Below are 288,358 nucleotides of genomic sequence, written 5' to 3' on the forward strand. Positions count from 1 at the left end.
AATCAAAAGGCAAGAAAAGCCATCATGAAGAGTTTAAGTATTCACCTCATAAACAGAAAAAATAGCTAGAAAACAAAATGATGGTTACTTTGCAACATATTGATGAACACAGCTCCAAAATATGCCAGTAAGGTCACAGGAAACTAGCAAGGAGTCCACAATAAGAAGAAAAAAGCATCCAATCAAGAATAAAGGCTCCGTAATATTTGCAGACTGAGAACTGAGGTAAAAAGGAACATTGTGTGGTGCGAAGAGCTTCACGGCAGAAAAAGGCAAAATAGCGGCCGCCAAAATGCAGGCCGAATCGTGCCTCAAAAAAGTGCTAAAAATGATGAAAACAGCTTGAAAAGCTGTTCAGGAGCTCACTGCATTATGGGGGAATAAAGTCCAGCACCTGTGATGTCCGCAATAATGAGGCTCCTCCCGAACGGAATATTTTTTAGGATCGGTGTAGCAGAGCTCTCCCGCTATGCCGCCATCTTGTTTGGCGCGTTGGCCACGCCCCCAGAAAAACAAACTTTAAAGACATTTTTATTGCTCATTCACCTTCTGAGCTGCAGCATGGCTCTTTTGGGGGTGCTGCAGCAACCATGCAGCCTTACTTCTAGCGCCTACGGCCCAAAAGAAACTTTATTAGGAAAGCAAGATTAAAAATAGTTTACTAATAAAATGAAAGTGAAATCTAAGAGCAATGGGAAGTGGTTTATTGAGAGATATTGAAGGGGGGAATATATGATATTGATGGTGCAACAAATCTTAGTTGTGATAGCAAGGAAGTTGCAGCTGGGGAGTACATGAAGGATTGCTAAGTCATAGAGAATTACAAGCTAATATACAAATACAGTTGGTGAAGAAGTGTAATGAGTAGCTACTGGCAATATTTTCTGAAGATAATGGTGATAAAGGATGGCAAGTGGGGAGTGGTTGTATTGCAGAATATCAATAACAAAAATATCATCTGACATGAATATTATCAGAATATAGGTTTCAAAAATATTTTCCCTATTTTTAATTCTGATGTGTTGATGGTTTTGTAAAGAATATTTAGGATAGAATACTTTTGTCATACATTATTTGGGCCATGATATTCTCTTACCACTCCAGGAAAGTAGCTGGGTCTGGACTGGATCGTAGGTGCAACAGGACCATAAAGTCATCACTTTGACTTAACACTCATAACGAGGGCAATTGAAGGGAGTTAACAATCAACATGGAACACAAAGAAGTCACAGGTGTTACACTGTTCCTGATTTGGTAACTTGTTAAAGATCCACTGGTGGAAACCCGTGTACCCCGCCTGGTCCAAATTTGTGCTGATTTGTTAGGAAGGGAGAGGGCCCCAAATTAACTCTCAAACCTGTCCACTGATGCTACTGGTGACTGGTGGTGCTGGACTAACATTAGAGCTGGAGAAGGGGTTGTGTGGTGGAGCTGCTTACCTACACCACCAGTTGCCTCAATGGTGTATGCTATCTTGTGGAAGGTCAACATCAACTATAATTTCAATAGATATCTATTATTACTTGATAGACCAAATGCTGGGTCCTGGGGGCTTTCAGATGTGTGGGGTTGCATAATGTTCTGCGTTCGCACAGTGAGGGTGAGTAAAAGTGATAGTATGTTACAGCTCCAGTATGTGTGTGTCTTCTCATTCAAATTAGTGCACATATTCTACTCAGGATGGGTGTTTCAAACGATTGTAGCGTAAACATGTTGGGCTTCATAAATTATTTTAGTTGATCCAATTTATTTCATTTCAGAATAACCTCAGCTACCACTCTAATCCCATTAGGTTCTCTGCTGGATCTTGTTCTGTGCTGAAAGCGACCAGAATAATTAGGGGATGAAATAAGATAATTGATAGCAAAAAGTCAAAATAAGTTCCCAAGTAATTTCTACCACTTAATTAGTTGATCATAGATCAGCTTAATTTAGCCCCAGCAAATAATAAAGCAGAATCAACGGAGTATTTTATCTCAATTTGTTGTTTTATCTAATTTCAAATGATTAGTATACAATATAGGAAGAATTTGAACAGATTTAATAAGCATTTAACAAGCTGTGAAAACCAATTTTAAAGGAGCCATCTTCCTCAGCCAAGGGAGATTTTGTCCTAAGAAAGTAAATATTAAAGGAAAATCAATTGTCTCTCAATACAAACCCTATCATTGAAAGTTCAGTACATTTCTGAATGACCTCTTCCAGTTCTTGGACAGGATTATCTGTCCCTTTCCGTACTGCAGCATCAATGCCACCGCAGTTTCTCAGAAACCTTCTAGCCAGAAAGATTCCACTAGCAAGTATACCAGACCGGAAGCAAACACAGTATTTTGTCACAGTTCACATTGAATCTGGAAGTTCAAATCGTTAGTCTCTGTACTGCAAGATGGGCAGAGGGAAGATGGACAAGATAGGAGCCGCTCCTGTTCAGAGTTTAGTCAATTATACTCCACCGATTTCTGGTTTACCCCCCTTCACATCACCAAATTTGTCAGCCCACGGTGTCCTACTGTTCAATTTCAATAGGATGAGACCATTGTACTTTAGTCATATGTTTGGTTGCTTCATTTAGGAAATAGGCGAGTTCATGTTCTCATCCTTTGTCAGTCCTCTCCCAAGCAGGTGCTCCAAGAAGTAACAATTTTGTTGCAAGTCTAGTCAAGTAAGCTACAAATGTGAAAAGAGTCATTGAGTGTGAGCGCACAAGTAGAAACTTTACGAAAGGTTCCCATAGGCTTCAGACTATTCAGTTCATAAGTTGATACTAGGAACAAAAAGCAAGTTTTGAGGCCTACATGAAACACAGCTTGTGCACAATGAATGTGTGCTAAAATATGAATCTTACATTATTCAAAAAGTGTATTAGTTCTTCAATTAGACAGATTAATGATTTGTAATTATGCCATGCAGGTATAAGGTACCCCTAAAAAAAGATTTTTACACTTCATTATTATTTCGCTTATAATTTGCAAGTCTCTTTGCACGTTATAGGTTAATACATCATTCAGGATTTTAATGCACATTTAAAATAGACCTTTACATAGCACAAATGATAATATCTCTTGTACAGCTCCTATTTATTTTATCAATGTCAGTGCTCATGTTACATATTCTTATGGTATTAACAGTTTTTCTAACACATAAACAGTTTTATTCTTATATAGAAATGTCTATGTTATTGTTTATTTACTATATTCATCTATGCATGAAGAAAACATATTAATATATTTTTTAAACTCTACAGTAGCTTATTGGCGGTTAAGTGTCATCACAAAACTACGTCTAACATTGTGCATGCTTTTACGATGCAGTATCTAAATCAGGTTTCATTGTGTGTTTTCTTTATACTTGATAACCTATCACACATTTGTCATTATCGTAAAATAATGTCAGAAATCATTTTACAGGGTGAAATTGTAGAGATAGATGAAAGATAATGTCTATTCTCTATCAACACCATGATTTAGAGAAATGTTTATTCAAGGCAGTCAACTATAGGATGATGTCATCTGCCAAATTTGTGTGGAGACTTCTCTACTTCTCATTGCTGGAGTTTACAGCGAGAAACAGTTAAATATCTAAATGTATGCCTTCAGAGCTCTGCAATGTCATCAGCTAAAATGATTGGTGCCTATCATGTTGAATCACTTTTTAGCACAAACAATCTTTTGTGTAATCACATGCTGTAAATTGAATAAATAAACACACGTATCAGCATGTCGCTGCAAACATGGCAATAGGCAGCATTTTTAAAGGTACAACTGTAGGGGCATGTTTGCATCAATGTCAATTTGCCTGACTGGAGTGTTTGCTTTCATGGACGGTGTGATCATACAGAGGAGGCAGCATTTGCCTGACTGAATCTTTAATTTGTGATGTTAATGTAGTAGGCTCATTTTTGGATGTTAACTTGGAGTGATCTGACTACTAACTTACCATTAGGCTGAATCATTCCTCTTAAATCTACTTTTCTGTTTCATGGTCCCTTTTTGATTTAATAATTATGCATCACATTCGTATCTGTCAGATAGCATGTCCTGAATCTTCCAATGTCCAGCCCTCTCTTAGCCTGCTGGTCCCGATTGTGAGTTAGAACCCATGGATTCTTGAAATAAATTCACACCAAGTATGCCATTTCTACGCATGCAGAAATTTAAAGGGCCATTAGGACTTTAGCGGGTTACCTGTTCATCTGCTGGTGCAGCAAAGGTTCTCAGCCATGTCTGCCTGGGCAGAAGATGTCCACACCATGATAGCTTTGGCAAATGTCCTTCTGCCAACCTAAAGGAATACTTTAGCCAAAAATGTAATTCCAGATCAAGTGAGATGTCATTGTGACCCGCTTGACTTTTTTTTGTTCTGCAGAAACAAACCTCAAAAAAGAGCATTTGTTTCTGCAGAAAAAAATCAAATGCTTTGATGTGCAGGACGTTTACTCCATGTGCGTTGGGCTGTAGATAATTTCTTCCTGCCTGGGATTGCCATGTCTCACATAATGTTCACTGTCAGGGAAAATGAATGCCATAGTGCCCACCCTAAAAGGTCAAAGACTTTTGACATTTGCAGACAGATGACCTGGTGGATGATGAGCAGCCTGTCAAAGGTTTCTGATGATGGAGCAGGCTGTAGTTCAGCCATAACAAACCTGGCAGATCTCCCTTACTAAAATAGGTAACTGAACTGATTTACAGGTGGTCTCCTACTTTGCCAGACTTAAATGAGACTCTTAGCCTGCAGATGACTTTCATACACAATAAGTGTTGCAAAATGGGTTCCACCCATTTAATACATGCAGATTTTTTGTTTTTTGGATCACCCGCAGCAATCACACAGTAAATGGGATGTGCGTATTTACTGCCAGTGTCCACCTTTTAAGATAAGGCTGCAGCAACATAGCTAGACTAAGGAACACTTGGCTGGTTACATGTGATCACTTGCACACGTGTGTGAATGCATATGCGGGCTGCGCCAGTGAGACTTCGGTCGTACACAACCCATTAACTGTGCACAGACAGCCTGCAGGGGAGACTCTGCAAAGTTAGGTGTTGACATGGTCTAGGCCGTCTAATATTAGTGAACACTCATAGGTAAAGTCAGTGTGATTTACTGTTTTGTATGTTGTGACACTTCTTATGGGTCATAAATAATTGTGTCATATTTCTCGGGCTCAGCTCAGGATCAAAGCCCAGGCTTGTAGTCAACTTGATGGGCCAAGGTAATTACATTCTCCAATGAAGCAGGAACAAAGGCCTCCCCATCTAGAAGGAATAATAAACAGTGTTTCCCTCAGCTCCTGAACAGGAAGGGTTTGGGTTGAAAATCTGTATCTGTTCATTACCTGTCACACTCTACCAGGACAGGAGATAGCCCAGGCCCATTGAACAAAGGAGGAAGCTCAGACAATCGAAGCCAACACAGGAGGGGGCTCCTCTTTGAAGTTTTGGTGGGAAAGGCCCTGGCAGTGATGTCAGCGAGAGGTGGAGCTGAGAGCCCAGGAGCAGATATGGCCATTGACTCCTTGATTACGCCATCTTGAACTGCCCCAGCATGCTGTGCAGGAGGCTTGGGACAGGGATGGAGAATAGGCATGGGTGAAATTGTAATTGTGCCAGAGTACTCAGAGGCATTTTGAGCAATTATGCATTACTCTAGTGATGCAAAATGACTGAAATTATGTAATCATGCCAGCTTGAGTGATTAAAAGTGATTTGGGGGGGGCGTGGCCAAGCACAGACCGAAGATGGCCGTGCTGTGAGAGAGCTCCGCCGTCCGTCCCGGCCCGCATCTATCCTGAGCAAAGATCCGATATCTCCCTCGGCAGAATTTGAAACCGAAACACGAGCGGAGACCATCCCGCTGGTTCCGGTGTTTCGAGCAAGCCCAGCAGCCACGTAGCCGCTCCTGTAAGCTTTGGCCTACGACGGGGCCTGGAGCCGGGAAAAGTGCTCTGACCGGTCCTCAGCTACCCGACGACGGCACCGCGGGAGCTGCGCATCTACATGCTGACTGCTGGCCGCCTGGGCGGTAAAGAATCGAGTGCACGGCGGTGAGGGCAGCGGCAATCAAGGAGCCGCAGGATTTCACTGAGGAGACGGTGAGGCAAGCATATCGGGCGAGATAGTGCGTGCCAGCCGGCAGAAAATGGCGGCGGCGCGTCCAAAACTTTGATTGTCTCAGACTACCTCCACAGCTGCAGGGCACCCTGTTGACCCCCAGAAGAGCTGTTACCCGGTGTGTGGCCCGGTGTTCAGGCCCCTAACAGCTGTAACCCTGGTGAGACATTCCTGGCAGGTTTCCCCCTCTACATCGGCGGTGCAGTGCCTCAGTGCACCGCCGTGATTTAATCCACTGGCACAGGAGCGTGGGGATCTGGACAATACGGGCCCAGCCTAGGTGCCATTGAACTGCTGGACGGCCTCCACTTACCCAGCCCCGGCCTGCGCGATCCTGTGCTGATAGTGCGGGGAGTGACGATAGTGAGGGACGGCCCGATATAGCCCGGAGCACCCAGTCTCTCCAAACCATTAGGGGCTGCAGAACGGCCGACGCCGGCCGCATCGCTTTGAAGCTCGTTCCTTTCGGGTGGAAGACAGTAAGGGGTGTAGAACTTACATTGTGCCCTCTCCATCCTGAAAGTACTTAACGGACGACTGAGCCCGCCTCTCTCCTGCCCTGGCCAAAGATACTACCTCAGCCTGGTGTTGAGACCCAGACAGGGCTGCGTGGCCCCTACAGCAGGCGTTGGCAGGGGACAGTCACCTGAGGCACCTAGGAGGGCCTGTAGGGCCGTGGGCAGTGATAAAGACCGAACCCTGTTGAGACGCGCTCGAGAAGTGCCGGTGGTGCCAGGGTTGCGCCCGGACTACACGTGGGCGACCGGAGCAGGCGCGGCCCCCTGCGGGCGCCTCAGCGCAAAGGAGGGCGAAGGGACGTTTGGCCCCAGAGGTACTGGCGGCACCATGCGACCTAAAGGGGGCGCCGCGACCCAGTCCAACAAGCTGGATAGCTATACGGTAGCTGGACCGGCGGCGCAGCCTAGAGGGACGGCGAAGGAGGCAGCGGGCCAGGCGGAACCCTCCCTGACGTCCATAATGGCCGCAATTCAAACCCTGGGCACCAACCTGGAGACGAAAATGGATAAGATCACGATAGAGGTGAACCTGCTCCGGGCCGACTTGGGGACCACCACGGACCGCTCTAAAACCAATGCAGCTGACATCGCAGCCCTGCAGGAATCCGAGAAGCGCCTCGCAGGGAGGGTCAACGAACTCGTGCACCAGCACAGGCTGATGGCCCTACGGCTCGACGACCAGGAAGGCAGGGCCCGGAGAAGCAACATTTGCGTGGTAGGTGTGGCGGAAGGACTTGAGGGGGACTGTATGGAGCTCTTTATTGAGGATCTGATCCTCCACCACCTTAAACCCAAGAGACTATCTAAGCTCTTCACTGTCGAGCGGGCGCGCAGGGCCCCGATCCCGAAACCTAAACCGGGGGCCCTCCCGCGAACAATCATTGCTAAAATCTTGAACTACCGAGACCGCGATGCAATTCTCCAGGCTGCTAGACAACATGGTGATTTACAGTACGAGGGAGCCACGGTTCGCTTCTTCCCGGACTTTACGCTCCAGGTTCAGCAGGAGAGGCGCTCCTTTCAGGGGGTGAAGGCGGCACTACGAGACCGCGGGATTCGGTACATGATGTTCTTTCCCGCCAAATTGAAGATCAAAGCTGGCGGCAAATACCTTTTCTGCACTTCGCCGGCGGCGGTGCAGGAATGGCTAGACTCGGATGGACCTTTGGGGGCCCCCCGGCGAGACGGTGCACAATGGCGAGGCGCAGGGCACTCCTCCCCGGGGTCAGCAACGGGGCGAGTGGACGGAGGAGAGCAGAGCCAGCGGTCTTGGCGGTCAAGATCGAATAGTCCTCACTGGGACACACCTAGAGACGACACAGCGAGATGAGCCCACGAACGCTCGACTGAGAAGCCGTCGGACAGTAAAGTATTAAAGTTGTTGTTTGTAAGACTGGCTTGCTCCACGAGGTGCTGCGACTGCATGCCCGCGGTTGCTGAGCCGGGCTCACTATGTAGCAGATGTACTTAGGGCATGGGGGCTGAGTGAATTGGGCACCACGGGCGGGCGGCCAGGAGGGGGTCGGCCCACGAACTTCCCACGTAGTCTTCCTCGGTGGGCTCTCACCGGGGTAGGGTTGGGCGACAGGCGCTCTGCTAATTGGGGCAGTGGGTAGTTTGGAGCCCACGGAGCAGGGGGCAGGGAGGGGGGGGGGTTTGTTTTTGCAAGGGGGGGTAGGGATGTTGAGGGCAGTTGTTGGGGGGGAGGGTATGGGATGTCAGGTCCCGGACCGCGGGTGTTGAGTGCGCCTGTGGGGTGGGGATCAGGGAGGGGCGGGGAGTTGGGGTTCAGTTATGGTCACACGAACTATGTTGTCACTCAGTCAGCCGGAATACTGGGGTGGTGGGACGAAGCACCCTGCGGAGCAAGGGCTATGGATAGCCGATGGGAGAAGAGCCTAAAAGTCCTCAGCTGGAATGTTAACGGGTTAGGAGACGGGCTTAAGCGTACTGTAGTCCTACAATTTCTCAAGCGGCACCAACCGGACGTCGTGCTACTGCAAGAAACTCATTTGATGGGTAATGTCTGCCAGGCCCTCAATAGATATGGCTACACGTTGGCAGCGCACTCCGGCTTTACCTCTGGTTCAAGGGGAGTGGTGATTCTCCTGCGTCGCTCACTGCCCTTCCATATAGACCATGTCAAAACTGACCCGCAGGGCCGCTTCACGGCGGTTTCTGGACGGTGGGAGGGCCGCACACTTAACCTACTCTCTATATACATCCCGCCTGGCCTCCAGGCCCGGGCCTTCGCGGATCTGGGCGCGTTGATCCTTTCCCTTCCCGGAGGTCAGTTGATGCTGGGGGGGGACTTTAATGCCGTGGTGTCAGGAACCCGAGATAGGCAGCCCCCCTGCGACCTCCCGCGGGGGCAGGGGTGGTTGGCGGAATTTCTTGAGAACTTCGGACTTACTGACGTCTGGCGCCTGCTCCACCCTGCGGACACCCAATTTACCTTCTTCTCGGGGTCGCATCACTCATTCTCCCGATTAGACTATATCCTTACCCTTCTGCACCACGATATGACAGTCCGGGAGGCAGAGCTTCTGCCTAGAGGTATTTCCGACCACTCACCGGTCCGTACACACATCGTATTTGGTAACCACCGGGAGGGATGCATAGTACCCGTAAACGCTTGGCACTTAAAACATGAGGACACCAGGAAACATGTGTCCGACTCCATCTCACAGTACTTCGAAGAGAATGTGGGCTCGGTAGACTCCCCTGTCACCTTATGGGAGGCATTTAAACCCGTGATTAGAGGGGAGGCGCTCTCGGTCATATCGGCCAGACGACGGGAGCGGCGCCTGCAGGTTACTACGATCGAGGCGGAATTGGAGGTTCTGGAGGGGGAGGCGACGGAGGATGGGGACAGGAAAGTTAGGCACAAACTGCAGTTGAAGGCGGCGGAATATAGGGCGCTGGTTACCCAAGAGGCCCAGACCGTGGCTCAGCACAAGCTAGGCAGGATATATGACCAGGGCGATAAAGCCGGGAAATTGATAGCCTGGCTGGAGAAAAAACAACAGGCCAGTAAGGTGGTGCCTGAAATACGCACCGAGTCCGGGATTGTAGTGACAGAACCCCGAGGAATAGTGGAACAGTTTGCGAGACACTTCCAGCAGGTCTATAGGAGTGAGTCGGACCGGCCGAAGGAGGACTCCAGGGTCCTCTTAACTGACATTCGCTTGCCCTCCCTCTCGGAAGAAGATTGGGAGGCTATGGATAGCCCGATCACTGAGGCCGAACTGCAGCGTGCAATAGGGGAACTTCGCCCTGGTAAGGCTCTCGGACCCAATGGCCTCCCGATAGAGCTCTACAAACTCCGGCCTGACGTCACTAGTAAATACTTGAAACGCATGTTCGAACATAGCAAGGAGATGGGGGTGCTGCCCCGTGATCAGCGCATCGCGACTATAGTGGCAATCCCGAAAGAGGGGAAACCCAGAGACTCCTGTGCATCATACAGGCCAATTTCGCTCCTCAATGCGGAGCCCAAAATACTGGCAAAGACACTGGCCAACAGGCTCAAGGCGGTGCTTCCTTCGTTGGTCCATCCGGACCAATCAGGTTTCATGCCCCACCGTAACACGGCCCTCAACATTAGACGGCTACACGGCATTCTGGGGCAGCGCCACAGACTGCAGGAAGACGCAGTGGTGGTCTCCCTAGACGCCACTATGGCCTTCGACACCTTGGCCATACATGTTTGCAGTCTTGCGCAAACTAGGATTTGGACCTCAATTCATAGCTTGGGTGCGTTTATTATACACCGAACCCCTCGCACAGGTACTGGTTAACAACAAGCTGTCCGAGGTGTTCACGCTTGCAAGAGGGACTAGGCAGGGCTGCCCCCTCTCTCCCCTTCTCTTCGCCCTCTCCCTAGAGCCGCTCGCGGCCTGGATAAGGCAGGACGTCGACCTAAAAGGTATAGCATGGACGGAAGGTTGGGAGGATAGAATATCCCTCTACGCCGACGGCATTCTCCTTTACCTTTGCAGGCCACGCAGGTCACTCATTGTGGCACTCGACATATTTGCCAGTTTCGGACGTAATTCTGGCTTCCGGATCAATTGGGCCAAATCACATCTTTACGTCTTGCGGGGTGACCCCCCGAGGCTACCGGACACGTGCCCGATCAAGGTGGCGGAGGACGGGTTCCGATACTTGGGAATACTCATCACCACTGACAAGACCCGGTTATACGAGCACAACCTCAAGCCACCGTTGGTTCGGCTACAGAGGGAGGCCAAGGCCTGGCAGCGCCTGCCACTGTCTTTGTTGGGCTGGGCAGCCTTATTCAAGATGCTGGGGTTGCCACGGTTCCTCTATGCGCTACAAAACTATCCCGACTTAGTCCCCAACGCCTACTTTGTGGCGATAGAGGCTGCGCTGCGCGACCTCCTCTGGGCCGGGTCGCCCCGAATCTCATTGACTAAACTCACATTGGGGTGGTATGACGGCGGTATAGCCCTCCCTGACATTCGTAAATACTACTGGGCGGCCCATCTCACAGCGATCAATCACGGGACATATGGCGACGGGAACGACCCAGCCTACGGTATGGATAGATGGCTGCTTCCCGGAGGGAACTATGAGAGAGCACTCTACTCTAAACGAGGTACACATAATCTCACTGGCCCTACACTTCACTCGGTACAGATCTGGCACATTGCTCAGAGGAAGCTCGGATGGGCGGGAGTCCTGACACTAGCCACGCCACTCTGGGCATCTGAAAAACTGGGCAATCTGGGACGCACCAAGGGCTTCCGGAACTGGGATTTGATCGGCATCTCCCAAATCAGAGACATCTGGGGCCCCACGGGGATCCGCACGTTTGCCCAACTGCAAGACACATATGAGCTGGCACACACTGAATACTTTAGATACCTACAGGTGCGACAATCCCTACAGGCCCATATTCCATCGGAAACCAAACCACCGCAAACCTCCCCGCTTGAAGATAGGTTACTGGATGGGCATCTCCCAGAACACTCTATATCCCTAACGTACAAAAAACTAATTAACAACCCCCCCGATCTGCTTCTGCCCCTTAGAGAAAAGTGGGTCGCTGATGGGCTGGAGATAGACGACGAGGAATGGCTCCACGCTTTAGCTTCCCCCAGGGAGGTCGCGATATCAGCCCGACTGCGACTGATCCAACTCAAGCTCCTACATAGAATTTATATCTCCTGCACTAGGCTACACACAATGGGTAGGGCGGACACAGTACTCTGTAGAAGGGGATGTGGGGGTACGGGTACCTTCTTCCACGTGTTGTGGGACTGCCCTAAGATTCAACGGTATTGGAGAAGGGTGGTACAGTGTATGGAGGAGGTATGGGAGGTGGAAATTCGCCCGAAGGCCAAGAGGTGTCTCCTTAACATATGGGAGCCAACGGACCTGCCACCGAAGGGGAGGCTCTGGGTGACGCTCGGTCAAATGGTGGCAAAAAGGAACATCGCCAGACTCTGGGGAAGCTCTATTCCACCAAAACTGTCGGACTGGCACGGCGACATGGACTGGTGTATGCTGCGAGAAAAGACTGTATATATGGCAAGAGGGTGCCCCCGGAAGTGGGTGGAAGTGTGGTCCAAATGGAATGACTTCAGGGGGGCATTTGTGAGCCGCCTGCCGTCGAGCAGGACGGCGCAGGGGCTGTATAGGACTCCCAACGCTCCTGTTGCTCCTGGGGCCAGAGAGTGGGTGCCGTGGTCGCCCACCGGTACGGAGGTATTTATTGGGGTGTTGGGGGGGGGGTAGTTGATCGTTAGGCGCCCTGGCGCCATGGTGGTATTCTCCCTTTGTTTTATGGCTGTAACACAGGGAAAAATGAGCCCTGCCGTATCCTCCTCTAACTAGTGAGACGCTTGCACCTTCTACCGCCGCCGTACTCCCGGGTTGACGGCACTGGGCTGTGTTAGATACGACAAAGTGCATGTGTACGAACTGCGCGGCCAGCCCGAGGGGTTGTAGGCTAAAGCTGTGTATTGTGAAACATAACAATAAAGGACTTTAAAAAAAAAAAAAAAAAAAGTGATTTGGGGAAAAACGTCTACTGCAGAAGCACAGGAACAATGACTCAAGAGTGAATGAGCAGCTTCTGTCTACTGCTGTTCGTCATCTGTAGCATTTTGTGCAGTTTGGATTTGAGGGTGCATTTTGCTCAAGAAAATAGCATTAAATGCTGGATTATGCTTCTCGTATAATTATGCATAATTACAAGCAATTGTGCTGTAAATATGAGTAATTAGGATGGAGAGAATTACACTAGTTACACCCATCCCTAGTGGAGAGATGATGTAGGACTCTAGGATTTCCAGCGGTGCCTGGCTTTTCAAATGTTTCACCCCCTCTAAAACCCTTGCACAGGGGGAGAGAAAGGGCTTTTTTTCTGCTGTTGTGCTTTTGCGCTTTTGCTGCTGAAACCTGGGACTGGGACAGCCATGAAAAACTGTAAAGAGAAGCCTCCTGATGCCCAAAAGGACTATGAACTCTGCCCAAGGTCACCCTAGGGCCAGTGGGCCTCTCCTGGGGCCAGTAAGGCTGGACCCCTTACAACCCTTGAGGATCAGTTGGGAAAAGATCAGAACTTCCTCACTTAGAAACAAAGATCTGGAGGAGAGCTGGTGCAGAGAGCCAGTGGAACCAGATCCATGTGAAGTACATTGCCTTGGAGGTGAGGAGGTTTGTTAAAGCTGCTCCTTGAGGCTAGAGCTCACCACCAGGAGTAAAATGAGCACAAGATTTCCTGAGTCAACCTTTCATGCCTTTTTGAGAAATTAAGTGTGTGGAGTACTGCCATCCCATCCTTCAATTACCTCTGGAGTAGGCCAGAGCCTGGGGGCAAGGGGTGGCACAAGGATTATTTATAATTTTTTACCCAGGGATGGTAAAATGCGCCCCCCTCCCTAGGCTCATTCCTGCCCCTGTTTGCCATCTTTTTGGGTGGCGATGAAAAATGAAGAGGGAGTGCCATCACCCGCCCAACTAGGTGGACTTATCCCCCTTCCTCATGCCAATATGTGGGAGTGTGGCAGCCACCACAGAGAAGAGACACCCTATGTGGGCAGGGGAGAACAGCTTCTGGCTCCCGTGGGAGCAAGAATGCAGTGGCTGGGTGGGGTGCTGGCAGTCGCAGCTGGAGGTGGGCTCCCTAAGTTGCCCCCACGTCTTGTCATGGGGGGTGGCCAGGAGGGACTGGGCACCCATAACAAAATGGAATAGCATAGGCTTGAGTGCACCAAACAAAAAAAAAACAAAGGGAAAAGCTATGCGGTCAGAAAGAGGTGCCCTTTTGGGGTTATTTTTATAGTTGTTATTTTAAAAAGCACACAGACACATGCTAGGTTTAATCTTAAAATGATTTACTAATATCTTAATGTTGTCAATGATAAGTCATCAAGGTTGACATGTTTTATTAACAATAGTTATTGCATTTATGCATGGTTATTTTGATCATTGAACCTACGCACAAAATGATGATTTTTTTGCTCTTGTAATATGGTGAACGCTTGACAAAGCCAATAGGCCTGTTTTACCTAAAGTGATACCCTCCTACATTGTGATGTGTTGTCTGGCATAAGTGGGGAGCACTGTGATTTTGGTGGCATGACCCTTTAGTGGGTCAAATGTGATTTCATAATATCAACTAAGGTATTTTCAGTCTGATATATTTATTTGTAAATGAATCTGTAGTATTTAGTAACATGTGCATAATAAATGTACTTTCCCTATTTCTAAAGGAAAAAGTACTGTATGGACAGTCATTTAGTGAGCGTTATTACAGTGCTTCAGCGAATGGTGATTACTAGCCCACACTACCTCCCCTGAGTATGTCTTGGACTGCTCTGCTTAGCTATCCTGAGTGAGTCAAGTGCTACAAATGGGCGCCTGCCTCCCCATAGGGGGAAATTGTGGACCTTTCACCTGCACAGGCCTCACACTCTGCACAACTAATAACCTAATTTCCCCCATGAGTAAGTACTCTTTAAAAATATTCACATAAAATATCTACAAGAAACTTCACAGATGAAAAATCACATTTCTACTGTGTTGTTTTTAATCTCACCAGAGTTTATGTCCTGACCTGAGCATCTGTTTGTTTTCAACCACGGTGAGCCAGATCAGCTCAATTGTTTTGTCTTTTATAGTCTCATCATGTAGATTACTTGTAATTTTTTCTCATACGTTCAGCATTAGACACTTTTATCGTGCAATAGCTTTGTTTCTTAGTGACTGACATATTTATGACCCAGATGTGGTTTGTCTGATTGTTAAAGATTACAACTTAGTAAATTCTAATATTTCTGGAATTAATTAGTCTCAGTAGAGAACTTTTGGTCCTTCATGGTTTTAAAAGCACTGTTTATTTAAAAGTGCCTCTATTTCATTTCTGAAGGGAGCTTTGTATTCCCACCACCAGCAAACCTAAAGCAAGAGCTAGAGTTCGAATACTTTGTGCATTCTTGACATTCAAAGAATATCTTTTTCAGCAAGAACTTCTGATATGTTCTTGTTGTAATCCATTAATTTTAGACTTGGTATTCTTGGTGTAGTTTCTCCTGACTTTTTGGCTCTACCTCCTATATTTTTGATGCTGTGCTGGATTTTGTTTTGGCTGACTTAAATGCTTTGGCCACTTTGCCACTGCTTCAGTGTCAAAGTGCAAGTGCTCCCTGTGTAAATTGTGACCATGATTGGTTATCCATGATTGGCATGTTTGATTTACTGAGATGCCCCTTGTAAAGTATACTGAGACTGCCAAGGGCTTATAAACCATATGCTACTAGTGAACCTGCAGCACTGATTGTTCCACCCCAACAAGTAGTCCTCCAAATGTAACTCAGACCTGCTACTGCAGCGTCTGCATGCACAGTTTTCCACTGCCATGTCGACATGGCAAGTGCACCAAGTGGCCAGGCCGTAACCTTCCCTTTTCTTACATGTAAAATACCCCTCAGGTAGCCCCTATTTTCCACCATGGGGAGGGTGAGGTATAGGTAAAAGGAATGACATGTACTGGCTTGTTTTAGATGTTCTGATAGGGAAATACTGCCAATTTTGTTTTTCATGATTTAAAGGCTATCTGTCCCATAGGCTAACATGGGAGTTACTTTGTAACATCGTATAAGTATAACTTTCCATTGGGACAAGATCGAGAAATGGAGTTTAGGCTCTATGAGCTCAGAATTTAATAACACATCTTTTTAGGGAGATGGTTTCTAAATTGTGTGTTTGAAAATGCCACTTTTAGAAAGTAGGAATTTTCTTATTTAATCATTCTGTGTGCCTCTGCTGGTTTCTGTATTGTTTATCAGGTTTTGGAGTAACAGGGGCTGTGAATGTGCATTCACTGTAGACATCCACCAGGGGCCTTTCCTGGGTGACTCAGAGCTGAGCTGAATAGACCTTGGCTGCATATACAGTGGTGGGTGGGGTTTCACTTACAACTGAATAGGCAGTGTGTCCTCTTCACAATGCTGTCTTGATGTCCTGTTGTGAAGCTGCCCTAGAGAGGGCAGAACTGGGTTGTACTGGGCTCAAATTCCCTTGCCATAAAGAGAACAAAGACAAAATGGGGTATAAGTATTGCACTTTGAACCACAGAGAATTAGATCACTTCTGGACTCAATAGGAATTGTTACTAAGGAGAAGAGCTGGAAAGCTGTGAGGAGGAGTACCGCCCCTTTGCTGTGTGCTTTGCTGGATTGGCCTGCAGTTGCTGCTTCTGCCAAGGAAGAGAGCAAAGACTGGAACTTTGCTGAGAGCCTGCTTGAAAAGGAATCTCCAAGGGCTTATGTGCTGGCCTGCTGCTCTTAGGGACACAAGGACTTCACCACCAGCTCCCCGGAACTCCACTGCTGGGTGTTTTGACCTGCCAGGATGTGCCTATTCCAGTTTTGGGGGTTCTGGAGGTTGTTCATGCTGTTGGGACCTGGAAGAAACTTAAGGAAAGCAAGAAAACCAACTTTGACTCCATCAGCAATGCCGCCAGTGATGCCGGTACCTGCACCGAGGCCAGGGGCACCTTTCATGAAGTGCACACTGCATTGCCCTGCCTACACCACAGCTTTGACGCCTGTAGTTAGTGGCCTTCTTGACCCCAGTGCTTGCACCGATGCCGTCACCCCCAGCTCGTGTGTCCCGTTATCACGTAGCCGATAACCAACGAGGGTGACTGTTGTCTCACTGCCAATGCTGCTGTATTTCCCTGTCCTTGACTCAACATGTTGCCTCCTTGCGGACACAACACCTTGCCTCCCTCGTGGCAACCAGGGAACTGGCCTTGACCTCCGCACCAAAGCCTCACCTCCACAATGCCATGCATCGTCCATAGACTTCGTTTTCCAAGGTACTGTTGTTTGTCGGTCCTTGTGACTGTGTGCCCAATGCCACGCACCTCGCAGTCGGAGCTATTTGCTTCTACAAACATTATTTCTGCAAGTAACTGTTTTTAAGTGCTCTTTTGATACATGTATGTTGAATTTTTGTCATTTTGGTCTTGTTTGGCTTAGAGAAAGATACTTTATTTTTCTAAAAAGGTGTGGTGTTCATTTGTGTTTTTTTTCACTGTGTTACTGTGTGTCTTGAGTACAAATACTTTACACATTGTCTTTGGGATAAGCCTGTCTGCTTGTGCCAAGCTACCAAGTGAGCAGTGGTTATCTAAAGTGTGTATCCCCATACCCTGACCACCTGGCTAGAAGCAAGGGTCCCCACTTGGACAAAGATACTTCCCTCTGCCAATTAGAGACCCCCATTTCTAACAATCAATGTTTAGTTTATATATATATATATATAGATATATATACACACACACGCGCACACACACACACGCACGTGCACGCATGCACACACACGTATAGTATGTAACCTATGATGGTTCTTTCTCTATTGTTTCCCTCACGTTTCCCTTGACTTTGTGAATACAAATGTTCTTTTGTCAGTTGGTATTTTAAAGTCAAGACAAGTCCTCTACTTTCCAACGTAAAAAGCAGATATTGTCATTTAAATCTGGTAAAGTAACAGGAATATATATTAAGAGGTTAGATCACTGCCTGGATTTTGTATCACAGATATAGCTATTCTGTCAAATAAACTGGGTCAGACATGGTTTTTATTCCACTGGGCATATCCCCAGGGGGCTAGAGACCTTGGAGGCTGGCTTTGAAAGCTCAGGGCCGCTCCTGGTGCCTCTTTCCCCAGCTCACTGAGAATAATTAGAGCAGGCATGGGCAGTTTCAGCCTGGGACAAAAAATAGACCCATGCACCAAAGTATAAGTGGCCCCCATTAGTGAACCAGATAGCTGAAAAAGTGGCTCATGTTTGCTAACCAAGCGAGTTTTGAACTTCTAAAGACCCGCTGCATGTGTATTTTGCACTGAATGCATGTGTGGTTGCTGCATGAAATGTTTGTTGTAATAGCAGGGAAATTAATTGTAAAAACCGGCCAACATGGCCATAAAACAGGCCCACACCCTGATCTGCCAGACAAGCCCACTGGGCATTTGCGGCTCGCAATTCTCGAAATGTAGGGGGGCAGAGGGGTTGCGTGGAGGTTATCGCACGGGGTTACCGTGAGGGGGGTAAAATCTAAATATGACTTACCCGACCGGTCCCGCGCCTCCTCTGCTCCTGGGCCGGGTCCGCATTTTCCTGCTCCTGAACAGGAACAGCCATGCTCCCTCCCCTCCTGTAAGCCAATGACAACGCTGCAATGGCAGCGCTGTGATTGGTGGGGAGTCCCAGACAGCGCCCAGTAGGGAGGCCATTATCTCTTTGTAGGCTGCACGTAACCTACATAGAGAAAATGTAGAGTGTGCATGACTGCTTTGGTCTGCCCCAGAGCCAACCAAACAGTCAGGGTACTAAGAGTGGTGCAAGCCACTCCTCCCTGACCCAGACCAACCAGTCATATCTTCCCGCCGCCCCCAATCAGGCATACCCCTGCCTTCTGCTTTTTCGCAGCGCGAGAAGCAGAAAATAAAATGGTATTTAAACTGGACATGGTATGGCTGTAAACCATTCAGTGGCTCCTGATGCTTCTGGGGTCATATAATGGACTCATTAAAAATTCATTTGACTAAGCTCAGATCACGAAGTAGTAAACGTGGTAGCTGGCAACGTGACATGCTCAACTTTGTGAAAATGCAATGGTTTGTTTGCACAGGATCGTCACATTTTTGGTTGCGCAGCTTACAGTGAAGAAGGTTTTTCTATTTTGTACTCAAACTGCAAACTATGTTATACAACCCAGTTTAATACATATAATAAAGTAATATCTGTGTACTCCCCTGTTCATTTTTATAATTACAAATAAGTTCTACCATCAGAACTCTCTTGCACTAAGTGAGGTCACTGTAGTGCCAACGCACCAAAATGCAGGCTTCATAAGAGAAAGTGAATGCCTGTGCCTGCACTAGACTGAAAAATGTGCGAACATTTGTGACAAGAATTTTCAATTCTATTAAGTACATCGGAGGTGAGGATTATGCTTCTCATTTTCTTTGCTTTATTACAGCAGCCAATAAAAAACGATCTTTTTTATTCAACATATTAAAGTAAATCACAAATCCCATGAGCACCTTGTACTCCATAACCATAGAGACTGTGCCCATATAATGTCCAACTGAGGCACACACGTCCTCTTTCTTTGCGAAACTGCAACAGGTAAGTCCAACATTGTCAACTTAGCACTTTCTTGCACGCAGACTGTGATGAAAAACTTTAGAAGAACCAAAGATCCCGAAGACCAACAGGGAAACTTGGGATGCGACGGACCAGCTTCTGCTTGATAACCCTGGTGAGGAAACACCACCTTCGTAAAAGAAGATCACTGTCCGCGGTAGTCTGAAGCCAACATGAGCGAGCCTCACTTGCCATTCGAATCTGAAACAAAAATGAAGAAAGCCTGTAATAATGGTCATCCCCGAACTATGTGCCAACAGCAAATCATGCAATGGGGGAGGGGAATAACCCACATGAATGTCATTAGAGCATAATACATACAGTAAGCGTACTTTCACATTTTATGAATCACATAGGTAAAACCATAACTGCCGGGTGGGATAATCCTCGCCTCCGTTGCCCTAAATAGAATTGAAAATTCTTGTCACGAATGTTCGCAAATTTTTAGTTCTATGTCAGGACTGGAGTCTCCGATTATGCTTGTTTAAATCTGAGCCACCACCACTGATGCAACATCCACAATCGGTTTGTAATAGAAAAGATTTAAATGTAGATTCCGTTGACCAGTCGGCCATATTCATGATGTCAGAGAGGCTAACTCCCAATGAAAAGGATTTAGAGGCCATTGAGCCTCGAACAGAATGGGCACCAAATTTAGATATATCAATACCTGCTTCATTCATGAGCCAACGTACCCATCTTGCTAAGGTAGCTGGAGTCACTGGCCTGAAAGGCTTTTGCAATGCAATAAACAGTTGACCTTGCATATCAGAACGAAATTCAGAGGTACTTACCTCGTACGCTTTTAGGCATTGCACCACACATAACTTGGGATTTTCTGGAAACATTGGGTAAGACACTGAGGTAGAATTACATTTGGTGCGTCTAGAAATATTAAAAGTGACCCCCTCCGGGGAGAATCGATGACCAGCCAGGTCTAAAGCTCTGATGTCGGAAACTCTTTTGCAAGAGACTAGACATAAAAGCATAGCCAAGTTGGCTGAAAGCTGCTTACTTGATAGATACTTGTTCGCCGGTCACGCTTCTAAGAACAGGAGAACTACTGACACGTCCCACAGGAATGAATATTTTGGACATGGTGGTTTGACCATCCTAATACCTCTAAGTAATTTACAAACCAAGGGATACTCCCCCACAGGTTTGCCCTCAAACTGAGTATGCCCTGCCAAAATCGCTGACCAAAAGTTATTGACGGTCCTATACGCAGAGCCAGAGGAAGCCAAAGAGGCTAGGAAATTCATGACCATGGAGACATCGGCTGTAGTGGGATCGATGTCCCGTCGAACACACCAGCTACACCACTTGTTCCATGCTGATGAATACCGCTTGCGGGTATTAGCTGACCATGCTTGCTTGATGAATTCAGAAGTGTCTGCGTCAAGGCCAGGGACGCGCCATCTGTCCCAGAAACTTGCCACGCCACTAGTGGCAGTTGACCCGCGTCTATTAGAGGATGAGGGATCTTGTGAGGATCCAGCAACAGATTCCATCTCTGAGGGAGGAGGACAGGTACAGCACAAGACATTCCCAACACCATCGGGAACCATGCTTGTGCTCTCCACAAAGGTGTTACTAACACCAGTTCTGCCCGTTGTCGCCTGGCTTGGGCCAGGACAACGGGCAGGAAGGCATAACAAAGGACTTGGGGCCACTCCGGGAGTTGTTTGTTCAGACGTGACGCAAATAGGTCCAACTGACAAGGACCCCATAAGAGGTTCAGCATCCGGAAAACTCCATGGTGTAACCGCCAGTCTCTGTAATCCCGTAGGTAACGGGAGTGCCAATCGGCCACTTTGTTCTTGCGCCTGAGAGATATTCCGCCACCACCGACAGTCTGTGTTGCAGACAGTAATGCCAAAAATCCTTGGCAATTTCCGCCAGTATACGAGACCTCGTACCTCCCACCTTGTTCACGTATTGAACCGCCAATACCTTGTCCATCCGCAACAGGATGTAACAGTCCGTCTTCTGTGGGGAAAGATTGCGGATGGCGAACGAACCTGCCAGCAACTCCAGCCAATTGATATGGAGAGAGAGCTCCTCCGGAGACCAGCGGCCCCCTGTCGAGATTGGACCGCAGCGGGCACCCCAGCGGCTGGCGTCCGATTCGATCACCACCTCGGGTTTCGAGCCGAAGATGGCTCCCCCATTCCACGACTCCATGTGATCTAACCACCATAACATCTCCCACCTCGCGTCCTCTGAAAGAGGAATCTGTTCGGCATAACCGAGGCCTTTGCGGAGATGCTGGATCTTCAAGCGTTGGAGTGCGCGGTAGTGAAGGGGGCCTGGGAAGATTGAAACTATATCAGAAGTTGACCTCTGGGAAGAATATAAACACTACCTCAACTTACATTCATCCTATACACGCCACTCACTCTAGGGCCACTTTCAAAAACCACTCACCAGTGGTTATGCATTGGCACAAGGACTCAAAGTAGATGGGTTTCTGACTCCAATTTATTACAATAGAATTTATTATACAATGCATTTCTTCAAAACACAATAAAAAGATCTTTTTGATTAAAAAAAGATCACAATAAAAACATTTGTATTACAAACAAGAATTTAAAAACCATATATCATGAACCTGCCACAGTCTATGTACGAAAGTTTCTGTATAGAATATCAATAGACAATAATATCTGTCATTGACTGCCACAATCAAGACCAAAAGTTAGACCACCTTGGTTATGTATTGATATAAATAATCAATGTCTACTAGGGGTGGGCGGAATTTGCAAAATTCACTTTCGCAAATTATCGCGAAAATTTAAAAAATCTCCGCAAACACGCGGAAATATTGCGAAGATGCGGAAGTTTTTTTCCCGCCCGTTTGCGGCATTTTCTGCGTGGTCGTGGCTCGCCAACTTACCCATGCGGTTGCTCGCGAGCACGGCCATCTTGTTTTCACTTTTCTCACGGTGCATGATCGCGAGAAGAAAGACGTGATCGCGCGACGAATGACGTTACTGCAGGCGCGAACTGTCAAGAGACAGCGCAAATGGCTACCAACAATCCAACATCTCGTGGAGAACGCGACCGGATTGGGAAAACTTGACGGCGAACGCGGGGATTCAGGTAAGGCGATCGTGTGCACGTGAGAATGTATTATTTTACAACGCGAGCAAGCAAAAAATTTCCGGTAAAATGCGGATTGCGGAAATTTTGACATTTTCACGCTCTCCGCGGAACACGAAAATGTCAAATTATCGCAATTTCCGCGAGCGGAACGGAACTTTAGCCCAGGCCTAATGTCTACCATCATTACATATACAAACAAATTTGTGGCTATTTTGAGAGCGTCGACGCGTTTCGAAGGACTAATCAAATCATGCCTTCTTTTTCAAGACCATAATATTTTCTACTCCCGTTCTTTAAAATTTAGGGCAAGAAGACTTCCCTTCGATTATTATGGTGTCTTCAATTCTATGGGTCCCGATCATTACAATTTATATCTCTTTAATAATTATAATGTGGAGCACCAACACCTGTTATTTGGCGGCCACCTCGCTTTTTAATTAAAAGGATCCAAGGCTTCACTTCCACTCTTATTGATGAGGATAAAGTTCCTACGCTTCTTTAGGTAAATTTCTTATCTTTTAACCTGTGCGTTTTTTAAAAAAGATCTGATGTCTTTGTCTCCTCTACGTTTAGCGGAGCCTCACTGCTGTATTTTCCCGCTTCAATTTCTCATGCGCAGTATCCTGGTTCTATTTATTTAGTAAAAGATCCAAAAGCCGTCGGCGTCTGTGTGCGTCCGTCCCGGTATCGTCCATTCATCAAAAAAGGAAGATTACCTTGATCAAAGAGGCCAGTATCCCCACTACTCGGGCAATGGACCTCAAGGACACAATCTGCCTGCTCACAATCAATTTCAATTGTCTCTTGATTGCTCTGATCTTGTATGAGGGCAGGAGAAGCTGGCAGCTGCTCGAATCCACTTGAAACCCCAGAAACTCTATGGATTGCGCAGGGGTCAGGACTGATTTCTGGGAATTCACCACGAATCCCAGGCTCTGAAGAAGATGAATGGACCATTCCAGATGAGTAATCGCCAGCTGAGGGGACTGCGCCGTGAGAATGATGTTGTCTAGATAGACGATCAGTCGCACCCCTCGCACGAGCATGGATTCTACTACTGGACGAAGGAGTTTCGTGAAACACCAAGGTGCTGACGAACGTCTGAAGGAAAGGACCGTATATTCGTAATAAACGTCTTGCCAGAGAAACTGAAGGAAACGCCGATGCGGGGCCTAAATGGCAACGGCTAAGTACGCGTCTTCCAGATCCAACCGGACCATCCAATCCTCTTCTTGTAGAAGACCGCGTAGCAGATGGACGCCTTCCATTTTAAAATGGCGATAGACGATCCACCCATTGAACTCCTTGAGATTCAGGACCAACCTGGACCCGCCCCCTTCTTCTCGTCCAGGAATACATTGCTGAGGAAACCCTGAGGATGACGTTGAGTGACCGCAATCGCCCCTTTCATCAGGAGGGAATTTATCTCCTCTGAGATAAAGGTCTGATCTAGTTGGGAAACAATTAGGGGGAGGGGCGGAGAGTTTGGGACGGTGTCTCGTACATCTCCAGCTTGTACCCTTGCACCGTCTCCAAGATCCACGGCATTGTAGTAGAAATAAACAAACACGTCCCCCCAAGACCACCTCGGAATAAGAGTTTATTCTCACCTGTAGATACGGTGTCTTGGTGACCTCCGTGGTTGCCACCGAACCGTCTTCGAGAAGGGTAGAAGTTTGGATTGCCTCCAGAGTTGTCCTGGTAATTGCCTCTGTGATGCTGCTGGCCATGTGGGGCACTTTGGTTGTTTCCTCGGCCGAACGACCGCCCTCGACTTCGTTTGAAGGTGTGGCGAAGAGATTCTTGAGCCTTGTCCAGGCCACTAAAAGTGGCCACGAATTTGGTCAACTCTTTTAGGAAGCGTTGGCCGAAGAGGAGACCTTGGGCCACAGGACCTGCCTCAGATGAGGATAGCTCAGCCAATTTAGGGTCCAGCTTGAGGAGTATAGACCTCCTCCTCTCGCTGGACATGGCACAATTGGCGTTGCCTAACAGGCACACCCCTCTTTGCGCCCATCCAATGAGGGTGTCCGGATTTACCGGTGTTCCAGATTCCTTAGCCTGGAATCCCATTTCCAGGATTTTTGTAAGGGGGCCCGAAAGATCCTGCAGTTTATCCTGGCATGACCGCCAGGTGCGGTCTATGCCTTTTTTGGGATCCTTGGCGTACTTTTTTAAATAAGTGAGCATTGTCGGATCCACCTCCGGTGTTTCTGCGACCCGAGCCACCAGGTCAGGTCTGGGACATTCCGACCGCAGCCGTGCTCTGACGTCCCTATCAAAAGGTTGGCGGAGGTGGGACTGAACGTAGTCTGCCACTTCTTGTGGCAGGAGCCGCGCCGTAGAATTGGGGTGGACAATGTCCGTTGGTTCAAAGGTTAACACTTTGAGTTGCGGAGGCTCGGTATGATGTTCCTTCCTTAACTTTTTCGCTGGCTTAGGACTCACTTCCTCACCCGAGTCCGTATCGATGTTGGGGGAGGGTGATGTATCTCCCAGATCACCGTGGGTAGACTCTGTCGGATCTGCTCTCTCGACATACGCATGGTCATTGGCCAAGGCTTTAGAGAGTCACGCAAAATCCTCAGCATGGAGGTTGGTAGCCTGGGTGTCTTTAGCCTTTTTACTCCCGGTCGCAGCCGGGATCCATCCCTGCTGAATGGCATATTTATTCAGGTGGTGCTTAAGGGGAGCAATAGCCCGCACCAGGGCAGAGTTCACAGAATGCTGCACACCAGCATCTAGGGCCTCCAGGAGGTCCTGCTCCAGGGAGCCTGACGCCTCTTCATAGTAGTAATCATCCTCATCACAGTAATCTGCCATAGTAGGGCGTACGATACCAAAATATATTAATGTGTTAGCAGAGGAGCAAGGGGGGAGAGGCACAACCCCAGGCAAGCCGGTTATACACCCAAACAAAGTTCAGGAGTGGAGGGAGGGCCTGCCTACACCAAATACCTCTCTAGGCAGAGCCTATGCAGAGTTATACAGCCTGCAGCACAGTTAAGCTTTGGGCGTCAGCGGGGCATAAGATACACGGGCTTTGTTTGTGTAAATAATTCAAGTTTCCCGCTCTGATCAGCCTCGTAGCGGTCGCGGTGAAACTGATCAAAGGAAATGGCTGCCGCACATGCGCGGTATCGCCGCCCGGTAAAACAGAAAGAGGACCTTGGGCGGTCCTGACGCGCGGTCCTATAGCCCCCAGAACTCCCGCTCCACTGATAAATGGCCTTGGGCGACTCGCTCCCTGCCGGGGAGCAGACGCGCTCCTTGTCTGTCCCGCACACCGAAGGCGAGATAAGGGGAAGAAGCGGGCGAGCGGGCTCGGCGCTGCGAGTACCCCCGATGCAGGTATGCGTCAGGAGCGAGCCCGCCAGAGCGCAAGCACGCGTTAGCGACTACCAAAATAACAGCGATGCCACGCTACCAGAAAAACCATCAGAAAGATGATACACATAATCAAAAATGCACAAACATACAGTGCAGTGCCCCCAACCCATACACCACTCATGCTAGAAAAGTAGTAAGGGAGATACACTTAACTGGCTGCGGAGCAGCAAAGAAAGAGGACGTGTGTGGCTCGGTTGGACATTATATGGGCTCAGACTCCATGGTTACGGAGTACAAGGTGCTCATGAGATTTGTGGTTTACTATATGTTGAATAAAAAAGATCGTTTTTTATTGGCTGCTGTAATAAAGCAAAGAAAATGAATGTTGACCATAGGACAAAAGAGGGCTCCCCTTCCTGTCCCCAGACTATTAAAACCCCCGGCAGTCCGGAGTCTCACGCACCCCCTGGGTGACACGCTTCTGGGGACTTCCCGCAACGCCCTCTTCCGGGTTGCTTGACCCGGAAGAGCCCCTGACCTGGCTCCTGCCCTAATGCCACTAAAGGCACCACGCCCCCTAGGTGGGGTGGTGCCCGTCATAAGAGAAAGTGAAGGTCTGCGCCTGGACTACACTTACCACCAGTTCCTCTGCATTATTTACATTGATTAAAAAATAATGTTGACGATACCAATACTTTAAGCTTTTGGATACTCTCACCGAGCACCTGTGTACACTGACAGTGACCATTGCTATGCAGCACAAAGTCAGGCTACTCACCCGTGGCACGTTCTCAGCGTCTCTTCGGACCCTTTGAGGCCTTTCCAGAGCCTGCAGTCCATCTATTCATTAGAGGACCACTGCCTGTTGATGCTTGCACCATTTACAAACTTTCTTCAATTACCTCACTGCTGAGGCTACTAATACTTGGACTCTTGGGGCCCACTCCCTTGCTGGATCATTATGGTCATAGACAGCACTTATGCACTTGTTGACCCAGTGCTTTGTGCTATGCATTTGTTTCTTTCTATTCAACTTGCAGAACCTCTGGACCCCAAAATCCCCCACAGTTGGCCTGAGTCAAAACTTGATTGACTACAATCCCACGAGAACCAGGGATTGTATCTGATATATTTACTTATTCGATGTTGTATGTCATCATTTGTGATGACCTGCTCCTGCCTATCCCATTGGTCACTAGGTTTTAGTCATACTCTTGCTGATGAACGTATAATATGTTAGTTGTTAAACACCTTTCCTTTGGTCACCAAGCAGTTTCAGCACATTTACACATTAAATTATCAAATACATGAAGATGTAGCTAATAAATAACATTTTCTATGTCTAGCTTGTTGCTTGTTTATACTGTGTATGTGATAATTTAGACACACTATGAACCTTGATTGATTTGCACTGGCAGAACTAATACAAGCAATTAATGGCAAACAGAGCATATCTTCTGGATTATTCAGTGATGGGTTGAATGTCACTGCTCCTCGGAGTGTTGAAATAGAGTGGTTTCTATAATCAGACTGTGGCTTAAGTTTAAAATGATAACACGGCAGTGAACAATATAAATGACAAGGAGGTGGGTATGGGATGGTACTCAAACACCTAACTATGTCTCTCTTCGGGTCAAGTCAGCTTCTTCTCATTTCAATCTGTACCACTCTAGGAGAGACTACTAAATGATGCGTGGCAAATATATTTCTGCCTAAGGATTATTAAGTGATGATGGCAAATCTGAGCGTACTCTGATGTTTACAATGTGATGGCTGTAAACTGTCGGTGCACATACAGCATCATTAAGTGATGGATGACATGTCTAAGCAGTCACTGAAAGATGAATTGGAGCACACATCTGGGCCAGAGCCGATATCAACCATGAGCCTGGTAATGGAATCCTGATGTTGTCCACATGTACTGGAAACTCACTTCTAAATTCAAAGACAATTTGGAACTGTAAATGTCTATTACCCCCCCCTTTGAGAAGTAGCAAAAAAAGAGAGCAATGTAAATACTTTCAGAAACTGTTTTTATAGTAAAACTTGGGAACAATAGTACTGAGGGAGTAAGGTGTTGTTTGAGAACTTGGAGGGTCTTAGTTTAATAAATAGTCAAGTAACAGAGAGACCAGATAGGACTACCTAAAGTAGTTAAAAACGTGCCTGCATAAAATATACTTGGGAACAATAGCATTGAGCAAGCAGATAGCTGTCAATTATGTATGGCACTTTTGTTAATAAAGGGAATATAATAAGCTGTTAGCTGTGAATAGCAGTTTTTATCTACACGCTATATATTTATCATAGAGTTTTAGTTTTAAACACACACATTAAACAAATGTCTATACTTAGATAGTCCAGTGGTTTTTGTTAACATTTTGGGGCAGATTTACAATGAAAGTGCCGCATGGAGCAACTTTCGAAGCACAGGAATGCAAAATATTTACAACAATATGTTGCCTCTCTGTGCTTCCCCCTGTGGTGGCGCAAAAACTGCTGCCATGCGGCGGCACAGCAACCCATGCACCATGGTGCAAGATGCCTGCATTGTGGACAGATTGTTTATGTGCAGGAACGCTTCCCTTCCGACACATAAACAATCAGAAATGGCGGTTTGCAACTTCTATATGTGCTGCTTTAGCACACATAACACTTGCAAAACGTCATTGTTTTACTGATTGTTTATGTGCAGGAAGGGACACCTTCCTGTACTTAATCAAACACCAGAGGTGATTTCCTCTTTCTATGTTTGCTGCAGAATGCAGCATGCATAGAAAGAGGAAAAAATTAGGAGAAATTAACACATTTCTCCTCGTTGAGCCTCCCTATGCCTCCCCTGGGGAGGCTTGTCAATCAGACTCAATTACAGATTTACGATTTCTTGTAAATCTGTAAATGTGTCTGGTTCCATGGGTGTTGATTGGGAACTCCCACAGCAACACCCATGGAATGCCACTTTCACGCAAAGTGCTGCGTGCAAAGGGGCCATATTTACAACAACACGAAAAGTCATGCAGGGTGTCTTTTCCTGTCCTTGTAAATATGGGGCACTAAAACACACCTCCAGTGAGTCACAAAAAGTGACGCACCGGTGGCGGAAGGGGCTTGTAAATCTGCCCCTTCATGTATACTTTACTCAAAAAAAGTTGTGCAGCATTTTACGTGAACAATAATTGTGTGCTACATCGTAGAAGTCTGACTAAATGGCGAAAGCAGACAGCATTGTCTGTCTGCAAGTGGAAAATCCGAAGAGGAGCAGTGTTGAAGTCTGTTTTTGACTACGTGCCGTGACCACAGTGCACCTGTAGTGGTGGGAGAGGATGGGAGGGCGAAGCGGGGTTGGTTTGTTCATTATCATATATCTTAACGTCAATAAAGTTGATACAGCTTACTTCTTGGTGGGTCCTCTACTTACGGGATTAAGATTGTGCCTTTGTACATCAGCATTCATGACACCCTTTATGAAATGTTTGCCGACCTTTCTTTTCTGTCATAGTCAAGACCTGTTAGAAGTTTGAGGTGGCACAACGATGGCTTATCTTTCTGCCCTTAAGGCGTTCTCTGGATAGCTAAGTGTTATATGTAGCTCATAAGCTTGTATCTTCCCACATTAATAGGCGCTACATTCACTAGAATACAAATATAATTTTTTTCTAATCTTTGAAAGATTAAAGACAGTGGGGCAGATTTATAAGCCCCTTGCGACACTTTTGCGTCACTTTTTCCATGTTAAAAGTGACGCAAAAGTGGCGCAAGGGCCTTGTAAATCTGCCCCAGAGTTGACTTTCTGCAATTCCATCTGGTGACCTGTAAGTACAAGCAAAAATCAGAAATGAGTTTTTAAATCACTGGGACATCTAAACATCACCATGTTCAGTATATGTTAATATTGTGCTTATCATTCAAGAATGTAAAATAAATGTTAAAAAGGGGCAAACACTTTTCTTTAGTGCAACACAAATAATTATAATTAATAAAGGGATGTAGTGCCGGCTTTTTTGTGCATTGACTTAAAAAAAATGCCATCTGGCTTCCCCTTTTTTGGCAGCCACATGCGGGAGACATAGCTTACTTGGTAACAAGTTGTAGGAGTGGTAAATAAAAGGGGACAGAGGTCATTATCAGCTGAAGAAAATGGCACACGCTCCTGGCAGGGATGAGCAAGGGGAAGAACGAACCTCTGTGTGAGCTACAGTGGGTCACAAAGGCAGTTGAAGCCAACTGGGCAGTGGGAAATCCGGGGATAGTAGAGGCCATATTGTTCGGTTGGGAGAAGCCGGTGTTACCAGGACCAACACACAAGTGTGGGGCGAGTTAGCTTCATTGTCTGAGGAAGACTTTGAGATGCAGGGGCCTCCTGTAGGACTTAGCGCATCGTATTGTGATATCAGAGGGAGGCTCATAGTATCAACACCATGACAGTTCAAAGTGCACAGAAGTGCAAGAAATACTTCTATTCAGCATAAGAAGAAGCCTGCAGGGTACAAATACTTGGAGACAGCGCTTTATATGGGCTGGTACTTTGGAGTAAGGTGTACCAGCACTTTTTGATTTTCTCTCCTTGAATACTAGGGGGCAGATTTATAATAACTTGCGCATCCCTGCATATCAGCAGGGATGCGCCAGTTATTTTGCGCCCCAGCTCCGCCATCATGAATGCGCCGCATTTATAATGCGGCGCACCATGGGGCAAAAACGGCACAGATGCGTCACGCATCTGTGCCGTAAAAGTGGCGCATTGCTGGAGTTGCGTCGCAAGCGCGACGCAGCTCCAGCAAGGCTCTGGGGGGCCCTATCTGCACAATGCTGCGTCAATCCTTACGCCTGCTTCAAGCAGGCGCAGGGTTTTGACGCAGCATGGGCTCAAAAGTGACTGAGTGAAATCTTGTAGATTTCACTCAGCCACTTTTAGGAGGCGTTCCTGCGCCGGAACGCCCCCACCTGCCCTGGAACGCCTACATGTGGCGCAGGGCTTTACAACGTGACGCATCTCCCAGATGCGTCACGTTGTAAATACCCCGCACCATGGCGCAGGATTTGCGCCGCTGCTGCGTCACAAAAGTGACGCAACGGCGGCGCAAAAGTGGCGCAAGTGCAACATAAATCTGCCCCTTGATCTTTTCCTTAGACAAGGAGAGCACCGGTACTCATAGGGGCCTGGCTTTGGTGCAAGTGGTGCTGCACTCATCAGCTGTACCTGGCAGCATCTTCAGCATGTTAGTAGAGAGAATTAAGGAGGGGTTTATGTTGGATTAGCGAAGGGTTTAGGGAGGCACACCCACACAAGAGTATGCGTTTTGCTAACTTAAACTGCACTTCTAAAGATACTGCAGCCAATGGGGACCCAAAACGGAAATAAATGTAATCCATTTATGAAATGTGTAATTGCATTAGTTACATCACTAGTGAAGTCCTGAGTATCGCATTTGGTGTGCGTGTCATGGCTTGCATGACTATTGTTGTCACAACCTCGGAGTTTTATCATGTGGAGGTCTAGACTAACCCTTCTTTCTCCAGTTTAGGAGTCCACTTACTCCTCTGGTAAAATGCCAAAGGTGGCAATCAGGAACAATGTTTAGGGAAAAGGGAGAGAGACATGCTGCCGCAGATTGCTTGTCGGAAAATTCGGACTGGATTACACACAGCACAGGGCATCTGATCACAAGCAAGCCAAGGGCTGACTGAGTCTGCGTCAATAGGTGGGAGGACACACATCAGTGAAGGGGGAAGAAAGGAGCCTGCTTATTACAGCCTTTTCGTCACTTCCTTGTCATGCCTGTAAAATTCTTCAAGGTGTTCTGAAAATACTAACATTTTGTTGAAATAGATGATGATGTATTTATCTAGTAGGTCAAAGAAAATATCATTTACAAAGTGCTCAATGACTATAGGGCATTACAGATTCTGAATGGCATAAAATACATATCAAATGACCATATCCAAGGTTGCAACCTGTTTTCCATTCATCACCCTGCACAATCTGTGCAATATTACAGATCTCTGTCAAATCTGGCTTGGTCAAGATTTAAGTTGATTTTGTCTGGTATAATAATATAGAAATTAATGCCAGTGGAATTCCATTCCTGGTTGTTATGGTGCAGAGTTCTATTTAATCAATGCAGGTTCTAAATACTCCTGGTTTTTAAATGAAAACAATAGGGGCTCCTGCAGGAGAGGTAGAATGACATTAGAAGCCCTTCTGTAGATTCTCTTTAAAATATTTCAGGAGTTCCACATCCTCTTGCCCACTTAGCGGATGGATTCTCCATGATGGATATTTTCTCCTGGAACTAAATTAAGTGGACAATTGCAGGGATGATTGTGAGGCAACTGATCTGATCCTGGCTAAATACATCTTGGAATTTGTTAGAGGACTCTGGCAACTTTGTAAGTTCCTTTTCCTTATGAATGGAACAGGACATTTTAAGAAGAGTTCCATTCAGTCTCTCCCTAGTAAAACAGTTCTATTTGCACCACTGAGTAAAGTATGTAATTGTCTGTTTATCGCAGTCTATGAAAGGATTATGTTTTCTAAGCCGTGGAGTACCCAAGATAATGGCAAAAGTAAGGTCCTCAATAAGGTTCAATAAGATCAATAGGATTTGAATGAACAGTTTCAAAATGTTGATTGTTCAGAGAGATTACTTGATAATGGAGTTTAACAACATACTATGCCTAAGAGCTGAGGATTTCCATCAGTTCTCACAATATCTTCGGGAGTCTTCATTGATTGTTTTGGAAGATTTTTCTGTTATTGCAACATTAGATCCCAAAAACATCCAGAAGCAACACAATCAAAGGGAACCAGAAATGTTAAGGACCCTTGGTGCTAAGCGACTGAACTGGTCAAATGTGGGGGCAAACTTAGGTTGAAAAAGAGACTCAACTGAAGTTTGCCATCTACAGTGGAGTCCTGGAGTTTGCCAGTAAACTGAGTCACAAATCCTCCTTTATTTGTCAAATCTTTTCTTCTGACTGAGAGTTCCATGCAGAGCTCCTCACTGTGTTAGTTCATCAGATGAACTTCCTTCTTCTTAGGATTCTTGGTTTGGATGAGAACCACAGTCTTCTGCAGAACCCATCTCCATTTCGGTCATCACTGGTTTTGCTGTGCCTCTATCTGTAAGGTTAGATCGATTAGAGAAGTGGACATTGTGCATCTAATACCCACTAAAGAAATCACTTTTGTGAGGCCTGGCAGTCTGTTATGACCTCATAGCTTTTACAAGTGGAGGTCAAAGCCAGATCCTTCCTTCTCCCCCTTAGGAATTCTACTCCTCTAATAAAAGGACAATGCAGTTATAAATACCACCTGCGCTTAGACAAGAAGGGGGTTAGAAGAGAGGAGAGGAGACATGCTCCGGCAGATTAGTTTTCTGAAAGTCTAAACTGGATTTCACCCAGCAAGGGGCCTCTGATCATAAACAATGGGGTAACTAAGTCTCCACTTATAGGCGAGAGGACCACGTCAGTGAAGTGACCAATGCAAGAGGGGGAAGATCAAATATACACAGACGATGTGGATATGAACTTTCTCATTGCAAGCAGTAGAATGGCTGTACGTAGTCCCCAGGCGTAACATGAGTCCAGCTCAGGAATTGAACATAGATGGAACACCACTGCAGCACCGGAAGGAAGGAGCCTTGTTGAGGGAAGCTAACTGGCATACAATGGGTAAATGCAGATAAAATAGAAAACACAAATCAAGAACCCAAAGAGATAGTCGGAGAGGGAAAAGTTTATGGAGGGTATAAGCCAGGTGCAAACTATAGCGACTATCAAGAGAGTGACATTAAATGATGTTGTCAGATAGCTTGCCCTTGCACATGCATGTTCTTAAATATTCTATCTGCCACTAACAAAATGGAAGTCTATCCATGGGAAATGTCTCTGCTGTCGCTGGGGCTGCATGACTGACACAAAGAATTGTACATCTGTGCTGTGATTCCTTATTGTTAATTGTCTCGTTTGTCATCGTCTCAGCCACACTACCCACTCCTTAGTGTATACTGCGGCTATTGCATTTTGTTTTGGCAGCCATCTTATATCTGCTTCATCCGCTTTGCACTTAAAACTGTCTACATTGCAAAGTGAAAACTGAGAAAAGATGTCTGTCTGACCTAGTTGTTACCAATGATTGACTCGATTTCTGAAGACAGAGTTCAGTTTATCTGACATACTTTGCTTTATTTGTGTCAATATATATTTTACGAAAGGGCCTGTGTAAGACATTAATTCATGTTTTTCAATTTGTCATGGCCAGTGAAAGGGCCAGTATAAGTATTATTCTCAATTCTGCCCTGTGACACATTCTTAAACTTTTAAAGTGTTTACCTGTAGCAGCTGCCATAACTGGCCATCGTAGGATACTAGAAAATTCTCATCACGCCTGTCATTGAACAATTCACTGCTTTGCTGGTTTCATTTCGAAGAAAAATATTCAGATATTTTCATTCGCCTTGCATCTTCTAGTTCACTCCTTCCTAAGATCAGGAAAATATTTAGGCTACAAAATAGCTTTTCTCTGTAGTCTATAATTACTTTTGAATGCATATTTGTTAGGGACCTCCCTGTCCATTTTCACATGCCTGATTATATGATACTATCTAGATCCCTGTCTTTAGAAGCAACACTGTTATGCACGGCTATACATTCCTATAGTTTCTGTTTGGAGATCAAACTAGTCTCTGTTCTCCTTGTTATATTTTTATAACACGGAGCACATAATAAATGTATTACCAGGATATCCTGCCGACAGTGCCAATCTAACACTGGGACACTAATATCTTGACCATTTCTCCACCTGGAAGTTTCAAAAGTCTGCAAAACTTAGGTCCAGACTCTAGCAAAATTATGCTATAGGTGAATTTCTCAAAAAATTGTATTAAATATTTCAAACAAAGGTTTATTAAGAGAGCACCCGAAAACACTTATAATGTACCAATATCATATTATCAAAAATAAGAGTTTAACATTGGTCCTTATGTTCTACTCTTACTACAGCCATAAAAACTCTCAAAATAGTTGTAAAGGTACACCAGCTCAGACCTCGATGAAGTAAAGCACCACATGGCCAACCACAAGCATTAGAATAGATGAAGGGGCAAAAAACCTGGCTCTTCAACTGAAACTTGTAGCTAGCACCTGGATACCCTCTTGGTTTACAAGTAGCGATCTACAAATACAACTTGATTGATTGATTGAGAAATAATTAAAAACAAGAGAAGTACCACCAGCGAACCACTTACAATCACAAATGTGAGACTGACATAGTTTTGTTTGGTAGCACACACCAACATGGTGCTTGCACAGATAGAACGGATGACCAAAATAGAACATATCCATGAATTTGTAGGAAAAACAAAAGTCCCAGTTCATAAATGTAAACTTAGGCCAAAAGTCTAAGTTTGGGACTTTCAGTATTCACAAAGGTAAACTTAGACTAAAAGTCTAAGTTTAGAAGTTTTGGTATTCACAAAGGTAAGTTACAAGTAGTATCTTTACGTCTGCAGTCAGGGGAGAATCTCCGCCCAAGTGCGGAGATTCCACTCCGCACCCAGAGTGTACTCTCCATTTTGATATTCTAAGAGGTAATTTAAGGCTAGTATCATTATGTCCACAGTCAGGGTGGAATCTCCGCCCAACCTCTGCACCTGGAGAGTACGTTCTGCACTCAGATAGTAAACTTCGAGTGCAGAGCGGAATCACCAACTGTGCATATAAAGATATTACTCGTAACTTCCCTTTGTGACTACCAAATGTCTTAAATTTAGAATTTTGATCTAAGTTTACCTTTATGAAGCCCAAAGTGTTTTTTATGGGCTGATTTAGAATGTTTTGCCCTTACTTCACAAGAAACATACATATATGAAATATACAAACACATAAGGGTCGATTCCGATCTCACTTGGAAGGGCTCCGAGCGCGATCCGGCGGGAAAAAGGTACGAGTCGGACTCGTGTTTCACGACCGACTCGTACACCTGTACGAGTGAGCAAGTACGATGCAAGTGTACGCGTGTGTTCCGACCGGACCGTTTCCGGATCAGAGCCGCTCCAACTGACTTGTACAGACACAATTTTCACCGCGCAATGGAGATGTTTCACAACCAAGCGAGTATGATGTACGCGTCGGACAGCCGAATCGAGCCAAAGTTTCCGGCTCGCAAAACGTCAGGGAAGCCGCCTTTGGTGGTCCGCATCGGACCCCCATCACACGCAGCCTTATGACTCAGACACAGGGGGAGACCCAAGGGTCTCCCCAACACAGGCATGTACGGTGCGGATGGCACCGATGCGTACCCACTGTAGGGGGGGCCCTTGTGCGAGACGTACCCATTCAGTCAATGGGAGCCCATGTACACATCGTACGACCGGCTCTCATTGACTTCTATGGGAGCCAGACCGAACCGAGTCTGGCAGCATGCGGCCGCATCGTACTCGCTCGGTCGGACTGCAGGGGTCCGGCTCGGCCAGAAAACACTCCGCATCCGGCTCGTTTGGAGAGCTTTCCGACCCAGATCGGAATCAACCCCATAGTTGTTAGAGGGGGTTAAAATACAGTATCATTCATGAATAAGGTGGGGTAGCCAAACATGTTTTGCTTTACGTCTGAACAGAGCCTTTGCAGCTTACAATCTATTAGACATAAAGCATCATGGTTTCAATAACAGATTAGTAAGTGTATATGACCAAAATATAGGCGTGAGCATCTAAATATATCAGGGAAGTAGGAAAATTATTAATATCGTTTAAAATAAGTGTACGCAGATACTAGTGAGAGTGCGCTCCTATGACTCCAATAACTTGCATGCACTAGAATAGGATGGTAACAGGACAGGTAAAATAACGCGGCAGAAAAGGAATTAAAATGTACTTGCTCAGAGGACAGTTGTGGTGTTGTAGGAGTATGTTTAAGGATTCACTAGCATTTTTTAAGCTGAAAGATTCAAGTAGTTATCCAGTAGGTGAAGGGGGAGTTACACTGCTGGAGAAAGTGACAGTGCGACTCTGGTGAGTTAACACACAAAATACATACAGAGAACACTCTACAAAGCTGTACTGTAACTCTTACCTTGTTCAGGTGTGATTTTCCCGAAGAAAGGTCAGTGCTTAATTTGAGCCAGGGGTTTCCATTGCTCAGCACCGGCACTTAATTGTCAACACTGGGGCTTGCAACAGTCTGCTACGTGGTGGTGCTGTCTGTCTAATTTAGAGATGAGCACAACATCAATTGTTTATTAATTCAATATACATTAAAAATGACTATTCCCAAGCCATTCTTATAGTTAAGGGGCCTGGACTAGGCAAAATTGTCTCATCTGTAGGGGTGTGATGATTAGTAATTGTGCTGGTACTGCAACTGACAATGATGGCAGGGGTAATGTGTGGTGCAAGCTGTAGTGGCTGCCTGATAAGGGCCCTGGTGTTGTAAGGTTCAACAGGGCATGTTTAAACTTGACTTATTTTTCAAAACGGTAACTTTTACATGCCTTGCACTAACACAATAACAGACTTAGAAATCATTCTGCTCTCATTTTTTTTAGCATGTAATTTATACACTCTGTCCAAGGCTAAGGTACACTGACAGTGATGCTCCTGTATTTGGTTCTCCAGTTGGAGACAACTCTGTGTTGCCTGACAAACATTCGCATCAGCGCTGCACCTCTGACACTGTGTGATTGGAACAGTGCTTATATTACGTAATATACTTCTGAGCCAAATTTGGGGGAGGGGCACTTCAGCAGATTATCCTGGAACTCTGAGCCTGTGACTGAGATGCAGCCCTTCTGACTCTAATCTCCATCCTGCAAAGGATGTATACACAGGAATGGGTGGTTTGCTGTCCCAGGAGATCTGGCAAAGGGTACTTCCACTAAGGTCTCAATAGTATTAGGTAGGAGTAGAACTATACATATAATCATAATCACACTGAAATGCTATAATGGTTTAGCTGTTTTTCTTTTACACCATTCTTGTACTGCTTTTTACAATGCTTAGTTTCATCCTACTAATAATTGCAGCTCACACTTTTTACACAAGAATACAATTGTTCAATAAATGTTTGAGAATCCAATTTGTATCATTCTTGTGTCTCCATTGGGTAGGCCTGAGTAACAACAAAAGGGAGGGTCTTTATTTGCCACCATTTCCTTGGGGAATTAGAGTGGTCATGTTCTGAAGTTGTAGATACCACCCGATACCCTAGAAGGTTAGGGGTTCAGGAGGTGTACTGTAATCTAGCTAGGAATTAGGCCAACATACTCTGATGATATATGTGGACTCAGGCCAATTATTCTGGCAGTTATGTTGTTCGGATACACAGTTCTACTTGGTTTGTAGGAACCGTTTGACACTAGCACTTATTTTTTACAAATTAAGCAATGTATGGGGACTTCGATTATAAGGAATTTAAAATGGCAGGAATAGTGTGTAGTAGAAATAACTAGCTAATATTAAACATCTTTGTGCTTGGGGGTTGTACCGAACATGGTAGATTGATATATGTAAAGGGATATATGGCGTGATAGATGGGACACTATTTATGGCATGGCTATATAAACAGATAATGTTAAGGGTAGATTGATTCAATAAATATTTTGTGTAAAGTCTTAATGATGCATGATGATCCAGGACACAATACAGCAGAATGAGAGATGTATACACAGGTGTCCCTGGTGAGACTAACTAATACATGTACATAAGTGGAGATCATAGTGAAGACAATAAGCTAACTGAATATTTAAGGATATAAAATGTAGAAATGGTGAAATGTAACCAAGTGGGTTTTTAAATTGTTTCACTGAAATTTACCTCTGATGACACACCTGGTGCACAAAATGTATTTGGAATTGAATGATTTAATGTGAATGAAATATTGATACAGTTAATGGACATTCAAAATAATTAAACAAGGAGTCATTTAATAATAATGCATTGTTTTGATATACAGTTGTCGAATGTAATAAATTGGATTAAAGAGATACACAATTGCACAGTATGGCACCAATTCCAAAAAAGTGTTTGAATGAATAATGAAATATACTATATAAGAGAGACGACTATTAAAGAATCCTTACAAAAGATATGAGACATTAGGCATGAGAGTAGATTGGTAATCAGTGTCAAACAATTCACAGACATATTCAGACCACTGGATCAACAACACCCTTCCAAAGAAAATAGTGGAGACAAGGACTTAAAATAAACCCAATAGAAAATAATGTTAAAATAAATAATATATTTTGGCATTTTAGAAATATACATGCACTTTAATTAATGTAATCATATTTTACTACACTTTTTAAAATGTAAAAGTAAATGTAAATTGTAATGTTTTGTAAAAACAATAACTTATTCAAAATGAATTCTAAACATAAAGTTTAGTTAGTTTTATTAGTTATTTTTATTACTAAATATTTAAATATATTATTACACATTTATTAAATGTATAAACATTTATTTACTTTTTACTAAACTTTTAAGATATTAGTGCTGTAACATTTTTGATTTGACTTAGGTTTAAAAAATCATTCAATTATTTTACATTATTGTGTAGTGTAAGAAATGTGATTATTGGTTGAGGGCTGGAAGCCCCACTTGGGAAAAAACCACAATCGTTGCCGCAGTGAACCACAAAAAGTCACTAAATTAACTTGAATGTAACCCTCTGCATAAAGCAGTCGGGTTTAACTTAAAGGCAGTGTGTAAAGTATTTATGAAGCATACCAACAGTAAAAAATCCAAACACAATAAAAGGAAAATCCCAAAGCAATCAAGAAAATTAGAGTGAATTTTAATATAAAAAATTATACCAGAATGACAAAAAATCAATCAGTTGAACAGAAGTTAACGAGTTTCAAAGTTTAAAAATTTAGCACAATTCAAACTCCTCATCCACACTTTCAAAGCACTACATACCTCTGGCCCAGCATACCTCAACAATTGCATCTACTTTCAAAAATCTTCCAGACAGGACTGCTCATCTGGACTCCTATTTTCACACATCACACGGATGTAGAAAACCAGATCTGGTGGTATTTGAGATGGAGAAGGCCATGAGGCACAGGGAGAATGTCATGAATGGCTGTCACTGCAGCTTGAGGACCAGGACAGGTGTCATGGATGGTTGTCAATGTAGCATAAAGATCCAGACAGGCATCAAAGACATTCATTGCTGGTGCTTTGCATTGGTGGTCAATACGATGTTGTAGCTTGAAGTGCAGATCGGGAGTTTCAGTCTTCGCTTGCCGTTGCTGTAGAGGGAAAAGGTGGGTTTGCCAGACCTTCACAGTGGCTGTCATCATGGCTGCATAGTCTCTACGCAAACCGGCCTATTTGCGAAGAACCTAAACCTTCAGGATTTCAACTTTCTTCTTAGGAGGAGCTCAACTGATGCCAGACAAGGGTCTAAGATCAGTAACTCACTCAGGCAGGTCCAGTTGCAGGTCAAGGCAGGTCAGCTGGGCATTGCAGGAAGGCCTCTGGAGTTTGTTGTGTCCCTGTAGCTCTTACAGAAAGTCATCCAACTGAGTTAGCCTGCATTAAAGGAGGCTGGTCCAGTTTTCCTTTTCAGACAACAAAGCAGTCCTCTGGTAGCAGTATGGAAGTCCTCCGGTGGCAGGGCAGTCCTTCTTCTGTAACATCCACTGGTCCAGGTGTACACTGAAGAGTGACTCTGGAGGTTCACAATATATGCCTGTGCTAGTATTTCTGTGTGGGGGATACCCTGTCCTATCACCAGATCTGATTCTGGAATGTTCTTTCCTTACCCTGTCAAGGCTCCAATACGTCTGGGGTGAAAAAAGCTGGTGTCAGGTTCCTTTGTATCTGCTGGAGGCTTGCCAATCGAAGTGCAAGTGGGGTATGGCATTGTTCCACAATCAGCCATTACGGAAGAATGGCCCATCTGGCCCACAACTAGTCCGTTTGCTGTCATTGTCTGAGATGAATACACAAATCCCAATAGCAGAGTAATTCACAGTCCAGCCCTGGCAGAAGGCACAAATGGTTAGGACATGAAAATGGCTACTTTCTCAAAGTGACATTTTTGGAATTGTGACTTAAGCCCCAACTTCACTGTTAAAGAGATTTTAAATTACAATTAATTTGAGTGTAAACAGTATATTTCTATCTGCCCCCAATCCAAAGGTAGCACTCATTATATGTAAGACAGTAACCCACAGTTAGCCAATGGGAGAGATAGGCCTTACAACAGTGAAAACTGGCGTTAGGAGTTTTTCACTGCCAGGACAGGTAAAACTTAAGTACACATGTCCTACTTTTTAAATACAATGCACTTTGCCCTATGAGCTTTTAGGTCCGAACTTAGTGGTGACTTATATGGATTAGAAAGGAAGGTTTAGGACTGGCAAAAGGTTTATTTTGGCAGGTCAAAATGCCAGTTTAAAACTTCACCATAGGCTTCAGTGGCAGGCCTGAGACATGTTTTAAAAGGCTATTGCAGTGTGGCACAATAAGTGCTGCAGACCCACTAGTAGCTTTTAACTTACAGTCCCTGGATACATGTACCATTTACTGGGGATTTACAAGTAAATTAAATATGCCGATTAGGTGTAAACCAATAGGGGAACAACCTTTACAACGCAACTTTTACACCGCACTACCATTACAACGAAACTTTTACAACGCATGCGATGTTACAACGCATGCTTTTACAACGCAAGTCTTTACATCGACTTGCACTAGATGGCGTGCTAACGTCAGAAATAGTGTAGTTTACTATCCAAACACCTTCCCTACTGCAACGTGGACTGGAGTTAGAATAGTAAATTACACATTTCTAATGTCAGCACGCCATCTAGTGTATGTCGATATAAAGACTTGCGTTGTAAAAGCATGCGTTGTAACATCGCATGCGTTGTAAAACTTTCGTTGTAACAGCATGCGTTGTAAAAGCATGCGTTGTAACGTCATACATCCAACCAATATTACCATGTTTGAATGAGAGAGCACTTCATGACAACCTTGAAGTGAATTATGCATTTACTGCTTCAACATTTAACAAAAACAACAAGAATATAAATAGCCTCGGTCCAGGACTTATTGAAGGACTTGAAAATATATATTTTTTAATTGTTTTATAATGCACTAACATAATACCATTATGCCTTTTCACACATTTGTCAATCTTTCTACATGTAAGTTAACATTCAAATCACCAAACCTTGATGTTACAACATTTTATGGAATGCTTTGTAATTGTGGCTTTAAAAAAAGCATAACGTGATGTCTTTATTTAACCCTTATCTTTTTCAATGTAGAATTCATTGGCACACACAATACTAGAGCAAGAGTTAGCTTAATAGAAAGAGGTGTGCTTTTGTTTATCAGTGCTACTATTGCTTGATATTTTGGAAATTAATAGAATTAGGTTTCTTTTTTTAGTAATTATGGTAATTTTCTCTGTGTTCTCAAACATCTTCCTCACCAATTTCACTAAAACATTCTGAAATGCCAACGAAAACATGCACTTCTAACACTAGCACCAGTGTGTCATTTAACTCCCTGGTAATATACTGCACAGACACCACAGGGCTCAAATGAACAACTAGAGTGGCTAGCATTGTTTTTTCAAGACAAAAGCAAGGTACTCTTTAGAGCCATGTTATTGAAATAGGTTAGGTGCTAATGCCTTAATATATGTCATAAAACAACCATTCACTGGAAAATCAACAAGTGGTGTTTTAGTTAAATTTGGAATTAGACATGAGCTACAGTTACAAAACCAAAAACCCACTGAACCATGCCAGTTACAGTTTAGTGAACTAACATTGACTTGCTTGCCAATCATGCACTGCTTATAACCTGGCATATTACATCACTCATGACATGTTAAATGATATCCTAGATGGCATCACTCATGACATCTCAGTCATAACCACTGACCTGAGACTGCATCCATTCCACATCAGGACTTGGACTCCATGCCAAAGCTCTGGCTAGGCACTGTAGCCACCCTCTTCAGCCATACGTAGGACAAGTTTGACACAGGACTTAGCCTTTGGTCAGGGTCTTCGTCCACTGTGATGAAAGTGGTTTATTATATGGCGCGGTTGTGAGGCCTCCATGTATAATAAACTCACAAATCCTTTTTGAATCCAGTAAGGCTTGTTCGTAAAGCCTTAGCTCAACCCTTGGTAGCTATAGCTTGGAATAAGTTCAAAGCATTTAGAAGAGCTAAACAATTGAAAAAGAAAAAAAACATGACACAAATATATCCAACACCAATTTTTAAAAATAGCTCTTATCTTAATACATTTTTAGATACCAAAATGAACAGAATCCACAGGAGGGTTCCAGAAATATAAACAATTAAGAAAATCGAAAATCAACATGGTTAGGAGTTACTTTGAAAGCATTTGAACATTTTTTATTAAGTTTGGGTACTCCGGCCCACTTTGGGCAACCAACTCCAGCAGGGAGTAAGTCAAAGGAGCCAGTGAGGCTTAGCACGACAGTTATATTACAGTCAAAACAGATTCCAGTCTAGTTCCAGGCTCTTTGGGCAAACCGCCACAGACATCAATAGAGCGGTCCTGATGCAAGGGATACAGGATACTGAAGATGCTGAAGGATGCTGATCCGGTGGACAGGGGTCTTCCTGGGACCACCTCTCGGTCCACAAACATTTTGGGGCAACTTTAGACACAGAGGTCAATGTCCCTCGAAGTCCAGGTGAATTCCAACCAAAAGCTACTGGCCACTGGTCTATTGTTCTCTGGTCACAGCGAAACAACATTAACTCTCTTCACTTTTTATTATAGCAGCCATTCTTTTAAACATATTTCTTTAAGTGGAAAAATCACAAACAATTACCAGTACCATGGGTCCCTGGGAGTGGTATAAAACAGCAACCAATCACGTACCAATGATAGTCCATTTTAACATCCAATCAGGCTCTTCCCACATCAGTAATAGTCTTTCCTTCCTATTGAGCCTTCTCTTTAATCACACGAGCCAAGCCTCAGCAACCTCGTCACTGGTCTTGCCTGTTCCCATCTGATCCTATGATCAAAGAAAGGAATCAGTGTAAGAGTTTTTCATTGTTTAAAAAAAACAGTACATAGTCACCTTGAAAGAAACATTGCTACCAGAGTTACTCAATGACCATAATATTATTACAATATACTTGTCTTGGAAAACTGTTTACTTACTCCATAGGGCAGGATCCCTTCCGAGAAACATCTCTCCAGGTGGGATAATCCTTGCCTTTGCGTACTTCATAGAACTGAAACTTTCCTACACTTTAGTTAGGGACAATTTTAATTCTCTCTCAGGACTGTTCAAAGCTTGCTCACCACCCACTGAAGTAAAACATTTTGAACATAGAGTCTGAGGACCAATCTGCTGCGTTCATAATGTCCTCCAATCTCGCTCCCAGTGAAATAGCCTTGGAAGCTGTGGCTCGTCTGGTGGGATGTGCTCCAAAGGTGGACAGGTCGATGCCTGTGTCTTGCATCACCCCCCCCCCCCGTGCAATGGGGGGAGAGCCACTGCCTTATACGGTTTCTGAAGAGCAATAAGGACCTGTCTCTCTCCTGGGGGACTGAATTTTTCAGACATTTCCTCAGGCACTGCACAATGCACAACTTTGGGGAGTCTGGAAAGACTGAGTACAAGATGGCCCTGGTATTTGACTTCATCCGTCTACAAATGGTGAATGATACCCCAAGAGGGAAAATATCCTGTTGGTAATATCAAGAGCTTGAATATCCGAAACTTGCCAACAGGAGATGAGGCATAGTAGCATTGCCAGTTTAGCTCCCTTTAACTGAGGCTAGTGCCCATCTTGGGTGAGCAAAGTGTACTCCACCAACTCTCCTTGGTCTAGGAGACTCAGTGAAACTTTTGAGCATTGAGACTCAGTCTCCAACGCTGTGCTTCAGCGGTGAGGGACAATTCAGAGATTGTGGCTACCAACTTGTCAAGGCAGGCTTCTTCAGCTGTTGTGGGCTTGGAGCAGTTAACTGAGTTCACCTCTTCTGTCTGGTGTTCAGGGGTGACGTTCCTCGAGGAGTGCACCATAGGCACAGTCCTCTCTCTGCCATCCCAAGGATCAGCAAGTGCATTCCAGTCTTTTGTGCAGCCTCTTTTTGTCATGTTCAGGGAACAGCAGGCCACTCCTTTTACAGTGTTCTCTCCAGTGCAGAGGGGATCTGAGGTCTGAGAGACTTTAATGCCCACAACGTGCCCTCAGGATGCAATGACTACTAACCACTAGGCTATCAGGCCCTATCATCCCACCTGATGATGACTTCCTGCCAAGTGTGGCATCTATCTATCCCTGAACTCAATATTCTGTCAACTCCCAAGATGGCAAAACCCTTCTCTCAGTATGTTTAGGATTGGCAGCCTACCCTAGAGGTGTGGCTACATGAAGGGCTACATGCACACAGAAATACAATTTGGCAACTGTCTCTGCCCCTCTATCCTCATGGTTGTGGCAACCATTTGCCCTTCAAGGATGGCCTCCCCTTTAAAGCTCACCTTTTGGGCTCACACACTGTTTGGCTTTCTGCCAGGGAGATTTAACACCTCTTCCAGCGGCAGGCCTCTATTGTATCCTTTCCAGGGAGTTGTTCACAAATCTCCCCAGGAGGATAGAAGACTGTTTCATGGGCAGCTGCTGTAAATGGTCATTAGAAAACTTGGGCAACAGAGTGACAATGTTGTGAAGTTGCCTGTTACCAAAAAGTTACATTAAATTAACTTTTGCATTAAGTCGTTTTTTATGCAATGCTATTTGTTATACTTTGAAGTATCAACTTTAGGAGTACCATTCAGACGTTAGGATAGCTGAGTGGTTAGCCAATAGGGCTACTAGCCTTTCTACAGTAAAAACAACAATTTGGAGATTTTACTTGTAGGACCTATAAAACCACATGTCCCACTTTCTTTGGTATCGCCTGCACAGAACTTGTGTTGTCCTTGCTAAATCTCTTGTGATGAAAAAAAAACTAAAGTCTTAAAAGGTGCTTAGGACCCATCCATTTATCTCTACTTTCCATTGGTTGACTCCCATGTTACTCTTAATTTCTCACTTTCTATTGGTCAGCAGCTCCTGCTGGCCTCCGGCTTCCTCATGGTAATCGAAGTCTTCGTCCATGCATTGGAGCATAGATACTGCTTCCAGTGGCCAGTGCTTGTCCACTGGCCACAGGCATTCTTTTTTCAATTTTGCACATGCGTCTGCAGGTTCTCTCCTTCACTTCCACCCTCCTCCCACTCCCCAGGGTTTCACCCAAATCCCCTCTCCCATTCCACTTGACTAAACGGTATTGAAGTGCTTTACATAAGTACGAGTTACATTTTTTTTAACCAATTTTTATTGCGTCAAGTGTCAATTACACTGTAGCACTCTGTAACCCAGAGGCAAACTGCTACATTTTACAGCACAGATATTACTTTGACATTTAAGATATACATTTAGTTAGAGAAAAAGTGATAAATCACCAACACACCTCCCCCCAAATGCACTGTCTTTGCACCACACAGTATACATCACCTACCATCCCGCCGCATCCATGACAAGTCCTGCTGTACAATTTGACACCTGTACAACAGTCCTACCCAGTTAACCCAGCAGTGCTACATCTCTCGCAGAGACAAGCTCCAGGGGAAGGCCTCTATAATCCACCAATCTCTTCCAGATCTTAGGGTGATTTTGCGGACATCCCCGGGCTTTAAAAATACGAACCTCTAGACACATACTAAAATCAAGACCATTTTTCCATGCGGAAAACGAAGGCGGGCCTCTGCCTTCCATTTTCGTGCAATGTCTCGCTTGGCTAATGTAAATCCCAAAGTCATCAGATGGCGCATATAGATATTACCTCCCACCTCCTCCATTATATGCAGCAACACCAATTTAGGCGAGAAAGAAAGCTCCCACCCCAAAACATCCGCAAGGCTGGGCAGCATCCCCCGCCAGAACTTCGCAATCGCCATACACTGCCAGACCGTGTGAAACAGAGTACCATTCTCCTGACCACATCGCAGGCGGATCAGGGACTCCACCAGGCCTGCCTTCCATAGTCTGACATGAGTATAGTAAACCCTGTGTAGATAGTTGAATTGGATCAATCAGAGGCGCATTGCTATCGCCGCCTCCCAAGGGGAGGCCAGCGCTTCCGTCCAATAATCCCCTCCAAGGGGCTAAGGTTATCCTCCCATGGCGCCCTAAGTTTATCCAGTGTGGTGGGGCCGTTCGTCACCAGAGACTGGCATATCTTGGAAATTTTATGATCTTGTAGATCACCCATAAACAGTTTAGCTTCAATGGGACTAATATCGGGGAGGGCCTCCAAATCTGTAACACTGGGAAGGAGGGCGTGCCTAAACTGAAGGTATTTATAGAATTGGGTTTTTAGCATCTGAAATTCATGCTGGAGATCTTGAAAAGACTTTAGGACCGTACCTCAGATTACGTCTCCCAAGGTAGGGATCCCAATATAGTGCCATTCTCGAAAGCCCGCTAGGCCAGCTAATTGCAGCAATCTTCCATTGAACCAAAGTTTCGTCTCCTTCGTCAACTTGGGAAGAGGTGTGGTGCCAGGGCGACTGACGCTGGAACTCTGGGGCTCACAGTTCAAGCCCTGGCACCGGCGGCAAGTCAACCCAGCACCATTTGACTCTGGGCAATAGCTCGCTTAATCTTCCCGACGGCTCCCAGCGCCGGGATGCCTTCGGGTAGCTGTTTGCACTGAACAAATACAAAAATATACTGGATTTTACACCCCATCTTTCGTAGCGCCTGCCTCCACACCTGAAACATCACCCTAGAAGCGGACATCAGGGCCTTATGGATTGAGGCCGAATATAAAAAATGTGGAGAGTATTGGTTCCCATACACCTCCGCTCCACCACAAATGTGGGGTCAGACCTGTCCCCATATCACCAAGCATTTAATATCAATAGCTGCGAAGCCATATAATAGGAGTGAACATCCGAGGTGGCCAACCCTCCACAGTAGGTTGACTGAAAACATGTCTGCAGCGCCACTCTGGGTGCCCTTCCCACCCATCGAAACTGCCCTAGAGCCGAGTTAACTTGGCGAAACCATGAAGGGGGGACAGGGAAAGGGTAATTCTGTAATTGGCAGATCAGTAGCAGTAGCGAAACCATCTTAAAGATGGCTGATTGACCGGGGAGAGAAAGGGGCATATGAGACCAGGCCCTCAGCTCGTCGCGCACCCGCACCCAAACCGGTAGAATTTTAAGTTCCCAGGACACCCCAGATGAGTCTGATAGAAAAACCCCAAGTACTTTATGCCCACTGTAGTTATCTGTACCACAGATGCCCAAGCACCCAATTCCACCTGTTTTCCAAATATCCACAAAGGGGATTTACACGGATTCATAAACAACCCTGACGATTCCCCAAAGATTTCTATAATACGAAGCAACCTTGGTCCTGTTCTATTAACGTCCGTCAGGATAAACAGGACATCGTCTGCATATAACGCAATACAGTCCGATAATCCCTGGGCCTACTCAAAGCCGGTCACCTGAGCATCAATCCGCACCCATGCCGCCAAAGGCTCCATCGCCAAGACGAAGAGAAAAGGTGACAGTGGGCACCCCTGCCGGGTACCTTGTCCAATAGGGAAGTTGAAAGAGACTGACCCCGCGACACAGATCGACGCTGTAATGTCCGTATGCAATAGCTTTAAGTAAGAGAAGAAACGTGGGCCCATATTCAAGTGATCTAAAAGGGCAAATAAATATCTCCAGCTAAGGGAATCGAATGCCCTGTCCATATCTGCCAACAGGAGTGCAGCTGGCACATCCAGCCCCCGGATAGTATCTATGGCAATATGTGCTCAAGGAATGTTATGCCGCGTTGCCCTCTGGGGCGTGAAGCCAGCCGGGTCCGAGTGGACCAATGAGGCAATATGGGAATGGAGGCGGTTGGCCAAGGCCTTAGCCAAGATCTTGGCCTCTATATTCAGTAGAGATATGGGGCAATAAGATGCATGCTGGTCAGGGGGTCGGCCCGGTTTGTGAAACACAACCAACTCGGCATGCCTCCAGTCCTGCGGGAGGCATCCACGTTCCTGTGCCTCCTCCACCACCTGAAGGAGATTAGGTCCCAATTTCGTAGAGTATCTCTTAAAGAACTCACATGGGTATGCATTCGGGCCCGGGGCTTTCCCAGAATTAAGATCTCCTAGAGCTGAGCCCAGCTCCTCCTCCATAAGAGGAAGATCCAGCTCTGTCCGAGCCACATCAGAAAGTTTTTTGGATGGTAAGTCCCCTATGAAGCGGCAGACCACATCCTCCGATATGAATTCCCTCGGGGCATAAAGTTTTGCATAGTATTGTGCGAAGCGCTGCGCAATAGCAGAGGGATCTCCGAGAGTCCCCCACCAGGCCCTGGAAGCCCAGGAAGGGCCAGGGGGTGCATGACTACCTGGCATAGCCAGTGAAGCAGTTTTCTAGATTTATCCCCTACTGGTAAATCCTACTATGGGCCAGCCATGCTAGACGAGCCTCATCTAGCAACAAGTCAGCATGCATTTGTCTCGCCACAATCAGCTCTCGACGCGGCAGGACTCCCCCCTCCTCCCTAATGGCCCATTCCAGTTCTATAAGGTGGGCCTCAAACTTTAACAGAGACTCCTTCTTGGTCCAATGCGCTGCAGAGCAATATGAGATATCTACGCCTCGTATGGTCGACTTCAATGCCTCCCATAATGGTTCATCTGCCGCAACCGAACTGACATTGAACTCCAAATTTTTATCAATTACCTGACCTATATGGTCCGTATACTGTTCATCCTGCAAATTCCAGGGGGAGAGATACCAATGGAAGGGTGGCTTAATAGGGCCAAGCCGAAACACAGTCACAACCGGGGAGTGATCCAAAAGACCCCTCGGAAGGATTTCTGCCCCACTCACTCTACCAGCCACACCGGGAGGCACAAATAAATAGTCTAATCTTGAGAATGAGTTGTGTACCGTTGAGAGATATGTATAGCCCTGTTCCTCTCCATGCAACCTACGCCAAGAATCCACCCATTCCAGTCCCAACACCAAGGAAGATAACTTAGTGGTTTAGCAGGCGGCAGGCGGTCCCCCCTGTCTCCATCTATCCCTAGCCATGTCCATCACATCATTCCAATCCCCCCTATGATTGCCAAACCATCCGGTATGTCCCTCCACAAAGTCGTAATGCACTCAACCAGTGACCAAGATAATGGGGGGGGCGTAGACACTGCCTAGCACTACCTGTTCCACATAAATAGACCCCTGAATAAAGACATACCTGCCTTGCGTGTCCACCCACGTCTTGGAATGGGTATATGAGACCCTTCGATGAATAAGAATGGCCATCCCCCGGGAGCCCCTCGTGAACCCAGAGTGGAAAACCTGCGAATAGTCATATCTAAGAGAGCAGAGGGCCTTAGTTCCTAACAAATGTGTCTCTTGCAGCATCAGGACATCAACCCGATAGCGTTTGGCCTGCTTAAGGATGGCCCCCCTCTTCACCATGTCCAGCGCCCCCCTGACATTCCAACTCACAATCCTGATAACCCCAACAAGAGGCTGCAAACTAGCCATGGGGCTTGGCATCTACATACCCTGCAGTATCAATGAGCAGGACCTGTGACACCCTGTAGAAAAACAGCGGTACATGATAGTGATGAGGCAGTGTGATTAAGTGATAATAACTTCTCAGAGCGTGGTACATAAAATAAGCATCATCACGAGAGCAGATAATAGCCCTACATAGCAATAATCCAGTGCAAGCAAAAAACATAAACATCCCAACAAACCCACACCCCAATACCTCAAAACTGCTGAAGTATCTGTTGCGGCAAAGGCGGCTCAGGGACCCCAATGGGTGCCCCCTCCCACCTCCACCAATTGATCCCCTGAAACCCACCCATCATCCACAGGCTGTCCCCCAGACCACAAAAGGTCAAACGGGGGTATTAGCCCCTACATTCGCTTCGTCTGTTAGAGCGGATATTTGCAAAAGTTCACCATGCAAGAGAGTGCCTAGGAAATTACGAGGCCGGATTCCCAGGCACCGAGGCAGATCTACTGACATCACTATGAGACTGCGAGCGGTGTCTGGATCTTGATCGTCTGGTCACCTTGAGTTTAGGTCTAGGTGGTTTACGGACAGGTCCACCAGTTGAGGAGTCCGACTCCAGCCTGGACGGCATGTGCGATCACACCCCCACCGTTTCATCTGTCCAGCTGAAGACTTCTTCAGGAGAAACCAAAAGCAATGTTCGGGACTGGTAGACCACTCGCAGTCTCGCAGGATACAGGAGGGCATACTGCAGCTTCAGGTCATGGAGGCAAGCCTTTGCTGCCATGAAGGACTGCCGCTTCTGTTGAACCAAGCGAGTATAGTCCGGAAACACCAGTATACGAGCATTATCAAATTGCAGGGGTTCCTTAAGCCAGGCCTGTTTCAGGATAACGTCCCTACCATGGTAATTGAGAATCTTTGCTTCGATCGGTCTCGGCCTGGCACCCTGGGGCGGCTTCTGCAGGAGAGATCTATGCGCCCGTTCAATGACAAATTATTATTATTATTATTTTATTTTGTAGAGCGCGTAGTCACCCGGAGGTATCCCAGTGCTAAAAGATCCTATCTCCTAAGTTCAGTGGGAAAAGGGAGAGAAAGAGGGAGCGGGAAGAGGAGGGGGAGGGGGGCACAGAGGATCAGGGTTAAGGACAAGCATGATTCACTGAGGGAAGAGGTGAGTTTTGAGCCGTTTCCTGAAGCGGAGATATTGTGTTTCGAGTCGCAGGACGCGGGGGAGTGAATTACAGAGTCGTGCAGTATGGACTGAGAAACGTCTTCCTCCTGACCGGGCTTTCTTGAATCTGGGGGTAGCGATGAAGTTTTCCATGTCCGAGCGGAGGGGTCTTGAGGATTTGTAGGATGTGATGAGTTTCTTAAGAACAGGGGGGCCTTGATTTTGTAGTAGTTTGTGAGCTAGACACAGGGCCTTGAATTTGACCCGCTCTCTTATGGGAAGCCAGTGGAGGAGTTTTAGGGCCGGTTTGGCCGACGCTCTGGCAGGGGTCTTTGTGAGAATCCGGGCCGCGGTGTTCTGAATTCTCTGAAGTTTGTTCAGCGTCGCTTCAGGGGCGCCCAGGTAGATCACATTGCTATAATCAAGCCTCGAGAGTACTAGGCCTTGAATTAGCAACTTTTGGGAGTTGGTGGGCAGGAGGGGCAGGACTTTCCTTAACGATTTCAAGAGCCCGAAACAAGTCCCGGCTACTTTCTTTGCCTGCACGGTAAACGAGAGGTCGGTGTCGAGCCACACACCCAGACTTTTTACTTCTTCTTTGGGTACGGGGGGAGGGCCCAAACAGGCTGGCCAGATGTTCGGGGAGAGTATGGGTCCTACCGGGCCGAGGAGCAGAACCTCCGTTTTCGATCCATTTAATTTTAGGGCTGAGGTGTTCATCCAGCGATGGACCTGCGCAAGGCAGTTAAATAAGTCTGCTGGTTGTTGTCTGGGGTGAGATAGTGAAACAACTAATTGTGTGTCGTCGGCGTAACTGACGACGCTCACTCCGAATGGGATGATGACCTCCTCCAATGTGGACATATAGATATTAAATAATGTGGGGCTCAGGGAGGAGCCCTGAGGCACGCCACATTGGAGGGGAATTTCGGAGGAGCGGGCGTTATTCTCCCAGATCTGATAGGTCCGTTGAGCCAGAAAGGATGAAAGCCAGGCTAGAGCAGAGCCCTCTACACCAGCTCCCTTGAGTCTTTTGATGAGAAGTTGGTGGTTGACGGTATCGAAGGCCGCACTTAGGTCGAGGAGGATCACTGCCACTGATCCTCCTCCGTCCAATAGCGCTCTGGCCTCCTCTACCGCTGCCAGGAGGGCGATGTCCGTGCCCTGCCCTGGACGAAAGCCCGTCTGGGAACTTTTTAGTATGTTATTGACCTCCAGGAACTGGGAGACTTTTTTATTAACCAGTTTTTCAGCAATCTTGCTGATTCCCAGAAGTAGGGAAATGGGCCTATAGTTAGCCAGGTTTTCGGGATCGAGGGAGGGTTTCTTTAACAGAGCTTTTACGACTGCCGCCTTCCAGCTCGGGGGTACAACTCCCTGTAGGAGTGAAGTGTTGATCAGATGGGTCACGGGGGGAATAATCGTGGGGGCTACCTCCTTAAGGATTCGAAGCGGGCCGGAATCCCTGGGAGAGCCGCTTTTTATGGATTTTAACGTGTTTCCCACTTCTTCGGTCGTAACTTGACCCCAAGAGGAGAGACGACTGGGTGTTGGGGGGTGCGGGAGATCGTTTTCCTCGCACGAAATCGCGGGGGGAATTCAATCGAGAATTTTTTGGATTTTGTCATGAAAAAAATCCGCCAATTGTTGGCATTTTATCTGGTCCGCTTTGAGGTCTGTGGAGTGTCTCGGTCCAGGTACTGGGGTTTTCAGAAGATCTTTTAGGATGGCGTAGGATTCCTTGCTGGAGCATACTGCTTTCTCTATTCTTTCCTGGAAGAAAGCGCTTTTAGTTTTTCGGATGGCAGTTTTGTAATTTAAGAGAGGTAGAATAAACATCTTTGTTTATTTCCGATTTGTCTTTCCTCCAGGAGCGTTCCGTTCTCTTGCACTCTTGGCGCAGGGCTTTAAGCTCTGGAGTATACCAAAGGGCCGAGGCTACTCTTTTAGAATGTTTGAAGGAGGAAGTTTTGGGGATGAGTGCATCTAGAGAGGAGGTGATCCATTCATTAAACTGCTTATAGGCTGTGGCAGGATCGGTGGAGAGCTCAGGGGTGGACTCTGCAAGGGCGGCGGCCCATTCCTCAGGTGCGAGTTTGTGCCACCGTCTGTCAGTGACCTGAATTTTAGTGGTTTGGGGGTTGGTGGTAGGTATTACCCAGGAGATAGGGACAAGAGAGAGGTCCGTCCATGGAAGGACCAAGGGTGGCCTGGTGGTGATGGTTGCCACATTAGTGAGGACGGGATCCAGTAGGTGTCCCTTCTCATGGGTGGGCTCATTGTTAACCAGTCGGATATTGAGTGACAATAGGTCTTGAAGGAGGTCGGCGGCTATCCGGTCCGTGGGGTCATTGAAGTGTAAGTTCAGGTCGCCTAGGACGAGGAAGTTGGAGGCGGAAGATGCTAATTGTGAGACTGATTCAGTGACAGCATTAAGGAATTTCCCAGGGGTACCCGGGGGCGGTAGATCAATAGCCCTGACAGGGAGTGAGCTGGGGAGGATTGAATGGAGAATTGGCAGCTTTCGCAGTCCTCGATACGGGCGTTAGAAGTTCTACAAATAAGTTGCTCCTTGAAGATAAAGGCTACCCCCCCTCCCCTCCCTTTGGGTCTGTGTAAAGCTTGACAGAGGTACCCTGGGGGCAGGGCCATGACAATGTCCGAGTCGGCGCTGTCTGATAGCCACGTTTCCGTGAGAAAGAGCAGATCAAAGTCATGATCTTGAATTAACAGATTTGTTTCGAGCGCATGTTTTGGAAGGGAGCGGCAATTAAGAAGTCCAATCTTGAGTCCGGGTTTTGTTGAGCTAATGAGAGTCGGAGTGCAGCGCATACAGTTAGAGAAGGGTTTACCTTCGGTGTGCGTGTGGTAGCAGGCCAAGATTTCCTTCGGTTGGAATGCACGGAGCATGTCTCCGGTATACACCACGCGATCAAAAGGGATATCCGACAGAGTCTCTGGGCCTGGGTCCGTCTGGGCCCGGACGGGCCCGGACGGGCTTGCCTTTGGCGCACCTTCGGCGCGCCCGCTGCGCCCGTCCGCTGCGCGTGGTGCAGATTGGGGTGTATAAATCCTTCCTACCTCCACGGATAGAGTAATTTCAAAGTTACACGCACATACACTCATCATACGCTTGGGCCCATTTCACTAACATACGCTCAAAGACTCTACCATCACCGAACCTGTGGAAAGAAAAAAACTCCTAAACACCCTGCATCTACACTGAGGTCGATAGGACTTAGTTATTGTAACTGTCTTGTATCATGATCTAAACAATCTATACAACAATATTCAAAATAGAGTACTCAATAATTGACAAGAAATAACCACCGACACTGTAATCAAAAATTATGATACTTTATCTAAAATTACTCAAAGTAAAACGAACAGAATAAATCATCATTCTCATAATTACCTATTCTAGCTAAATGTCAGAATGGGTCAGGACAGGTCTCTCAGTAAAGTCTCCCGAATCACCGTCCTCTCAGCATCGATCCTCACCAACGCAGGTTTGGGAAGGAAATGGCAAAGTGGCGAAGTGGCAAAAACCCTCTCTAGGCTAACAATATTTATAGTATTTTAAACAAAAGAAAGCAACAAAAAGTGTTCTTTACGTCCACTGAACCGCTGAGCAGAGCGAGCAGGAAAGGATGTAGCATCGCTACATTTGGAAAATCTCCGCTCAGGAAAATCACAAAAATAAAAAGACAGAACAGGAACCAAAAATAAAAAAGTATCTTTTAGCATCCACATTTCCTCGGCGATGACACAATGAGCTCAGAGTTCTTTCTTTATGGCTCCTTTGTCTTCCAAGGCTGTTCCGATACATCTGGAAACTCGCCCAGAACTGCTGCTGTCCTCACGGAAAGTTTTAACCAGGCAAGGACTGTGGTCAGATGTCTCGCGACCATATTCAACAAGGCCCTCTCATCACAAATCACTCACTCGAGGCCAGGCTGCAAACGGCAGCCATTTTCCATTAGGCCAAAATAGACCATCTTAATTGAAAGAGACAAAAACAACGTTACCACAGCATAGTGATTAAACAGTGTTAAACCCACTAATACCCTTATGTGTATGTAATTATCTAGCCTTTGCAACACAAAAAAGCATTAATTCAAAAGCGTTTTGTGCTTTAAAATAAACAGCACTCAGCAACATTTAAACGTGCACATTATTATTAATAGGCATCACATACGCGTTCCCACGTGTAGTTCTCTCTCGTTAATACGTACATGTTGATAAGTATAAAACACTTACACAAAACAAATAATTAATAATTAATGATTAGTAATTTTAACTATGACAAATAGACAAACCGGAGCTTAAAAACCCAATAGATTTTCAACAGAAAACTCTGCTCCAGCAATCCCCCCTTTGGTGATTTTATCACCAAATAACCCAAAAAACAAAAAATTTTAGCGAAATTTAGTCCCATTTTTAGGAGAAATTGGAAATGTCTTTTTCTCCTTACACAACACTACACACCAGACACTCTTTCATCATCTCTTTTTGTCTCCAAATAAACACTCTCCCTCAATTATTCTAATTCTATTTCTTGTGGTTCTCTTTTCAACCTTTTATTTCCATTATTTCTTTTGGTTAATTTCTTTTTCCCTCCCCTGTTTTTACAACATAAGCACACTAATCTAAGTATCAATAAAGCAACAATTATACAGGTCAAAGGAAACAATATCTTACCTATAATAGTACTACCTATTTTTGCAATAAAACTCTTAACAGCCATCACCTTATTAGCTAATTTAGTCCAAATACTCTCAGCTTCAAGTGGTACTAATTCTTCATGTAAATCAGTAATATTTTTGAAATAGACCTTCAGGTCTTTGCTTTCGTCAGGAATGTAAGTGCAACAATGTTGGACTTTCAGCATTCCACAAACTCCACCCTCCTTGGCTAATAGAATATCAAGGGCAAGTCTATTTTGCATAGACATGGCACGTACGGCAATCAATTCCGTATTCACCAAAAGAAACCCTCCAGCGGTATTTGTCGATAAGCGATCCACCACTGTTGATAGTTTCCGAATTCCATGAGCATTTAAAGAAATTCCCACTGCTGGAATTAAAGCTCCAAAAATGTCACCTACTATTTCAGACCAAGTTTCTCTCTTGAAACGCATTAGTAAATTAATATGTTCTACATCTTCTATTCTATCTATATGAAAGATCTTTGGAAAGACCAGGCCCACATAACACGTGCCATACCAATGGTCAGGCAACTTGTAATAAGCCTTATTCCCACAAACATAATACACTCCTGGAAAAATTGTATCTTCTCCACCTCTGAAACCCCATCCTGTTGCAATGAAGTATGTATCATGACACTCACTAGTCCCAAAAAAATATGTATCATATTGAGATTTCCTTCTTGTAATGCACAGCTTATCCTTTTGTGGTGCATCTAGAGCTAAAGTTGGACTAGCCCCATTTCTCAACTCTTTTCCCATCTCAATGTCCCAAATTGTCTCACTCACTTTATACTCTCCTGCTTTCTCATGCATTCTCAATCTCCTTTCCTCCACCATATTTAGGAAAGCTTTCTCCTCTTCTTTCAGACTGCAAGTTAAATTGTTCTTAAAAATGTAATCTAATGTTAATTCTTCTTTTTCAATAAAAATCTCACCAAAAATATTAGCATCTTTAGCTGGATTCAGCCTTTTGTTCATTGGCAAGTGCCCAAAAATACTATCTTTGTTAGACATCTCATAATCTATTTTCCCTAACAAATAAAAAACACTACTTAATACACTACAAGAAATTCCATACGTAGCTGGTAAATGATGATAAGTAACACCCTCTGAAACGGATGCAGGTAATTGCATACAAACGTAGCAATCCCTAACTTCCATTGTCTTTACATATTCGTATAACAGTTTTGAAAAAACATTACTAGAAAAATCATTAATTGACCTATCTTTATGTACATAAGTATTACTAATTCTAGTTGGAACTACTTTTTGTGAACTTTTCTCTGCAAAAGTCACATTCTCAGTGTGTATTCCTAAAGTGTCTAATGTAACCCTAAAGGTAACTAATAAAGCTAAAACACCCCATAATAGCATTAATAATCCAGTACAGCAGCAGCACATTCTACACCATCTTCTTAAGAAGGCACATCTACTTTGGTTGTTCTCTATGTTAGCCATTTTACTACTTTGACCGTGTCTTTTGACTTAGCCTCTACTACTCCACTACTTGAGTTTCTGGAACTTTAAGTTACTTCCAACAACTAATTTTCAGGTTTTCTTCTCTTCACTTTCTCCAAGTGATTTCTTCTGTTCACTCAGTTTGGATATTCATCATTCTTCACTCCAACTTCTTCGACATCAAATTGTATTAGATCTTCAACAATATCCTCAGTATCCGACTTTTCATCAATGTCAGTCAAGATTACGTTCTTGTTCTTTTAACTCTTTTCTCTTTTCACCTTTTACTGGATTTTGACTCGATACTTCATTCACTTGTTCAGCTTTTGAGGTACTTGCTCTTATCAGTCTATATCTCAGCCTCTTTATTCTGTTGTTAGGCCAAAGATCTCCTCTTACAACCTTTTTCGGTCTTGTTTCTGTATTATTTCTCTCTCCAATCCAAGTTCTCTTTCTCAGAACTCGACCCTCTGATTTCTCATTCTCACTTTCATCCGATTCTGTTTCAAATGCCTCTTGTTCTTCAGCAGCTTTCTTTCGCTCCACAGTCTTTTCCACCACTGTTTGAGACTTCCCTAACTCTTTCCCTCCTCGGGTCTCCGACACGCAATCTTCTTGCTGTCTACTTGTCCCTTTACCTAGCTTATCAGGAATGTTCCCTACACCTCCTCGGGGGTCTTCCGCAATCTGTCCCTCTCTATCTTCTTCTGACCCTGCTTCTTCAGGTGTAATCTCAAGTGGTTCTTCAATCTCCTCCTCTTCCGATTCAGGAGTAGTCTCCGTGGAATCGCTCTTTTCTTTTCTCTTCACTGCTTTTTGGAACTTCAGGCTCTTTTGCAGAATCTGATCTTTTTCCCAAGACTTTCAATGGTTCTCTTGAAGTCTTTTCTGACTCTTTTACTGGTTCTGTTTCTTCATCATCACTGGAATCTGACTCTTCAAAATACTCCTTACCAGTTCCGTCTTTTGGGTTTGGAACTCTCAGAGTATGACTCGCATGCACCCAGTTTCTCACACCAGCACACTTTACTGCAGTTGTCGTAGTCAGAATAACTTGTCTTGGCCTTCCCCACCTTGGAACCAAGCAATTTCTTCTTCTGTGCACTTTAATCCTCACCCAGTCCCCTGGACTCAGATCATGAGCTTGCTTCTTCTCAAGTGTGGTAGCTTCTTCTACAACCTGGTGAAACACAGAATGAACTGCGTCAGCCAGGCCTTTACAGTAATCCAAAATCATGTCATCAGTTATTGTCATCAACTTATTTGCAGGTACATATGCATGTCGCATTGCACGTCCCATTAAGATTTCGTGCGGACTTAAACCAGTAGTTCTATCTGGAGTAGATCTAATAGTCATTAGCACTAGAGGCAAGACATCTGGCCATTTCATACCAGCGCCTAAACACATCTTACCAATCCTGTTCTTGATTGTGCCGTTTATCTGCTCAACAACACCAGAAGCCTCTGGCCTGTATGCACAATGTAGCTTCTGCTGTATGCTTAATGCTTCACAAATCAAACTCATGAGTTCATTATAGAAGTGTCCACCTCTATCAGACTCAATCGTTACTGGAAACCCGTACCTAGGAATCAACTCTCTTAACAGTAACTTTGCCACTGTTATTCCATCATTTCTCCTAGTCGGATAGGCCTCCACCCATCTTGAAAACAAGCAGACCACCACTAGAACATACCTCAGTCTGTTCACTTGGGGCATTTCAATGAAATCAATCTGCATTCTTGTAAAAGGACCACCTTATCTGCCTATTGTTCCTAGACTCACCACTGTCTTTTTCCCAGTGTTAAATTGCTGACAGATCAAACATCTTTGACAGATGCTCTCTGCAATTGTCCTGAACTTTGCATTGTACCAGGTTTGCTTAAAAGACCTGATCATCGCATCCCTTCCCAAATGTCCCTGTCCATGATACATCCTTGCCATTGACGACAGTATGGAGTTCGGCATTACTGGTCTGCCATCTCTATAGACCCAAACGTGGTCTATTTCTCTTGGGGCACAACCTGCCTTAATCCAGTCTTTCTTTTCTTCCTTTCCTGCCTCATCCTGCAACTGTTTCACTTCATCCCACGTCTCTAGGACATTAGTAAACATCACAGAACAAAAAGACATTTCACTTTCTCGTTCTCGATTAATGGACTGATTGTTTTTAGCGCAATATTGAGCAATGTCATTGGCATATCGATTGCCAACTGTCACAAAATCATCTCCTTGTCCATGGGCAGCACACTTCACAACTGCTAACTCTTTAGGCAACTGTATCGCCTCAAGTAATTTTCCAATCACTTCAGCATTCTTTATTGGAGTCCCACTCAACGTCAAGAAACCTCTTTGTAGCCAAAGCTGGCCAAAATCATGCACAACTCCAAATCCATACTGACTATCAGTCATCACAGTCATTCTCAAATCTTTCCCAATTTCACAAGCTTTTGTCAATGCCACTAATTCCGCAACTTGTGCAGATTTCACTCCTTTCAATGGTGATGCTTCCATAACCTCTGAAACCTTGCACACTGCATATGCTGCACATAATACACCCTCATCATTCCTCAGGCATGATCCATCCACAAACAACACATGATCACTCTCATGCAAAGGAAGATCCCTTATGTCTGGTCTCGGTTTTGTACAGTAATCAAGCACATCCAAACAATTGTGATCATCTTCTGTCTTCACACCCACATTTTCAACATCCGGCAACAATGTCGCTGGATTCACATTCACACATCTCTCAAGAGTCACATTTGATGCTCCCAGAATGACTTTCTCATATTTAGTCAGCCGACTATGTGACATGTACTGGGTTCTGCTTCTTGTCAAAAGAATTGCCACATTATGAGGTACGAATACCCCTACAGGATATCCCATTATGATTCCCTCACTCTGTTCCAGGCTTCTGCATGTAGCAGCCACAGATTTCAAACAACCTGGTAAACCTACAGCTACAGGGTCAAGTGTCGATGAGAAGTACGTAATAGGCCTCCTCAGCTGTCCATGCTTCTGAATTAACACTGAAAGTGCACATCCATTCCTCTCACTGCAGTACAATTCAAACTCCTTTTCATAGTCAGGCATACCCAAAGCTGGGGCTTCACACATTCTGCTTTTCAGCTCCTCAAATGCTGCCATTTGTTCCCCATCTAGTTCCAATGGGTCTGTCATCTCACTTTTTGTCAGCTTAATCAATGGCTTTTCTATCAGAGAAAAATTAATTATCCACTGACGACAATAACCCACCATACCCAGGAACATTCTCACTTCTCTCTGGGTCTTTGGGGCCTTCATTCCCCTGATGATTTTGATCCTGTCATCAGTCACCTTTCTCAGACCTTTCTCAATATTGTGTCCAAGATAATGCACCTCTTTCTTACAGAATTGCAATTTGGCTGGGGATACTTTTAACCCTCCATCTGCCAGATGATTCAGTAAAGCTATGGTATCTACTTCACAAGCTTCACGTGTCTTTGATGCCACAAGCAGGTCATCAATATACTGCACTAATACTGAATTTTCAGGCATAATCAAACTCTCCAATGATTTTTTCAATAACTGATTGAATATCGAAGGACTCTCTGTATACCCCTGTGGGATACGACACCATGCTAAAATACGCTGGCCAAATCTGAATGCAAAAATTGGCTGGCTGTCATGATGCAATGGAATTGAAAAGAAAGCATGACACAAATCAATCACTGTGTACCACTCAGCATCATGTGGAATCTGATACAAAATCACTGACGGATTTGGCACAATAGGACAACATGCCACCACAATTTGGTTAACTTTTCTCAAATCCTGTACAATCCTGAACTTCCCATTTGGCTTCTTTAGCCCCATTATCGGTGAATTACACGGGCTACTCAGTAATTCTCTCAGAACTCCCTGCTGAATCATTTTCTCAATTATAGGAGTTATTCCTTCAATTATTTCTGGTGTCATTTTATACTGAGGAATGTTAGGATAAGTAATTCCCTCTTTCACTGAAATTTTCACAGGATCTACATTATTCATTAATCCCACATCCTCTCCAGTAAAATCCCAAACTGCCCTTTTCACACAGCAAATGCACCAACCATTTCACTCTCTCTATTTCCTAGAGTCATTCGGTACAAAACATCCTCATCTGGTGTTTCAAAAGCTATTCCATCCGGTGTACAGAAAATTGTGCAGTTCATCTTACACAATAGATCCCTACCTAACAGGTTCACTGGACTAGTGTCACAGACGATAAATCTGTGCATGTCTGAAAATTTCCCTATTTGTACTCTTACTGGTTCCGTAAGACGGGTCCTGATTTGTGTATTGGCTACACCAACTACTTGGATTGCTTCATCCGAGAGAGGAAGATTTCTAATATCTGTTGACCTGACAGTTGATCTCGTTGCACCTGTGTCTACTAAAAAAGTAACACTTTCTTCATTTATTTTCCCATCTACAAATGGTCCTGCCTGGTCTATTTCTAGAGTTGCACCAAGTATGCACTCTTCCTCCTCTCTTCGGCACCGTCAATAATCACCCTCAGACTCACTCCCTTCATTCTTTAACAAGTACTGTTGTACCTGGTTAGAACGCCTTGGTTTGTTTACCTGCTCATCATTGTAGAATCCTGAATCCTGATTGTACTTTTGTGACCCTCTATTCTGCGGCAAGGGCGGTTTTGGTTCTTGACTCTGCTGTCTCACAACTTTCTGTTGTTGCTGCTGTTGATTATTTCCCTCGTTCTGCACCTGTTGATTTAAGGGTTTTCCTTCATTATTCATTATTCACTAATGGTGGATTGGTACACTCAGATCTCCAATGTCCCAGTTGGCCACAGTTGTGACATGGGAACTTTTTCTTGGCTTCCTCAAGATTCCCCTTTCCTTTCCCCACATACCTAGGTCTATTCCCTGCATTATTTCCTGCACTATTTGCCTGTTCCACCAACTGTGCTTCTTGCCTTTCCGCAACTTTCACTTGTGCCCACATTGCTTTCTCTTTCAGCTTTCTCTGTTTTGCTTCAATTTCATCACTGAAGTATTTTGCATGTCTCAAAATCTCATCTATTTTCTTACTCTGCCAGTCCACTGTGTGTTCACGAATTCTCTCACTAATCTCAGGTCTCAGGCCATATACAAACCTGTATACAAAATGACTCAAATCTTTGTCACCCAGGTGTTCATCTCCACTGAATTGTTTAAAAGCCAGTATCAGCCTCTCGTAAACAGCATGAACTGATTCTTTTGCTTCCTGTTGTGTTCGATCTATTTTAACCCAGTCTGTTTCTTTTGGAGGTACCTTACTCTTCAGGTATACCATCACCTGTTCATACTTTCTCATTACCTCTGGATCTGGTGCTCCTGTTCTCTGATCTCTTGGATATTCCTCAGTAGGCCAACTCACAACTATTTTACACTCAGTCCACAAGTCTGCTGGAACAATTATATCAAACAGACTATTCAGGTCAATCCACAGCACTTTTGACAATTTCACAAACCTGTCTACCTGCCTATACCACTCGACGGGCTTTTCTCTCAGTCGAGGGAAATCATTCGTAAATGATAAAATATCCTATCTGGTCCATGGAACATGTACATATCCTCCTCCAGGTATTTCTCTCATAGGATAAGTATCCACTGATTCTTCTCTTTTCTTGTACCACCTATCCTTCCACTTCTCTACATCACCCCATCTTCGCAATAATGCGACCATTTCTTTAATCTGTCCTGTTCTACCAGCACCATTCAGATTTTCTATGTCTTTGTCCGTGAAATCCATCCTGTAAGACTTCTGCAAAGCTTTCACTTTATCAATGTCAACTCCCTGTTCATTCGCTATCGCTCTTAACCTGTCATGTGTATTTCTTGCTCTCCAGGTAATATTTTTACACATAAACAACAGCTCACCTTCATGATGATTTTTTAGAATTTCTGTAGTAACTGTCCCTGCAACAAGCTCTTCTAATTCTACACGTAACCTAGCCACATCAATAGCTTGTGAATCTTTATCCCTCTTTTGAAGAACTTTCATCCAATCATTCAAATCTTCAGCTGTTATTTCAGTAGTTTTTCTCACTGGAACTACTTTCTTTTGCGGTTCTAAAATCGGCATCCCTGAACAACTAGCTTCACTAGCATCCAGTCTTGAATTTGTCTGTTCATGTCCGGACTGTCTCATACCACTACTTTCTGTCCTTCTTTCTGAATCTCCTGGGGACCAGCAAAACTTGTTATCTTATTCCCAACATATGGAATCACCAAACCATTTTCACCTGTCCTCTGTTTATCAAACACAGGCATAACCGGACCTATAGTTACAGGTACCGTAACAGTTTCCAGATTCTTTGTTAATTCCCTAATCTTCTCAGTCAGCTCTGTTGTAGTTCTGGCTAGTTCTCTTGTATTCTCGTTATCACATCGATTCTCTCTTTCTCTGAAAGGATTACCACTTCTTAACTCAGGTGTCACATTTTCTGTCTCAATGATACGCACTGTATCTCTTATTGGAGAAACAATTGGTGTGCTCTCTTCTGGTTCTGGTCTATATGGAGGTGGTCTCTTATAAATCATGTCATTCAAGACCTCATCCTCATACTCATTAACTCCATATCTTCTCACTTCAGCCTCAGGAACCCTTTCTGCTCCCTCTTCAACTGTTCTCATAGGATATAATCCCTCTGACAAACTAGCATCTCGCCATCTTTTCATTCGATCATGATGAGTTTCACGATCATGTCTCCTTCCAAACATGTGCCTGTAATGTCCTCCAGACCTCTGCTTTTCTCGCTCATGTACTTCCTCTTCCCATTCCACTAAAGCCTCAAACTGTGTCGGCCTTGGTTTTGGGTCAAGACATAACATCTTTTCCCGTAAATTTCTCAACACGGCCAGATTAAATGAACCATGTTCCGGAAATACTAGAACACCATCTTCCTTGGTATACCTAACCCAGTTGTCCAACCATATACAGGTATGATACCCATATCTCGCAGCCATGAAGGATGCAGGTGTTTTCGCTGGAGGTAACAATTCACCCTCTCTTGTTTTAACATCCTTATCCTTGTCAAACCAGCGCTTTATCTTTCCGAACAAAGATTTTTTCTTTTTCTCTTCTTGGTAATACATTTTAACGTTTACCCAAACTTTCTAATCCCTTACAATTGCACAATACGATTTTCAACCAATAACAGCACGACTCCCACTAACGCACCAATCCTGGAGCGTCTACGTCACTAGAATAACTCTTCCAATTCCTTGCGCGGCTCACACCAACGCACCAATCCCAGCACGAACACTATTCTGATCCACTATCCAATCAGAGCGCGGTCTCTATGACGTCAGCAGTCGCTGCAGTCGCCTGTCTCCTGTCTCTTGTCACTCGTCTACCCCTCCTTTACAAAACTCTCAGTAGACTTCGTGTCAAATTTCTACAAAATCTATTAGTTACAACATATAAACATCTCCATTGTCTGCTTCGCTAACCACAGAATAGTAAAGAAAATCTATTTCACAAGAATCCCGTTGACACAGTAGCACATTACTCTGCCCTTCTTTCATGCATTCATTAACTGCTTCCTCTAGGACTTGTCCAAAGAGTTTTACAATCAACTAAATGCTCTTACATTCACGCACATTCATACAAGAAAAATATAGTACATACACACAGAATCCTGCTTCCCGAGAACAGCGAACAATCTGTCCCACTACAGAATTATAACACACTTTAACTAAGCAGCTTACCTCTGCCCAGTCCTTCAAACAAGCTCAGAGAATACCTATTACTTCTCCCGCGATAAGCTTTAACGGTGAACCTTACGGATCCCTGGGACTTAAGACCAGAGTTTCACAGATAATCTTCACTATCATACGCTCTCCTTTTATACCAGAAATATATCTAATAGTAACACACGACGATGTCACTGATTCCGAACCCAGACAATGTGACGCGCAACTTCAATTGTCACACGTTTTCCCTACAATCCCGTCTTTCCCGAGAGCAGCATATACTTCCCTCTGCCCTACTACGGAACTGCTATTAGCTCCCAAGTTCCAGAAGCACTACATATAACTCAACATGACGACTCCAACATATAGTATTAGTACATATTCCAACATCAATCAATAATCAATAATCAATAAGCCAATGTACAAGCAATCTAATCAGATCAAGACAATCATCAATAACCATCAAATTCTGCTACCAGGAAATTGGTGCAGATTGGGGTGTATAAATCCTTCCTACCTCCACGGATAGAGTAATTTCACAGTTACACGCACATACACTCATCATACGCTTGGGCCCATTTCACTAACATACGCTCAAAGACTCTACCATCACCGAACCTGTGGAAAGAAAAAAACTCCTAAACACCCTGCATCTACACTGAGGTCGATAGGACCTAGTTATTGTAACTGTCTTGTATCATGATCTAAACAATCTATACAACAATAATCAAAATAGAGTACTCAATAATTGACAAGAAATAACCACCGACACTGTAATCAAAAATTATGATACTTTATCTAAAATTAGTCAAAGTAAAACGAACAGAATAAATCATCATTCTCATAATTACCTATTCTAGCTAAATGTCAGAATGGGTCAGGACAGGTCTCTCAGTAAAGTCTCCCGAATCACCGTCCTCTCAGCATCGATCCTCACCAACGCAGGTTTGGGAAGGAAATGGCAAAGTGGCGAAGTGGCAAAAACCCTCTCTAGGCTAACAATATTTATAGTATTTTAAACAAAAGAAAGCAACAAAAAGTGTTCTTTACGTCCGCTGAACCGCTGAGCAGAGCGAGCAGGAAAGGATGTAGCATCGCTACATTTGGAAAATCTCCGCTCAGGAAAATCACAAAAATAAAAAGACAGAACAGGAACCAAAAATAAAAAAGTATCTTTTAGCATCCACATTTCCTCGGCGATGACACAATGAGCTCAGAGTTCTTTCTTTATGGCTCCTTTGTCTTCCAAGGCTGTTCCGATACATCTGGAAACTCGCCCAGAACTGCTGCTGTCCTCACGGAAAGTTTTAACCAGGCAAGGACTGTGGTCAGATGTCTCGCGACCATATTCAACAAGGCCCTCTCATCCCAAATCACTCACTCGAGGCCAGGCTGCAAACGGCAGCCATTTTCCATTAGGGCAAAATAGACCATCTTAATTGAAAGAGACAAAAACAACGTTACCACAGCATAGTGATTAAACAGTGTTAACCCCACTAATACCCTTATGTGTATGTAATTATCTAGCCTTTGCAACACAAAAAAGCATTAATTCAAAAGCGTTTTGTGCTTTAAAATAAACAGCACTCAGCAACATTTAAACGTGCACATTATTATTAATAGGCATCACATACGCGTTCCCACGTGTAGTTCTCTCTCGTTAATACGTACATGTTGATAAGTATAAAACACTTACACAAAACAAATAATTAATAATTAATGATTAGTAATTTTAACTATGACAAATAGACAAACCGGAGCTTAAAAACCCAATAGATTTTCAACAGAAAACTCTGCTCCAGCACGCGTACGCGGGACGCACATGTTTATGTCGGTGAAGGGGGCGTAGCCTCGAGCGAGTGGGCGTGGCCAAAGACCGGCTCACAGGCTGCTGGCGCTGATGCCGATGATTAGGGCGTTCCCTCAGCAGCTTAGCTCTGCTGCGTGGGTGAGTGACGAAACGATCGTGGTCTCCCTGAGAACAATCAGGAGAGAGAGTGGGTAGCAGTGCAAATAGTACAAACAAGTTTTTTTAAAAGCAGAGATTCAGAGTGATTAAAAGTAGCGCTCCCGGCTGTGCCTCAGGAGAAGGTTCTAACCAGAGCTCAGACGCCGCTCTGTTTATGTAGGTGAAGGGGGCGTGGCCTCGAGCGAGTGGGCGTGGCCAAAGTCCGGCTCACAGGCTGCTGGCGCTGACGCCGATGATTAGGGCGTTCCCTCAGCAGCTTAGCTCTGCTGCGTGGGTGAGTGACGAAACGATCGTGGTCTCCCTGAGAACAATCAGGAGAGAGAATGGGTAGCCGTGCAAATAGTACAAACAAGTTTTTTTAAAAGCAGAGATTCAGAGTGATTAAAAGTAGTGCTCCCGGCTGTGCCTCAGGAGAAGGTTCTAACCAGAGCTCAGACGCCGCTCTGTTTATGTAGGTGAAGGGGGCGTGGCCTCGAGCGAGTGGGCGTGGCCAAAGACCGGCTCACAGGCTGCTGGCGCTGACGCCGATGATTAGGGCGTTCCCTCAGCAGCTTAGCTCTGCTGCGTGGGTGAGTGACGAAACGATCGTGGTCTCCCTGAGAACAATCAGGAGAGAGAATGGGTAGCAGTGCAAATAGTACAAACAAGTTTTTTTAAAAGCAGAGATTCAGAGTGATTAAAAGTAGCGCTCCCGGCTGTGCCTCAGGAGAAGGTTCTAACCAGAGCTCAGACGCCGCTCTGTTTATGTAGGTGAAGGGGGCGTGGCCTCGAGCGAGTGGGCGTGGCCAAAGACCGGCTCACAGGCTGCTGGCGCTGACGCCGATGATTAGGGCGTTCCCTCAGCAGCTTAGCTCTGCTGCGTGGGTGAGTGACGAAACGATCGTGGTCTCCCTGAGAACAATCAGGAGAGAGAATGGGTAGCAGTGCAAATAGTACAAACAAGTTTTTTTAAAAGCAGAGATTCAGAGTGATTAAAAGTAGCGCTCCCGGCTGTGCCTCAGGAGAAGGTTCTAGAACAGCAAGACATAGATTCTGGGGGGAGCCAACTAATAAGTCACCTGGTAAAGAACTGTTCCATGTCTCCCCACTCACAGTCTTACAGCAAACGTAGATTACTCCTCCGTGCCCTTCCCTCTGCATCTTCGACACGACAAACCAGGCCTCTGGTAATAGTTTCTAGTGTCGCTACCTTCTTTTTCAACATGGTAACACCTCGGAGACCCTGGTCTCAGCCACTGTGAGGCGTTCCATCGCGTTCCGCAGGTCCTGACGGAGGAGCAAGACTTCAGAGCCCACCTCAACAATTTTGGTTTCCAGGGCAGTTCTAGACTGCGTAATTGCTGCCATATGTGGTGCATTGTCTGAGACCCATCCCTGAGCGCCCCCTTGGTCAGCCTCTGAGGCCCCCAGCACTGTGTAGCGGTCTATCGTGCTTTGCTTGGCTGAACCCTCGGACTGCTTCTCCCTCGTAATGTTGGTAATAGGGGTCCAAAACGGTAAGCATTATGGGTAGATCCGGCTCCAGCACGGGTCGCACAGCCCGATGCAGTAACCAAGTCCAAAATTCACAGGACCATCCTGCTGGTATGTGCACTCCATGCAGGCCGGGTCCGAAATGTCGAGTCCTGGGGAGGTGGGACACGGGTGGAGACCAACCACCCACAAGCCGCACCGGGCACTTGCCCGGCTGCTTCGGCAGGCAGTCAATGCTCCCCCCCTGGCGGGTGTCCCCGGTCTCCACAAACCTGGGAAAGCACCCTCCCCGGCCAGGCACAAGGTCCATCCAGTGTCTCCGTATCACGCTTCAGCAGAGCCCCTCCAGTGGCCGCATATACACACAATCAGAGACAGTCAGGGTCACTCAGGCCTACGCAGCCACCGCCACCACTTTCCACAGCATCAGCTCCAGTGGGCCCGTGCAGGTCACCTCCTGGTTCACAGAGCCCAATATGTGGGGTACAAGGACCAGGGTCAAACCAAGACCGGACGTAACTTGAAACCCCGAACACTGGCACCACTCGGGTCCAGATACATCTCAGGGGCTAATTCCGGGGTAATACTCCATCCCGGACCCCCCAGATGCTGATACGCGCTCCCCTTGTGGCCCAAACCGACCGCCAAATTTCAATAGGGGGGAATGGGGGGGTCACAAAAGTTAAGGGCAGCAGAAAGAGAGCTCCACCATGCCAAGTACACAGAAACCACTGGGTGTGCCCAAGGCAGAAGGCCGACTCTCTGCGCACAGCCCAATCCAACTGCCGGCACACAACAGGGAGATACAAATGCAGGAGGGAGGGGGCACACGAGATCAACCTCCCGTGTGGCCCTCACACTATTCAGCCCGCCGCCCTCCACCTCCCGGAGTCACCAGCCACCACGAGGTGACGCGATCCAGCAGACACAGGCCTCACCACACTCCGGCAAGGGAGGCTCATGCAACCAGGCGTACCCGTCTACTTCTTCTCAGTTAAGCTGTCCGATCCCAGGCGTGGCCGATCCAACCACCGATCAATGTCAGAGGTGCGGGAAGGATGGGGAGTTCGCAGCCCCCACCCAGGAGAACTAGGGCCAGTGGGGGCAGCCACCTCCCGGCGTCCCCAGGGCTGTGACCTTCAGACCCCGCATGGCTCGATATAGCCGTCGGTACGGGGGTGGAGGGGCCCAGCACACTCACCGGACCACCGTCTCCCCAATGTATAGACAGCACAAGTTCAGCGCCTCCGGGCGTGAGGCTGGCCTTGGGGGCCGTCCTCAGCTCCTCAGGCTCTCCTGGTATGAAGCAGGGCCATGCCTCAATTCCGGCCACACTCAAGGCCGGGTGCCGCCCAAGCTGCTCTGCCTCTGCCTCGGCAGCCGGGCCCCAGGTTGCACACCTCAGGGAAGAAAACAGGCTCCAATATTTATGAGACCGGCCGTTGTTGTCACCACCGTGGTCTCTACTTGCTCCAAGCCCCCTCAGATGGTTTTCTTGCAGTGGATAACAGACGAGGCAGGATAATTGAAGGATTATTAGGATGGGCTCAGCGGAGCTCGTATAAGTCGCGACCGCCATGTTGGCTTGCTAGGCCATGCCCTGTACCAGTTACATTTGATGAGTTTTTTTTCCATTTGTTTTTCGGCACAGAGATTAAGTGATTTTCCCAGAATCACAGGACATTGAGCCAAAGCTGAGACTCGAAGCTGGTTACCCAGCTCCAAAGTCAGAAGCTCTGTCTGTAGCTAATGCCACATCCTCTCCCCTTTCATTTAAGGGGGCTTTGGATCACATTAAATGGGAAGTTTAAAACAATAAAACAGCAATATGTCTTGTTGTAGCTCTCTTTCCTTTTAAACAGTGCTGGTTCTCCTCCACTTTTGGGAGGAGGTGGTATTTACGTACTCCCCTTTGAGGGATGTTATGGTATTCTCTCATCCCCTTTTCCTCTGGTTGCAGTTTGCTTTGCCTGCGTCTCACTTGCTGTGATTCAACTCCCCTTTAAGAGATGCTTGTGTGATGTCACTGGTTGTATGTATTTGGACAGATCAAGATGAAAACCCAGTAGAGGTGCCAAATTGGTGCAGCTGGCCGGGCCGGAAGAGGGAGGTGGGGAGGGTTCGGGGACAGTACCTTCTGGGTACAGGGTCCCAGAATGCACTGCGGCCAATCCTGAAGCTGCATGAAAGCTGCATCTGGACTGGCCTGAGCGCCAGCACCTTGCGCTCTCAGGCAGACTCGAAGCCTGTGCCTGCTCTCAAAGGCTCCAGCAACACAGCTGGGGGTGGAGAGAGCTTCACTGCGCAGGAGGGTGGGGCCCACCTTAGCCGGCCAGCCAAACCCTGAAGCACAGTGAAGAGAGTGGCCACCACTCCCCCACCAGCAGTGTCATCCCTGGACCCGCCACTAAGAATCGTCAGAGTCCTGGCGGCAGGTCCAGGGGATTGAAATAAAATGATAATAAAACAGGTTTAAAACTTGTTCTATTTGCTGGTGGTGGCCGGTGGGTGGTGCTCCTAAGCTCTAATGGAGCGGTCGCCACTGATCAAGGGCTGCCGTGAACTATTAAACTTAAATCATCATTACGGGGCTGTTGTGTCACCATTAACAAAAAATACAGTAAAAGTGCCAAGATGAAAAATCCAGGCTAAAAACAGTCATATAGTGAAGATTTCTCACAGTTGAAAACTAAGTAGTGTAGAGAGGGCAGGGATGTGAAAAGTCAATTTATAGTTTCACTCATGGTTTTCGCTTAGTTTGGAAATAAAGACAATTCATTCATATGTCGAACGAGGCTGACTAGAAGTATTGTATCGTATTTTTATAAAGCAACATTAATAGATTGTGCAGAACCTTGCTGAGCAAGGTACACCCACATGTCGGTTTCGACAAGTGACTTTCATCTTAAGGAAACTACACTTTACATAAATATGTTTTTATTTTTTCCCCTGAATCACTGTGAGCTGCTTGTGTAGGGTAGCAGTCATTTTTAAAGGTAATCTTCACCTTTAGGGAGCTGACAAAAAGGCTTATCGAGTTAAACGATCACTGCTGTTATCTGTTCAACTCCTAACATCAACTCAACATCCTGTGATTTGGGACAAAGCACATATTTTCCCCGTGCTTAAGAAAAAAAATCTGACCTTGTGTAAAGTAATTTGCTGCTCATGTAAAGCGTTCTAATGCCTTTGAACCAAGTCCCTGCTATATAAAACTACAAAAGAAAATCAATATAATTATTGTTCAGGTAGCCATTCACACAATCCAGATACCTACATAGGACTGCTTGCTGAAAAAATATGTGTCTACGATAGGGCCTTTTCTCAATTGGGCCTGACTCAATGACTTTCATAGCCCTAGTAGCTGCAATGAAATATTGTTGGTCTCAGGCCACAATTGTTTCATGTTCGGCAAGCTCACTTCAACTCAAGTTCTTTGCATCCTATGTGACTTACTTTAGATCAGTGGTCCCCAAACCTTTTAGAACCATGAAAGCATTGAGCCTAGCCTCAGAGCCCAGAAGTGGAGCCATGCCTTTCGATTGGCCCTTTAAACAGGGGCACACCTTTGGTAAGAGACCCTGGTCTTCCACACTATGTGAGCAGCCAACAGCCGTCCTACCCCCATAGGCATACTGTCTGCATAACCACCTATGTTTACTCCACAGTGTGGCACCCTATTTTCATCTTTGCAAGTTATTTGTGACTATTCTGCTCTGTCACACCTCATCCATAAAACATCTGTTTCACCTTAACTTCCTCTGTGCCTGCTGGACCTTTTCACACCTTATTTAATACCCACCTTATTTGCTTAGCACAGCAACTCCCCTTCCTGAATCTGTAACCTTGCTGTCTCTTCCCTATAACTGCCCACCTCCATGAAACTCTGAGTTCACTATGTTAGATCACCACAGAAAATCACCACAACCTTCTGTATCAGGCACCTTCACTAAGTTCACTGTATCTGTAATTTGTCTTTCTACCCAACCTCTATGTAGATGCCATCCTCGCATATACCTCTCCCATCGTATCTGCCACTCCTACATTCTTTTGCTCCACTTTATCTGCCGCCAAATGCCAGTTTTTCATACCTTACCACTATTCCTGGCACCTATTTTATATTTCACTTGCTTTTGATCTGTCACTGCAATTGTACTGGTCAGCACCTCCATTGCATATTTCATCCACCATAGTTTTCGCATTAATGTTAATGTCTTCCACATTATAGCATCAGTATTCACGGTCTGTTATACCACTTTATTTTACCCACTGTGGATTTCAACACCACTGTATCTGCCACACTCTCACTGCATCTGTCACCCCTTTATTTGTTACCCTGATACACTTTATTTGTCACCCCCACTGTATCTGCCACTGCCACTCTGTTGGTTATTTACCATGTCTATCAGGCCGAGCAGCATCTATCTGTCATTTACTCCACAGTCACTTCGACATTACATGCCCAACACTGGATATCACATAGCCACAGTCCTTCACCCACACTTTCTCTTCCTTCCACTGTATCTGTAACCAGCCTGCGTCTTCCACATCCTTGTGGTCTTTCATCTCATATCTCATATCTCATATTCCAAACCCCACCTCATTCCTACCCAATTTGTCCATTTCCCTGTTTAGGTTTCGCTGCTATGCAACATGTCTAAAAAGCATTACCAAAGTCAAGTGATCTTGCATAGGTAAAATCTATTGGCTGTGCCTATGCTTGTTATTATACAGCACCCTGCTTTACGGTTGTACACGACTACCCTAGAGGTGACTTGCAATTAAAAAGGAAGGTCTGAAGTTCATCATCAGTTTAAATGGCAAGGTCTAGTTAGCAGCCAAAAAACCCTCTACCAGTCTTCAGTGGCAGGCTAGGAGACATGATTTTACTAAGTCACACTTGAAGTAGCATAGTAAGTCTTTCAGTCCATGAGGGATCATTTCATTTACAGGCCCTGGGCACCCCAGTACAATATATCATGTACTGATAGGTAAGTTAACTCATGCCAATTGGGTACAAGCCAATTAAACAAACTCTTTTGAGAATCAGAGCACTGGCACTGAGGATTAGTAACAGGCCACAGTACATTCTCAGTCATTATACCAGTACTTAATAATCAAAAAAATGGGTCCTGGAGAGGGGCTGAACCTGCAAAAAGCCATTTCCTCACACATTTTCCCTCCACAAGCAGCCACTCTCACCATGGACAGACTTTTGCCATACTCAGTAGAGATTGTTTGCATGGTCTGGTATCCAACCAAACCCTACATACATCATATAATAGGAGCTGGGCAGTGTGCTTGCCTATTGGAATGACACTGCACCCAAACCTCTCTATGTGGCCAACCCTGCTAAGCATGGCCTTTGGCTTTAGGGCCTCATCTATGGACAGATTATGCATCCATCCCTTCATGACTGCCTAAGACCCTACTTGCTCATCCTTTAGCACTTCACACTAATGGTTGCCCAAAGGGTCTATTGTTAAATGATGTTCAGTGGCTAGCTCTCAGCAAATGACCTCCCCGACTGCACCCATCCTTTGGGAGAATATAGGCAAAAAGGCAATAACATCCATGCAAAGTGCTTTCCTTATGAACTATCCAATTTCCAATCTAACCATTGATTTAGATTGTTGTATTATTCCTCGTTCAGAAAGCCTATAGCACCCTATCAGAATCATTGGTTTGTGTCATAAGAAAATTAACAAGGTTGAATCATTCATTGATATCATTGGAAAATCTAACAATGCTGTTCTTTAAATATAATCAGTGATATCATAAATTATGTCATTTAACATATTATGAGTGGGATAATATGTGAGGTTGTAAGAGTGCATTATGAGGGCCAAGTCAAAGCTCACTAAATGATAACTAGTGTATGTCAGTGGTTTGGGGATTTTTCATGTTAGTTTGTGTCACATTCCAACATCTAACTATAATGTCACTTGAACTGTTGTTTTTTTGAGTGAATATATATAGTTAGGATGAAGTTCCCATAGGAAGAAAATGTTTTCATTTGACAATACCTTTGCCGACATTTGATGAAACTTCGTGAAATTTTCAAAACTGAGTCACATGAAAAAGAATTCAAAAAAAGAAAAGGGGGCAAGGTAGAAACACCCTGACCCCCTGGGCCTCATAGAGGTGTCCCACGGGGACCCCCCAAAGCCAAAAAAAACATTTTTTATGAAAACAATTCAGCAAGAGTCACGCTGGATCCACAACACCCACCCAAATAATTTTTAAAATTGAAGCTTGGGCTACCACACTTCATTTAATATAGGTCCACGGGTGGGCTAGGTCATGGGGGCATTGTGCAAATATAGGAGGGTAGGCGCATGCCCCCCCACCCCCGGGCTTACTAGTGCCCCAGGGACCACCACCTCCCTGGGGCTTTGTTATAAAAGAAATGCAGGGGAGGCCCAAATGCCCTCTCCCTCTACCCCAGGGACCACCACCTCCCCAGAGCTTATGATTTTCTAATTGGGGGGCTTGGATCCCCCCCAACCCTGGGGAATGCCATCTCCCTGGGGTTTAATTTGAAAATGATGCTGGGGGCTGCGCAGGCCACCGTAGCCCCAGGGACCACCACCTCACTGGGGCTATAATCACAAATAGTGCTCCCCCTGCAGCTCCAGTGACTATCACCTCCCCGGGGCACATATAAAGAAAGGAGGGGGCTGTGAGGTCCCCCTCCTGGAGCCCTAGAGGGCCCTAGCTACTCCCACTCTCCCTGGCCAACTCCTACCATGTACAGGGGTGCCCACCCCCGGGACAATGCTGTTTGCTATGGCCAAGCTGTTGCAAACACTGCTCCGGTTTCTGAAAGCAAGAGCATTAAGAATGCTCACGCTTGCTGAAAGTGGAGCAGAATTGCTTTTGGATATAGGGATCTACATGTTAGCAGCTACCTTTGGCCAAAAGCAATGTCGGCTCCCCTAGGACCGAGGAGCCAGCAAGGACCACGGGGCCTTGAGGCCCTCCCTGCAACCCCTAACAGATAAGAGTGGATGCCCTGGGTGCGACCAGGGCAACCAGAGTAGAGGCCTGACCCCGGGGTATGGGGTCCCTGGGGCAGGAATCAGCCAGGGAGAGGGGGCAGGCATTCACCCACACACTTTTTTTTATAAACGTGTTTTTTTTATAAAGGGGCAGGCCCTGGGGATGGAATCCCCAGGGCCGAATTCGGCCTGAGTGGGGGACTGGCTGTCCCCACTCCCTGTTTTAAAATATACATATATTTTATTAAAGGAGATAGGTCCCGAGGGATGGGGCCCTTTGTCTGCGGAGGGGCCTTAGGGGCCAACAAGACCTCCTGTTACCTCCAGTAAGCCCCACACTACGGGATTGATGGGAGGTGGTAAGAAGCCATGCCCCCTTTCTCTACCACTCTGAAAACGTACCTCTCGGGGCACTGCTGGTGGAGGGATGACGTCCCCTTGCCTCCTGAGTGCCTCAGGACTAAAGTGGACTTCTTCCCCCAAGCAGCAGGGCATCAGGAGGTGCATTTGCATAGTTGTGGAGAAAGAGGGTGTGGCCTTTGACAACCTCTTAGCAATCCAGCTGTGATGGACTTACTGGAGGTAACATGAGGGGTAGTTGGCCCCCAAGGACCCTAGATAGGCAAGGGGACTTTATCCCCCAGATAGTAGTGTGCCAGGGGGCAGGTTTGTAGAGTTTTAGAGAAAGAAAGCGTGGCCACTTAAAAAACCTCTCAGCAATCCCACTGTGTGGGACTTACTGGAGGTAACAGGAGGTGTGGATGACCCCCAGGGGCCCTAAAGAGCCAAAGGGACTACATCCCCCAACTAGAACTGTGTCAGAAGGCATATTTGTAGAGTGGTGGAGAAATGGCACATAGCCTCTGACAATCTCTCAGTAAACCTGCTGTATGGGACTAACTGGAGGTAACAGGAGGGGTAGTTGGGCTCTAAGGATGTCCTTGGGGCCAGCTACCCCTCCTGTTGCCTCCAGTAAGTCCCATACAGCGGTATTGCTAAGAGGTCTTCTACACACACACACATCCACTCACTCATCCATCCAGCCCCTCATATACCCACTCAGTCACTAATACAGCCACTGACATATCACTCATACACCCACACAGCCACTCACACACTAAATCAACCATAGAGCTATTCAAACAACTAGTCACTCACCCATACAGTAAATCACACAGCCACTTACTCACCCATACACACTGACGTACTCATTCTGGGCCCGATTCACAAAAGTAATCTGAGACAAAATCCTAATGTTACGACTTTCTGTATTCACAAAAGGCATTTAGTAGCAGTAAAGGTACTTTACTGCTACTAAATGCCTTTTGTGAATTCCGAAAGTCGTAAAGTTAGGATTTTGTCACAGTTTAGTAGTAGTAAAGTTAGGAATCCTAACTTTACTACTACTAAATGTCTTTTGTGAATACCGAAAGACTTAACGTTAGGATTTTGTCTCAGTTTAGTAGTAGTAAAGTTAGGAATCCTAACTTTACTACAACTAAATGCCTTTTTTGAATACCGAAAGTCTTAATGTTAGGATTTTGTATCAGATTACTTTTGTGAATCGGGCCCACAGATATTACCACGTACTCACTAATCTATACAGCCACTGACACAAGCACAAACTCACCCACACAGGCACTCACATTCACTCACTCACCCATACAGTCACTCATATACCCCATCACTCTCCTGTACTGCCTTTTACATACCCAGTTACTCACCCATATACCACTGACACATGCACTTACTTACCCACACAGCCATATACACACTCACCCATACAGCCCCTCACACATACACTCACTAACCCATAAAGGAACTGACTCACCCACTCACTCATCCATACAGGCAGTCACACATCCTCTCTACCACCCACACAGACACTCATACAACCATACAGGCACTCAGACAATCAATCATTCACCAATACAGCTACTCATGTACCCAGTCACACACCCATACAACCAATTAGAAACCAACTGAGAGACTGATACAGACATTCACACAGCTAGTCACTACCTATACATTCACTGTGACACCTAATCACTCAGTTATACAGTCAGTCACACACACACTGAATCATCCAAACAGGCCCTCATACACCCACGCAATCAGCAATACACCTTGGTATATATATTTAACACTCACAGTCATAGGATGATGTCATCAGTGATGCCATTTCAGATGTCATCAGTGATGTTACTGAACAGGTCATGAGTGATGTAATATGTGAGGTAATAAGCAGTTCATCGCAGAGGCGTGAGTTATAGTTATCTCAGCTAACTATAACTGCTGAATTTTACTGGTTTTGTATGAGTGAAATCTAACCATAACGCCTCTTTGCTTTTTTATGTTAATGTATATATATATATAATTTATATATCCTGCCGAAAAAAATAAAAATAAATGAAGCGCTGTCTCCGGCGAGTCGTTTTCTCGAAGCCTCCGGGTGGGCCAGTTCCTGGGGGCAATACTTAATCATGATGCAGGAGCCTGCTGGACCCCTGCAGCCCTGGGGATTTCCACCTCCCCGGAGCTATGTTAATGATATGCATGAGACCATGCAGGCCCCCTGCAGCCCACCACCTCAAGCGGGCTTTTAAAAAAAAATACCAAGGGGGATCCTGCCCTCCTCCACGCTACCCCGGGGGCTTTAATGATTTATGGACAGAGGGCCTTGCAGGCCCCCCCCAAGGCCCGGGGACCACCACCTCTCCAGGGCTTTGATTTATATCACTTGCCTCTTCCTGTGCTTCTCTTGCTTCTTTCTGCACTTCCCTTGCTTCTTTCTGCACATCTCTTGCTTCTTTCTGCACCCCTTCTGCCTCTTACTGCACCCCTCTTCCTTCTTTCTACACCTCTCTTGCCTCTTTCTGCACATCTGTTCCTTCTTTCTGTACTTCTCTTGCTTCTTTCTGCACCATTCTTGCTTCTTTCAGCACCCCCTTGCCTCTTTCTGCAGCCCTATTTCCTCTTTATGCACCACTCTCGCTTTTTTCTGCACCTCTTTTGCCTCTTTCTGCACTCCTCTTTCCTCTTTTTCCACCTCTATTGCCTCTTTCTGCACATATGTTGCTACCTTCTGTACTTCTATTGCTTCTTTCTGCACCCCTCTTGCCTCTTTCTGTACCCCTTCCCTCTTTCTACACCTATTTTGCTTCTTTCTGCCCCTCTCTTGCCTCTTTCTGCACTTCTCTTGCCTCTTTCTAAACTTCTGTTGCTTCTTTCTGCACTTCTCTTTCTTTTTTCTGCACCTCTCTTGCTTCCTTCTGCACCCCTCTGACCTCCTTCTGCACCTGTCTTCCCTCTTTCTGTACCTCTCTTGTGTCTTTGTGAACCTCTCTTGCCTCTTTCTGCACTTCTGTTGTCTCTTTCTGCACCTCTTGCTTCTTTCTGCACTTTTCTTGCTTGTTTCTGCACCTCTCCTTTTTTCGGCACCCATCTTGCCTCTTTCTGCACCTCTCTTGCCTCTTTCTGCAGTTCTCTTGCCTCTTTATGTACCTCTGTTGCTTCTTTCTGCACTTCTCTTTCTTCTTTTGACATCTCCCTTACTTCTTTCTGCAACCCACTTGCTTCTTTCAGTACATATCTTGCTTCTTTCTGCGCCCCTCTTGCCTCTTTCCACATCCCTTCCCACTTTCTGCACCTCTCTTGCCTCTTTCTGCATATCTGTTGCTTCTTCTGGCACTTCTATTGATTCTTTCTGCACTTCTCTTGCATCTTTCTGCACCTCGCTTGCCTCTTAATGCACTTCTCTTGCCTGTTCCTGCACCTTTCGTGCATCTTTCTGCACCTCTCTTGCCTCTTTCTGCACCTCACTCGCCTCTTTTAGCACCTCCCTAGCTGCGTTCTGCACCTATCTTGTTTTTCTCTGCATTTCTCTTGTTTGTTTCTGCAACGTTCTTGTCTCTTTCATCACTTTTACTGCTTCATTTTGCACCTCTCTTGCTTCTTTCTGTACTTCTGTAACCTTTGTTTTTTTCTATGGATTTTATATATATACCTATATATCTACAAAGTCAGATTTTAACATTTCAAGCAAACAACACTACTCTGCAATTAAAGATGGTTAGACAAATTAATGTGTGACATGGTGCAATGAAGTTTTTTATCTGTGTCTCCTCTTTATACATGCAGCAGCTGTGATGGTGGGGTTCAGGGCTTGGGGGAGAAGTACAGTTAGAGCTGGGGCACCATCTAACCCTCCTCTAGCGAGGCCACTGAAGTCACACTCCCATGGTTGGAAATTATAGTAGCTTTGGTCAAGCTATAAACTTTTCAACTGGAACAGCTGTACCTGTCCATAAAGACAAGCAATAGTTTTAGAATATTCATAAATGAAAATACTTACTCCTGTTTCCTTAATGCAAATATGTGCCTAGTCTGTGGTTTGCATAACATACACGTTTATTGTTAGGAAATTTTAGAAATGTGATTTATACTTTTTTTTTTTTTAATTATTTTTATGTAAAATGTTTCCATATTGTGTCTCTTCCTAATTTAGCACAGTTAGGATTACTTGGTGCACTTTCTTTCAGTTTGAGCTATTTTTATTTGGGCGTCTTCCAAGGGTAATTTTGAAAAATGTTTGAAATTAATTGTACTTGTTTGTATATACCTACTAAGTTACACGTGTAATATGTGCATGATTTCATTGAGTCCTGGACACACCACTAGGAAGGACGACTTGTGTAAAGTTGGTTAAAATGTTTGTGCGTGTAAGATATGAAAACCTACACAAATTATGGACACATACTTCAGACACTTGTGCTCGTAAGGACACCTTTGTAAATCAGACATACCCTTTGCAAGTTTACTTTTTTCCGAGTTTAAGTCACACTGATGTGGAAATTACCTCTGTAAACCTGCTCTCTGTGTGGCATTGTAAGGCAGAAATGTAAAAGGTAATTAATATTTTGCGGTTTTCTCAGAAAAGTTTCCACTTGCATGTTTTAATAAGCCTTGTATTTATTCACAACCATTTTTTAATATATTTTGATTGCTTTTTCAGACAGAACAGCTTATTACCTTATGGATTCTCTTCATTTTTACAATTGGTGGCAATTCCACGGTGCTCTTTCTAACATGGAATGAGAGAAAAAGGAAGTCCCGCATGACATTCTTTGTTACCCAGTTGGCAATCACAGGTAGGTGCAAATATTACCTCATTTGATTTGAGATGGACTGGTGGTATCTTGACTACAAAGAAAAGGGCTTTGTATCTACTGAACTGCAAAAGAAAAATAAGTGAAATGATGCAATTAAGAAGACAGTTTATAGTTACATTAATAAAATACTGTGTGCATAAAAGTGTGTAGTGTCACATTTGAGGGGCTTACACGGGCTAAAAACATTTGGAATTGATGATTATTTGGTGCGGTAAAAAGTTGCAGCCGATAAAATCTGACAATATGGGTTGGGGGGTACTTACCGGGTGCAGATATATCACATCATTTGGAGTTCTGCGTGTTAGAATGAATCAAAATATGTGATGTCGGAATTTTCACACCTGATTACCGCATGTTTTGCATCTTCCAAGCCTTTTTTCCACAGACACGTGCTTCCTGCCAAAATGTGTGTGGAAAAAATTGTGAATGAATCAGAATCACCTGCATGAGGTCCACTATATTGATACATTTGATTTTACACTGTGAAGCATGTGGCCATCATTTTGGCCTTTGGCACTCCACAAAATGATGCATTTTATGGTTGACAACCGTGCTTGTGTGCTTCCTCCCTGTGGGGTACTTTATGGACTCTCGAGAATTGTGAGTGCTTCAAAGGCTTTGCACTTTCTTTGTTAAAGTGGATTGTTTTGTGTTTAGTGCTTTTGTTCATAGATGGCCATTTCCGGAAAGAATCTATCTCAATCTTTGGGGATTGCCATCTTCTGGTCACTTGTCTCTGCTCAAATATGGGTGATGATGAGTCTTTGAGCCTATAGTTTGAATTTCTGACCTTGTTCGTGTGTGCTTTATCGCCTACCACTTACACTTCTATTGTTTGGAGTCTTGCTATGAAAGATATGCACAGGTATCATCATTGTTGGCTTATAAGCATCTTCTCTGACATATCAACACATATTTTTTTATGGGGGAAATGAAAAGGACCACAAGTCACTCTTTAGATGGTACCTGGTGTCTGGGGTGTTTCTTATCTTTAGCCACACAGTTTGCTTGACTTGGAAATGTAGACAGACAGACAGACAGACAGACACCTGGCTGTGTGACCTACAGTTACTAACATGTCACTATTTATCGAATTCATGCTCAGGCCCCCAAAATGTGATCGCCATCCCTGTCCGTTCAAATGGCATCCCTGCCACTGACAGTGGGTGGTAAACTGAATCTGGAGAGGCTTCGTGATTCCTCCAGACATCCTACCTAACTGGCAAATGGGCTAGGAATGACAGCATTTGTGTATCTTAAAAGCCACCGGGGTGAGTAAAAATGCCTGACCGGCCTGTCATAGGTCCTACTGCCACCAAGATGTCTGGCTGAAAAAATCTTTAGTGCCAATTCCAACAAGAACGCAAGATACATTTGAATAGCCAAAGTGTCTCTTGAAGGCTGACCTTCTTAGAATGATGCCATCTTCAGATACATAGGAGGAGTTATCGTTTGGTTTCTGTGACTTTTAGCCAGCTCCTCTGTCAACAGGCACATCTCAGTAGGGCTCCACTGTCTCCCACCAAGCAGGTGGCTGCTTACAAAGTAAAGGTCTGTGACATGAAAGCGCTCTGGGCTGGGAATGTTTCTTGAACAGGCGGATGACATTTTGCCTCATCTTCTGACTGATACAGACACTCACTTTCATCTTCTCACTGGAGCCAGAATTGTCATTATTTTCCGCTGGCAGGTAGTTTTTTGCCATGTCATATTGGAGAGCACCAAAATAAATTGCTTTTTTAATTTTATGCGAAACGGCTGAAATTTCCTCTTGAAAATGCGCGATGCAGTGCAGTAAAGACTTGAAGTCGTCTTTATATTTGATGTGATGAAACGTTTCAAGAACGTTCCAATGTTTTCTGCTGTGCACTTCTTGGTTAAACGCTGCCGAACGTAAATTATGTATTTGATAACGCTCTTCTAAAGTGTACACACCATCACCCATTATTGTTTGGATGATCCGTTGACGATGTAGTTACTAGAGCTTAATGATCAGACGTTTTCATCTCATGCACAAATGTATTGGAATAACGTCCCTGTTTTGTACACAAAAGGGCCACATTGTGTCTTGCGTTTGCTCAGCACGGATCACAGTTTTACTGATAATGCATTAGTATTGAAAATGATGAGGGAAAAGGCACATAGCTACTGTCGTATTATCGTACATGTCATGATATGTTACAATACACAATTTTTTACTTTAATGCAGACACATTTATGAAGATGTTCCAACCTATGCATAATGTAATGTTTGACTGTGATGAGACGTTTGGCTTGGTAAACAATGTTTACCCCGAAACATTTTCCCCGCTTGGAATCACAACGCGGTCGTTACAACGGCTGCGTTGTGATTCCGCATACCGTTACTTCGCAAGTCGGAAGAACGACTTGCGGAGGGGTGGGGAGGTGTTGGATTTAAAATCCAACACCTTCCCTAGTGTCCGCACAGACTGGAGTTGGAATAGTAAATTATACTATTTCAACATCCAGCGACCCCCCCCCCTCTGCAAGTCGTTGTTCCGACTTGCGGAGTAATGGTATGCGGAATTACAACGCGGTCGTTGTAACGACCACGTTGTGTTTCCAAGCGGGGAAAAAGGCGGCGGAATAACGTCGTAGATTCGTTTGGCTTGAATAATATTGTTTTTTGCTGATTTCCTGCTGGAGCATTAGCTTTGCATTTGTATTTGGTATCTACAATGTTGTAGGTTTCATGAAAATCCATGAAACAGATACACAGCAGTTTAAAAAGAAGAAAAATATTTTGATTGGTTTATTCTGCTTGACAACTATGCTCCCAAAAGGAGACAGACACACCATGGTTTTCCTACACACTAGTGATGTTTTTTTGGTTTTAGCCACTGTACAGAAACAAAGACATTCTGGGACTTATTAAACAAACAAATGCAGGCATTCCCACTGAGCGGTGGAAACTTTCAGCATTGTTTTTTCAAAGAAAATGAAAAGAAATCTTCTTCTTTTCAGAACAAAACTATTTTTTGCAAAACACAAATATATCAATGTTGTGCCTGGAAAAAGTAATTCGCCATTTCTTTGGGGCCTTTCAGAGTGTGATTCGGAAAACTATGATATTCCCGCATCTTGGAATTACTGATATCATTTGAAACATTAATTTTGGGTGCATTCGTATTCCCAAGGCATGTCCTACTTCAGGAGAAATTTCAAATATGGAACGTTAAGCACCAACCACACTAGAAGGTAATCTTGTGTATTGGGTTTCTGGCTTGTGGCATTTGAAATGTGAAATATGTCTCCAGAATGCATATAGGATAATCCAACTGATTGGAACATCTAAATAAAATAATTTAAGATCTTTTGATAAAAGAGAAAGATGGAACAAATACCACTGCTTAACACCAGTACTAGTAGATCTTATTCGACTCAACATGAGAAAATTAGGGGGGATATTCTCAAGAACGTGTCATACTGTGAATGTGTGCAATAGCTGTGGCCTCATTGCTCTGAAACAACAATCGCACAATTTCACAACTTTGCCCCATGCAATGTTAGAAATAGGGCTGTGTGTGAAATGTCAAAGTTGTTGGCAGGCCTAAAGTAGTGTCCCCCATCACATTTGACAAGAACATCTCTTCGCATACCTTCTCACACTAAACTGGGTGGACACAGTCTGTAGTGATGCATCACATTGATCCTGATGGCAAGGAGTTGGACACCATAATCACATTGCTGAAGACAAGAGAGAGCACAGGTCCATCAGCAACTATCCCAACCACAATGTCTGGCTTACAGAGGTGGGGCTACAATAGGAACTCACCCCTAAGTGACATGCGTCAGTCAGTCCCTAACTGTGTACGGACTATGCTGATTGAGGCACAGATTTGTCATTCTAATCAACACTCATCACTGTTGAACACCAGTGAAGTTGCGTAGACTTAATCAGCCTGTGCGTGTCAGTACGGGCAAGACAAAGGCCACAATATGCAGTCCAATGCATCAGACACTAACTGGCAGCATTCGGACACGGTACAGTTCCATCTGACAGGCGTTGTGCATGTGCCGGGGATGTTCTGCCCTTGCGTTGGTGGCTCATGTAGAACCGGCACTCTTCTGACCTGCGTAGTTATGTGATGATATTCCACAGCTCGGACCAATGAGTTGTATGTGTGTGCAAAGTCTGTATGTATGGGTTGTTGTGTACGTAAGTGTCAAGGGCATTCCATGCAAGAGTACCTCGAGCAAGGACTTCTGTGTGTGGGGTGTGGATACATTGGTCTTTCATTAGTGCTGTGCGTAGTGTGGGAGTCGTCATCATATGCCATGGTATCTCTCTCAGGGGGTGCCTGCCGCATTCAAGACCAAGGTCTGAGGTGCAGATATCCTTCCGCCTTGTGTATTGAGACAAAGGTGCTTTCATCCCTAATGTTAGTCTGACTACTGCTTGCATTCTGGATATGTGATGTGGCTTTCGCACTGCAATTGAGGCTTGGCCTTAGGCTTATGGTACACCAATAGTGATACACAAACAACAGTTGGCATGTATGAGCCAAGAGCCTGAGCGGTCTTGCGCTCCTTGTGCAGTCCCTTCATGCGCAGCCACCCTCCGGGTGCATGCGACTCTGCAACATTGTTGTCGATTGCGGGCCGTGTGGCACCGACAGTGCACCAAGGACACACGCATCAGTTGGTTTCCTGTCCAGCCCAGAAAAGAACCACGCCCAGAGCCTAGGGATAATTATTCACACCCCTACGCTGGCCTGGCGTACACCGACCCAGCCCACTCGGCTTACATATAAAGGGGGGACGAAGACGCTACGTATCCCAGTTCTTCCCCACTGACGGAGGTGACATGGCTGCGTCCACCTGGCATTTCACGAGACTCAATCACAGAGGGTCCATGACTTGCGTTGCACAAACTTTATTTGCACCAGATACACTGTTGCCGGCACAGGCCTACTGCCATGGGACGGTGACTTTCGGTGCACTGAGGTAGGGGCACCTTAAGTGCTGAGCAGGTGTCTAGCCTGGGATGATGCGCCGTCCTGGCGGGCCGGACTGGTAAGTATCTGTGTGAGACCTGCTGGACCGCAGTGTAGGCTTGAGCCAGCGGGCAGCGAGGGCCTACGCTCGCGGTTCACAGAGTTAGTGGCATCTTAAGAGCTGGGCGGGTGTGCAGCCTGCGATGATACCGTGTGCACTGATATGATCTTTGCCATTGCGAAATCAAGACCCAGAATCACGTTTGTGACTTTGTGGCCCGCGGTGCAGGGCTGCATGATGTGGAGGCTGCCAAGATCGCAGGTCCCGGTCTTGGAGCTTGCACCGGTATGTGGTAGGCCCTCTTGGAGACACGCCGGTGGTGGAAGGTGAGCAGTGAGGCCTGGGTACGCAGGGGCGCGCAATCACCGCTGGGCTGGGTTCGGTCGACGCGTTTCAGAACGCTATATGTCTTTCGGCGTTCTCCTCAAAGCTAACTGTAACCACCATCAATTCACTGAGTAATAGAGTGTACAAACAGGGCCATTAGCCTGCTGTTATTGTAGTGCTGTCTAGCTTGGTATGGCAGGTGGCAGTTTTTGTAAACAATAAACAGTCTGTACCGCCATTGTTTCTTTTACAAATCAAGGACTCGTCAATTGTGTTTTGTCATGTTTTGTCACCTTATTGGTTTTGTATCCGTCAAATGTCAAATGTATTGTTTTTATTAATGGTTTTTTTAAACCGTTATATTCACTGATCTTCTCCATGACATTATTTCAATGTTGACCGCGCATGTTCTAAAATTAAATGAACAAAGAAAAGGTGTAAGAAGAACACCAAAACTACTTTAGCTATCAAAGTGGTTTTATTGAATGCATTAACTTAAAACGCATGTCCAAACAATCTCCTCTTCATACTATTAGAAAATGAGCATTTCTCTGTGCTTGTAACTCTATGTGCTTTGCAGCCTCACTCAAATCCACATCTGGGCCTGTTTAACAGCTACACTCTGCATTATTTCCTGACAGCCACAACACAGGAAGGGCTGGGTGTGACTTGAAAGGCATCTGCATCCATCTGCATGGGCTGGGAATGAGGGAATCAGGGCGCACTGACATTTGTATAGGCTGTGTCCTGCTGTCACACAAAGGGAGGATTTACCCCCTACTGTCTGTCTGGAGCCAGGGCTGAGTTGAGCGTGGGTGTTGTGCATTACTAACGTTTTTTTTAAGTCACCTCTACATCAAAGACATTTTGAGTATAAGTACAAATGTTTTGACCCCATGTTTTAGAGCACTTTTGGAAACTGGAACTGACCCATTATCAGAGGGATTGCTTCACGGCACAATGTGCTCATGTGGACTGCTGTTGCCCTGCTGCCTGCTACTTATGGGTGGCATAAAGGACTCACTGTATTGCTTTTCTGCCTGACTTTGGACAATCTAGGTACTGTGGTGGTGTGAGGAGAAACTGCTATCCCTGTCCTTCTACTTGCCTGGATTGTGCCCCTATTATTCACCTGAGACTGGGCTGCCCCAGAATTGGCCATGGGACACTAGATCTGGTCCATGCAGTCCCCCACAATTGGCGCATGATGAGCACTTTAAAACTGTTGCCTTATCTATGTCATGAGCAAGTGGGGAGCACCAATTTGGGCTCCTTGCCTCTGTCAACCAAGCAAGTGGTGAACATTCTGGCCAGGAAGAATCAGGCAGGTCGAACATTTCTATCCCTGTGCCCTCTTAAGCTGTGGGACCGGGTGGTTGGTTCATGTTTTGCACTGCAGTCGAGAGAAGCTGGGCACTGCTGGGTACCCTGACCCTGTGGCTATCGAGGCGAAGTGCTATTTCTGTAAACAGAATGCCAGTGTGGAAGACTGCTGTATCACTAAGTGCATGCAAAACTGGATCACTTCTCTAAAACCCAGTGTGAATGCTGGGCTTCAGCAAACACTGCACCGAAGGGAAACCACTCAGAGAGGTTGCCAGAAGGCGCAGCCCAAGCAGTGTCAATTTGGGGAACTCTCTTTTGGACCTGAGCAATCCCCACCACAGTAAGCAGCAGCCTCAACAAGGGGAGGCATGATTGGTCAAGTATTTATCGGCCTGGGGCCGCAGCAGTGTGTGGTTCTGGACTGAACCAAAGCTGTCCCCGTGACCTCCTCCTCAATTGTACCCAGTCTGCCGTCTTCACTCTCACTGGCGGGAGCATATCCCGGCTTCTGAAGGAGTCAGATCAGCAGCCCCTGCATTTTCACTGTTTCTCTCGCCTTATCAGAAGGGACCTGATTGTTGCAACGTACCTTGGGAGTATTTATTCATCTTTGCCATACGGGGCGGGACCTCCACGAAGGCCCCAGCTTGTTCATTGAGGAATACTGCTTTAACTACCATAGTCACTGTAAGAGACAAGCAGGAGCTGCTGTGCCCTCTGTTTAAAGCCTGATTAGCACATAACGCTTAATAGTAGTGCAGACATGCTGCACTCTGTGTATACAGTGAGATTTGGTGATCAATGACGTGATGGTGATACTGGATGATTTATGTGTTCCCCTAATTTTCATACGCTGCACAGAATTTATGATTCATGTGTTTCCTTTCATAGCCTGCTACAGTTCATGCCCTGATCTTGCTTTTTCAATTTATATTTTATTGAGATCCAGAAAATTGTGATAAAATCCTTCAATTCATAATATTTATACACAGTAAGTACACATGTGAAATAGATTTCATCACAACATTCACCCAGTAGCAAGAAAACTACACTAAAAAAACTCCACATGAGATAAATACAAAGAACGAGTCTGGACAGCTTTCTTTCTAGTTTAAGTCTCCAAAAGTGCATAAAGAACTTAATATGCAAAGAAGCGTTAAGGTGCTAGCCATGCTTTTTGACCTATCCCATGGCTTCATCCATAAAGCGCCCCCAGAGTTTATTGAATTAATCCCCCATAACACATTGTGTACAGCCGTTCCTTATTTCTAACATGCTTAATATTTTTCAACCATTCCCCCATTGTGGGAATCAGCTGTGTCTGCCACTTTTGTAGGAATCTGGCCACTGCAATTGCTACATATAATAATTTTAAAAATATAATGGTTAGACAAGAAGCGGGATTATACCCCAAAACCTTTCACCAGGTACTAGGAACTAGTTTAACCTGCCAATTGTTCTCTAAATACTCAAATATTTCATTCCAAAATTCCTAAATAGGATGATACAGGCCAATGGAATGCGACCAATTTGCAGCAGCCCCGAGGCGCATTGACCCGACCAGCTAGGGTTGACTTGTGCAAGAAATTGCACGGTTCTATATAACAACCATTTACTAAAAAATAACATTCAGTGCTAATTGGCTCCTCTCAAGACTTTAAAATGTTGTATATTAACTTCATCCCACATACTTTTTGTTAGTTCAAACTTTTTATATTTTCCTATTTTTTGATTGCTTTGTGACTAAGGTTAGGATTTCAAGATGTATTTATTTAATTTGATTTAGTGCTCTACTGAGGTCAACAAATTATATAAAATACACTTCGTTAAAAACAATGATACTATATCTACTTCAAAACGGTTTTTGAAAACTCTTTAAAAATGTATACGAATTATGACAGACAAATTCATCAGGCGGTGTCTTAAAAAGCATTATGAGACCTTGTAGCATGATTATATTGTATCTGATACTAACAGGGTTTAAATACCTACGTCAGGCCTTGACCAGTGTCGAATTTGGACATTCAAGCAGTAAATGTAGTAAGTCTTGTACTCCTCCGACAAATCACAAGTATCAGTTGTATTTTCACAAGTATTCCATTTAGATGTAAGAACTCTTAACAATAAAATCTCTAACTGCAGTAAAACAATGCAGCGCCGGTCCCTGTGAACTAAAGTGAAACAAATATATCATTGTTGAGATGTGTATACTACTGTTTCTGCATATTGTTCATAATGTTTTAGTTGAGAGCAGTGTTTAACGTCAAGGTCGAAGATTACTCTGGGGTCAAAAGTTTTAAGAATAGCCTCATGTGTGTGGATGTCCAAGATTTTAACATTGGTATTATGCAGTGGGAAAGGTTAAGTTCTATATTAAGATTCTTATAAAAAGAATATTGCAATGACTCGTTCATAAAGGTCACCATTTTCAATATACTCCGTAAAGATCTTGGTTCGGCATGTAGGAGATGATATGCCCATTTTATAATGTTAGAGATAGATCTAGCATGTGAGCTAATTAAGGATAGCTCGAGACGTAACACTTTGAATGGGACTGCTTGGTAAACTTTTATCAATTTATGAAGTGAGTTCCCTTCTCTTATTTTTACTGGTTGCCAATCTTTTTGACTAAGATCAGGGCCCTTTAAGCGAGCAATCTTTTCCATTCCCAGGACGCTTAGGATCGGAAGCTTCAAGTAATGCGGTTACCACTTTTTGACCACTGCTAATCTGGCTACAATCTAAATTACTAAATACTTTATTGAAAATTCTGAAAGGGCTGAGAAGCAGAAAGTCATTTTACACTCATTTGCGGACTTTAGACATGTATAGCCATCTCTCACAAGATAAAAAATCCGCCAGCTTTTTGAACCCTACCTTTGCCCACTTTTGCACTATATCAGGTGTCAAATTAGTGCCAGAATCTGTAAGTAGTTCAGACAAAGGTGTAACTGCATTAATATGGGAATGACATATCTCCTAAAGAGATCCATGCGCTTCCGGAAAAACCACTTCAGACGTTTGTAGCAAACTTTTTTTGGTTGCCTTTGATGGTTTTAATACATCACGTATATCACATCATGTAGATCGTATTCTTTACAGATCAGCTGCATTAAATAATTCCTAAAAATACCATTGCAGAGTTTCACATTAAACCTGGACATATTCTGTACAAAATAGGCGAAATAGTAATCCTTAAGATTGGGAAGCGCTAGTTCTGGGCTGGCTGTTGTTTCTTGCCAGATAAATGATGTAAACATAGACTCCACCTTTTTAAAAATTATGTTGGTAAAACACACTAGATGACCAAAAAGAGGAAACTAAACAATGGGAGAATCGACATTTCAATCAAGGGGACCCTCCCTAGGATGGTTAAAGGAAGAGAGTTCCATCATGCAAATAAACCTTGTATTTTTAAAAGCATAGGGGGGAAATTAAGATTGCATAAATCCTCAATCCGGAAATAGTATCTAATGCCCAAATACCTTTTTGGCTGCGCATTGACACAGGAGACTATGCCCGGATGTAGTATGTCTGAATCACACTGCATCATGTTATTTTAGTTTTCTTCCTGATGATTTTATAGCCTCCCAATTTCTCATACTGTGCAAAAATCTCAAAATCTTTCTTCTGTAAGCCTTTGCTAATATTGAGAATTAACTTAATATCATCTGCATATCGTTATTTCTTCCCCATCTGTGCCAGAGGAGGACAGATGTTGCCGTTCTCCCTAATCGATATTGTCAATATTTCAATAAAGAAAGAAAATATAATAGTACATCCCTGCCGGGCCCGATAGAATTGTAATTCCCAACCTCTGTGGCATATACGATGATATTAGCTTCAGCATTGCGATACATCCTATGTATCAACCTAGTGATCTGGGAAGGGACCCCAAATCCAGATGTTTCCCAGATCAAAATGTCAAATGTTTTTTCCGCATCGAACAAGAACACCGTAGCAGATAGCCCAATGCCAGAATAATAGTCCACTGCTTCTGCTAAATAATGTGTATTTGTGGCTTGTTGCTGTCTGACAATAAAAGCGTTCTGATCGGAGTGGATCACCATTGATGTGACTAGGTTGAACCTTGAACCTGTTGGCCAATCATTTTGTGATTATTTTATAATCTACATTTAATAAAGTAATTTGGCAATATGAGTTCGGATCTTCGCCATCTTTTCACTTTTCCATTTTTTTTAACACACTCCACAGATGGACTGAAACCAGTATAGGGTCCCTCTCTAGCATTGTGTTGGCAACCAATAAGAAATAGTCGACTAAAACATCTAATAAAGATTTGAAAAATTCAGCTGAAAAAAAAACATTGTGCTCTCAGGCCTTACAAGCTGGGAGATTTTTAACCACATCCTCTATTTCTTATTTGGAGAAAGGTTGGATAACATTTTCCATCTATTCCTCAGATAGCATGGGAATATTGCAGTCTGCAAGAAACGTTCCCAGGAGTTATTTATCTACCAACTGATTTTGGGTATAAATCTGCTTATAATGATCAAGCATAATTTTCCTCACTTCTCCGTTTCTTTGCACCTAATCCAGGAGACCAGACATTTCAGTTTGTCTATCCTATTATTGTTCACATGCCTGCCAAGCTAAAACCTCCCCATACTCTTCTCAATAACCATTTACGTGTAAGCTTAATTTGAAACCTCGCACCATGTATAATAAGCCTCACTTAGGGCCTGTTTAGCCCAATCCAGATCTCTTTTATTAGGTTTTGATGAGTTACTTAGACATTTTTCATAACTGTGCTGGACATTCCTTTCTAGAATTTATTTTGCAGTCAAACCCTTTTACTATTCTCATCATCCTTCCCTATCACCAACCCTCTAATCTATGCTTTTAAAGCATTCCACACTACATTTGGGGGAGCGGACCCATGATTCATCACCAAGAATTTCTTAATCTCCTCTTTGTAAATCCGAACCTAGTCTTCCTCTTGTAAATACTGTTTATTGAAAATACAAGGTCTAGGATGCTCAATAGCTTTCCCCACCAATATCACAAGGACATTTGTTGCATAATCTGAAAAACCATTAGGTAATATCCTTCCAGAAAGACAGGTGCATTCCATTTTTTTAGGGAAAACAGCCCTCCATGGATCAAACATTCCCAGTATTTTTTGATAGTTTTGAAAGGCCTTCACAGCTTTGGGCTTTAATTGGCTCTTTAAGTTTACTGAGGATTCTAATCTTTAATTCTAGAGGAAGTTAAAGTCACCTTCAATAATGACTTCACCAGCGATTTGCAAAAATGATTAAAATAGGTCCTCGTAAGGTGCAGCATTATCTTCCACTAGAGCATACAAACTCATGAACATGAGATGCCTAGACAGCACCAGTCAAGCTCACTGAGCACCAAGGTCCACATTTGTCACCAGCAAAATCACCCATTTCGGCACCTAGCCTGAAGTGGCACTTCCACAATAGGTACATGCACGCCGCACACATCATCGCGCAGCATTCAATCACACGAGTCCTCGGGCCTGCACACCCCACATATCAGGAACTACTAGGGACACATACATTCCCCATGCATTCCTATGGGAGGGCAGGCCTATCTCACCACATGCACTCAGAGTGCGCACGCACTTTACCCTGGGACACAGGGAAAGTGCGCAGAAACCAAAAATCACCACACCAAGTCACCAGTAAAAAGCAAAAAAGTTCAGGGGTGAACCTGCCAGAAGGGCCAAGTCCAACACCCGGTGTGCTGCCTGTTCAGTGGAGAAGCACCTGTAGCCCCCCAGGTTTTAAATATTGAAAATTCAGACAATCTCCCTACCGAAATATGCGTTTCTTGCACTAAGATCACAGACAGGTTCTCAGCTGTAATCCAGGCATCTATTGCATGTAGTTTTTTGGGTTACTAAGACTATAAGCATTTGAAGAGGCAACCTTCCGAATATTATTCATCATCATCTCAACTTCCTTTTCCCGGTAAATCCATTAGGTAGAGAGAACGAGCGAAAGAGAGTGCGTAAAGTGTTTATGTACAAAAAGACAATAAGATGTAAACCATGTCAATTAGCACTATTCTGTCCAATGGCATAGCCCAAATAAAGAGCATGTATAACAATCCTACCCAGCTATTGCCTACAAATATACATTAAGGGCCTTGTTACGATGTTGGTTGGAGTTGCCTCTGACTGACACCGTCTCAGACTCGGACCGACTGACTTGAGGCTGGCGGTTCCGACTGCCTGATTGCGATGCGACTAACATTGTTTGGTAGCATACTCACTTTTCTCTATGGACGCTTGTATCACGGCCGCAAACCAGCCTTATTACAGGATCCTATAGGGGAATAGGGGGGTATAAAACCCTTCATCCTGTGGCAGGCCCGCCTTGGTGCCTGCCACAGAGTGCAGGGTTTTAAAGGGGAATACACTAGGTACCTCCTCGACTGCCAACTATAGGCCGTGGAGGCAAGGGGCCCCTCCTAGGATAGTCTAAAGCCGCTTTCCGACATCCTTTCCGTGTCAGAAAGGCCAGCATGGAAAGACTGTGGGAAACCGACATCATAATCCCGACAGTTATGATGTGCTTCTGACCGGCTGGAAAAGCTAGTTCGAACTAAGTACGAATGACCGGCCACTTTGCGTTCTGACTGCCGACATCGCATTTGAGTGGTCGGACCACAAAAGGGCCGTGTTGGTCTGATTCCTCAGACTGCGGTCGGATAACTTCCCCTTAGTGAGACACCGCACCATTTTTGCTTACTGTGTAATGTACTGGGCCTATATGTCTGATCTTTACCTATAGCAGAAACTCTCCATCAAGCATTAAACTGCTGTAAAATGATGACAGATTCAACTCAACATTGCTGCCCTCCTTGTAAATTTAACATTCTAAACTTCTAAAACTTGTGCATGTTACTACGAATCGCCAGCTTGGAACTCTTTTAACAAGTCTTTTACACCCTCTTTCTCATCTGACGACTACCACGCCCTCCTAAGCCCCCTTTTCAATCACGTGCCACCCAGCTGCCCCGACCCAAAGCAGCGGTGAGTGGACCGCCTTTCCACTCACACCTCACATGCTTTCCCACCCCTGAAAAAACTGCCACTGTGCCAAGGTCCATCGGCCCGTCTCCTCTGGACCCCCGCCCAGAAAACAAAGAAGAAGAGGGAGAGAGAAAGAGATGGAAATAAATAAAAGAAGATGAATACCCCCCAGACAACAATGTTAGGCACATCCGTTCGATGAAAAAAGACAAACAGTGCAGCAGCAAAATCTAAATATCTACACACTAAAAATAGCTGCTATATGTTAGACCTCGCAACAGGTGCAGAGGAGACACCCAATCCGCTCTGACTGAATAAGGAAAAGACTATTTGCTACTTGGTACACCACAAAGGGGTAAGAACTGAGAAACCTTGTACTGAGTGTGTATTTGTCTTGTGGGCAATGTTCCCTCTAATTTTTTTCCTCTGTGTGCGGCAGTGGAGGGTCTCTGTGTGCTGCAACCTTGGCTATGTGTGCCAGGAACCAAACCGCGTGCGTGTGCAGCGCCAAATGTCACTCCAAACGTTTACTTTAAAAAGTGAATAGATGGTGCATTTTTACACATACAGCGCCACGTTAAGGTTCTTAAGGTCGGTTTGCAAATTGAATAAACACTCCATGACATGAATTGGTTACACAGGCAAGTACACTTCAGGTTTAGAAAAGCACAAGCCTCCAAGGGGCATATTATCAAGAACGGTGTTAAAATTATCGCCGCTTTAGCGGCAGGAAACTGCCGCTGAAGCGGCGATAATGGGCTTGATAATATGCCCTTGAGAATTCCAATAGAAGCCAATGTTCTGGTGTGAACCTGGGCTTCTATTGGAATGCTCAAAGGCATAATATCAAGCCCATTATCGCCGCTTTAGCGGCAGTTTCCTGCTGCTAAAGCGGCGATAATTTTAACTCCATTTTTGATAATATGCCCCCAACGGTGGTACCATCATAAGATTTTACTAAAGATTCTTAAATGGAGCACTGTTCAATGGGTGGGGAAACGTTGCCCCTTTTATTACTTGCAGTTTATAAGTTTAAATCCTAATATAGAACAGTAAGCTATTAACTATCAAAGAGCTGCATTTCCATTCATTGCAAGGGTGGAAAACCTGCGATAGACCACCCGAGCGGAAGAGTAATATAGCTTTTGATTGTAAGAATGTACGGGTGTTTTTGAACAGTAAATAGAAAAATTCGCATTGAAATTTAAAAATCGGCATCAAGAGGAACAACTTTCAATCATGTTTTACTTGCAGATAAGTTTAAACAAAACAGAGAACAAGGCACAGTAGGGCAACTGATTCAATCGAGTTCCTCAAACACTAAAATAGATGCCTAAATAACAGCCAACCTCTATACGTTTCAAACCACAAAGTGACTAGCTAGAATCCCATGACCTCTTCCTCAGATTCCCTCACTGCCACTCTCCAACAGTGCCCCTCACCTTTACGTAGCCCCTCTCTCATATGCATTTCATTTGTTATATAGCGCTACTCATATCAGTGTAGTGTCAGTACTTTACACCACGCACACATTATACAGAGACAATGAATCATACAAGTATGTAAATCAGTCTACAGGGAATGTCACATAAGCCAATGAGGATTACAAGGTGTAGGAATCACATGTCATCCATACTGGTGGGCAGTATATTTTAAGAGGGTTTGGTCTGGGGAAACACAACCTTAGGATTTAAAGAGTATTCCATGGGGGTCAGCTTTACTGATAAAAATGTATATCTGCCCAAACATACTCATTTTAGCAACATTAGAATAATGAAAGACTGGGGAAGTTCTAGCTATATCACAAAACAAAAAAAGCCAAGTTCTAAGTATACCATTCATGTTTGTCTGCAGCTCTTTGATGACAGTTCATTGGTCACTGTCCTATGTTAGGATTGTAACTTCTGAACTGCAAGTAACACAAGGATCTCTGTGACAAAGGCAGTAACCCACTGAGCTTTCCACATAAAATACATTTCATCAGACAGAGAAAAGCAGGATCACCAGTGTTATCTTGGCATTTTGTACTGTCTTACTGTTGTCCTGCATCGGCCATGATAATGATAAAAACTGTTTAAATGAAGCACACACTGTGCAGATTTTAAAAAGAAACAAAATGTAGTAACACATTCTCGTACCTACTCCATTAGTCAACCTTTGTGTCACAGCCTGATGTGATAAGCTGCTTCAGGGGTCAGGAAAGGTAAATAGGAATAAATAAACTTCTTCTCTCATGCGCTGCATAGAAAAAGAAAGATCCACGCAGCAGAACAGTAGGCAAAGATTACCAGTGCCAAAGAAAGGATTTGTCGCCTTTCACCATGTGGAGTTGAAGGGGTGAAAAAATAAACAAAGCCTTGTTACCATGTAAATGGTCTTTTAAAGACCTGTGAAGTACTCGGGTGCGGCTACGATAATCTCTAAAAATGTCTGTGTGTGGCCGGGAAGCTGTCTCGTCCCGGGCTGACACACACAAGGGGGTTTGCAGCACTTTGAGCCCCATGGCGTTGCACGCATGCCTTCAAGCCCTCACTACGAGGGCCAAGGCTCTTGTTTGGCTGGAACCGGGCCTGGTGGGTAGGAGTGTGGGATTTTGTTTAAGTATTTATGTTAATCACAGCTCGTGAAGGGGCTGTGATTAACATGAATACTTAAAAGCCCACAATGTGCCCCGCAGGTGCCGACAGCCGCAAGTCCCCAAGCCCCAAAGCCACCTTCACTCCCGAATCGCGCCGCTGCTTTAAAAAAGCGAGCGGTGCGATTTACTCCCGGGATGTCATGGGTGTGTGCGCGCTGCACATCGGGCAGTGTGTGCTCACGTTAATAGAGGTGCGCGCGCGCACGCGCGCACCTTAACGGGAACAGTATTTGTGGGGAAACGTAAAACTGCACCTAAGCCTGATTCATGCTTTTATCTGACTAGTAAAATAGAGGATCAGCCTAAGAGAGGTCACTTGAGTGGGAGTAGCAAATTATCTCTGTGGATGTAGCATTACAAGGAAGGTCTGTATTCAGGGTCACTACCTGGTATTCTAAGTTGGCTTGTATTTTCTGTATTACTGTTGTGTGATTAAAATGCTGTTTTCTTAAAAGGCAAACATACATTTTTGTATTGTATCTTTTTTTTGATTATGTAGTATTGAACTCTAGAACACCCACATTATCTCTCTGAGAAGCCAATGAATGCTCACTCTCGCTACCATTAGAGTCAAGGTTTAGAGGAGGTTCATGTATGGGGACCGTAGAAGGATGAACCTCCAGACACCAGGGGCAAATAGCCCTAACCCCCATGGTTGCTGCACTATGGCCCCCAGAACAGTGTTTGACATGCTTTTAATGTTGATGGAAAGCTAATGTCTGGTCCAGTGAGCTCCTTGTGGTATTGTTTGCCCGTTTTGGCCTATTTACTCAAGGCCTCTTTAGGACAAAGCAAGGGTATGTACGTTCCATTCCTTCTCGCATAGCCAGCCCTGTGGATATCATTTCTGCTGCAACTAAAGTAGGTTCTAGTTTCATGTGGCGCTGTTCAGACTAACTTGCCTGCACAGCCCCGAACAATAACACATCAACGTAGGAGATGCAATCATTGTCTGGACCCACTTTAGTTGCAGTAGCTGGAGCTTAAATAGAAATTGCTTACATAGGTCACCATGGCGAAATATAGACAAGATTTTGCCTGGTACAGAAGCTGCTTGGCGGTCATCTATCTATCTATCTATCTATCTATCTATCTATCTATCTATCTATCTATCTATCTATCTATCTATCTATCTATCTATCTATCTATCTATCTATCTATCTATCTATCTATCTATCTATCTATCTATCTATCTATCTATCTATCTATCTATCTATTGTTTTGTCAGGCATTGCAAGGCACGTTATGGTTTCTTGAGTGCACTGACTGAAGGAAGAATTTGAGATTAAGTTACCATGTTCAGAATCCCTAATCGTGACACCTGTTCTGTGCTGATTTCAGTTAAGGTAAGCCTAAATAATCTACTTTTAAAAAGTTTACTGAACTGCTAGTTGGTGATTACGGAGCTCACGTTTGCATTAAGGGTGATCCAGAGTCTAGGCCTATGTACACCCAGTGACGTTCTTCTGTGTTATATTCTCTTGAATGATAGTGCATTGGTCAGTTGGGTGGAAATTGAAAGGAGGTCTCAAGCTGGAAAGTGGTGAGAAGTTCTGCCCCAGAATGTTTTATGGACATTGCACAAGGGTAATCCGGGACATCTACTAGGACCCAGTGGGGTGTTTTAATGGCAGGTCTGATGTGGTTCCACTTGAAGAGTTTAGGGAACAAGTGGCTTCCTGGTTCAGCAGTTATTGCAGCCTGGCTAGTGAGTTGAGTATGGGTGTCAGGATGCAGAGACATGCTAGTATAAGGACTCACATCAACTTGCCTCTGTGGTCAGTGTGGAGGAGTGGTAGGACATTTTTTGAACAAGTGAGAGCTGCATATCCGCACCCTTTTCCCTGCATCGATGTGGGAATTGAAAGTAATCCCTTACTTTTGACGTGTTAGAATGTAGAGCTCCAATACCTAAAGGCCAGTCAAAGGGTTAGGAATTCAATTAAGTGTTGCTGATTCCTCAACTCTTGGGGGCATATTAATTAAGCTTTCATTCAGCACAGAATAGTAAGCAACTTTCCTGTGCTGCATGAAAGGGAGAGGGCAGGAATATTTAACATAGTAGGACGCATTCCTGTCCTTTCACTTCCACTGGCGCCATTTTGGCTGCCTAGCGTTAATGCATCCACCCTTTCACCATGGTGCCTACATTGCAGACAGGATTGTGTTTGTTTAGAAAGGGCGACATTCCTGCACAAGAACAATTCTCTGAGGCTTTTTCCTCTCTCTATTTGTGCTGCAGAACGCAGCACACATAGAAAGAGGTAAAGCAAGGAAAAATAAAGATAGTTCTCCTCGTTGTGCTTTCCCTGAGAAGGCGGAGCATTTTGACACATTCCCAGGTTTACCAGTGTTGCTAAATCTCGGCATGCGCAAAAATCCCTGGGTGGATGCATGAGAAAACTCACACTCCACACATAGAAATGCATCCATAGGGCACAGTAACAAACGTATTGATTTGCTCTGCAATGCATTACTTTGGATTTATCAATCCAAGCAGAGACACTCAAGGTGAACTTGCATGGCTTGAAAAATCAGACGCAGATTTTGCATCACCCTGGCACCCCCTTGAGTGGCACAAGCGTGGCACAAATCCTTCATAAATATGCCCCTTGATTTGGGCACAATTCATTGACATGTAGCTCTCCTTCGTCCACTGGAACCCATGGTCCAAACAAAAAATATTCTTAGCTGTATTATCCGGCAAATTTTTCAATTGGAAACTAACTTGTGTGTTGAAAGCTTATATTTGCAGGTTCACCTGGTGCTGCTTAAGAAGTTGTGCAGTGGGAATATCTAGATACTGAAAAAAGACACAGAAGGGGGAAAATCCTTGAGGAAAAATAGATCACTATCGAATGGTGGACAAAACTACTAAATCAATTATCACATTTTGGCTGCATATGGGGAGACATATTGGAGCCTTTGCAGCACAAGTTAAGTGGTATGATATAATATGTTATAATTACTTATTGAATACTCGCACACTGACGTTTCCTGGCACTAAAATACCTATAATTTGATCACATTAAACCATTGAATTACATTAGGAACAAAAATTATTTTGGTTGCTGTCTGGAATGCAACACAGATTATTCTATTGGGGTGGATAAGGGTACTAAATATTTGCAGCAGCAACCATAAACAAATGGTTGCTGAAAGTAGCTGTACCTGTTCATGAAATATTTAAAAACAATACATTGTTATATTTCAGCATTCAAATTTGGTGGTTGTTAAATCAGGGTACTGTTGGTTAACTGCCTGATGGACAATAGTCATGCTTTTGAAAGTTCATGATACAATGTTCATGTCATTGTATCATTTTACATACTTGCCAATTCCACCAGGGTAGGTGAAATAATTAAAGATCTCCTTCAAAGAAGGATGGAGTTCAGTGATTGCCTGGGACACCAGGACTGCATTTGTGCTTTTATTCATCACAGCAACTGGAAAGGAGTATTTATGCACCCTCAAATAAAAGGAAAGCTTACTTTGAAGAGTAACAAGAACTAAGAAAACTTGTACACGTAGTTCAAGCAAGTGCTGAGGAAGTAATTTACTGCTAAAAATAATTAAATGTAATTATAATTGCATTTGTATAGCGCTTACTACCCCTGACGAGCAATTGAAGTGCTTTATAAGGGGCAGCACACTGCTCCAGAACCCAAGTTTAGTGCTTAGTCCAGAGTTATTGATTACTGTTCTCAAGCAAAGTGTGAGACAAGGTTGATTACGATATAGTTGGTCCAACTGATAAATGTTGTCTGATTTAGAAAAATCTGCTGCTTTTTCCAATAGTGAAATGTTGGAAGACACATCAGATTTTGAAACAATGTATTGCTATCAACATTATGGTCATCAGTTTCTGCATAAATCTGCTAATCCCAGAAATGTTTTAACATACAACTAATGGAAACATTGCCCAACTCCGCCGAAAAGCAGTTCAAAGACATTTGCACAGAACTTTCTATATTTTTCAGGGTTTAACACATCAGACCCATCCTCATATTATTATATGGTTGCACCAACACCAGCACAGAAAAATATGTTGACAAACACCAAACAGATTTATTCTGCCTCCTTTGTTGCCCAGTTGTCTGACCAAGGTTTCGACTTATGGAAAGACACTATAGACTTAAAATCTGTCTGGGGTACAAGAGACTGGCAGGTCCAGGGCATGCCTCATTCCTCAGCAAATCATGTTTTTGAATGAAACTGTGCAACAAACTACATGTCTTGGAATAGCCAAGAACAAAGACTTGAATACACCTTGGATGCCCACACCATCACACACCGAGGGTAACATAACATCACAAGAAGGGGATTGCATTAGATGAGATAATGTGATACAATAGATCATAACCTGATTGGAAGGGATGGTTGATTTGGTCCACAGACACCAATAGATGCCAGGTAAGAGTCATGGGTAAAACCAAAGGGTTTAATGTCCACAGGCCAGATCCACGCTATGTACAGAGAGAACATCCAGGGGTAGTAACATCATACACTGTTGGTAAATTATGCCTCGATTGTCTAAGAACATCATCACTGTCAGAGGAGAAACAACACTTATACTTACTTACAAAGGATGTGGATCTACAGGATTTTTTATTGGGTCCTAGAAAGCCACACCAGAAACGTTTCTATTATGCTGTCTTTAATGAAATCTGGGAAATATCCCAACAAGAGGCCGCTGGGAGATTACGTGAAATAGATGGTATAAACCTAGAGAAAGCTCTATCTGTGGTTGACAATGGTTTAACTACACTAACCTCCAGTATATATTCACTGGGCAACATTTTATCTTCTCCAATAGATATGTTAGAACAAGATTTGTCCATATTACAACACGGGCAATCACAATTGCATTCTATTATATTATTAAGCTGGACGCTGCAATCTACAATGCTGTGTATTAAAAAACTGGATAGATTAGCCTTTACAGTGGCAGAATCACCATCCACAGAATGGTTAATCCATGGCCACATAACTCTACCGGTCACTACTTTTCAATTTCAATGTTACCTTGAACAAAAGCAGGCAGGCAGATATGAAGAAATAGGTAGGGAATTCATCGAGGAATCGAAGGAATTACCGTACAGATTTCGATGCTGGAGTAGGGATAGAGAAGTGTTTTTGAGCGGTACAAACTGTGAAGACACTTTAAGTGGATCACTCATATGTCAGGATATAATGCTGCATGGGGCGTGTTATGGTTCAGTAGCAAACTTATCCTGTCACTTGTGGGGAGCCCCAGATGCCGTGATCACTCCAGTGTTCAGGATACTTTCGAATGGGAGTTACTTGATGCTGAATGGTCAAGGTTGCTGTGGGATACTTCCGGGCATCGTATATCTGGCAACCATGAGCTCCAGGGTTACCTGTATGCAAGTATTGTTTCCACCAACACATACAGTCCGGGAGGCGCCGTTTTGGCATTCGCTAAATGAGAGCCATGCTTTTACAGAAGTCTGTGCCCTTAACCTCCGCTCGAGAGACTTTTGATCTCCAGATCGCAAGGTCTCCAGCATAGATACAGGTGCTCATATGTACTAATTGCCCCTTCCATATCGCAGAAATGGTAAATCGTATCTTCAACATGTCTGATACGACAGGCATTGTCCACCTATTTAAGACCATAGGTTCTGGACTATTATGCACCTTTCAGACGGTCCTCGGAGTTATACCAAACTTTATACACTCTGTATTTGGAAACATTTTTGAAGGACCGCCGCTGATCCTGTTTTCAATAGCAGGTATACTGATTGTAATTTTTCTGCTATGCAATGGATGTCCCAGTCACCAAGGAGATGGAAAAGGCACTTCAGAAGCGTAAATACCGTGATCGCATGGTACAACATCTAGGCATACCTCGCCTGATAGAACTAGATGCGTCTTGGTTCCTGTAATTTAAACCAGTCTGGATGGACTGCATCTTATCTGTTCTCCGATGCCTGTTTTCCAGAGAAGAATGCGTGTTGGATCTCTGTCTGACTCTCCCACCATGCGGGCAACTGGACATTGATGTTTTACTGGACCCGATAACAGCTCATGTTCTGCCGTGTCCCCAGCGTATTCCAATGTTGATGGCGGCATTCCTAGAGCCACCACAGGTAGTATCGGCTCCTGCTGGTATGGACATCGGCTCCTCCTCTGACACCCAGGCCTTGGATGGCGCGCAGGCTGCCCCAGCATCGGCTGTAGACAGTATGGAAGATCATCTGTGCTCAATTGACACAATCTGCGAGGTCTTACAGGGACCGTCGTCTGGAAGGCAGGCAACGATAATGTTGCGTCTACCACCCAGGACACATAAATATTTTGCTCATTTGAACTCCATAACAAAATTGAAATTCTTTTTGGGCATGCATGGCTTTCAAATGCTTGTAGTAGTCGAACTATACCTACGGACACATTAGAGCTATGGCTTGAGTGACAATTTCCTTTTTAAACTTTTTAAAGATTTTGAGAACTTTGAATTATTTATAAGCGAAAACTGATGTTTTTGTAGCTATTAGCGTACCAGTATCTAGTCAACCTAGTAGTAAGATGAGAATTTAACTATGTCTTCCATTCGGAAGAGGAGTGGGTATTATATTTCATATCGGTACACTGATATAGGCCCAGGTAACTTCATAACTTACACTTATAACGGTTTACATGGACTGACTTTTCTCCTAGATATGACACTACATTCAGAACTCAGGTTTTCCCTAGTTCAAAATCACATACATTATGCATGAGTGTTCTTGGAAGCACACCAGGACTACCACCTTCTGTATAATATCTGTCTATACAGTTTATGCCTGATGTCATCCTTAGGACGACATAGTAATACAGTGAGGTAGGACCCCTGGGGAGACCTATGGGTATATATACATCACATCTTGCTAAGATAGACAGAGGAGACCAGGACTTCCTGGCCGACACACTGTTGCAAGACGCTGAGTTTCCTGCATGCAGACACTCCAGCTCGTTGTGGTCTACCATCCCTCGCGGGGTGTCTAACTCGAGACCAAGATGGGGTCCCACATTCTCTCACTTCAGGTAATGGGGTTGACTTTATCCTAGAGAGATTTTTGGCATAACATCTACACACATGCTAGGTACACTTAGGTACATCTAGTTAGGGAAGCATTATAGCAGTATGCATCCTTTTATTATCATGTATTTTATATACTGGCATGTATTTGTGATTACTGCAAGATGGTAGAGCTTTACCATCCGTTTACTTTCATGACGCTTCTGATTCTATATATCTGCTACTGTCTAACGGTTGCCGCAGCTCATCTATTTCACAGCAGAATAACAACTGTTCAATGAATACTTATTGAAAACGTCCAGACTGTTAATTCTGTGTATCTCTCTAAGACAGACAAAATAAGCACGAGTGACTGAGCGAAAAGTGGTATATTGGTTCCACGGTCCTGAAGGATCAGGGTTGTCATGTTTGATGGCTGCCAAAACCTATTCTCTCCTTGGTAAGAGGAGATTTTAGTGGCACTGTGAGCCAGCTGATACAAAAGGCCAACATACCCTGTGGGGGTGTTCAGAATCAGTCTGACACCAATCCTTCAGTGTATGTTGTCCGAACGCGTAGATCCTGTAGAGGTTTATAGGAACTACATGACATCAGAGGGACTATCTTACCACCATTGAAGGTGTGTAATTGGTAGTGTATCAGTGCAGCCACTTATGGTGCAGGAGTCTGGGGTTCTAACAAATGTTGCTCCTTATAAGCTGATGAAAATCATTTTCTTCGGTAGTTGCTGAGTTTACCACAGTCCACCGCTAGTCTCATTACTCACTTTGAGTTAAACCAGGGTTTTATAGTCGACAAGGTGGATCTGGCACCACTTGTACTATGGGTGAGCGTCTGGACGAACCCAGTAGCAAAGCTATGCAGGGATATTATACTTGATTGTCTAACATGAAATACATCCTTCTCTATTCCGAGGTTAAGTTATATACGGGACCCTCTAGGAACCCTAGGTTTATTCTCTTGGTTCATTGAACCAAGCAGCATTTCCAAAACTTTTAACCAGGAGGTGAAAGCATCATTCATGGAGCGCTGCGCAGACATGAGAATGAAAAACGAGTTAGCAAAACCCAAAGTTTCGAAATACTGTAGATTTTAATTCACAGGTGAACCCCCTATGTATTTATCTTTGACCTGACAAGATAGGAGCGATCAACCCTTTTCTGCTTTAGGGCAGGGTCAACCCCCATTTTTTAAAAACTCTTTAGACCTAGAGGGAAACATAGTACCTACTTGCCCCTCTGACAGTCAATCTGCACAATCACTGTTGCACTTTATGTTTTTTTTGCAAATTGAACAGTTTAGCATGAAAGCAATTTCTGACACCTTTGTTATACAAGTTAGGATTCTGATGGTGTAGAGTAGCTTTGCTCCACTTACAATTTTTAAGTTCGCCTGAAAATGTTTTACTGTGTCTGCTCCTTATTAGAAGCAGCCCTTAGGGCTAAAAAAAACTATGACAGTTCAATTTTGTGAATTATATGCATGTCGTGGGTCAGTAGCTAGACGCATATATTCCTTTCCCTTTGGGTGGCGAGTGATTTTTCGTGTTAGCGCTTTTCTCTCTTTGCCTAGTCGCTCACGTTTATATAGTCATGACTCGTATGGAGCCCGCCTTTGATAGGTGGAATTAGGCTGAGGTGTCTCTGTTGAATTCCTGGGTTAGGAGGAGCACATAATGGACCCTATTTGAGGTTTTTGCCCTCCTCCTTTTTCCCTTACTTTCTTTTAACCTCAGCCAATTGTGATATGAGTGTCAGTCAGTCAGTCAAAATTCCTTTATTCGATAAATTAATATCATAAAAGACACATACAATCCTAACAAACACAATTAAAAAACGTTGAATAAAACACACAATTCATGCCATGAATACCGATCATAATATGACCTATTTCATATTCAAATATAAATAATGTAAAAACTACAGATATAAAAATTGTACGTAAAATGTTAAAAATGATCTAATTTAAAACCTGCAATGGGAAAACAAGTTTTTTCCTAATACGCATAGCAGCGACCAAGAAGCTTGCGACGTGAAACATAATTCGTGGGGTACTTAATTGCTGTAAATATACAAGTGCTGGCCTAACCTGTCTAAAACCCAGCTCCCTCAATATCGGCAGCAAAAACTTCCTCCTGCAATCCTTGTAAAAACTACAGAACATTAAAAAATGTAGAGTATCCTGTCTCGAACAATTATCACATTTGCAGGGTTCTGCACGATCCACAGTGCACCAGGTTTTAAAAAAGCCCAGAGAAAAGTGCACCAAGTTAAACCTAAATCTGATTAGGAGGAACCGATGGTATGAGGCATTCACAACAATCAGATATGGTTCAGGACCAGGGGAACTGATCAGGGCATAATTAGCTCTGACTGTTGGCTTTGTCATTTCTAGCTCCTCATGTTCTAAGGAAAATAAGGTCTCAAGGGCAGTTTTGGTCATTGCAAGATCCTTCTTCGTGGTAGTTTCTGGCGATCGGAAGAGGGCCTTGCGACCTATCTTTCGGAACCCAGATTTTATGTATGCCAACCATGATATTTTATTTACATTGTCCAGTTTTAAGCAATTATTTAATATTACATGGTTTAAAGTAATTTCTTTGTTCAGCCAAATCTTGAGCCAATAAAGGAGAGGAGCGATTCTAATCAGGTCTGTCACAAAACCAATCCCCACTTCCGTGTGTATAGAGAAGGTCGGAGTGGACTGTGGAACAGAAAGGGTGTCTCGAAGGAACTTATTTTCAATAAGCTGTATTTTATTATGGTTGGTGTAGCCCCATATCTGACAACCATACGTTGCGACAGCTAAACATTTTGCCTCGTAAACTTTTAGTAGGGCTACAACTGGTCTAGCCCCTAATCTTTTAACAAAGCCTCTAACTCCCGAAACTGTCCTAGCAAATGCCACACTCCGGCTATTGATTTGTGGATTCCAAGTGCCCTTTTCATCAAAAACAACCCCTAAATAGGGGAATGTTGAGACCCTGTTTACCACATCCCCACAACAAAAGAAAGTTTTAACCCTGGATTTCTGCCTTCCCTTCCCCGCAATCAGGACCTGAGATTTTTTCGCATTTATTTTAAGATCCAGTTTTTGCATAAAATCTCCGAAGGCATCCAGCAACTTTTGCAACCCTACTCCAGTGCGAGCCAGAAGCACTGCGTCATCCGCATGTAGGAGAACCGGGACAACCTGGTCTCCTATACGCGGAATGTCTAAAGATACCTCTCCCAATTGGGAATCGAGAGCGTTTATATAAAGGGTGAACAGCAAGGGGGCCAAGATACATCCCTGTCTGACACCCCTGTCTGACCTAAAGTGCCTCGTGCATCGCCCATTTGAGTTAACTCTAATTTTGGCTGATAAATCCGAGTGAAGATCGGCCAAGAAATATACAAGGGAAGGTTGGAGGCCCATGATCAATAGGATATTCCAAAGTTTAGATCTATTAACAAGATCGAACGCAGAGGAAAGATCCATAAAACCCATGTACAGAAACCCCTCCTTGGCCACTGTATATTTATTTATTAAAAGGTGCAAGTTTAAGCACTGGTCAATGGTGCTCCGTTTAGGTCTAAAACCATATTGTGCATCCGACAGGATCCCACTCCCCTTCAGCCATTCACTTAATCTGTTCAAGACCACTCTACCTAGTATTTTGACAGATGAATCTATCAAGGAGATTGGTCTGTAACAGGAGGGGTCCTGTCGGTCTCCTTTTTTAAAAATTGGAATAATGATTGAGGTTGCCCAAGTAGCAGGAAAACTATTATTATTTAGCCCAGTCCTGTTAAATACATTAGTTAAAATGTTTGCCCAAATATGTGGATCAGCTCTAAACAGATCCGCAGGGACCCCATCAGGTCCCGGGGCCTTGTTTTGCGACATTTCTTCTATGGCCCTTTCTACTTCAGGAACCTGAAAATCCAGGGAAAAAGAATTGCTTTGTGGCAATCTTGATGAAGCATGATTACCATCTACAGGCAGGCTGTATATTTTTTCGAAATGGGTTAGCCATGCCTCGTCAGGAATATTACAATCAAATTCGTGATTTTTATCATCATTAGAGAACACGGGCTGATTTATAGTTGCCCAAAATTTCCCACTATCTTTCAGGGTATCAGTAGACAGAAGATTTGTCCAAGCTTCCTCCCTTAGTTCCTGTTTTCTTTGGGCTAAGGCCTGTTTATATACTAGCCTTTTAGAAACTACGAGATCCCTATCTCTAGGGATTTTTTTCAAGGCTTTAAGAAGGCCAGCGTGGGATTGGGAACATTTTTTGTTAAACCATCTTTTTTCCAACTGAGGTTTTTGCTTACCTTTAAACAATAGATTCTGATTTATTTGTTTACAAATAATGTTAAAGGCATTTATAACCTCTGGGCCTTGAGACTGAGGATCTAGGCAAATATTAAACTCCGTTTCGGTTTGAGACCGAACTTCGGACAAAAAAGTAGTTGGGACCACTTTAGTCCACCGGAGTTTCCTACCCTGATCAGTTAGGGCAACTTCTTTCGCCAAGTTTTGAGACGGATGCCTAAACGCTAATGTTCGGCCACCCGGGATTATCTCCAGAATCACCGGGTTGTGATCACTAAAAATAGAAACCTCTGTAAAATAACGTACAACTTGGACTAACATTAAAGAACTCAAAAAAATATAATCGATGATTGTACCTTTGTCTTTCCCTTTAAAGGTTGGGATCCTATTTTCTCCCTCCCCACAAGCTGATTCATAAAGGTTCCATTCTGCGAGGAGATATTCTAATTTTGAGTGAATTGATGCCTTAAAAATTTGATTGCGATTAGCACTTCTTGCTCTTTCATAAGATTGGCTATTTGATGAAATGTGGAGTCTTGAAGCTCATTAATGCATATACATTTTTAACTGTTCTTAAGTTAATGTAAAATTGTTTTTTAACCTTTTGAGAGACTTTGTATATGTATAATATTTTATGTACTTGTATGGTCTATTCTTAATCAGACCAAATAAAGATATCAAATTGAATTGAATCACTAAAACCTATACATATACATACATGTGCAGAGACTACGCAGTGAGGGCTGAGAAATCCACAGACTACAAACATACTACAGACTCCAGTTTGTGAATGAGGCCCATGCTCAACCCCTTGTAGTGCAACACTGGTCCATGAAAATAAAGGAGTTAGAAACTTAAAATATAACTCTTTAGGAAATAAGTTCAAATGAAATTAAATTAAACTAGGTAAAAAGATAAATAAATATAAAGTAATGGTAAAACTAATTTATATAAAAATATTACGTATTTTTGATTTAATTATAAAATATTTGAATAACCTTATTTTACGTTCACAATAAAGCATACATTTTAAGAAAATATAATTAAATTAATTTTATTAATTTCTATTATCACTTTTAATAATCGTTAATGCTATTTTTTTAACTTTAGGTGGGATTTATTTTTAATTTAATGTAATTAATATTTTAATTATTTAATTCAAAATTAAGTAACTATTACTGTAACATTTTGTATTTAGTCATATTTAAAATAAATATACAAGATAATTTCCAGTAATGTTTAACAGAAAGATTTTTTTTCATAATTTCTGGTATAATAACACTTTGAATTTTCCCAATATTTTATCATGTGACGATCTCTCTCCCGACTGAGAAGTCACCCTAACATAAATTATAAGATATATTAAAAAAAATATTAAACTCGAAAGATATATTAAAATATTTTTGGATAAACATAAAAAAGACAGTTTATAGGCACTACAAAAAGTATTACAAAAGCAGTTTCTGAATAGTCCCCAATGTTTCAGACATACTAAAATTCCGATGGAGGGGAAGTTTGCACTTTTGTGCACTCAAAGAGGGATTGCCGAGAAAAGCGAGAGTCTTTAATTGTGAAAACAAACTTCTGGAATGCTCGTTTGTGTTCTGAGAACACTCTATATGACATGAGATCTGTATGGGCCATAATTTAGGCCGAAGCAGAATCCAGCATTTAAATATCTCCGTAAAACAGCGATGGTTTTCTGTTTCTTCTTCCATAAATGCCCATCCGCTGTTTAAAGATAGAATTCTCATCATTCTTTAGGCATGTTATGAAAGTTTTGGAAGCTCAAAGCTACATATTGAAGATAACATGACCCTAAAAACCCAAGGATCAGCAGAAATGACAATGCTTGCATTCCGGTATGTTAATGTCCCGAATGTTCTTGAAAAAAAGAAGGAGCGCTAGGTAAGAACACCATAATATTTTCTTTTGCAAGAAACACACTTGCTTCAAAAAGACCTGCCCAAGGGCATTTCATTTGTGGCCGCTTGAGTTTACGCGTGAATGAAGACGCCATCTCTGTGCTAAATGCCACCTTACTCAAATGGAAAATAGAGCAAATGAGCGATTTGAAAGGGAGATTTGTAATACGGAAGTGACAAATGTACGAGTCAAAGTAATTGCTTGGGAATGTGCATGCAGAAAAGCAAGATTAAAGTTGTAAAAAAAATATGCTCGCCATGGTAGAAATCTGACGCAGTAGGTTTTTTTTCAGAAGAATATTTTAAATTGACGGTGCAGGCAGAGCCAGAGAAGTCAGGGGGTTATTTCTTTAAAATAGACTTTTAATAAGCTACTTAGAGATGCTTTAAAAGCGACTAGATCTAAAACGTCTTCTGTGGAAACTGTTTCTAGATAAAAGTATCTGCATCTTCGTCTCCCTGGCACATGCCACACACACGCTATGATTGACATTTTCATATCAAAGGCTATAGTTCAATTGGTGAGAGGTTTAGCAGTAAGTCAAATTATAGTTTCCTACTCGGGATCCTTACTTCTTGATATTTCACTTCAAAAACGATTTGAGATGAATCAAATCGCAGAGTAGGAATTTGTCAAGGCCATAAAAAATTTAATTTTTTTCCAAAACTAATTCTATGGAAACAAACCCAAATTTTGCTTGCTGGTATGAAACTTTGAGGGGCCCAAGTAGTGGATAATTTCATGTGCTATAAAGAAAAAAAGATTTCTCGTATGTTTAATTTTTCTAAGATTAAAGTAGTTCACCGAAAACAATATATGTACTCAATTTGTTACATTTAATGATGGTAGATTTCAGTGAGTAGGATGCAATGACAATGACAAAAATATGGAGAAATGCAAGTAAAATAAAAGATTAGACGGTATAATAAACTGAGGAGTCAAACTTTTAAGACAGGCACTATAACAAAGAGCCTGGAAATTCAAAAGAGACTGATACACAAACAATTTCAATGAAAGATTAAAAGAATGTTATTTCGAGGGAGTTGATTGTGACCCGATGTAATTATTGAGTGATTGGATGTTATTGTCCTTCAATCCTTTAACTATACGAACTATACAGCTTTGCCCTCCTTATTATCAGCATATGCTTTGTTAAAGCTTCTCAGCACTTCGCACCTTAATATGTAAGAGAGACTAGGTAATACTACACGGAAGTTATAAATATAAATACATTTTAAAATTTTAATGATGAAATATATCTATTTTTTACATTGTTAATGAAATTCTGTGATTATATGAATTTTTCAATGTTTGCTGTTAAAAAGGTTTTTAAAAAAAGATTAAAACAATCGGGTAACGTATAATGGCAGTACTTGTATAGTGCAAATATATAGAAGAAAAAGGACTTTACCTACCAAATATCTAGATTCATATTCAATAAAATAAAGTACTGCGGTCACTGAACGATAATTGAAACATATGATTAAAATGACTACTTGGGGCCAGTACAGAGAATCGATTGCCTGCCATGACACTTTTGTTATCAATTTATAGATACTCATGCGTCAGAATTTCACATGGCATGCAAAGATATGCTAATTAAAGATGTGTGAGTAGCATCTATAAAGGGGTCAATCACAACATTTAGTCTTAAGTGCAACAAAGGAAATTAAGAGGGATATGTACAAAGAAGTAGCGGAGTGAGGCATTAGCAGTCATGGATTAACGCCTCACTCCACCACTTCTGAAACGCAAGGCTGCATAATATTTACAACTATATGGTGCAGCCTTGCATTTCCCCTTGTAAAGGCGCTACACATAGCAGTGTTGCGCCAATGCAGGCGTCCTTGCACCATAGTGCAAGGGTGTCTACGTGCAGGGGAGGATTGTTTATGTGTAGGAAGGTGTCCCTTCCAGCACATAAACAGTCCTGAAATGCCATTGTGTCACTTTCATGTGTGCTGCTTAATGCATAAAAGTCACACATTTACATTTTATTTTTAAAGATTGTTTATGTACAGGAAGGGGAACCTTCCTGTACATAAACAATCCATTGCATTTTGCTTTTTCCATGTGTGTTGCACAAGGCAGCACACATGGAAAAAGCAAAAACAAGGAGAAATAATGCATTTATTCTTGTTTTGCCAACTTAAGACAAGGTTTTACTTGGTCTTAATTTTGGCGCTGCCTTCTATGTACGCTGCTGTTGTACATAGGGGGCAGTGTTAAAATCAAATGGTGTTGCGGTGGAACGCCCACTGCGACACCTACTGCCCACCCCTTTCACGCTAACCATAGTGTGAAAGGGGGCCTTATTTACAAGGCAGCGTTAATCCACGTTAAGTAACTTAACGCTGCCTTGTAAATAAGACTAAGCCCCTATCGCCATCACAACGTCGATAAAAGTGACGTTCTGGTGGCGATAGGGGCTTGTACATATACCCCTGAATGCTTTAACAGTAGGTTTATATATTAGTTAAATGTTGATGATAAGATTTTGACAAATGTTTCACTTTTTGTTTAGACTATATGTCTGATCATTTAAAAATGTTTGTATTTTGAGCGATTGACCCAAGTTTGAATTATAGAAAATAAGCTTATTAGACAGGGATTTGATAGAATCATGTCAAGATAGCTAGACACCAATGTTAATCTTAGTCATGATACCAAGAAGGCTTTGGCTAGATTGATTTGTTACATTGTAGCCTGCCCTTGTTGCATTTTTTTTCACTAGGGTTTTCAATAGCCTAGTGAGGAAGGTGCATCTGCATTGACAGAATGGAGAAGATATTTATTTAAACCTGGAAGTGTGACAGAGGAGATATATGAGTTGTCGCCCAAAGCTTTCACTTGCCACTGTGATAAGAGTGCTTCAGAAAGCATAGAGAATGTTATAATGTATTGTGTTAGATGGTCAAATCTGAATTTCTTCATGTGTGAAAAAGTAAACCTCGTGAGGATAAACAATTAATTATTTTTTAGTTTTTGGCGCGGGGTATTACCTTAACACTTAAAAAAGAGTGTTGATTACTCTAATAAGTTCTTTCAAGTATTTTTGTGTTAAGTGAAACAGAAGCTCCGGTGTTCCAGCCAAATGATCTCCAATGTCCCTGATCTTCTTTTATGTGCTAATACATACTTAAGGGATAAATTAAAGTTTGGAAAATAAGGGACATTCACCAAAAAGAGGTAAATGGTATATCTGCCAAACTCACAGTTCACCCAACAATTTAGAGTTCAATTAAACACCAGGGGGCAAAATGCAAGAATGCACCGTATTTGCTACAATACGTCGCACCCCTGTGATTTTCCTAGCACTGGCACTAAAATTAGCTGCATGGCGCCAGTGCAGGTACCTTTGCACTAGAGTGCAGGTGTGCCTGCATTGCAGGAAATGGTTGTTTATGTGCAGGAATGTGTCCCTTCCTGCACATAAACAATCCGTAATGGCTATTTATTGGTTCTATGTGTGCTGCAGCACACGTAGAAATAGCAAATCATCATTATTAATTGATTGTTTTTGTGCAGGAAGGGGCCGTCTTGCACATAAACAGTCATTAATGGCTTTTGCTCTTTTTTTGGGTGCTGCAGAATCTACATAGAAAAAGCAAAACTGAGGAGAAATAAAAGAATGTCTCAGTGTGCACCATTCCAATGCCTGCTCTTCCATGGCGTTAGTTTTTGGTGCTGCTGTAGAATTATACCTCCCTGTAAATCTGGGCCAGAGTTAAAAAGCAATGAGTGTTGTAGTGAAATACTCACAGCAACACTCATTGCATGATCCTTTGCCGCAGAGGACTGCGGCATAAAGGGGCATATTTATATGCTAGGTGGCTTAGCACCACCATGAAAATATTTAAAATGGTGCTATGGTGGCGATAGGTGCTTGTGAATAGGCCTCCACGTTTCTCCTGGGAAAATCTCCACTGGCTCTGCCAGTAGAAACCTTTGACTTAAGGTCTATCTGCCACTGGGCCATTGCGCAAGGTAGGAATAGATGTGGATACTACATAAGGCAGGTTTTTGGATGTGCATTTTTCTTTATCAGAACTTCCAGGGAAAGTATGGTGGTCCTAAACAGGAAAACTAAGAAATTATTTTCATACGCTGGTTGAAAATGCTCAGCCTTTTGGGGACATTGTTGTTTTTGGTTATCAGTAGCAAGCTCCCACTTGCAGAGTTTATTTTTGAAAAACAAAAATCATTGCTGAGTGGAAGTATTAAACATGACATCTGATCAGCCAGGCTTAAGTGCCTTCAATGACACCACCAGAGTGATAGCTCAGCTGAAGGCACAGAGAAACCCCCTGACTCCTGGGGATCCCTCAAATACACCAAGCGGCCCTGGGACATGGAGCTGAGGCCATCTATTCTACTGGCTTCTGGGATGCCCACCTTACACTAAATCGTTCCTAAATACTAGAAAAGAATATTGAATGGACATATACGTGGACTGTTCAATACAAGTCAGTAAGTTACTTCTATACTGTACTTTATGCGATGAATACTCATAGGAAGGCTTATCAGACAAATACACATTGGATTTACATACACATCCTGAAAAACTCAGCAGCAAGTTTTATGTGCAGAATCTGAACGACAGCACAATCTTCTAGTTTAACTTAATAGGGACATTTTTTTGTAATATTTGGACTGAAGCAGGAATTTTAAAATTAAAATGTGTTTAGAAAAAAGAAGGAAAACTCAGGTTTGGCAGTACCTTGATTGATAGGTATATTCTTTGGTTTTGGTTTAGGGAAAAGAAACACTAGTGAAAACTAACATGTGTCTATTGGTTTTGTCAAAGTACTGGCCTACTAGATATATAAAAGTATCAATACATCACATAGGAGTCAGACTGCCATAACTTCACAAGCTAAGGGCAAATTAAATTCAGAATGCAATATTAGCGAAATAAACAGTATTAAGTCTACAGATCACAGACTGCTCTTTGTTCTGCTGATTGAATATTTACATGTATTCTTTTGAAACTCTTCACAGTACTTCTTGTGAAAGGGCTACTGAATCAATACATATAAATCAACACTGGTACATATATGATCTTTAAACAAGCAATGGCAATGCCAATTGGTCTGACTTTCATTTTGCAACTGTACAGTATTATACGACAAATGGTGGTTTGGCAAGTTTGTCGAGGTTGCCCTACCTCATTTTGATTCATAAGAGTTGTTTGTGCTGCAATATAAAGTACAATAAAAAGACAACTTTTTGTAATAGAGCTTGCTACTGCTAACGTTTTGTTACAAAGTGCTGTATCGGGACTTATTGTAGTCTAATTTGATCTTAGCAGAAATATCTAAATCTGAAGAAAGGATGACTGTGTTGACCACAATAGGATTTTACATGTTCACTTGTAGATTCCAAACATAAATCTGCAACTATATTTGTAATGTCAGATTTCTTCCTTTTGAATGCTTCAGAGTTCACAGTGTACAATCACTTCCACGAGCAGAGTCGTGGGCGGAGAACAATGGCAATGCTTTCCTGAAGCTCTGCGGGGGTTCACCCAAAAGTGGCAGTTTTGAGGGCCTCTACCGGTCAGATCTCATTCAATTAATAATTTCAATGCAAAGTGAATAATGAGATCTGAATGCTGCATTTAATAAGTACAGAAAAAACACACAGACATCTGGCATCCGGTCAGGCCACATCCCACTTGCCAGGCACCAACAAGCATAACTGTGTCCAGAGGCACCGACTGTAATGGATGTTGCTGCCGCCGAGGGGGTGAAAGTGACGGGGTGAACATAGATGAGGAGAAACATTCCATTGGAATGAGGACTAGTTTTAATTGTATAACGGTCGACATCTTGGAATGGGCACACATCGATCAGGTGAGGCTTTCCTACATTACAGACACCAACAGTAGTCTTTTTATGACGGTGTTCTGGAAAGGAGACAAATAGCCTGACAGGACTGGGAGTTTCGAATTTTTTCTTGGATGTTACAACTTAGGCATTTCACCCAATGGCTCTACCCAGGCTGCTATTTCGTCCTAATAGAGACAGTGTAATATTTGCAAGCAGACAGAGACTTTGTAAAAGAGGACGACCTTTTGATTTAGCATTTGCTATAATCTAACAAACACAGATATGCTCTGCAAGAACAGAAGATTTATTAGCCCCTCTTAAAATCTCTAAGGTTATGTGGGCATCCTACTTCTAGATTTACACAGATAGTAATGTAGGCCTGGGCATTAAATTGTGCTCAGCTCGCACGCGGAGTTTGCAGAGTGTGAAGAGTTTTTACCACTCCACACTCCGTGTACCGTGCGGAGTTCCGCAAAATCCGCCCAGGCCTATGCAACACTTAGCTGTAGCCCACCAGCCTGTGAATCGCAACCCAGCCAAATTGTCAAGTCTGTACCTGAGGAAGTTATCTTAGAAGCTAGTAGCTTGAGCGGGTGTAGCTACACCGTATTAGTATTGAATAAACATCAATTTTGTGCTTTTTGTGCACATGTCAGATCAGGGCAGACAGATTTTGTTTTCAGAAGTAGTGAAGGGGAAACCTCAATGGCCTTTAAAAGAAGTAGAAATAATGGTGCAAGACTTAGTCCTTTAGATGATCTTGAAAGAACTGATGATTTCGAGGATTTCGATTGAAAAGAACACTTGGAAGATGTCCTCAGAAATCCTCTTCATAAGGACTGGTTTCACCAAGATCAACTTGAGGTGACTAGTGACTAATGACAGCCTCACAGCTGTGTGGCAGAAATTAGTGACTGCAACATATTAAGAGCAAGTTCACTGGTTCATGCAGCTAAAACTTGTAATTGAATGACAGGAACAGAAGAGATAATCTAAGAATCTTTGGTATTCCGGAAACAATGAATGAGAATTACTTGATGGCCTTGGACTTGAAAATTGGTTGAATACTGCAAACAAATGATTTTATGTTTTCTACATCACCAACAAGCATGAGATACACTTCTGGCTGCTAAACAATAAGCCCCAATAATGTATGGAGTACACAAAATACGTGACTCAAGACTTTTTCACACGGAAACATGTTAATGAAAAGCTTTCTAGTTTTATGACCTGACTGAAGAAGTTGGATATTCAATATGACTTACCTGATCCTGTGGTCATGTCGATCACCAAGGATGGCCGCAGTAGGGAATTCAGTTACCTGAGCCAATTGGAAGGATTCTTGGCCAACTGCGACAAAACAGATATGGACATGTCCCAAAAATAAATCCACGGAGATATCCAAAAGAATGTGGGCACAAACAAGTTGGTCGTAGTTTGACTAGTAGTGATAAATCAAGATAATCTCAAAAGGCCAGGGATAGCTGTGATCTGTCACCAACAAATTAGACTGGTTTTCTTTTTGTTGAGGTTTTAAAACGAGGCTGAAGTCAGCCCCTGGTTCTCCCCGGATGAACTGCTTTTCCTTGTTCGTCTGAGCCAGGGAGATTGAGGAGCTGAGGCTACATTGATACTGTGAGCTACGGTAAGCGGGGAAGGTTCTGTGTGACCTGGTCCACTTCGAGAACCGGAACACAAGCAACCTAGGACTCGTTTTACCTTTGTTAGAGCTCTTTAGACAGGTATAGCTTGGTTGCAGTGGCACAGTGAGCCTGGGACCTACATCTGGACACACCCGGCGCACTTAGGGCAGCAAATGCAAAACAACAAGTTGATGGACGGACTGCTTGAATTAATCACCGTTGCTTATTTTATAGTTTAGGTAGGACCTGGCCTGGCAGTTTGGGCTGGCCTGTTCCATTTGGAGCAGGGTCAAGGCTGATTTGCATATGCTGGGTCCAAATTGAGTTGGCATAGTGGGTGAAAAATGGTGGATTAGGATGTGGCCCCTAGCGATTACCAGTGGATGGGATTATTTCAAGCATTCCATCCATCACTTTGTTGTTGATGCAGTTGCTGCCCTTAGTGTGACGCGTATGCCCAGACACGGTTCCTGTGCTCACTGTGCCACTGGAATCAAGCTATACCTGACTGATTATCTGGGTTGCTTGTTTTCCAGTTCAGGGTGGACCTGACCTGGCAGTTTGGGCTGAACTGTTCAGATTGAAACAGGGTCATGGCTAATTTGCATATGGCTGTGTCTGAACTGAGGTAGCATGGTGATTGAATAATTATGGAATGAGGCCAGAGCGATTGCTCGGCTTAGTGACTGCGATTAATTCAAGGATTTCATCCATCACCTTGTTGTAGCAGTTGCTGCTCTGATAGATATAATGCCACAAACTATTACCTTTCCAATGAATAGACCTATACCATAAAAATATTACCAACACACCATGTCTACAGATTCTTGGGCTACCTCAGAAACTTTTCTCATAATGTATAATTTATACATTATAGATGGGTAACAGTTAATTACAGGTATTTTTTCACAGAGGAGATGAATGACATCAAATAAACACCAAGCGTCAAGTTTGAGTTGTCTATGATGTCACTCAGAGACCCGAGGTGAAAAACACCCTCCTAGTTCACTTTTTGCCCACCTGTAATTTTATGTTATTTATGGTCCCCAAAATCATCTGCCCCTGCTGTCACCAGCTACACAGTGACAGAGGAGTAATGGAGGAGCCATACATAACATGGCCTCTGTTATGCATCCCGGTCCCAATGGCTTAAAAATAAATCTTACATTCCATCCTTGACCAATCCCTACCACCTCCCCTGCCTTCCTTCCCCTTTCTACAGCTGTTGTTTCTGCTTTCAGTCAAAGCAGACATGTAGCACTGTACTGACAGACTAAAAGGCAGCCCTGTCAGCCTGACCTGCAGGCCTTTATGACACCAAAACAGTGGGTAACCAGTTTTGTTCTGAACAGTTGTCATGTCATAGCAGTGGGTTATGATATTCAGAAACTGAAATAAAAGAAGGAGGCTTCCTATAAGAACTGTATATTACATAATAATAAAGCACACATCTGAGCTATCTGTGAATATAGAGCACTTGCAGCATAAACCTCCACCAAAAGTGGTCCTTGCTATCAAAAATATATTTCTAGAAATACAAAGGCAAGAATAGTTCAGGAGTATTGTTTGTTTTATCGTTGTCAAAATACTCTACATGAGGTATGATGAATGAGTTCACATTGATTTGTGTAATTTTGTGGTAATTACTCTTGAAACTGTACTATTACTCACTTATTAATATTACAACTGCGAAACAATTAGCCATTGTGTGAACAAGTTTCTTGTTAAATAGTATTACTTGAAAACATTTGTCTCCTATTTGTCTTGCCATTTATTAATTAAGTCACTAATTGTTGCTATTATTGTAGCTCATAAAGGTGTGCTGGGATTTATACGCACTATCTTACATCCCTCTTATATAAACCCAAACATCCAAATAATGTATGAGACCTCTTTTTCTTTTACCATCTTGTATTATAAACACAAATATTGACTCAGTTAGGCAAGATGGCAGGACCAGTATCAGATGCCTAGGTAGAAGTTAAAGGGAACAACACAGAGAAAAGCCTTCTACAACAGCACAGAAAAATACAACATAAATCTAGAAAAGAGATTTGCTTTACTTAAGTAATTGCCAGAAAATCATGTGATCCTGGGCAAGTAACCTCACCTACATGTGTCTTGTATAGCAAATATATGGTGTAAAAAGAAGAGGGATATCTTGTACTTTCCTGTTTGCATGTGTCCAGATTTCCATAACCCAGTATCAATGTTCCTAAGTACAGCACGTAATTATCAAGAAACTCTTGCTGCAGTAAAAATGTTCTTAGTGAAGTACTTTGCTTCCCCTTGGAATTAAGTTTGTGCATCATCAAATAATAAAAATCAAAAAATAAAAGCCAAATTATATTATTCCCAAAAGAACGTGGTCAGTTCAGAATGAAAAATCTAATCTAATAATATTTATGTATGAAGGTAATGGACAGCGTCGGGCAGTACTGCATTGGACTTCTCCTCCTCATACATACATTGTTTTGTATTTTATCACCTGTGTCGAGTCATCAAATATAGGATACACTTACAAAAGAGGAATAATAAACAAAACAATCCTTCGCCTTTTTAAAGTGTCTTTGCTTAATTTTTGGCATTGCTTATGGGTTTCAATTGTACTCCAGGATACAATGGCACTGTTTAATTTGTGCATTGTATGAAATTACCAGATTTTTGCCCTATTTATTTTGCATGATGTAGAACTTTGTTCTCTTAACCCCAGCTAACCTGTGGTAAAGTGCCTGTGCTCATCCTTTCAACCTAATGAAATTTGCATACCCCTAACTGACATATTTAACTTACCTATAAATTCCTAGTATACGGTACAAAGGTGTACCCAGGGCCTGTCAATTAAGTGTCACTAGTAGACTTTAGCCCCCATTGTGCCATCCACTACAGTGACTGTGCAACCCTGACTGCAGACCTGCCATTTGTAGCCTGGCTGTTTAAGTTTTCAACTGCTACTCCAACCTTTAAAATAACCCCTTTTCCCAGGCCTAAACCTTCCTTTCAAGTAGTATTAAGGCCCCCTTGTTAGGCCTTACTGCCTACAAGGCTGGGTGCATGGTATTTACAAATAGGAAATGTAAAAGTTATTGTTGAACATGTCCTCACAGTGAAAATTCCTCAAAATGATTTTCTTTGTGGCAAGGCTGGCTGTTCCATAAGAAAGAATTGGGATGCAATATTAAATGTAATAATGCTATCTCCTTTGAGGAAATATGCAGAAAATTTATTTTTGGGTTCTTTAACATAGTTATTAAAAGCCGGATTCACTTGTGAAGTTGGATTATTAATAATTATTTTGGAAACGTTTTTATTTTGAAAGTTACCTTTTCTGTGCCTGAAGCCTTTGGAGGCCCATGTACCTGTGCTTCAACTGTAATTTGGCAGCTGAATAGCCACTTTGATGAGGGATTAAAAACTGCTCTTAGTGTCATGTGGACATATTAGTCCAGAGTAGGTAAACCACCATGTTTCCACTATTGCTGCTGCTGCTATCCCCATCTGCTGCTGCTGGTACTACTGACCTGGCAGGCAGGAGTGCGAGGCCCTCCTCAACCCGCAGGCTCCTGCCTGTGCCTCATCCCTGGTGGTCAAGTGGTTGAGCATCACTGCTCTGCAGCTTGACTGCCATCCTGTCCCTCTTTCTGCTGTTTCTGTCTCTCTTTTTGCTCTTCTCTTTTGCTTTTCCGCCTCTGCCTTTGGTTTGTTTTTTATTCTTTGCTTTTATTCTTTTTAGTTTCTTTTTTCCTGTCCTCTCCCTCATTACTGCTGTGATCTCACATGGCTCGCCCCCTCCAGTGTCCATTCCCATGTTACCTTCCTCCCAGCTGTCCAGCCCCCCTGCAGCACTATTTAATGGTGGCCGCTGCATGGTGAAAGTGCAGTCCACTATCCCTTAGTGGACTTGCTCCTTCCACAGCACTGCTCATCTGGTAGATGCTGCTGCTGCTGTCCCCATCTGCTGCTGCTGGTGCTACTGACCCGGAGGTCAAGAGTTCGAGGCCCTCCTCCAACCGTAGGCTCCTGCCTGTACCTCATCCCTGGTGGTCCAGTGGTAGAGCATCACTGCTCTGCTGCTTGACTACCCTCCTATCCCTCTTTCTGCTGTTTCTGTCCCTCTTTCTGCTCTTCTTGTTTACTTTTGTGCCACTGCCTTTGCCACTGTTTTTTATTCTTTGCTAATATTCTTTTAGTTCCTTTTTTCCTGTCCTCTCCCTCATTGCTGCTGTGTTCCCCCACTGCCCCACCCCCTTCCAGTGTCCATTCACGTTCCCACATTCCCCACCTCCCAGCTGTCCAGACCCCCCTGCAGCACTCCTTAATGGCGGCCGCTGCATGGTGAAAGTGCAGTCCACTATCCCTAAGTGCTCCTTCCACAGTGCTTCCCAGTCTGGTAGCTACTGGTACTGTCCCCATCTGCTGCTGCTGGTGCTACTAACCCGGAGGTCAGGAGCACGAGGCCCTCCTCCATCCGCAGGCTCCTGCCCATGCCTCATCCCTGGTGGTCCAGTGGTAGAGCGTCACTGCTCTGCTGCTTGACTGCCCTACTGTTTTACTTTCTGCTGTTTCTGTCCCTCTTTTTGCTCTTCTCTTTTGCTTTTCTGCCTCTGGCTTTTTTTTTGATACTTTGCTTATATTCATTTTAGTTCCTTGTTTACTGCCTTCTCCCTCATTACTGCTGAGATCCCCATCGGCACCGCCCCCTCCAGAGTCCATTCCCGTGTTTCCCACCTCTCAGCTGTCCAGCCCCTCGCAGCATTACTTAATCGTGGCTGCACTGCTGGCGCACCAAAGGCAAGCCAGTCTGAGCCCGTCTGCGTCTGGACTGCACGCATCTCCAGGAACCCTGCTTCTTGGACACTTTACCACTACAACACCAGCACCCTCCTCGCCCTTAACCCTGGGCATCACATTGCCTGCCATCTAGTATCACCAAAGAATACCGTTGGACCATTTGCCTGCCAAAACTGCCACGCGAACACACCAGCTCATCCCGCTTCCTTGCTGACCTACAGCGCGCCCGTCAGGCTCAACTGCATCCTCCTCAATGTGCATTCCATCCACAAACACATCACAGAAATCTGGGACCTCCTCGATACCAACTCTCCTGACATTGCCTTCTTTACAGAAACCTGGACCAACCCCAGCTCCAGACCAGACATCACCATCGCCATCACCGACAGCTAAAAATTCTCCTACAAGGACCACCCTGACCGCCCAGGAGGAGGCATCACCATTGTCTACAAAAGCACACTCTAAGTGATCACACACTTTAATGACCCAACGGCGACCATGGAACACCTCCACTTCCAGATCCGACCAACCTCAACACCACACTCCACAGCACCCTGGTCTACAGGACCCCCAAGCCCCCTTCCCCGATGCCATCGTAGGCCTCATCACACCCCAGACTCTTGCCTCCACTGACTACATATTACTCGGACACCTCATCTTCCACTTGGACAACCCCAGTGACCAGAACACCACCTCCCTCCTGGAGAACCTCGCCAACATTGGACTCAAGCAGCTAGTCACCGCACCGACCCATACAGCGACACACACACTCGACCTCGTCTTCTCCGCCAGTGGGAAGATCAACTACAGCCACACCACTTAACTCTCCTGGACAGACCATCATTGAGTACATATCGCCTTCACCATGCCCACCATACATCACCATCAACATCGCCCCCCGTTGCAGCTGAATCAAGGACTCCGAAGAACTCCTCGTCAACTCCCTCAGCACAACCACTCTGCCAATACCTACGGATACCAACACCGCAGCACGCAACCTTCACCGATGGATCTCCAACTGTGCTGACACCCTGGCACCCCTCAAAACAAGACAAGGCAGACAATACTCCAAGAAGGCAAACTGGTTCACTCTTGCCCTTCATGAGTCCAGACACACCAGCAGACGTCTCGAGAAGGGATGGAGGCACAACAAACCCCGGAAACTCACGCAGCCTTCAAATCCGCCACAAAGACAGAATCAATGCCAGTGCACACAACAGCGCAGAACTCTTCACCATCATCAAGGAGGCGCCAGGCCCAACAGCAAGACCACAGACGTGCTCCCCTACCAAGACCTTTGCAACAAACTCAGCAAATTCTTCCACCACAAGATGAGGAAGATTTACGACAGCTTTGACACCCTAGACCCGGCCACCAAGCCTGCCACCATTGCATACAAACATGTTGTACCCCGACAGACTGTGCTCTGCTGGACCCAGCTCACAAAAGAGGACACTCTCAAAACCATGAAGAGCATCCCCTCAGGTGCCCTGACAAATCCCTGCCCATACCACATCTTCCACAGAGCAGCCGCCGCAATCGCCCCCCAACTTCGCCACACCATCAACTGCTCCATTGAAACCACCACTTTCTCTGATGACTGGAAACATGCCAATATCAACCCCCTGCTGAAGAGGCCATCCTCAGACCCGACAGAGCTCATAAACTTTAGACCAACCGCACTCCTTACCTTCCCTGCCAAGGTCATAGAGAATGCCATCAATGCCCAACCATCCGAGTTCTTGAAGTGAACTACATCCTGGACACCTCCCAATCTGGTTTTTGAAGCAACTACAGCACAGAGACCGCACTCCTCACCGCCACAGGTGACATCTGCTCCCTCCTCGACCGAGGTGAGACCACTGCCCTCACCCTACTAGTCCTCTCAGCTGTCTTAAACATCATCTCCTGCCAAGTCCTAATCACAAGACTCCATGATGCTAGCATCTGTGATAAGGCTTTGGACTGGATCCACTCCTTCCTCACTGGCCGGACCAAGCAAGTCAGATTACCACAGTTCCTCTCAGAACCCACGGAGATCAGCTGTGGAGTATCCTAGGGGTCCTCTCTGAGCAACACCCTCTTCGACTTCTACATGGTCCCCCTCGCAGCCATTGTCAGAAGCCACAGACTCAACATTGTCTCCTATGCCAAAGACACCCAGTTGATCCTCTGCCTCACTAATGAACCCACAACCACCAGAAGCAACTTCCACAGTGGAATGTAGGCCATTGCTACCTGGATGAAGGACAGCTGCCTCAAGATCAACTCAGAAAAGACCAAAGTACAGATTCTGGGACCAACCCCTTTAACCTGGGACGACTCCTGGTGGCCAGCCGATCTGGGATCTCCCCCTTCCTTGACAGACAATGAACACAATCTTGGCATCATACTGGACTCATCACTCACTATGAACCACCAAATCAACACAGTTTCCTCAGCCTGCTTCCACAAGCTACTCCTGCTTAAAAAAGACATTCAAATGGATCCCCACAGAGTCCAGAAAGACGGTCACCCATGCATTCATCTCCAGCAGACTGGACTATGACAATGCACTCTACGCCTCCGCAAGATCCCTGTCCTCCGAAAATATTGCATATGGTCCCTGAAGTGTTCGTTGAGCATCTATGGGTCCTGTTTAAAGGGATCATTGGCTCAGCTATTTTTCCTGCTGCATGGAAAAATGCATCAATCTTGCTGCTTCTGAAGAAATCTGAGCTGGACCCAGCTGAGCCGAGCAGCTATAGACCCATCTCAAGACTACTCTTCCCCGCAAAAGTATTTGGAGAAAATATCGACTATGCAACTCTCAACCTTTACCTCCTCTGTGGACCTTTTGGATCCATCGCAATATGGGTTCCAGGAGGGGCATAGTACAGAAACTGCCTTGATTATGGCCACTGAGGAATTGTGATCTATTTTGGATGCGTGGGGGAGGCCTGCACTGATATGATTAGATCTCTTGGCGGCCTTCGATACGGCGAACCACGTTATTTTAATCAATAGATTCTCAGAATTAGGCATTAGAGGATTGGCCCTTAAATTGTTGCCCTCCTTCCTCTCTGATAGAGTCCAATCAGTTGAAGCGGGGGCCTTTGCCTCAAAACAGTTCTCGCTCCCATGTGGGGTGCCACAGGGCTCAGCCCTTAGCCCTACGTTGTTCAATCTGTATGTCTCCCCCCTGGCCAAAATCATCAGGCAATGTGGGTTCTCAGTGGGCTTGTACGCTGACGACACCCAATTGGTGCTGTCAGTTTCCAGCAACATTGAAGAGACAGCAGATCGTTTCAATCTCTGTATGTCTCAGGTACATCAATGGATGAGTCTGAACTGCCTGGAACTGAATGGTGGAAAGTCTGAGGTCCTCTTGTTGGGCTCTGATACCTCTTTCTTGACACCCAGATGGTGGCCAACTTGCCTGGGAGACACCCCAACGCCTGTAAATAAGGCTAAAAATGTAGGCGTTATCTTTGATGACAAATTGACCTTCAAATATCAGATTAGTTCCCTCTTTTACTCTAGCTTTTTCATCCTGAAAATAATTAGAAAAATCCGCCCCTTCATTTCAACGGAGTCAGTAAAAATTCTGGTGACAGCACTGGTATTGTCCAAATTGGACTACGGAAACGCACTGTATGTAGGTATCCAAAAGCAACATCTTCAAAAGCTACAACGGCTTCAAAATGCAGCTGCCAGATTACTGCTGGATATCTCTAAATTCCAGCCGGTCTGCAATAATTTGAAGATGCTGCATTGGCTCCCTGTGGACAAGAGAATTATATTCAAAGCCCAATGTCTAGCTTTCAAGGCACTCCAATTTCTCATAGTCTATGTGCATTGTTCGGTCTAGTCACACAAGCCATTGTTCAATAAAAAAAATGTCATCCAATTAAAAAATGTTAGTCTGCTGGGAAGATGGGTACTTCAATGAAACAGTTGTGTTGTGCCTGAAGTTCTGTGGTGCACTTAGGAAACATGAATGATTTTTTGTTTTTAACTCTTAGTGAGTCCCTGTGTTGTGCCCTCTGCAGACGATATCCATGGTCCCTGTAGTTTAGCATGTAGCTAACAGAAAGTGAGGTTCTGCTCACACTAACGCAATTAGCAATCTGCATTGACTAGTAGCTATGGCCACCAACATTTAGCGATGCTGTAAATATTTAAACAATGGCTGTTGAAGTGTTGACATTACAGGCAGCCATTTTTGAAAGTTTCTGCAGTTTTAGGGAATAACTGGTGACATTTGCAAAACTCTGCAGCATAAAAGTCTCAAGGACACAATTCCAGAAATAAGTATGGACACTACAATTTTGGTCAACAGGTGTTAAACGCAGGGATATTTAGATCAGCAAACAGCTGCCCAAGCAAACCAATAAGCTAACCGTGCACACATGCTCTCACTGTACCATACTACAGATATTGCAGAGTTATGTGTTGCACTTAAACTAACAGAACCCATGTCCTTAAAGTTGTAAGCAGGCAGGGGATTAGACAGGCACAAATGCCTTGATATTTGGGAATTGGGATGGGCAGACCAAGGCATGGGATTACAGAACAGCATATTGCTGGATACAGGTGAGCTGGCATACAGTGAACAGTATGTTGTTTAAGGGTCTTTAATGATTACACTTACAGCTTTAAATAGTTTAAAATGGAACTGTACTGGGCAGCAGTCACATTTAGATTTTAGAATCACTTCAGCTAGAGATGAATATAGCATGCTACTACGCATGCTATTATGTCGCGTTCCATTACAACGCGGTCATTAGAACGACCGCGTGGTTAGAACGTGATACGTTTACATCGCAAGTCATTAGATCGACTTGCTGTAGGGGGCGCGCTGGACTTAGGAATAGTATAATTTACTATTCCATCTCCAGTGTGTGCAACAGTAGGGAAAGTCAATCTAATGATTTGCAATTCAAAGGTATCGCGTACTAGTAATGCGGTCGTTGTAATGACCGCGTTGTAAAAGCACCGCGATGTAATGGCAGCGTTGTAAACGCTGTTTCCCATACAGGACGTGTGCTTAAGAACAGCACTGGACAGCAGCTGATCAACAGTGCCTACCCGATACATTAAATAGAAAATGGGTGTGGAGAAGGTACAGAATGTACTTACTTTGTCTCTGTCCCAGACTTTGGCTGTTTTTCCTCAGCTAAGTTTAAAGCCACCTCCTTTGAAGCGCATATTCCCAGTGAAACCTCTCATTCTCTGGAACTTGCTGATCTCAGGGTATGCTTTCTGGGAGAAGAGGTGTGGGGTTGGGTGGAACCAGAGATGCAAGAACCCCACCCATCCATTGGCTGTGGCTCATTCCATTGTTTGCTCATGCGACTGGGAAATGCCTGCACGGGACTGGTTTTTTCGCTTGTCTCTGCCCCAGCTCTGACCCCAAAGTTGCTGCTTGCTGTGGGCTGGAACTGGTCTCTGCATTTCCCGTAGGAGCTGTCATAGCGAGCGACCTTCATAGGCACTGTTTGCTTCATGTTGCGCCTTACTGTAATCGTAGCCAGATCTGTAAATGCAGCCTATATATAGCTTCTTTCCCTCGAACACATACTGCCACTCCAACCTGCTGCAGTAAGGTCATACAATCAAATCAAATAAACACGCGAATCAAGACATCATTAATTCATATACTGATTCCATGTTAGTGTGCAAAATACAGTTTATCCTTTGATAAAATCAGATCGATTCAAAATATGAAAAGGTAATAATAAATACAGTCAAATTCAAGACATTTGTACTTGCCCACCCTCTTTCTTGCTTTTGCCCACCATAAAAAAGACTTGATCAGTTAGAAACGGAGTTCTCTCATCACAATCAATCAATCTATGAGGGTTTGTAAAGCGCAACTACTCACCCGTGAGGGTCTCAAGGCGCTGTGGGGGGTGCAGTGGATCAGACTAAGTGCTGGGTTCATCCCAAGAGCCAGCTCTTGAGGTTCTTCATGAATTGCATTAGGGAGGGTGATTTTCTGAGGTGGATGGGAGGGTCATCATGGTATAAACCATAGAAAAACGACATGTGAAGTTGCCATTGAGAGGTAATATAATCACAAGGGCAAGGCACCAGGTTTTTCCTGTTAACTCGTTTGAGGGATAGGTCACCAAAAAATGAGCTAAGTCATGCCTAACCCTTATCAGAAGGTACCTGTGTTGTCTAGGCATCCTTCGCAAGTACGGCTCGATATTAGAGGTGGTACATATAGGGAGAAAAGATGCCACTAATCCTATTTGTACTTCAACCTCCATCTATTTGCTTCATAATGATTTTTAAAAGTTCCTGTTTGATAGTTATTTTGTCATGTGGCATAATAATCTCAGGGTTAGTAAAAAAATCAACTCAATTAATTTCCAATAAAATGTTTTTAACATACATAAGCCATTTACATTTATACATCCCTCTAGCTCCAAACAGTCAGACAACAGTGACTTCTTCAATGCAGCTTCTGGTCTGGCCCAAACTGAGAGCCAGAGCACTATTGGTGAACTACCTACTATGTCCACCAGATACTGGAGGCCCACCTCTTCAGGAGCTATGAACGACGGGACGCTGCCGGGCAATGACAGCAATTTCTCACTGATCTGCAAATGCAGGCAGCCAGTGTGTGCCCACAAAACAGCACCATAAGATACGATGGAAACTGGTCTGGCTTTATAAACCGTATTAGCAGCATTAAGGCACATAGAGCCTCGTTCGGATGCAAATCTAAAAAGCGATGCCCTCTGATATACTTTAAATGGCGCCAGGTTAAATTGCTGCTAAAGGACAGCACCAGGTAGGTGAAGGTGGGAACACATTTAAGTGGAGTATCGCCTATGCGAAAATGAGCTATTCTGCTTCTTGGGTGACCATGTACCATGGCATAGGACTTCAAGTTCTTTACAATGAGACCTAAATCATTCATAAAATGTACAAAATAATTTAGGAGTTTTCTCAGGCCTCTCTCTGATTGTGCCATGAGCATGCAGTTGTCAACATACATTAAAATAGGAAGAAGTTCTAGTCCCAACATTTGATGGGGGAGGGGCTGCTGCCACTTGGATATGAAACTCCTCAGAGCCATTAATATAAAAACTGAATAGGAAGGATGCCAAGACACACCCTTGTCTGACAACCTTCCTAATCTTAATGAAAGAGGTACATTCCCCATTTAGCTCATACCTAACCCTACCTTCAATGTCTGAGCGCAAATGCGATAAAATTATAAACAAGATTGGTGTAATCTCCCCTTTTAGTAACAATTACCACAATTTACTCCTAACATCATTATCTAATGCTGCACTTAGGTCCATCAATGCCAGAAAGAGACCCCCATAACATTCACATACGTATCAATGAACAGATGGAAATTGAAATATTGGGCAGTCGTGCCAAGGACCTGTCTAAATCCGGACTAGACCTATGGTAAAATGGAAATATCGGTAGCCCAGTGTTCCAGGTGGTCTAAAAGGACATGACCCAAAATCTTCGCAGTAGCATCAATCAGGGATATAGGGTGATAGCAGTAAGGATTACTTCTCTCGCCCTTTTTAAAGAATGGAACAATAGTGGCCCTTGACCTTGACAAAGGTGGTGAAGCACTGATTGTACTACTTTAAATTCCCTTTAGGACTGGGTACCAGAGAAGAGGATTATGCCTAAAAAAGTCATCTGGGACCCCATTACACGGTGGAACACTCTTTAAAAGAATCAGGGACAAAGGGGGAAGTCTAATGAACTCAAGGCTCATTATTTACATAGGGATGTATATGTTTTATTTGCACCTAATATTTTAAGACTCTAATTTATGTTTTATTTTGATTGTAGCTTGATTGCTCTTTTATTAGTGCAATTGGTTTCATAAGACTCCAAAGAACAGCACTTTAATCATTGAAAAGCATAACAGAATATGTACGATCTGATACCCTCTTTCATAATTTGATAAATATGATAAGTGGAGGAAGCAGGCATGGACGAAAAAGTTGAACTGCCTGCTCTACCAATTGCAGCATCAAATGAAATAATCTGCAAGTAGACCACACTGAATATTTACACATGGTAACGGACAATGGCATGTCCTGTAAACATAACAATATCATTTCTGAATGTCACAGAGAAGGAACACTGTGCTGATCTTGCTTCAGTGATTGACACATAGACTAATTTTGGGGATCTCAGTAATACCATGTTTTATGAAACTGATACTTTCTGATACTATCTAATCTATTTTTCTGTACATCCAACCAACATTGGTTTGTGTACCTATCCGGAATTCCACCTGTTCTTTTTTCTGTCTCACTGAGAAGAGCATTGCAAGAATGTGTTTGAGTTGGTTTCTCAGTGGCGTTCACTTTTTGTTGAACATTTGGGGATACAACGTGCTGGAAGTTGGAACAATTTAAATCAATGGCTGCGATGGGTCCTCCAATCCTTCGTGGTTTGATCAGGATGTGGCCACAAATGAAGCTTGGTTTGCACTACAGTCTCTTCAAGGTTGTCATATATGCACAATGGTCCTGTCAGTTCTCAAATGTGCATTTTTGTCTCTTCTCTCCTGGATAGGTCAGAAGGGGGTGTTGAAGGGATTAAAGCCTCACAAGTAAGTCTGCATCATGGTGTGTGCAAATGATTTCCTAAGCTAGTGGTTATTGTTGTGCTAACCTTTGATTGATGCTTTTGGATATTTGCAATGGAGAAGCACTGTAAGAAAAGAAAGTATGTACACTCTACTGCATCTTTAGATTTGTCTTCTTTCCACCTCCTAAGAAGAAGATTTCGAGGCAGGGGAAGGACAAGAGACTGCAGTGTTTGATTAAAGAGACTTTGCTTGGAATGAAGTTAGGCAGGAGCTCAATACCTGATAAACCAGGGAATTTGTTGTCAGACGTGTCCTCTGGTTCAGATGATAAGGGGCATGTTGCAGAGGAGCAAGCATGCAAATACATTTCCAACCACTTGTGGCCTGAGATATTCTCCCACATTAAGGCTAACATGGGGTTTCAAGGAGAGAAGGTTCATGAGATCTCTTCTTCTCACTTGTTGGAACAATTTCAGACTTCCTTTCAGATGAATATCCGGTTTGCCCTGGTATTATGGAGGTATTGAGGGGGAAGTGAAAGGATCCTAACAAAATCATTCTGCCTCATGTCATTCCTAAACTTTATCCTCTCTCTGATATGCAAAAAGAAATTCTGAATATTATTCTCATTGATTCTTTGGTGGCTGGTCTTGTAGGCAGAAATTCACTAACTGAGGAGTCTGATGAAAAACATGAATCTGCTCTTAAAAAAGGGTTGTTCTGGTGTTCATCTGGCATGTAAAGCTATCATTTTTGGAATTTGTGCATCCCAATTTCTGATTTCAGACTTTACAAAGTTATTCAAGTTGATGGAGGATTCTTCTGAATATTCTTCTCCATTGGAGAGCACTGAAAGGCAAATGAGTAGATGTCAAACATATCTTATGATGTTGCGGGCCACTGCTTTGTCAAGAGGCGCTTCGATTGATGCGAGACGCAATTTGGTTCTTAAAGATTTTTGCACTATTTCGGCACATAAGGCTTCCATATTGAGAATGCCCTTTTTAAAGAATCTCATCATTTTGATGCTGATTTGGAAGAAAAGCTTCATAAGTTATTCAAAGAGAAGAAGCATTCCTCGTCTTCTAAGCAGGGTTCCTTGGCTTCTACCTCTTAAAAGAAGCCTCCCTTTAATCAGCCCTCCCCCAGACAACAACAGCAGGGCAATTCTAAGCCAAAGAGTAGAAGTGATAAGAAAACCAAGTCCCCAAATAAACATAGGTCCAGACAATATGGCAGATGGCCAAGAGTGTGTGGTTGGAGGCAGGATTTGTCTTTTTCTACCATCTCTGGAGGTATCCATCTCAGATGAATGGGTTCTCCAAATTGTCAAGGAGGGATAAAGAATAGAGTTCTCAATCCTCCCTTTCGAATCAGGGATAAGGCCTCCTCAATCGCAATTCAACAAGGAGAAGAGAAGCAATTTCAGTAGTACCCCAAGGAGCGAGAGGCAGGAGGTTCTATTTGATAATTTTCCTGGAGAAGAAAATAACAGGGAGTTTCTGGTTGGTATTGGACTTGAAGTGCCTTCACAACTATGTCAAAACTCTCTTATTTAAGATATAGACATTTTATAAAGTAATTACACTGGTGACCATTTATCACTTCATGAGCACTGCAGGCTTGCAGGATGTGTAGTACCTTGTGTCAAAATTCCTCCATCATCAGCAATATCCACGCTTCTGTGCAGGGGAATCACTTTCGATTTATGGTACTGACATTTGTCCTCAAGACACTTCTCGTATATTTACAAAAGTTGTAACGCATTTGGTTGCCTCACTTCATCTCCATGAAACAAGACTGTATCCTTGTTTAGACAATTGGCTCCTGCTTGCTCCATCAAGAGATCAACTGCTTCAGGAGGTGACAGTAGTTTGCAACCTCATTTGAGCACACAGTTCTGTTGAATATTGCAAAGTGCAAACTGATTTCTTCTATAAATATTACATTTATAGGAGTGAGATTTTACACAGCTCTAAACAAGGACTTGCTTCCAGAGCCATGAACAGTGGCACTGAGGAAGCTGGCCCTAAACATCATGCAGAGCTGATTACTTTCAGTGAGACAATAGCTGGAGCTTCAGGGCCACAAGGCAGCAGCTATGTTTAGGGTATTTTCAGCAAGATTACATATGCCCTCCCCGTGGGCTCATCCTCACTCCTTTTAGGATCCCAAGTTGAAAGATTTCACGCTCCTAGTGCCTGTGACTCAGGAGATCAGGAAGAAGCTGGAATGGTGGCTTCTCCTAGGGTTTCTGCCCAAGTGGTGTTATCTTCAAAAAGGCCCTCCTAAGGTCCTGATGACAGATGCGATTGTGTTTGATAGTGGAAGGATGCTGTAGTTGAAGACTTTTCGAGCAGGATTTTCATTACTAGAAGGATGAGAACTATCATGTATTTCCAAAAATGGCTTGAGGGCTTCAACCTGCTGGTCCGGTCAGACAGTATGGTGATGGTTACTTAATTGACCAACCTAGTCCCTGTCTCTACAGTTGTTACAATGGACAGAGGTTCGCCTGTTATGCCTGGTGTTGCTTCACATCAAAGGGATAGCCAATGTTTCTGCAGACTCTCTCAGTTTAACCTTTCCCTCCTCTCAGGAGATATTTTTGTCCAAGCCAATCTTCCAGATCATTTGCAGGAAATTTGGCAGATCCTTCCTGGATCTTTTTGATTCAGAGCGCAATGTGCACCTTCCGGGGTTTTGTACCTGGAATATCCAGGAGGTAGCATGTGGCGTGAATGTCTTAATGTCTCCATGGACAAATTGCCTCTTTTATGTATTCCCTCCCATACCCTTCATTCCCATACTTCTGTCCAGACTCCTGTCACAGAGAAGGTAAATTGTAATGGTGGTTCCATTCTGGACAAGGAGATATTGGTTTTCGTTACTGAAGTCTCTAGCAGTCCAGGATCATTGGCTGATTCTGCTCAATCCCTTCCTGCCAATATTCCCCAACATCTCTCCTTCCCAGGGGCTATCGCTCTCAGTGTGGAGGTTGAAATGATGGGGTTGCAGAGTAAAGAGCTGTCCAGTCATTTAGCATAAGCTATCCAACAGTCTTGCAAGTTTTCCACTCTAAAGTTGTATGGGAAGTCTTAGGGTAGTTTTCAGAGATTGTGCACTATTCATTGTCTCTCTCCAATAGAATGTAATGTTAATGAGGTTTTACAATTTCTATGGGAGGAATATGAAAAACATCTCTCTGTACAATTTGTCCTGTCAGTGGACAATGATACGAATGTTTAGGACCCCTTGTGGAAATGTAATAAATACTGATTTTTGTTGGAGAGTTTTTCCTTTTAAAGACCAGTGGTTAAACCTTTATCAAATTTGCCATTGGATCTAAATGCCTTAATGCCTTCCCATCCCTTTGAGTTTTTGGATTCAGTGCATATGAAGTTTTTAACTTTGAAAGTTGTTTTCTTAATGGCGATAACCTCTGCCAGGAGAATCAGTGAGCTAGGAGCTCTTATGACAAGAGAACCTTTTCTTTTTTTTTTTTAGCACAGAGTAGTTCTGAAACTAGATACATTTTTTGGCAGAAAGATCTTGGTATAGGTACATGCCTCCTCTCAGCTTGGGGGGTGGCAACTAGGGAGGGTCCAGGAACTTCATTCACTTGAAAGGGACCAGGATGAGTCTTGTTTGTTAGTAGTTAAGTGCACTGGAAACCCTGGGAAAAAGAAGCCTTTCTTCCCTGAGTCATATGTAGTCAGTTTGGCACCAACTCAGTGGGAGTAAGAGCTGGTCCCAGAACTAGTTTGTTATGGTTGAAGATTAAGGGACTGCTCAATGCTTAAAAACACACCCCTAGCTAGCACGCACACAGTCCTCATGATCAGAAGGGTGCTGTCACATTAGACTTGGCTTACAATAGTGCACTGGGGGACAGTTTGAAGTAAGACAAACAGGATGTGCAGCAAAAGTGGGAAGAATTTCCCATGGAGACTTTTTGCTCCTTGGTTAGGGAGTGCCCAAGAAACACACACACACGCTGAAGAATTCATCAGAACACATCTGGCCCTGCAGAATTACAGAAAAGGACTGGACCCACTGTCTGTGACCTGTGTGAAGACCTGAGGGGCTGGACCTTCTCCCACTTGTACCCAGGACTAAGAAGTAGACTAGAAGAGTCAGCTGGCTGACCTCCTATGTGGCTGCAGGAACACAGCAAGCTGCAAGAATTCATTTTCCTGGAGAGCTCAGCTGACCATTAACAATTGGACCTGGACTGGACACTGTTTGTAGCCTCCGCTGGAGTGAGTTCTGGGCCCTAATTCATGTCACTGAGGTTTTTGGAGCCTTAGATGTAACCGAGTGGAACTGCTCCAGAACGTCGGAAAAGTTTGGACTCAGAAATATTTTGGACTTCCAAGACCTCCGGTGCTTCTGTGGGACCTCTTGGCAAAAGAGTCCTGTTTAAAGGGGACTTTGCAGGAAACAGCTCCAGCTTGCCCATTGGCAGGCTCTGAGTTCCAAACAAGAGACTAAGGGCCTGATTTAGAGTTTGGCAGATGATTTACTGAGTCACAGACATGATGGATATCCTGTTCGCCGCATTCCAAGTGCCATTGGACATATGGTACTTATAATACTGCAGACAGGATATCCATCATGTTTATGACGGCATAACGAATCTGTCAAGCTCTAAATCAAGCCATAAGTCCAAAGTTTCAAATGATGACTGGGCAAAGGCACAAAAAGTATCCGTCCAATGAGAGGACTTCACCAGTTGCAACATTTTAATTTGTATGCTCTCAGGTTTTCCCACCAAAACCAACGACTTCAGCAGAACCTCATCCAAAGGTTATATGACTATGAGAGGACTTTACTGGATAGATCTTACAACCTGGCCCCAATAGAGGAATTCAACTTTTGTTTCGAGGGCAGAAGGTAAAATCTTTGACTAGGGCAACCAGCCTGGGGTATTTGACCTCTGCTTCATCGTGGTTGACAGGAAATTGTGACTAGGTCGAGGTCAGCCATGAACAATGACTTCTCTTTGGTGCTTTACTTTTATTTGGTTCTTTTTGCACTAAAAGTTTTAAAATCATTTCTGCAGTTACCCTTGTTCGAATTTAGAGATTGTGGTCATTTTTTAGGTCTCGCCTGAGACAGCGTTTTAGCGCTGCTCTCACGAGAGCTTTTGTAAATGGGGGATCTGGAAGTGCAAACGAGTGCTTTCAGGCCTCCAAATACCGTGCATGTGCGCCGGGCGCGCGCACCATTTGGCAGCCTGCACACCATTTGCTTTCACTGTCGCTTTGATGTTTGATCGCGATCACTTTCACTTTCGCGGCCGCACGGCCGCTTGTTTGTTATGTGAGTCTTGTTTGCTCCTTGTGTCCAGTACTCACTGCCTCTGATCGTCCCTTCCCCTCTTTGTCAGCCTTTGCCTTTGTCAGCAGGGTTCCGTCTGTCCCTGTTTTCTAGTCTCCTTGTGTCCTTCCAGCCCATCTCACCCGGTCAGTTGCTGCCTCCACTGCTTCCTTGGCCGGTTGATCTTTTTCTCCTCTCCCCTGTGTGATCTTCAGACTGGATGTCTCTTTCGTGTCTGCCTCTGCCCGCCACCTTTCTGTCCCTTTGCCCTTCACTGTCAGTCGTTGACTGTATCTCAGCTGCATTGCTTGGTTTGCTTCACCCTTACTTGCCTCTTTGTTTTCTGCCTGTTATGATTCAGTGGCATGTGTGTTTTTGTGATGAGCTGTCTCACTCAGAGCTTATGGTTGTCAGTGCAGTGAGTACAGGCAAAGACCAAGGCACATGACAGCCGAGCTTCCCTTCACGCTGCATCACTGAGTCTCTGATACACATCTATTCACCAAAATGCCAGGGTTAGATGAAGTGGCGTCACGCACCCTTTTACCTCAGTGACTGACATCATATTGTTGTTCTCTTAGCCCCTCGGCTGTCTCTTCATTGCATCTGAGGGTCAATTGGAAGCACGAGCACTTTTAAAGCAAACACAAATAAAACAAGCATTTGCAATGCAATAGGTCCCGCATTTACGCGAGTTTCAGCTATTGGCATTGTAAATAACAATGCCTTTTATTTATGTTTTAAAAACAGAAACAAAAATAAAAGGCATTGTCATTTACAATGTCAATAGCTCAAACTCACGTAAATGCGAGACCTATTGCATTGCAAATGCTTGTGTTCAGATGTTTTCTCTTAGATTAGAAACTGGTTTGTGATTTTTATTGTGTTGTTTTGACTTTTTATTGTTTTTGTACTGCTAAATACATTACACAATTTTCCTTACGTTAAGCATGTCTGCCATGTGCCATAGCTACCAGAGGAGAAGCACAGGTTTATTTATTGAACTGGTTTGTTGGATCTAACAAACGTTTGACCTTATTAATTCAGAAGGACTCACATCCTTCCCAAATAATATATATTTTCTATGAATACTGCAAGGAGAAATCATATGAAGCCTGCCTTTTAAAGAATACACTGGCTGTCCAGGAAAATCAGATCAAATGCAATGTCCCCGTACTAAATATTAAAATGGATATGATCAGGAACCACATTCTTAAAAAAAACTGAATATAAAATTATATGCGGCGATGATGGTGAGAGTGGAAAGGGTTTGGGCAGGTGTGAGGTACTTTTTTTTTATTTACACAAACATGTTCTTTGTAGAACTTCCCTACACTGGTAATGCGGAAAATAAGATCTGTGCTTCTTTCTAGGACATTGGTCAGTACATAACTGAATAAATAGCCATTATCTGATATCACTTACTAAAGCATACGGATGCCTTTTATTGGGTTTGTTGATGTTTTATAAGCCGTATTACTTATGACGATTCTCGCAAGCTGAAACTGATGCACTCAACGTTTCTTAACAAATGAATTTATTTATACACTATGCACTGACATATTTAAAGATATGCGTTGCATAGAACCTGTTTTACAAAAGGCATTGCGTGTCTGTCCGTGCTAGTGTATGTGTGTTATGCAAACTACACCGCATATACATGCAGATTTCGCATGGACAGAATGTGTAGCATGCACAGGTAGGACCAGAAGGTGGTCTTTGCAAATTGAATTTCCACCTTTTGTTGTGTACCCATCCTGCCCTGGCCTTGCCCTGTGTCTGGTTAGAAAGAAAGCGCAGAGAAATCTCCAGCAACAAGCAGGCCCTCTTGTGACTATAGTCCCTGGCTTGTGCATCGGTTTGTACAATCTTAACATAACATAACAGGTGTATTTGTAAAGCGCACGATTTCCCGTAGGTGTCCTGGCGCTAAATAACAGATGTTTATTGTTACCCAACTCAATTGTACTCATTTTATCGACCTCAGATGGATGAAAGGCTGAGTGGACCCGCCGGGATTTGAACCTGTGACCATGAGGTCGAACACAGGCCCCTGCAGTGGCTACTTTAGTTCTCTGGGCCACCAAATAACGCCTCTTAATATTTACCAATGTACCAGCTGCTGAAAATATCTTTCCAGAACATCCATTAACAGAGAAATAGTGGCTCTAAGGCACTTGCCTTTAAGTTGTTTGTTCTAATGACATAGAACACTACCCTCGAGGTCCCTTGGAAATGAATGGGTATATAGAATTTGATGCCCTTAAATGCTCGAGCCACATCTTTCTTGTTGTTTTGAAGACACCTATTTTTAAAACAGATGAACAAAATGTTATTGCTTTTTTCAAGATCATTTGAAGCTAAGCATGCCACAGGTGAAGGTCTGTAGTTTAGAATTCAACAAAATATACGTTGTTTCTTAGAGCCAGATTTAGATCTCGGCGAACAAGTGACTGCGTCACAACAGTGACGGATATCCCGTCCGCCGAAATATTAATCCCATAAGAGCCATAGCATATGGAGAGATGAGAGTCATTGTCGGAGGGTGATAATGAGGGAATCACTGAAGAACCCCAATAAAGATTGCCATATCCTGGTGCACTGTAAGGTCATAATTTACTATGCTTTAAAAATTAATACAATTAAATATATAACGAAAAGTGTGTTGTAGAAGGCCCCATGTTTGCCATTTTTTCTCAAACCTCCTTGTAGTGGCCAGGATCGCTTGCTGCGTTCCCTCGCTTTGGGACTGGTCTCACAAAATTAGCCAGGGCTGCTTTCACTTTGCAGATCGGCCCTGAGTTCCCTGCTTGCTGCATAGGAACTTTAGTCTGCAGGCTGTTGAGGGGTGGGGTGTTGGGGGGGGGGGCTTTGGGAATCCATTAATCCTATCTCAGACAAAAACTGAATCTGTTATCCCAGATTCCTGGGACACCATTGGCTATCTTGATTGGGGCCTTCAAAAATGCACTAAAAATAGGGGCATTCTTATGAATCTCTCCCAGGTATCCCTCACATGCATCATACATGCAAGGTATTCCTTGGCATTTCGGTTTTGCCAAGGATACTTGCAGCGGCTGCACCTCCATTAGGCCCCTTTGAGGAAATTGTGGGGCTTGCCTTGGAGCTTGTACTCTCCTCTCCATGCGTATACCATCACATCTATTATTGGGCTAGAAGTTCCCTTCCAATATCTTATTATCTGTGTACAGAAAGATCTTGAATGCTGCCAGAGTGCTCTCTCCAGGGATACCCAGAATGGGGAATCGTGTATCATAAACAGTATTTTCGCTAGTTGGGATGCTAACCAATAACAGTGTACATGGGTTAAGCGGAGTTTCCACTTTCCATGGCTGCATATAGTTTGTGTGCATTAGTCGGGGTTTACGTCCTTCTCAGATGTGTGTTTTGAGCAAGTGTTTGAGATTATGCAGCCTGGGTTCCTGCATACGGAGGGGGATCACAGAGAAGATGTAGTTCAATCAGTGTATAATGTTCATTATGAGTGTCTGCACCACAAAGAGAAGTTAAGTGCCATTCACCTGGCGAGGTCTGATTTTATTGCAGCTATCAAGTGGTTCAAGTTGGCTCCCATCATATCGACAAGCCCTGTACTGATATAAATCCCCAGATTTTTACTGTTGGATGTCTGCCATTTGAAGGGATGTTAGAGGTCCCTGCCATAGTGGTATAATGTGTGAGCTGGAGGGTTTCACATTTGTTCCAATTCATTCTATAACCTGAAAATTAGGTAAAGTGAGTTATTGTCAGTATCAAGAGAGGAATAGACTGCTGTGGGTTAGAAAGTGTTAGAAGAAGAAGTCCTCATAGAGGAAACGTTTTGGGTCCCACAAATACATCTGTATCTCTGTAATGTCCGTGTGGTTCTGAATGGATAGAACTAGGGGCTCCAGGGCTAGAACAAACAGCAGTGGGGAGAAGGAGCTTCTTTACCGTGTTCCCTGCTAGATGTCAAAGCCAGGTAATATGTGTCCATTATACCTGACGACTGCAATAGTGTTAGGATAGCGCCATTTAACCAAGGTGTTGAACTTGTTTCCTAGGCCAGGTAGAGTGAGTAGGCTAAAGAGATATGGCCAGTCTACCTTATCAAACGTTTTCTCTGCGTCCTAAAAAAGAGAGCGCCACTTTTTTGTCCCCTTCATTCTTTACCTGCCACAGTATATGCAGCAGTGCCCATAAATGGGATGCAGAAGAGCTGTGTGGCATTAACTCTATCAGGTTTTGATGAATCAGGAGTGGGATGACTACTTTTAGATGGGTGGATAAAATCTTAGCCAATATTTTACTATCAGCATTAAGTAGCAAAATCGGATGGTAACATGCGCAATCCAACAGTTCCTTGTCTGGCTTCAGAAGCAAGGTGCGTTTCACTCTGTTCATTTCTGGTGGAGACAGAGTGCCCTCAAAGATACCATTAAAAACTCTGCACAGATTAACTTCTCCCCTACTGGTAGGTTCCCCCTGACTCTTGCTTTGGCCGCTGCCCATACCATTTGTGTGGTGGAGACGGAATGCTCCTTCTCATCTCTGAAAGTAGCTAGCATCAAGACTATTTTATGTTTGTCCATTTGCACTCGATAGTGAGTGGATTGAATTTTCACTGTCCCCCTTGTAGCCTCAACAATGGATCAGAATTGTGGCATAATCTGACATTCCATTGGGCCAAATGGCCATATCTACGATCTTGTTCAAGAGGTGGATGGACGTTAGAAAGTAATCGATGCATCAACACCTGCTGTGCACACAAGAGGTGAATGTGTAGTCCGACTCATCCGAATGGAAGAGATGCCAAGATCGTGTAGCGTAAAGCCAGACCAGAGATCGGCAAGCAGTACTCTTTCAGCGTGGTTGCCCATCTGGGGATGCTGTGATTAGTCCATGAATGAGTCAGGGACTGTGTTACAGTCATCACAAAAGCAGGATTTTAGTCTGCGTCTATTGGAACAAAATCCTGGGAGTACAGAGCCATAGATAGAGCCTACAAGTAGGGTTTGCTCCTGTATGATTATTCTGCTTATTATAAAGTGTACCAAAGGGTCTTACCAGACATTGTTCATTTTTAATAGCAGTCCCCATCTCACCAATAGGGCCACTCCTCCCTTATGCTCTGTCTTGGTGTGCTGTAGTATCTGATTGAGAGCACAACTTTCATGTGCATGGTATTCCCTCCTGACACAATTGCAGCACAGTTTTGAACTTTCTATGTAGTATAAATGCTTTTCCTGTATAAGTGCAATGTCCGGGTTCAGTATGTTTAGGTAGGACGGTACCTTTTTCTTTTTATAAAATGAGAAAGGCCATTAACATTAAGTGATACAACTCTAAGTGTAGACCCTTGCATTCAGTGAAGAGGAAAGAAAGACTTTTTTTTTTTATAACTCTTTATTTAAAATTTTGCATCGAAGAACAACAATACAACACACTTGTCCATACATGGAGTCAGTTGAAGAATAGCATAATACATGGGGTCATATACACCAGCCATACGCATGTTTCTATACAGCTCTGCCCCCCCAAGGCCCCTCCTGATCCCCGAACATTCCAGCATAAGTCCCCCCCACCCCCCCGGCAGGCCCACCCCATGTTTGCATTCAGCATACAGCGTGCCCCCAGAAACGCCCATTTGCCCTGCCCCATAGAGGCTAGGAGTGTTCCCACATGGCTTTCTATGACATGGCAGTGGTATGTTATGCGGGGGTAGCACCTCTGGCAGCCATCATTTACGCCCCTGTGCAGGCAGTATCCCTCCCGCGTCCCCGCAGGCAGGACGACAGCGTATGATTCAATCCCCGAGAGGCCTGTACTATGCGCCTCCCCCCCGACCAGGGCTGGCAGCAAGTGACTCATCCCTCAAACAGAAGCGGAAGACGATCACTGGTCACCATGTGCTGCGAGGTACCGCGTCAGGGGCCCCCAGATGTCGGAGGGCCGGGACGCGGACGGAAGCAACTCTGAATACAACAGGACATTTTCCTGGCAGGTAATCAAATCCCGCAGCCATTCCTTAAACTTGGGGCGTCTTCCACGCCCCCATCGACACGCTATATGGCGCTTGGCGAGCAGCAGCGCACTAGTAACGAAACGGCGGTCAGACTTAGGTATGTCTCGGGTATACCCCAATAGGGCCTGTAAAGGAGAGGGTGGTAACGGGGACCCTAGCATTTCCCCCAGGGCCTCGCATACCTGGGTCCAGTATTCGTCTATGCTTGGGCAGGTCCAGGCCAGGTGCAGGAAGTCCACTCCAGGAGAACGACATCTGTCACATCTATCATTATCACGAAGATGAAACCTATGCATCTGGGCTGGAGTGCAGTAGAGGCGATGTAGGAATTTGTAATGAATAACACGGAACCGACTACTAGAGGAGATCATTTCTGTCTGCAAGCAGCAGAACCCCCACTGGTCGTCCGTAAACCCAATGCCAATCTCGGCCTCCCAGCCCGCAAGGGACCTCAACACCCCCCCATCACAATTATATATCCGTCGAAAAAGCGAGGAGACCATATGCGAAGGTGAAGAGGAGTCAAGCAGATAATGAAACGGTTCCAGAACAGTGGGCTCGCCCGGATATGCCGGCAACAGTTTCTGCAGCCCGCTGCGGAGCCGAATGAAGGCAAACACCTCCAGGGGGGTGGGGACAACCTCCCCATAGAGGAGCGGGAGATCACGAAATCTGCCTTCATGAAATAGATCACCCCAGCTCGCAATCCCCATCCTCAATTTTATTCTCTGGAACATCCCCTCTCCTAAAAGTGGGAGAGCCGGGTGATACACCAGTGGCATCAACGGAGAATAGAGGAATGACGAGCCCAAACGATCAGCAATAACTCTCCAAGCATGTGCCGTAGCATGTACAGGGTTACGGTCCGCGCGAGACGAAGGCACCTCGGCGAGGGCCACCCCCTCCAGCGGAACCGGATCTGCCAACCAGTGCTCCACCGCAGTCTGTGGCATGTAGGGGGAGGGCCGATACCAATAGTACACATAGTGCGCCTGGGCACTGTTATAATAGAGTTCGAAGTCTGGTATATCGAATCCACCCTGCCCATATGGACGCACGAGCACAGACCACTTAAGCCGCGGTCTCCTCCCCCCCACACCAAGCGAATAAGCTCTGATCTCAACTCCCTAAAGAAGTAACCCCCCGGATGAAACGGGATATTGAGGAAGAGGTAAAGCAGCTTAGGGAGTATAACCATCTTTATAAGGGAAATTCCACCGGCCATCGACAGTGGAATAGTAAACCACCGGACCACATGCGAACGTATGGACTCGATACCCTACCATAATTCATGCGCATCACCTCCTGTCGGTCCCTGGAGACCCATACTCCCAAGTACTTCACGCCCCCGTCGCACCACTCCAGAGGAAAGTCAAGCGGGACTTTATCAATACCGTTCGTAAGAGGGAAAACAGCAGATTTACCCCAATTGATGTGGATCCCCGAGTACAGCGCGAATCGAACAAATTCTCTAAGTATAGGGTTTAGGTTATCCCGAGGATTCTTGATATAGAGTGTGAGATCATCCGCATAGAGTGACAATAAGATTTGCCACCGTTGGCATCTCAGGGACGCCGCGAGATAGTTCTGCCGCAGGCAAGACGCCAGGGGCTCTATCGCCAATGCAAAAAGAAGTGGCGACAGTGGGCACCCCTGTCGAGTACCCCTGGTTACTAGGAAGGGAGCAGAGACACGACCGTTAATAAGGATTCGTGCCTTGGGGCATCAGTACAGGATCTGAATCCATCTGGAGAATGCCACTGGCATGCCCATATTTTTGAGGATCAGGTGAAGATAGTCCCACTCGACCGAGTCGAACGCCCTGGTGGCATCCAAGAATACCGCCACCAGGGTGAGGGAAGGATCCGCGTTATTCAAAATCGAGAAGAGCGTCCGCAAGTTGTGGGAGGTAGATCGGCCCGGAATAAACCCCGCTTGATCGGGCAGTATCAACCCTCCAATCAGTAGGTTAACACGATTCACTAGCACCTTAGCCAGGATCTTCACGTCGCTATTGATGAGGGAAAGAGGCCTGTAAGAATCGCAACTGTCCGGGGGCTTTCCCGGCTTAAGAAGAGAGACAATAAGAGTCTCCGACATGCTGGGCGGCAGGAAGCCGGTCTCATTAGCCTCCTCGAACACCTCTCGCAGAACCACCGCTAGTGGGTCTATGAACGTTTTTTAATACTCAATAGGAAAGCCGTCCAGGCCCGGCGACTTACCCGAAGCCGTCTGCATTATTGCTTCCATAATTTCGGCTAACCCTATAGGAGCCGCCAAGAGTTCCCGCTGAGCATCAGAGAGCCATCCAAGGGTAAGCTCTGATAGGTACTCAGACATCTCCAAGGGCGATTCTCGCTGGGATGTATACAGGGCGGAATAATGGGACACAAAGGTGGACAGTATAGAAGGCGTGTCACGCTGCATTGTACCATCTGGGGCCCGGACCTCTAGTATGTGGTTAGCACCATGCTGAGGACGAACAGCTCCCGCCAAAAACCTGCCAGGTCGTTCCCCCTCACCATACGCTCGTGCAGTGAAATATTTACAGCGGAAACGTACTTCTCTCTCAGCCGCGATCTTAAACTCGGTGAGTTTGGTACGGTAGTCCAGCTGTGCCACAGAGTCATTCAAAAAGTTAGGGCCAGTTTCTAGGGCCTGCAAGGCTCGCTCCAAAGTGGTCAGCATAGTGCGGAGTGAGCGCAGGACTCCCGAGCCCTTAGAAATACACACACCCCGCATGGTGACCTTAAAGGCCTCCTACACCGTTGCCACGCAGGCAACCAACCCCCGAATCCGATCTATGAACTCCGTGATTTCCTGGGCCATTTCAAACTTAAACAATTCGTCCAGGAGAATGTTAGGCTGCATGCGCCACGGAAGCGGGTCGCCAACCAGTCAACCAACCTGGCCAGAGTGATCAGCACAGGCGCATGATCAGAATAGGTACGAGGCAAGTGTCGTGCTCCCAACAGGGAGGATCCCAGAGTCCTTGACAGGAGCAGGTAATCTAACCGAGCCCAGGTGGAGTGCAGTGTCGACCAGTGCGTGCCCTCCCGCGTATCCGGGTGAACATGTCGCCACGCGTCAAGCAGCGAGTGATGTGCTACAAGGTCAAGAACATAAGCCTGTGAGCGGGGGTGATACGCAGTGTCTGCATTAGAGCGATCCAGGGCAGGGTCTAAGGTAACATTGAAATCCCCTCCCCAGATCAGGTGTGTAGACCCTATATCCAATATGACTGCCTACAGTGAGATGAAATGTATGGGTCCATCCATGTTGGGCCCATAGGAGGATGCAATAGTAACGGTAGCATTACCCATCCGGCCCCACACAACACAGAATCGTCCCTCTGTATCATTTTTTTCCCCCAGAGGCACAAACGGGGTGTGTATTTTGACTAGAATGGTCGTTCCCCTAGAGTATGTGAAATATGAAGAGAAAAGGCTATATGCCGCCCACCTAGATGCGAATGTAGGCGCCCGGCGTGGGTCTGTATGGGTTTCCTGCAGTAGTGCTATGTGTATTTGGTGGCGGTCCAAATAACCCAAGACCTGACGACGCTTGCGCGGGACTCCCAGCCCCCGTATGTTCCACGTCAGTACAGTGATCCTACTGTGCGGGTCATGTTGTATACTTCGCTCCCCCATTGCCATCACTCATGGGGGCACCAATGGATGAAGCCAAGTAGGCCCTGCAGCCGAGCCTCCACGCCCCGCTGTCCCTCCCACCTCTCGCTAGGAAGAAGCCATACCCCCACCCCTAGGCCCCAATGCGGAGATTGCCAGAGTTCAAGCCCAAGTATAGAATGGTATGTGCTCCAGCGGTCAAGCGAGTTGTCATAAGTACAAATCCCCCCCTTCCCTGCCCAGCCGACTTCCCCAACTCGTCGGAGGGAGCCCTCCCCAAACACCTTTCCCCTGCAAACCCCTCCATCCCCATCCCACCCCCTCCCACCGCAGCAGCCCAATCCTGCCGGGATCCAGACCCCCTCCCACCCCTTGCAGTGAACATAACTGTTGAAGTGGGGTATACCCTCTACGGGAGACACCAGTGTGCCGGACCTACCCTCCCCAACCCCATCATTGCACCCACCGCACCTACAGTCTACGTGGGATAGGGGGGGAGTGCCAAGGCGAATCAGAGCGTCAATGTCCAGACCAGTACATCGTAAACATTGGGCGACAGCATGGTTGAGTCCCCTGATGGCAATGTCTGCTCATTCCCTACATCTGAAGGAGGGGTCTAAAGACTAAGGCAGCCCCCACCACAGCAAGAGCGATCACCCCCATAAGTGCAACCGGTCCATAGCCGCAGCCAAAGGGCAGTCCAATCAAAGGGGAGGGACAGGAGCAAGAAAAAATAGGCAATGTGAAACAAGAAGGAAAAGCAAACACAGGGGAAGAAAAATAGAAGAGAAACCATGACAGCAGTACTCATCAGTCCGGAGCAGGCGTCGGAGAGCGGGATCCCGATCGTGTCCCAGGACTGCGCCGCTGAGCGGCAGCAGAAGGCTGTTCTTTTAGGAAGTCCTCCACCTGCTGCGGGCTGCCGAAGAAGAGGGCCTTGCCATGATGGGTGATGTTGAGCTTGGCGGGATACTGCATGGAATATGGAATGTCTCTTTGTTGCAGCTTCTTCTTCACTCCTGCGAACTTGCGGCGGGCTTCTTGCACCGGGCTTCTTGCACCATCTGGGTAACGTCCGGATAGAAAGAGAGAGTGGTGTTTTCGTGCAGAATCGGCTGTTTCTCTCTAGCCACGCGCAGTAAAGTGTCACGATCCCTGCAATTGAGGAATCTGATGATGACAGGGCGCGGCGGAGCCCCAGGAACCGGCCGAGGCCCCAAGGAGCGGTGAGCTCGCTCCCAACTACCAACTACGGTGAAAAAGAGTCCCGACCAAACTTATCAACCAGCAGCCGCTCTATGAACTCCTCCATGCGGCCCCCACCACTGGACTCCGCAAGGCCAATCAGGCGGACGTTGTTCCATCGGGAACGCGCCTCCAAATCTTCATTTTTCTCTGCAATGACTCTGAGCAACCGGTCCATCTGCGACACCTTAGCTGCACCAGTCGCTGCACCGTCCTCCAGCTCCGATATTTGCCCCTCCGCCTCCTTCAGTCGCTCCCCGTGCTGGTCCAGCCGATGCACCACCGTCTCCAGGCGCGTATTCATGGTATCAATTTTGGCGTTGATGGATGTTAGGCTCTTCTGCACGCCTACTAGGATAGTCTTCCAGTCCACCTCCTCCCCCTCACCAGGGCCCGTCTATCCACCCTCCACAGGTGGCATGCGCATTTTCTTTTTAGGGGGATTGAAGTGTAGCGTCGACTGTTTAGCATCCGATTTGCCCATGGTAGCCGCAGGCAAGAGCACCGGTCACTTATAGCCAGTCCGCATGGCGATCTCTATGTCCGGACGTCTTAGTAAGCGCCGACTCAAGGGGCCAGCCGCAGTCCACACCAACACCACCAGACCTCGGCAGAGCACACCAGATGACCAGCTCCCTCAAGCCACCAGGATTAATCTGCCCGAGGAGGCGTCCAGGCGCTCAGCCCAGCCCCCAGCAGGAGCCACAGCACCCCCTCGTCCTCTGCGGGGACAGGGCCGCAAACTGACCGCGCCGCAGGCACCAGGTCTCAATCCAGGCGATGAGTCAAACGGGGAGCCAAGAAGATCGCCCACAGCGCAGGCACAGAGGACAGACCTCACCACCAGCCCTCGCCCCAATGGAGCTCAGGGTGTTTTTGTCCACTGCTTACTAGCGGCGATCAGACCCAGGAGAGCGCACTTCCGTCCCAGGGCGCATGGGCCATGCAGATAGAGCAACTCCGTCACAGCGAGGTCCCGAGCCTGGGTCCCCAGCACGATCGTCGCACCAGGCAATCACCAGTAAGGTCCTCCGGGGGGGGGAGGCACAGGCCCTCCATCAGCGCCCAGCGAAGTGAAGGCAGCGCCGACCACAGCCAACACCACCTCCGCAGCCCCACGGCCCAACGAATCCCCAGGCTCAATTTGTCGAGAGCCGCCGCTCGGCGGGTCCGCGCTACTCGGTGCACTGCGCCCAGTGCCAGCAACAGTTGATATCTTTGCCGCCGGGTCACCGACGGTCTACAAACTCGCACCGAGTGTTCTCACAAGGATGTTCTACACCTCGGCAGCGCTGGATTGTTAGGAACTGGCCTGTAGGATGGTGCTGCAATGTTTAATTTCGCCCGGCCGGCGGGAGCCTCACTAAAGTGCGGCCATGACGGTCCAGCGCCACCTAGCGCCCCCCAAGAGGAAAGAAAGACTTGGTGAGAAAGTCTGTAAGCCATGGATGAAATAAAGTGGGTGCTATGTGTGGCCAATGTGTTTTAAGATAATTGACTCAGCTCCTTTGTGGCATCTGTGTTCTTTCTGAACTGTAATCAGGTGAAGAATAGACCCTGTAGGAAGCAACCGTCTTCCTTCGGCCAGCGGAGGGTCATGAACCGGATATAAAATGGAATTATGTGAGTTGGCATTAGGGGTGGGCGGAATTTGCGTAATTGCATTACGCAAATCTCCGCGAAACGGCAAAAAATCTCCGCGAACACGCAGAAATTCCGCGAACACGCGGAATTGCTTGTTCGCGATGCTTTTTTCCTGTTCGCAATTGCTGTTTGCGTGCTCGAGGAGAAATATCTCGCGAACATGCATTTTGAGAACGCGAACAAGCAAAAATTTCGCGAAATCGCGGAAAGCAGACTTTTGAGCAATTTCGCGTTCTCCGCGGAACGCGAAATTACGCAAATTACGCAAATTACGTGAGCGGAACGGAATTTGCCACCCAGGCCTAGTTGGCATCAGGTTCCCTAGGGTCCATTGGTGCTGTGTTATTGTGGTGTCAGTTAACTGTACAGCTATGTGTGATCCTGTGGGTCCGCTAGATCTGGCCGGGGGTACAGAACCAATGTTATCAATAGTGAATAGCATTACACATGGGAAGTGGAATATTACCCAATTGCTCCCCATGTTAACAATGCACCAGTGTTGTGTGCTATTTTTATTATGCATTCTATGTTCCGTGTGTTGTATTCTTTAAATGTACGCAGGTGGAGCGAGGCATGGAATCTCCTTCAGGTCTTCACAGATTCCAATCCAGGTCGTCGGTTTCTACTGGTGTCCTGGATGGGAAGCTGTGTTGCCTGGCGCTCACCTGTTCCTTGGATTTATACAATAAATCTTCAATCTATGACTGCCTCCGTGCATCATTACAATTGGCGACGATTACGGACGAACTCACGAGGATTTTCGACATTCAACATATATATTTTTTTCTCTCATAAGAAAGGAATCTCATTGGCTAATGGAAATATTCACCATTGAGACATTTCATTGATTTGAGCTACACCACCTTTGAAATGATTTCCACACTGCCGAGGTAACCTTGGAAAGGTCAGTAGGTAGGAATAATTAACTTACTAGGGTGTTGTGGATCATTGTGGAACTGCTATCGGCCGCATTTTTTGAGCGGCAGCAACTTTCTTTGATTGTACGCGAACCCTGCACACTCCAATCTGGAACATTACGGTGTGCCGGGGCATGCGCAATTCGCCCACTACATCATCACGCAAGGTCACGCAGCGCGACCTTGCGTAGTGGCCATATTGGATTTTGACCAGGAGTGCTGGAAGCTTTCTGCATGTGTTGGAGCTTCACAGCATTACTCCTGCAATGAATGGACAGTTTGAGGAGTGTTATAAGTTCGAGTTGGAGGCGGTATTAAAGGAACAGGTGAGAGAGTCGGGAAAAAGACTAAATTTGTTTTAACACATTTATTTCATTGTATATTTGGCACATCATTCCTCTGGTTGGTCAGGACTGTAGCATTTTTGCTTATAAGTATTACCAACCAGCAGTAGGTATTTTGGATTGCTGTGTTCAACTGTATATGGAACAAGGGGACCAAGTACCCCAAACAGAGGAGCAAGCCATGGCACAAGAGAATTTCACAATAAGTCCCCCACATGCATTTTGGGTGACGGGATCACAGCCCACCATAAAATGGGTAGAATGGAAAGAATACTTTGTGAATTACATCAAAGCTATTGATGAGGAGGGTAAGATGAAACTTGTCCAGAAAAAGAGATTGCTACTTCACTCCTTGGGTCATGTAGGTTTGAAAACGTATTCACGGATGCCCAAAATCACTGGTGGTGAGGTGAATGTGTTTGAGGCTGCATTAAAAGACCTTGACAAATATTTTGCTCTGAAAGTATGTATTGGGGTAGTACGACATACATTTTTCCAGAGGAAACAAAACAAGGAAGAACCTGTGGATGAATGGTTAGATGATCTCAAGAGACTGGCAATAGATTGCAAGTTTGGAAGTCTTCATGATGATCTAATTCGGGATCAATTGGTCATGCACAATAACAATTCTTCTATACAAGATCGATTATGGGTCAATGGGGATGCACCCTTAGAAGATGTTTTGGCTATAATGAGGAAATCTGAAATATCAGGGAGATGTGCCACAGTGGTGAAGGAGTCTGAAAAAAATTCAAGTGGTGTTTTCAAACTACAGAACTCAAATAGAAATCACGGTCAACACACCACGGGATGTTGGTTGAATCAACCTCAAAAGAATATGCAGAAGGAATGGAAACCAGATGAGAGAAGATGCTATTGTTGTGATAGCAAGGAACATTTGGCGTTTAGTAAATATTGCCCAGCCTTAAAGAAGAAATGTGGTATTTGTGGGTTAATGGGCCATTTTAGCAAAATGTGCCGTAAAAGAAGCAATGTAAAGTATGTAGGGGATGGTGAAGAGGACACCGATGTTGGAGATGACAATGAAGACAGTTGTGTTAAGAGTTTACAAGGGAACTATGTTATAAAGGTCTCAGATGAATATGTTAAAGGGAAACCTATATGTGAATTATCTTTGGGTGGTGTCAAAATTAATGTGTACGCAGATTCTGGATCATCGTAGACTATTGTAAATTAGGCTGTTTGGAAAGATAAATTTGTGGGAAAAATTGGACAACAATTATATCCTACTGATGTGAGCCCGGTAAGTTTCACTGGGGAAAAGATTAATATGCTAGGATTCAGATGGCTTACATTTCTGTTCAAGGGGAGGTCAGCGAGAGGTAAATTGTATGTAGCAAAACATGGACCATCTGTACTTGGTTGGTTTGATCAAAAGAATCTACACATCATCCTGGATCCCAATAGTGAGGAAAAAGTACTCACAATGGACGAAACAAGTAAAGTGGGGGATTCTTTGGTTAAAAAATTTCCAGGAGTTTTTGGGAAGAGTTTAGGGGCACTCAAAGGATTTGAACACAGAATAGTACTTAAGGAACTGGAGAACCTAAAGTTCATAAGGTAAGGCCAATCCCTATACTTAATAGGGACGAAGTCAATAAGGAATTACAAGACCTGTTAGCTAAGGGTGTGATTGAGGAAGTGGAGAGCTCTGAATGGATTTCTCCGGTTGTCGTCGCACGAGAAAGCAATGGAAACATTTGTTTGTGCACTGATTTACGCCATTTAAATAATAACATCGTTATAGAAAATGTTTCCCTACCTAAGATTAATGAAATGGTTTCTTCACTCAGAGGGGCTAGCTGGTTTTCAACCATAGACCTATCAGCAGCTTATCACCAGATCATTTTGTCACCTGAATCAAGAAAGCTCACTGCATTCATTACGCCTTTTGTGTGTTATCAGTTCAGGCGTATGCCATTTGGCCTTGCCTCAGCCACTGCTGTTTTTCAGTGGCTGATGCACAAGCTTTTTGGTGGAGAAAAAGCCGTGAGTTTTTTCAGGATGATATCCTTATTGCTGCTACAAGTAAGGAAGAACACGATGATTTCCTTAATATGGTGTTGGAAATATTACAAAATGCTGGGTTAAGTGTGGAACTTAGCAAATGTAAATTTGCAGAGAGATAGGTATCATATTTAGGACACACTATTAGTGGAGATGGTGTGAGACCCAAACCTTCACTTATAAATGCTATTATGGGATCGCCAGCTCCGAGTACTAAAGATGAAGTTAGATCCTTTTTGGGAATGACAGAATATTGCGCAAAGTACATACCTAACTTTGCCAGCAAAGTATACAACGTACGCTCACTTTTAAAAATAAAGTTAAAATTTGAATGGACAGTTGAGTGTGAAAAAGAGTTTTCAATGATCAAAGCAGATTTGGATAATGTGAATGCCCTAAGTTGTTTTGACCCAAACTTAGAATGTTTTTTGACCACTGATGCGAGCGATAAAGGACTGGGTGCAGTTCTTTCGCAGAAAATGTGTAATGGCTTCGAGAAGATTATTCTGTTTGCCTCAAGAGCTTTATCCCCTGCAGAGACCAGATACCCCATTATTGAAATGGAGGCACTGTCCTGGGCATTAGAACATTTTAGAGCTTTTGTTTGGGGTAAGCCTGTTACCATCCGCACTGATCATCGACCATTGGTAAGAATTTTGACTAGTGAGGGTAGTGTTGGAACTTCGGCAAGGTTGGCAAGAATATCCATGAGAATTAAGGAATACATCTTCAAAATTATGTATGTACCGGGCAAAGACAATGTAGTAGCGGATTTTTTGTCCAGACTACCTGCACCTCTTGAGAAATGTGAGGATGATCCTTGGGGTAATTTCAGTATTGCCTTGATTCAAGATTCTGGCACACTAGTCATTACTAAAACTGAATGGGTGGAAGAACAATCAAAGGATGAAGTTTTACAAGCAGTTTCCAACCATATTTGTAAAGGGTGGCCAAGGAAACACAATATTAATGAGGAACAGAAAGCTTTTTGGGATGTAAGAATGGAGTTGTCCTTCGATAAAGATTTGTTACTTAGAGGTGATAGAATAATTGCACCGAAAACTTTATGCAGGAAAGTGTTACAGTTGTGCTACGAAGGACATTTTGGAATAGTTAGAACAAAGTTGGTGGTTAAAGGTATTTTTTGGTGGCCAGGAGTTGACAAGGAGGTAGAGAAGTTTGCTAGAGAATGCCTAATTTGTTCTTCTGCAGATATATCTTTAAAGACCTTGAGGCCTCCGATGAGTGAAGGGTTGATACCTAGTCTTCCTTGGGAAGTAATAGCGATAGACATTTTTGGACCAGTTGGTGAGGCCAAAGAATATGGCATTGTTGTAATTGACTTATTCACCAAATGTCCTATGGTTAGGATAGTAGAAAAAGTGGACGCACACAGTGTTTTAAAGTTTTTAGATAAGCTTTTTGTTTTAGAGGGTTTGCCTGTGTGTATATTAAGCGATAATGGGGTACAATTTACCTCCAAAATTGCAAAAGAATATTTTCAGAAATGTGGCATCCAGCATAAGACAACCTCACTGTATAATCCCAGTGGCAATGGCACTGTAGAACGCTTTAACCGTGTGTTAAAAGGTGTAATCCAAGCTGCAATGAGCAAACATTTAGATTGGAAATTAGTGATACAAAAAGCTGTTTGGGCTTACAGGGTTACAAGGCATGCTGCCACGTGTCTATCCCCTTTTATCATGATGAGAGGTAGGAAGCCTAGGTGTAAGTTTAGCCCCAATTGGTTTATGGAAGGCAGAATTGAACAATGGTCACCAGAAGATGTAAGGAAAAATTTAGAAATGGTACACAGGAAAAGTAAAGAACATTATGATGTGTATCATTGCACTAAAATGCTATTGTAAGAGTTGGTGACTGGGTTCGCATTAAAAGACCCATTAATGTTCCTAAATGTGAAAGCATGTTTGAAGCACCACAACAAGTGGCAGAAGTTATTTGTAATGCTATTAGGCTTAAGGATGGAAGGGTTTGGAACCTAAACAATGTTGCTTTGGATTTGGATCAGCAGCATATTGAGGGAACGTCTACTTTTGAACTTCCATCAAATTTTGGGAGGATGGAGGGTTATTTTGATTGCAGTAAAATACAAGCTGATTTGGGTCATGAGGATAGTGTACCAACGGAAAGTGTTAAGGACAGTGAATCAGGTAAGGATGTCCAAGTCACCACGGAAATTAGAGAAGAAGATGTCATTCCTCCAGATATCACTCCTATTGTGAGGAGGGAGGAGGTGGTTCCGAGTAATTATAACTCTAACACTGAATGTGTCAAGGAGGGTGTTGACAGGAATATGGACATTGGTGACATTGGTAAGAGGAAGAGAATTCTACCAGCATGGCTGAAGGAATATGTTAGGTAGGTCCTTACATTGCATGTTTCCTTTTCTTTACCGGTATTGTTTTTTTTCTATCTCTCCCTTCTGTTCCTCCATCCTGCGGTACTGCCGTCCGTTGTTTAAGAAGGGCCTGGGTCTCTGCATGCCTCCAGCACCCATGGAATGTGGCTAACTCAAAGGAGACATTCATGAAGCGCTGGACGTGGGCTTCAAGGATGGGGAATGATGTGGTTGAGATGTTGTGTGGGAAGGGGCCTGATGGAGAGCCAGAGTGGATGGTGCACATGAGCCAGGTGGTGTACTTGCTGCTGACGGGAGTCCAGAACCTGAGGGGGGTTTGTCCTGCGGATAATAGTGCTGTCTGCCTCTGTGTGCCAAGGCTGTTGTGTATGGCCATGAGCTAGCAGTGGTACAAAGTTGCAAGGGATGTGATCTGCCTTGCCAGGGTGGGGTGTCTTGGATGGAGATCTGCTGTCAGTTCACTCACAATGCTGATGAGCTCCTTGATGTCGTGTGTTTTGGTGTCTCGGCACTATCTGAAGGATCTCCACTTGTCCTTGCTGATGATATGGTGATGTCTGTGTGTGGTCTTTTCCAGGCCTGTAAGGTAAATGATGGCTCTTTGTGTTGCAAGGTTTGCACAAGAGTCCGGCTAAGTCTGTAGGAGTCCACTAGGTCTGCCTTGTCCCAGGTGCCTTAACTGTTGTTGTGCTTCACAGGAAAGTCCGTCAATGTGGCAAGATTGTTGGATCAGTTGCTGATCCAGTGTGTGAGGTTTCAGGGTGTTGCAGTGCTGTTGTTTTGAGTGTCCCACACAGCTTGTCTGTGGTGACTTACATCAAGCATCTTTGGGGGATCGTTAGCGGGGTGTGGGGCAGTGTGTTGCTTGTCGGAGACGTCGATTAAAATGTTGATGGACCAATGATGGATGGTGGTGTGGTTCTCCTCCAGCCAGAAGTTACTGGCCCCCAGCCACATGTAGCCTGTAGAGGTGAGGGCGTGCGTGCAGATGTACATGTTGATGGCTTAGCGCAATTGTGGATGTAGGCCTGGAGATCTGTAGATGAGTGTTACTCTGAGGGTTGCCATGGAGTTGCTGCAAACCCGGATTTGTGACTCTGAGGGTGTACTTGTGAGGAAATTGCAATTCATCCTCCGGGAATGTTGGTGCCGTCCCTGCGGGTGATCTTGTATCCGTCTGAGATGGCAATGAAGAAGTTGTGTGCTGAGGATGCTTATGTCCAGGTTACTGTCATGAAGGTGATGTGTGGGGCTGTTGTGTTGAGGAGGTAACAGAGTCCAATGGTATGCTGGTGGACAGAGCGGGTGTGGAGTAGGAGGCACATGATCTGGTTGTTCTGACAGGGTCTGGTAGACTGGGCAGCGCTGTGTAGGCAGTTGGAGTTGCACACTCAGCATGCAAAGGTGTCGTGTGCTCTTAGGGGTTGCCTGATAGCAGGCGGATGATTGTCTGGAGGACATTGCTTGGAGGTTGGCTGCAGCATGAGCCTGTTGTGTGACGTGGGTCATGCTAAGACCAGAGGCTCGTGCACTGTGCACGTTGCAGGCGCAGGCGGTCCTGCCTTTGGCACGGCGTTGGCGCAACAGTAGCACAGACAAGCTGCTGGCTGCATTAAGAATGGGTGGAGGGGGAAGGGAGGAGCATTTAGGAGGCGTGTGGGTTGCAGAATCAGGGCACTCTGCGGGGCGGTGCCGCAGGTGAGGCAGCAGCAGGCGGAAGGGGTGAGAAACTAGGCAAAAAGTAGCACACAAAGACAATGAGGTCAGAAAGGCACAGTGCAACAGGTGTATGTAAAGGAAGGAGTGTCAGGTTACTCATGGGTCACTACGAGAAAATGTATGACCAATCACCAAAAATGACGGCCACTGGGTCAGGCAACAAAATGCGGAGCTGCGCACAGGAGACACACCATCAGCATGTGTTCACGTCCCGTTGTGGGGAGCAAGTTGCACAAATACATACACAACCAGGGACTTCATGCACAATAGACATTATTAGCCATGAAGAACTGCATGCATGTTGCCGAAGTACATATACACACATGCTCAATATTTGACAAGTATGCCATAGATGACGCATGCAAACTGGCAAGAGAGCTGCAGTGACAGAGATGAGGCACTTTGGATTGTGCTGAACACCTTTATTCCACATACACACACAAACGGAAATGCATCCTTGTGAACAGACTCACAGGTCATTTGACAGAACATGTGGGACATACGTTGGACCTCCGCTTCACGACACGTATGATGTCAATCCCAAAGAACTGGCACACAAGTTAAGGGGATGAGCCAAACACATCCTGCTGCACACGGAGAGGCTGCAATTCCCCATAGAGCCTGTTGTTGTGATGTCCCACACTATGTCCACCCATAGCATACGCAATGTTTCAGAGGCAAGGTTTACACACATTGATGCCTTCATCAGACGCCACACTCCACTACAGATGACTGTCAAGAAGGGTGACTATCATGTCATGGGAGTGATGCTACATGTTATATGCTCCATGGTGGGAAGACATGTATGCATGGTACCACAACATGCACAGAAGCAGGTCCACACATTCCCAACCCGTACCACCACCAAAGACCTTTGCTGCAATCCTTACCCAAACTGACATTTCCACATGTCCGTGCATGTAACGCTGATTCAGCACACGTTGCAATCCTCATGAGGAATGGCAGGAGGACAACGATGACACGAGCAGACAACATGCGCAAAAACCTGGGAATGACAGACACACAAGAAGTCACCTAAAACAAATCTCGGCGCACACATGGACATTTACAAAGCATGAACAATGTTGGACACATGTAAATTTCAAAGAAAGTCTCTCCGCAAAACTGTGCGGCATGACATCATCACTAGAGTGACACATCAGAACACACAGCAAAGTCACTTTGCATTCAGTCAGCTGGACACACACATTGCAACACATGCCACTCAATGCTACAAGCTTGCACACTCATACCCAGTGACTCACCATTATGAGAAGAAGTTGCATAAGAGCTGACTCCGGCTATCCTCCTCCTCGTCCTCATCACTAGCCTCGTGAGCAAGCCCTTGATCTTCCACGGGTGGATGTTCCTGCTCATCCGGATCCAGGATGAGTGGCACTGCCTTCTCAACTGCCTTGTTGTGCAGCATGCAGCACACGAGGAAGATTCGGCAGACCTTCTCCGGGGCATAAGGGAGGGACCCGCCTGTCTTGTTCAGGCACCGGAATCGGCTCTTCAGGGGTCCAAACGTCCTCTCAATCACTCGCCTGGTCTGCCCGTGTGCATTGTTGTACCGGTGATCTGCAGCTGTTCTTGGGTTGCGGAGAGGTGTCAGCAGCCATGGCATGTATGGATAGCCAGAGTCCTCTACATGTGAACATCATGTAAAAAAGGGTGTCAGGAGATGCTGTAAGAGCCAAAGATACTGCAACACACAGGAAAAACAGAGCATACCCACCAACAAGACATGCTTGTTCGTTGTGCAACCGCAGCATCATTTGTGGCACCCTGCTATGCCTCATGATGTAGGCATTGTGTGCTGATCCTGGAAAACGTGCACAGACATGGCAAATCAGCATGTTAGCAAGACACACCACAAGGGCATTTATCGAGTGATAATGTTTTCTATTGCGATAGGCTTGTTCCTGTGCCTGTGGTGGTACCAAAGCCACATGTGTCCCATCAATGGACCCAATGACATGTGGCATCCCTCCCAGGGCATAGAAATCACCTTTGACATCTGTCAACTCCTCAGGAGTCGGAAATTCATCAAGGTGCTCCAACATGGCTGCTAACACATCACGCAGGACACGGCTGAACATTGTCTGTGACATGCCACCAACATCAGCTATGGTGAATTGAAATGTACCTGTGGCAAAAAAATGTAGGGCTGCCATCACTGTCATCTTGGGGGTCAGTGCAGTAGGATACCTGTGTCGCGGTTGCAGGTGTGGTGCCAGCTTGTCTGTCAAGTCCTCAATCAACTTGCGAGTGAATCTGTAACGGCGGATGCAGGCACGTTCCCTCATGGCACCCAAGTCTGGCATTGTTCTTGGGACAGGCTGTGCCCTGCAAGACATTGTTTGTAAGAATGAAGATTGAGAGTCTGCCAATATCAATGTCAATGAACATAGCACATGCTACACTGCTAATACACATCAGGTAACTATGGAGTTGGTGTGTGCAATACATACAGGACACATATGCCAGCTTGCTGGCATTCCTACAAAAAGCCAGATACACCTGTTGATTGTCAAATCTACATGACATGCCCTGAAATGAGTTGGTGGCCAGTCTGAGTGAAGAGCCACAGATATCACCAGAGTGACACACACCCACATAGCTGCATTGGAAGGATGTCATCTCATCCACACAGATGACTGCAAGGCACACGCACAGGTCACAAGGAATGTCAAATGTACATATCAAACACATTGCGATGAAGGGGTACACGTGACAAGAGAAAGACACAGCCATTGAGACAACGCAGACATGTATGACTGGGAAAATATGATGTCCGATGCACACAGACCCTACAGCGGTGGAATTCCACATGTGGCATGGTGTGCGTAGATGTGTCCCATGCCCATCTCCACACAGACCCATGTTGGATGCAACAACAGCAGATGCAGTTGACGGAACACTGACATCAAGCTCATGGGAACACATGACACACACCTGACATAGTCACAAAGGGCCACGCAGATCGTGACATGTCAGTTGATAGAGTGTCCCTGTCCCTGGCATCAGGAGACAGGTGCGGGTGGTGATGACTGTGCCATCCCACTGCTGCTGTGCATGACACAGTTGGACTACAGACAGACATGTGGCAAGTGTCAAGGTGATGTGTGCCACATAGTGCCCCATCACACATGACATGTCCACAGGTCATTACACATCAATTGTGCAACTAGATGAGATGACCTGTGCAATATCACTGGCTGCCACACCTAGGGCCTGCACATAACAGTATGCAATGACAAGTACTTGATGGACATCCTTGTGCGACTCGTAGCCCTCCATTCCTGGCATGTGTGCACCTGTATTACCATTGTAAGCGTGTGAAATGCGTACCCATATGTGTGAACTAGTGCGTACCCGTAGGTGTCAAACGCACTGTACTACTAGTGCGTAACCGTACGTGTGAACTAGTGCGTATCCGTAGGAGTCAAACACACTGTACTACTAATGCGTACCCGTATGTGTGAACTAGTACGTACCCGTAGGTGTCAAATGCACTGTACTACTAGTGCGTACCTGTACGTGTGAACTAGTGCGTACCCGTATGTGTGAACTAGTGCGTACCCGTAGGTGTCAAACGCACTGTACTACTAGTGCATACCCGTAGGTGTCAAACGCACTGTACTACTAGTGCGTACCCGTACGTGTGAAACGCACCGTACACCCGTTATCATCGCGTGTGTACGCTTCGTTTCACCATTGTACTTGTGCTGTAGGGGTACGTGTGAAACGCACCATACACCCGCTATCACCGCGTGTGTACGCTTCGTTTCACCATTGTACTTGTGCCGTAGGGGTACGTATGAAAAGCACCGTACACCCGCTATCATCACGTGTGTACGCTTAGTTTCACCATTGTACTTGTGCCGTAGGGGTACGTGTGAAACGCACCATACACTCGCTATCATCGCGTGTGTACGCTTTGTTTCACCATTGTTGTTGTGCTGTAGGGGTACGTGTGAAATGCACCGTACCTGTGTGTGGATTTCAAAATTACATAGGGGACACATAAGGGACAAGTGCATGCTGGTTGTCATGGAGACAGAGTTTTCAGTTGAAAAGTGTCGATCATGTGTCCTGGAACAGTCAGTTGGTCACAAAATACAATGTTGCAAAGTGGTTGTTGACTTGACATGATGCTCAAAATTTGAACAATGCCAATGCTGTCATTGGTGTATGTTTAAAGTCATTGGTGTATGTTTAAAGGGATTGGAGTAAACGTAGGATGCGAATGAGTCTGACCAATCACTATGTACTCCTCTAAATGAATGCCCCTCAGCAAAACAGATATAAGGCAGCCAGAACCCATGAGAGGGCACTTGCCTGCACAACTTTCCAGTTGACCACACTGCTGCTGTCTCTGCTTCCTCTGGACCATGTCACGTACTGTGGAGAGGGCCCAGCCATTCACCCAGGAGGAGAATGAGGCCTTGCTGGACGTCCTCCTCCCACAGTACACCAAGCTGTATGGGAGACCAGGGGAGTAGTTGAGTGCTGAGTCCACTACGTTTGCCTATGCACCTGTTGTGTGACTGTCAATATTGTGTCCAGGTGGGACAGACATGCAATGCTGTTTGGAGTGGGTCCCAGGGGGGGACATGCTGATGTCTCTCATGCAGAGCATGATGTAGTTCCTGTGTACACTCCTCACTTGCATTGTGCTTACTGTGACTTTCACTGCATAGTGCATGGCACTTTCAGCCTGGCAAATCCTTGGTGGCTTTTTTTCCTATTGTCCTGAGGTGATTCAGTGGTCCCCCTGGTGTGACAGGTGACTGTACCCACAGATGTGTATGAGTTGAGTGGCCCTGTGGTGAGAGTGTCCAAATGATGTGTACGACCTCATGGACATTGATGTGTGTGAATGTTCCTTGTCATGTGGGTGAGTGTCTATGTGAAGTGTTGCACCACAGCTGCATGGAGGAGGCAACAGATCAACCCATCTGATGTGACAAGTAAGTCGTGCGGACTGTATGACTTGCAGAGCTAGCATGACACCTGTGACACCCAACTGGCAAGTGGCACATGTGCAGAGTGAGGGTTGTATCCGCTGTTGTCAATGACAGGCGAGTGATCTGTGCTTGGGTGTGTCTGTCTAGAATGCTGATGGTGCGTCAGTGGAGTGGGAAATGTGACTGCTTGGCACGTGCTGGCCTTCAGCCTGCTGTTGCATCTGCTGCACAGTGTGTGGCATGATCAGTGAGTGTGTCGCACCCCTCATGCCAACTTGTTGACTTTCAATGCCATGTAGTGCATTGGGGCTTGCACACAGGCCAATTTCTTATTGTGTATGATGTAATTCCTGTCTGCATCCTATGCCCTGTTCAACATTTCAATGATGTTCAAATGTGTGTCTCTGGGATATGGAGCAGGTGTATTGATGTTGTGTCACTTTGTCATCCTGACAGGTAACTGCCTACGACAAGGGGGTGATCTGAAAAAACATCGTCAGGGCCGCGAGATCTGAGGGGGAACGTAGTCGGCAGCTGCCACAGGTCCGCAAGAGTTGGCAGGACATCCGGTGCTGGACCCGGCGGATCGCCCGGGTCCAGCTGGGGCTCGACAGTCCTCGCCCCCACGGCGGCCGCCGATGCCTGACTCCCCACATCAGACGTGTCCTGGCGGTGGTATTCCCTGAGCTCGACAGGCAGTTACAGGAGAGACTGCAGCAAGGAGGGGGTAGGTACATGGCTGTTTGTCGTGTTATGTGTCGACAGCTTTTGGAAGTGCTCTGTAGCCTGGATACACTCCCAGAGTTAATATGTGCAGTGCATTTTTGGTTCCCCAATGTCACCTGGTGCTCTTTTTCATCCCTTCCCCTCCTTGACATGTGTCCCCTGGTCTGTGTGTAATCACATTTGCACATGGTCATCTAGGGTGCCAGTAAATCTAAGTGCACATTGCTTTCTGCATCATGTGGGAGGGTGGTCTGTGACTTGTGTTGGTACCTTGCCTGTGCCATGACCTGTTCACTATGTTGGGGGTCCATATTTGTTGTCACAGATGATGATTCTCAACTGGGGAGTGTGAGCTTTCAACTGAACACCCTTGCAGCATGCATGACCAATGTTGTGGCCTCAGACATGATGTGCATGAGTGGGAGATATGCATATTGCCATGACGGTTGAACATGGTACAGTCAGCTCATTCCAGGACCACGGAGCAGCGTGCCCACTACAGTCCCCTGAGACACCCTGGCCTCCTAATCATGTGTGTCATCCAACACTGTGCACATTCTCTGTGGGTTCAGAATAGGTCTGCCTCTGTGGCATTGTTCCCTGGCCTAGTTAGTATTTTGCAAATGTGTGCTACATGTATCCACTGGACAGGGATACACAATTGTGCTTGTGCATACTCACACTGGGCAGTGCCTTTGTGGCTATTCACAACAATCTGTTGATGGTTGTTTGTCACAAATATGTGTTGCCAGCCCCACGAGGTGATGTTGTGTAAATGAAGCTATTTTTCCAGCACAGTTATTGTAACCCTGAATAAGAGGTGTCACTTCTTGATCTGTATCAATCACATTGACTCAGGCATGGGGTGGGGTGTGCGGGAGAGGCATACATGTGCAACCCTGATTTTTCATTGCCAGGTCTGACTTGTGTGTGAGACTTGGCTGTACAAAGAATCACCGTGCAGTGCCCCTGTGATGCTGGCCAGTGCTTAATGTTCGTGCTTTACAGCCTGTGTCAGTTTTTTAAAAACATGATTCCTGCTCATACATTTTTAACACCTGTGTGTGGTTCAGATGCAACGCTGTTTGGACTTTGTGTGCTGACATCTGTGTGTACATTCTGGCTTGCCATGAAGGTGTCCCCACAGTACAGCTAGGCTTTTATTCAACCCAATTGCAGGCCCCTTAGCTTATGCATTGTCCTGGGTGTGGACATGTGTGCCACTCAAGATGACAGGCAGTAGGTCATATGTGTAGCCAACTGTGTAATCAGGTGACGGATGGCCATGTGACAACTGACATCATTCAAGTTGTTACTCTTAAAAAATTGTACCTTGGCACTCACAGCACTTGTCAACAGTTCTTCATGTTTTAAATGTGGAAATTTGATGATTTGTGTTAAGATCACTAATGTGCCTGCATGAAAAACGTCTCCCAAGGAAGTGCACACCAAACGACATTTCCACTTTCATGGAACACACTGGCACATTTTCTAAGAAGCTACTGTTAGAATTAAATGGTGTTGCGGATTCTCCATATACATTCTCCCGCAGTGCTCTTGATTTTGTGAGACTCCTTTGTTGATGGTGATACAAACTGATGAGTTTCAAGACATCAAGTCCTCCGTGGGCCCATGTATATGTACTTTCTGCAACACCATTAATTTCTTGAGGTGGCTTCTTAGAAAAGGTGCCAGCTTCTTCAATGACAGTGTAAATGTACTTTTGTGTGCACTGCCTTGTGCGACATATTTCATGCAGGCACATGAGTGTTATTTTCACGAAATGGCGAATTGGCACATTCAAAACATGTAGATTGTGTAAAGTATTGTGAGTCCCAAGGTAGCAACATTTTTTTGTTTTGTGTTCCAAAGTACTTACAGGTCTCTGAGTGTGGTGACACCTTGAGTATTGAGGTGTGTAAGTTTACGTTGGGTGCACCACTACTGTTTCTTTCAGGGTAAACAAGAGGTGGCATGACTTCATTGTATTGCTATGCTCACCGGTTCACAGATACTAGCATCTCAGTGTATTTCTCATTCAAGTTGTGGCCTTTTGTGTTCTTTTTTTCCTGGTGTCCAAGTGGCATAGTTGGTCTACCAACTGGGAAGTACAGGGCTTACATATGTGCGGAGTTATCTATCTGATGCATTGCCTGATATGCACTGTGACCAATTGTTCTTGTGCTCATGTGTCAGATGTATACAGGTGACTAATGCATTTCGGTTTCTTCTCCTTGCCCACAGCATCATCATCCGCAACCGAGGGAGACACCTGCATGGACCTGGAGTAGGGACCCAGCGACTGTGCCACCAGTGCTGGAGAGTCAGAAGGAGCCAGTGGCACGGAGGGCGAGGGGAGTCAGTTGGAGGACCTGTCTGGAGGCGAGAGCAGCTATGACGCCGACGGGTCCGAGGCTGACCTCCCTGAGGAGGCGGAGGCTGCAACACCAACTGGCAGCATCCCCACATCTGTCCCTGCCTCCTCCATTACCATCTCCGCCCTCCCAGTTGCTCCCGTCCCTTCTGTCCGTGCAGAGTCCCACCATGTCTCCTTCGGCCCAGGCACCGCACCCCCTGCCCCTGTCACCCCTGCTGCCCTCAGTGAAGAGTCTGTGGACATACTGTGGCAGTTGCAGGTTGGGCAGGCATCGGTGCTGAATGTCCTCCATGGACACACTAAACTGCTCACACAGATGGTGTCGTTCATGGAGGGCATGTCAGCAACGATGTCTGACCAACACAGGTTTCTGCGGTCCATGGACTCTTCCCTGACGGCAGCAGTTTCTCTCCTGCAGTGCTCCGCCCCCCTACCCCGGACCCATCCACACTGCCCTCTCCCATGCCTGCCCAACGCACACCCAGACAGTCACAGGCACGCACCCCACCAGACACATCCAGCACACCCCCAAGTAAGGCACAGCGCACACCTCCTGGCACGCACACTCAGGGGGATGTAGGCACACCCACAGGGTCTGGGGGCCGACGACATACACGCAGCCACAGTCGCAGTCCACAGTCCTCACAACCCTGTTCCTCCAAAACCACTCCCCTTAGCTCCCCTGCCAAACTCTCACCCAAGGAGACCTATATGGTTGAGCTGGGCCTCGCCCCCACTGAGCCACCACCCCACAAGTGGGTGAGGAAGTCCCCGGGCATGGGAGTTGAGTCCCCCACCATGTCCACCCCCTCAACCAAGAGTGCTGCACCCCATCCCTCGCCCACCACACCCTCCGTTGGCCCTGGGGTATCTTCAGGTGCAGGGGTTAGGATGGAGGCCCTAGCAGCAGTGTGCAGCGCCGAGCTCACCTCCATCTTTGGCGCTGCCCCACCCCCTGTGGTGGAGACATCCACCCCTACACCCACCACACCTACCCATCCCCCTCATGTCCCTGCGGTGCCTGGTCCTGCCACAGATGATGCCCCCCCCGGTCGACAAACCTTGAGGTTCCTTTGTGCAGGCAAGGTAGGGGTGGACGCGGTCCCCTACGTCCACCCTTGGACTTGAGAAATGGACTGGCCATTGGCCTTTGTACATAGTCTCTTTTAAATTTATTATTTTTTGGTGCTGAATAAAGCCTTTTCTTTTACTTTCAACACTATTGCATTTCAGGTACTTGATGTTGGTGATGAGGCTCCTGGAGTTGGTGTTCTGGTAATGTGTTAGGGTTCTGAGAAATGTTTTTGTATGATGGTCATGAGGTGGACCATGGTATCTGTGTCTCTGCAAAGAATCATTGATAGTGTGTGTTCATTTAGTTTGGAGACATTGTCCCAAGGAGTGTTCCTTCCTCTGTGGCACCTGACATCTTCCCTGCAAACAGTTGCACAATTGTTGTGCTGACCTGTGTCCACATTTCCTTTGTTGTTGACGGATCCCTTCAACAATGGCCATGCCTGCTCACCGATGTCTCCTGCTGAATTGTCTGTGCCATCCTTGCTAGTCACTTGTGTTTTGGGTATGTAGGAATCCATTCAGGGACAAATTGGCCCTTTTCAGCACTATGCATGTGTGTAATGGTACTTGTTATGCAGGGTATTTGTGCACCTGGCTCACAATTGTGGGCATTGTATCTGGTGGAATTGAACCCTATTCCTTCCATGAGAAACAAAATCTTGGTGGCTGGACCAGCACCTGAACATTCCAATCAGTCTTGGGATGTGTGTGACAGTGTGTGTTCCCTTTGGCTATCTTAGTTTTGTATGCAGTTACATGACTATACAGTCTGTTGACATGAAATCAGGGTGTATATTGTGCTGCATCCGCCATGGGTGGGTATGCATGTGTTATATGTCCTCACACCCACGTGTGGTGTGTCATGCAGTGTATGTAAGACATCCATCCTCCTGGGAGTGGGACACTGCTGTCAGTGATGTGTTGTAATAGCACTAAAATCATAGTCCAAAGTTAGGGATGCGTCCATACTACCATGTAGGTGTGGTCATCTGATGATGATGTATACCCCCCATATCTCTGTCCACTGCTGGGAGTCCTCTGCACCCACCCCTCACATGTCTGGACACTGCTGGGAGTCATATGCACCCACCCCTCATATGTCTGGACACTGCTGGGAGTCATATGCACCCACCCTTCATATGTCTGGACACTGCTGGGAGTCATATGCACCCACCCCTCATATTGCAGGCCACTGCTGGTAGTCATATGCACCCACCCCTCATATGTCTGGACACTGCTTTGAGTCATATGCACCCACCCCTCATATGTCTGGACACTGCTGGGAGTCATATGCACCCACCCCTCATATCTCTGTCCACTGCTGGTAGTCATATGCAGCCACCCCTCATATGTCTGGACACTGCTGGGAGTCATATGCACCCACCCCTCATATGTCTGGACACTGCTGGGAGTCCTCTGCACCCACCCCTCATATCTATTTCCACTGCTGGGAGTCATATGCACCCACCCCTCATATTTCTGTCCACTGCTGGTAGTCATATGCAACCACCCTTCATATGTCTGGACACTGCTGGGAGTCATATGCACCCACCCCTCATATCTCTGTCCACTGCTGGGAGTCATATGCACCCACCCCTAATATGTCTGGACACTGCTATGAGTCATATACACCCACCCCTCAGATTGCAGGCCACTGCTGGTAGTCATATGCACCCACCCCTCATATGTCTGGACAATGCTGGGAGTCATATGCACCCACCCCTCATATTGCAGGCCACTGCTGGTAGTCATATGTACCCACCCCTCATATGTCTGGACACTGCTGGGAGTCATATGCGCCCACCCCTCATATGTCTGGACACTGCTGGGATTCATATGCACCCACCCCTCATATGTCTGTCCACTGCTGGGAGTCCTCCGCACCCACCCCTCATATGTCTGTCCACTGCTGGGAGTCATATGCACCCACCCCTCATATGTCTGGACACTGCTGGGAGTCATATACATCCACCCCTCATATTGCAGGCCACTGCTGGGAGTCATATGCACCCACCCCTCATATCTCTGTCCCCTGCTGGGAGTCATATGTACCCACCCCTCATATGTCTGGACACTGCTGGGAGTCATATGCACCCACCCCTCATATTGCAGGCCACTGCTGGGAGTCATATGCACCCACCCCCATATCTCAGTCCACTGCTGGTAGTCATATGCACCCACCCCTCATATCTCTGTCCACTGCTGGGAGTCATATGCACCCACCCCTCATATCTCTGACCACTGCTGGGAGTCATATGCACCCACACCTCATATGTCTGGACACTGCTGGGAGTCATATGCACCCACCCCTCATATGTCTGGACACTGCTGGGAGTCATATGCACCCACCCACGCACCCCCTTGGAGCAGTACACTGCTGGCCTGGACCTACACACACACCAATATGGAGGTAACATGCTGGGCCAGTCCTCTAAGCCCACATTCCTGGCGTGTGTACGCCTTGTATCCCAAATGTACTGGTGCCGTAACGGGGTACGTGTGACACGCACCGTACCCATGCATTCATTGCATGAGTACGGTCCGTATCACAGTTCTACTGTGCCGTAGGGGTACGTGTCCTACGCACCGTTCCCACGCATTCATTGCGTGTGTGCGGTCCATATCACAGTTCTAATGTGCCGTAGGGGTACATGTGGTACGCACCGTACTCACGCATTCATTGCGTGTATACGGTCTGTATCACAGTTCTACTGTGCCATAGGGGTACGTGTGGTACGCACCGTACCCACGCATTCATTGCATGTGTATGGTCCATATCACAGTTCTACTGTGCCGTAGGGGTATGTGTGGTACGCACCGTACCCACGCATTCATTGCATGTGTACCGTCCGTATCACTGTTCTAATGGTGCCGTAGGGGTACCTGTGCCACGCACCGTACCCACGCATTCATTGCATGTGTACGGTCCGTATCACAGTTCTACTGTGCCGTAGGGGTACGTGTGGTACGCACCGTACCCACGCATTCATTGCGTGTGTACGGTCCGTATCACTGTTCTAATGGTGCCGAAGGGGTACGTGTGCCAGGCACTGTACCCATGCATTCATTGCCTGTGTACGGTCCATATCACAGTTCTACTGTGCCGTAGGGGTACGTGTGGTACGCACCGTACCCACGCATTCATTGCATGTGTACGGTCCGTATCACTGTTCTATTGGTGCCGTAGGGGTACGTATGCAACTCACCGTACATGTCCACTTCCATTTTTGCGGTACGCAGGGGTTGCTGGCGATACCCCCCCAAGTGACCAGACCCTGGTGGTAAGGTATGGCCTCCATATTATAGGTTTGGCTTTGAGTATGGGGTTTGTTTCCTGCCCCTCACCCCCACCCTGGCCCCTGGGTGTTGTTCTCACCTTCTGCGGCGTGTGCTTCAGGTGCGGTGCACCAGGTCGTAGGCCAAGAGGACCAGGATGACACGTACAACGGGGTTCATGGCATGTACGTCGCGTATCAGGGCTCCGTTGCATAGCGGTTCGTGTCGGACTCTGCTTTTCCGGCTGTGTTTGACTCCCGTAAAAAAACACCCGTACGGAGTGACGTAGGGACAAATCGTACTTGCTGGGCCGGAAAACGATGCCTGAATACGTCCGGACGTCGTGTACAAGCTGTTCCGGATCAAAATCGTAGGTTTTTTTGACCCGTACGGGCTTTTTTACGAAACGTACGGAAATAGGCTTTCTGTACGAATCGTACTTCCTAGGTTGTACGGAAAGTTTACTGGGTACGAGTCGTATGGGGTAAACGCCCCGTACAACGATTCGTACTGCCTTTTTACAGGATCAAAATCGACCCCAAAATGGTATAAGTACTAAAATTTTGACACATATAATAAGATTACTAGCAATTCTTGTTCAAAAAATACATGCATCACACACATATAAAATACATACTAAAATAAATAACATTAATTAAAAATCGATATCTATATATTTGTAAACGATATTAAACACTTCGATATTTTTTACATCGATATTACTTACCCAAAATCGATATTCTTGACCATTTTTCTGTCGATATTCTTTACCCATGATATTTTGCCACAATATTTGAGCAGTCCGATATTTTTACATCGATATTTTGTCTCTGCACCATAGAGTAGGTTAGATAGGGCCTGGTTGAGTTACCTCAGGGTGAGACTGTGTTTGTGTTCATTAACTTTAGATCGCCTCTCATAGTCTTCTGTTTGGCTCTCTGAGTGGGAAAGGGGTGAGGGACCCCTCAAACAGTAATGTGTGTGGCTCCTTTACCACTTTTAGCTGGAATGTTGCCAGATTAAAATACAAGGTTATTAATAGTGTTTGGTTGGCGCTAGTTACTAAGGTCCTGATTTAGATCATGGCGGATGGGCTACTCCGTCACAACCGTGCTGAATATCCCATCCGCCAAAATATAAATCCCATTATATCCTATGGTGTTAAATTTTCAGCGGACAGGATATCAGTCACCATTGTGACGGAGTAACCTGTCCGCCAAGATCTTATTGAGGCCCAAAATAAGGTATTGTGGCAGTACAAGAGACATGGGACACCACATGTTTTTTCTGCCCTGATTTTGACTTCTATTCTTGCCTGGCTATTACTTCCTCACATGGTGGGCCGAAGGGGTGACTTTTGGTTTGGATAAACCTGAACCTTAAAGTGGAAGTCACGATTTTGGATACAACACTGTGTATTAAGGACAGCTCTAGTGCTTTTTGTTTTTATCTAGTTCAATCCTATAATAATGATTTTTTATATCCAGTATGCATCCATTTTTAGTGTTTATTTGCCTTCTTTTGCAGATCTGAGGCTCTTTGGACCCAAGAGCATGTCTGAACCCAACTATCTCCTCTATGGGAACTTCAAGGCTAAGTTAGGGGTCAAACTTGTGGCACAGGGCATGGATAATTCGGTACCCTCTTGTATGAAACTAGAAAGCAAGGGGAAGGAGTTAAGTAGTTTCCCTGTTGTGCATGACTTAGTTGATCTTGTTGATTTGTTTAATTTGGATGGGGTAACTTTGGCCTCATACAGAGGGCATGGTAGGGCCTCGATCACTGACTTTATATTTGCAACAAGAAAATTCTCACTATTGTTTTCGTATGGTGCCATACCAGCAACAGAATGGGAAGATCCTAATGCCTTACATGTAGTAGGTCACTTTCCAGTGTTAAAAGCCACCCTTGCCACGCTGTTAAAATGTGCAGGAGGATGAATTGTTAGCCTCCTTTGATTCCCTTAATACAAACATCAGCCAACTATTTTTACAGCACAAGAATCAGCGCTGGTTTGATATCCATTTTTCTGCAGCCAATTGTAACTAAAGGAAGTTCCTTTCCAGTGCCACCAAAGACACTGTTGCAGGATGTGAGACCCGCAAGTTCTATAAAAATGCCTTGAACTCTAGAAAGAGAGCTTTATGAAAGAGGGATTGAGAACTCCTGGAAAGTGCAGTGGTATCCAAGATTAGTACGATCTTTTGGGACACTGTGAATAAGCTCAAGCTAAGGGAATTTCCACCAAATCCCCTTTTGAATTGCATTGTCCCAGGTACAGCTTGGGTTGCACACTTTAGTGAAATTTATCAGTTGGTGGAGGATGGGTGTTTGTGGGATGAGCTTAAAGGAAAATGAGTCTGTTCAACAGCTCTGTGTATCATTTTGTAGGAAGTTGTGTAATCAATTAGGCATAGCCTGAATGGCAAAGCTCCAGGGCCGGATGGAGTCCCCATGAATCTAATTAAGTGCAATATTGATCTTTTGGGGCACTTGATAACAAATGTGCTCATTAATCCCTAAGCAGCATGATCCCTACTTCATGTTCTCTCTTTACAATATTCCCAATCCTCACAAAGGGGATTGTATCTTATCAAGGTGCTATTGCCAGATCTCCCTTATTGATAGCTCGGTTAATGTTATTGGGCAAGTACAATTCAACCGGTTGAAGGATTTGGTTAACCTCAATGAAATTCTGTGCCCCATCCAATTTAGCTTCCGACAAGGTACAGTAGAACAGTGCTTAAACTGAATTTTATTATCAGTTAATATAAAATAGCAAAGAGCAGTCCGCTATGCAAGGCCTTTATGGATCTGTCAACTGCCTTTGACTGTGTTAACAGTGCCAAATTATGGATGTTGCTTCTGAACCTAGGTGTGGAGGTTTCAATAGTTAACTTTTTATACAGAGTTCATGAGAACCTGGAACAAAATGTTTGGTATGGCCAATCTGGAGAACTGTCAGACTTTTTTTTGACCCCGTGAGGTGTGTCAAGGATGTATTTTGGCCCCATTGCACTTTATTATTTATATTAACAATTTATGTCTTGCCTTGGTCAATAGTGATATTCCAAGTATTTGTACCAGCGCTGCTTTATGCAGACAAAGCAGTTATGATGGCATGAACACCAGGGACACTCCAAGGGATTTAGATTTGTGCACAAACTTTGGAAAATCGCACATAATGGCGTGTGGACAGGGAAGGAAAATATGTCTACTTTAAGGGTGAAGGGGCAAATTCTGAGTTTTGTGAATGATTTGAACTATCTGAAATGCAATGAAATGAAATGAAAAGACAATTTATTAAGCGCAATAGGTACCCTAAGGCGTCCTAGCGCTACAGACAACGCGTGCAGGTGAACAGTTAGAGACCATTCAGATTTATTGAAGAACAGAGTTTTTAAAAGCTTATGGAATGGGAGCAAATTGGGCTCTGTCCGAAGATGGAGGGGGAGAGAATACCAGAGTTTGGCCGAGTTATAAGAAAAGGAGCGGCCACCACATCTAGCTCTTTTTATCCTAGGTACTATGGCGAGGAAGGAAGATGCTGATCTAAGCTGTCTATTCGGGTGGTAGGGGGTAATCAATGATTGATTAATGGCAGAACCCATCTTCCAAAAGGCCCTGTGGGCAATGCACAGGGCCTTGAATTCAATTCTTTGCCTAACTGGGAGCCAATGGAGATCTTTAAACCAGGTTTGATTGGAAGTCAACGGGGAATTGGAAGAAGTGTTCGGGCTGCGCAATTTTGGATGACCTGGAGCTTGCGCAAGGTGGACTGAGGGGTCCCTAAATCTGGCGGTTGTCTTTATTCATTCTGGTTCTTGGCAACCACTGGTTAATCACTCACAACTGAAGATTAGCAGGGCAGCATTTGCTTTATTTAACCTCACACAGATAACTGGTAGGGGGACTGTTTCACCCTTTCTGAATATTTATAACTCTAAGGGGCCGATTATGATGTCGCTCGGAAGGCCTCCAGATGGGTTCTGGAACGAGCAAATCTGATTCGGAGCCTATGTTTCCGACCCAATCGGCCCCTGTCGAACGACCAAGTACGATTCAAAGATCTCATCTGTCGATTCATTTCAGAACCCGATCCTGTCAGTCTGACTCGTTCGTAGCCGAATCATGCCGCGCAATGGAGGGCTTCCAAACGAGCGAGTACGATGCACGATTTGGACAGCCATTTCAACTCGGTCTCAGCGAGATGAAACGGCTGTGGGAATGGGGTTTTGGGGGGTTGTAGCAGGCCCCCCTTCACCTGGGGCCCTCCGAATCGGTCCCTTGGAGGTACGCTTTTCCCCACCCACCTCTTTTTGCTGTGGGAGCCTGTGTACACGTTCACTATACAGGCTCCCATAGAGTTCAATGGGAGTCCGAGCGAACCAAGTCCGTCACCAAACGGGTGCATCGGAGTAGGTTGTTCGGACTTGCGGAGCAAAATTTGCTAGGAAAACCCTCCGGATCTTTGTTGTACGGAGGGCTTTCCTAGCAAGATCATAATCAGCCCCTTAGTGTACTGCAGCTGCACTTTATATAGCCGGGATATGGGGGCATCAGGATTTCTCTAGCCTGCAGATAGAAATAAATCCTATTTGCAGCAGCTTTTGCATCTGCTTCCCATGAGCTCACAATCCATAATGCATTCAGAGCTCAATCTCCACTATATCACAAATAAAGCAAAGTTAGCGCTCCTTCTATTATATGTCAGTGTGTGGGCTAACACTGAGGCTAGCTTGAAGAGAGACATCATAGATTGCATCAAAATGGACAAAGGGTTAAGAACCCCCTGGTTGACTTATGTTAAAAATAAGTTTAAAATATTAAACTTACCTGTTTTATCTGATGCACCGCCGCACTGCAAAAAAAGGAAATAAGCTGTTGGCAATGCACCACTTCCTAGAGTACTGTTAGTCCTAGAGGCTACAAATGAAGTCTAGTAAAAGCACCTTTAGGCAGTACCTCACCCTATATATACCTGAGGAGGCACCACATTGTTTTACAAATCCGTTATCTCCGTGGGAGAGATCTTTATTATTTCGTTTTAGGGCTGGCACGGTGGTGCAGCCTCTGAACTTTCCAGGTTCTGGCTGCTCCTTCATTTCACCAGTTCCGGTTTGTCCCTATGATGCATTATCTGACCAGATCATAATACAGTTTAGGTTTTTCTGTCAATTTTATCAAATGTATTTTATCTTATTTATCTATTTTAAAATCACCAAAGATATGTAAGTGCAAGGATGCTGTGTATTTCCTTCAACAGTTAAATGGTCATGAAGTCTGTCCTAGTTCTTGTGCATTTTTTAAAACAGCAGTGAGAAGAAGAAAGTCGATGGAGGGCTAGATGCAATTGGATGGCTATGTTGATTATGGGGGCCTGATGGTTGTCCTTTCATTTTTCTCAGTTATTTTTAAGTTGATTTGATATTTTGTTCTGATATTTGGGATGTTTTGATTTGTGGATTTTTTATGGCCGTCTCTGTTTGATGAATAAAGTAATTTGAATTGAATTGTATTGACTATGATGTAAGGTAGCAGTGGTATTACATTTGTAGTGATTAGACTGGCGGAGTGTAGCATTTAGAAGGACGTGTGCAGTTAGAGGTAATTTTTCTGTTCTACCAAAAGTGTGATATATTTGAAGCAATAAATCTCTTGAAGACTAATGCTCAACATATGTGCATTGATTCAGTGAAAACACAAATGTGCTTTACAGTGCTTTTGGTAGTTTTCTGCGCCTGAAAAAAAGGTAAATGGGTGGTGATAGTGCGTACTTAAATAATGTCAAAAGTTTAGAGACACGTTATTCATTCATTAAGAAGGTGATTATGGTCTGTTTGTTGGAAATCAGGAAAGTCAGGTCATTTTTGGGGGAGAGTCTTTTTATAAAGGTAAATCAGAAACATCTCAAGTCAATTTTCATCACCAGGTGCCTTTTTGCATTTTGCCTCGTAACTGCTGATGGATATCTCTGTTGCAAAAACACTGATATGACTGAGTAAATACAAGGGGTTAGGAAGTTAATTGAACATTGCCTGTCTCTCTTGCCTGTGGTGGAAATTTTGAAGAGGCCATGAAGAAGATGAAAGTTAAAATGTGGATGCAGGTGTCCACGTTGGGAATTTGGTTGTAGAGAAAGACTGTTGGAAGGAGGCTGTGATTTACAATCGGGTAAGTGATTCAATTGTGATGCAAACATGACTGAGGAGACACAAAGTGAATGAAAAAGCCAGGTTTCAAAAGACAGTTTATTTATTTATAAATTTTTATATAGTGCGAACATGACCATCTAGGGTATCAGAGCGGTTTACAGTTTATGCATCAAGAGGGGTACAATCAAACACCACAGAATCAACAAAGAAAATAATTCACAGTCTTCTAATGTCCGACATTCTCGTGAGCGAGGCAGCTGAGCCACAAATCCACATCTATGTCCCAGACTCAGATGGGAAAGCCCGATTGAGGCAGAAATTTCTTCATCAGGAGCCCTTTGACTTCTTTTTTGAAAGGACAGTGGAAGGGTTCACCCTGACTTCGGGTGGAAGGGAATTCCAAATCCTCAGAGCCATACCTGAGAAGGCTCGATTAGAGGTCTTTTTTTCTTGAATTTTTGTGGTTCGAGCAAAAGGGTGTTGGCGCTTCCAGTTCCAGTTTCTGAGCAAGTACAGCGGGGTGTTGAAGTGGATGGCTTTGTGTGCCATGCATGCAATTTTTAACTGTATCCGAGCTTCATTTGAAGCCAATTCAGGGCCAGCAGGTCTGGGGAAATGTGGTTGTATTTTTTAGTGCCAGTAATGAGCCTGGCAGCAGAGTTGAGGGCCAAACTGAGAGGAGTCCTCTTCACTCCGGGCCAGCCGCAAAGCGTTGCGCTACCATAGTCCAGCTTTGAGATCACTAATGCTTGCACTGCAACCTTTAGGCCATAAGCAGGGAGAAAGGGTTTGAGCTTCCTAAGGATGCTGAGTTGGAAGTTCGCTCCTTTGGTGAACAGTCAAATGTTCAAGATGATTGGTGAGTTTGTGTGTCTAGGTTTTAGGGACAGGATGCTTTCATAAGTGTAAGTTACTGTGAGTACATGAAAACCAGAGAGTGGTTCACATTTGAATATAGAGTGTGAGTGACTATTGGTGGCTTGGAAAGAACACATTTTAGTGGCATTTGGAACTGCATCAAATGACCCCACAGTAATAAAATTCCTAACATAGCAACTCCATCATTGGCTATACATTGCTTGTCTTCTGAAAAAGTCAGTTAATTTGTTTGTATTTCTACTCTCTCTGTAGCATATGAGTTATTTTCTTTTTTTGTGTGCCCTGCATTGAACTGTGATCTGTCCTTATTTGTAGCACATCTTCACCTCGCTCATCAGAATCTTCTCTGACAGTGACTTGTTCAAACGCAACTGCAAGAGGCTAGGTGCTTGCTTTTGCTGGAAGTTTTATTTTTCGAATAATTTGGTCCCCAAAAATAAACCAAATTGGACGTTTCCTGTATCTTTAATCTTAGCCCTTGGATGTTGCTATGTCAGATTGATGATTAGGCCTTCAGCGCTGATGTGTCTTTAAATGGTTGTATTGAAAAATGCAAAACGTTTTTTAAAAAGTGGTGGATGGACCTGATCCATCCGAACTGCCAAGCCAGGTTCTCTCTGAACCAGAACATAAACAACCTAAGACTGGTTTCACCCTAATTGAGGCTATTCTGTCAGCTGCAGCTTAGTCCATTGGCACGGTGCGCATGGGACTCACGCCTGGCATATTTGTCGCACTTATGGTTTCATGATTAAAAATACAAAAAAGTAATGTGTGGAATGCTTAAACCAGTCTCAGCCACTGGTAATCCCATGGGGACTCATTCCAGCCCATCCTTTTTTGCCCACTATTTCACCTCAGATAAAACGCAGCCAGGAGTAAATCAACCTTGGTCCTTCTCTATTAGGAGCGGTCCAGCCCAAAACTGCCAAGAGCAGTCCTCTCTGAGCCCGGAACACAAACAACGTAAGAATGGTTTCTCCATTATTTAGTTGTGCAGCACAATACCCTTAGCAAAATTATTGCCTGACTGAAATATCATGCTTTAATTATTTTTATAAATGTCTCCTCTCATTGACTGTAATTTTTATTTTATTTTCGCCAAAGGAGTCAAAGTCGTATAAATGATTTTTAGGACATAATGTTTCTGTCGAACCATGTGATACCTTGCCTCTTTTCACCAATGCTGGAAAACTGTTTACAGTTGCACTTGGTGCCCCTAGCAAGAAATTATTTATGTAGGGTATTCACTTTTAAATTATTTTTTATGTATTCCTTGTCTGCTAGGTACTGATGAACTTATTTTCACAATATTTCTTCTGTGACCTTCTGGGGCCGATTCACAGAACTAATCGGAGATAAAATCCTAAACTTACTACTTTACGACTTTCGGTATTCACAAAAGGCATTTAGTAGTGGTAAAGTTAGGAGTCTTATCTTTACTACTACTAAATGCCTTCTGTGATTACCAAAAGTAGTAAGTTTAGGATTTTATCTCGGATTAGTTCTGTGAATTGGCCCCATTCTCTTTTAATTATCGATTTGTACCTGCTAATTTTCCACTAATTTTGTCTTAAAGGTGCTCTTGAGTTTTGCTTTTTTCCCTGATGATGATCATAGACTTTTTAACCAGTGAAGGTTGAAACGTTCACCTATGAGCAACCCCACGATTAATGTGGGGGATCAATGTTTTGAGCTATCAGGAAGAAATGACAACCTTCATATTTAGAAAATATTGTTCTTTCCAAGTTTTCGCATACATGGATGCAATTGTATTCACTGACCACAGCACAAACACAATCACCTGAGCAGGGAGATGCATTGATTTGTGTAGCAAATTTGACTGTATGGAGATCACGAAGATAGAGTTTCCTCATATGACAATTTCAGAAGATATTGCATTTTTTGATGGTTAATTGAGTTGTAACTATCAATTTGTTGACTCGTGTTAGTGTTTATTGCTTGAGGAATTACTGCTGATGAGGCATTTTTCTTAAGACTGGTTAGCACCAATAGATTGTTGCCAAATTTTGCTTTACTTTATAACTATTACTACACTCCCCCATCCAGATAATGACCTCAGGTCTATAACTACAGGATGGAAACATCACCGGGTATTTGGAGGACGGAATATTATACACATCAATAACAGTATTATTGGACCCATCCTTTATTAGGTCATGAACACCAGCCTTCAATGATTAGCCAGTGAATTTTCGTTCTTCTATGTTGTGGTAGTTTGTAAAATGTTATAATCTAATACGGCGCCAAACACTGTGGGGGTGAGTTAATGTTTGGCAGAGCCTTAACAAATCCATGCTTCACAAATTTCACTTAGAAATTATCGATAGTATTCCCTCACCTGGCCCTTTCATTGAAAAATATGAACCAATTACAAGTCCATACCATGGCCACTGATTAAGTCATCAGATGACCCTCGTTATTTTCAGCCACTGACTGCAATGTGGAGCATGGTGTGCCTGAGTACTAAAAATAAATACTATCTCCAATGCAAATGGAAAAAACTTAATTTTAGCAGAAACAATCCACTGAAGCAAGTTTTTTTCAGCTAAAAAGAAATAATGCCAGGATGCTTGTTTCCGGTCCAGGGAGGACCTGGTTTGGCAGTTCGGTCTGGACTTTTCTCATGAGACCCAGGGTCAAAACTGATTTGCATACGGCTGATCCAAACTGGGGTGGTGTAGTGGGCAAAAGAACAATGGATTTAACACATATCTCTTGATTGGGAGAGAATGTTTGAATCATTCAGCATTCCATGCATCATTTGTTGCAGTTACACTTTTCGCCCTAAGTGGGACGGGTATGCCCAGACATGGGTCCCTTGCTCACTGTGCCACTGGATTCAAGCTAGCCTGGCTGATGAAGGGTGACATACCCCGATACCGGTCCCAGGATGCATGTTTCTGGTCCAGGGAGGACCTGGCTTGGCAGTTCGGTCTGGACTGTTCCCATGAGGCACAGGGTCAAGACTGATTTACATACGGCTGGGTCCAAACTGGGGTGTCGTAGTGGGTAAAAAAACGATGGATTTAACCCAGATCTTTTGACTGGGGGAGAATGTTTGAATCATTCAGAATTCCGTCCATCATTTGTTGCAGTTACACTTTTCACCCTAAGTGGGACAGGTATGCCCAGACGTGGGCCCCTTGCTCACTGTGCCACTGGATTCAAGCAAGCCTGGCTGATGAAGGGTGACATACCCCGAACCCGGTCCCAGGATGCTTGTCTCCAGTCCAGGGAGGACCTGGCTTGGCAGTTCGTTCTGGTCTGTCCCCATGAGGCACAGGGTCAAGACTGATTTGCATACGGCTGGGTCCAAACTGGGGTGGCGTAGTGAGCAAAAGAACTATGGTTTTAACCCAGATCTCTTGACTGGGGGAGACTGTTTGAATCATTCAGCATTCCGTCCATCATTTGTTGCAGTTACACTTTTCGCCCTGAGTGGGACGGGTATGCCCAGAAATGGGTCTTTTCCTCACTGTGCCACTGGATTCAAGCTAGGCTGGCTTTTGTTGCAGTCACACGCATCAGACACAGATGACCACATGCATTACAGCTGGGACAAAAATGCTCCAGCTGTCTTGGGTCCACTCAGCCTTTCATCCTTATGAGGTTAATAAAATTAGTTCCATTGAGTTGGGTAACAATAAATATTTGTTATTCAGTACCAAGATACCCTTGGGTGACTGTGCACTTTACAAATATACGTTATGTTATATCATTAATGGGGAATGGGATACATGGCCCACCACCAGAAGACATTTTTGACCCTGGAGACACCATACCCTGGGGCCCAATCAATATAATAAGGAGAGTGCAGCATGCAGCCTCATACTAAAGCCATTTTCAGCCCCAAAGAACCCCTACCCCAGGACCCAATGTGTTATTTAAGGTGAGGGGGCGCAGAGCCCCCTTCCCAAAGCCTTAAAAAGGCCCTGGGGACTCCATTCCCCAGGGCTGTAACTAAACTTTAAAGTGAAGGGGGCTAACCTGCCCCCTCCCTGAGATTTTAATGGCCCTGGGGGCCACATCCCCCAGGGCCGGCTTATGTACTGTGTCCCGGGGAGCACATCCCTGGAACACAGTCATTTCCTGGCCCACACTGGCACGGGTAGTGAAACTTGTGTTTGCTCCCGTAAGGCCGGAGCATTTCTATGTCTCCCGGCAAATAGGATCAATTAAAAATTATTTTCCCAGTGGGCGGAAGCTTTAAAAATGCTTCTGCCCGCTGAGAGTAGACTTGAGCTCTGCTTCCATGTCTGCACTGATGCAGGCAGGGAAACAGATCAACAGATTGCTCCCGCCAGGAGGAGCAACATAAATAGCTGCTCCCTCTGAGCTGAGATGTCATCATTGACGTCATAAATGATATCATAAAGCATGTCATGAGGGAAGTAATATGTGAGGTCATAAGCAGTGCATGGTGGGGATGTAATTTATAGCAGCCCCGCTAACTATAATTGGGGAATTATTGTGTTTTTATTAGTGCAAAACATTAATGTTGTCACTGACATATTAACGTAACTATATTATTACTTTAAACTTTGTTTTTTTCAGTGAATGTAAATGTGTATGCGTGGGCATGTGTTTTTTGTGTGTGTGAGTGTATGTGTGTGTGTGTTTATATTCAAGATGTGGAATTAAGAATAATAAATCTGTACCTCCCTTTGTGTCCTTACCCTATTGATATTTTTAACCTCGGCATTTTGGCTATGACATCAATTTAGCATGATATTCAATCAATCAATCAATCATGGGCTTTTAAAGTGTACTACTCACCCGTGAGGGTCTCAAAGAGCTGGGGCAGGGGGGGATGTAGCCGAAAAGCCAGTTCTTGAGGCTCCTGATGAAGGTGTACAGGGTAGGGGAGCGTCTGTTCCAGGCCTTGGCTGAGATGAGCTCTGGCTCTGCGGATGCGCAGGGTCTCTGCTAGGACACACTAAATATTCAGTACTATAGTCAACTTAAGAGGCATAATGGTGATAATTCTTGACAAACTATAAGCACTTTTGGCACAATGCTGACCATCCCTGGAATAATTAAGTCACTGGCATAATGTGCAATACTTGCCCTTTTTATAATGGTTTCACTACTTTATCTTTGGCCTCACAGTTAATCTGCCTGAATTCACTTGTACATTTACCCATTTATCAACTCATCCACTCATCCATACATGCACTCCTTCACTTATTAATATCTATGTGTTTGGTCATTTGATCATCTTTCAATAAACTCACTCATCCATTCAACCATTGTTTCTTTTCCTATTCGCACAGTTAGCGATGTACTCAACCCTACAGAAACTCGCCAATCAATAACAAATCACTTACATGTATTGAATATCCATTATTCTTGAATTTTCCCATGCTTTTTATGCTTTTTTGTGCTTTACGACTTAAAAACAATCATTGTCATGCTTCCACAAAGAAGTGATGGGACCCATGCTGCACTAGCATCAGATCCATACGTCTTATGAAATTCCATCCTGACCACCTGAAGTGCTCTGTGACCTCAAGTTATTTTGCAGACATTCCAAATCAGTTGTCTGATGTCCTATTTAGGTCGAGCATCAGCAAGCAGGCGCTGTCTGCAAGACCTGATATCATCAATCATACTGAGTGTAATCCCGGCTGCTGCTTGTCATTTGTTTATTTCTGCGTCGCTCCTATTTCCTGTCTTCTTACTGGTTGGCTCCTCCTAATAGATCACTTCCTTTTTTTGGGCAGGAACAGCGGCCAAATACAGGTTCCTTACACTCTAGGGTGCCGATTCTGATCCTGTAAAATCCGGGTACGAATGGTCGTACGGAGCGTTTTCTCCATACGACTCGTATCCGGGAAATCCACCTTACAAACCAGCAAGTACGAATCGTACAGAAATCCCATTTCCGTACGATTCGTACAAAAGTACGCGCGGCGAAAAAATACCCACAATTCCGATCTGGGACATCGCGTACGTGACGTCCGGACGGAGTCAGGCAGCGTTTTACGGACCAGCAAGTACGATTCGTGTCTACGTCACTCCGCACGGACCGTTTTCTGCCGGAAAATTGAGGATGAAGCGAATAACGAGCACCAGTACGCGACGGACAGCCATGGACCCCATCCTACGTGTCATTCCGGCCCTCCTAGCCTACGACCTGGTGCACAGAAACCCACGCAGACGCCGCAGAAGGTCAGAACAACACCCAGGGGCAAAGGGGGGGGGGGGCAGGGACAGGAAATATAACCCCCACCCAAGTTAAATTGTAAATATGTCCTGTACATACATGACCTCCTGGCTCTGGTCACTTCGAGGGGGGCGTGTCCACCACTCCCTACGTACCGTCACAACGGAAGTGGACGTGGACGCGTACCCGTCTCCACGACAATGGTGGTACGGACCGTACCCACGCTGTGGGGGCGTGGGTACGGCCCGTACCACCATTGGAGTGGTGATGGAGGTGTACGTGCCGTACCCACGCCCTCAGAGTGTGGGTACAGCCCGTACCACCATTGGAGTGGTGATGGAGGGGTACGTGCCGTACCCACGCCCTCAGAGCGTGGGTACGGCCCGTACCACCATTGGAGTGGTGACGGAGGGGTACGCGCTGTACCCACGCACTCAGAGCGTGGGTACGGCCTGTACCACCATTGGAGTGGTGATGGAGGGGTATGCGCCGTACCCACGCCCTCAGAGTGTGGGTACAGCGCGTACACCTCCATCACCACTCCAATGATGGTACGGGCCGTACCCACGCCCCCACAGCGTGGGTACAGCGCGTACACCTCCATCACCACTCCAATGGTGGTACGGGCCGTACCCACGCCCCCCCAGCGTGGGTACGGTGCGTACCACCATTGGAGTGGTGATGGAGGGGTATGCGCCATACCCACGCCCTCAGAGCGTGGGTATGGCCCCTACCACCATTGGAGTGGTGATGGAGGTGTACGCGGCGTCCCCACGCCCTCAGAGCGTGGGTACGGGCCGTACCACCATTGGAGTGGTGATGGAGGGGTACGTGCCGTACCCACGCCCTCAGAGCATGGGTACGGCCCGTACACCCTATGAATGCGGGGTTAGGGTCCGTCCCACCCGTACCCCTATGGCACCAGTACAGAATGAATACAAAGTGTACACACGCCACGAATGTTGGCATAGGGCCTGGTGCAGCATATAAGCAGTATATTGGTGTGTGTGTATGCACAGGACAGCAGTGTACTGCAACAAGGGGGCGGGTGGGATGGTGGGTGGGTGGCTGCAGAGGACTCCCAGCAGTGCCCAGACATATGAGGGGTGGGTGCAGAGGCCTCCCATTAGTGCCCAGACATATGAGGGGTGGGTGCAGAGGACTTCCAGCAGTGGCCAGACATATGAGGGGTGGGTGCCAATCACTCCCAGCAGTGCCCAGACATATGAGGGGTGGGTGCAGAGGACTCCCAGCAGTGGCCAGACATATGAAGGGTGGGTGCATATCACTCCCAGCAGTGCCCAGACATGTGAGGGGTGGCTGCATATCACTCCCAGCAGTGCCCAGACATATGAGGGGTGGGTGCATATCACTCCCAGCAGTGCCCAGACATATGAGGGGTGGGTGCCAATCACTCCCAGCAGTGCCCAGACATATGAGGGGTGGGTGCAGGGGCCTCCCAGCAGTGCCCAGACATATGAGGGGTGGGTGCATATCACTCCCAGCAGTGCCCAGACATATGAGTGGTGGGTGCCAATCACTCCCAGCAGTGCCCAGACATATGAGGGGTTGGTGCATATCACTCCCAGCAGTGCCCAGACATATGATGGGTGGGTGCCAATCACTCCCAGCAGTGCCCAGACATATGAGGGGTGGGTGCAGAGGCCTCCCAGTAGTGCCCAGACACATGAGGGGTGGGTGCAGAGGACTCCCAGCAGTGGCCAGACATATGAGGGGTGGGTGCCAATCACTCCCAGCAGTGCCCAGACATATGAGGAGTGGGTGCAGAGGACTCCCAGCAGTGGCCAGACATATGAAGGGTGGGTGCATATCACTCCCAGCAGTGCCCAGACATATGAGGGGTGGCTGCATATCACTCCCAGCAGTGCCCAGACATATGAGTGGTGGGTGCATATCACTCCCAGCAATGCCCAGATGTGGTACTTTAACATTTGGGACCGCGTAGGAGGCAGGGCCCTACCCCTGTCTCTTCCGGTATTAGCAAACCGCGAATGGCCAATGCGGTATGTACAAGTGCTTTATATAACGTTTCATTGATAAATGCACTATGTATACGATATTCTACATCACTACGTGGGTTCCATCTGAGAGCGGTGGCCATCTTATGGTTGCCCTCACATAGGCTACATATTATGAAGCAAATACGGGCCTTTAGAGCACATGTGCCTTCCTTTGACTTCTCTGTGACCTGGGCAGCTTGGCTCTGCTGCCCCAGGTCAGTCCGGTCTCACGAGCTCCCCGTCCTCTGGCAACTGTGATTAGCATCAGGGTTTGACACACCATAAAGCCTTTTCATCCCACACAAGCCTCCGGCTAATCTCTTTCACACCTGACTGTTCCTGCTTTATGGCCTGTTTTGCAAACAGGAGCTGCCCGTGTTTATTGGGGTCTGCTGATATCTGAGGAGGGATCTGAGCCTCGCTGGGTAAATAATTGGGGGCTGGTTGAACAGGAATGTGGGATTGTCACCATGACTCTGCCTTTTCTTTGAAGCCAAAATATGTGAATGACCACTTGTAAAACAGGGGCGGTGTTGCCCAAAGCGTAATATTCTGTATAAAATAGAAGACTGTTTTTTGTTCTGCAGACTGCCTCATTCAGTTGCTAAGGCTTCTGTGCGACGTAGTCTCACTCATTTGAGTTTAATAAAGATGTCTTTTTCATATTTCAGCTTCTTCTGCCAAGTTCTTTGTTACATTACCATGAGAGCGTCTTTTATAATACTACAGCAACAGGATAACCCGAAGTCATAGGGTGCTATCCCTGGCACCGCTGGGGTCCTAAAATCCCTGGTACTTCAGTTGGCGCCCGACAGCGCGGCATCAATACAAGTGACTATCTGGAGGAGCGATCTTGTCAGAGGACAGAAATCTACTGGGGAGAACAGGACAGAAATCCACTAAGCAGGTATTCTGGGGGATTCTTTGTCTCTGCAGCCCAGTATATCTCTGATCTTTCTGACTTTGACTCTCCAAAAGATGTCACTCCCGATTAGAACCCTTTTTGGCGTGATTATTATAAAAGACGTTTTGTTATGAAGAACTTGACAGTTAGAATTTGGATAACCTTTTGATTAGTAAAAGTAAGAGTTAAGTATAAATGGGTCGCTCCCACTCCTTTGGTTCTTTGGGTCTTTGATTTGGTTATCGCAATTACCAAAGCCGAGGGGTTGGTTTCTTGGTTTTTAATTTGGTCATTGCAATTACCATAGCCAAGGGTCTCGTATATTTGTGAGTGTATTGATAGAGATAACCCCTTGAAGTTTGAAGTTAGATTAGTGAGCTATAAGATGCCTGATCTTAGCAAGTTTGAAATGTAGAAATTTGTGTTGGCCAACTTTTGGTTTGTATAGGTTTGGATATGCGAATTGCAATTTGTGTAGGCAGGTAATGAGGAGATATTTCTCCATTTGGTTTAGTTGAACGGTGCACGTACGAAAAGTACCTTAAGCACCATTTTGATTATAATACTTGCGTTTTCCGCAGTATTTTTGACATGCCTGTTTGTAAGCTCACATGGAAAAATGTGTTGCTTTTTTGGAAGGTACCATAGTTAAAATCGGTTAGATTTGAAAACATATTTCTTCCTTGGTGATTTTGTATCCCCAGGGAATTAAAATATGACATAATACAAAACAAGGATCCTTTGTTCTGCGCAGTTTTATGAATGAAGTTATGCAGAACGATTTTGTTTGGTGTTCTGCTAGCCCAAGCTAGTGAATTGAAGCGCATTCACTACTTCTTGGAGATACATCAGTCTGTTGGGCTGTTTATGCAGCCTTTTGGAACACTATTGAGAAGCGTTTCTTGTAAATATGACTTACAACTAGTATTTGCAAATGGTTTGGTTAAAGTATAGTCTGTGAGCTGTTCTTTCTTTCTGTCATCTGTATTGATTTGTAACTCAACTGTGTGTTTAAATGTCTATGTGGTTTTCTCATTAGTGCAACTTCTGTAAGTAAATTGCGACGGCGCTATTCATGAAAAATGGCTAAAGCGTGCTGTATTGTCTGTTTGACCCCCTTTCCGTTTATGTCTGAAATGAGCTCAATGTGTTTTTGTGGGTCTTCTGATGTTTTCAGTCTGTTAAGTAAATTGCTGGTTAGTTAATATCAAGTAGAAACATAGAAAAGAAATGCAGAAATGAACGATGTGATGTGCTAAAATAGCTATATGTTGCTCTTTAATTTATAGAATGAGCGTTTGATAACATATACAAAACTGCCGTTAAATGCTTAAAGGATAAAATTAGAAACACATTCAGTAGATATATATAAGGCCCCAAAAACGAAATTATCTATTTTTGCAAAAGTAAATAAATTTACAGCATTTTCCTTAGATGCATTGTATTAGATGTTCACAGGCAAATTTTTCAGCTGCAGTATATTTGATAGGAATGTTCATTCAGCCAGCACTTTCCCAGTTAAACACGGGTGGAATTTTGCATAACCGTCCTTTTAAATGAAAGTGGCGCAAAAATGTGACGCGTTTCAAATTGGGCTTATGCGCTTAGGCTTGTGAGTTAAATGTGTCCAAAATGATAGGCAAGGGATGCAGCTTGTTTTTTATACATGGAATTATCACAAAAACGAATAATTGGGATTTTTTTTAAAAGAAAATTATTAATCATGGAAAAATTATTTTAAAAAAATAAGTGCTTTTCAAAATCGTTTTTTGATATTTATAAAGCTTAATACTCATACTATGGCCTCCTTGCATTAAAATTTGATTTGAGTTGTGTTGCATCACTAAAATGGCAAGCATCCGTGTGTACAATTTTCCCTTGGCGCAGGCGCAAACAAGCTCATTTTTATAAAGTATAAGTTATTATTTCCAATGCCTGACTCATGGGTTATGTAATGGACATTCTGGTAATGCATATTATGCAAGAAAATTGTAGGATACTCATTTTTAAATGCCTAAAATATCAAAGTCGAATTTGGGTAAAAGCGCTGTTTTAACTGCATTTTCTTTCATTCAGAGTACTTTTTAAAGTGTCTCAGGCTTCAGTAAATACATACATTTAGGTTTGATATATATTTACAGGTTGTGCCTTCTTATGATTCAATGAGTTAATATGTCAGTACAACGGCTTGTTTTAATATCAGGGTTGAAGGTTCTAACTTCAGCCGGGCCTACTGAGAAGTTCATTAATTTAAAGTTGATGAAATGTGTACCATTGCATAGGATTGCAACACGCATTTATTCTAAAAACTGGTATGTGTGTTATTAAGTTTTGTGAATTATTCACAGTACATGTAGTTTAACAATCTGGGAATAGGGATAATTTTTTTTTAGCGCCTAAAAAGGAGACATTATTTTTCAAAATAGAGTGAATTATTGAAAGTTAGGAGGAATTAGGAAGGCCTTCTGGCTTTGACAAATTCAGAGTGGCAGAAGCTGGGGGCTGGGAGAGCTGCAGAGGCTGGCTCGGTCACGCTGCTGAGATGCTATCTTTCCCGTAAACAATGGAGTTGACAGTTATGACCTTTTAAATTAGGGCCTTGCCTCTGTGGAATGCAGAATGACCTTGTTACACGGGCCTCTAAAGCTGGGGTTTCAGGTTTCTCCATAACAACATCACTAAAACTAAAGAACTTAATTCCAAAGGGAAAATATAGAAAAGGGGTTTTCTTTGAAAGCCCAAACATCATGTTAAATGCTTTGCAGAACTGATACATTTGTGTTATTTAACAGAAAACGAAGTGTTGCATTAAGTCTTAGACAGAAAACAAGATGCAGCCTTTTTCTAAAAATGTTGAAGGCTACATGCCTCAGTTAAAGCGATTTTGCTAATTAAGGATTATTTTTCACAGTGGGAATTGTAGGTGCCAAATTAATATGGAGTGTCAGTGTAACGATTTTTATTTTTAGAAAGGTAAAACTTAAAGTGGCTGGATGTTGCAAGGACTGACAAGAGGGTAACAGTTAAGTAATGGAAATTTATTTTTGTGTATTTGGTCCTATCATGAATTGTTCTTGCTGGTCCTGTATGTTAGAAGAGAGACAGTAAAGTTATATTTGACAGCAGATTTCCATTGCCTGGGGATCTACTGTCAAAAAGGAGGGTAAGGATTTTAAACCTGACAAATTAAACAGGCCCAAATATTGGGTTTTGGGCTGCAGTTTTACAGTGCATAAAGTACATGACATGGTGTCTGTGTGTCACCGCTTACTCACATATGCTATTGAAATTTGCCTATGCTTTTTGTGCTTGATATACATCAAGTATATCTGACGGCTTGACGTTTTGTGCGTTTTTTATTTTTTTTGCATGTTTTCGTTGTTTTTGTTGCTGCTTTTGATACTATTACAAGTTTACCTGTGTTGTGAGGGGATGGTCATGACGATGCCCATCGCTACGCAACAATTGGTTGAACTTGTTCTGGTTACTAAATTCCACAGCTAATGATATTTCATGCTGTGAACATGAGAGACAACACTTTACCAGTGCATGTCTATTTGGCTATAATTGTATTGAAGGGAAATAAAAGAGATATACAGGATCAAAGTGTGTCACCTGTAGTTAGTCACGTTACTGCCCCTTCCCTTAAAGGAACAGGCAGCCTTACATTTATGTATCCTTGATTGGACCTAAGGATGAAATTATAGATCTGTGACTCAATGTGGCCTAATTTCTATATTACATTAGTTTATGATGTTCTGTTTCCTAAGTAGCATATGGCTCTTGTTCCTAAAAAAAAAAAAACAGGTTTTCATTTTTTCCTGAAGAAGGAACTGGAATATTACCTAGGAGTATCGTATATGGTGTAGTCGCCAGCGATAGAGTTAAAATTTGTGTAACTTTGGCCTTTTGTGAATCACCCGCACTCTTGGTGTTGTGTCACATGCCTGACTATCACCCAAGTAAATTCTTGTTCTTGATGCTTCTCCCCTGACCGATGTCGCATCATGCTTAGTTATTGTGGATTTTAGTTGTGTCCTAGTTCCAATTCCCTTTTCCGTATTCCTTTCACCAGTCAGCCCATTTATTATTGTAGGTGTATTGTTCAGGTACACACTTCCAGACTACAGTGATGTACCAGGGACCCCCATATTATGTATAATTCCCTTTTGTATGACCAGACTGGTTTTCAAGAATTTTCCTTAGGCCTGCTTCAATGTTTTCCAGCCTGACTGTCAGAGTAGCGATAGACTGGTTAACTGACTCAATATTATAGTAAGACAAGTTTTCCATCTCAAAAGGAGATATCTTACGTTTTCTTTTTAAACATGACGAATTTTCAATGTCTATTTTTAATGTGGTTTTTACCCTTTTGTTCCTGCTGCTTTAATTTTTGGTGGGATCAGATGTGTTCTAATCATGCAAATATCAGGACCCTCTAGTTCTTGTCTTTTGTTTGCATATTTGACTATTAGCCTGTGTATTGCATATTGCACCTGATGTGAAAGTTTTCTACATGCCCATGATAATCCGTACCATGTGATTTCTCTATTGAGATGTTCTAGATAAGGAATTTAGGAACACCTAGATGTAATCATTGAGAAAAAAAATGTGTTTGCCCCATTACACAATGCCACCAAATGTGAAGACATCCATGTAGACAGAATTCTCGTGTAGTTATCTACCCTTAGATGATGGAGGCTCTCACACGGAAACCCAATTGAAAAGATTAGAGACGCTGTTTTGCCTACTGCCTTTATATTTGTATTGCTTTTTGAGAATGACAGTGTATTCTAGACCAAAATTGTCCCATGGTGTGTGGCCACTCCTTTGAAAGACCGCAGGCCACCTGTTTGCAGTCCCCTTGTTATACAATGAAATGTTTAAAGCATCGCACTTGCTTCATCAGAAGGCGTTCAACATCAGAAAAGAAGGAGGAGCTGGTTTTGCCACAGAACCAGAATTTCAGTGCACATGAGCGCCTGTCATGTGCTGGTAACCTCTGACAGTGTGCAGTCCCTTGAGCCCCTTGGCCTGAGTTTTTGGCCACACCCCCCCCTCTTTTTCCTTTGCTCCAATGGAAGTGCAGTGCACCGGCGGATCCAAGATTGACAAAAGGCACTAATTCTAGGGCCCATGAAAGAACAGCCCGAGCGTCCTCTGACACTGAATGATGAGTGTTGGAGCCTGAGAATGGTCCCGGGTCTGCACGAGATGACCTATGCCCTTGATCAATGGAGAGCACACTACCTGTAGTGCCTGCCGCAAAGGAAAGATACTGGCGCACTGCCTTGAGACATTGAGACTTTCGTGTGAGCTGTGGGTGTTTTCCAGGAGGGCACTCCAACTAAATAGTATTTCTCTCATGAAAGGCTTGAATGAAGAGGCCCATGCGAAAGAAAACAACAAAAGAAGATTTGATGGACAATAGAAGCCTGCCAGAGAGGCTTTTTGAACGGACTCTGGGCATAGGTGGTTTCACAAGAGGTTTCCGTGTGATTGTATAGAGTAGGTGTTAAGGAGACAGATTGTTTTGCTGGCATTGTTTTAAAGTACTATTCTGTTTAGTATAAGCAGAATAAAGTCCATTTTCTGTGGAAAGAGTACCCCCTTTTCACCTTAGAGCATTGATGAGGGTCACCACTGTTTCACCTGAACATACAAGAATTACTGAAATTACTGAGGCCTAAAAATGTTACTAGATAATTTTGGGATTTGCTTTTTGCTTAGGGTTGTGAAAAACTATTATTTCATTTGCAATAGTGGTTACTACTTTCTCCCGTTGTTTATATGTTCTTAATAACGTGTTTTCTAGTGTCTTTTCAAGCATGACATTGTCATTTATGGGTGGGATCGTTTTTCTCTACTCAATTGACTTCTGCACCCGCTTCCCAACCTATGTCTTTTCCTACCACTGCTTCTTTGTACTCTTTTCACCCTATCCTGAACATGGGCAGGTTAAAAGATTAGAATTCGTAAGCAATTCTTTTGTACAGCTTCTGCATCAACATTAGTTAGTAGTGAACATCACTAATTATTGGGTGTGTGATCTTATGCCGCCTACTACAGACAGAGGTATTCCTTATTTTGTCCTGCCATATGTGGCCTTTGTGCTACTACATGTGTAAGGAGACGTGTCCCGTGAGAGTCGCTAAGTAATAGGATGATGCTACAGCAACATCTCCATGACTTCATGTCTGTAGACCTGGACTCGGATTGATATGAGTATGGTTGTTGCCTTTGTAAGGGCAAAAGGAGGGTCTGTGGTACTTTAAAATTTGGGACCGCGTAGGAGGCAGGGCCCTACCCCTGTCTCTTCCGGTATTAGCAAACCGCGAATGGCCAATGCGGTATGTACAAGTGCTTTATATAACGTTTCATTGATAAATGCACTATGTATACGATATTATACATCACTACGTGGGTTCCATCTTAAAGCGGTGGCCATCTTATGGTTGCCCTCACATAGGCTACATATTATGAAGCAAATACGGGCCTTTAGAGCACATGTGCCTTCCTTTGACTTCTCTGTGACCTGGGCAGCTTGGCTCTGCTGCCCCAGGTCAGTCCGGTCTCACGAGCTCCCCGTCCTCTGGCCACCTGTGATTAGCATCAGGGTTTGACACACCATAAAGCCTTTTCATCCCACACAAGCCTCCGGCTAATCTCTTTCACACCTGACTGTTCCTGCTTTATGGCCTGTTTTGCAAACAGGAGCTGCCCGTGTTTATTGGGGTCTGCTGATATCTGATGAGGGATCTGAGCCTCGCTGGGTAAATAATTGTGGGCTGGTTGAACAGGAATGTGGGATTGTCACCATGACTCTGCCTTTTCTTTGAAGCCAAAATATGTGAATGACCACTTGTAAAACAGGGGCGGTGTTGCCCAAAGCGTAATATTCTGTATAAAATAGAAGACTGGTTTTTGTTCTGCAGGCTGCCTCATTCAGTTGCTAAGGCTTCTGTGCGACGTAGTCTCACTCATTTGAGTTTAATAAAGATGTCTTTTTCATATTTCAGCTTCTTCTGCCAAGTTCTTTGTTACATTACCATGAGAGCGTCTTTTATAATACTACAGCAACAGGATAACCCGAAGTCATAGGGTGCTATCCCTGGCACCGCTGGGGTCCTAAAATCCCCGGTACTTCACAGACATATGAGGGGTGGGTGCATATCACTCCCAGCAGTGCCCAGACATATGAGGGGTGGGTGCCAATCACTCCCAGCAGTGCCCAGACATATGACGGGTGGGTGCAGAGGCCTCCCAGCAGTGCCCAGACATATGAGGGGTGGGTGCATATCACTCTCAGCAGTGCCCAGACATATGAGGGGTGGTTGCCAATCACTCCCAGCAGTGCCCAGACATATGAGGGGTGGGTGCAGAGGCCTCCAAGCAGTGCCCAGACATATGAGGGGGGTGGGTGCAGGGTGCAGAGGCCTCCCAGTAGTGCCCAGACATATGAGGGGTGGGTGCAGAGGACTCCCAGCAGTGCCCAGACATATGAGGGGTGGGTGCATATCACTCCCAGCAGTGCCCAGACATATGAGGGGTGGGTGCAGAGGCCTCCCAGCAGTGCCCAGACATATGAGGGGTGGGCGCAGAGGCCTCCCAGTAGTGCCCAGACATATGAGGGGTGGGTGCAGAGGCCTCCCAGCAGTGGCCAGACATATGAGGGGTGGGTGCAGAGGCCTTCCAGTAGTGCCCAGACATATGAGGGGTGGGTGCAGAGGCCTCCCAGCAGTGGCCAGACATATGAGGGGTGGGTGCATATCACTCCCAGCAGTGCCCAGACAAATGAGGGGTGGGTGCAGAGGACTCCCAGCAGTGGCCAGACATATGAGGGGTGGGTGCAGAGGCCTCCCAGTAGTGCCCAGACATATGGGGGGTGGGTGCATATCACTCCCAGCAGTGCCCAGACATATGAGGGGTGGGTGCAGAGGCCTCCCAGTAGTGCCCATACATATGAGGGGTGGGTGCAGAGGCCTCCCAGCAGTGCCCAGACATATGAGGGGTGGGTGCAGAGGCCTCCCAGTAGTGCCCAGACATATGAGGGGTTGGTGCAGAGGCCTCCCAGCAGTGGTCAGACATATGAGGGGTGGGTGCATATCACTCCCAGCAGTGCCCAGACATATGAGGGGTGGGTGCAGAGGACTCCCAGCAGTGCCCAGACATATGAGGGGTGGGTGCATATCACTCCCAGCAGTGGCCAGACATATGAGGGGTGGGTGCATATCACTCCCAGCAGTGCCCAGACATGTGAGGGGTGGTTGCATATCACTCCCAGCAGTGCCCAGACATATGAGGGGTGGGTGCATATCACTCCCAGCAGTGCCCAGACATATGAGGGGTGGGTGCCAATCACTCCCAACAGTGCCCAGACATATGAGGGGTGGGTGCAGAGGCCTCCCAGCAATGCCCAGACATATGAGGGGTGGGTGCAGAGGCCTCCCAGTAGTGCCCAGACATATGAGGGGTGGGTGCAGAGGACTCCCAGCAGTGGCCAGACATATGAGGGGTGGGTGCAGAGGCCTCCCAGCAGTGCCCAGACATATGAGGGGTGGGTGCATCATCCTCAGATGACCACAACTCCATGGGTCCATGAACGCATCCCCAATGTGCGACTATGTTGAGAGTGCCATATCAACACATCACTGACAGCAGTGCCCCACTCCCATGAGGATGGATCTCATTCCCCCACTGCATGACACACCACATGTGGGTGCGATGACAAATGACACATGCATAACCACCCCTGGCGGATGCAGCACAATACACACACTGAGATCATGTCACAAGACTGTATAGTTATGTGAAACCCACTAAACTAAGAGAGCCAAAGGGAACACACACTGTCACGCACATTCCAGGACTGATAGGAATGTACAGGTGCTGGCACAGCCACCAAGTTGTTGTCTCCCATGGAAGGAATAGGGTGGACTTCCCACAGATACAATGCCCACAATTGTCAGTCAGGTGACCAAATACCCTGCAGAACAAGTACCATATGTGTGCTAGGCTGGGAGTACACACATGCATAGTGCGGAAAAGGGACCATTTCCCCATGGAGGCATGGCAACATACTCCATACACAAGTACAGTGACTACCAAGGATGGCACAGACGATGCAGCCGGACACATTGCTGAGCAGGCATGGACATAGTTGAAGGGATCCATCAGCCTCCAAGGGAATGTAGACACAGGTCAGCACAACAATGGTGCAACTCCCTGCAGGGAAGATGTCAGGAGCCACAGAGGAAGGAACACTCCTTGGGACAATGTCTCAAAACACAAAGAGCATACACGACCAAAGAATCATTGCAGAGACCGTGTGATGCCACGCAGATACCAGGGTCCACCCCATCAGCAGCAGACTACTACATTTCCCAGATACCCAACACATGATCACCACCCCAACTCATGGAGCATCAGCACCAACATCAATACCTGAAAAGCAATTGTGTGCAAAGTAAAAACAAAATGCTTTATTCAGCATGAAAACAAAAAGTAGAAAAGGACACAATTACAAAGGCCATAGGCCAGTCCAGACACGAAGTCCTGGGGGGGACACATGGCCACTCGTCTCCCCTAGCTTGCCCGCACATTAGATACCTCTGGTTGATCGACTGGGGTGGGGGCATCATGTGGGGAAGGACCAGGCACCGCAGGGACAGGAGGGGGTAGGGCAGGTGTTGGGGGTGCAGGGACGGACGACTCCACCACATGGGGGTGGGGCAGCGCCAAAGGTGGAGGTCAGTATTGCGCTGCACACGTCCACGAGCTCTTGCACTGTCTCCCCTGCACCCGAAGGAACCACAGGCCCCAAGGAGGGGGGGGGGTCAGAGGGATGGGTTGCAGCGCTACTGGGGGAGGTGGTGGACAGGGGGGGACTCAACTCCCCTACCCGTGGAGTGCCTTGCCCATTTGAGCGCAGGTGAAACAGTGGGGCTGAGGCCCAGGTCAGCCAAGTAGGTCTCCTTCTCAGACTGTGGGGCAGGGGAGCCGAGGGGAGTGACATTGGAGGGACTGGGGAGTGAGGCATGCGGACTCCGACTGTGGCTGCGTGTCTGCCTGTGTGCCCTAGACCCAGTGGGTGTGCCTTCTTCACCCCGAGTGTGCGTGACAGGAGGTGTGCGCTTGCCCTTCCCTGTTGGTGTGCTGCCTTTGTCTGGTGTGGTGCTTGCCTGGGAAGGTGTGTGTGTGCTTGGGACAGGAATGGGAGTGGGAAGTGTGGATGGCGCAGGGGTAGGTGGGGGGACGAAGCGCTGCAGGAGACTCACTGCTGCCGTCAGTGACGAGTCCATGGACCTCAGCAACATCCGTTGGTCAGACATCGCTGATGACATGCCCTCCATGTACGACACCATCTGTGTCAGCAGTCTGGTGTGGCCATAGAGGACAGTCAGGATCGATGTCTGCCCAACCTGCAACTGCCGCTGAATGTCCACAGACTCAGCAGTGAGGGCAGCAGGGGAGACAGGGGCAGGGGGTGCGGTGCCTGGCACGAAGGAGACACGTTGTTGCCCTACACGGACAGAAGGGACCCGAGCAACTGGGAGGACGGTGATGGGAATGGAGTGGGCGGTGACAGTTGTAGTGCTGCTGCCAGCTGTTGCAGCAGCCTCCGCCCCCTCAGGGAGTTCAGCCTCGGACCCGTCTGCGTCGTAGTCGATGGTGGTACTACCCAGGTCCTCCGCCGCACTCCCCTCACCCTCCGTGCCACTTGATGCTGCCGACTCGCCAGGAGTGGTGGCACTGGTGCTGGATCCCTCCTCCACGTCTGTGCAGGTGTCTCCCTCGATGTCCCCCGATGATGCTGTGGGCAAGGTGAAGAGACAGGAAATAATCAGTCACCTGTGTACATCTGACACATGAGTCCAAACTAAATAGGTCACAGTGCATATCATGAAAAGCATCATGATGAACATCTAGAATACCCAGCACATATGTAAGCCCTGCACTCCCCAGTTGGTTCACCCAACATGCCCCCTGAAATAATGAAAATCAGGACACCACAGCAAATAACTGGATATCCAATTATACAGAGAAGCTAGTGTCTGTGAACAGTGGAGCACAGGCAGACCATGACGGCATGCCACCTCCTGGTCACTGTGAACGAAATAGTATTGGTGCTCCCAATTGCAAATAACAGACGCCAATGCTGAAGGGGTCCCCACACTCATAGACCTGTGAGTACTGTAGAAAAGCACAAGTAATACTATCTGATCCATTGGGAAGCACAAAACTTTACACAATTGACATATTTGGAATGTGTGAATGTCCCACCTGTGAAACAGAACACACATGTGCATGAATATCAGAAGTCACACAAGGAGGTGCACACAAAACTACATTTACACAGTCATTGTATGAGCTGGCCGCCTAATGCCAAGAAGCCAATGTTAAGAAGAAATGTGGTAACAGGAAGTACATATACATGGCACCACGGTGGTCGGGATGACTTGACACCGGTAAGTTGGCATCAGCAACAACCAAGGACGAACCCAAATGCTAAAACACTGTGGGAACATGGATATGTATAATTCCGAAATAAATTTTGGACAGAAATGTTCCCATGTTCTAATTGTGCCAGCGTGTTCCACAAAAGTGTAAAAGTGGTACTTGTGCACTCCCTTGGGAGACATCTGTCATGCAGGCACATCATTGTCCTTCACAAAAATCAAAGTGAAGCATATAAACTATTGGGACATGTTGACAAGTGTAGTGAGTGCCAGGGCACATGACTTCTTGAATAACAACTTAAAACATGCCACCTGTCACATGGCCATCCGTACCATGATGACACAGTTGGCAACACATCTGACACACTACCTGTCATGTGGAGTGGCACACATGTCCAGACACAGGACAATGCATTAGCAAATGGCCCTGAAATTGTGTTGGAATAAGGAGCACCTGCACTGAGGAGACACCCTGATGTGAACGAAGAATGTCCACACAGATGTCAGCACACACAGACCAAACCACATAGCATCTGGAGCACACACCCGTGCAAATAATGGATGAGCAGGAAACATGTTTTTTGACTTGTGACACATGCTGAAAAGCACAAACATGACACCCTGCACAACATGCCTGGGTCACTGCACGTTGAGTGCCTGTCCAGACAATCATCACACACTGGTCAGACCTGGCAAGGAGACATAAGGTTTGGACATGTAGGCCTTGCCTGCACAAACCCCCCATACCTGAGACAATGTGATTGAGACAGTTTAAGAAGTGACACCTCTCAATCTGGGTTTAATAAAAAGTGCATCAGGAAATCCTAAATGTACTCCACATCACCTCGTGAGGCGGCCAACACATATTTGTGACAAAAAACCTCAACAGATTGTTGTACATAGACACACAGGCACTGGCCAGTGTGAGGATGCAGAAGCAAAATGGGGTCAGCCTGTACAATGGGCACATGTAGCACACTTTAGATAAATACAAATGAGGCCAGGGAACAATGCCACAGAGGCAAAACTATGCTGAACACATAGAGAATGGGCACAGTGTTTTAATGACACACATGATACCGAGGCAAGGGTGTCTTAGGGTACTGTAGTGGGCACACTGCTCCATGGTCCTGGAATTATCTGACTGTAACTTGAGCTACCGTCCCGGCACTATGCATATCTCCCACTCATGCACATCATGTCTGAGGCCACAACATCGGTCATGCATGCTGCAAGTCTGTTCATTTGAACAATCACACTCCTATGTTGAGACTCAGCATCAGTGCCAACTGATATGGACCCCCAAATGACTGAACAGGACAGGGCACAGGCAAGGTAACAACACATGTCTCCAACCCCACCCCCACATGATGCGGACAGTAATGTGCACTTGGATTAACTGCCAGCCTAGATGACCATGTGCAATAGTGATTACACACAGACCAGGGAACACATGTCAAGGAGGGGAAAGGAGGAAGAACAGCAGCGGATGACTTTGGGGAACAGAAAATGCAATGCACATATTAACCCTGGCAGTGTATCCATGCGACTGAGCACTTCCCAAAGCTGGTGACACACAACAAACACACATGTACCTACCCCCTTGCTGCTGCTGCTTCACCTGTAACCGCCTATCCATGTCAGGGAAGACCACCGCCAGGACACGCTTCATTTGGTGGGTCAGGCGTCGGCACCCGCGGTTCTTGCCTTCTGGTGAGTCCCCCAGCAGGACCCGGGCGATCCTCCTGGTCCAGCACCGGATGTCCTGCCAGCGTTTCCTCACCTGTGCCAGGCGCCGACTGCGACCCTCCACGGAGATCACGGCCCTGACGGCCCGCTTCCATATCTTCCCCTTCTCGTAGGCGGTTACCTGTGAGGATGCCAAAGTGAGAATAGATCACTACACCTGCTCCATGTCACAGAGACACACATTAGAACATCTTTGATTTGTTGAACAGGGCATAGTATGCTGCAAAATAATAGCACATTTGTCATAGGGACAGTGGCCTCTGTGTAAGGCCCAATGCACTACATGGCATTGGAAGTACACAGGTGGTATCAGGGGTGCGACACACTCCCTGATCATGGCACACACTGTACATCACAAGCAACACAAAGCTGATGGCCAGCACCTCCAAGCAGTCACATGCCCCAGGCTACTGACCCAACATCAGCAGACTACACAGACACACACAGGCACAGATCATTCACCTGCCAGTGGCAACAGCCAATACAAACCTCACTCTGCACATGTGCCACTTGCCTGGGGGTGTCACAGGCGTGGTGCTAGCCCAGCAAGTCAGACACACAGCACGGATTACTTCTCACATCAGATGGGTAGAGCTGTTGCCTCCTCCATGCAGCTGTGGTGCAACACTCCACATAGACACTCACCCACATGACAAGGAACATTCACACACATCAATGTCCAGATCATTTGGACACTCTCACCACAGCTCCACTCAACTCACACACATCTGTGGGTACAGTCAACTGTCACACGGGGGGAACACTGAATCACCTCAGGACTATAGAACAAGAGGATTAGCTATGCTGAATGTGCCATGCAGCATGCAGTGAATGTCACAGTAAGCACAATGCAAGTGAGGAGTGCACACATGAACCACATCATGCTCTGCATGACAGACATGAGCCATTCCCCCCCTCCCCCGGGACCCACTCTAAACAACATTTCATGTCTGTCACACCTGGACACAATGCCAGAAGTGCCAGTCACAAAAAGAAGGGGCACAGTCAAAGGTAGCGGAGTCAGCACTCACCTGCACCCCTGGTCTACCATACAGGCTGGGGAACTGTGGGAGGATGACATCCAGCAACGCCTCATTCTCTTCCTGTGTGAATGGCTGGGCCCTCTCCACAGTCCGCGACATGGTGCCAGAGGAATCACAAGCAGCAGCAGTGGTGTCGAATCAAAGGTTGTGCAGGCAAGTGCCCTCTCATGGGTTCCTGCTGACTTATATCTGCCTTGCTGGGCTATTTCAGTAACAGGAGTACAGAGTGATTGGTCAGACTCATTTGCATCCTACGTTTCCTCCAATCCCTTTAAACATACACCAGTGACAGCATTAGCATTTTTTCAAATTTGCAGCATCATGCCAAGTCAACAACCACTTAGCAACAAGGTATAATGTGGCCAACTGCTTTTTCCAGGCCACATGATGGAAAAATGTGATCTTTAAACTGGGTATCCATGACAACCAGCATGCATGTAGGCCCTAATACTTGTCCCTTATGTGTCCCCATTGTAATTTTCAAATTCCCACACAGGTACGGTGCGTTTCACACACGTTTCACACGTACCCCTAGGGCACCACTAATCTAGTGATATGGGCCGTACCCGCGTGTGTACGGCCCGTAGCACTATGGCGTGCGCCTACGCCAACACTACAATAGTGCTACGGGCCGTACCCGCGTGTGTACGGCCCGTAGCACTATGGTAGTGTTGGCGTAGGCGTACGCCATAGTGCTACGGGCCGTACTCGCGTGTGTACGGCCTGTAGCACTATGGTAGTGTTGCCGTAGGCGTACGCCATAGTGCTACGGGCCGTACCCGCGTGAGTACAGCCTGTAGCACTATGGTAGTGTTGGCGTAGGCATACGCCATAGTGCTGCGGGCCGTACCCGCGTGAGTACGGCCCGTAGCACTATGGTAGTGTTGGCGTAGGCGTACGCCATAGTGCTACGGGCCGTACCCGCGTGGGTACGGCCCGTAGCATTATGGTAGTGTTGCCGTAGGCATACACCATAGTGCTACGGGCCGTACCCGCGTGTGTATGGCCCGTAGCACTATGGTAGTGTTGGCGTAGGCGTACGCCATAGTGCTACGGGCCGTACACACGCGGGTACGGCCCGTATCTCTATGGCGTACGCCTACGGCAACACTACCATAGGGATACGACCCCTACATATGCGTGTACGGCCCGTATCTCTATGGCGTACGCCTACGGCAACACTACCATAGGGATATGACCCCTACACACGCGTGTACGGCCTGTATCTCTATGGCGTACGCCTACGGCAACACAACCATAGGGATAGGACCAGTGTGTACACGTACGTGTGTACGGTCCGTACACACACGCGTACTCCTAACCAACCCCTATATAGTGATACGAACGTACACACGCCCTCAGAGCGGGTGTACGGTGCATTTCACAGCTTACACTGGTGATAGGAGGCGCACAGAAAAGGAATGGAGGTGTCAGACTCGCACAGGAATGGACATCAAGTCATTGTCAGTGCAGTCCTTCATGTGTAGGGCCTAGGTGTGTCAGGCAGTGATGTGGCACATGTCTCCTCATGTTTTAACCCAATAGTTGTGTGATGACCTGTGTACACATGTCATGTGTGATGGGGCACTATGTGGCACACTTCCCCTTCACACCTTTAACATGTGTGCATGTAGTACTAACTTGTTAAGCACTGCATCGCTGGCATGGCACAGTCACCAACACCCGCAACTGTCCCCTGATGCCAGGTACACGGATGATGACACCTGACATCTAACTACCAGCGTGCCACGATGTGACTATGTCATGTGTGTGTCATGTGTTCCCATGAGCTTGCTGTTGGTGTTCCGTCAACTGCATCTGCTGTAGCTGCATCCAACATGTGTCTGTGTGTAGATGCCCATGTCACACTATTACGCACACCAGGCCACATGTGGAATCACATGTAACATGTGTCTGTATGCATTGAACAGGGACTTGCGAGCTGAGGACATATCTGCGTAGTCTCAATGTCTGTGTGATCAGTTTTGACATGTACCCCTTCATGGCAAGGTGTGTGGTCTGTCCTTTTTCAATGACATGTGACCTGTGCATCTAGCTTGCCGCCAGCTGTCTGTATGAGATAAGATCCTTCAAATGCACATATGTGGATGTATGTCACTCCTGTAATGTGTCTGGCTATTCACTCACACTGGCCCACAGCTACTTTCATGGCATGTCATGTAGACCTTGACAATCCACGTTTGTAGCTGGCTCTTGGCAGGAGTATCACCTGGCTGGCATACGTGTGCAGGATGTATTGCACAGACCAGACTCTGTATGTAGCATATGTGTATTAGCAGTTGAACATGTGCTCAGTTCATTGACATTGGTGTAGTAATGTACTCAATCTTCGTTATTCCTTCCAAATTTCTGCAGGGCACCGCCTCTCACCCGATCAATGCCAGACTTGGCTGCCATGAGGGATCGTGACTGCATACGCCGCTACAGATTCCCCCAACAGTTAATTGTGGACCTGACAAACAGGCTGGCACCACACCTCCAACCGTGACACAGTTATCCGACTGCGCTGACCCCCAAGATGAAGGTGATGTCAGACCTACATTTCTTTGCCACCAGTACATTTCAATTGACCATAGCTGATGTGGGTGGCATGTCCCAGACCATGTTCAGCCGTGTCCTGCATGATGTTTTAGAAGCCATGTTAGAGCACCTGGATGAATTCATCCATTTTTCAACTCGTGAGCAGTTGACAGGTATCAAGGGTGAGTTCTATGCCCTGGGAGGGATGCCCCATGTAATTGGGTCCATTGATGGGACACATGTGGCTTTGGTACCACCACAGGCACAGGAGGTAGCCTTTAGAAACCGTAAACATTACCACTCCATTAATGCCCTTGTGGTGTGTCTTGCTAACATGCTGATTTCCCATGTCTGTGCACGTTTTCAAGAGGCGTAGCAGGGTGCCAGAAATGATGCTGCAGCTGCACAATGAACGAGCATATCTTGTTGGTGGGTAGATTTGTCCAGTATTTAGCGGTATCTTAGTATGTGATGGCATCTCCTGACCCACTTCTTTACATGATGTTTCCATGTAGGGGACTCTGGCTATCCCAACATGCCATGGCTGGTGACGCCTCTCCGCAACCCCAGAACAGCTGCAGATCACCGTTACAACAAAGCCCATGGGCAGACCAGGCGAGTGATTGAGAGGACGTTTGGCCTCCTGAAGAGCCGATTACGTTGCCTCCACAAGACAGGTGGGTCCCTCCCATATGCACCGGTGAAGGTCTGCAAAATCTTCCTCGTGTGCTGCATGCTGCACAACATGGCAGTGGAGAAAGCTGTGCCACTCATCCTGGATCCGGATGAGCAGGAACATCCATCCGTGGAGGATGACGGCCTTGGTCACGAGGCAAGTGAGGAGGAGGAGGAGGACATCCGGAGTCAGCTCATACGCAACTTCTTCTCATAATGGTGAGTCCCTGGATCTGAGTGTGCACGCTTGGAGCCTTGTGTGGCATGTGTTACAATGTGTGTGTCCAGCTGACTGTATGCTAAGTGACTTTGAGGTGTGTTCTGATGTGTCACTCGAGTGCTGATGTCATTCCACACATTTTAGCTGACACACTCAATTGACAAGTAGCATGGTGTCACCTTAGTCATGTAGAGTACATGACCATGCATGCGGATGACTATGTTTTTCCTGACTTCTTGTGTGTCTCTCATCCCCAGGTAGTTGCGCATGCTGTCTACTCGTGGCATCGTTGTGCTCCTGCTATTCCTCATGAGTAATGCAACGTGTGCTGAATCAGCGTTACATGCACGGACATTGTGATAAGTCTCCTTTGGGTAAGTATTGCAGCAAGGCATTTTGGGTGTGGTAGTTGTTTGTAATGTATGGGCACTGCTCCTGTGCATGTTTTGTTACTATGCATACATGTCAACTCACCATGGGGCACATGACATGTAGCATGACTCACATGAATTGATAGTCACACTTAGTGACAGTCATCTGTTATGGGATTGTGGATTTTGTTTTGATGAGGGCATCAATGTGTGTGCAACTTCCCTCGGTAACATACGTGAGGCTACGGGTGGACATATTGCGGGACATCCCCATAAGAGGCTCAATGGGGAATTGCAGCCTCTCTGTGTGCAGCAGGGGATGTTTGGCTCACCCCCTTCACTTGTGTGCCACTCCAATGGATTTACAGTATCTGTGGTGCTAAGGGGGTGTCCAGTGTAGGTCCCACATGTTAATCCAAAAGATCTGTGAGTCTGTTAATATTGATGCATTTCCATAGGTGTGAGCCTGAGTAATAAAGGTGTTCCTCAGCCTCCAAGGTGCCTCATCTCTGTCAATGCAGGTCTCTTGCCACTGTGCATGTGCCATCTCTGGCATGGTTGTCAAGGTTTGTGCATATGAGTCTATGTGTAGATGAGCAACCTGCATGCTGTTCTTCATCTATTTGATTCTCTATTGTGCATGAAGGCCATGGCTGTGTATGTGTTTGGGTATATTGGTCCCCACAACCGGCCCTCAACACCTTCTGGGGTGTGTTTCCTGTGCGCAACTCTGCCTTCAGTTTCCTGATCCGGTGAATTCATCTTAGGTGATTCTGCATCCTTTGTCTCTGTGTGTGTCATAGAAAACCGGTCACTCCTTCCTTGACATACACCTGTTGCAGTAGTCCTTTCTGACATCCTAGTCTTTGTGTGGAAATTGTGGCATAGTTCCCAGGACATGCCGCCTGCTGTTGCAGCCACTGCAGCAAGGGCACACGAAGTTTCCTGATTTGGCAACACACACACATCAAAGATGCTCCTCCCTTCCTCCCTCAACCCATTCATTTGGCTGTCATCAGCTTGGCTGTGCCACAGTTGTGGCCACGCGGTGCCAAAGGCTGGTCCGTCTGCACATGCAATGTGCACATTGCACGACCCTCAGGTCCTTGCATGACCCACATCACACTACAGTCTGATGTTGCAACCACCCTCCAAGCGATGTCCATCCACACATCTCCCGCCTGCTCTCAGGCATACACTAAGCGCACACACAACACCTTTGCATGATGAGTGTGCAACTCCGACTGCCTACACAGCGCTGCCATGCCTTCCAGACACTGTCACACCCACCAGGTCATGTCCCTCCTACTCCCTACCGGCTCTGTACCCGGCCAAGGCCATGGGAGTGGGACTCAAGGCTTCTGCATGTAGTATGCTGTCGTCGTGAGGCACATGGCACAGGTATCATCTCTCAGCGTGTCAATCTACAATGTGTCCAGGACCCCCCTCTCCACGATCACATGCGCACACAACCTCATCATCAACTCGTATGCCATTGACAGCCAGGTGCTCCTCACCCTCACCAAGGACGCAGACATTGCCAGTTCCAATATTCTAGATTGCATGAGATCCATTGATGAATGGCAGAACAGCAGCCACCTGAGGCTGGACTTGTACAGGACTGAGGTCAACATCTGAGGATTATCCCCTTACAGCTGTGTCAACTGCTTGTGTCCCACCTCAGAAGCCCTGCACAAGCACCCAGTGTCCACGCACACAAGATGGTGTGCATCATGGATTGCTTGCTCACATTTGCCATGGTAATCACCAGCATCTGTACCTCAGACTGCATCACCCTCTTCATTATGCACATGATCTCCAGATAGATCCACTCCAAGGAAAGACGGACCATCTCCCAGGTCCACGACAACATCCGTGTCAAATACTGCCCTGCCCTCTACGGGGCAGCCACATCCAAACTCCTGGGACACTTGTCCACATCCAGGCTGCATCTGCACACCTCAGCTGCAACATCCGGCGCCCCAGCCACATCACCGTCCAGCAGAGATAGCTGCAATGGATCCCTGTGTGCTGCAGGATGACCTTCAGACTCCCCACCCACATTCAGGAGGCAGGCCACAACCCCGACCCAAAACCAACCTTGTACCACTGTCATCCGAGACCCCGTAGTGCCATCTCCGTGCATCCAACCTTGACCTGGCCACCATTCTTCAGATCTACCGTCCTCCAGCATGCAGGACATAGTTCTCCCACCAGGTAACACATACCTGGGACTCCCTCCCCGGGAACCTCCAAATGAGGCATGACCTCTACGCCTTAATGATACTCTTCCAAATAGGTCTGTCCGCACAGTATTGCAAGCCCCCCCTCAGCGGCTTGAGGCCATCACAGGTGAGTATTGTGCTCCATGTCTGCATTGACTGATAAATTGTGACCCATGTGTGTCCTGTACCAGACTCAGATCCCAGGGTATGGATGGCTGGAGTTAGTTCAACACTCAGGCGTAGTTTGACATTTACACACACATATGTTGTGGACTAATGACAAATGACAGAAACATCTCATGACAAAAAAAGAGATTTTATTTTTGGTGGGGTAAGTCTTTTGGTAGATGTACTAAGGTGCTCTACCGGGTGCATAGAATCCAAAGTTCACAGGGGGAGATGGCATCCTTGTCAGTTGGAGTCATCAGAGTCCAGACCACAGTGTTGGTCATCATTGGTCAGACTGTGACCAGCAAGTCCATGTGGCAGAGAATGTCATTGGGTGAGGTGCTGCTGTTGCGCCAGTGGGCCAGGTGCCAGGCCAGGTGACCTGGGAGATGTGGATGGTCCGCTGACTCTCACGGTCTTTTCCGTGGACGACCCACCTTCCTGGGGGGACCCTCAGATGCAGGCCTTGACGATGTCTGTGATGCTCCGTCGGACGAATCCTCCTCCTCCTCCCTCCCTGTGGCTGGTGGTGGTCTTCACCTGGTGGCACAGGGAGGGTTGCCCATGTTGTCGGTGATCCGACGGAGTGAACGGCTCATGTCCGTTTGCACCGCCAGGAGCTCAGCCAGTCTTGCCTCCATCCGTCCTTGGTGTTGTTGTTTACTGGCATGTTGCTCGGCCTGCAGGTTCTTCATCTCGTCGAGGGTCCCCTTCATCTCTGTGAGGCTTGACACTACCTGGCTGATGCCCCTGGTGTCACGCCGGTATGTGTCCAGGATGTGGCGTATGTGTGACATACCGGTTCCCTCAGCTGCCTGGTCAGGTTCTCGCCTCCACCTGCCTCCACTCCCACCACCCCTGCCCACACTAGCCTGCCTGCCGTTGTGGGCACATCGGGTCTACGAGACCCCTGAGGGATGGCATTATCGGGGTTGTCTGCCTCTTCCTGGGTCCCCGGAGAACCTTGTCCCTCCTGGTCAGACTGGCCGTGTTGTTCAGTGCGAGCAGGGCTACTGGGTGTCTCCTGGGATGTGGCAGGAATGGGAATGGTGGTTGGCACAGATGTACCTGACGCAGGTGCTGCAGGGGCTTGGGCACCAGAGGGGTCAGGTTGGTCGGGGTCATCCACGGCGTGGTGAGAGCCGTCGCTGCCGGTGGGATCATCTTCACGCTGAGCCTGGGACTGTGATTGTTCCCCCCCATAGTTGGGCGGAGGTCGATGACGTTGCCCTGTGTGTGAGAGAGAGACAATGTTAATGCTGTTTCATGCCACATCCATGTTTCATACATATTCAAGTTGTCACAGTTCCTCCAGGTAGTTGGATGTGCCTAGCATTCCTCTCAATGTCTACTTGGGGATGGGTATGTTGCGGGGGACAGATTGGTATGTTCTCCTGAGTGTTTGACCAGTAGAATTTTGGGTCGGATGCTTATTTGGCGATGGATTGGTCTTGTTGTGTCACATGTCCATTGTGAGAGTGGGTAAATCCGTTGCCTGCCCCGGGGGTGTGTGCTTGTGTGAGGGGGGGTGTGTTACCGGGCCTGCTGTTGGGTATAGTGTGATTTGTCATTGGGTCTCCCAGGTGATGTGTCTGTCCCCTCATGGTGCATGCTGGCATGACAGTGAGTTTGAGTTCCTGTGCTAGATATCTAAGCTAGTGGAGTTGGTGTTTGAGTGTACAGTGGTCACAGGAGGGCCTTGTGCTGCATACAGCAGGGCCAAGTGTCAGCTACCTTGTCAGTACTTTACCAGTCCCTGTGCATTGGGCATGGTGCATGGGTATGTACCTAGGCCATATGGGCTGAGGGCATTGGTGTCTGCTTCTGAGTTGCACAATGTATTGTGTGAGCCCCACCCTCCCAGCATCCCGGACATACAGTCTTGGGTTTGTGGTTGGTGTGGCCTGGGACATGGCATTGCCTTTATTTGTGAATGGGGCATGGAGACGTTAGTGGCATGAGCGTGGTTTTTGAGTGTGGTTTTGTGCGGTGAGGGCTTGGGGGAAGTTGCGTGCATTTGGTGCATTTGTGGTGTGGATGCCATTCCCCCATGTTACGTGAGTTGTTTGTGTACTCACCAGGCTCTGCGACTCCTTCGACTCCGTGTACTCCCACCGGCAGAAGCATGGCCATCACCTTCTCCTCCCAGAAATGGTAATGTACGGGCCTGCGGGGCAGCCCGCTCCAGTGATGTTACTCTGGGCGTATTCCTCGTTCATTTTCCTCTTGACTGCCCTGCGCAGATCGTACCACCTGGCTTGGCATTCATGCCTGGTCCTTCGGATGGGCGCAACAGCATTCACCTTATCGACAATACTCTGCCACAGGCTTGTTTTTTGGGCTATGCTTGTCTGTCTGACCAATGTTCCAAACAGCTGTGGCTCGACTCAGATGACATCGTTGACGAGGAGGTCCAGCTCCGCCCTTGTGAACTTTGGATTCTTGTCTGTGGGCATGGTGTGGGGTGTGGGTGTGGATGGTTGTGGGTGTGTGGGTGTGAATGTGACGGTGTGTGTGTGAATGTGAAGAGGGGGTGTTTGTGAATGAGGTTGTGTGAAGGTGTGTAAGTTAAGGTGTAGTAAAGGTGTAAGTAAGGTGCAGTTGTTTGTCTGTGGGGTCTGTCAGCAGTGGGTCTGTTGCAAAGGCTCATGGGTTGTGTGTGTGGGCCCTTTTTATTGGTCCATTTGTGGGTGTGGCTGGGTTTGAATTTGTGGTGGGTGTGTTATAAGAGGTGGTTGTGATTTAGGGCCTCTGTTTGCCTGTTTGGATGTGCCAGGTCAGTCATAGAGATGTATTTTGTCATGTTGACGTGTTTTGTGGTGTTGAGCGAGTCGAATTGACCCTCCTTGTGCTGTTTTACAGTGTCCTGGTTCTGTACGAGTATTTTTCGCGTATGTAAGGTCCGTACGCGATGCTGGCTGAGGGTGCTGGGGTACGGTGTTGGGGTAGAGTGCGTACAGGTACGGGGCTGGGGTACGAGCCTGGGGTGCATCACGTACAGGTGGGGGGCTGTGCTACGGTGTTGGGGTACGGTGCGTACAGGTGCGGGGCTGTGATATGGTGTTGGGGTACGGTGTGTACAGGTGCGGGGATGTGCTACGGTGTTGGGGTATGGTGTGTACAGATGCGGGGCTGTGCTACGGTGTTGGGGTACGGTGCGTACTGGTGCGGGGATGTGCTACGGTGTTGGGGTACGGTGCGTACAGGTGCGGGGATGTGCTAGGGTGTTGGGATACGGTGCATACAGGTGCGGGGATGTGCTACGGTTTTGGGGTACGGTGTGTACTGGTGCGGGGATGTGCTATGGTGTTGGGGTACGGTGCGTACAGGTGCGGGGATGTGCTAGGGTGTTGGGGTACGGTGCGTACAGGTGCGGTGCTGTGCTACGGTGTTGGGGCATGGTGCGTACAGGTGCGGGGATGTGCTAGGGTGTTGGGGTACGGTGCGTACAGGTGCGGGGCTGGGCTACGGTGTTGGGGTACGGTGCGTACAGGTACGGGGCTGGGAGACGGGCCTGGGGTGCGGCACGTACAGGTGGGGGGCTGGGGTACGGTCCTGGGGTACGGGGTGTACAGGTGCAGGGCTGGGAGACGGGCCTGGGGTGCAGCGCGTACAGGTGAGGGGCTGTGCTACGGTGTTGGGGTACGGTGCGGAGGGGGGGGTACGGTGCTGACATACGGGGGTACGGTGCTGACATGTGCGGGGTGAGGGGGGGCTGTACAACTCGTATCCGGGCACAAGTTTACCCGTGTACATGTGTGCTATAGTGTTCGCTCCGTACGGGGCCTTTTACATGCGATTGTGTATTCGGACGGGCGGTACAGATCGTACTTGCGCACTCGGACTTCTGTTTTACGATTTGCACGTAAAAATGTCCGGCTCCCTATCGGGCACTTTTCCCGATGCTATTCGGACGTAAAAATTTACGGCTCCCTCTCGGACCATTTTCCCGACGCAATTCGTATGTATTTTTCACGTACGAATCGTACTTCGCAGTTTGTACGGTGCTTGTACGATTCGTATGTGAAAATATACGGATACGAGTCGTACGCAAAGTTTTTTTACCCGGATTCGAATCGGCACCTAGGTCTTTATGTATGCTTGAGGGGACTCATTTATTAGCATTGGGCCCGCTTAAGTTGCATTATCGATTTTATAAGACAAGGAGAGTCTGGCTTTTACATCTTAAGCCTACGTATACCACAGAACAGGTTCCACTGCATTCTCCGGTCAAACCTTTGTACTTTTACCAACTTATTGTGACATCTAACCTTCAGGGGAACCGCATCTAATACCAGGTCCTTGCATTATTTCTCGATAATTACTCTACCTCTTATCTGCCTGTGAGGCTGCGATTTTAAGAATTGAGGCTTTTCCTGACGAAGGCGTACTTTTCGCCGAAACGCGCGTAGAAGATAATTATATGGCCACTGACATGTTTTTATTTTGTTCAATTATTGTAATTTGAAGAATATTACTATATTGAATGTTTATATTGTGCATAAATGTATTGTTGAATTGTTTTTAAACAAAAGTTTCTCTGATTCCATGAGAATTACATTATCAATAAAAATTATTGTGGAATTTTTAAGTATTGTTTTGGCTACACTATTTGGATACGCTTTAGATACCATTATACTAGATACATTAATTGCCTAGGAAGTTATTATTGCATTGTGTTTTACCCTGTCCTAGGAATTTTACTTTTTCAAATTCAGGGGGTCCTTGTTATTTGCGCATTATTACCCGCTTAAGTTGCAGGCATGCACAAGCCACGCACATACGTTTTCTATACACAGGCGTGAGCTACTTATTGATTCCCATGGCGCCCGCTTCAGTCGCAACCACGCACATTTGTTTTATGTGCACAGGCGCCATGCTTTCTTTCAGCACGGCACCCACTTTTAGTTTAAAACACGAGTATACCTATCTTCCAGCACGCTGGTTGTGTGTTTTGGTAATAAAGTATTCAGTGCTTTCGGGAGCAGCTGCTGCTTGGCGCCGGATCTTTCAATGTCAACCTTAAAAAAAGCAACAGCAGCACGGCCGATGCACTTCCTGCCACTGCACATCATCCATGGCATCCCCGTACTCTACTCTCAGTCTCAACATGGCAACCTACAGCAGCGGAGCTTGCCTCCTGCCACAATTCAGCATACCAAGACTCAGGCAGTACAAAAGGTACATTTCAAAATAATTGTGTTTAATGTCACTTTTAGAAATGACATGCAAAATTTGTTTTGCAATTGGGTCTCCGCCTTTCACCCTTGCATGTCTTTCCGGGAACCAAAATGCTTTCAAGGGAAATGTAACCCTGCGCTGTGCTATCCACTGCCATCTGCTGCAGGAGGGAAGTGAAAGGCACATGTACCAGCGCGCACTGTTAGGGAAGGGCCTCTGCCATCCTCACGAGCTCATGTGTTCAAGGAAAAGGAGCAGCCTCAGCTGAAGAAGAGCTGACCGGAATAAGGGGTCGATTAACCACCCGCCATCGTATTGGCAAAAGGGACCGCCCACAATAGGTGCGGCGGTCCCCCAATACCAATTATGATGCGCCCGCCACATTGGCGGGCACATCCCATATTTTTACATTGCGGCGGGCGGTGCTGCAAGCAGCTCCTGCCGCAATGTAAAAATACATGTTGTGCAATTGAATGTACAACGTGACAGGCACCCTGTGGTGCCTGCCACCTTGTACATGCAAATGCAGGGGGTACCATACGTACCCCCCACATGCAGCCCCCCACCCCCCCACTCCAACGGGGGCCGCAATGGGCCCCCAAAGGCATTCTCCGCTTGTCTTTTTGCAGCGGGTCTCCGCCGAAAAAGACAGGCATCGTAATGCCCATGGCGGTGCCTGCACGGCACCGCTGTCATTGCCCCATTGTACCATGTCCCGCAAGTCGGGCGGAAAAGGACCGCCTTGCGGGACCACAGCGAACGGTCTTTCCGTCCGCCGCGGTACCATTCCCATTCCCACTGCCATCCTAATTTGGCGGTGGGAATATTCAGGTTGATGGCGGGCAGATCGTCACCGCCGGGCCGGCGGTCCTCACTGCCAAGCCGGCGGTGGCGATCCACCCACCATCGTAATTGGCCCCTAAGTTCTTGTGCTAGTGCTGTGTGTTCTGTGTGTGCTTGTGTTTCTTTTAGAGTGAATGTTTATGGCATGGGTGGGTCTTTTCTGTACATGGGGAAGGTGTGTGTATTTCTGATCAGACTGTGTGTATTCTGTTTTTGAGCACAGCAGTCGTTTATGGTGTTTTGCCATCACAGTGTGTATGTTTTTGCTTAACATGGCAGAGGTGTTCTTTATGTGTACATCTGTGCATGCATTCTCTTTTGTTGTGTGCATGTGTAGGAGTTATATTTGAGTAAAAATGTCATTCACTGAGCTTTTTGCCACTGAAGAAATAATGTTTATTACTACCTAGCTCAAAATGCAAAATGAACACATTTGGTACTGAAGTTCCTACTTTCATAAATCGTTCTCTGACAAATACAATATTTTGACTTCTAGTTGCTGCTATTTTTCTTGTACCTCATTTCTTCCAATGCCGTATCTACAAAATAACCTTACCTACAATATAGACACTTGCATGTCCTCAACCTTGCCCCTGAGTGTGTTTGTCTATGGCATTGCTTTGGTATTTATGGATCGCGTTCCTTACTCCTTCCAAAGCAGAACACACAATTTTAGCGGTACTGATGGACTCTATGGAAATGCCACACTACTTCACAGCTTACTTCTCTAAAACCTTTTTAAACTGAAAAGAGCCCAATGCACTATACTTAGCTGTAGCACTGCGTTTACTTTGTCCTTCTTTCTTGTGCATTGTTGCTTTCTCACTAGGATTATTCCGAGCCTGCCAAATCGCGGGCAGACTCTGAATCAGTTTATGTAGGAATACAGATTTAAAATCTCAAACATAAGTGAAAACGACATTAACCACTGTGAAGATCACAAGTGAAGCTAAGAAAATAATGGATACTTTTGGTTTCCTTTGCCACTATTAATGCCTGAGAAGTAAAGCTTGTTAATGGGAAAGGAAAATGGCGACTAACAGTTTGGACAGATAAAAAAACCGTCTCATTGCGAAAGACTCATTATGGATGACATTAGCTTTAAGCATTTCCTCCATAATTGTGACCACTTCTGACCCATCATTAAAGGAGCAATGAAGAAAGTCTATGAACACATGTAGTGCTAAGAGATTAAAGGCCTCGTTCAGAGGAAGGAGGTAAGGGGTCCTCCACAGTGAATTGATGGATGCCCTGTCCACCCTTTCTGTATTTCACCACCTCGTTTACAGGGAGAAGACAAAGAGTTTGCCAACATTAATGCCATCACCGGGAAAACCCTCACAGTAAACCAGACACTGACAGTGTTGGGATTACGCAATTAAAAATAGCTTCTCTGGCGCTTTTCCCAGTGGCACACAGCTAATAAATAAATAAAAGAAGGTGTCGTACTAAATTGAAAGCGCAGCGCACAAAGACATAAAAGTTATGTGTGCAGCTAAATATTTGAATAAAAGAGGGAGTTTTTATGTCATGCCTAGTAGCACTGCTCTACGACGCATGCTGTGTCCAGTGTATGCGCATTTGTTTCTGGTCACAGTGGTAATTCCTCATTCTAAGTCTCTAGACAGTGCTTCTGGCTGCTACTCTGGTCCCCATCGGTAATTCCTCATTGTAAGTCCTCTAACCAGTACTGCAGCTTTGTTTCTGGTCACAGTGGTAATTCTTCATTCTTAGTCCTCTAAGCAGTGCTGTTTCATGCTTCTTTGGTCCTCTTGGTAATTCCTCATTGCTAGTCCTCTAGACCAGTGCTGCAGCTGCTTCTCTGGTCCCTGTGCCACTTCTTCATGTTTTATCCCCTACACAGTGCTGCAGCTGCGTCTCTGTTCATACATCCACTACACTCCAAACTAATATACATAGGTAAAACACATTGTAATTTCCAACACCATTCGCTCTAACTCTAAAAATTGTGAGACCTATTACATTGCAAATGCTTGTTAGGTTGGTCCCTAGGCCCAGGCATGGATCTGTAGAGCTGAGCCGTCCTCGTCAATAAAGGCACTTTGCAATCCAGACACTGCAGTCGAGAGGGCAATAAAGTGCCCTTGGTCAGGCCTGGTCTCTGGTGGTTCACCTGCAACCTCCTGCCTCGGGGAACACTGTTCAAGCACAGCTCTCTCCAGATCTTGTGCCTGGCAGGCCTAAACCCTTAGCAAATGCAGCACACACCCTTTCTGCTGCCCAAGCTGAAGTACTTCTCACTCACTCAGAAGGAGGTACCACCATGAAAAGTAAGTCCAAAGGAGCAGGAGGTATCAGCAGCATGAGCCTTTCCCGTCATCATCTGGCAGGCTCCGAGATGTAGCAAAACCAAAGGGAATGATGGACGGAGTGTTAAACATTGCAAGCACTCACCCCCCCCCTCCCTCCCCCCCCCCCGTCAACTGATCTGGTTTTAATCCATCATCATTCTTTAGCTCACTCCATCACCCCAGTTCAGACATGGCCTTATGCAAATCAGTATGACCCTGTGCCTCATGGGAACAGTCCAGCCCGAACTGCCAAGCCATGTCTTCCCTGGACTGGAAACAAGCATCCTGGGACCAGTTTCTGGCTAATCAGCCGTCATCAGGAAGGCTAGCTTGAATCCAGTGGCAAAGTGAGCAAAGGACCCACGTCTGGGCATACACTGCCAACTTAGGGCGAACAAAGCAAAACCAAAGGCTCTGAGATGTGCCTGTGTGTCTAATGCAACCTGCCCGGTCCTCTCTTCACACATACCAGCTCAGCAGCCGGATGCCCGGAAGGCCCACCCTGCATATTCTAATTGATGACAACCAACTCTCTGCTGCCACCCTTGCCATGGCTGTATTCAGGAGAGTACAACAGGAACTTTGCCACTTTCATATACATTTAAAAAAAATGGAATGTGAATTCCATTCGGCTACTAATCTGTGCTGTCTTGGGTTGAGTTTTAAATTAACATCGAGACTCTGAACGTCAATATAAGGGCTCATTTACCACCTTCCCTAGTCAGACGTACTTTGCCCACACACATTTGCTTACAATAAAGCAGTAGTATGAAAGGTCAATTTTATTTTGCTTTGTGCGCTCCTCAAGCATTCTCGCTCAAATATTTCAAGCTGGTGAGGATACTGATAGCTTTCTGAGTTCACGACATTTTATCTTGTGACGTTTCTATGCTTCTTACGGATCCTGTTGTATACAACCCCGTTGGCAAAACTCATATAGTTGGCTAACTTTTTTAGTTACTAGCTAGAGAAATTCAGAATGCATTCTTAATTATTATTTTATTTGCAAACCAAAAAGTCTGACGTAGACATGACAACGTAAGTCAGACATTGCCTTTGTCAATGCTTGTACTTTTTGTTCTCTTTACTGCAGAACTGACATTAAACCAGAAACGGCTCTTGATCCATAACACGGCGTTGAGCATACGCGTTTGCCCATCCATCTGGAGAAGAAATACCCTACAAATGTGTAGAAAACCCACAGTGAGCCCAGGTTCTAAAATGCATCATTTAAATCAACATTACAATATTTAGTTGCATACCTCGAAACACATTTTGTAGCTGTCGATTTAGACCATGAATGTTGCTTTAGTAACTTAACAGTGTTCTGTTTATTCCCTTATGACCAAAGTGGAGTTTAATGCCTTGACAGGGGACTGGTTGGCTGTTAAATGAAAAAATTGCAATTATCACTGGATACTGTTTAATGTTGTACAAATAAAGTGCCACAATAGAATAAAAACCTGAAAACAACATTTTATTGCAGAACCTAGCAGTAGATCACTGCATTTGATCATCGGTTCTCAAATGTGAATGGCACTAAATGTTATATTCTATGCATTTCACGTGTATTAGCACAATGTTTGCTAACACCATGCTCATTTGATAGCGCGTTCGATTTCCCAAGCCTCACCTTGATTGCTGGCAGTAATTTACTGTCTCCCCTTCTGAATCGAGTCCTGCCAAAATGAAATGCTGAGGCCAGAATACATTTCTGCAAAATATCAATACAACGTTATCCGTTAATATTCATGCCAGTGACCACGTTGATCCACTTGTCAAAATATAGATTTTAATTGATTGAGGAGACAGCTTGTAGGCACTGCTTGCAGGTTGCAGAGAAACTAGGTGAAAATTAGTGCAATTACAAGCAGCAACCTCAATCCAAGTTCCCCAGAAAGACACAGGACAAATAAGTACTGATAATGTTACAGATTTAAATGCCTTTTGCTTATCCAAACTATAATTTGTCCTGATTTTCAGGAAATATCGGTGCTGTATGGGTGCTGTATGTAATCATTAATAAAATAGCCTGAGACTTCTAATGCAGCAATAGGCCATACTCTTCTGCCTCCCACACTTAAAGGCATATTTACTAGAAAATGATGAAGCGTGGCGCTGAAAGACATCTTGCTGTGCCGAGCTGAATCATTATGATTGTGCACGAATGTGTCGTATTTACAGCAGTACGGTGCTTCCCTGTGCTCTCCTCTGCGCTGGCGCACAATTGGCATAACATAATGCACGGGTGCCTGCGTTGCATGGATGATTGTTTTTGTGCAGCAAGGAGCACTTTCCTGCACAAAAACAATCATTTATGGTGTTTTCTTCCTTCTACAGCACACACAGGAAGAGAAAAAAACGAGGAGAAATAAAGGTATTTCTCCTTGTTGCGCCACTTTAACACCTTCCCTGGGGAGGCATTAGAATCTGACGCATTCCCAGGTTTACAAAACCTTGTAAATCTGGGAGTGCATCAGAATCCATGGGTGCTGCGTGGAAACACCCACCGCAACAGCCATGGAATGCCTCTTTAACACAGAGTAATGCGTGGAAGGGGGCCATATTTACAAGGTCAGGAAAAGCCAGGCAGGGTGACTTTACGTGGCCTTGTAAATATGGCTCAACATTGTGCGCCACCAGAGCGTCAAAAAAAGCGATGCTACAGTGGCGGTGGCCTTTTAAATATGCCCCTGACTGTATGATGGCATAGCTTTTTTCACTATTGATGCTGCTCACTAGTAATCTAGTCCTAGCAACATGTCTGGCTTTATAAGTTCAAAGTCTCGCCTCCATCAATAGTTTGCCAGTACTTTACTTGCTGGCCATGTTTTCATTTGCCAGTGTCTATTTATGTCCAATTTACTAACCCTTTTTCACTCATAGGGTCCAATTCACAAACTGTAATTTGTAGTGCTATAAACTAGTACTGCAGTGGTACTATATGCTTACTATAAAATATATTTCACAAAGTAGGAGTTTAAATGTCCACCTTAAACTCTCCTATCTTTTCTATGGGAAGCTCCTCACAATGTTAATTTACAATTCAATTCAATTCAATTCAATCAAGCTTTATTGCGGTTTGATTTGCCATAAAAGCACATAAAAATAAAACAATCAATACAGTGGGTCAGACAATTCGATTCATGCATGTAATCACAATTGTATAGATGGTTATTAGACGTATTCTTAAAAAGTTTAAAAAATTTAAATACTTTCCAGAATTCTAAAATTGTTAAAATGATGATCATTATAAAAAAAATAAAGTGCAATCTTTTCTCTCATTATCCAGTAGACTTAGTGCTGATATATAGCAATGTTATTTATCAGGTTCCTTCGAGTTGTCCACATAGAGAGCAAATATTTGGCTACTGCAGAAACAATCACTGAGTTGGTATCAGTTTTTAGTATCCTAAAGAAAACCAAATATTGCTTTACACCCAGATTTTTACACAGCTGAATTATCCATTTCCTCCTAATGCTACCATATGCTGGACAGAAAAGGATAACATGTACAGGAGTTTCTTCCTCAGTTCGACAACCTGGGCAAGGACGTGCCGGACCCCCTTTCCACCTATCAATATTATAGTAAAAAGGCAAGGTGCCATATCTAAATTGCAAATAGAGCTTCTTTGCTAAAGTGGGTTGTATTGCATCAATCTCAGGCTCAAAGCTATAAAAGGACTTAACGTCCAAAAAGATATCAGTTAGGCTTGAAGTTTTTACTGAGCGAAAGAGATTCCTTAAATTAGATTCTTTTACAACACTTGTCATGGTTTTCTTAGAAATAGCTGGGCAGGAGACCTCGGGGTTTAGCCAGAGTTCCTCGAGCCCAGTTGATGTAAGTGACTGTCTTACAAATGTTAACCAAGGGATCCTACCAGATCCTAATGAAGCCATGACAACTTTGAGCTCCTCCTTGTAATTCACCAGCTCAGGAATGCTCCACAGGCACTTCCAGTAAAGTAGGGGCCGAACAGCAATAGCGTCTGCGATTGGGCAAATATTCAAATCTAATCTGAGCGGGGCCAAGGGAGTACTTTTTGGCAAATCCAATAATTGCCTTATAAAATTATTTTCAGTTATAGATAGGTTGCTTACTGGTGTATGTCCCCAAAGTTCCGCCCCATAAAGGGATGATGCCCTGGCTTGAACTCTAAAGATTTTAAGGGGGGCACTTATTATTTTATGGGTACAATTCTTCTGAACTTTTAGGATACCCCCAGCTGCTTGGGTTAGTTTTAAGTTGGCCTTGGCCAGTTGAGGACCCCACCCCATTTTATCATTCAAAGTTAAACCCAAGTAGTCAAAAGTTGGAAACCTTTCGAGGGGTCTGCTTTCCATCATTGGATGGGGGCAGTTAACAGTATTGGCATTAAAAACCATGTACTTAGTCTTATTTATATTGACCACCAGGTTCCTTTTAGTACAGAATTTGGAAAACTGGTTCAACACCCGCTGCATCCCCATTGGGGATTTGGAAAGCAGCAGCGTGTCATCCGCAAACATTAGTGCGGGAAATCTTTGAGCAGCCAATTTGGGGGAGTCAATGTCGTTTATGGCTAGGAGATCTTCAATAAGCCCGTTGAGGAAGAGAGAAAACAGGGACGGGGCAAGCACACAGCCCTGTCTAACGCCTTTCTCAATCGGGAATGGTCCAGTTAGCTGACCTTGCCTACCAAAGCGAACTCTAGCGAAAGTGCCTTCATGTAAGATCTTAAACTGATGGCATAAGTATGGCGGAATCCCCATTGTTAATAAAATGGTCCATAACTGGTTCCGGTCCACCATATCAAATGCGGACTTTAGGTCGACGAATGTAAGATATAGACTACCCCCTTCCAAGACCAAATGCTTCCAGTGAAGGACTTGCAACCGGAATAGTTGGTCAATTGTTGATATTTTGGCCCTAAATCCCGCCTGAAGCGGCGTCAGAATGTTGTTGTCGTTGGACCAAGCCTGTAATCGTTGTAACAGGAGCCTGGCATACATTTTTTGGGTCACATCAATAAGGCTAATAGGCCTATAATTAGAGGGTTGAAGCGGAGAACCCTTCCTATGAATTGGAATTATCTCCGCCCCCAGCCAAGTACTTGGGAGTGGTAGCGCCTGCAATATCGCGTTAAATAATACCTGTAGGTTATGGGCCCCAGACTATCGGTTCTTCTCTATATAAATCACCTGAGATCCTATCAAGTCCTGGTGCTTTGTTTGGCTGAATACTTGAAATGGCCGACTGGACTTCCACCAACGTGAATGGTTGCACTAACCACATAGGATTCGGAGCCAATAGGCTCGGAGGGGCTTCACTTATAAGTGTAGAGGAAAGAGAATAAAGATCTTTAAAAGAAGAAGACCATGCTTCTTCGGATACGTTTGGAGCAATTATAGACCTGTCTTCTGATTTTCCAGTGTGGACAAGGTTCCAAAAAGACCTTGGGTCCTTTGCCACAAGTGCAGATGTAGGAGCAGACCAACGATCTGCCTCCCATTCTAATTTTGCGTTTTTTAGCATTTTCTTATATGCTTGTCTGGCTTCTGTAACACAAGATCTATTGCCTTGGCTTAGGGCCAACAGTAATGCAGCTTTCGCGTCCCTACAGCACCTATTAAACCATGGGTTCTCATCATTACGAGGTTTAGGCTTAGCAAAACCTTTCTTATAGAAAGTGTCCTTTAGTATTGCGACCATTTCACTATGGATACCCATAATTTCACCCATATCAATATCCGAGGAATTGGTAAGGGTGGGATTTGCCCTTTCGAGCAGGGGGATTACATCTCGATATATTTTTGCCATGGATTCACTGGACGATTTCACAGCCGCCCATCGGATTCTTCTCCCACCTTGCACTATTCTTAGATCACTACTTGGGGTGCTCATCGTAGCACTGTCCCCCCTGGTTAGTTGGAAGTCCATTTCAATTATAAGGGGATTATGGTCACTTTCAATGCGAAAAGGAACGCTAAAATCTATAATTTTAGGCCACAGAGCCAAACTAGCCAGAAAATAATCTATCACAGGTGCATGCCCCATGCCACTGTAAGTATGCTGGGCTGGGGTATCACTCTGGAATCGACCGTTACAGACTCTGATAGAGAACGTATAGGTGAGGGAAGTCAACTGAAGGACTAAAGCTGTCCAATTTTTTACAGGATAGGCATTAGGGGGCGGAACTGACCAGATTTCATCTTCTTCCATAATTTACTACTTAGGGGCCGATTCTGATGTCGGACGGACCTGTGTCCGTCTAACATCGGTCAGGAACCGTGACTGAATGACCTACTGTCGTCAGTTACGGCCCTGCAAGTATGATGCGACCGAATCCTGGTCGGTTTCACTCGTATGTTTCACAATGGGAGCATGCATTCCGAGCGGAATGTGTGCCCGCATTGTGAAATGGAGGGGTGCAGTTCATCCCTGCACCCTGTGCCTGGCACACCAAGGTGCCTGCCATCAGGTGCAGGGATCAACAGAGGGGCACCATAGGTGCCCCCAGGCCACCATTTGGCGGCATTGCACCCACGGGGGCCCCGAAAGACAGTTTTCGACTGCCTTTTCGTGGCAGAAACACAGGCACAAAAAAGGCAGTGGAAAACTGCCATTTTACTCCCTCTGTCGTAAAGAGGCGACCGGGGGAGTACTGAAGGATTTCCGGACAGTGGACAGGCTCTCCGAGGCCGTTATAAGCCATCCAGAAATCTGAGTCGGATCGTTTCCAACCGAGCCCATCAGAATGGCTTGGTCGGAAAGGAATCCGGCCGGCACATTCCGATGCAGGCAGAAGGGCTCCGACCATTGTTCGGAGCCCTATCGTCTGAAACCGGAATCGGGCCCTTAGTAGTAAATGAAGAAGGGACTGGAGGTGGCTGAACAAAGGGAAATGTTTACTACTAAATGAAAGGGTTTTAGGAAGGACAAAGGAGGGGTTCAAAGAAATCTAAGGAGAGGTTTAGGGATAGACATGTACCCATCAACAAAAGTGTCAGCCCATTGCTTTTCACAAACTGCACTTAAAGTTACTACATCTAAAAAGGCTCCAAAATAGTAAATTAACTCCATCACTTACTTGGAGCAGCAAGTCCAGCACCACACATGGCCAACCACTTGTACTGCAAAGTCCTTCCATGAAAAATAATGGTGGTAGTGACTTGAAATAGAACCCCATGGGACATAGTGTCAAAATAATGTTAAAATAAATTAATTTATTGTGACTTTTTAAACAGACATGCACAGAGCAACACAGCTAAGTGTATCATTTAATGTGTATATATATATGTATGTATATGTATATATATATATATATATATTTCACCAATGGCCCGAAGCATTTCAGGAGGGCACAGGACAGAATTCCCACCATTCGGTTAGTAGCATAAACCTTGCCTTCATTTCACGCTTCATTAGTTCTCTGCCCAACGTGTTTCAAGGAAAAGCTCCTCTTCGTCAGGGGCTTGTTTGTTTGAACAAAGGAAAAGCCAGTCCGTCTTTTATCTTCATTGCATGTGCATGTGTTTAATTCGTTACAGCCATCAGTTGGCCCGCCTTGTGTACCGCGGCATGCTGCGACTTGAAGTCCCTGTTATTCCCTTTGTGGGTAAAGTTCCTTAGGCCCATATTAAAAGCATGTATATATTTTCCTAAGTAGGACTCGTGGCATTTCAGGCAAGTCTGTAGAAACTTGGAACTCTGTGCTGCATTGCGCTTGAAATCGTTTTCAGCAGCAGCCTCTCATGCTGTATGTAGATGGTGCTCCTCCCCAGGACAGGGCTGCTCTGTAAATTTATTTCACCAATGGCCCGAAGCATTTCAGGAGGGCACACAACAGAATTCCCACCATTCGGTTAGTAGCATAAACCTTGCCTTCATTTCACGCTTCATTAGTTCTCTGCCCATCGCGTTTCAAGGAAAAGCTCCTCTTCATCAGGGGCTCGTTTGTTTGAACAAAGGAAAAGCCAGTCCGTCTTTTATCTTCATGGCATGTGCATGTGTTTAATTAGTTACAGCCATCAGTTGGCCCGCCTTGTGTACCGCGGCATGCTGGGACTTGAAGTCCCTGTTATTCCCTTTGTGGGTAAAGTTCCTTATGTCCATATTAAAAGCATGTATATATTTTCCTAAGTAGGACTCGTGGCATTTCAGGCAAGTCTGTAGAAACTTGGAACTCTGTGCTGCATTGCGCTTGAAATCGCAATTTCAGCAGCAGCCTCTCATGCTGTATGTAGATGGTGCTCCTCCCCAGGACATGGCTGCCCTGTAAATTTATTTCACCAATGGCCCGAAGCATTTCAGGAGGGCACACGACAGAATTCCCACCATTCGGTTAGCAGCATAAACCTTGCCTTCATTTCACGCTTCATTAGTTCTCTGCCCAACGCGTTTCAAGGAAATGCTCCTCTTCGTCAGGGGCACGTTTGTTTGAACAAAGGAAAAGCCAGTTCGCCTTTTATCTTCATGGCATGTGCATGTGTTTAATTAGTTACAGCCATCATTTGGCCCGCCTTGTGCACCGCGGCATGCTGGGACTTGAAGTCCCTGTTATTCCCTTTGTGGGTAAAGTTCCTTATGTCCATATTAAAAGCATGTATATATTTTCCTAAGTAGGACTCGTGGCATTTCAGGCAAGTCTGTAGAAACTTGGAACTCTGTGCTGCATTGCGCTTGAAATCGTTTTCAGCAGTAGCCTCTCATGCTGTATGTAGATGGTGCTCCTCCCCAGGACAGGGCTGTCGCCAGTAGATAGTTATAGTTAGGACCGTGTTTCCATAGGAAATCCGCAACATTCTATTTGGAATAACTTTGGCGGCGGTCCATGAATCCTCACGAAATTTTCAAAACTAATGGGGCGCTACGCTCCGCTCCTACCCTAAAAGTCTCGGGGGGATTCGTCAAGCGGGGGCTGAGAAAAAAGGGGGGTCCCAAAACGCGTTTTCCCCATGCATTTTCCCATAGGACCTTTAGTCCGAGCTACAGCCCGAACGGCTGAACAGAATTACTTGAAATTTGGCAGAGAGGTAGTCCTCAGGTCAAGGGTGTGCCTTTTGTAGGTCTGGTGTAAATCTGTTCAGTAGGTCCTGAGAAAATAGCATTTAAATCAAAATATATATCTGTAAGCACGCTCCGTGCGCTTACCGTAAGCTTACCGTACGCGTACGATGCCGTGCGCGAGCTCAATTCTGATTGGTGGTTACATGACTGTAAACATTAGAATCGGTCGAAATCAGGAAGTGTTGGCCGCCATTTTCTGTCTCTCGCACTGACAAACAAAGGTGGGGAACGTGAAAAGGGGGCAACGAAGAGAGTTGCAGGCCCCCTAGTGTTTGTCAGGGGGTCCAAGAAGGACCCAAAAGTACGAAAAATACATTTAATAACTTAAAAAAAAAATCGCGGAGTGCGCGTACGGTAAGCTTACCGTACGCGCACGGGAAAAAAAATAAAAATAAAAAATAAAGAAGTAACAAACACATTTATTAAATAAATTAAAGGACCCACAAGGGAGAAAAAAAAATGTTACTGTGTAAAAAAAGGGGACGCGCGCACGGCATGGACAGCGCGCATGGACAGCGCGCGCACGGTGTGTGCACAGTGAAAAACCAGAAAAAAAATAAAAAATAAATACATAACTTAGCATTTAAAAAACCGTACAAATTCACTGAAAAAACCATAGGTTTCACACACGTTATAGTTAGGAATTATCATTTACAAAACCTTGCAAATTCACTTAAAAAACCATAGGTTTCACACATGTTATAGTTAGCTGTACATTTCACTCGTAAAAAACCAATGAAATTCCACGTTATAGTTAGATCAGGTAACTATAACTTGCGCGACCGCAATCCACAATGTGTAATTTCAGATGTCATCATTGATGTCATGAGTGATGTCACTGACCATGTCATGAGTGATGTAATATGTGACGTCATCAGCAGTTTATTGTGGGCGCGCAAGTTATAGTTACCTGATCTAACTATAACGTGGAATTTCATTGGTTTTTTATGAGTGAAATGTACAGCTAACTATAACATGTGTGAAACCTATGGTTTTTTAAGTGAATATAAATATATATGTATATATATATTACCTACTGGCGGTCGCCAGTAGGTAGTTATAGTTAGGACCACGTTTCCATAGGAAATCCGCAACATTCTATTTTGAATAACTTTGGCGCCGGTCCACGAATCCTCGCAAAATTTTCAAAATAGGTGGGGCGCTACGCTCCGCTCCTACCCTGAAAGTCTCGGGGTGATTCGGCAAGCAGGGGCCGAGAAAAAAGGGGGGTCCCAAAACGCTTTTTTCCCATGCATTTTTCCATAGGACCTTTAGACACAGCTACAGCCCGAACGGCTGAACAGAATTATGTGAAATTTGGCAGAGAGGTAGCCATAAGGTCCATGAAGTGCCTTTTGCAGGTCTGGTGTAAATCTGTTCAGTATTTCCTGAGAAAATAGTATTTAAATCAATATATATATCTGTAAGCGCGCAGCGTGCGCGCTGGGTGCGCGCACCTTGCCGTGCGCGAGCGCAATTCTGATTGGTTGTTAGATCTTAGTAAACATTCGAATCGGTGGAAATCAGGAAGCGGCGGCCGCCATTTTGTCTATCGCATAAAGAGGGGGTGATAAACAAAGGGGGAGAACTTGAACAGGGGGCAGAGTGGGGAGAAATTAACCCAGTAGGCATTGTAAGGGGGTCACAGTAGGACCTTGTAGGGCAAAAAAAAAGATTTATATTTTGTTAAAAAATATCGCCGAGTGCGCGCACCCAGCGCGCACCCGAAAAAAAACTTTATTAAAATTTTTTTAAAAAAATCGCATTTAAGTGTTTAGATATAAGGTGGCTCTAAAAAGAGCCCTTGTGTTTATTGTTTGTTTTTTGGTACCTGCAAGTAAGTACCGATGCAGAGTCTAAAGTTCAAGAGGAAGACTCTGTTGCCTTCATCAGTGAAGTGTACACCATCTCCTCTATAAATGTCTTGCATGTTGTAACGCAAGTTGTTGTGGTATATAGAACCCATACCATAGTCTCTGAGGAAAGCAGAAATAGATTTGTTGACGTGCTTCCTTGCTTTGTCAATCTGCGGACAAAATTGGTTGGACCAGTTCCACTTTTGCCTTTGGCATATGTTAGAATATACGAAGGCAGTTTGTGGAAAAAGCGTCATCAATTGCACAAAGGTGTCCTTAATAAGCATTTCCAGACCTACCCCAGTTAAAGTGCCTAGGTCATTTCCACCACAGTGCACAATAATAAGGTTAGGCTGTGGGAGATGTAGAAAGGTTTTCACCAAAGGCATTAATTGGTGCCACTTTAACCCTCTCTGACCAATCCATTTAATGTCTACATTTGGCAAAGCAAGGTCTCTCACCATACCTCTTTTTTCTGCAAATTTTTCACTCCAGAAGACATAGCTGTTTCCTACAATCCACACTGTGAACATCTTCAAAGGAGATCTGGATGCACTCAGGAGGTGTCTTTCAGTAGAATGGCAAAAAGAAATGAAAGACAGTTTGGAAATGGAGGCACACATACTTTTTTTATAAAAAGAACTCATTGGCTGTTTCAAACCATTCTACACTAAAAACTAGGCTGTATGTTTAAATTTTAAAAAGCATGTATTGCATTGGTTCAGAAAAAAGTGTGAAAAAAGAACATTAGTTTGGATTTGCTGTTAGGTTTGAAAAGTCAAGCACTCTTGCTCTTTGGAAATGAAACATTGTCTGTTGAACTTCTGACCTCTCTGCTCACACCTGTGTTCTATGACCTGTTGCTATGGTAGCAGGCAGAAGTTAAGTTGGGGGAAGGGTACATTTGGAAAGGGGTTGAAGTTTTCATCCAATAGAAATGTGTGATTTCATTTGAAAAAATGTGGGAAGTACTGAGATTGAAAATTAACATGTATATGTGTGAAAAAAGAGAGGGAAACTGTGCCATTAACTGGTTCTGCTGAGAGGAGAGAGGTGTGGAGCTCAGTGATTCTGGTCTGATAAACTGCTGTGTGACTGCTACATTTCTTTCACAACTAACTAATTTTAAAGGTGAGTTATGAGTTTGAGAGGGGGTGTTTGTGGTTAATTTTGATATATAAAAAAAAATTATGATTATTTGTTTACAGTTGTGATTTACATTTTCAGTTTTGCAAGATATTTAACTGTTTTGAATATGTAAAATATTATGGAGTATGTTTTCAACATAAGATAATGTGTACTGGTAACAACGAGGAATACTGTTTTGTGACTACCATCAAACCATGAGTCTGTGTGCAGAGAAGAATTGTGGGCAGAGATTTAATTTGTGTTGCTGTTGAAAAGTAAGACTTGCAGTTGAAAGAAAAGGACAGCTTCTTTTTAATTGTGATGGTTAGCATTTAGCAGAAATCACTTTGAAAAAAAAGAGAGGAAAATGGCAGCACATTTGAAAAAAGCATGCACACATACATCCCTGCAGTCTTCATGCAGTTCTGGAAGTCTCTTTGCTCATCTGTCAAGCACCAGACAATCCACAGTGTTCAGAAACACACTCTTGGCACACACGCAGCAGCTTCTCCAACACTCTCATGTGTAGTACACAGCTCTGTGTGCTGTTTCAGATAGCACTGTGTAATGCAAACACATTCAACGTCACCAAGGCCTCATTTAAATTGATCTTGTTTAATCACTCACTCTGTAACATATGGACATGGTCTTAAGGAGCTGTTAGGAAATGTGCTGTTTTCTGCTTCTGCAAATAATAAGGGAAATGTATCAGGCTGTAACAGTAATTTGGTACTATTCAGAGACACTGTTTTGTTCCAAAAAACATAGCATGAGTCTGTGTGCGCACAGAAATTGTGGGCAGAGATTTAATTTGTGAAGATGTTGTTCAGTAAGAAATGCAGTCCCATGAAATGGGCAGCCTGTGTTATGTGCCTAAAATGATGGCATGACTCTGTGTGCGCACAGGAATTGTGGGCAGAGATTTAATTTGTGAAGTTGTTGTTCTGAAAGAAATGCAGCCCATGAAAGGGGCAGCCTGTGTTATGTGCTCAAAATGATGGCATGACTCTGTGTGGTTCCATTTCTTCACCTCTTTTTGTATATTAATTTAAAAAAAAAAAAAAAAATTTTTTTTTTAAAACTTGGGTGCGCGCAGGGTGCGCGCACCTCAAAAAAATTTAAAAAAAAATATCTAAAAAAAAAATGTGGGGGGTTTAGTTTATAAGTGGCTCTTAAAAGAGCCCTTGAGTTAATGGAGGGAAACAGGAAGAGAAAAACGCAAAAAAAGAAAAAACATCTATGGCCTAGTGCACGGATGCGCATCAAATTTTCTCTGAAGGAGATCAAGACTGGTCTCCCCCACAGAAATAAGAGAACCGCAATCAGTGCACCGTGTAGACAACCTCCCCAAACAAGGTGGACCAACAAGAGGTGTAGAAACAGGTGAAGGCACCATCGCAGCTGAAGTGCTCCCCTGAGCTGCCGAAGATGTGCTCGGCTGAGCTGCTGCTGATGTCGTCGGCTGAGCAGGTGGAGGGTTTTCTCCAGAAGCTCGACGAAAAGTTACTGGATGCATTTTGTTAACATGACTCAACATAGTGTGAATGCTAAAAGAATATTTCTTGTTAGGATTCCCACGAGATAAGACTTTATTACAAAGTACACATGTAACTTTCGGTGCATTTACCTTTTTCAGACCTTCTGGAAAAGTGAAAAACTGCCATATAAAGCTGTCTTTCTGCTTCCTGTTCCTCTGCCTCTCAAGAGTGTCCTGGTCACTGTCTGAAGTTGGTTGCTGTTCAGCCATTGTCTCTCAACAACAGAATAGCTCCTTCTCCAAAGGAATCAGAACTAATAATGAGGGGAGTAAGTGTGGTTTGGGAAGAATCTGGAACTGAAAGTACTTCAAACCAAGCAAAAGTCATGATTCTTGATCACATGACTTGCCATGAGGGGATTGGGTGTGGTGTTGAAACAATTAGAAACTGAAAGTAATGATAACCAATAAGAAATATTGTTTTATTATGCATAAACCCGAGGTGCGCGCACTGCGCAAGCTCCGAGCGCGCACCTCGTGATTACGTATTCGTGAACGCGTAAGAGCGCATGTGCATACGTCATATGCGCGTACCTAGCGCGCATACGTTGAACACACGTATACGCGACCGTTATTGCGCGTAATTTTAGCGTATGCGGAAGTAAACCGCGTAGAGCGCGTAGGACGCATGCATGCATGCGTACGTACGTACGCACACATACGTACTGGGTGCGCGCTCCCAGCGCGCACTATGACGTATATTTGTGTACGTAAATAACGTACGACGGAATTCATAAAAAACTTACGAAATAGTACTAGGAGCGCGCTCAGAGCGCGCACCCCAAGAATTTATATAAAAAAAAAAAGTGGACAAAAAATAATTAAAAAAATTAATAATAAAAAAAAATGTATCCTAATTGAAATTTAAAAAAAAAAAAAAGATACAGATAATATATAAATGAATATATAGGAATTTTATTTTTATTAAAAAATAAATATGATTAATTAAATAATACAAAAATAAATATCATTAATTAAATAATACAAAAATTAGCATATAAAAAAACGTACAAATTCACTGAAAAAACCAAAGGTTTCAAAAACGTTATAGTTAGGAATTAGCATTTAAAAAACCTTGCAAATTCACTGAAAAAACCAAAGGTTTCAAAAACGATTATAGTTAGGAATTAGCATTTAAAAAACCTTGCAAATTCAATGAAAAAACCATAGGTTTCACACATGTTATAGTTAGCTGGACATTTCACTCGTGAAAAACCAATGAAATTCCCCCGTTATAGTTAGTTCAGCTAACTATAACTCGAGCACCCGCAATCCACTGCTGATGACTTCACATATTACATCACTCATGACATGGTCAGTGACATCACTCATGACATCACTGATGACATCTCAAATGACATCACTGATGACATCACTGATGACATCATCCTTGTGATTGAGTAGCAGACCTCCTCTCACCCTAATATAACCTTTGATACACACATTCAAAATTAGAAACTACAATGTTCAAAATAATGGACATACCAATACCAGTTACAACAACCAATTCAATAATTCAAAGATCCACATACAAATCCACTCATTCACCAACAGTCCTATACAGTCCCTCATACATGTACTCACTCATCATATGTACTCATACACCTATACAGCCTGTTACATAATGTCACTCATCCATAGAGTTACTCACACACATAGTCACTCATGCTAATAAAGATTAAAACATACAATTATATGCATATACAGTTATACACACACCACCACACTTACTTATACGGAAACTTACACATACTTAGTCTTTTAAACAGTCACTTATAGAAAAACATACTTATTCATATAGGAACTCTTTCAATCTCTTACTCTCACATATACTCAATTAAAAACACCAATAATCACATATACTACTATAAAACATATGAAGTTACTCATAGAAACACTATTGACACAGTCATTCACTCACTAACACACCCATACACACACTCATCCACCCATACAGTCCTGCACACATGCTGTCTTCAACACATACAAACAGTGAGTCACTCATTCATGCACCTATGCACTACGTAATACCCCCACCGAACCATGCAGACACTCAGACTGATACTCAAAAAACCAACTAATAACCTATATAGACACCCATGTAGCTACTCACCAACTCATGCAGCCACCTATACACAAAGTGAGAGACTGATACAGATATTTACAGACTTAAACATTACTCACAAAGCCATGTATTCACTATGATACACTGAATCAGTCACAAAATTATTTTTTCATAAAAAAATCATCCATTTAGACATTTATATACCCATTTATTCTTCCATCGACCTTGAGATATACATATATAAAACATATTTAATTTGAAGAAAAACACACATACACTAGATGATGTCATCAGTGATGTCATCAGTGATGTCATTTGAGATGTCATCAGTGATGTCATGAGTGATGTCACTGACCATGTCATGAGTGATGTAATATGTGACGTCATCAGCAGTGGATTGCGGGTGCGCGAGTTATAGTTAGCTGAACTAACTATAACGGGGGAATTTCATTGGTTTTTCATGAGTGAAATTTCCAGCTAACTATAACATGTGTGAAACCTATGGTTTTTTCATTGAATTTGCAAGGTTTTTTAAATGCTAATTCCTAACTATAACGTTTTTGAAACCTTTGGTTTTTTCAGTGAATATATATATATATATATATTCACTGAAAAAAACATAGGTTTCAGGCACATTACAGTTAGGAATTAGCATTTAAAAAACCTTAGAAATTCACTGAAAAAACCATTGGTTTCAGGGGCGTTACAATTAGCTGGACTTTTCACTCGTACAAAACCATTGAAATTCCCCCGTTATAGTTAACTATAACTCGCGCGCCCCCAATGCACTGCTGATGACTTCACATATTACATCACTCATTACATGGCCAGTGACATCACTCATGACATCACTGATGACATCTCAAATGACATCACTGATGACATCATCCAGTGAATGTGTGTTTTTCAGAAAATTACATATGTTTTATATATGTATATCTCAAGGTCGATGGAAGAATAAATGGGTATATAAGTGTCTAAATGGATGATTTGTTTTTGAAAATTTGATTGTATAACTGACTGATTAAGTGTATCTTAGTGAATACATGGCTTAGTGAGTAATGTTTAAATATGTAAATATCTGTATCTGTCTCCCACTTTGTGTATAAGTGGCTTCATGGGTTGGTGAGTAGCTACATGAGTGTCTATATAGTTTATTAGTTGTTTTTTGGAGTTTCAGTATGAGTGTCTGAGTGTCTGTATGGTTCGGTGGGGGGTATTACGTAGTGCATAGGTGCATGAATGAGTGACTCACTGTTTGTATGTGTTGAAGACAGCATGTGTGCAGGAGTGTATGGGTGGATGAGTGTGTGCATGGGTGTGTTAGTGAGTGAATGTCTCAATAGTGTCTTTATGAGTAACTACATATGTTTTAAACTAGTATATGTGACTATTGGTGTATATAAGTGAGTATATGTGAGAGGGAGAGATTGAAAGAGTTCCTGTATGAATAAGTATGTATTTCTATAAGTGATTGTTTAAAAGACTAAGTGTTTGTAAGTTTCTGTAGAAGTAAGTGTGGTGGTGTGTGTATAACTGTATGTTCAAGTAAATGGATGTTTTATTCGTTATTAGCATGAGTGACTATGTGTGTGAGTAACTCTATGGATGAGTTGCATTGTGTAACAGGATGTATAGGTGTATGAGTACATATGATGAGTGAGTACATGTATGAGTGACTGTATAGGACTGTTGGTGAATGAGTGGATATGTATTTGGAACTTAGCATTACTGAATAGGTTGTTGTAACTGGTATTGGTATTTCCATTGTTTTGAAAATTGTAGTTTCTATTTTTGAATGTGTGTATCAAAGGTTATATTAGGGGGAGAGGAGGTCTGCCACTCTATCACAAGGATGATGTCATCAGTGATGTCATCAGTGATGTCATTTGAGATGTCATCAGTGATGTCACTGACCATGTCATGAGTAATGTAATATGTGACGTCATCAGCAGTGCATTGCGGGAGCGCGAGTTATAGTTAGCTGAACTAACTATAACGGGGGAATTTCAATGGTTTTGTATGAGTGAAAAGTCCAGCTAACTGTAACGCCCCTGAAACCAATGGTTTTTTCAGTGAATTTCTAAGGTTTTTAAAATGCTAATTCCTAACTATCACGTGCCTGAAACCTATGTTTTTTTCAGTGAATTTCAAAGGTTTTTTACATGCTAATTTCTAACTATGCCTACAGAGATAGGACATGTGAAGAAAGAAGAAAAAACGCACAGAAAGAAAAAAAAAGAAATGCAGAAAGAAGCAACAGAAGTCCTCAAAGACGAAGAAAAGTGCAGGAAGAAGGATAACGTGCAGAAAGAACAAACAGAAGAGCAGAAAGAAGCCTTGTTGCAAAATCATCCTGTACCCTCAACTTTTTCAGACGGACACTGGTGGTAACTGAGTCTGACTAACTAGTCCTAGAGCCAGTGCTATGTTAAAAGACACTCAGAATACAGTGAAAACGCCTACATACACTAGGGAACACTATGCGTTGGGGTCCCCCTGTGATTAGCATGACCTCCTCTGTAAGCCCCGAGTTTATAATAGGGCAGTGGATTAAAACTACCTCTTAAAACCCGCCACAGAGCGTGTTTGCACATGTCAATCTCAGGCCCCGTCCCCTCCCTTCCCGACTGTGTAAACACGCCCTGTGGCCGTTCTTAGTTGGGAGATTAAGTTCATTTGAATCCTGAGGGTCCCTAGGGTCCAACTAGCCCACTAGGTACCTCCAGTAAGCGCCACAGAGCTGCGTTGCAGAGAGGTGTAAAAAGTGGCACGGCCTGGACCACCTCTCTGCAACGCAGCTCAGTGGTGCTTACTGGAAGCACCTGGTGGGCTAGTTAGCCACCAGGGGCCCTCAGGATTGAAGGGGAATTATTTCCCCAACTTAAAACACGCCATAGGGCGTGTTTGCACACGTCACCTCAGGACCCATCCCCTCCCTTCCCCACTGTGTAAACACACCCTGTGGCCGTTTTTTAAGTTGGGAGATTAAGTCCCCTTGATTCCTGAGGGTCCCTAGGGGCAAAATAGTCCACTAGGTACGTCCAGTAAGCGCCATTGCAGAAAGGTGTAAAAAGGGGCATGGCCTGCACCACCTCTCTGCAACGCAGAGCAGTGGCGCTTACTGGAAGCCCCTGGTGGGCTAGTTGGCCCCCAGGGTCCCTCAGGATTGAAAGGGAATTATTTCCCCAACTTAAAACGTGACACAGGGCGTGTTTGCACACGTCACCTCAGGCCCGTCCCCTCCCTTCACCACTGTGTAAATGCGCCCTGTGGCCGTTCTAAGTTGAGAGATTAAGTCCCCTTGAATCCTAAGGGTCCCTAGGGTCAAACTAGCCCACTAGGTACCTCCAGTAAGAGCCACAGAGCTGCGTTGCATAGAGGTGTAAAAAGGGGCGTGGCTTCAGAACACCTGTCTGCAACGCAGCTCCCTGGTGCATACTGGAGATACCTGTTGGGCTAGTTGGCCCTCAGGGACCCTCAGTATTTATGGGAATTAATTCCCCAACTTACAACTGGCCAGGGGGCGCGTTTGCAGAGTGCTGCAAAGAGGGGGCGTGGCCTCTGGCGTGATGCCAGTCTTTTATTTATTTTATGTTTTTTAAGAAGGCGGGCTGTGTGGCCCCCCTTCTTTTTCTAATTTATTGGCCCTGGGGACCCCATCCCCCAGGGCCGGCACCCTAATTTTTTTGTTGAAAAATATTAATTTGGCCCTCCCAAGGCCTTAATCGGCCCCGGGGACCCCAACCCCCGGGTCATGGCCTTTTTAAAAAAAATCTTTAGGAGGGGGTCTGCGTTGCCCCCCTCCTCAGGCCACTTATGGGCCCAGGGTTCCCATCCCCCGGGGCCTGCCTTTGTTTTTTATTATTTAAAAAAAATATATATTTATAGAAACACCTAGGACATGCTGGACAAACCGTATGTACCTATCACCATGACGATTTGCGTGATATTCATTAAAAGGCGACTATGCATACAATGAATCCACGTGGAATGTATTTACACCGCTAGTGAAGCTCTGACGTGTCTGACGCCCTACTGTGCCTAATCCCGGCGCCCCCGCCGGTGGGTACTCTCCAAGTAGACACCCTTGTCGTTTATTTATACAAACATGGCTAGCTATTGACGGACACATTTAATACACACGCACACCAAGCAATTCAAAGGGGATTCGACAAAAATTCGACCAAACTATGCAAGAATCCCACCTCACGGTTAATAAAACACACATCCACCGCCGGATGTGTAATACTTTTTATTTTACTCTCTGGAAAAGAGAGGAACCGCACTTGAGAGTAGCAGCGTGCTCCTGGCTGAGCCCAATGCTGTGTTACACCCACCAGTGCCTGCCGAGTGCCACACACCTCTGTGATGTATTCCACCAGCTAGTGCGTATGCTATGACACTCTCTAGCCCATGTGCACTGTAACACCACCCCGTGAATATGTCATGCCACACTTGCCTTTGCATGGGTTATATTGCCCCATCTAACGTGCATTCCTCGATGCCTATGTTATAACGCACAGCGCTATGCCATACATATTACAATCTGGGATCCATATCTTTGTCACAGTGCATATTCAACGTTACACTCCCCAGCACATATTTTATTTTACAACTTTAGAGACTAGTTAGGTTATACAACACTGCCCTGTGCATATTACATTCCAAGGCGCATATCGCATAGCACGCGCTAGTGCCTGTGCTATCTCGCGCTCTCCAATTAATCTGTCATTGCGCACAATGTATTGCATATTATATTTCATGCCCCGGTTCATCTTATATCACACTTTTTGGTGCATAGTTTATACCATATACCATATCTAGTTTTCATTTTCAATCGTGCTCTCAGGACTATGTTCTATATAACACTGCGTCCACATACCCATTTGACGGGCATTACATTTTGCGATGGGGGTGGAGGGTCAGGGGGTGTTGCTGCCAAGTGAGCCCGGATTCACAGTCACAAACGTCCTCTTCTTCCTGAATAAAAGTGAGATTATGCTGCATACTTGTTCATATTTTAAGTAGTTCGCACAGACACACATTTTAAAAACAATAAAGTTCCTAATACCCACCTTCTCTGAACAGTTAGCTTGCTGCCCCATCCACCTCCTCCCTATCCTCTGTTGTCTGAATCCATGGACTAGCCTCCTCCCTCCTGCCATGCATGGTTTGATGTGCTGCCACTGCACTCTATTTAGCATGATGTACCAGTCTACTCCTCCTGCCCTCCATTGCCCAATTTTATGGCCCATCATTAACCTCCTGCTTAGCCTCTGTGTTTAGCTTGCTGCCCCTATTCTCCTTCCCCCTGCCCTCCGATATCTCTGTGAATGCCCCTGCTCCATCCTTTTTGCCCACCATGTTCCATGGACCTGCCACTCCTATCTACTCTGAGTGTTCTGTTGAGCTGCCACTCCCTTCCCACCTGCCTAGCATTGTCAAATGACTGTAACCTGTCCCTGCCACCTCCACCCTGCCTGTCCACATGCCATGCCCCTATCCCCTTCCTCCTGTCCTCCGTGGTCCATTTTACTGCCACACCCTTCTGCCCTCCCTGGTCTGTTGTGCTGCAACTGCTCCTCCTGCCTGCCCCGCGAGGTCTGTCATGAGGCCCCTTCCCCTGAACTCTCTTGTCTGTGCCCAGGTCCTGACCCTCCCTTCTATCCTCCATGGTCCTTTGTGCATGCCCCTGCACCCTCCTTCTTGCCCATCATAGCCATTGTGCTGCCACTAACCCTCCCGTTTGCCATGCATGGTCTTCTGTGCTGCCATGGCCCCTCCCACCTTCCCTGTGTGGTCAGCTAGCTGCCCCCAACCCCCTCCCACCTTCCCTCCATGGTCTGTGTGTATGCCATCATAGTCTCAGTGTTGCTCTCCATGGTGTGTCTTGTTTCTAGTGTCCATCCTGCCTGACCTCCATGGTCATCTTGCTGCTCCTGCCCTGCCCCCTTGCCCCCAGCCCTCTGTTTCCATGTGCAAACCCCTATTCCCTCCCCCCTGGTTTGTCTGTTCCATTGTACTGCCACTGATCCGTCCCTCCTGCCCTTTATAATCTGTTATGCTGCAGCTTTCTCTCCTGTCTGTCCATTATGGTCAGCTAGCTTCCATTGCCTCTTTCCCCTCTGTTCTCTGTTGTCCATGTGCATGGTCCTGTTCCCTCCCTATTGCTTTCTATGGATTGTTGTGCTGCACTCTCATCCCGCATGCCCTGCGTGGTGTATTATGCTGCTGCAAACCCTGATGCCTGCCCTGTAGGGTCAGTTTGGTGCACCTCTCCATGTCCCTCCTGTCCTCTGTTATCCGAGTCCATGTCCCTACCCCAATTCCTCCTGCCTACCATGATCCAATGTACCATACTTGCGAACATTTTGAACTTGGTAAGAGGGAGATTTTGAAAAAAAACGGAGGTATTGTTTTTCCCCTTTGAGTTACATTGAAAAAGAGGAGATTGTAGACAGGAGGCAGATCAAATAAAGCCCATTTGAACTCAAAAACATTGGACGTTTCCTGGCTGAAACGGGTATGTTGGCATGTATGGTTGTACTACCACTGCCTCTTCCTTCTGCCCACAATGGTCTATTATATTGCCACAGCCTCTCTTGCCAGTCTTGTATTGTTGGTTTGTTGACCCTGCCCCCCTTTCCACTGCCCTTCATAGTCTGTTGTGCTGCCACTGCCCTTCCTGCCTGCCCAGTGTGGTCAAATTGTTGCCTCTGCGCTCTCCTACCTGCCTTCAATTTTTAGAGTCTGTGCCCCTGGCCTCTGCCTCTCAACAGTATCCCAATGAACAACTAGATTGCTAACATTCTATATTCATTACAAAAGTGTGGAACGCCTGACGTCATCTTGATGTAATCAAAACTGTAATACCTAGAGCATTTCCTTTAGAAATTACATATATGAGAGGGTCTTATTTGCATCAAAATTATGGTTAGTGCTATAAAAAACTAAAATGAGGACATATTTCCTGAGTTTTCAAATAGCGACAAAGAACTTTTAAATTATTTGTAATCTTTATGTTTTTTTATCCAGTTGAGCACTTGATTAAATGTTGCACCTAGGGGAGAGGATGTGGTGTTACTTCCAGAGCTGCAGACTTTGCAACTGGGGAACCAGGTTGGAGTTTCTGCTTCAGCTCAACATTCTGTGAATCTGGTCAAATCACTTAATCTCCCCATGTCTACAACCAAAAGGAATTTGATCTTGTGTGATGTAGCCAATGCTCATGTAAAGCACTCCAATACCTGGCAAGTCTGCACTATATAAATCTGCAAATACACACAAAATAAAAAGTGTTTTGCACACTTCTGTCATTGGGCTACATGTCGGCTACATCTGGGTGATATTTGTGTTGCATTTGGGCTCTTTTGTCTCTGGTGGCGATCTTGGGAGATTTATTTGTTATGAAGTTTCCTAATTTCCTCACTTACTGCAGTCTCCTCAGTAGGAAATGCTTTCAGTTTTTTACTTTGATTCCATCAAGAAGGTATTCAGATATGTCACACATTTGCCATACATTCTGAATGTTAGCACTCTAGTTGCTCATTAGATCACTGTAGTAAAGCTACTGCTCACCACAGAAGTCTGCTGCTGGTATTAAAAGTGCATGTTTCAGTCTGCATATCAGAATATATATTTCGTTTTTAATTCTTTTTATTTGCATTTTCAACAACAAAACAAATACAATTCACTGCATATTATTGAACGACACAGTTCCCCATCAACTCAATGTTATCAATAGGATTGCCAGGTGTCAACCCATCAGTGCTCGGCATTATTCACACTGTTCCTCTGTCTTAGCCCCTTCCCACCCCGAACACCTCCTGTATCCCAAGCATCAAGTGCAGCGCCCCATGTTCCACCTGATTCCCGTTTCCGCCCAGCCACCAGCAGTGAATAACATTGTTTTACAGTGTTTGAAGCGTTGTTTGAGCCAACCAATGTGTAAATGGCTCCCATATGTCCTTAGGCCGCGAACGCACCGGCATCAGCTCCAAGTATAAGGCGAGTTGCGTCTGGCAGTATACGACACTTTTAATCCATTTCCTAATGCTAGGCGATGTAGTAGCTCCCCAGTGCATCGCGACCTGTCTTTTGGCAAGCAAAATGAGCATGGCCGGCAGCCTACGGTGTTTGGGCTTTACCATGTGTAAGATCCCCAGTAGTGCAGTCTGCAGAGTGCATGGAATCAGTAGGCCAGGGATTGTACACACCAGCTCCATTACCCTGGCCCAAATGGAGGCCAACATGGGACACTCCCATGCCATATGCAAGAAAGCAGCTCCGCATGCACCACACCGCCAGCAATTGTCCGTGTCTCTCAAGCCTATACGATGGAGCCGGCTAGGGGTGCGATATGTCATATGTATGTATTTGAAATGTATCAGTCTGAGTCGATAGTTAGGGGAGAGGGTCTCGAGCATTCTACAGCAGATATCCCAATGATCGTCAGTGATTTCAGTACCCAGTTCAGCAATCCACATACAGCGCGCCGCTGGGACTACTATTGGATGATTACTTTGCATGCGCCCGTATAATCGGGATATTAGTTTACGCCCCGACTCCACCCTCAGCACATTCTCCAGGGCCAGCAAGCTCGGCGGTGGCGCCGGAAATGTAGGAAACAGTTTTTGACATGTATGCCGAAGCTGACAATAAAGCAGGGTATCAAGCATCGTCGGGGCCTCCGCATCGCACATTTGTTCCAGCGTGATGAAAGTATCGTCAGGAAAGAGGTCCCCCACCGTGTGAAGGCCGCGCGACGCCGCGCGCTCTCCAGTTTTCATGTGCTGCAGCGGGGGCCACATGGGGTTCCTGCGCAGAGGCACCGATTTAGTGTAGAGAAGGTCCAACTTGGCCCGGCGTCGCAACCCGTCCCAGGCCCATTTAAGGGCATGCACCGTGTCAATTTCATTGCACCTCCTCTTGTGCGGCGCGTATAGGGCAGTGTTGAGCGGTACCGGGGCCTCCTTATCCGCCTCTATCGCCACATGCGGCTGAAACGGCGTGGGGTGTACCCAGTAGTGCAAGAATTGCGCCTGTGCGCAGTAAGCATACAGCGTGAAATCCGGGTTCCGCCATACCACCCTGTCTCTGTGGAAGAGTAAGGTCTCCCAGGCCACCCTCGGCTGCTTTCCCCCCCACGCCAATTCGATCATCAATGAGCGCACTTGGTTCAGAAAACGCGCAGTCAGGGGGAGCGGGATGTTAACAAATAAGTATAGTAGTTTGGGCAGGAAGACCATTTTGGCCACAGTTATTCTACCCGCCAACGACAGGGGTAAATGCTTCCAGCGGCTGACCCTTTCCTCTATCCACCACAGCGCCCGCCCATAGTTTTCTGTCCACAATGTCTGCATATCCGTGCTGATCCATATCCCCAGGTAGCGTACCGGACCGGTCGCCCACTCTAGCGGGCAGTCTGGAGTAAAGCGGGGTGTCCCAGTCGTCAGAGGCAGAATGACCGATTTCTCCCAATTTATGGTCACTCCCGACAGCAGGCCATAATTTATCAACTCTCTCGTCATGGGGGAGAGATTATCCTGTGGGTCCTCTACATAGAGTGTAATATCATCTGCGTACATCGAGACGGTCAATGCCCGGGATGAAAACCCTATGCCTCTGGCCGCATGGTGCTGTCGAATCCGGGCGGCCAAAGGCTCGGTGGCGATCGCGAATAGTAGGGGTGACAGGGGGCAGCCCTGCCTCGTGCCTCTGCTAATGGAAAAAGGCTCAGAGACAAGCCCGTTCACTCGCACACGGGCAGTGATGGTGGTGTAGAGCAATCTAAAATATCGGATAAAAGCTGCACTTATCCCCATTCGCTGTAGCAAAGGAAATAGGAACCCCCATTCTAGGGAATTGAACGCTTTCGTGGCGTCCAATAGCACCACCGCGGCCTTGACGTGGGAGGCCAAATAGTGCAGCACCCCAGAAAGGGTTTGTAGGTTGTGGGCAGTGGAGCGGCCTGGCACAAATCCCGACTGATCTGGGTGGATCATTAGCGGCATCACCAGCTGTAGCCGCACTGCGAGCATTTTAGTGAATATTTTCACATCAGTGTTAATTAAGGACAGTGGCCGATATGAGTCGCACTTCTGGGTATTCTTATCTGGTTTTAAGACGGCAATAATGAGAGCCTCTCTCATCGACGTTGGGAGTATACCCGCCTCAACTGCCTCAGCGTATACGGCCAGCAGCCGGGGGGCCAGGAGATCAGCGTATTCCTTGTAAAACTGCGCTGGCAGGCCATCCGGCCCTGGTGCTTTGCCGGCTGCCAAGGACCCTATTGCTTCCTTGACATCTTCTAGCGTGAAGGGGCAATCGAAGTACCCTTTTTGGTGTGCATTGAACCAGATCAGCTGCACCGTGTCCAGGTAACCGGACAGGTCCTCCGATGTGGGCACTCCCCGGGAACAGTACAAGTCTTTATAAAAAGACCGAAACGCATCCAGGATCTCCGGAGGTGTGCACGCATGGTCACCCCGCGCTGTGTCGACCGAGGGGATGTAGGAGGATTTTCTCTGCGATCGCAACAAATGGGCAAGCGTTTTGCCCGAGCGATCTCGCTCTCCATATCGGCGTGCCATCGCATGTTTATGTAAAAATTTAAGCTCTCTATCCGCCTCAGTCTGGTACTCCGTGAGTTTGGTGCGCGTCTCCGCCAGTGTTGTCACCGAGGGGTCAGAGCAGTACTGTACTTCTAGGGCATGCAGGCGGTCTTCCAGCCCCTTGAGCATATTTCTGATGTCCTTCAACACTCTGGCCTGCCCCGCAATGCAGTGGCCTCTGATAACCACCTTGAACGCATCCCACAGGGTGCCCACCGACACCACCGAGTTCGTGTTTAGTTCGAAATAGTCGAGGATGTGTTGATGCACGCCCTCGCGAAATATCTGATCCAACAAGGCCTGCGCCGGCAATTTCCATGTGAAAGGTGTAATGTATGGTTTGGGGACTTGTAGCACCAGCTCAACCGGGGAGTGGTCGGGTAGGGTGCGCGCTCTGTGATGAACCTCGGATGTCCAGGCATGTATATGCGGGGTTAGCAGCCAAAAATCTAACCTGGACCATGCTTTCCTGTGTGGGGTGAAGCAGGTACCCTCCCTCCATTCAGGGTATAATATCCGCCATGAGTCTAGCAGATTGTATTCCTCCATTAGGCCTCGGAGAAGACCCGCCGTGTGTGGGTGATGTGCGCAAGCGGCCCCCTCCCTGTCGTGTTCCAGCGAAAGCACCGCATTGAAATCTCCTCCCCATATGTACTCTCCCTCGCCCAGTGATTGTACCTTGAGCCAAACGGTCCTGAAAAAACTTGGGTCATCCGTGTTAGGGCCATAAGTGTTAAAGATTATTATCTGCTTGTGAAACAGTTTCCCCAGCAATAGTATATATCGCCCCTCCGAGTCGGCGTGCACTTTAAACGTTTGCCAGGGTAGGCCCCTCCGAATCAATATGGCCACCCCCCGGGAATAGCTGGAGCATCCGGAAGTGTGTACTTCGCCCCATCTGGCATGCCTTAGTCTTTCCCCAGCTTTCTGCATCAGGTGGGTCTCCTGCAAGAGACATATGTCGATGTGGTGTCTGGTCAAGTGCGCGTGAGTCAATCGGATCTTGCGGTGGTCATTTAGACCGCGAATGTTCCACGTCAGGCAGCGCAGCGCGGTCAGTGATGCGTGTGGTGATGTGTCTCACGCAGCGGTGTATCTATCTGCGGCGCAAGGGGTGGGGCATATGGCAAGAGGCCTAGCGCATCATGTCTTGCACTTAACAGCAATGTGTATGTGGCCAGGGATAGTACCGTGTCATCATTGAGTTGTGCATTAAAATGCTGCAGTTAAAGAATATAAACCAATAAAAACCACACCCCCCCTCCTCCCACTCCAACCCCCCAATCAGGTTAAGATACATTACCCCCCCAAAACTTGCCCAACAACAATTCTCCTGTGACATTAGCATGGGAATCATCCCTTCGAGGGCGTGGGGTCACCGGCACACTACCCCATCTAAAATCGATAGGGTGGCCGAACATTTTCCGCCTTCCATAGTCGTAAGCTGTCCAAATATAGCAGGATATGTCTTACGCATTGCCCAGTACAGTATTGGTGCATAGCCCCGGGACAAAAATATCCTCTGCCCCGTGTCTCACTCTCCCTGTCGACCTCCCCCTTCACCCCCCGCCCACACCAGGGATCAGGACAAGGTTAGTAAGGAGAGTAGCGTATACTTAACAGCAGAGCCTCCGGGCATCTCACAGTTCTGCAGGTGTGCATAGTCCCCATAAACGTTTGTTGTTTCATTCAACGTCACTCAGCTGGTCAGCCGGGGGGTTTTACGACCTTCGCGCAGCTCCCCGTGCGACCGCTCTGCTTGTCTTGCAAATTTCAACGCCTCCTTTGCCGCCGTGAAGATCATTGGCTTCCCCTTGTGCTGAATTTTCAGCTTGGCAGGGTACAGCATGGCGTACCTGGTCCCCACTTTTTGGAAGATCTTTTTAGCCGGCATGAATTTGCGCCGTGCAGCCTGTACAGCTGGCGTAAAGTCAGGGTATAGGGAAATGGCCATGTTTTGGAAAGTGAGCTCGCCTTTTTCTCGGGAGAGCCTCAGTATGGTGTCTCGATCTCGGTAATTTAGAACTCGGGCAAGGATTGGTCACGGCGGCGCCCCCGGCACGGGGCGCGGGCCCAGCGTTCGGTGCGCGCGCTCGATCAGGAACATTGTCGACAGCTCTGCCCCAAACAAGTCGCGGAACATACCCTCCACGAACTGCTCCATATTACCAATATTTGTGGATTCCGCAATCCCAATAATACGTATGTTATTTCTACGGGAGCGGGCTTCCAAATCCTCGTTGCGCCCACGTATCACCTCCAGGACCTTGTCCATGCGGAGCAGTTTTTCCCGGGTGTCACTGTGGCCCTCCTCGCATTCCAAAATCCGCGTCTCCGCCGCCGCAAGTCTCTCCTCGTGCTGATCGACTTTGTGCGATATACCTTCCATTCGCTGAGCCATGGCATCCAATTTGTTGTCTATCTCCCTTAGGCAGCCCTTGAGGTCGCGAAACATACTTTTTAAATCATCCTCTTGCGTGGGTTCCATCTGTGTCTCAGGGACCACCGTCTGCAATGCTGGTTCCACTTCAACGTTCCGGGCACTCCTCCTTTGGAAATGCAGCTTCGGCTGCTTGGCATCTGGCTTCCCCATTTTCCTGCAGGGGAGACACCTCAGGAGGGACCCGGGGGGGGGGAGCCCCAGCGAGTCACCACAGGTACCGGCTCTCGTCTACACAGGCAGGCCCCGATGGTGCCCGAGTCTCGCCCCTACCGGCCACTCTCGCAGCTCCCGCCGTGGTCACAGTGTTGGTCAGACGGCCAGGCCTAGCAGGTCACCAGCGTATTTCGTCTGCTGGCGGATGTCGGCTCCTCCGCACCAAATATGTGCGCGTTGATCCTGGTGAATATAGGCAGCCGCCTCGTACATGTATTTTTGCCCTCTCCGGGCAGTCGCCTCTCCGTCCTCCACACTGGCAACGCACTCTGCACCAGGATGGGCACTGCAATAGGCGGGCAGCCAGGCTTCACATATCCGCAATGGCCAGTCTGCACTCACCACCGCGGGCGCCGCAGTCAGTCTTCTACGCGCTGGCGGGAGCGCCAGCAGATACAGCCGTCCCGGGTGCTTCCTCGCCGCCGAGGACCCTCCAGTTCGTCTTGCAGTTCTTCCCTTTGCAGCGCCGCGTGCAGGGGACACCCAGCTCACCGCCTGTCAGGTATCCCGCAGCCGCGATCAAGCCGCACAGGACACGCCAGCTTCACTCCCTCAAGCCCCCACCGCGGTAATGCCCTGCGCGTCAGGCCGCCGGCCCGCGACCGGGGACTCGCGTAGCGGCCGAAGCCATCCGGCGCGACATGGGCGGACCGCAGGTGCAGCGCAGGGTCCAAGCGCCGGAATTCCGCCGCCGATCGCAGCCGCGAAAGCTGCCGCCGGGTCTCCGGATCTCAGACACCTCCCGCTTCAACTTTATTTGCACAGACAAGGAGGCATATACGGATGGGCCTTCGGATGTTGTGTTCGGCCGGCAGAGCCCCGTTACATGGCGGCCATCGTGCGGCTCGGCTACGCCCCCCTGCATATCAGAATATTTTAATGAAATAGAAGAGGATTTGAGAAGTCACTCAAAATGTGCCCTAATTTTTCTTTCTTCAGCACTAATCATAATTTCTTTGGCAAAATGAATCCCCTCAGTGTGTTCCTTTTTAAATTAAATGTTTTAGGTGTTACCAGTTTATTCCAATCAAGATGGCTTCAGGTGTGCCATACTTTTGTCATAAGTAAGGCAGTAAGCGCTCTAGTTGTTATTAATAACACTCTGGGACATTCTGTAATTGGGCTATACTTGGGCTACATCTGGGTGATATTTAGGCTACATTTGGGCTCTTTTGTCTCTGGTGGCCATCTTGGGAGATTTGTTTGTTATGAAGTTTCCTAATTTCATCGTTTACTACAGTCTCCTCAGTAGGAAATACTTTCAGTTTTTTACTTTGGTTCCATCAAGAAGGCATTCAGATGTGTCACACATTTGCCATAAATTCTGAATGTTAGCACTCTAGATGCTCATTAGATCACTGTAGTAAAGCTGCTGCTCACCAGGGAAGTCTGCTGCTGGTATTCAAGGTGCATGTTTCAGTCTGCATGTCAGATTTTTTTTATGAAATAGAAGAGGATTTGAGAAGTCAAAATGTGCCCTAATTTTTCTTTCTGCAGCACTAATCATAATTTCTATGGCAAAATGAACCCCCTCATTTTGTTCCTTTGTAAATTAAATGTTTTAAGTGTTACCACTTTATTCCAATCAAGATGGCTTCAGGTGTGCCACACTTTTGTCATAAGTAAGACTATTAGTGCTCTAGTTGCTCGTTAGAACACTCTGGGACATTCTGTCATTGGGCTATACTTGGGCTACATCTGGGTGATATTTGGGCTACATTTGGGCTCTTTTGTCTCTGGTGGCTATCTTGGGAGATTTATTTGTTATGAAGTTTCCTAATTTCCTCACTTACTGCAGTCTCCTCAGTAGGAAACTTTCATTTTTTTACTTTGGTTCCATGAAGAAGGCATTCAGATGTGTCACACATTTGCCATAAATTCTGAATGTTAGCACTCTAGTTGCTTATTAGATCACTGTAGTAAAGCTACTGCTTACCAGGGAAGTCTGCTGCTGGTATTGAAAGTGCATGTTTCAGTCTGCATGTCAGAATTTTTTAATGAAATAGAAGAGGATTTGAGAAGTCACTCAAAATGTGCTCTAATTTTTCTTTCTGCAGCACTAATCATACTAAATAGGACTGTTAGCGCTCTAGTTGTTCTTTAGAACACTCTGGGAAGCTGCAGTAGAACACAAAGGAATCAACTGACAGCCTCTGCCCTTGTTGGATGTACATGTTTTACTGAGAATGTCAGACTTCATTCTCACATGACTGAGAAAGATAATGTGAATTTACAGAAAATATGCTCTCAGTTTAGCTTATAGATCACCTTCCCAACAGCAGAAGGCTTTTTCACATGGAAAAAACAAGGCGTGTTTGTACACACATATCACCTCAGGCCCCACCCCCTACCCTCACCACTGGGCAAACACGTCCTGTGGCACATTTTAATTTGGGGGATTAAGTCCCCTTGAATCCTGATGTCCCCTGGGGGCCAACTAGCCCACCAGGTACCTCTAGTAAGCGCCAGGGAGCTGCGTTGCAGAGAAGTGAAAAAAGGGGATTGGCCTCGGAACACCTTTTGCGACGCAGCCCCCTGGCGCATACTGGAGGTTCCTGGTGGGCTAGTTGGCCCCCAGGGACCCCCAGTATTCAAGAGGAATTCATTCCCCATCTGCAAACGCGGCAGGGGGTGTGTTTACAGAGTGGTGCAAGGAGGGGGCATGGCCTCTTGCGAGATCCCATTTAAAAAAAAAAAAAGAAGAGGGCTATGTAGCCCCCCTTCTTTTTCTAATGTATTGGCCCTGGGGACCCCATACCCCTGGGCAAGGCCCTTTTTTTAATTATTATTTTTTTGGAGGGAGGCTGCCTTGCCCCCTCCTGTGGCCACTTATGGCCCCGGGGACCCCATCCACCGGGGCCGGCCTTTGTTTTTAAAAAATATATATATAATTTTTTTTTCAATTTGAGGAGGGGAGCCATGTGGCCCCCTTCCCGGGACACTAAAAACCCCGGGGACCCCATCCCCCGGGGCTGGCCCTCTCCGTTGGGGGCCGTGGGGGTCTCCAAACCCCCAACGGTCCCATGACACCCCACGGTCCCAGCCGGCTCCCCGCGTCCTGCGGGAGCCGGCATTGCTTTTCCACATGGGGAGCATCTAACATGCTGCTCCACCTGTGTAAAAGCAATCTGCTTTGCTATTTGGAAGAGAGAGCAGGTGTCATGCTCTCTCATCCAAATAGCAAAGCAGCTTGCAATGACAGGGTGGGAGCAGCGAGGCTCCCGCCCTGCCATAGCAAACTACAGTGTTCCGGGGGTGGGCACCCCGGGACTCCGCAGGAGCTGACCCTGGGGGTTGGCGGTCCCCAGGGCTTCGACAAGGCTCAAGAAGGCCCCCTCCCATATTTTACAAAGCCCTGGGACATGGTGGTCCTCGGGGCTGGGAGGTCCGTCACGGACCACCCAAATTGAATCTTTAGTGCCCCGGGGAGGTGGTGATTCCCGGGGTGTGTGGGGGGCTTGAGCCCCCCACACAGGGTATTTCTTTTTTTTTAAATAAAGCCGCTGGGGTGGCGGTCCCAGGGGCTGCGGGGGGCTGTGAGCCCCTCGCCATTCATGTTTTAGAGCCCCGGGTGGTGGTGGTCCCCGGGACTGGGGAGGCTTGTGAGCCCCTTTGCAACTAATTTTAAGAAGCCCCGGGGGTGGCGGTCCCCGGGGCAAGGGGGAACTAAGAGCCCCCCACCTAATTTTAAGAGGCCATTGGGGTAGCAGACCCCGGGGCTGGGGGGGCCTGGGGGCCCCCCCACACCTAATATTAAGAAGCCCCAGGGGTGGTGGTCAATGGGGCTGGGGGGGCCTGAGAGCCCCCCAAACCTAATTTAAAGAAGACCCGGGGGGTGGTGGTCCCCGGGGATGCGGGGGGGGCATAAGCCCCTGCTTATATTATGATAAACACACAAGATGATGGACGGAATGTTGCACATTGGCAAAACATTCACCCCCAGTCACAGATCTGGGTTTAATCCATTGTTATTTTGTTCACCATGCCACCCCAGTTCAGACATGGCCATATGCAAATCAGCCTTGACCCTGTGCCTCATGGGAACAGTCCAGCCCGAACTGCCAAGCCATGTCTTCCCTGGACCGAAATCAAGCATCCTACGACCGGTTTCGGGGTTTCAGCCCTCTTCAGCCAGGATAGCTTGACTCCAGTGGCGTAGTGAGCAAGGGACCCACGTCTGGGCATACCCTTCCCACATAGGGCGAAAAGCAAAACACACAAGATGATGGACAGAATGTTGCACATTGGCAATACAATCACCCCCAGTCACAGATCTGGGTTTAATCCATCGTTATTTTGCTCACCACGCCACCCCAGTTCAGACATGGCCATATGCAAATCAGTCTTGATCCTGTGCCTCATGGGAACAGTCCAGCCCGAACTGCCAAGCCATGTCTTCCCTGAACCGGAATCAAGCATCCTAGGACCAGTTTCGGGGTTTCACCCCTCTTCAGCCAGGATAGCTTGACTCCAGTGGTGTAGTGAGCATGGTACCCACATTTGGGCATACCCTTCCCACATAGGGCGAAAAGCAAAACACACAAGATGATGAACGGAATGTTGCACATTGGCAAAACATTCACCCCCAGTCACATATCTGGGTTTAATCCATTGTTATTTTGCTCACCACGCCACCCCAGTTCAGACATGGCCATTTGCAAATCAGTATTGACGCTGTGCCTCATGGGAACAGTCCAGCCCGAACTGCCAAGCCATGTCTTCCCTGGACCGGAATCAAGCATCCTAGCACCGGTTTCGGGGTTTTCACCCCTCTTCAGCCAGGATAGCTTGACTCCAGTGGCGTAGTGAGCATGGGACCCACGTCTGGGCATAACCTTCCCACATAGGGCGAAAAGCAAAACACACAAGATGATGGACGGAATTTTGCACATTGGTATCGATATATTATGATAATGCCCCAGGGGTGGCGGTCCCCGGGGCAATTTCGGGGGGGATTGGGCCCCCCACACTTTCTTTTGATCATGCACCCGGGACTTGGCCCCCCGTGGGCTAATTAACAAAGAAGCGCGGGAGACCGCTCTTTGTTTTTTTTTCCATTGACAGGATCCGCGCTGCCAGTTTAAAAAATAAAATAAATTGGGTGGGCCTTGGGGGTCCTTGTGGGACCCCCTGAGCAGGCCTAGGGGGTCAGGGTGTTTCTACCCTGCCCCCTTTTCGTGTTTTGCGCATTTTTTCATTAGGTTTCTTGTGCTTCGGTTCTACCGAGGCTCAAGATGGCTGCCAACACTTCCTGAATTGGAGTGTTGACAGGCAATTAGAATACAGCTCGTGCCTGGCAGGGTGCGCTTAGGGTGCGCGGATCCAGTGCGGCCATAGATATATATGTGATCTTCTCCAGAGCTACTGAACGGATTTACACCATTTAAGCAAAAGGCGGTCCCCGGGGCCACGGGGAGGCCGTGAGCACCCCGCCATTCATGTTTTACAGCCCCGGGTGGGAGTTGTCCCCGGGACTGGGGAGGCCTGAGAGCCCCCCCGCAACTAATTTTAGGAAGCCCCGAGGGTAGCGGTCCCTGGGGTTGGGGGGGACTGAAAGCCCCCCCCACCTCATATTAAGAAGCCCCAAGGGTGGTGGTCGCCGGGGCTGTGGGGGCCTGAGAACCCTCCAAACCTAATTTAAAGAAGCCCCGGGGGGGTGGTGGTCCCCAGGGCTGCGGGGGGCCCATGAGCCACCGCCTATATTATGATAAACACACAAGATGATGGACGGCATGTTGCACATTGGCAAAACATTCACCCCCAGTCACAGATCTGGGTTTAATCCATCGTTATTTTGCTCACCACGCCACCCCAGTTCAGACATGGCCATATGCAAATCAGTCTGGACCCTGTGCCTCATGGGAACAGTCGAGCCCAAATTGCCAAGCCATGTCTTCCCTGGACCGGAATCAAGCATCCTAGGACCGGTTTCGGGGTTTCACCCCTCTTCAGCCAGGATAGCTTGACTCCAGCGGCATAGTGAGCACGAGACCCACGTCTAGGCATACCCTTCCAGCATAGGGCGAAAAGCAAAACACACAAGATGATGGACGGAATGTTGCACATTGGCAAAACATTCACCCCCAGTCACAGATCTGGGTTTAATCCATTGTTATTTTGCTCACCACGCCACCCCAGTTCAGACATGGCCATATGCAAATCATTCTTGACCCTGTGCCTCTTGGGAACAGTCCAGCCCGAACTGCCAAGCCATGTCTTCCCTCGACCGGAATCAAGCATCCTAGGACCGGTTTCGGGGTTTCACCCCTCTTCAGCCAGGATAGCTTGACTCCAGTGGCGTAGTGAGCCCGGGACCCACGTCTGGGCATTCCCATCCCACAGAGGGCGAAAAGCAAAACACACAAGATGATGGACAGAATGTTGCACATTGGCAATACAATCACCCCCAGTCACAGATCTGGGTTTAATCCATCGTTATTTTGCTCACCACGCCACCCCAGTTCAGACATGGCCATATGCAAATCAGTCTTGATCCTGTGCCTCATGGGAACAGTCCAGCCCGAACTGCCAAGCCATGTCTTCCCTGAACCGGAATCAAGCATCCTAGGACCAGTTTCGGGGTTTCACCCCTCTTCAGCCAGGATAGCTTGACTCCAGTGGTGTAGTGAGCATGGTACCCACGTCTGGGCATACCCTTCCCACATAGGGCGAAAAGCAAAACACACAAGATGATGAACGGAATGTTGCACATTGGCAAAACATTCACCCCCAGTCACATATCTGGGTTTAATCCATTGTTATTTTGCTCACCACGCCACCCCAGTTCAGACATGGCCATATGCAAATCAGTATTGACGCTGTGCCTCATGGGAACAGTCCAGCCCGAACTGCCAAGCCATGTCTTCCCTGGACGGAATCAAGCATCCTAGCACCGGTTTCGGGGTTTCACCCCTCTTCAGCCAGGATAGCTTGACTCCAGTGGCGTAGTGAGCATGGGACCCACGTCTGGGCATAACCTTCCCACATAGGGCGAAAAGCAAAACACACAAGATGATGGACGGAATGTTGCACATTGGTATCAATATATTATGATAATGCCCCAGGGGTGGCGGTCCCCGGGGCAATTTCGGGGAGGATTGGGCCCCCCACACTTTCTTTTGATCATGCACCCGGGACTTGGCCCCCCGTGGGCTAATTAACAAAGAAGCGCGGGAGACCGCTCTTTGTTATTTTTTCCATTGACAGGATCCGCGCTGCCAGTTTAAAAAATAAAATAAATTGGGTGGGCCTTGGGGGTCCTTGTGGGACCCCCTGAGCAGGCCTAGGGGGTCAGGGTGTTTCTACCCTGCCCCCTTTTCGTGTTTTGCGCATTTTTTCATTAGGTTTCTTGTGCTTCGGTTCTACCGAGGCTCAAGATGGCTGCCAACACTTCCTGAATTGGAGTGTTGACAGGCAATTAGAATACAGCTCGTGCATGGCAGGGTGCGCTTAGGGTGCGCGGATCCAGTGCGGCCATAGATATATATGTGATCTTCTCCAGAGCTACTGAACGGATTTACACCATTTAAGCAAAAGGCAGGCCGCGGGGAGGCCGTGAGCCCCCCGCCATTCATGTTTTACAGCCCCGGGTGGGAGTTGTCCCCGGGACTGGGTAGGCCTTAGAGCCCCCCCGCAACTAATTTTAGGAAGCCCCGAGGGTGGCGGTCCCTGGGGTTGGGGGGGCCTGAAAGCCCCCCCACACCTAATATTAAGAAGCCCCAAGTGTGGTGGTCGCCGGGGCTGTGGGGGCCTGAGAACCCTCCAAACCTAATTTAAAGATGCCCGGGGGGTGGTGGTCCCCAGGGCTGCGGGGGGGCCATGAGCCACCGCCTATATTATGATAAACACACAAGATGATGGACGGCATGTTGCACATTGGCAAAACATTCACCCCCAGTCACAGATCTGGGTTTAATCCATCGTTGTTTTGCTCACCACGCCACCCCAGTTCAGACATGGCCATATGCAAATCAGTCTGGACCCTGTGCCTCATGGGAACAGTCCAGCCCAAACTGCCAAGCCATGTCTTCCCTGGACCGGAATCAAGCATCCTAGGACCGGTTTCGGGGTTTCACCCATCTTCAGCCAGGATAGCTTGACTCCAGCGGCGTAGTGAGCACGAGACCCACGTCTAGGCATACCCTTCCCACATAGGGCGAAAAGCAAAACACACAAGATGATGGACGGAATGTTGCACATTGGCAAAACATTCACCCCCAGTCACAGATCTTGGTTTAATCCATCGTTATTTTGCTCACCACGCCACCCCAGTTCAGACATGGCCATATGCAAATCAGTCTTGACCCTGTGCCTCATGGGAACAGTCCAGCCCGAACTGCCAAGCCATGTCTTCCCTGGACCGGAATCAAGCATCCTAGGATCGGTTTCGGGGTTTCACCCCTCTTCATCCAGGATAGCTTGACTCCAGTGGCTTAGTGAGCACGGGACCCACGCCTGGGCATACCCTTCCCACATAGGGTGAAAAGCAAAACACACAAGATGATGGACGGAATGTTGCACATTGGCAAAACATTCACCCCCAGTCACAGATCTGGGTTTAATCCATCGTTATTTTGCTCACCACGCCACCCCAGTTCAGACATGGCCATATGCAAATCATTCTTGACCCTGTGCCTCATGGGAACAGTCCAGCCCGAACTGCCAAGCCATGTTTTCCCTGGACCGGAATCAAGCATCCTAGGACCAGTTTTGGGGTTTCACCCCTCTTCAGCCAGGATAGCTTGACTCCAGTGGCGTATTGAGCATGGGACCCACATCTGGGCCTACCCTTCCAACATAGGGCGAAAAGCAAAACACACAAGATGATGGACGGAATGTTGCACATTGGCAAAACATTCACCCCCAGTCACAGATCTGGGTTTAATCCATCGTTATTTTGCTCACCACGCCACCCCAGTTCAGACATGGCCATATGCAAATCATTCTTGACCCTGTGCCTCTTGGGAACAGTCCAGCCCGAACTGCCAAGCCATGTCTTCCCTCGACCGGAATCAAGCATCCTAGGACCGGTTTCGGGGTTTCACCCCTCTTCAGCCAGGATAGCTTGACTCCAGTGGTGTAGTGAGCACGGGACCCACATCTGGGCATACCCTTCCCACATAGGCACTACTCTGAACCAAGATCTACCTTTCTGCCAAATTTGGTGTAATTCCTTTCAGCAGTTCGGGCTGTAGTTGCGAATAACGGTCCCTATGGAAAATTGCATCAAGAAAACACGTTTTGGGACCACCCTTTTTTCTCGGCCCCCGTTTGACGAATCACCTCAGACTTTCAGGATAGGAGCGGACTGGAGCGGGCCACGAGTTTTGAAAATTTCGCGAAGTTTCGTCAACCGGCAACAAAGTTATTCCAAATAGAATGTTGCGGATTTCCTATGGCTAATAGGTCCTAACTATAACTACCTACTGGCGACCGCCAGTAGGTAATATGTATATATATATATACATATTACCTGAGGAGGCGCTTTTGGAACTTTCAAGCAGGAAAATGTTTTAAACGTGCATGCACTATTCCCTGCATCCCCGCACAACCACTGGGCGTCAATCTCACCCCCCGCACCATCTACCTGGATCCACAACTAAAGGATTCTGGGGTCTGTAGTTCACTTCCATCCAACGTGAACTAGCACAGGTGAGCGGACAATTAGGGGGCGGAGCGGGTCTGAACTATGAACAAAAAGGAGGCAGGACTCACCATCAGTTGCTGCAAACTTCCTGGATACTTGGGCGCTGAAGAAGGCAGATGACATGCCGAAATGCATTCGCCAAAAACCAATAAAGTGCTTCCTTAAGGTGAACCCCCTGTGTGGCCTCTGCTCTCTCGTTCGAAGGAGTTTGGTGTAAGATGAATCGCGTCGGCCAGAGACGCGCAACAGAGGCACCCGCATCATAAGATGGCCCAGATCTCACTGGCTCTGCTGTGGCAGCTTTGTTTGTTTTCCAAGGTATTGGATGTTCTGGGCCCACCACGGCTATCAGGAAGAGATAAGGCAGTTGTGGGGTCATTGACCTCATACTGGGCGGTGTATATTGTTACTACTGCCCCCGCCGCATGGAATCCTGGTCTCTGAGGCTGATGCGGTAAGGGGACCTGAGGAGGCGCTTTTGGAACTTTCAAGCAGGAAAATGTTTAAACGTGCATGCACTATTCCCTGCATCCCCGCACAACCACTGGGCGTCAATCTCACCCCCGCACCATCTACCTGGATCCACAACTAAAGGATTCTGGGTTCTGTAGTTCACTTCCATACAACGTGAACTAGCACAGGTGAGCGGACAATTAGGGGGCGGAGCGGGTCTGAACTATGAACAAAAAGGAGGCAGGACTCACCATCAGTTGCTGCAAACTTCCTGGATACTTGGGCGCTGAAGAAGGCAGATGACATGCCGAAATGCATTCGCCAAAAACCAATAAAGTGCTTCCTTAAGGTGAACCCCCTGTGTGGCCTCTGCTCTCTCGTTCAAAGGAGTTTGGTGTAATATGAATCGCGTCGGCCAGAGACGCGCAACAGAGGCACCCGCATCATAAGATGGCCCAGATCTCACTGGCTCTGCTGTGGCAGCTTTGTTTGTTTTCCAAGGTATTGGATGTTCTGGGCCCACCACGGCTATCAGGAAGAGATAAGGCAGTTGTGGGGTCATTGACCTCATACTGGGCGGTGTATATTGTTACTACTGCCCCCGCCGCATGGAATCCTGGTCTCTGAGGCTGATGCGGTAAGGGAACCTGAGGAGGCGCTTTTGGAACTTTCAAGCAGGAAAATGTTTTAAACGTGCATGCACTATTCCCTGCATCCCCGCACAACCACTGGGCGTCAATCTCACCCCCCGTACCATCTACCTGGATCCACAACTAAAGGATTCTGGGTTCTGTAGTTCACTTCCATCCAACGTGAACTAGCACAGGTGAGCGGACAATTAGGGGGCGGAGCGGGTCTGAACTATGAACAAAAAGGAGGCAGGACTCACCATCAGTTGCTGCAAACTTCCTGGATACTTGGGCGCTGAAGAAGGCAGATGACATGCCGAAATGCATTCGCCAAAAAACAATAAAGTGCTTCCTTAAGGTGAACCCCCTGTGTGGCCTCTGCTCTCTCGTTTGAAGGAGTTTGGTGTAATATATATACATATATATATTACGTACTGGCAGTCGCCAGTAGGTAGTTATAGTTAGGACCTATTTTCCATAGGAAATCCGCAACATTCTATTTGGAATAACGTTGGCGCCGATTGACGAATCTTCGCGAAACTTTCCAAACTTTTGGCCAGCTCCGGTCCACTCCTATCCTGAGAATGTCACGGTGATTCTTCAAGCGGGGGCCGAGAAAAAAGGGGGTCCCAAAACGTGTTTTCCCCATGCATTTTCCCATAGGACCTGTTGATGCAGCTACAGCCCGAACTGCTGAACGGAATTAGACCAAATTTGTTAAAGAGGTAGTCTCAGTTCAGACTCGTGCCTTTTGCTTAAAAGGTGTAAATCCGTTCAGTAGTTCCGGAGAGAATCAAAAGTAAAATCACATATATATCTGGGCAGAGCCTAACCACACATCTCATCGTGAGATCTGATTGGCTGTCAGTACTTCATCCAAGAAGTGTTGGCAGCCATCTTGGGACCAATATACATGATAGCACCTCATTAAAAAGCATTGCAGTTAATAGAAGTTTTTAAGACTTTAGTTACATTATAAATCATTTGTTGATGGTACCATACTCATTTTAGGAATTGTGGTGTGTTCTAAGGTGATTTTACCATGTGAAAAAGCCTTCTGCTTTGATATCATGAATCATGTTTGAGAGAAAACTATTTTCTCATGCTTTTCCCACAGAGGTTTGGAAGGAGATCTATAAGCTAAAATGAGAGCATATTTTCTTTAAATTCACATTATCTTTCTCAGTCATGTGAGAATGAAGTCTGACATTCTCAGTAAAACATGTACATCCAACAAGGGCAGAGACTGTCAGTTGATTCCTTTGTGTTCTACTGCAGATTCCTTGGGTGTTCTAAAGAACAACTAGAGCGCTAACAGTCCTACTTATGACAAACGCATTGTACACCTGAAGCCATCTTGAGTGGAATAAAGTGGTAACTCTTAAACATTTAATTTACAAAGGAACAACATGAGGGGGTACATTTTACCATAGAAATTATGATTAGTGCTGCAGAAAGAAAAATTAGGGCACATTTTGACTTCTCAAATCCTCTTCTATTTCATAAAACAATTCTGACATGCAGACTGAGACATGCACTTTGAATACCAGCAGCAGACTTCCCTGGTGAGCAGTAGCTTTACTACAGTGATCGAATGAGCAACTAGAGTGCTAACATTCAGAATTTATGGCAAATGTGTGACACATCTGAATGCCTTCTTGATGGAACCAAAGTAAAACACTGAAAGTATTTCCTACTGAGGAGACCGCAGTAAATGAGGAAATTAGGAAACTTCATAACAAATAAATCTCCCAAGATGGCCACCAGAGACAAAAGAGCCCAAATGTAGCCCAAATATCACCCAGATGTAGCCCAAGTATAGCCCAATGACAGAATGTCCCAGAGTCTTCTTACGAACAACTAGAGCGCTAACAGTCTTACTTATGAAAAAAGTATGGCACACCTGAAGCCATCTTCATTGGAATAAAGTGGTAACACTTAAAACATTTAATTTACAAAGGAACAAAATGAGGGGGTTCATTTTGCCATAGAAATTATGATTAGTGCTGCAGAAAGGGAAATGAGGGCACATTTTGACTACTCAAATCCTCTTCTATTTCATAAAACAATTCTGACATGCAGACTGAAACATGCACTTTGAATACCAGCAGCAGACTTCTGTGGTGAGCAGTAGCTTTACTATAGTGATCTAATGAGCAAATAGAGTGCTAACATTCAGAATTTATAGCAAATGTGTGACATATCTGAATACCTTCTTAATGGAATCAAAGTAAAAAACTAAAAGCATTTCCTACTGAGGAGACTGCAGTAAATGAGGAAATTTGGAAACTTCATAACAAATAAATCTCCCAAGATGGCCACCAGAGACAAAAGAGCCCAAATGCAGCACAAATATCACCCAGATGTAGCCCACATGTAGCCCAATGACAGAAGTGTGCAAAACGCTTATTTTTTGTGTATTTGCAGTTTTATATAGTGAAGACTTGTCAGATATTGGAGTGCTTTACACGAGCATTGGTTACATCACAGAAGATCAAATTCATTTTGGTTGTAGACATGGGGAGATTAAGTGATTTGACCAGAATCACAGAATGTTGAGCTGAAGCAGAAACTCCAACCTGGTTCCCCAGTTGCAAAGTCTGCAGCTCTGGAAGTAACACCACATCCTCTCCCTTAGGTGCAACATTTACTCAAGTGGTCAACCGGATACAAAAACATAAAGATTACAAATAATGTAAAAGTTCTTTGTTGCTATTTGAAAACTCAGAAAATATGTTCTTATTTTAGTTTTTTAGAGCACTAACCATAATTTCGATGCAAATAAGATCCTCTCATATATGTAATTTCTAAAGGAAATGCTCTAGGTATTACAGTTTTGATTACATCAAGATGACGTCAGGCGTTCCACACTTTTGTAATAAATATAGAATGTTAGCAATCTAGTTGTTCATTGGATACTGTTGAGAGGCAGAGTCCAGGGGCACGGACTCTGAAAATTGAAGGCAGGTAGGAGAGTGCAGAGGCAACAATTTGACCACACTGGGCAGGCAAGAAGGGCAGTGGCAGCACAACACACTATGGAGGGCAGTGGAAAGGAGGGCAGGGGCAACAAACCAACAATACAGGACTGGCAAGAGAGGCTGTGGCAATATAATAGACCATCGTGGGCAGAAGGAAGAGGCAGTGGTAGTACAACCATACATGCCAACAGACCCGTTTCAGCCAGGAAACGTCCAATGTTTTTAAGCTCAAATGGGCTTTATTTGATCTGTCTCCTGTCTACAATCTCCTCTTTTTCAATGTAACTCAAAGTGGAAAATCAATACCCCAGTTTTTTTTCAAAATCTCCCTCTTACCAAGTTCAAAATGTTCGCAAGTATGGTACATTGGATCATGGCAGGCAGGAGGAATTGGGGTAGGGACATGGACTCGGATAACAGAGGACAGGAGGGACATGGAGAGGTGCACCAAACTGACCCTACAGGGCAGGCATCAGGGTTTGCAGCAGCACAATACACCACACAGGGCATGTGGGATGGGAGTGCAGCACAACAATCCATAGAAAGCAATAGGGAGGGGACCGGACCATGCACATGGACAACAGAGAACAGAGGGAAAGAGGCAATGGTAGCTAGCTGACCTTAATGGACAGACAGGAGAGAAAGCTGCAGCATAACAGACCATAAAGGGCAGGAGGGATGGATCAGGGGCATTACAATGGAACAGACAAGCCAGGAGGGAGGGAATAGGGGTCTGCACATGGAAACAGAGGGCTGGGGGCAAGGAGGCAGGGCAGGAGCAGCAAGATGACCATGGAGGTCAGGCAGGATGGGCACTAGAAACAAGACACACCATGGAGAGCAACAGTGAGACTATGATAGCATACACACAGACCATGGAGGGAAGGTGGGAGGGGGTCAGGGTCAGCAAGCTGACCACACAGGGAAGGTGGGAGGGGCCATGGCAGCACAGAAGACCATGCATGGCAAGCGGGAGGCTTAGTGGGAGCACAATGGCTATGATGGGTAAGAAGGAGGGTGTAGGGGCATGCACAAAGGGCCATGGAGGATAGAAGGGAGGGTCAGGACCTGGGCACAGACAAGAGAGTTCAGGGGAAGAGGCCTCACAACAGACCGTGCGGGGCAGGCAGTAGGAGCAGTTGCAGCACAGCAGACCAGGGAGGGCAGAAGGGTGTGGCAGTAAAATGGACCATGGAGGACAGGTGGAAGGGGATAGGGGCATGGCATGTGGACAGGCAGGGTGGAGGTGGCACGGACAGGTTACAGTCATCTGACAATGCTAGGCAGGTGGGAGGGGAGTGGCAGCTCAACAGAACACTCAGAGTAGATAGGAGTGGCAGGTCCATGGAACATGGCGGGCAAAAAGGATGGAGATGGGGCATGCACAAAGATATCGGAGGGCAGGGGGAAGGAGAATAGGGGCAGCAAGCTAAGCACAGAGGTTAAGCAGGAGGTCAATGATGGGCCATAGAATTGGGCAATGGAGGGCAGGAGGAGTGGACTGGTACATCATGCTAAATGGAGGGCAGTAGCAGCACATCAGACCATGCATGGCAGGAGGCAGGAAGCTAGTCCGTGGATTCAGACAACAGAGGATAGGGAGGAGGTGGATGGGGCAGCAAGCTAACTGTTCAGAGAAGGTGGGTATTAGGAACTTTATTGTTTTTAAAATGTGTGTCTGTGCGAACCAGTTAAAATCTGAACAAGTATGCAGCATAATCTCACTTTTATTCAGGAAGAAGAGGACGTTTGTGACTGTGACTCCGGGCTCACTTGGCAGAAACACCCCCTGACCCACCACCCCCCATCGCAAAATGTAATGCCCGTGAAAAGGGTAGTTGGACGCAGTGTTATATAGAACATAGTCCTGAGAGCACGATTGAAAATGAAAACTAGATATAGTATATGGTATAAACTATGCACCAAAAAGTGTGATATAAGATGAACCGGGGCGTGATATATAATATGCAATACATTGTGCGCAATGACAAATTCATTGGAGAGCACGAGATAGCACAGGCACTAGCGTGTGCTATGCGATATGCGCCTTGGAGTGTAATATGCACAGGGCAGTGTTGTGTAACCTAACTAGTCTCTAAAGTTGTAATATATAATATGTGCTGGGGAGTGTAACGTTGCATATGCACTGTGACAAAGATATGGATCCCAGATTGTAATATGTATGGCATAGCACTGGGTGTTATAACATAGGCATCGAGGAAGGCACGTTAGATGAGGCAATATAACCTGTGCGAAGGCAAGTGTGGCATGACATATTCACAGGATGGTGTTACAGTGCACATGGGCTAGAGAGTGTCATAGCATACGCACTAGCTGGTGGAATACAACACAGAGGTGTGTGGCACTCGGCGGGCACTGGTGGGTGTAACACAGCATTGGGCTCAGCCAGGAGCACGCTGTGACTCTCAAATGAGGTTCGTCTCGTTTCCAGAGAGTAAAATAAAAAGTATTACACATCCGGCGGTGGATGTGTGTTTCATTAACCGTGAGGGGGGTTTCTTGCATAGTTTGGTTGAATTTTTGTCAAATCCCCTTTGAGTGGCTTGGTGTGCGTGTGTATTAAATGTGCCCGTCAATAGCTACCCATGTTTGTATAAATAAACGACAAGGGTGTCTACTTGGAGTGTACCCACCGGCGGGGGCGCCGGGATTAGGCACGGTAGGGCGTCAGACACGTCAGAGCTTCACTAGCAGTGTAAATACATTCCACGTGGATTCATTGTATGCATAGTCGCCTTTTAATGAATATCACGCAAATTGTCATGGTGATAGGTACATATGGTTTGTCCAGCATGTCCTAGGTGTTTCTATAAATATATATTTTTTAAAAATAATAAAAAACAAAGGCGGACACCAGGGGATAGGGTCCCTGGGCCAAAAGTGGCCTGAGGAGGGGGTCAACGCAGCCCTCCTCCTAAAGAATTAAAAAAAAAAAGGCCATGACCCGGGGGTTGGGGTCCCCGGGCCCAATTAAGGCCTTGGGAGGGCCAAATTAATTTTTTTCAACAACAAAAAATTAAGGTGCAGGCCCTGGGGCATGGGGACCTCAGGGCCAACAAATTAGAAAAAGAAGGGGGGCCACACAGCCCCCCTTCTTAAAAAAATTTAAAAAATATAAGACCGGCATCGCGCTGGAGGCCACGCCCCCTCCTTGCAGCACTCTGCAAACGCACCTCTGGCCAGTTGTAAGTTGGGGAATTAATTCCCCTTCAATACTGAGGGTCCCTGAGGGTCAACTAGCCCAACAGGTATCTCCAGTATGCACCAGGGAGCTGCGTTGCAGACAGGTGTTCTGAGGCCACGCCCCTTTTTACACCTTTATGCAACGCAGCTCTGTGGCACTTACTGAAGGTACCTAGTGGACTAGTTTGACCCTAGGGACCCTTAGGATTAAAGGGGACTTAATCTCTCAACTTAGAACGGCCACAGGGCACGTTTACACAGTGGTGAAGGGAGGGGACGGGGCCTGAGGTGACGTGTGCAAACACGCCCTGTGACGCGTTTTAAGTTGGGGAAATAATTCCCTTTCAATCCTGAGGGACCCTGGGGGCCAACTAGCCCACCAGGTGCTTCCAGTAAGCGCCACTGCTCTGCATTGCAGAGAGGTGGTGCAGGCCGTGCCCCTTTTTACACCTCTTTGCAATGGCGCTTACTGGACGCACCTAGGGACCCTCAGGATTCAAGGGGACTTAATCTCCCAACTTAAAAAATGGCCACAGGGCGTGTTTACACAGTGGGGAAGGGAGGAGACGGGGCCTGAGGTGGTGTGTGCAAACACGCCCTGTGGCACATTTTAAGTTGGGGAAATAATTCTCCTTCAATTCTGAGGGACCCTGGGGGCCAACTAGCCCACCAGGTGCTTCCAGTAAGCACCACTGCGCTGCGTTGCAGAGAGGTGGTCTAGGCCATGCCACTTTTTACATCTCTCTGCAACACAGCTCTGTGGCGCTTACTGGAGGTACCTAGTGGTCCAGTTGGACCCTAGGGACCCTCAGGATTCAAGGGGACTTAATCTCCCAACTTAAAACGGCCACAGGGTGTGTTTACACAGTGGGGAAGGGAGGAGACGGAGCCTGAGGTGACATGTGCAAACATGCCTTGTGGCGCGTTTTAAGTGGTAGTTTTAATCCCCTGCCCTATTATATACTAGGGGCTTACAGAGGAGGTCATGCTAATCACAGGGGGACCCCAACGCATAGTGTTCCCTAGTGTATGTAGGTGTTTTCACTGTATTCTGAGCGTCTTTTAACATAGCACTGGCTCTAGGACTGGTTAGTCAGACTGAGTTACCACCAGTATCTGTCTGAAAAAGTTGAGGGTACATGATGATTTTGCAACAAGGCTTCTTTCTGCTCTTCTGTTTGTTCTTTCTGCACATTATCCTTCTTCCTGCACTTTTCTTCGTCTTTGAGAACCTCTGTTGCTTCTTTCTGCAATTCTTTTTTTTCTTTCTGTGCGTTTTTTCTTCTTTCTTCACATGTCCTATCTCTGTAGGCATAGTTAGAAATTAGCATTTAAAAAACCTTTGAAATTCACTGAAAAAACCATAGGTTTCAGGCACGTTACAGTTAGGAATTAGCATTTAAAACCCCTTAGAAATTCACTGAAAAAACCATAGGTTTCAGGGGCGTTATAGTTAGCTGAACTTTTCACTCATACAAAACCATTGAAATTCTCCCGTTATAGTTAGTTCAGCTAACTATAACTTGCGCGCCCGCAATACACTGCTGATGACGTCACATATTACATCACTCATGACATGGTCAGTGACATCACTCATGACATCACTGATGACATCTCAAATGACATCACTGATGACATCACTGATGACATCATCCTTGTGATAGAGTGGCAGATCTCCTCTCCCCCTAATAAACCTTTGATACACACATTCAAAAATAGAAACTAAAATTTTCAAAACAATGGACATACCAATACCAGATACAACAACCTATTCAGTAATTCTAAGATCCACATACACATCCACTCATTCACCAACAGTCCTATACAGTCACTCATACATGTACTCACTCATCATATGTACTCATACACCTACACAGCCTGTTACACAACGCCACTCATCCATAGAGTTACTCACACACATAGTCACTCATGCTAATAAAGAATGAAACATCCATTTACTTGCATATACAGTTATACACACACCACCACACTTACTTCTACAGAAACGTACACATACTTAGTCTTTTAAACAATCACTTATAGAAACACATACTAATTCATACAGGATCTCTTCCAATCTCTCACTCTCACATATACTCACTTATATACACCAATACTCACATATACTAGTTTAAAACATATGTAGTTACTCATAAAGAGATTATAGAGACAGTCATTCACTCACTAACACACCCATGCACACACTCATCCACCCATACAGTCCTGCACACATGCTGTCTTCAACACATACAGTGAGTCACTCATTCATGCACCTATGCCCTACGTAATACCCCCACCGAACCATACAGACACTCAGACAGTCATACTGATACTCAAAAAACCAACTAATAACCTATATAGACACTCATGTAGATACTCACCAACCCATGCAGCCACTTATACACAAAGTGAGAGACTGATATAGATATTTACATATTTAAACATTACTCACTAAGCCATATATTCACTAAGATACACTTAATCAGTCAGTTATACAATCAATTTTTCAAAAACAAATCATACATTTAGACACTTATATACCCATTTATTCTTCCATCGAACTTTGCGGGTGCGCGAGTTATAGTTAGCTGAACTCACTTATAGAGTCAGTTACGCACCTAGAAAATCATCCATTCACACACTTGTACACCCACTTATTCTTCAACAGGCCTTTCCCTATATAGATTAAACATATTAAAACTGTTTAGAAACACATACTCAATGGATGATGTCATCAGTGATGTCATTTGAGATGTCATCAGTGATGTCATCAGTGATGTCACTGACCATGTCATGAGTGATGTAATATGTGACGTCATCAGCAGTGCATTGCGGGGGCACGAGTTATAGTTAACTGAACTAACTATAACAGGGGAATTTCTAGGGTTTTGTACGAGGGAAATGTCCAGCTAACTATAACGCCCCCAACACCTATGGTTTTTTCAGTGAATTTCAAAGGTTTTTTAAATGCTAATTCCTATCTATAACTTATCTCTAAAGATATCATGAAAAGCATTCTTTTTTAAAAGTAGGGTGCACATTAGTTTTGTGGAAAAGCATCTTTGTGATTGGTTAAGAAAAAGCAGTTTCAACGTGGAGTACATATCATAGGATAAAATTTGCTCAGCTCATCCACACCTGCTACTTGCATTTGGAAGGCACTGTTCAAACTTAAAACAATCATGAACTTAACCTGCACGTGTCGTTAAATGTTCAAGAAAATGTTGCAAAGAAATATCGTTAAGTTTTAAAAAATTGATGAACTTTTAAACTGCACGTGTTGTAGAATGTTCTAGAAAGTGTGTTGATGTTGATAGAATACGTTGCACTTCTGACTTCTATGTGTTGTTGAATATTAAAAAAACGGTTCATATGGAAAATTAAAAAGAAACCAATAGAGAAGTTTTGAAACCTAAAAGAATCAAGGAACTATTCTAATTTATTCTTTACATGTATTTATGTGTGGTGCAACAAAATTATAGACACAACAGCACCAGGAAGAGGAAGAAGCAGGGAGTGGGGGGAGGGGGGGAGATGGGCAGAATGGCACACATGCACAATTAAGTACAACACACATATAGACTAACAATGGCCAAAATGAAACACACCAACAAGGACAACAAGTCACACAACCCGCCAACATCACACCACTGAACGAGCATCGAAGTGAAAACCACGCTGCATTCATATAGGATGTGTACAAAGGCCAGTCGTTGGTGTTGTGGGATGTCTGCGACCGTGGTCATCATGGATGAGATGCCCAGCATGTGGCACATAGTCGAGTTCACTGTGTGTTATGTTGCCAAACAGCTGCTCCTCCCTCCCACGAGCCCCCACACTTTTGTACGGTGCAATGTTGTATCTCGTGCACTCGTACGGCACACCATTGTAATGCCTATTTGCGCATGTCCTGCTACATTCCAACTACACCATCACAGTGCCGTTTGGAGGTGGTGCATGCCACTTTACAACATCGACTGCTGCGGCTCTTGTAGCAGGCCACACCAGAACACAGAGACACACTTACCGCACTTCCTGTACACGGACATGTCCGAGACACCCCGTTCCCCTTGCCGGATAGGCACAACCCTGCACTGACCTGTGAACGCCAGACCAGCACACGCCAGTTTTGCATGCAGGAGGATACGTGCGTAGCTACACATCCAGGCTCACTGCCAACGCTGAGGTGACAGCACACTGTGATGTTGCAGGGCTCGTGCCTATCATGCTAAGACAATGACCACAGGGACACACTTGCTAAGATGTGGGTTTGGGGGGCATTGGCGGTCCTGAAGTTGTTGAGATGAGTCTTCTGGCCCTCATGGGTATCCCTGTATCATGCTCATTGACTCTATGGCACCTGTGGGTGTTCTGGTGTGGCTCTTGGCTGTGTTCCCTTTCATGGTGCAGGTAGTTGTCCTGCTTAACACCAGCAGAAAGCAGGTGTAAAATCCCTGGTGCTAACGTGTCTCATCGCCGGAATTTGTTTCGCATTGCAATTGGTGTGAAAGTTGTGATGTGATTTTTTTCGTGTGCAGAACAATATACGAACTGAGCAGTGTATCTCGTCAAGATCCATCACCTGACGCACTATTCCCAATCAATATAAATACAATGAGATTTCTTAATAGATTTTGTGTGTACACTGTAAGTGCATCCAATACCTCAGTGCAATTCAATACAGGATTTTAGTATTTAGAATAAATCCGAAAGGTGCACCTCGTGTCTTTTTGCACGGGAACGGCTAGTCTCCATTTCATTATCAGCACTTCAACGGAAGTAAAGATGAGATACATCTAACACACTATTCAGAAGTTGGTGCAAACTGCAGATATCACCAGTATTCCAGCGATAAGTGCCCCAAAATTTAACACCATGGTGGACTCCATCAAATAACAGTAATAAGAACAAGAAAGAGTCACACAGAAGTTAAGAGAACAACCAAAAACGTTATTATTTTTTTTTCAAACTTTATTTTTTATAATGATAAATACGTAAACGATAAACTATTTTCAAACGTTCTTTTTTTATTAACATATATATGAACGATAAAATAATAAACAAAATGTATCAACAATAATACAAAACAACAAGGCGGAACACTCCTGTGGGGACCATGGATGTCGACGACAGACCAGGAAAATCAGAAAGATTGTTAAAAAAAAAAAACATGCTATTCTCAACAAAATACCACAAGAAACAAATCACAGATATATAAAATGCATACAGCTAACACAATTTTATAAGTTTATCTTACAAAAACTGTAAATGTTGCCGCTTTAAAATATTTACTGAATCTGAGGAATTTTTTTTGCACAAGGCATCACGCCCACAACGTTTTTCTTCAGTGGTGAGGACATTTTTACTTTTCCCAAGGGGCAATCAAAGACCAATGCCACCTTGGTCACGTGCAAGATTTGCAAAAGAGTTCTGTCACGAGGGAATCCTAACAAGAAATACTCGTACGGCACGGCAAGTATGATGAAACACCTAAGGACCCTTCATCCGAACAATCTTGCACGAGAAGATTGCAAACAGATGAGAAACACTCCTATTCTGTATCTGTAAAAAAGAATCACAAATAAATGTATATTAATAAGTTTCAAAATGATACTATTCCATTACTGTACAAACACATTTTATATAAATACTGACTAAAAAACTATGTCCCTGAACCACAAGTGTGACGATGGTTAAAACACTACATGCATAGTGCATACTACTTTGAAGCAGTTCATGGCCTAAAGCCTACCTCACTAAAACTCTACATGCTAACTGACTAAATGATTACAGTACTATAAGGAGACACACTGGGTGAGTGACAGGGTGTTTGCTAGAAGAGTATGAATACTAACTAGGGAATTGAAGGTGTGAAACACAACTGAGGAGGTGATTAGAGGACTGCATCCATACTGCATAGGCATTTAAAGCAGTCCATGTGCTAAGTCCTGGCTCACTGCATGACTACTTGGGTACTGACTGAATGATTAGAGTACAGCAAGGAGAGTGCCTAGGTGAATTTATAAGTGCTAGGCTTTTCGCACAGGGAATGGATTAGTACTTGGTACTGAATGGGTTACTAGAGGAGTGCAAAGGCAGTGACAAGATGTTTGCTGGACTGTATGGATACTGACTAGGAAATTGAAAGCATGAAAGACAAGTGTCTAGGTGGTAAGAAGACTGCATGCATAGTGGATAGGGGTTTGAAGCAGTCCATGTGCTAAGGCCTGGCTCAGTGCATGAATACTTAGGCACTGACTGAATGATTAGAGCACTGCAAAGATAGTATCTTGGTGAATTTATAAGTGTTTGAGTTTTCGCACAGTGAATGGATTAGTACATGATGCTGAATGGGTCACTAGAAGACTGCAAAGGGAGTGACAGGGTGTTTCCTGGAAGTGTATGGATACTGACTAGGTAATTGAAGGTGTGAAAGACAATTGTGTAGGTGGTTAGAGGACTGCATGCATAGTGGATAGAGGTTTGAAGCAGTCCATATACTAAGGCCTGAGTCACTGGATGAGTACTTGGGTACTGACTGAATGATTAGAGTGCTGCCAGGAGAGTGCCTGGGTGAATTTATTAGGGTTTGGCGCAGTGAATGGATTAGTACATGATGCTGAATTGGTCACTAGAGGAGTGCAATGGGAGTGACAGGGTGTTTGCTGGAAGTGAATGTATACTGACTGGGGAATTGAAGGTGTGAAAGGCAAGTGTGTAGGTGGTTAGAGGACTACATGCATAGTGGATAGGGGTTTGAAGAAGTCCATGTGCTAAGACCTGGCTCACTGCATGACTACTTGGGTACTGACTGAATGATTAGAGTACAGCAAGGAGAGTGCCTAGGTGAATTTATAAGTGCTAGGCTTTTCGCACAGGGAATGGATTAGTACTTGGTACTGAATGGGTTACTAGAGGAGTGCAAAGGCAGTGACAAGATGTTTGCTGGACTGTATGGATACTGACTAGGAAATTGAAAGCATGAAAGACAAGTGTCTAGGTGGTAAGAAGACTGCATGCATAGTGGATAGGGGTTTGAAGCAGTCCATGTGCTAAGGCCTGGCTCAGTGCATGAATACTTAGGCACTGACAGAATGATTAGAGCACTGCAAAGATAGTATCTTGGTGAATTTATAAGTGTTTGAGTTTTCGCACAGTGAATGGATTAGTACATGATGCTGAATGGGTCACTAGAAGACGGCAAAGGGAGTGACAGGGTGTTTCCTGGAAGTGTATGGATACTGACTAGGTAATTGAAGGTGTGAAAGACAATTGTGTAGGTGGTTAGAGGACTGCATGCATAGTGGATAGAGGTTTGAAGCAGTCCATATACTAAGGCCTGAGTCACTGGATGAGTACTTGGGTACTGACTGAATGATTAGAGTGCTGCCAGGAGAGTGCCTGGGTGAATTTATTAGGGTTTGGCGCAGTGAATGGATTAGTACATGATGCTGAATTGGTCACTAGAGGAGTGCAATGGGAGTGACAGGGTGTTTGCTGGAAGTGAATGTATACTGACTGGGGAATTGAAGGTGTGAAAGGCAAGTGTGTAGGTGGTTAGAGGACTACATGCATAGTTGATAGGGGTTTGAAGAAGTCCATGTGCTAAGACCTGGCTCAGTGCATGAATACTTAGGCAGTGACTGAATCATTAGAGTACTGGAAAGAGAGTGTCTTGGTGAATTTATAAGTGTTTGGGTTTTGGCACAGTGAATGGATTAGAACATGCTGTTGAATGGGTCTCTAGAGGACTGCAAAGGAAGTGACAGGGTGTTTCCTGGAAGTGTATGGATACTGACTAGGGAATTGGCGGTGTAAAAGACAAGTGTATAGTATGTTAGAACACTGCATGCATACTGCATAGACATTTGAAGCAATCTATTTGGTACTTAGAAACTGACTAAATAATCAGACTACTTCTAGAACAGTGCTTAGGTAAAACTTTTACATTTCCAGTTCTGCCACAGTGAACAGAATAGTACATGATACTGCACCTTAGTGTCAAACCCAGACTCATTTTATCAATGCATAAGCAAAGACAAGCTTCTAATGCTACTAAAACTTGACAGCATGACAGGTTTTAAAAGAGTTATCTGCTAAAAAATACACAATGTTACCAAATGCTTCTCTCACAGTGCTTCCCAAATGCACACAGTCTCACAGTGTGATTCTAGACAGCAACCACTATACCTAGGAGTTTACCAAAAATCATTCATTACTGTGGAAGTGGTAAGGGAACTGCACACAATCTTCATATTTCAGGACTGCACTTTTGTGTCAAAGCCTGACTCATTTAATCAACGCATAAGCAATGACTGGCTTCTAATGCTACTAAAACTTGACAACATGACAGGTTTTAAAATAGTTATCTGTCAGCAAATACACGATGTTACCAAATGCTTCTCTCACAGTGGTTCCCAAATGCACACAGACTCACAGTGTGATTCTAGACAACAACCACTATACCTAGGAGTTTACCAAAAATCATTCACTACTGTGGAAGTGGTATGGGAACTGCACACAATCTTCATATTTCAGGACTGCACTTTTGTGTCAAAGCCTGACTCATTTAATCAAAGCATAAGCAAAGACTGGCTTCTAATGCTACTAAAACTTGACAACATGACCGGTTTTAAAACAGTTATCTGTCAGCAAATACACGATGTTACCAAATGTTTCTCTCACAATCCTTACCCAAATGCACACAGACTCACAGTGTGATTTTAGACAATCAACACTATCCTAGGAGTTTACCAAAACTCATTCACTATTCTAGAAGAGGTAATGGTACTGAACACAATCTACATATTTAAGTACAGCACATCAGTGTCAAAGCATGACTCATTTAATCAACACATAAGCAAAGACTGGATTCTAATGCTACTAAAACTTCACAACATGACAGGTTTTAAAAAAGTTATCTGTCTGCAAATACATGATGTTACCAAATGCTTCTCTCACACTGATCCCAAAAACACACTAACTCACACTGTGATTCTAGACAAGCACCACTATCCCGAGGAGTTTACCAAACCTCATTCACTACAGTGCAAGTGGTAAGGGAACTGCACACAATCTACATATTACAGGACTGCACTTTTCTATCAAAGCCTGACTCATTTAATCAAATCATAAGCCATAACTGTCTTCTAATGCTACTAAAACTTCACAAAATCACAGGTTAAAACAGTTATCTGTCAGCAAATACACGTTGTTACCAAATGCTTCTCTCACAGTGGTTCCCAAATGCACACAGACTCACTGTGTGATTCTAGACAAACAACACTATCCCTTGCACTATACCAAAACACATTTCTTCATCTAGAAGTAGTACTACATTTTAGTACAGAAACATAACATTTCACAAATTCATAAACAATGACTGGTTTCTAATTCTACCAAAATATAAAAACAGCACAGTTATCTCTCTGCAAACACATGAAAAACACAAATGCTTATCACAGAAAGGTTTCTACATGCACACACACTGTCAATAAGATTGTAGAGAAAAAAAGGACTCCCTACACTTTAGCAGGAGAAATACATTAGTCTGATTAAAATCAAAATAGTATACATACATCCCCTCACAATTAAATAACTCATCTTTCAAGTTCTTTTGTAGATTAAGAAGTATATCAGTCACTCACCATATTTTCTTTTACACAATCTCTGCACTGTGCACCTCTCAGCAAAAACAAAGAATGGAAAAGTTTCCCTTTCATTTTCCACACATATACATGTAAACATCAAATCACAATCCTTCACACATAAACTCAAAAGCAAACACACATTTCTATTGGTTAAACATTTCAACCCTTTCCAACTGAAAGACATTTCAACCCTTCCCCCAATCTGCCTTCTGCCTGTTACCATAGAAACAGGTCATGGAACACTGCACTAAGCACACAGGTCAGAAGTTCAGCACACAATGTTCCTACACAAGAGAGGAAGTGTGCTTCACTTTTCAACATATCAGCTAATCATATATAATGTTCCTTGCGATCTGTTTTTCTTAACCAATAAGAATCATACCTTTAAAAAACAGAAATATACACCCTACCTTTCAGTGTACAAAGTAGTCCTACAACCAATGATTTCTTGTGTTTTTTTTAAAAAAGTCTGTGGATCCACGTACCCAACGCGATAGGATGCGCGCACTGTGCGTGCATTTCGCCGTTTTTTTATTTAAAAAAAGGGGGCCCAGGGGCTCCTTCTGGGACCCCCTAAGCACCTCTAGAGGGTCAGAGTATTTCCACTCTGCCCCCTTTATATGTTTTACACACTTATTCCCCTTGCATCTTCAGCCTCGCTTCTACCGAGGCAGAAAATGGCTGCCAACAGTTCCTGGTTTCAAATGTAGAGAGACACTCTACAGCCAATTAGCATTCAGCACGCGATCGGGAGGGTGCGCGCTCGGTTCGGGGAGGGTGCATGTACGGTGCGTGTACGGTCCGCAGATCCTCCACGGCCATAGATATTTATGTACTTTTAACTGTAATTTTCTCAGGAACTACTGAACAGATTCACACCATTTATGCAAAAGGCACGAGTCTAAACTGAGGACTACCTCTTTGCTAAATTTGGTGTCATTCCGTTCAGCGGTTCGGGCTGTAGCTGCGACAACAGATCTATGGGAAATTGCATTGGGAAATGCGTGTTGGGACCCCCCTTTTTTCTCAGCCCCCGCTTGACGAATCACCACAAAACTTTCAGTGTAGGAGTGGAGTGGAGCTGGCCAAAAGTTTGGAAAATTTCACGAGGATTCGTCAACCGGCGCCAGACTTATTGGGAATAGAATGTTGCGGATTTCCTATGGAAAATAGGTCCTAACTATAACTACCTACTGGCGACCGCCAGTAGGTAATATATATGTATATATATATATATATATATATTCCATATGACAACACCCAAACTTGGAGGGCCACACACAACGTGTTAGATTCCTTTATTGTTGGCAGGACCGCAGGATACACAACATCGCTGGCACAGCTAGATTTGCCTGATTCCAAACGCGTTTCGGGCGTTCCTTCGCCCTTGGTAACTGGTCAGGTTGAGGAATTGAGGCGGCAAACAGTAACATTGCACTTGCGGTGAGTATTTAAGCCTCGCCCAAGTGGGCGTGTGCACTGCATGCATTCTGGTCTCTGTAGTCAGTTGCTTGAATCCCTAATGTATGCCGCCATTGTTTCCTTCATTAAAACTTGATTTACCACAGTGGGTTGCTGTGTTACTCACGAGATTGGTCACCTGCTGTCTTTGTGTCCTTGCGAACAGGCACACCATTCGTGATGCGCTATATTCGTGACAGCGCTCGACCCGCCATGTAAGCTGTGGGGCCCCCGCGACCTGAGGGTCCCTGGGGTCTAACTATCCCAACAGGTACCTCCAGTAAGCGCCACAGAGCTGTGTTGCAGAGAGGTATAAAAAGGGGCATGGCCTGGGCCACCTCTCTGCAACGCAGACCTGTGGCGCTTTGTGGAGGTACGTGGTGGGCTAGTTGGCCCCCAGGGGCTCTCAGGATTGAAGGGGAATTAATTCCCCAACTTAAAACGTGCCACAGGGCGTGTTTGCACACGTCACCTCAGGCCCTGCCCCCTCCCTTCACCACTGTGTAAACACGCCCTGTGGCACGTTTTAAGTTGGGGGATTAAGTCCTCTTGAATCCTGAGGGTCCCTGGGGTCCAACTAGCCCAAAGCGGTGATTTGAAAAGAATGCGAGGCTCAGATGGCTTTTGTGGCAGCCCATGAAGAGGGGGTTTTTTAACCTTGAAACGCGTTGGCAAGCACAATATTGCAAGGAGCATTGAGCAGGCTGCATTGTGGAGCCGTATGGCAAAGCTCTGTCGAGTGACCTCCCAAAGCTTAAGGGCAATTTGGTTTCAATATTTCACACGGCAGCTTGGCCGTGGGGAGGAGCACCATCACCGGCTGGGAAAGAAACACAGATTCCAGCATGGTGAGGCTGTTGTTTTGCACTAATCGAGACAATACAGCACAGTGCTTTAAATGCTAATTAAGCCTGCCTTGTGGTCCGTAACCTACTATAGGATTAAAAGAAGCCTGAAGACAGCAAAAGAACATTTGAACTTACCAAAGTTAACAAAGACACTCGCATTATGAACTTTCTGTTCCAGCATGCACTAAAACCTTGCACTGAGCACACGCCCACTGAGGGGCTGAGATGTCAATAAAAGCGGTGATTTGAAATGAATGCGAGGCTCAGATGGCTTTTGTGGCCGCCTATGAAGAAGGGATTTTTTAACCTTGAAACACGTTGGCAAGCACAATATTGCAAGGAGCATTGAGCAGGATGCATTGTGGAGCCGTATGGCAAAGCTCTGTCGAGTGACCTCCCAAAGCTGAAAGGCAATTTGGTTTCAATATATATATATATATATATTCCAAACAAAACCACATTCCCATTCCTGGAATGCATGATCAAGCCACACCACTGTGCTGAGTTTCAAGTTTCATTTATTCTGGCAGCAAACACAGCATGACGCGTTTCGACTCTCCTGAGTCTTATTGATATGCAAAGTGTCAAAAAGTCACTGATTGGTCTATTTATAGCTGGTATTCATTGACAGTGACGAGAGACAAAGTACCCATTTCCAAACGGCAATTCAAAATGCGCAGGGTGTGACTGCAGTACACATGTAAATTCATCTTGAACATGTTTTGTTGTTGTGTGGAAGCAGTGGTAGTTTTAAATTGAATGCAAGGATAAATCCTTAGTCCTTATACTGTTTTTGACATTATTTCAGCCGTCCGCTGCATTACAATTATTCTGACAAATGAGTAAACTTAAGTGTTCAGACTACAGTACCCACAATGCCTTATTTTTTGCAAAACAAATACTGGTGTCTCAAAAGTCACTGAATTAAAATACCTTCAATCCTTCGTTTTGGAACATAATTATGCAGTCTCTTTTTTCCTTTAGAAGGATAATTCCATGTATGGCAGAGTCTGTTGCATTAAGTTTCAATTCAAGGTCGTGACATTTTCTTGAAAACTTCGATGGAAAGAAGCTTCTCTGCCTTCATTCAATAAATATAGACACAGAGTGCAAAGAACAGTTCTCTGCAAATCCTGGCTGAGTTACAAAAAGTTTTCCGAACTTCATGTGCGGGGCCCAAACTGGTGGCCTGCTCCAGTCACTCCTTTAACTTTTTTTTGACAGCCGGTGGGTGTCCCATCTTTAACAAATCCATATGAACTGTGACGCATAGGGTGCCCATCCTCACGGATCAGGGCTTTTTCAGTAGCGTCAATCCTGACATATTCCAAACGAAACCGCATTCCCATTCTTGGAATGCATGATCAAGCCACACCACTGTGCTGAGTTTCAAATTTCATTTATTCTGGCAGCAAACTCAGCATTACGCGTTTCAACTCTCCTGAGTCTTATTCATATGCAAAGTCTCAAAAAGTCACTGATTGGTCTATTTATAGCTGGTATTCATTGACAGTGACGAGGGACAAAGTACGTATTTCCAAATGGCAATTCAAAATGTGCAGGTTGTGACTGCAGCACACATGTAAATTCATATTGAACATGTTTTGTTGTTGTGTGGAAGCATATATATATATATCCGGAAAGTGCGGGGCTTGAACTTACGGCAGTTCTGGGTGGGTTCAGGACACTCACCAAGTGGGCAGGATGAGTGAACATAGATTGTTAATTTGTAAAATTATGTATGTCCAATCGAAAAGCGGTAGAAGTATCTGGGCATATATTATATCTAATATATATTGGATTACTTTTTTTTTTAAGTGATTGGGGCAGATCATGCCATATTCTCCAGAAATTGTCTTCTTAAAAATCCATTATATATTTACTCAGTGGAATAATAAAGCATGATGTGAATTAAATCTGCGGTTATTGTTTGTAACAATACATCTGTGCTAGTTCGATGTCTGTATTAAGTGCTGAAAACCTTTTACTGTTTGTGTATATGTAAATCTTTATATGGATTGCAAAACACATGAATAGGCAATGAAATCATGATATTTGAGAGTGTTTTATTTGACTATGTCTGTAGCAATTACCAATACAAAATGGCGTTCATGCACTTTTTCAAATCAGTGAACTAGTTAAGGAAAGTCCTACTTTACTGTTCATTGACTCTGACGTGAATGTAAACGATTGTATGGAAATGAACACCATACCGTGATCAAGCCGTAAGGTGAAATGTGTTGGTATGGAGCCGTTTGTGACAATAAACAAAGCAAGTTAAAAGCACTTTGGAGTGTCCTGGCGTTTTTTTTGTAGAAGGAGAAGTTGTGACTAATATATATATAAATATATATATATACATCATCCATGTGAAAAATTACCACATCTTCTCACACCCTAATATAACCTTTGATACACCGACTAAAGATTTAAGAGTTCCATTCTCAAAACCATATATACTGTAATACCAATCATTACATACCCACTTATTAACTCTTAGGTCTTCATATACCTCCTCTCACTCACCTGTACAGTCACTCATACTTACAGTCACTCTGTACAAAACTATCATATACATTTATACACTTATATAGACACTCACACACTAACAAGTATCCATAGAGCTACTCTTACACCTACTCAGTCATGCAAATAATCACACTCCCATTTACTCACCTATGCAGTAATACACACTCAAGTTCACTTACTCATAAAAATAGTATCACATTCTTACACTCTTATAGAATCATTGATACAAGCACACACTCATCCATACAGTCAGTTTCACAATCACACACTCTCACATCTACCCACTTATATACTCTAACACGCACATATACTGCCTTTCACATATGTAGTTAGTTACAAATGTACCACTGAGATATACTTTCAACCCCTAACACACCCATACATACACTCACTCAACCATACAGTCCATCACAGATGCACTCTTAAAACCATGCACCCACTAAATCACCCACTCACACATCTATGCATAGAGTCACACACACTCTACCCACACAAACACTCAGACACCCATACAGATACTCAGACAACCAATCAATAACTTATATAGACACTTATATAGGTATTCACAAAACCATGCCGCCACTTATACACCAACACACAGACACATACAAACATTTACACAGTTTAGTCACTACTCTGCAGTAAGATACAGTTAAACGAGTCACTTATAGAGTCAGTTACGCACCACAGAAAATCATCCATTTACACACTTGTACACCCACTCATTCTTCAACAGGCCTTTCCCTATATATATAAAACATATTTAAACTTTTAAGAAAATCACACATTCACTGGATGATGTCATCAGGGATGTAATCAGTGATGTCATTTGAGATGTCATCAGTGATGTCATGAGTGATGTCACTGACCATGTCATGAGTGATGTAATATGTGACGTCATCAGCAGTGGATTGCGGGCGCGCGAGTTATAGTTAGCTGAACTAACTATAATGGGGGAATTTCAATGGTTTTGTACGAGTGAAATGTCCAGCTAACTATAACATGTGTGAAACCTATGGTTTTTTCATTGAATTTGCAAGGTTTTTTAAATGCTAATTCCTAACTATAACGTATGTGAAACCTATGGTTTTTTCAGTGAATTTGCAAGGTTTTTTAAATGCTAATTCCTAACTATAACGTGTGTGAAACCTATGGTTTTTTCAGTGAATGTGCAAGGTTTTTTAAATCCTTTTTTTTTCTTTTTTTTTTTAAACAATATGCTACCTATGTTTATAATCATTGATTTACTGTATCCTGCAATATAGAAAGGTTCACCTTTTTAAAAAAAAATGGTTAATGGTTAGATATAGTTGAATAACATAGTTAATATATCTTCTACAAGCCTTTTTTAGGATTTTTTACCGTGCGCGTACGCTAAGCTTACTGTACGCGCATGGTACGTTTTATGTACGGTGCGCGTACGTAATGTTTATGCTCCATGTGCACATGCGTACGTGATTTACGTACGTGTCCGTAATTCGCGTGCGACGTGTAAGCGCTTGCCCCCTATGAGCACGCGCGCACGCACGTTACGCGGAACCGCCGTTCGTACGTGCGCATGCGCGCGTGCCTCTAATGCGCATGCGCGCGTGCGCGTGTCTTAGGTAGGTCATGTGATTCATAAACAACACTTTTCATTGGTTTAAACTTGTTTCATTTCCAGAAACTTCCAACACCACACCCATTCCCCTCATTACTGCTTGTGATTCTTTAGGAGAATGAGCTGAATTGTCTTTGGGATACAATGGCAGAGCAGCAGTCCTCTTCTGAGAGTGAGCAGGGCAGCACCATCATTAGACAGAGAAGGAGGAAACAGAAGAATTCTTTTGTTTGGGAGTATTTCACTTTTCCAGAGGGGCAGAAAAAGGTAAATGCTTCATTAGTCACCTGCTCACTTTGTGAGCGTGTCTTATCGAGAGGTAATCCAAGGAAGAAGTATTCCTTTGGTAATCACACTATGGTGAGACACATTAGGGATGTACATCCCAGGACGTTTGCTCGACATACTGAAGCAAGCCCTTCAGTAAGTCACCCGAGCACATCCGCAGAAGCTCAGCCGAGTACATCTTCGGCAGCTCAGCCGAGCACTTCCTCTGCGGTGGGAGCATCACCCTCTTCTGCTCCTCTGGCCATCTACCCTCGGTTTCAGAGAGTACATACAAGGTGCAATACTTGTTACTCTCTTATTGCTATGGGGGAGTCTAGTATTCCTCTAATAGATAATAAGATTGAGCAGCACAAGTGCGGTCCCTTCTAATACTCCCATTCTTTCTTTCGTCTGTCCCTGTATTAACACAAGGGCTCTTTTAAGAGCCACCCTACCTCACAATTTTTTTTATTTATTTATTTCATCTGTTTTTTAAAAAAATTTTTTTACCGCGCACCTTTTTAAAAAAAAAAAGAAAAAAAAATATTTATTACACCCTTCAATGTACTTCAGGGACCACAAGAGAAATGACAACAGCAGAGTGAGGAGAACTGAAAACAAGGAACTGCGAAAGTACAGATATTTCAAACTTACCTGACCAACTTAATTTTCATTAAATGGTTTTTTAAATTGCTAGAAAAAAAGGATTAATTTTCATAAAATTTCTTTCTCAATCTGTAACAAAAGAAAAAAAGTATTAATAGTAAACAATATAATTTACAATACATTACACATATTTTCATATTTAACAAAGACATGTTTTGCCCTTTTTTTGCTGTTTTCAGAATATATTGAATTGCACTGCAAATTGTAAAACCAATTGCATTCATCACTTAACAGCGGGCAAAAAAATTAACAATCTGAAAGATTGTTTAAAAAAAGCCCTGAATCTCTTCTCAGTAAAACATACCTTGATAGAAATATAATATATATAATAAAAATGTCATCTAGCAACAATACCTATTTGTAATAAATAACGTCTGTAAATCTTGCTGCTTAAGCTCATACACCCAAATAATATCTGTCAAAGAAGTCCACAAGAGAATTTTTTACCTTTCCATGAGGCCAAATGGTAATTTTTAAATTCTTTTTTGATGAAATATCCAATGGTAATCCAATGTAATCGCAAAAAATGATTTGTTCAGATGTTGCAATTTGTATCTAAAATGTAGGTTTTAGAAAAAATAAATAGGAATTTGGTAATTCTGCAGGCAAACGTTGCTTGAAAATCAATTGAGAATCATTACACAGTGTCCAGCCTTTTTCACATTTAAGATAAACTGTGTAATGACCAGAAGTTATCGTAGGTCCATCATGGACAATTATTGCAACTGCAACAAAAGATTTTCCTGATATTGATAATTGTTTTCCTACAAACTTCTTTATAGAAGTGTCCAATTTTGTTCCATCAGCTCTACAACGTTGCATCATTAAAATTACATACTGTCCATATTTCTTTAAAAATAACGTTGAAAACATGTCTGATTTACATTTAGAACATTCCATGCTGTGATTGGCATCTTTAACTAATTTACTAAAAGAGACTGATTGACTCTCTGGTAATGTTAAATATATGAACCTTTCAGAATCAACATTAGAGCTGCATGTGTTGAAACAGTTTTCACAACTATGTTCCCATTTATAAGACAGACCAAACATATTTTCAGTTTCTACCCCTTCTTCTTCCAGTACCATAAGAATATACATCAAGAATTCCTGTGCATCTTGCTGGACATTTTGAGTAAACTGTGTACTTCCTGAACATACATCTAAAAGTTTTCTAACATCAGAAGCACTTTCTATTTTAGTTTTATCGTTACTCAGCTTCTCAAAAAGAAAACTCAGCAGAGAACAGAATCTTTTTTCATGATTTAGTATTATCTGCTCTTGCAAACTTTCAAGATAAAATACAACATTCAGCACTACATTAGCGTAGCAGTTGACACCAGAGCTATTTTCAAAATGACAACCAACAACATCTTCAACACTGTCCTTCTTCTTTTTGCTTGCAGTCACATCACTCTCCTTTTGTTTTCTCTTCTGTACAAACTCATTACAGATATTCTCCATTCTCCTTTTCCGACAAACAACACGTTTTTCAAACACAGGATACTGACCTAAATGAGGAGCATAGCTTCTTCTTAATCTATTATATTCCTTTACACAGTTTGCATCAGCACTAACTTTTGAGTCATCAAAGTCTATCATGAATAGACCAGATAATGTTTTCACTTGTGACAAAGCAACATATGCCATACCTTCTTTGAACACAGTTGAACCAATGTTTACAAAAGCACTATCTACAGTTAATCCTTGAGATTTGTGAATTGTTACAGCATATGCTAGAGAAAATGGAAACTGCTTCCTACGTACATATAAGTCTTTCACAAGCAAGAAACGAACTGAACAACGACAAATGTCTTTAACCTCTTCAATGTGATCAAATTTTATTTTTAAAAATTCAATTCCATCTTTTTTCTGGTGTTTCACAAAACCCACAACTTTACCCATAGCTCCATTCACTAAACCTTTTTCTACATCCAAATTTCTTCTTAAAAATACTCGACAGTTCATACAAACATGAAGATTTTTTTCTAATCCAGCTGTTTTCGAAATATTCTTCTCTAGAGAATCCAATTTATTTTTCAGTTTGCCTGTTAATGTAATAGTAATTCCTTCATGCTGAATTTTGTCCACTGCTTCCATTTTCTTAATCTCTTCCTTTTCTAATTTCAAAAGTTCCTCATTGAATATCGAGCATTCACGTAGTGTTGGCATTAAGCAGATTACAGTATTTTTTTCAGCAATCTTCTGGTATATTTTCTCTGCAACTATTTCTTCATTTGGAAATAAATTATGTAGCAACCGACTCTGTAATGCTTTTCTGCCAACTTCTGTGAGTAGTCCAATTCTGATATCTTTCAGAATACTTGCATAATCTTCATCGTTTGCTTGCCTCATATTGGTAGTGAGTTCTTTGTACTCAAAGAATGACCAAATATTCGCATTACCAATACTTCCTAATGACTTCTTTGTGTCTTCATGTGTCACAGTATTAAACACTGGTTGTCCTTTAACTGGAGTGAGCTGCAGAAGATCCCCAAAAACTATAACATATTTTCCTCCAAATAACACGTCATAGTCTCTCTTTAGAATTTGCTGCATTCTTAAATGCACAAAGGCAAGCATTAAGTTTGATACCATGCTTACCTCATCAATAATGAGAACTTGCATCTTCTTCAACACTCTTGAAACTTCGAAGCATGCTTCTCCTGTTAACTTGTGATATTCTATTTTGTTCTCATGCTCCACTGGTAACATTAGCAAGCGATGTAAGGTAATTCCTTTTATGTTATATGCTGCTAACCCAGTTGGAGCAGTAACAACACAAGACAAAGTTGAATCTGTTTTTTGCTGTAGGTAGCTTCGGATGACTTTAATTAAGAAACTTTTTCCAGTTCCAGCTTGTCCACTCACATACATCCTGATTGGTTCAAATGATGCGCATGAGCACTCTTTCTTTTCATGTAGTAATCCATGGTCAATTTGTTTTGTGACTTCTTCATACATTTGTTTTTGTTCTTCATTCAGTTGCTGTTCCAAATTTGGTAAGTCTACTAAATCTTCCTGAGCTTGATTCATAGCTGTTTCCACTTCAGTCATGGCTAAACTTAAAACTGCATCATCAGAATCTGTTCCAAATTTTGGGCATCCTTGATCCACAACAGCATATGAATATGAGGAGCACCTCTTGCTTGGTACTCTTTTCTCCAAAAGAAATCCACAACTTCTCCAAGAGGTGGATTTTTTTTTATTGCAGATGAAGGACATCATAGCCTCAAATCTATGATTGAAATATCTGCAAACATTAACCGGATCTAATGAGCACAATTCTCCTGCTGTCTTGTATTGGATGTTTTCAATATTTGAATTTGCCTCTTGAAGAAAATCCAGAAGATCATCCCAAGCGTACTCAGCACAGCTTAGGGTGAGAAACCATGTAGGAGTTCCTAAATTCCGTAACATACACTTCAATTCTCCATGGCGTCGGTACCAATATTCATTTGTCCCACGCTGACAAGCCATTAGATTAATCAATTGAGATTCCAAATGATCATCTCGCTGTTGCACTTTGTTCATAAAATCCCTTGCAGACACATTACGTAGATGTACTCCAGTTTTCAAAATGTGATTTCCTGCATAAGATAGTGCTGACAAGTCACTTTCAAATAAAAGATGGAACAAATAAGGAATACTTTGACGAAATCTGGGATCTTCTGCATATAATCTTGTAGTCCGATACTCAGAAGCAGGAATCTGTACTGGACGTTCATCATATCGTCCACCTTTTCCTGTAGGAAACAGCTGGGGAAAACAACGAGCTTCCAAGCTCTCCTCCCATACACTCACGGGAGTTCCTTGTGCTTTCTTCATCTGAAACAGATCAATAGTGTTTGCCATAACTTCTTTTGAATGAAGAGGATGTATGCTGAAATGTTCTTTTCAAATATAAATGTGCTCTTTGTACTTTTCGTACATCTACCAGCTCCTGCCAAATTTTCTTGTTCTTTGTTGGTACTCCATTAACCAAAATAACTAATGGTTCAGTTTCCAATGTGTCTGCATCAATAGTTTCCATATTTTTTTTAAATCCAATGGCAAATAGACAACTCTTCCTTTTAAACCTCTTTGTAAATCCGAAGGAGGTAATTTGCCTGTTTTGGGCTCCATACGAACTATAGTCTGGAACGGATGGACACATTGAATGAGTATAGACTCATACATATTTAAATCACTAAGTTCTGCAGGAATTTCAACCAATTCTAAATTATTATGTACAGCTCTTGCTGGCATTTTATTTTCTTCTAACTTGTTATAACAGTATTTACAAATACGGTGATGTTCACCCAAATCAAAACAATTTTCCAGAAATAAATATGTAGCAAAATCCAACCACTTAGTATTATCTTCTTTTTCACTTTTTTTATAGAGATCAACCTACCTTGTTTGTTTTTTATAATGGCTTCTCTGGCAACATATACAAGTAATATTTGGTCTTTCATTAGAGATGATAGTACATTTTGTCATTTGATCTTCAAAATTTTTACTAATAGTAGGTTCTACATTGTCTTCCACATTTTCTTCAATTACTCTGTCATTTTCTGCACTTTCTTGTTCCGGACCAAAGTAACAAAACTGAATTTCATCAGTAACCTTCTCTACATCTGATACAGATCCACGGAACAGAGCCCTATTCAACTCATTTAACTTTAGTGCTGGACTTTTAGCAAAATACAATCTTCTCACAAACTTTCTCATTTCAGTATGATGAACCGCCAGCATCCTAAAATGGTGAAAAACACTTTGCCAAACTTTCCTAGAAAGACAAGCCAGAGAATGTCCTTGCAAACCAGTATTCTCTCTCACTCTACATGGATCTAGTCTTTGAAGCACCTTAATCTTCTGTTTAACACTTTTTTTTATTATATTCTCTTAGAAATTCACGTAATTTATCAATTGATTCCTGTCGTACAGTACAAATACTACTACAATTCCAAGTGTACACTGGGGCTTTAGGACGTCTCCCCATAACCTCATCAGCTATCACTTCTTCCTCATTTCTTGGAACCATTTTCTCCTTTTCCATTATACAACTATCTTTCACTTCATAAGCTCGGCCACTGGTGTCAACTGCATGCAGCAAACTATTACTTTGAAGATAACTCTCTTCATTAAAAAATGGTTCAGTACTTGAACTATGCATCCATTCTCCTAAAAACACTTTACAAAGGTTATTTCTTTTCACTACTCTTTTTGTTTTGCTTTGTGACTTCATTACATTGACCATTTTATCTAATGTACGGATCCTGTTCAAAATTAAAATGAATAGTTTTCTTTTTAAATCTAAAGCCTTAGCTACAATTGATTCGATTTCTTTTTTTCGCTTATAAAATTTCGCTTTCTTCTTATATTTTTTCACATCCTTTAGCAAATTGGACATCACTCTTCTCTGAAACATTTTTCTACGAATGTCTTTAAATGCTGTTTTTCTTTTTAAGTCAATCTTTATTGCTTTTAATTGTACATTAGCATTTTCTAATTTCTCACTTTTGTCCTGTTCTTTTCTACTTGAAACTCTATTTGCAGTGCGGACATTTTTCAGATTTGTTCTTTTTTTGAAGATATTTTTTAGAAAATCCTTGGTTTGCTTACCAGAAGACTTTTTCTTTTTTCCAACATGAGGATCTTCAACTAATTTGGGTCCTCCAGTTGTCTTCAAATATAAAAGTTTTTTCTGTTCTTTTCTCTTCCTTGATTATTTAGGCATCTTTAACTTATTTCACTGTTGTTCAGCAATGCCTGAAAGAAACTAAAAAAAAAATACCTTTATGTAATTTAAATTTATTACTATATTTTTTTTGTGCTTTTAAAAACTTATAATACTATCTCCCCCTTTCCTACAAGTGAAAAACACAGTACAACCAACACAAATTAAAGCTTCCCCTTTCCTACGAATGCAATTCTGAAAGAACCAGAGTACCACGAATTGAATCTCTGACAACAATTCCTGTATGCGCACAGACTCATGGTGTGATTCTAGGCACAAAATGAAATTTCATTTGCAATTTGAAAGCACACTTACTACTGTGGTAGAGCAAGTGATAATTACTCTAACAGTCTGACACATTTTCATTATATTTTTCAGAAACAGAAAACAGCGCATGCCCAAACTGCTTTTTCAGACCATGAACATGTGCAACCTGAATGATATACTACACTCTAGAAAAGGAAATGAGCCTTGGTGAGGTTCAATGTATTAGCGTTACTCACTGCTATCTGAAACACCACACAGCGCTGAATAGTAAGCTTCACTGTACATGAGAAACAGCTTGCTCTCTGCTAAGAGTGTGCTTCTGGAGACTGTCTACTGTCAAGTGCAAAAGAGATCTGCATTGATCCTTGCGCAACTGCATAAACATTGGAGACATGTATGTAACACTACATGTGTGGTAAGGGTTAATTTGACTTCTGAACATGTACAAACTACATGACCCATTGTAGGAGTGTAAGGAAAATCTACCATGTTGATGTCAAATGTGTTTGCATTCCCCTCTCATTTGTGACATATTAATTTGGGCTCAATGCTAGCCATCACAATTCAATAAAACAAGCTGCCCCTTTCCCACGAATGCAATTCTGAAAGAACCAGAGTAACACGAATTGAATCTCTGACAACAATTCCTGTGTGATCACAGACTCATGGTGTGATTCTAGGCAGAAAACGAAATTTAATTTCCAATTTGAAAGCACACTTACTACTGTGGTAGAGCAAGTGATAATTACTGTAACAGTCTCACACATTTTCATTGTATTTTTCAAAAACAGAAAATAGCACATGCCCAAACAGCTTTTTTATGCTGAATACAAACCATCACAGTTCCAAAAAACAAGCTACCCCTTGCCTGCGAGTGCAAGACTAACAGAGAAAGAGCAACACGAATTAAATCTCTGATAACAATTCCTCTGTGCACACACACTCATGGTGTAATTCTAGGCAGAAAACATTATTCCTGGGTGATACCAGTACACCTTAACTTATGGTGAAGACATACTCAATAATATCTGACAAGTTCAAGACAGTTAAATATCTCCCAAAACACAAAATGTGAAAAACAACTTTAAAAGAAGAATCACATTTCTATTATTTATATAAAAATGCTCCACATACATTCCGTCTCAAATTCATAACTCACCTTTAAAAGTAGTTAGTTCAGAAATAAATGTGGCACTCAAACAGCAGATTATCAGAGCCAGAATCTCTGAGCTGTACACCTCTCTTCTCTCACCAGAACCAGTTAATGGCAAGGTTTCCCTCTCTTTTTCGACACATATACATGTTAACTCTAAATCACAGTCCTTCCCACAATTTGTTCAAATGGAAACACACATTTCTATTGGTTGCAAATTTCATCCCTTTCCAAATTATCCCTTCCCCCAACATGACTTCTGACTGCTACCATAGCAACAGATCATGGAACACAGGTGTGAGCAGAGAGGTCAGAAGTTCAGCACACAATGTTTCTAATCCAAAGAGCAAGAGTGCTTGACTTTTCAAACCTAACAGCAAATCCAAAGTAATGTTCTGTGTGAACACATTTTTCTGAACCAATACAAAACATGCTTTTAAAAATCTAAACATACAGCCTAGTTTTAACTGTAAAATGGTTTGAATCAGCCAATCAGTTATTTAAAATAAAAAAAAAGTATGTTACCCTCCATTTTACATCTATCCTTCTTTTCATATTGCCATTCTACTGAAAGACACCTTCTGAGTGCATCCAGATCTCCTTGAAAGATGTTCACAGTGTGGATTATAGGTCACAGCTATGTCTTCTGGAGTGAAAAGTTTGCAGAAAAAAGAGGTATTGTGAAAGACCTTGCTTTGCCAAATGTAGACATTAAATGGATTGGTCAGAGAGGGTTAAAGTGGCACCAATTAATGCCTTTGGTGAAAACCTTTCTACATCTCCCACAGCCTAACCTTATTATTGTGCACTGTGGTGGAAATGACCTAGGCACTTTAACTGGGGTAGGTCTGGAAATGCTTATTAAGGACACCTTTGTGCAATTGATGTCACTTTTTCCACAAACTGCCTTTGTATATTCTAATATATGCCAAAGGCAAAAGTGGAACTGGTCCGACCAATATTGTCCGCAGATTGAGAAAGCAAGAAAGCACGTCAATAAGTCTGTTTCTGCTTTCCTCAGAGACTATCGTATGGGTTCTATATACCACAACAACTTGCGTTACAACATGCAAGACATTTATAGAGGAGACGGTGTACATTTCAATGATGAAGGGAACAGAGTCTTCCTCTTGAACTTTAGACTCTGCATCGGTACTTACTTATAGGTACAAAAAGCACTCCATGAACACAATGGCTCTTTTCAGAGCCAACCAAAATCCAAACATTTCATTTTGATTTTGAATTATATATTTTTTTTTTCCGCCGTACGCTTACCGTACGCGCACTTTACGCGTACCCCGCGATTTAAAAAAAAAAATGTATTTTTCACCCTTCGGGGTCCTTCAGGAACCCCTGACAAAGGCTAGGGGGTCTGCAACTCTCTACCTTGCCCCTTTTCACGTTCTCCACCTTTGTTTTTTAGTGTGAGACACACAAAATGGCGGCCGACACTTCCTGATTTCGACCGACTGGAATGTTTACTGTCATGTAACCACCAATCAGAATTACACTCGCGCACGCCAGCGTGCGCGTACGGTATGCTTACCGTACACTCACGGTGCGCGCTTATAGATATATATGTACTTTTAACTGAAATATTCTCAGGAACTACAGAACAGATTTACTTCAGATATTCAAAAGGCACATCCCTAACCTGAGGACTACCTCTCTGCCAAATTTCAAATAATTCTGTTCAGCCGTTCGGGCTGTGCCTTGGACTAAAGGTCCCTATGGAAAAATGCATGGGGAAAACGTGTTTTGGGACCCCCCTTTTTTCTCGGCCCCCGCTTGACTAATCACCCCGAGACTTTCAGGGTAGGAGCGGAGCGGAGCGCCCCACCTGTTTTGAAAACTTCGCGAGGATTCGTCAACCGGTGCCAAAGTTATTCAAAATAGAATTTTCAGATTTCCTATGGAAACACGGTCCTAACTATAACTATCTACTGGCGACCGCCAGTAGATAATATATATATAGGCTGGTGGGAGGAGCAGGTCCTCAAAATCACCCATGCAAATGTGTTTAATGAAAATGTTTTGTACTGGATGAGATACATAGACGATGTCTTTGTAATTTGGAAGGGCAGCGAAACTGAAGCTTCACAATTTATTGAGGAAATTAATATCAATTCTGTCAATCTCAAATTCACGTCCAACATAAGTAGTAAAAGTATTGATTTTTTAGATGTAAAAGTATATGAAAGAGATGGAGCATTAGGAACAACATTATATAGAAAAGAAAACAGCTGGCAATTTGACTTTGCATGCCAGTAGCTCGCATCCTAAACATATGGTTGACAATATCCCATATGGAGAATTTTTGCATCTTAAAAGGATTTGTAACAACTATGAAGACTTCAATAGATGTACAGAGGAAGCATACAGGAGATTCATAGATAGAGGATACAATGAGAAGATTTTAAAAACAGCCTTAAATAAAACTAAGGAAAGATCCAGGGAATCTCTTCTCAATAATAAAGTGGACTCCATACCTGATGACAATTCTGCCCCTAGGTTGATCACAGCTTTTAATAAACAAGAGAGGAAAATTTGTGGCATCATTAAACGTCATTGGCCGATTATTCCCACAGATGGAGTATTATCTACTAGATTACCATCTCAACCAACTGTCACATATAGAAAGGGCATTTCTATTCGCACACAAATAGGAAAGGCTTGCCCGGAACTAACTACAGCCAAAACGTGGTTACAGCCCAAAAAGGGCTTTACCAAGTGTACTACTTGTAGGGCTTGTAAGTTCGGTATTAATACCACACATTATCTTTCCCCTTTTAGTCCAGACAAAATAGCCATTAGGGGTAATTTTACTTGCAAAACTGAGTTTGCGGTGTATGTCCTGACATGCACCTGTGGACTTAGGTATGTGGGTAGTACGAAGTTGCAGGTGCATGTCAGGATATTACAGCACCTACGTGCCATTGTCAATAACGACACCACGTATCCTGTGGCTCGCCATTTTAAATCAACGCATAACAATGATCTTAGTTGTCTAAATTATTTTGTGGCAGCCGCAATCCCCAAATTACGTCGAGGCGGTGACCGTGAAAAAGCGCTGAGTCAGTTGGCATCTAAACTTATTCTAGAACTTGATACTAAGTTCCAATCCGGTTTAAACAATACTGAGGATTTACATAATTTCCTATGAACCAGCACTTTAGAATCTCATGTATTTTTTGATATCCGTTTTAAGTCCGGTGTTTTTTATATTTATATTTATTTGTATATGTATTCTATTCCCCTTTATTTTAGATTTTTTATATGGTGTTTGTATATTTATAATTGTCACATGTGGATTATTTATGCTATGACATTCTATGTACATAGCATATTCCAGTTTAATGTGAAAAATTGATGTTTGTTGTTTTTAGATATACAGGCACAATAATGAGTTAAATAAATTTTTTTCTATCTGCACAATCACACTTTTGCGTAATTTGCACATACTACAAATGCTCTAGGTGGTTCCTTCACGCTGAGAATACAGTCCTATAACTAGGACAGTATAGTGGCCCATGTCTTAGTCTTAGTCTTATTTGTAGAGTAACATTCATAAACATCAAACAAAGAGTCCATATAACATCTGAGCAGATATGTTAACACTGTCGGGTTGATTAACATATGTTGAAGATAGGCTTGGCAGCATTATCTGTAATAATATCATTATCAATATTATTGAATAGTTCTTTTAATGCTTTTAGAGTATTTATACCTATTTATATTTGTTTTATTTCTTGCCTTGTTACAGATGAAATTGGATTCATGGACTGTATCAATTTGCCGTCTGCATAACTTTGTTGTGTTATGAGATTTAACTCTGGACCTGATTTGTTATGACTCCAAGAATATATCGAATTGGATTCTATAATGACAACATATGTACTTTACATATGTTTTTCTGCTTTGCTCTACAACTGAGATGTATTCTAAACAGTAATTATGTATAACTAAGGGCACTCCTTGCAATGAAACAGATGAAAGCAATAATTTAGCGTTAAGACGGAAATTTTTGTAGTTTTGTATACACTTGAAATAATTGTATGTACATAGTATTTTGTCTATGTTTATACTTGGTGTGTGGTCACATGGGTTAAGCATCACTATTTAAAAATGGCTTAATTACCTTGCCTCGTTGATGTGAACAAGGGCGAGTGATGCCCGAAATGCGTCTTCAAGAGGATTAAACAGCTTCAATAAAACATCTTGTTGCTTCAAATCGGTGGTTCGTGGTTCCTTGGTGCAAAGGTTGGTGTTATGGACGCTGCTCACTAACTGAGGACCAG

The sequence above is a fragment of the Triturus cristatus genome, chromosome 5_2, assembly GCF_964204655.1.
Source record: "Triturus cristatus chromosome 5_2, aTriCri1.1, whole genome shotgun sequence".
Taxonomy (NCBI): Eukaryota; Metazoa; Chordata; class Amphibia; order Caudata; family Salamandridae; genus Triturus; species Triturus cristatus.